The 231,018-nt window shown below is 40.2% G+C and overlaps 1 protein-coding gene and 1 pseudogene across 4 annotated transcripts; both read right to left on the bottom strand.

Annotated features, from left to right (window-relative positions):
* Window positions 1–19,299: 19,299 nt before the first annotated feature.
* Window positions 19,300–26,444, bottom strand: LOC308234587 (splicing factor U2AF 35 kDa subunit-like; annotated as a pseudogene). The gene is made up of 2 exons: window positions 26,352–26,444; window positions 19,300–19,791 (listed from the first exon to the last, which is right to left on the bottom strand). The product of its transcript is annotated as a splicing factor U2AF 35 kDa subunit-like (transcript).
* A 10,781-nt stretch (window positions 26,445–37,225) lies between these two features.
* DMXL2 (Dmx like 2) lies at window positions 37,226–206,124 on the bottom strand (the record flags this gene model as incomplete). 3 transcript variants are annotated; one of them, XM_080654714.1, is made up of 44 exons in its annotated part: window positions 205,530–206,124; window positions 166,657–166,782; window positions 163,713–163,784; window positions 159,467–159,545; window positions 158,523–158,658; window positions 157,191–157,257; window positions 130,284–130,462; window positions 127,442–127,625; window positions 123,881–124,055; window positions 120,475–120,711; window positions 119,733–120,004; window positions 118,217–118,913; window positions 117,754–117,875; window positions 112,638–112,727; window positions 110,219–110,336; window positions 101,660–101,779; window positions 97,136–97,363; window positions 93,299–94,975; window positions 90,530–90,640; window positions 84,701–84,870; window positions 81,053–81,150; window positions 80,466–80,631; window positions 77,312–77,576; window positions 72,691–73,772; window positions 72,095–72,286; window positions 70,425–70,501; window positions 68,547–68,674; window positions 63,789–64,037; window positions 59,202–59,380; window positions 57,521–57,657; window positions 57,105–57,190; window positions 56,242–56,443; window positions 55,354–55,471; window positions 49,177–49,239; window positions 48,076–48,162; window positions 47,873–47,994; window positions 46,680–46,818; window positions 45,137–45,197; window positions 44,873–45,000; window positions 44,056–44,133; window positions 42,109–42,200; window positions 41,372–41,424; window positions 39,304–39,521; window positions 37,232–38,605 (listed from the first exon to the last, which is right to left on the bottom strand). In XM_080654714.1, the coding sequence occupies exons 1-44, from the start codon at window positions 205,614–205,616 to the stop codon at window positions 38,396–38,398; spliced, it is 9,177 nt and encodes a 3,058-aa protein (XP_080510840.1). In that variant the 5' UTR covers window positions 205,617–206,124. The 3 variants fall into 3 exon arrangements, with proteins under 3 accessions (XP_080510839.1, XP_080510840.1, XP_080510841.1); XM_080654713.1 differs by lacking the exon at window positions 49,177–49,239 and having other exon boundaries at window positions 37,226–38,605; XM_080654715.1 differs by lacking the exons at window positions 37,232–38,605; window positions 39,304–39,521; window positions 41,372–41,424; ... (7 more) ...; window positions 49,177–49,239; window positions 56,242–56,443 and having other exon boundaries at window positions 55,275–55,471.
* Between the last annotated feature and the right edge of the window lie 24,894 nt (window positions 206,125–231,018).

Genomic DNA, 231,018 nt, shown 5'->3' with positions numbered 1-231,018 from the left:
AAACTATTTTTATCTTGCAGACTGTACAAAAACAGGTGGTGGGCCCAATTTGACCCATTGGCCAAGCCATGGTGTGAGAGTGATTTATAAGAACTGTACCTTTGGTCTTCCTCCCAGTTCCGGCACAGAACTCCTAAAACCCTAAGAATATCCTGTGAGGAGAGTTGTAAAGGTGTCTTTTCTTATGTTAATGAGGTGGCTTTCGGAAAATCTCTAGGCACCAACCACGTGATTGGAGAGTTGGATCTCTGGAAGAAAGGGAGGCTAGAGGTTGAATAGTTTGCCAATGGCCAATGATTTAGTCCAGTGGTCAGCAAACTCATTAGTCAACAGAGCCAAATATCAACAGTACAACGATTGAAATTTCTTTTGAGAGCCAAATTTTTTAAACTTAAACTTCTTCTAATGCCACTTCTTCAAAATAGACTCGCCCAGGCCGTGGTATTTTGTGGAAGAGCCACACTCAAGGGGCCAAAGAGCCGCATGTGGCTCGCGAGCCGCAGTTTGCCGACCATGGATTTAGTCAATTATGCCTGTGCAATGAAGTCTCCATAAAAACCAAAAGGAGGGGGTTCAGAGAGCTTCTGGGTTGATGAATGTGTGGAGATGCAGGGAGATGGGTGCACTGGGAGAGGGCAGGCAAGCTCCCCGCTCTTCCTGTACCTCACCTTAAGAATCTCTGCCATCTGGCTGTTCCTGGGTTATGTCCCGTTTCTCTGCGTTCTGTGAGCTGCTCTAACAAATTAATTGAACCTGAGAAGGAGGTTGTGGGAACCTCTGATCTATAGCAGGTTGGTCAGCAGCACAGGTGATAACCAGGACTTGTGGTTGTCATCTGGAGTGGGGGTAGTCTCGTAGGACTGAGCCCTGAACCTGGGGGACCTTATGCTGCCTCTAGGTAGAGTGGCAGTCAGGATTGAGATGAATTATCGGTCACCCAGCTGGTGGTGTAGGGAAATACCTGCACACAGCTGGTGTCGGAATTACTGTGAGTGTGGCTATATTGTGAGGGTAAAGGAGACGCACATATGGCAAGCTGAATTTGTTCTTACCTGGGTTATGCTCATACTACCTCCCATGGTGGTTATATTTAAGAACATTTTATTGGCCCCTCCTTGAGGATGAAGGTCATTGTGTCAATTTAAAGATTGCTGCACACATAGGGTGAGATGCTTTTTTAAATTTTTCTCCAAAGCCTAGAAAAGGAATACCACAGTGGTGGCAACATCAAGGTCATCAGCCTAGTTCACATTTATCGAGTGCTTACTATGTGCCAGGTGCTGTACTAAATGCTTCAAATTTATGAACTCATGTGATCCTCCTGGGAAGCCCTTAAAGTGTAAACTTTATCATCCCCATTTTCCAAACTAAAAGACATTAAGAAACTCACCCACTGTTCCTCAGCTTGTAAATGGTGAAATTAGCATTCGAATTTAGGAAGTCTGACACCAGAGCCCACACTGTTGGCAACTATTCCTTCCTGCCACTCAGACAGAATTCCAAAGATTTCTCCATTCTTGCCAAAACCGGTTTGGCTCAGTGGATAGAGCGTCGGCCTGTGGACTGAAGGGTCCCGGGTTCGATTCCGGTCAAGGGCATGTACCTTGGTTGCGGGCACATCCCCAGTGGGAGGTGTGCAGGAGGCAGCTGATCGATGTTTCTCTCCCATCAATGTTTCTAGCTCTCTATCCCTCTCCCTTCCTCTCTGGAAAATATCAATAAAATATATTTTTTTAAAAAATTTTTTTAAAAAGATTTCTCCATTCTTTTTTGCTCCTTTGACCTTTCCCAGTGCAGTAAGGTCTAAAGTCATGCCCACGTGCTGGAGGTTGAGCTAGCCATTGCCTGTCTTTGTCAGACTGGGTCTTGCTTGGTCCTAGCTGTCTGGCAATGAAATACTGGCAACCTGATTTGCTCAGGCATTTTTCTATTTGCTTGCTCTCTCTCTCTCTTTTTTTAAATATGTTTTTATTGATTTTTTAGAGAGGAAGGGAGAGGGATAGAGAGATAAAAATGCCAGAGTTCTTGTTCCGGCATTAAGAAGGGTTCTGGAATCTGGAGAAAGACTGTGTGTAACTTAAGTAAGAGTCCAGAGACGAAAGATAATTTTGAAAGGCATTGGGGGTTAGAGGAGCCCAGATAAAGAAACTAAGTTCTCCTTGTCTCAGGACCCTTGCTTTTTATTAACACAATTTGTCCTAAGGCAAGGTGGAGCTATACACTTTAAAGGGTAGGGTTTCGTACAGAAGCATTGTCATATTGGGGAATTGCCTTTGGCTGTTCAGGTGTTTGGCCAACAGGAGGCGATAACGTAGATTAAGAAGCCCTGAGCTGTCTGGCAGAAAACAATCAATTTATGTATCCTTTTCAGGTTTGGGGAAATGCCTTCAGCCATTCCCAACAGGTGACAACATATGTGACTCAGCCCTTGTTGAGTCCCCAAATTCCATCAACCTTTGATGAAACTCTTGCAATTATGACATGCTGGAATTGGCTTCTGGCATAGAAACATCATTGATCAGCTGCCTCCTGCACACACCCCCACAGGGTACTGAGCCCACAACCTGGGCATGTGCCCTGACCAGGAATCGAATTGGCGGCCTCTTGGTTCCTGGGTCAATGCTCAACCACTGAGCAACACTGGCTGGGCCTTGCTATCTCTTTCTTTCTCTAACCTGCCCCTCTTTCTACTCTAAAATGGCTAATATGAACATATACACTCCAGCTTTCTTTTGGTTCATATGAGTAAGGCATATCTTTTTCCATTCTTTTACTTTGAATCTATCCATGCCATTAAAGTTCTTTTGCAGGCAGCATGTATTTGGATCTTGCTTCCCCCCCCCCGCCCCCCCCCCCCCCGCCAGTCTGCCTATGCTTTTTAAATTAAGGTACTTAAGGTACTAGTAAAGTATGGCCTGGTGGGCTGCCTGCTTTTGTAAATAATATTTTATTGGAACGCATCACGTCCATTCAATTCTGTATTATCTATCTACTAGTGGCCCGGTGCATAAATTTGTGCACATTGAAAGGAAATTAATTAGAAAAAATATTTTAATATCGCTATTCGCCCTTTCTCTATAATAGAAGTGTCAACCAAATTCATGATTGACAATGACAGATCAAAACACGTGTGTGATTGGCGCCAGTGACGAAGCCAGGGCTGCGAGGGAAGCCCGGGTCCTGGGTGCCAGAGGGAAGCCGATGTCAGTAGCTGGGGGAAGAAAGACCTACTCTTGCATGAATTTCATGCATCGGGCCTCTAGTATAGAATAAACTTGCTTAATTAGACCTGCTTTCTGATTTAGCGAAACTTTTCCATCCCAGTGAAGCACCCCAACTTCTCTTTCAGGTAATTGTCAGCAACACAGCAGTAAATATTAACACGAAGCAGATTATTATTGTAGATCACGCGTGTGGTTTAGACCATTTACATCAAATGTAATTACTGATATGGTTGGTTTAAATCTACAATCTTACTCTGTTCCCTTTTTTCTCTTTTTCTGTTGTCTTTTGCACTGAATATTTTTTTTTATAATTTCACTGTATTTCCTTTCTTGGCTCATTAGTTATAACTTGTGTTATTTTACAGTAGAGCTTAGGGTATGTATCTTTATCACAGAGTTCCACTTCACTTACGTGAAAACCTTACTACGATACACTTCCATTCTCCTCTCCTGGCCTTTGGCTGTCATTGCCATGCATACCCCCAGCATTTTATGTTTATTATTTTTTATTCAAGCAGTTCATTGTTCTTTAAAGAGATTTAAGTAATGGAGGGGGAAGTCTTCCATGTACTTGTATAGTTACCACTACTGGTGCTCTTTACTCCTTTGTGTGTAGCCAGGCTTCCCTCTGGTACCACCTTCCTTTGGCTTGATGACTGACTCCTTCTACATTCCTTTCCCATCTCCTACTGTTCAGACCCGCTGGTGATGGATGATTCTTTCACCTTTTGCATGTTTAATCATTCACTTTTTTTGGGGGGGGGGGCAGGCAATCAGTTGTTTTTTTCCTCCCAGTTTTATTGAGATATAGTTGACATATAACATTGAATTAGCTTTAGGCATACAACATAATGATATGATATATGTACATATTGTGAAATGATCTCCACAATCAGTTTAGTTAACATCCAGCAATCTCACAGAGTTACATTTTTCCTGTAATGTGAACTTTTATTATCTACTCTGTTAGAAACTTTCAAATATACAATACAGTATTGTTAACTAGTCACCATGCTATACATTACACCCCTAGAACTTATTTTATAATTGAAAATTTTTACCTTTTCACCCCATTCTCTCATTTTTCCCACCTCCCCCTTCTTCCCCACCACCACCCCAACCCCAGCAATCACAAAAATCACAAATCTGTTCTCTGTATCTATGAGCTTAGGGTTTTTGTTATTGTTGTTTTAAACTCCTCATATAATTAAGATCATATGGTATTTGTCTTTCTCTGTCTGACTTACCTCACTTGGCATAATATCCTCACGGTCCATTCATATTGTTGCAAATGGCAGGATTTCATTCTTTTTTATGGCTGGTTAATATTCCATTGCTGATTAATACACCACAATTTAATTATCCATTCACCCATCAATGAACATTAGGTTATTTCCATATTGTTAGAGAGTGGGAATTTTTGAGCATGCTTTCTCCTAGTCTACTTGGCCTTGAATCCCAGCTGCACCTCACAAAATAGCCTATGAGAACAGGATGCCAGTAAGCCTTACAAGATAGATCACTGTCAACTTTCCTGAGAACAGGATGCCAGTAAGCCTTACAAGACAGATCACTGTCAACTTTCCTGAGAACAGGATGCAGTTACTTACTCCACCAGGTACCAGGACCCTGTAAATAACATGTTGACATTACTTAAGAAAAACTGCTTTGTTTTAAATTGTTTGTTCTGTAAAAACAGGATGTAGTGAATGTGTTTAAAAACTGTCCTGCACAAAGGGTCAGGCTGCTCTCTGGACTCCCTGCATGGAGAAAGGCAGAGCAGTCGCCAGCTAGCTAATAAAGGCTCCCTAAACTTTAATTTGGTCTGGACTCCAGTGGTCGTTCACTCACATTCGCTCCATAACATTTGGAGGCCCCAGCGAGATAACCGGCCTTTGACTGGTCCTGTGACCAGAGCCCACCGGGGTCCCCGGACTCTCCGACCCAGGAGGAGATCTCTGAGAGACATTCCTCAGCCCCGGGACTGGTAGAGGTCGGAGACCCCGCCTGCTAAATTTCCTGATTGACTCTGATCAGAGCCATCTGGAACTGGTTCTCACCGGTAAGAAACTTACTTCTGGTTCTGTGGGTGCCCATCTGGGGTCTCTGGAAGGCTGGACGCAACGCTACTTCCAAGACCAGATCCTGGCGCACGACGGTGCCCGGCGATCCTCAGTTTAGTTGTCATTGTCTTTGTTATTCTGTGTTATTGTGGTCTAATTGTCTCTATCATTAGAATGGGTCAGTCTGCTTCATGTTCTGTCTGTACTCCCCTGCAATGTTTTTTGAAAAATTTTCAGGAATTCAAGCGTCGAGCGGATGACTATGGAGCCTCCGTTAATGCTTTTAATTTACAGAAATTTTGTGAGCGGGAATGGCCGACTTTCCCATATCCCACTGAGTGGCCCCCGGAGGGGTCCACCGATCTAGGGCTGGCATATAACGTCCAACATGCCGTTCTCAACAATCCCGGCCACCCGGACCAAATTCCTTATATCCAAATTTGGATAGACATCTTGACTGACAATCCCAAGTGGCTCCGGGACTGCCAGAAACCTCCCCAGAAGAAGGAAAAATTGGGACAGAGATGGAGACAGACTATCCTCCTCACTAAACCTCCCATCACTAAACCTCCTCCCAGAGAGACTGAGGGGAAGCCGTCTGGGCCAGCACTGCGGGGAGGATGGGAAGGAGCGAGTGAGGGGGCAGAGGCGAGGGACAGGGAGGGGGATGGGGAAGTGCTGGTGCGGGAGCACCACCGCGTGCTGGCCTGGAAGCCCCAGCCTCCACCCCGCCCCGAGACTGAGAAACAGCCTCCTGTCCTTCCACCACCCCCGGAGGACCCCCCTCTTGACGGAACCTCCCCCATATCCATCTGCCCCAATTGGGGGTCCCCCTGAAGGCCCATTGAGTCCACAGTGGGACTGAGTATAGACCCCATCATTCAGACCCTTCCCCTGATTCCTCAGGGGTCCCGAAGCTGCCCCTGTGTCAGATAACTCCGGTAGCAGAGGATGGCAGGCCGTTTATGGTTTATGTCCCTTTCACGACTAGCGACCTGTATAACTGGAAGAATCAGAACCCCTCGTTCTCTCAGAATCCTCAGGGACTCATCTCTCTTTTGGAGTCTGTATTTTTTACCCATCAGCCCACCTGGGACGACTGTCAGCAACTCCTCCAGACTCTGTTCACTTTGGAAGAGGGAGAAAGAGTGAGAATGGAGGGTAGAAAACTGGTCCTCGGACCAGATGGTCAGTCAGTGTCAGACCCAGCGCGGCTGGAGGCCGTTTTTCTGCTCTCCTGACCTCCGTGGGACCCCAACTCGGATCGAGGTAAGGAGGCTCTCAATCGGTATCGCCAGACTCTGCTGAGGGGAATCCCGAGCAGCCGCGCGAAGCCCACCAATCTGTCCAAGGTAACTGAAACTGTGCAGGGACCGGATGAATCCCCGGCCGCTTTTCTGGAGCGCTTGTGTGAAGCCTACAGGCTCTCCACCCCCATAGATCCAGAAGCACCAGAAAACAGGCGGGCAGTTAACATTGCTTTTGTGTCCCAGTCGGCCCCAGACATAAGGAAAAAGTTACAAAAGTTAGAAGGCTTTGAGGGAAAGATGCTGTCAGAATTGGTAGAGGTAGCACAGAAGACGTTCAACAATAGAGAAGACCCCGGTGAGCTAACCAAAAAGATGGCACAGGTTTTATTAACCATAAACGGGGGAAACGGATGCACCTACTGTAAAGGAGAAGGCCACTGGAAAAAATGAATGCCCCCAGCGCCCTCAGGGGCGGCTGGCCCCGGTGTTAGTCGAAGAAGTGGACTGAAGGGGCCGGGGCTCCGTCTTTACTAGCCCCCAGGAGCCCAGGGTCACTTTGCAAGTTGGGAGCAAACCAGTAGATTTCTTTATTGATACCGGAGCCACGTTCTCGTCCTACAAGCGGAAGGTCCGGTGTCTAAGGAGCGAACCCCTATTCAAGGAGCTACCGGGAAGACAAAATCATATCCGTGGACTCGGGCCCGAATAACTAATTTAGGGGCTGGGACGGTGACCCACTCGTTCCTAGTGATGCCAGAATGTCCTTACCCCTTACTAGGACGGGACCTCCTCAGCAAATTACAAGCCACCATCTCATTCCAGGGGGAGGGAGCAAAAGTAGCCTTTAATGCCAGACCTGACACCGTGCTCCTGACGTGTCCGTTAAGTGAGGAATACCTCCTCACCGAGGATCCCGGGGAGACTGTGTCGGCCCAAAGCACCTCACTGCTCCAAGAACTGCAGCAAAAGATACCAGGAGTATGGGCTGAAAGCAATCCCCCTGGAATGGCGACTCACAGGCCCCCGATTGTAGTACAGCTCACCAGTACTGCTGTTCCAATACGGGTTAAGCAATACCCAATAAGCCAAAGGCCACGAAGGGCATCGCAGTACATATAAAAAGACTGAAGGAGGCCGGGATCTTGGTGCCTTGTCATTCCCCGTGGAATACCCCTTTGCTCCCTGTACAAAAACCTGGGACGGATGATTTCAGGCCAGTTCAGGATTTAAGAGAAGTCAACAAGAGGGTAGCGACTATACACCCAACAGTACCCAACCCTTTACCCTCCTGAACCTGTTACCGCCGAGTCATCAATATACAGTCCTAGACTTAAAGGATGCCTTTTTCTCCTTGCCGCTGGCCCCGTCCAGCCAGCCCATTTTTGCATTTGAGTGGACGGACCCTGAAGAAGGGGAATCTGGACAGCTGACCTGGACACGGTTGCCCCAGGGATTTAAAAACTCTCCTACTCTGTTTGATGAGGCTCTCAGCCAGGACTTAGGCACGTTCCGGAAAGAACATCCAGAGGACACCCTATTCCAATATGTAGACGACCTCCTCCTTGTCGCGGCGACCCAGAGTGAGTGCCGGGAGGCCATTCAGACCCTGTTGAGGACTCTAGACAAATTGGGATACCGGGTGTCCTCTAAGAAAGCCCAACTTTGCACCCCGAAAGCCACTTACCTGGGGTAGGAACTCAGCAAAGGAAGGAGGACTTTGTCTGCTAGCCGAATACAGGCTATTTTGAAAATCCCGGTCCCCAAAACAAAGAAGCAGGTGCGGGAATTCCTAGGGGCAGTAGGGTATTGCTGCCTTTGGATATTAGGTCTTGCAGAGATAGCGAAACCCCTATACACCTGCACCGGGGGAAAGATTGAAGAACTAAACTGGACTGAAAATGAAACTAAGGCTTTTCAGGACCTTAAACAAGCCTTAGTCAGTGCACCAGCATTGGCGCTGCCAGACCTCACTAAGCCATTCCAGTTGCATGTGGCAGAGGCCCGGGGAATCGCGAAGGGGGTGCTAACCCAGCTCTTAGGGCCATGGAAAAGGCCTGTGGCATATTTATCCAAGAGACTAGACCCTGTAGCTGCAGGATGGCCAGGCTGCCTGAGGGCGGTAGCTGCCACAGCCATACTGGTCAAAGAAGCCTCAAAGCTCACCCTTGAGCAGGACTTGCAGGTGGTGGCCCCCCAATGCCGTGGAAACCCTTCTGCAAAGCCCACCTGAGCGTTGGCTTTCAAATGCCCGTATTACCCAGTACCAAGTGCTCCTGCTCGACCCTCCGCGGGAGAGTTTTCTTAAGACAGCAGCTCTAAACCCTGCAACCTTGCTGCCGGATGATGATCCTGAACAGCCCCTCCACGACTGCGCTGAAACCCTGTCCTCATTGAAAAATCTTCGGGAGGACCTGACTGACCAACCCCTCCGAGACCCGGATGAGACTTTGTACACGGATCGGAGCAGCTTCGTGGATGGAGGGACTAGGTACGTGGGAGCAGCGGTCGTGACAGCCAATAAGGTAATCTGGGCGCAGGCGTTGGGGCACGAGACATCGGCTCAGAAGGCAGAATTAATTGCCCTTAACCCAGGCGTTGCGGTGGGCAAAAGAAAAAACAGTAAACATATATATTGACAGCCGATATGCTTTTGCTACGGTTCATATCCCTGGGGCCCTATATCAGGAAAGGGGACTCCTGACATCGGGGGGAAAGGAAATCAAAAACGTCCCGGAGATCCTCGCCCTCCTGGCCGCCCTCTGGCTGACAAAGGCTGTAGCAGTCATACATTGCAAGGGACACCAATCAGCTGACACTCTGGAGGCACAAGGAAACGCATTTGCAGATAAAGCAGCAAAAGAGGCAGCCCCAAAACCAGTGGGGCCTTTACATATCCTGCCAGCTCTCCCGGCAAAGGTCTTCAAAGAGACCCCCATCTATTCGGAGACTGATAACGAACTGGGAAAGAGACTCCAGGTTAAGGAGGTATCTGGAGGATGGAGACACCAGACTGTTCATTCCGGAGTTCCTGGGAAGGGAACTCATTTCTCAGGTCCATCAGAGCACCCATCTAGGGAAAACCAAGCTGGTAGAATTGCTTAAACGAGACTATTATATCCCTAAGCTCTTCCAGGTCTCGAAGGACATTGCAAGGAGATGCCACGTCTGTGCACAGGTAAACCCTGGGAGACACTCCCCCTGGGCCCAAGGAACCAGACTCAGAGGAGGAAGTCCTGGAGAACATTGGGAAGTAGACTTTACAGAATTGCCCCCAGGGCAGGGAGGATATCGATACCTGCTGGTTTTTATTGACATGTTCTCCGGCTGGCCAGAAGCTTACCCTACCAAGTCTGAAACAGCACAGATAGTAGTTAAGAAATTAGTCTCAGAAATTATCCCCAGGTTTGGCCTACCTGTTGTGATGGGGCCCGACAATGGCCTGGCATTCATTGCCCACATCACTCAACTATTGGCAAAAAATGTTAGGCGTAAGTTGGAAAATGCACTATATCTATAGACCTCAGAGTTCAGGGCAGGTAGCGAGGATGAATCGGACCCTAAAGGAACTGGTGAAAACTGGGTAAGCCTCCTTCCTTTTGCCCTACTCCAGGCCCGTTGTACCCCTTACGTAAAGGGCCTTACCCCCTTCGAGATTCTGTTTGGCCGACCCCCACCGCTGCTTCCCAAGCTAAGGGAAGAAGTGCTGGCATCCCTTTCTAATCACAACCTCCTAAAGTCCCTACAGGCCTTACAGTTGAGTTCCAGACTTAACCACCAGCTGGTCCGAGAGGCTCACCGAGACCCATCCCCTGGGACTACACCCGCACCACCTGCATTTCAACCAGGAGACCTAGTGTGGGTGCAGAAGCACAAGCCATCATCCTTGGAGGCCAGGTGGACTGGACCCTTCACTGTTGTCCTCAGCACCCCATCAGCGGTGAAGGTTGCGGGAAAAAAGTACTGGATCCATCGAACTCAAATCAAGAAGGCAGAATCAGGAGACCAGCCGGGGAGATGGACCATCCAGCACACCGAGGACCCCCTGAAAATCTGACTCCGAAGGCAGTCCTCCTGATCCTGATGTGCCTGTGGCCCGTCACGGCGAGTAATCCCCACCTGAGGGCTAATTACACATGGGAACTGACCCGGACTGTGGATGGGACTGTTATAGGTCATACCACGACCCCAGGGCCCCCCTCAATAGAGGCTGATTTATGCCAATTATTTGGGGAATCTTAGAGAAAGCCAGAAGGCAATGCCCCCTACATTTCCCCAGCAGCATATGGGGCATACCATGTAGGGACGGGTTATGGGTATGGCACCCTCCACTTAGAACGAGGACTTTGGCGAACTCAGCATTATGTCTGCCCAGCCGAAGGTAGCCCTGAATGTGGAACTGACGGGGACTATTACTGTGCCCAATGGGGTTGTGAGACTATGGCACTGTGGACTAACAAAGATCCCGCCATCCGGTTCAAGAGAATAGTCCGCCCAGGGGCCCCTTCCAAAAACTGTACGGTAGGAGACTGCAATCCCGTTGTTATTATGCCCCTAAATTGGTGGGAGAGTTACTGGGATGCGGGAAAAACTTGGGGACTGAGACTGTATGTAGCTGGGAGAAATCCTGGGGTCCTCTTCACCCTCCAGAGAACCCAGCAGACCCCAAGGAGAAACCCCATCGGGCCTTTAAGACCCCTGGACCAGGGGCTGACTCCAGTACAGCCACTTAAACCCCGTCCCACACCACCACCTCCTACCTGGAACAATACTGAGTTAACTCCTTTGACGGAGGTGACGATGGCCCTTGTTCCTAGGATCATACTTCCAAACCAGGCCGGAGACCTCTCCTGGACACTCTGGATGCGGTCTTTAACTTTCTAAATCAGACTTCCCCAGATGCCACCAGAGACTGTTGGTTGTGTTTAAACCCAGAACCTCCCTACTACGTTGGGATAGGGGCAAATGCCACTGTTGGTTCAGATTCGTCAGACATTAGAAATGTTTCAATTGCAAAACAAGGGGTGTGCAGATGGGGGCACACCCCAAAATTAACCCTTGGGGATTTCCAGGGACGAGGTACTTGTGTTATGTCCTCAGAGTTTGATTTATCAAAATCCCCCTATGGTGAATCCTGTTCCTCAGTACTGAGGTTTGGTCAGGACAATGAAGAGGAGGCAGACCGGTACCTAGTGGCCCCTGAAGGTACCTGGTTCGCGTGCACCACAGGAATCACCCCTTGTGTCTCTCCTCTGACACTGATGCACCCACGCAAGCCTTCCTTATGCATCTTAGCTCATATCCTACCCCAGGTATATTACTATTCTGGGGAGGGAGGGCGCGAGCACCTGGGTCTGGCCCCTGGGCGAGTTCGTAGAGTCCGGTAATTGTCCCCCTGCTTGTCTGTCTGGGAATAGCCGGATCAGCTGCAGTAGGCACTGCAGCACTGGTCTCGGGGGACAAAAACTTTTAAGGAACTTAGCAGCCAAGTAGATTTAGACTTAAGCACCCTAGAGGCGAATGTAAACCACCTAGAGAATTCCCTCAGTTCGTTAGCAGAAGTAGTCTTACAAAATAGAAGGGGTTTAGACTTACTATTCCTGAAGCAAGGAGGACTCTGTATGGCCTTAGGAGAAACTTGCTGTTTTTATACCAACCATTCCGTGGTCATCAGAGAAAGCCTAAGTCAACTCAGAAAAAGACTCCAAGATAGAGAGGAAAGGCAAAGAACGGAGGGTAACTGGTATGAAAATCTATTCTCTTGGTCCCCATGGCTAATAACACTCCTAACATCTCTAGCAGGACCTTTAATCTTATTGTTAATAGCCACAACAGTTGGACCCTGTCTTATAAATAGTCTCACCAACTATGTACAAAGGCGAATACAGGCAGTAAAGCAGATGGTCCTGCACACTATCATCATGTCTGCACTGATGATGGAGAAGCAATGATTTGATTCTCCCATAAAAACCAGTGGGGAATGTTAGAGTGGGAATTTTTGAGCATGCTTCCTCCTAGTCGACTTGGCCTTGAATCCCAGCTGCACCTCACAAAATAGCCTATGCCAGTAAGCCTTACAAGATAGATCACTGTCAACTTTCCTGAGAACAGGATGCAGTTACTTACTCCACCAGGTGCCAGGACCCTGTAAATAACATGTTGACATTACTTAAGAAAAACTGCTTTGTTTTAAATTGCTTGCTCTGCAAAAACAGGATGTAGTGAATGTGTTTAAAAACTGTCCTGCACAAAGGGTCGGGGCTGCTCTCTGGACTCCCTGCGTGGAGAAAGGCAGAGCAGTCGCCGGCCGGCTAATAAAGGCTCCCTAAACTTTAATTTTGTCTGGACTGCAGTGGTCGTTCACTCGCATTCGCTCCATAACAATATCTTGGCTATTGTAAACAATGATGCAATGATCATAGGAATACATATATCTTTTTGAGTTAGTGTTTTTGTTTTCTTCAAATAAATACCCAGAAGAAAAATTGCTGTATCATATGGTAGCTCTATTTTTTATTTTTTGAGGAAACACCATACTATTTTCCACTGTGGCTGTACCAATTTACATTCATACCAACAGTGCACAAGTTTGCTTTTCTTTACATCCTCCCCAATACTTATTTTTTTTGTCTTATAATACCCATTCTAACAGATGTGAGGTGTTATCTCATTGCGGTTTTGACTTGTATTTCCCTGATGATTAATAATATTGAACTTCTTTTCATGTACTATAGGCTATCTGTATGTCTTTTTCGGGAAAATGTCTATTTAGATTTTCTGCTTATTGTTTAATTGATTTTTTTTTTTTTTTTTTTTTTGCTAGTGAGTTGTATGAGTTCTTTATGTATTTTAGATATTAGCCCCTTATCAGATATGACTTGCAAATATATTCTCCCATCCAGTAGGTTGCTTTTTCATGTTATTCATTGTTTCCTTTGCTGTGCAGAAGCTTTTTAGTTTGATGGAGTACTGCTCGTTTATTTTTGTCTTTGATGTCAGACTGAAAAGATCATGGCTAGAACTTATATCAAGGAAATTACCCCTTATATTTTCTGCTGGAAGTTTTATGGTTTCAGGCCTTAATTCAAGTTTTTAGTCTGTTTTACGTTAACTTTAGTGTCTAATGTAAAATAATGGTCGTTTCATTCTTTGCATGCAGCTGTCCAGTTTTCCCAACATTATTTATTGAAGAGACAGCCCTTTCCCAACTTCTTGACTTCTTTATCGAAAATTAATTGACCATACATGTAGGGTTTATTTCTGGGCTCTTTATCTCTTCCATTGATCTATGTGTCTGTTTTTAGGCAAATAACATACTATTTTAATTACTATAGCTTTGTATGTAGTTTAAAATCAGGGAACATGATACCTCCAGCTTAGTTTTTCTTTCTCAAAATTACTTAAGCTATTCAGAGTATTTTGGAGTTACATAAACATTTTTAGGATTGTTCTACTTCTATAAAATATACCTTTGGAATTTTGATATGGGTTGCATTGAATCTGTAGACTGCTTTGGGTAGTATGCATATTTTAACAATATTGATTCTTCTAGTTCATGAGCATGGTATATCTTTCCATTTATTTGTATCACGTTCAAATTCTTTCATAAATGTCTTAATTTCAGTTTACAAATCTTTCACCTACTTAGTTAAATTTATTACAAGGTATTTCTTTCTTTTTCATGAAATTGTAAATGAGATTATTTTCTAAATTTCACTTTCTACTAGTTTGTAATTAGTGTATAGAATTGCAACAGGTGTTCGTACATTGATTTTGTATCCTGCAACTCTACTAAATTCATTTATTAGATTTTTTTGATGAACTCATTAGGATTTTCTATATATACTAGAGGCCCAGTGCATGAAATTTGTGCATGGGGGGGGTCCCCCCTCAGCTCAGCCTGCACCCTCTCCAATCCGGGACCCCTTGGGGGGGATGTCTGACTGCCAGTTTAGGCCCAATCCAGGGATCGGGCCTAAACCAGCAGTTGAACATCCCTCTCACAATCCTGGACCGCTGGCTCCTAATTGCTCACCTGCCTGCCTGCCTGGTCACCCCTAATTGCCTCCAACCAGCCTGATCACCCCTCACTGCCTCTGAGTGCCAGCCTGATCGCCCCTAACTGCCAGCCTGATCACCCCTCACTGCCTCTGCGTGCCGGCCTGATTGCCCCTAACTGCCCCCCCTGCTGACCTGGTTGCCCCCAACTGCCCCCCTCTGATGGCCTGGTTGCCCCAAAACTGCCCCCCCCCTCTGGCTTGGTTGCCCCCAACTGTCCCCCCTGCCAGCCTGGTCGCCCCTAACTGCCCCCCGCTGCCAGCCAGTTCACCCCCAACTTCCCCCTCCCTGCCAGCCTGGCTGCCCCCAACTGCCCCCCTCTGCTGGCCTGATCACCCCTAACTGCCCCCCCTGCTGGCCTAGTCACCCCTCACTTCCCCCCACTGCCATCTTGGTCGCCTCTTACTGCCCCCCTGCCAGCCTGGTTGCCCCCAACTGCCCCCATCTGCCAGCCTGGTCACCCCCAACTGCCCCCCTGCCAGCCTGGTCGCCTCATGTAGCCTGCTTGTTCAGTCATTTGGTCATCCCTCACTAACCCCCCTGCCGGCCTGGTCGCCCCATGCAGCCTGCTTGTTCAGTCGTTTGGTCATCCCTCACCCCCCTGCCAGCCTGGTCGTAGGCAGCCATCTTGTGAGGGCATGAGGGTTAATTTGCATATTACCTCTTTATTATATAGGACTAGAGGCCTGTTGCACGAAGAGATTTGTGCAATAGGCCTTCCTTCCTTTGGCTTCCAGCACCAGTTTTCCTCCGGTGCCCGGGACCCAGGCCTTCGCTCCAGCCAGAGTCTGCCATCTTCGTCTTCACTGCAGACTCCAGAGTCTGCAGTCTTGTCTTCGCTGTGGCACTCCACTCCTGTAGATCCCTTCGCCCCCTGCCCTCCCTCTCATAACAGGTGTCCTGCCCCGCCCGGCCACTCTGTGCATGGAGCAGCTGGGTGGCCGCCATCTTTGGCCTTCTAATTTGCGTACTCACTCTGATTGGCTGTGGGCATAGTGGAGGTACAGTCAATTTACATGTTTGTCTATTATTAGGTAAGATAATATCATATCATTTGTAAATAGAAATAGTTTTACTTTTTCCTTTACAATTTGGATGCCTTTTATTGCTTTTGTTGCCTGATTGCTCTGGCTAGGACTTCTAGTACTATGTCAAATGTGGTAAAAGTGGGCACTTGTCTGATCTCAGAGGAAATGTTTTCAGTTTTTCACCATTGAGTATGATGTTACCTGTGGGCTTGTCATACACAGTCTTTTTTTTTTTTTTTTTTGTCATACACAGTCTTTATTATGTTGAGGTATGTTTCCTTTATATGCAATTTATTGAGAGTTTCTTTTTACTCTTGAATGGATGTTGAATGTTGTTAAATGCTTTTTCTGCATGTATTGAGATGATTGTGCTTTTTAACATTCATTTTGTTAGTGTGATATATCACATTGATTTGTGGATGTTGAGCCATCCTTGCACCCCTGGAATAACTCCCACTTGATCATGGCAATAATCCTTTTACTGTATTATTGAATGTGGTTTGCTAATATTTTTTGAGAATTTTTGCATCTGTATTCATCAAAGATATTGGCTTATAATTTTCTTTTCTTGTGGTATCCATATCTGGTTTGGGTATGAGGGTAATGCTGGTCTCATAAAATGAGGTTTGAAAAGTTCCCTCCCCTTCCATTGTTTTGGAAGAGTTTGAGAAGGATTGGTATTAATTCTTTAAATGATTGGCAGAATTTACCAGTGAACCCATCTGGTCCAGGACCTTTGTTTCTGGGGAGCTATTTTCTGATTCAATGCCCTACTAGCAATCAGTCTGTTCAGATTTTCTATTTCATCATGATAATAATATTCTAGAAATTTTCTCATTTCTTCTAAATTGTCCAATTTGTTGGTATATAATTGTTCATAGTAGTTTATTCAGGTCCTTTGTATTTCTGTGGTATCAGTTTTAACATCTTCTCTTCCATTTCTGATGTTATTTTGAGTCCTGTCTCTTTTTTTCTTGGTGAATCTTACTGAAGGCTGTCAACTTTATCTTTTCAAAGAACCAGTTCTTAGTTTTATTGATTTTTCTCTACTGTCTTTTTAGTCTGTGTTTCATTTCTTTCTTCTCTAATCTTTGTTATTTCTTTATTCTACTAACTTTAGGCTTCATTTGTTTGTTTGTTTTTTTCTAGTTCCTTAATGTGTAAAGTTAAGTTGTAATTTGAGATTGTTCTTGTTTCTTGATGTAGACATTTAGGCTATGAACTTTCTTCTTAGAATTGCTTTTGCTGCATCCCATAGCTTTTTATGTTGCATTTCATTTTTGTTCACTCAAAGTAGTTTTGATTTCTTTGTTGACCCATTGTTTATTCAATATCATGTTTCTTAACCTCCACATATTTGTAAATTGTCCAGTTTTCTGCTACTAATTTATTTCTAGTTTCATACCATTGTGGTCTTAAAAAAATGTTTGATATGATTTCAATCTTTTTATTAAGACTTGTTTTTGGCTTTACATACTTATCTATCCTGGAAACTGTTTCTTGTGCACTTGAGAAGAATAAGTATTTTGTTGTTTGGGATGGAATGTTTTGTACATATTTATTAAATCTACCTAGTCTAAAGTGTTGTTTAAAACCAATGTTTCCTTTTTAAATCTATATCTGGATGATCTACCCATTGATCTTATGTATATTTAAGCTTCATCTTCTTATTATTTTGCTTATTTCTCCCTTTAGGTATGTTCATATTTGCTTTCTATATTTAGGTACTTTTATATTTGGTGCATAGATATTTACAAATATTATACTTATTAGATTGAGCCCTTTATTATTATACTAGAGGCTTGGTGCATGAAAATTCATGCACTGGAGGGGAGGTCCCTCAGCCCGGCCTGCCGCCCCTCACAGTCCGGGAGCCCTCAGGGGCAGGAGGCGACCCAGCAATCAGGGGAAGGCAATGCCCCATCACACCTCTGCTGCTGCCACTGCCAGCAGCACAAGCCTTGGCCGGCCCTGGTTACCTGAGCCTCGGGTGGCCCTGGGGGGCTGGGCAGCTGCCATTTGAGGCTTGCCTGTGCCTCAGGCCAGCCCTGGGCGGCTGGGGGGCTGAGGGGACTGGGGGACTCTGGAGGCAGGTGCGCGGAGGCAGGCCCGTCCTTGCCATGCCTGCTGCCCCAGTGGGGCTGAGGGGACTGGGCACCACCATCTTGTGGCTGTGGGCACCGCCATCTTTGAGGGCATGGCAGTCAATTAGCATAGTCCATCCTTATTGGCTGTAGGCGCTGCCACCTTTGCAATGGTGTGAGGGTCAATTAGCATAATCCCTCTTTATTAGATAGGATAATGCCCTTCTTTCTCTCCTATTACAGGCTTTGTTTTAAATTCTGTTTTGTATAATATAAGTATAGTTACCCTGTTTCTCTTAGTTTTAATTTGCATGGAATTTCTTTTTGCATGTCTTCACTCTCAGTCTGTGTGGTCCTTACATCCAAAATGAGTTTCTTTTTGTTGTTTTGTTTTGTTTGTGGATCTTGATGTAAGTTATTTTTTATTGAATTTATTGGGGTGACGTTGGTTAATATTATATAGGTTTCATGTGTACAATTCTACGATACATCATCTGTATATTGTATTGTGTTCACCACTCCAAATCAAGTCTCCTTCCATCTCCATTTACCCCCCATCCATACCCCCTTTGACCTCCCCCACCTCCCTTTCCCTCTGGTAATCATCATACTGTTGTCTGTGACGATGAGTTGTTCTTTTTATGTTTGTTTGTTTGTTGTTGTTTTGCTTATTCATTTCACCTTTTTCACCTAGCCCTTCAACACCACTCCCCTCTAACAGTTGTCAGTCTCTTCTCTGTATCTATGAGTCTCTTTCTATTTTGTTTGTTTATTTTGTTCATTAGATCACACATGTAAGTGAAATCATATAGTACTTGTCTTTCTCTAACTAGCTTATTTCACTTAGCATAATATCCTTGGTCCATCCATATTCTATGAAAAGTAAAATTTCCTTCTTTTTTTATGGCTAACTAGTATCCCATGTGTAAATCTACCACAGCATTTTTATCCACTCATCCACTGATGGGTGCCTAGGTTGCTTCCAAATCTTGGCTATTGTAAACAACACTGCAATGGATATAGGGGTGCATATAATATTTGGAATTAGTGTTTTGGGTTTCTTCCATGTATTTCCAGAAGTAGAATCACTGGGTCATAAGGAAGTTCCATTTTTAATTTTTTTGAGGTAACACCACACTTTTTTTCCACAGTGACTGCACCAATTTGCATCCCCACCAACAATACATGAGGATTCCCTTTTCTCCACATTCTTGCCAACACTTGTTTCTTGGTTTATTGATGATAGCCATTCTGACAGGTGTGGGGTGATATCTCATTGTGTTTTTTTGTTTGCTTATTTTTTACTGTATCACTACAAATTTTATTCAGAAACCCATCTTTTTTAAATTTTTTTTTATTTTAATTCCCATTATGAACTGGTTTGGTCAATCAACTACCATTCTTTCTAGCAGACATACGGTAAAAATGTCCTGGCTCAGAATCACCCAGATCTCTCACGATCTCCTGATCGCCTCCTGTCCCACTGCTGCCCTCACTACCACCGCCAGGACCACAGTCTCTAGACTGAGAGTGAGAGCAATGCTCCCAGGACCAGATTTCAATAGATGCTTCTTGCACCGGGGCCCATACAGCTCTCAGGAAATGGGCCTCAGATGCAGGGACCTGCAAAAGCCACCTCGTGCACACTCTCCCATTCCATGTTGGCGGCAGCACGCTGCCCGGGAGTTGGGGTGGGGGTTAGGGGGACAACGGGGGAAGCTTGGCGGCGATGGGCTGCCTGGTGAACCAGCGGTCATTCAAGTCAATCACAGCTTTCTCCACATCTTCACAGCGAAACTTTACATTCATGTTTTCCAACGAGGTGATCGCCAGGGTTATCACAGACATTCCTCTCCTCAACCTCACCGTACTTCTCCATTTCTGTAAAAACCCTCAAAAAACTCATCATAGTGTTCCTGAATCTTGACATCACGCACAGCACCCTGCAAACCGTCCACAGACTGGGATGGGTTCAAGAGGGCAATGGACTAGGTTGGTTTATTATGCAGCTGACAGCATCTATCTCCATGATGACATGTCCCAATTTTGAAATAAAATGAACAGTTGACTTTTTCTCTGTGCCAAAGCTGAAGACAAAATATTCCACCTAACCTGCCCAACACTCATTGTGGTTTTAATTTGCATTTCTCTGATGATTAGTGACTTTGAGCAACTTCTCATATGTCCGTTGGCCATCTGTATGTCCTCTCTGGAGAAGTGTCTATTCAGGACCTTTGCCCATTTTTATTTGGATTGTTTGGGGGTTTTTTGGTGTTAAGTTTAATAAGTTCTTTATAAATTTTGGATAGTAACCCCTTATCAGATGTGTCATTGACAAATATGTTCTCCCATTCAGTGGGTTGTCATTTCATTTTGTTGGTGGTTTCCTTTGCTATACAAAGACATTTAGTTTGATGTAGTCCCATTTGTTTATTTTTTCTTTTTCTTCCCCTCTTGCCTGAAAAGATATGTCAAACAAAAATACTGCTATAAGAAATCTCCCAGAGAGAAACCAAGATGGCGGCATAGGTAAACACCTAAACTGCTGCCTCACACAACAATTTCAAAACTACAACTAAAAGACAAAATGGACATCATCCAGAACCACAGGAAGGCTGGCTGAGTGGAAATTCTACAACTAGAAGGAAAGAGAAAAGCACACTGAGACTCAGAGGAGCTGCAGGAGGCAGAGGTACTGAGACGCGCGCGTGCGGAAAGGACTGGCAACTGAATGCGTGGCTGGCTTTCTCAAGCAGGAGGGAGACAAAAGCTCCCAACTGTGCTGAACTCCAGTTCCAGGCGAGACTCTGGGGACCCAGACTCATACAGGGTGAAAGTGGACTGTCAGGAAAGAGAAAAGCACACTGAGACTTATAGGAACTGTGGAAGGCAGAGGTACCCAGGCACGCACACGGAGAGGGTGGGCAACTGAGTACGCGGCTGGCTTTCTCAAGCAGGAGGAAGACAAAAGCTCCCAACTGCACTGAACTCCAGTTCCAGGCGAGACTCTGGGGACCCAGACTCATTCAGGGAGAAACTGGACTATCTGGCAGCAGGCAGAACTCGAGGGCGACTTTCTCTCAGAGGTGCTTGCAGCGATTACCACAGAACACTGAGACACAGGGGCCTATTAGGGCAGGGCTGACAGGAAACCAATGCTGTCTGCTCCACCCTGAGGCTCCGCCCCATCCAAGCTGAGCACAGAGGCTTTTGCAAGTCTTCTCTCATAAGGGTGTCTCCAGCACAGTTCTCCCAGCATAGACACAGCTGATCCTCACAGCCAATTGGCCTGGAGGTCAATTCCTCCCATTGATACAACAATCAAGGCTTAACTACAACAAGACTGTGCACACAGCCCACAAAGGGGTGCACCAAGAGTGTCCACCTCAGGTAACTGGGGAGGCTGAGCCACTGGGCCCTATAGGACACCTAGCACACAAAGCCACTCTATCAACGCAGGGAAGCAGCCAAAATGCGGAGACAAAGAAACAAGTCACAAATGAAAGAAATGGAGGAAAACAAATGATTGGATATAGAGTTCAAAACCACGGTTATAAGCATTTTTAAGAATTTTCTAGAGAAAGCCGATAAATTTAGCGAGACTTTCAAGGATATGAAAAAGGACTAGTTAGAAATTAAGCATACACTGACTGAAATAAAGAATAATATACTGAGATCCAACAGCAGACTAGAGGATCCCAGGAATCAAGTCAAAGATTTGAAATACAAAGAAGCAAAAAACACCCAACTGGAAAAGAAAAAAGAATCCAAAAATATGAAGATAGTGCAAGGAGCCTCTGGGACAACTTCTAGTGTTCCAACATCTGAATTATAGGGGTGCCAGAAGAAGAGAGAGAGCAAGATACTGAAAACCTATTTGAAGAAATAATGAGCGAAAACTTCCCCCACCTGGTGAAAGAAATAGACTTACAAGTCCAGGAAGCCCACAGAGCCCCAAACAAAAGGAATCCAAAGAGGACCACACCAAGACACATCATAATTAAAATGCCAAGAGCAAAAGACAAAGAGAATATTAAAAGCAGCAAGAGAAAAACAGTTAGTTACCTACAAGGGAGCACCCATACGACTGTCAGCTGACTTCTCAACAGAAACTATGCAGGCCAGACGGGAGTGGCAAGAAATTTTCAATGTGATGAATAGCAAGAACCTACAACCAAGATTACTCTACCCAGCAAAGCTATCATTCAGAATTGAAGGGCAGATAAAGAGTTTCACAGACAAGAAAAAGCTAAAGGAGTTCATCACCACCAAACCAGTATTATATGAAATGCTGAAAGGTATTCTTAAAGAAGAGGAAGAAGAAAAAAGTAAAGATAAAAATTATGAACAACAAATACATATCTATCAACAAGTGAACCTAAAAATCAAGTGAATTAAAAACCTGAGGAACAGAATAATCTGGTGAATATAATAGAATCAGGGGCATAGAAATGGAGTGGACTGACAATTCTCGGGGGGAAAGGGGTGTGGGGGTTGCGGGAAGAGACTGGACAAAAATCGTACACCTATGGATGAGGACAGTGGGGTGGGGGGGGGGGCGGTAAGGGCAGAGGGTTGGGTGGGAACCGGGTGGAGGGGAGCTATGGGGGGAAAAAGAGGAACAATTGTAATAATCTTAACAATAAAGATTTATTAAATTAAAAAAAATTTTCCCAAATTTTACTACGTTCTTCTAGGATTTTTATGGTTTCAAGTCTTACATTTAAGTCTTTAATCCATTTTGAGTGTATTTTTGTGTATGGGTGTAAGATAGTGGTTTAGTTTCATTTTTTCAAGAATCTGTCCAATTTTCATAGCTCCATTTCTTGAATAGACTATCTTTACCCATTGTGTGTTCTTGTCTCCTTTGCCAAATATTAATTAACCATAAAGGCATAGGTTTATTTCTGGGCTCTGTATTCTGTCCCGTTGATCTATGTGTGTTTTTATGCCAGAACCATGCTGCTTTGATTACTATGGCCTTGTAGTATAATCAGACATCAAATTTGATTCCTCCAACTTTGTTCTTCTTTCCAAGATTGCTGTGGCTACTTTAGGTCTTTTGTGGTTCCATATAAATTTTTGGAATATTTTGTTTTAGTACTGTGAAATAGGCCATTGATATCTTGATAGGAATTGTGTTGAATCTATAGGTAGCTTTAGGTAGTATGGACATTTCAATGATGTTAATTCTTCCTATCTATGAACACAATATATAGTTTCATGTATTTGTATATCCTTTAACTTCTTTCTTCAGTGTCTTTAATATTCTGAGTATAGGTCTTTTATATCCTGGGTATTTTATTTCTTTTTTACGCAATTGTAAATGGGATTATTTTCTTAGTTTCCCTTTCTGATAATTATTGGTGTATAAAAATGCAACTTATTTCTGAATATTTACTTTGTATCCTGCTATTTTACTGAATTCATTTATCAGTTCTAATAATTTTTTATGGAATCTTTAGGAATCTCTATTTATAGTATTGATGTCACCAAATAAAGATAGTTTTACTTCTTCCTTTCCAATTTGGATGCCTTTTATTTCTTATCTGATTGCTGTGGCTAGAACATCCAGTACCATGTTGAAAGCAGACATCCCTGCTTTGTTGCTAATTTTAAGGGAAATGCTTTTAGTTTTTGCCCATTGAGTATGATGTTGGCTCTGGGTTTGTCATATGTGGCCTTTATTACATTGACGTATATTCCTCTATTGCCTCTTTGCTGAGAGTTTTTATCATAAATGGGTCCTGGATTTTATCAGATTCTTTTTCTGCATTTATTGATATGGTCATGTGATTTTATGCTTCATTTTGTTTTTTTGTTATATCACATTTATTGATTTGTGGATATTGTACCAACCTTGCATCCCCAGAATAAATCCTACTTGATCATGGTGTGCTACCTTTTTAATATATTGCTGGATCTGGTTTGCTAATATTTTGTTGACAATTTTAACATCTATATTCATTGAGTATGTTGGCCTATAATTTTTTTCTTTTTACTGTCTTAATCTGGTTTTGGAATTAGGATAATTCTGGCCTCATAAAATGAGTTTGGGAGTCTTCTATCCCTTTGAAGTTTTTGGGATAGTTTGAGAAGGATAGGTGTTAGTTCTTCTTTAATGTTTGGTAAAATTCACCTATGAAGCCATATGGTCCAGGACTTTTGTTTGTTGGGAGTTTTTTATTACTGCTTCAATTTCATTAGTTGTATTCTGTCTATTCAGATTCTCTGATTCTTCCTGATTCAGTTTTGGAAGGTTGTATGTTTCTAGGAATTTATCTATTTTGTACAGATAGTCCAATTTGTTGGCATATAGTTGTTCATATATTTTCTTACAATCCTTTGTATTTCTTTGGTGTCAGTTGTTACGTCTCCTCTTTAACTTCTGGTTTTATTTATGTGGGTCTTCTCTCTTTTTTTTCTTGTTGAGTCTGTCTATCTTTTCAAAGAACCAGCTCTTGGTTTCATTGTGCTTCTTCTCCTTCTCCTTCTCTTTCTCCTTCTCTTTCTCCTTCTCCTCCTTCTCCTCCTACTCCTCCTTCTCCTCCTTCTCCTTCTCTGCCTCCTTCTCCTCCCCCTCCCCTCCCCCTTCCCCTCCCCCTCTCCCTTCCCCTGCCCTTTCCCCTTCCCCTCCCCTCCCCCTCACCTCTCCTCCCCCTCCCCCTCCCTCTCCCCCTCCCCCTCCCCCTCTTTTCCTTCTCCTTCTCCTTCTTCTTGACATTCATTTATTTCTGCTCTGATCTTTATTGTTTCCTTCCTTCTACTCACATTGGGTTTGTTTCTTGTTCTTTTTCAAGTTCCTTTAAGTGTAAAGTTAGATTGTTTATTTATAACTTTATTTTTGTTTCTTGATATAGGTCTGTAAGGTTACAAATTTTCTCTTAGGACTGCTTTCACTGTGTGCCTAAGATTTGGGGTTGTTGTGTTCTCATTTTCATTTGTTTCAAGGTATTTTTTAATTTCTTCCTTGATCTCATTGTATTCCATTCATTGTTTAATAACATGTTATTTAGCCTCCATGTCTTTGTGGTTTTTTCAGGTTTTCTTCTTGTGATTGATTTCTAGTTTCATACATTTATGGTCAAAGAAGATGCTTGATCTGATTTCAATCTTCTTAAATTTATTGAGACTCATTTTGTGATTTAATATGTAATCTATCCTAGAAAATGTTCCATGTGCACATGCAAAGAATGTATATTCTGCTGCTTTAGGTGAAATGCTCTGAAGATAGCAATTAAATCCATCTACTCTAGTGTGTCATTTAAGGCCACTGTTTGTTGATTTTCTGTCTGGAAGATCTATCCATTGATGTCAATGTGGTGTTAAAATCCCCTACTATGACTGTATTACTGTCAATTTCTCCCTTTATGTCCATCAATATTTGCTTTATATATTTAGGTGCTCCAATGTTGGGTGCATAAATGTTTATAGGAGGTATAGCCTCTTGTTTGGATTGCTCCCTTCATTATTATGTAGTGTACTTCTTTGTCTCTTACTATAGCCTTTATTTTAAAGTCTGTTGTGTCAGGTATAAGAATTGCTACCTTGCTTTCTTTTCATCTACATTTGCATGAAATACCTCTTTCCATCTCTTTACTTGTAGTCTGTGTGTATCTTTTGTTCTGAGATGGGTCTCTTGTATACAGCATATACCTGGATCTTGTTTTCTTATCCATTCTGCAACCCTATGTCTTTTCATTGGAGCATTTAAGCCATTTGCATTTAAAATCAATATTAATAGGTATATACTTACTGCCATTTTAGTCTTAATTACTATGTTCCTCTGTTCTTCTCCCCCTCTTCATCCTTCTTATTCACCCTTTAATGTTTCTTCTGCTACTAGTTTGGTGGTAATGAACTTCTTTAGCTTTTTCTTATCTGGGAAGCTCTTTATTTCTCCTTCAGTTTTAAATGATAGCCTTCCTGGGTAAAATAGTCTGGTTGTAGGTCCTTGCTTTTCATCACTGAATATTTCATGCCAATTTCTCTGGCCTGAAAAGTTTCTGTTGAGAAATCAGGTGACAGTGTATGGAAGCTCCCTTGCAGGTAACTAGCTGTCTTTCTCTTGCTATTTTTAAGAATCTCTCTTTGTCTTTAACCATTGCCATTTTAATTACAATATGTCTTGTGTGGGCCTCTTTGTTTAAGACTTTGTGTTTTCTGGGCTTGTGTGTCTTTTTCCTTTACCAGGTTAGGGAAGTTTTCAGTCATTATTTCTTTTTCTTTTTTTAAATCCTCACCCGAGGATATTTTCCATTGATTTTTAAGAGAGTGGAAGAGAGTAAGACAAAGAGAAATATTGATGTGAAAGAAACACATTGATTGGTTGTCTCCTACACAAGCCCTGATCAGGGCCCAGGCCAGGGAGGAGCCTGCAACCAAAGTATGTGCCCTTGACCAGAATCAAACCCAGGACCCTTTGGTCCACAGGCCGCTGCTCTCTCCACTGAGCCAAACCAGCTAGGGCCATTATTTATTCAAATAGGTTCCAATCCCTTGCTCTCTCTCTCTTCTCCTTCTGATACCCCTCTGATGCACATATTGTTAAAATTCATGTTACCCCTAAAGGTCACTTAAACTGTTGTCATTTTTTTTTTTAATTCTTTTTTTCTTTTTACTGCTCTGATTGGGTGTTTTTTGCTACCTTGTCTTCCAAATCACTGATTCCATACACAGCTTCATCCAACCTATTGTTTATTCCTTCTAGGGTAGTCTTCATTTCAGATATTGTATTCATTTTTGACTGGCTCTTTTTTTATACTTACTATGTCCTTTTTCATGCTATTGTAGTTCTAAGTTCCTTAAGCATCCTTATAACCATTTTTTTAACTCCATATCTGATTATTTGCTTGCCTCCATTTCATTTAGCTCTTCTTCTTCTTTTTTTTTTTTTAATTTCTCCTGTTCTTTCACTTGGGGCATATTTCTTTGTCTCCCATTTTGGTTGCCTCTTTGTGTTTGTTTCTATGTATTAGGTAGATCTGCTATGACTCCCAGTCTTCATAGGATGGCCTTATATAGAAGGTGTCCTGTGGGACCCAGTGGTGCAGTCTCCTTGATCACCTGAACTTGGTGCTCTAGGAACCTAACTTGTGTGGGTTATGAGAGCCAGCCTGTTGTAATTGAGTCTTGATTGTTATTAGTCCATTTGTGCATGGTGTTGAGCCTCAGGCTAGCTGACTGTGAGGATAAACCCTAACAACAGTGTACAAGCTACTTCACAAGTAGTGGAATTTACACCAGGAAGGTCTGGTGCCTGCTGCAATCTCCTTTGCATTTTCTATTGGATCCTGCTCTGATGTCTAAAATTGGCCACTGTGTGTGTTGGTTTGGGGGCCTCTTGTGTAGGACTCTAGTGTGGGCCAGTGTCAGATGCTGCCTGTGACTGGCCCTGGGTAACCTGCTTGGAGCTGCAAAGTGATCCACAGTTTGTGGCTGCCTCTAATAGGCCTGGGTGTGCACAGCAAGAGTCAACCTAGGCACCGAGGCTGGCTTTAACCAGCACCAGGCCCAGGGGCAGGTCAGTTAAAGTACCAAGGCACCCCAAGTGCTGCCTCTGCCTGCCAGCTGCCTGTTAGACTCAGTCACTGAAACAGTACTCAAGTTACATGAGGTAGATTCTCAGTGAGTCACCAGGTAGGAGCAGGTGGTATACACCAGATTGATAAGGTTCAAACTTGGTGCCAGTGCTGGGTCTGAGGCCACTCAGCAAATATCCCAGGGTACACCAAGTCTAGCTGCCACTGCCGGAGGCTAATTCCAGCATGTCATAAATGCAAGAAGTTTCATCAAAAGGTTGATGGAACTTGGGGCTTATTCAGCAGGGCTGAATACATGTTAATACCTACTGGAATGGCTGAAGGGCATTTCCCCACTCCTAAAGATCTGCATATATTATTGCCTGTTACCAGACAGCTGAGGGCATTTTAATCTACATGTTATTGCCTCCTGCTGGCCAAACACCTGAACAGCCGAAGGCAGTTCCCCAAAATTAACAATGCCTCTGTATACTAAACCTTAACCTTTGATATGTACACTGAGTGGCCAGATTATTATGATCTCTGAACACATAATAATCTGGCCACTCAGTGTATATCTACCTTGCCTTAGGACAATTTGTGTTAATAAAAAGCAAGGGATCCTGAGACAGAGAGAACTTGGTTCCTACAGCTAAGCTCCTCTGACTCCCCCATGGATTATAAATATTATATTTCTAGTCTCTTGATTAATTTACAGCAGCCCCTTCTCCAGATATTTTGAATCCTAACAGCAGCAGAGAAAGACCAAGACTGCGATATGCCACCAGCTGAGTGCTCGCACACATTTTTGGTGGGGCTGGGTCTCAGAGGGTCATCAGGGTGAGGCCAGCAGAGTTTATCAGGCCCAAATAGACCAAGATGTGGCTGTATGAAAGGAGGGCTCTGCACCCATTGGGCATGTGAGGAAAAAATGGTCCATGTTCTATAGTTGCACAGTCTGTCCCAGATTCTGCCAGGGGCCTGATCTCAGCAGGGCAGGTCACTGTGGGTTGTGAGGATGGGGCTAGTGGATCTCCCAGGAGGGGACAGTGCTGGTCAGATTTGAGGGAAGGTGGGGGAGTGGACCTGCTTTAAAACAACACAACTCAGTCTGTCCTGGATTTTGCCCAGATCTCAGCAGGGCAGAGCCACCTGGAGTCAGAGTCAGGAGGGTGGGGCCACTGGGAGCCCAGAGGGTGGGGCTAGCAGAGTGAGGCACCTGTCAGGTTCACAGGAAAGTGGGAGGAATGGCCCCTGCCCCAAAGCCACACCAGTCACTGACATCCTCTGAGTCTGCCCAGATCTCTACACCCCAGCCCCTGCTGCTGACTCCTCAGCAGGGTGAAAGCTCCTCAGGGCAGTGTGACAGGAGTCCAGAAGTTGGGGTTATTGCGTTCTCCCAAGCTGATGCCATACGGAAGGGCTGTTCCACCCAGGAAAGACGGCATCTGCACCGTGGGAGAGACTCGGCACAGAGATCCTGATGCCTATCCCTTCAGCTCTCTCCTCAGAGCCACAAACCCTTTCTCCTCACATGATTCTAGTCTGCTCCATCCTCCTTCTGCTGGACCACAGGGTGAGTAGCTGTGAATGAAATTTTGTGTGCTGGTCCTTTAAAAAGGCTGCCTATGTCTCTGGCAGACAGAATCTTCACCCATTTTCACAGCCAATATTATGTGGGTGCCTCTTCCCGGCTCTCATACTCTGGGCTGGGGAGCCCGGCTTGGGGTTGAGACCTCACACTTCTCAGGGGGAACCTTTGCAGCTGAGCTATCCCTCTGGAATCTCAGCAGCCACCCATGGGAGTGAGACCAACCCTTTTCGCATCTCCACCCTTCCCACCAGTTCTCGATGTGACTTCTTCCGTAAATCCTTTGTTCTGAGACTTCTCTTCAGCTAGTCTTCAGTTAATTATTTAGGTTGATTGCTCTAAATTTTGTCTGTAATTCCAGTTTGGTCCTAGGAGAAAGTGAGTGTAGTTTCCACCTACTCCATCGCCATCTTGGATCTCTGAAGTGAGCTTCTTATAGGCAGCATGTAGACAGGTCTTTTTTCTTTAATCCACTCAGCCACTGTCTTCTGTTTTGAAAATTTAGTACATTTACATTTTTTGTTATTTTTATACCATTGATATTTGTATTTTTAAGTAAACTGTTAATAAATGATTGTTATGTGATTTAAAAAAAACACACAAATCATTATCTAACAACCCTAGCAAGATGTCCAAAACAAACTAGAAATAAAAAATTAAAAACAAAGAAATAAGGAGCTTCACAGACAAAGAAAAAAAAAGGGCTAAAGGAGTTTATCACTACCAAGCCAGCAATGCAAGAAATGCTAAAGGGACTGGTGTAAAAAGGAGAAATAAAAAGTGAAGAAGGAACACAGGCACAAAAAATAAAAATGGCTACAAACAAGCACCTATCAATAATAACTTTAAATGTAGAAGTACATTTGTATTTAAAGTAATTATTGATAGATAAGTACTTAATTGCCATTTTGTTCATTGTTTTCTGGCCATTTTGTTGTTCCTCAGTTGCAATCTTCCTTTGTGACTTAATGATTTTTTGTTGTTGTTAATCTTCACCCAAGATTTTTTTTTTGATTATTTATTGATTTTTTTACAGAGAGGAAGGGAGAGGGATAGAGAGTTAGAAACATCGATGAGAGAGAAACATCGATCAGCTGCCTCCTGCACACCCCCGACTGGGGATGTGCCCACAACCAAGGTACATGCCCTTGACCAGAATCGAACCTGGGACCTCTCAGTCCCCAGGCCGACGCTCTATCCACTGAGCCAAACTGGTTAGGGCGATTTTTTTTTTTTTTCAATGATTTTTAGAGAGAGTGGAACAGAGGGCGGGAGGGGGAGAAGTAGAGAGAGAGACATTGATTGGTGCCTCCTGCACGAGCCCCAACTGGGGCCAGGGACTGCACCTGCAACCCAGGTAGGTGCCCTTGACCAGGAATCAAACCCATGACCCTTAGGTCCATGGGGCAATGCTCTAACCATTGAGCAACACCGACCAGGGCAGTGATTTAATGATTTTTAATAGCATTATTAAATTTCCTTCTCTTTATCTTTTATGTATTTAATATAGATAATTGCTTTGTGGTTACCATGAGGCTTACATACAACAACATATATAACAGTCTGTTTTACATTGATAACAACTTAATTATAAATTAATTTTAAAGCTCTACATTTTTACTCTTCCACTCCCATGTTCTGTGTTTTTGATTTCACTTTTTACATCATTTTATCTTGTGTATCCCTTAACTAATTATTGTAGTTGTATTTTAACAACGTTGGTCTTTTAACCTTCATACTAGCTTTATAAGTAATTAATCGACCACTTTTTTATTACACTAGATTATTCTGATATATAATTGCCAGGCAGAGTATTCTAGGTTCAAAGTTATTTCCTTCAGAGCATTGAATATATTGTGCCACTCCCCCACTGCCTCCCTGCCTCCCCTTCCCTCACTCCCTCAGCGCCCTACTGCTGAGGCTGGTCGCCCACCATGTTCCGCGCCGCCCCCTGGTGGTCAGCACACATCATAGCAAGCGATCGAACTCCCATTCTCCCAATCGAACTCCTGAGGGGACACTTTGTATATTAGCCTTTTAGATATAAATTATTTATTAATTATTGTGTTATTTTCCACATGAACAACTGTAAATGTACTTTACCCCGCCCTGTATATACAGTGTTGTGAGAACATAAGCGTATGACCCACAGGCCATCAGAACTAGGTGATTTAGAAGTGTCTCTGGACAGCAGTTGCAAAAGTCAGGGTACCAGACCTGGAATGAGGCAGAGGGATGTCAGTCAGATGGCATCCACTGGCCTCCATCACTGGCGTGTACCTAAGTAGGCCCTAGATGTGTGCAAAACCAGATGCTTGTCCTCTGGCCAAAGCTTCCGTCTGCGTCTGCGCAGTACCTCGAGGGAGGGTGCTAGCCAGTCAAGAACTACTTGTTTGTTACTAATCCCACAGGACCCAGAAATGCAAGCCCTGTTGGCCATTAAAGCAAGGTTGCCAAAGGATGTCCCCTGGTCACACTGTAAAGTTGGAGTGGCATAGGAGGGCACAGCTCCTTGTTGGTAGACACCAGTGAGCTGGAAAGAGGCGGAGGGAGAGTGTAAAGATGTCCCCGAGAGGAAGACCCGATCAGACCTTCAGATGTGTGTTAAATGCCTGCCCCCAGGCTGATGTTTTGAGCTAAAAGGCCCCTTTCACGTATAGTCCGGGTGTCACTCAGTTGGCTGTCTGTGCTGGGTCAGTGTGGAAGCCATTTAAGAGCCATGTGTCATTTGTTGAGCTTTGTGGGTCTTGTGGACATGAGCTCCATTGGATTTCAAAGCTAGATGTTTTGGGGTCTCGTCTCTCACATGCAGATCTTAAAAGTTGGGGTGCCTGATATGTGATCCACGCCCTTTGCCCTTTAGGGAGAAGCTCTGAGTTTAGGATTCTCTTATGTCACCATTTTGAACCAGAACTCACCACTGGAATTTTGATAGGGATTGTATTGGGTAGCATGGACATTTTAACAATGTCAATTCTTTTAAGCCATAAACACGGAATATCTTTTCACTTATTTGTGTCATCAATTTCTTTCATCAATGTCATACTTTTCATTTTACAGATCTTCCACCTCATTGGTTAAATGTATTTCTAGGTATTTTATTCTTTTTGATGGAAATATAAATGGGATTGTTTTCTTAGTTTCTCTTTCTGATAATTCAATGTTGCTTCAAAGAAACATAATGATTTTGTACATTAATTTTGTATCTGCAACTTAACTGAATTCATTTATTAGTTGACTGGTGTTTCTTTTTTTCCAATGAAGTCTTTAGAGTTTACTATATATAATATCATGTCACCTGCAAAGAGAGGCAGTTTTACTTTTTCCTTTCCAATTTAGATACCTTTTATTTCTTTTTGTTGGTTGATTATTCTGGCTAGAATTTCCAGTATGAAGAGTGGACACTTGTCTTATTCCTGATCATAGTGGAAATGTTTTTGTTTTTCAACATAGAGTATGATGTTACCAGTGAACTTGTAATACATGGCCTTTATTATGTTGAGGTACATAAAATACATGTCATTTTTATCACAAATGGATATTGAATTCTGTCCAATGCTGCTTCTGCATTTGTTGTGACAATCATGTGACTTTAATCCTTCATTTGTTAATGTGGTATGTCATTTGATTTGCAGATGTTGCACCCCTAGAATAAATCCCATTTTATCATGGTGTATAATCCTTTTAATGTGCAGTTGAATATGGTTTGCTGATATTTTGTAAATGATTTTTACATCTATGTTCATCAGGGATATTGGCTTGTGATTCTATATTCTGTGGCATCTTTGTCTAGTTTTGATATCAGGGTAATGCTGGCCTCATGAAATGATTTTGGAAGTGTTCCTCTTCTATTTCTTTTCTTTTTTTTTGGGGGGGGGAAGAGTTTGAGAAGGATATTTCACCTTTATTTTTAAAAATTTTCACTGTGTTAAGAATTTTAGTTTCTAGGGGATGATATATAGTGATGGAAAAATATATACTAGTATATTTGAAAAAATAATATTGTGGGTTTTTTGTTTGTTTTTAGGGAAAAAATGCTGCTTCTCTATCTTTGCCTTTGCTCATTAGTATAAAATGTGTCTATTTTCTCTTGCTGCACTTAAGATTTTGCTCTTTACCACTGGCTTTAAGCAATTTTATTATGATGTGACGATGTAATTTCTTTCATGTTTCCTATGCCTGAATTTCATTCAACTTCTTGGATCTATTTTTTAAAATTTATGTTTATTGTTGAAAGAATTACAGATGTCCCCTCCCCCCCCCCCCTTTTTTTCCCCATTGACCCTCTCTATCCCACACCCTCCCTCCCAGGCCTTTACCACACTCTTGTCTGTGTCCATGGGCACATATGTATATAGGTTCCCAAGTTACTCTCTTCCCCACCCCTTTTTTATCAAAACTGGAAAATATTTGAACATTACTTCTTCTCTTCTGTTTTTTATTTTTCTAATCTTTATTGTTGAAAATATTACATATGTCCCTTTTTTCCCCATTGACCCCCTTCTAACCCCCGCTTCCAGGCCTTTACCACCCTATTGCCTGTGACCATGGGTTATGCATATATGCATACAAGTTCTCTGACTGATCTCTTCCCACTCACCCACCCACTCTGACTTCCTTCTGAGATTCAACAGTCTGTTCGATGTCTCTGGATCTATTTTGCTCATCAGTTTCTTTTGTTTATTAGATTCCACATATGAGTGAGATTATGTGATACTTGTCTTTCTCTGATTGGCTTATTTTGCTTAGCATAATACTCTCCAGGTCCCTCCATGCTGTCTTAAAAGGTAACAGATATTTCTTTTTTACTGCTGCATAGTATTCCATGGTGTAAATGTACCACACCTTTTTTGGACCTTCAATTACATTTTTTATTTTTCTGCTCCTCTAGTGACCCCAGTTACACCTATATCAGGCTGCTTAAAGTTATCCCCTAGCTTACTGAGGCTGTGCTCATTTTATTCCAGTGTTTGTTTCATTTTGTATAGTGTCTATTGCCATGTCTTCATATTCACTAAACTTTCCTTCTGCAATGTCTAATCTGTGAATCTCCACCATTGTATTTTTCATGTTGGACACTGTAGTTTTTATTGCTAGACATGTGATTTTTTAAAATGTCTTTTATATCTCTAGTTAACATGTTTAATCTCTTCTCCAGCTTCTTGTACATAAAAATATAGTTGTAACTATTTTGTTATCCTTTCTAATTTCATCACCTGTGTTATTTATGGATCATTTTTTGAGAGGTTGATTTTTCTCTTTATGGATCATATTTTCCATGCCTGGTAATTTTAATTGAATGTCAGACATTGTGAATTTTACCTTGTTGAGTGCTGGATATTTTTGTATTTCTATAATTATTCTGGAGCTTTGCTGTGAGATGCAATTTAGCAATTTGAAAATAGTTTGGTCCTTTCCTTTTTTAGCACTCTTGGGTGGAACCAGAGCAGTGTTTTGTCTAGGATTCATTTTGTCCAATTATTGCAGCAAAACCCTTCTGAGTACTGTACCTAATGCCCCATGGGTTACGAGGTTTTCCAGTTTTGTTGGTGAAAATATAAACTATTCCAAGCTTTCTGTGATTAGACTCTAGTCCTTTAGATGGTTCTTTGGCCACTAGTTTTTTACACATGTGCAGTAATTCATATTCAGCTGAATACTGGAAGTAGGTCTTCTGCGGTTCTCTCTATGCAGCTCTCATCTGGCCTGTGATCTCGAGCTAACATGCCTCCCAACTCCCAGTTCTCTTTGGCAACTCAGAGAGGCTGCCGGGCAGAGATGCCCTGCCTGATCTCCCCTCCCTACGTGGCAAGTTGGGACAATAACAATGTTAATAGTGTCTCAGGGATCACTGTCCTTCACTGCCTGATGTCCAATGTCTTGAGGACCATTTTCTTATATAGTTTATTTTTGTTTTGTTTCAAGCAAGAGGGCGAGTCTAGAGTCTCTTATTGCTCTTACCTGACAGAGGAACTGCTCTCCATCCTTTTGAAAGCTCTCACTCAAAGCATTTAGGCTTAAAGTATCCTGCCTGGCTGGGTAGCTTGGGCCAGTTTTTTTTTTGTTTTGTTTTGTTTTATATACTGGTATATTGATTTCAGAGAGGAAGGGAGAGGGAGAGAGAGAAACATCAATGATGAGAACCACTGATCAGCTGCCTCCTGCACGCCCCACACTGGGGATTGAGCCTGCAACTCGGACATGTGCCTTTGACTGTGGTACATGGAATCGAACCCGGGACCCTTCAGTCCATAGGCCGACTCTCTATCCACTGAGCCAAACTGGCTAGAGTGCTTGGGCCAGTTTTGCTTTAGGGATTGGGATCACAAAGTTTCTCACAAGTTTTTCCCCTTTGGGTCCTCTTGTTAGTGTGCATACTCTGACCTCTCCCTTACTTTGGAGCAACATTAGAACCCAGACTCAGATTTTGAGTTTTGGGTAGAAAGCAGATCAAAAAGGGTTTGCTGGTCTGCATCAGATGCTATGTCCTTGTGCCTACATACAAAAATCCACCTGGTAATATATGCCTAGCTTCTCTCAGAGAGTTCTTGGGGATCTGTGAGCAGGATTTATACATCTGCAGAACAAAGTTTACAATATAATATAGGCTAAGTGGGTGTGAACTCCGATCAAACTAAATTAGAATCTTTATGCCTCTGAGTTATATTACTTAATTTCTCAAAGTCTTAACTTTTCCACCTGTAAAATAGGGTTTAAAAAATATATTGTCTCTAACAAAAAGTATCTGATAGGTTGTTTTGTAGGTTAAGTAAGATAATCTATATAAGTTGCTTAACTCAGGGCTGTATGCAATAAGAACTCAATAAATGATCACCATTATCATAATTTCCGTAGGAAAAAATGCCATTATAATTCCATTTCAATCTCAGAGCTAAACAGTCTTATCATACAATCCAGCAATCTCACTCTTAGGTATGTCCCCAAATGATTTGAAAACTTATGTCCACACAAAAACCTGCTCACAAACGTTTATAGCCGCTTTACTCATAATTATGAAGAACTAGAAGCAACCAAGTTTCTTCTAAAGGTGAATAGACAAACTGTGGTACATAGAATATTATTACTGATATGAAGAAATCTTAATACATATTGCTAAGTGAAGGAAGCTAATCTAAAGCGGCTGCATAGTATATGATTCCAACTATATGACATTCTGGTAAAGGCAAATTATAGAGACAGGAAAAGGATCAGTGGTTGCTAAATATTAGGGGTAAATGGGGAGAAATGAATAGGTGAACTCGGGCGTTTAAGGGCAGTGAGACTATTCTGTATGATTCTGTAATACTGGATACGTGATATTATGCATTTGTCGAAACAGAACTGTACAACATGAAGGGTGAATGAAGCTTAATGTAATCCATGGACTTTACAATGCAACAATACTGGTTTATTAATTATAACAAATGTATCACACTAATGCAAAATGTTAATAATAAGGGAAACTGATGAGGGGAATAGATGGAAACTCTCTGTGGTACTGGCTCAATTTATTATTATTATCATTTTTGTTGTTGTTAATCCTCACCTGAGAATATTTTCCCATTGATTTTTAGGGAGAGTGAAAGAGAGAGGAAAAGACAGAAAGAATCATCGATGTGACAGAAGCACATCAATTGGTTGCCTCCTGCACGAGTCCCAACCAGGACCCGGACCGGGGAGGAGCCTGCAACTAAGGTATGTGCCCTTGACCAGAATCGAACCGGGACCCTTTGGTCCACAGGCTGACGCTTTATCCATTGAGCCAAACTGGCTAGGGCAGCTCAATTTTTTTTTATAAATCTAAACCTTCTAAATTTTTAATTGAAAAAACACACAAATTAGTAACATGGTAGATTACTGTAAAGCAATAGCTTAAAGAAAGTGGCAGCTACCAATAGTTTAAAATTTCAGTTTGAAAATTGTATTACCTTACAGATTCCAACTGAATTAGCTGGGATGATTTCAGTGTAATATATACAACGATGGAGAGTATGCAACATATACAGGTTTTTGTACACAAAACTGAGGTAAGTGTACATACAGGTTTTCAATTTTTTTCAAATTTGTGTTCCCATGTATTCAAGCATGTCTCCTTCTTTCCCTCACTACTCCACACTCCACATAAGCACCATTCCCAGCTCAGCGTCAGCACCAAAGCCTGCATTTCAGTAAATGAGGTTAGTTCTTACCCAGCTACATCCCCACCTTGAGCGCCCTGCCCTCTCTATTTGGGTTGCTTCTGTATCCCATTTCCTAGAATGGCTTCTGATGAAGAAGGTACGCAGTAAATATTCGTGAATGAATGAACTTCTTAACAGCTTAAAAGTTCTCTGAAAGTTAAACATTTTATCACATGTAAAATGATCCCAACAGCTTAATATTATCCAAAAATGCCAGACCAAACTAAGGTAAAACTCCAACAAATTACATTTATTTTTCTTTTACATACATATTGCACAGCCTGAACATCACATTACCTTCAGAGAAAAGTGCCTTTATGCCATTATATTTTACTATTTACCGCACAGGCATTAAGCATTCTTATTAAAATGATGAGACAATTTGCTGGTAAACATTTAAACACACAGACATTGGTTTCAATAGCTTAACATATTTTTGGTCATAACCAAGGAGGTACAGCAAAATATAACAACATTGGCTAATATTTTACAAGCAAATAATATTTAATCCTGCATAGTTTATACAATAGGCTGTGGTAATAAATAATATCACCAATATCATCAACTATTAACTGGCCACAAAAAGCCTAACATTCATTTTAAGTATGATATGGAATGTTCTATTGGTGTAGTTTCAACATAGCCTTAAAATGTTGTGGGTGTTAAATCATGAATACATGAAAAGAAAAATACTACACTGGTATGTTTTGGTTAATTACAAATGTGTCATGTTCACGTTATTACATTCTAACATGAAGGCAAATGTTTAAATAGAAAAACTAGCAATCCAAACAATGTGAATGTGCAAATCGTAAGGAAAACATTGCATTTAAATTTGCACTCATTTGCAAGTTACAGTAGTAGCTCAGTTTAAACACTAACAGGAAACCTATTCAGCAGGAAAGCATGGGAACGACCTCGCTGGTCACTGCACACTCCAGTGATCAAGAGCTTCTCATACCTCATGACTGTCCTTCATTCAACAGAGGAGACTGCAGGCATGCTTCGGTCAGTGGTAAGAATAGGAAGAAAAACCTGAACCAGGAACATTTTCTCCCTTAATGTGGTACAAAGGTCCTTCTCATTATTATAACTTACTAATGTTTTCTGAATCAGGTTTAATAAATGCTGTAATGAATAGTACCCTTCATATGATACTAGGTTTGATTTTTTTTTTTTTAAGAACGTCAGCATGATAAAAGGTACATGCACAGTCATTCTAACAACCTGTATAGGCGATACTCAGCACAACACTCAGCTTGAATCAGATTCAATTTCTACAGAGATTCTCTGTATTGTTTTCAGTATGTTAACTGCTTGGAAAGCAAAAATGCCTAATAACTACTGCAGTGTGTTTTTTAATTGAAATGTTTATAAAAATAAAGCTCCAATATTTAATCTATAGAATGTCGAGAATCCTGGTAGGGATGTTAAAAGCATTGGGCAAGACCCTCGTTTTCAGAGTGCCGTCTGCCCCACAGGAGAAGAACCGATTGCCTTGGATGATGTCGATATGCATGACTCCTGCCCCAAGGTTTCTGAATATGGACTGTTTAGCATGTTCGTTTTTAAAGGAATGAATCAGACCATGGCCTGTCAATCTCCAAACCTGGTTTAAAAGAGGGAGAGTGAAAACAGAAAGTGTAAGTCACAAAAAAAGGAGAGAAAGAACCAAAAGCAAAAACATGATCTTCACTTCTGTTCCGCTGGCCCAGCTTTCCCACCCACTGACTCTTCCTAACAGCTTAGCTACCTGGAAATAAATCACTCAGATGATTAACTGTTCTTACACTTTGCTGTCCCTTCTTTCAAATTTCTCTTCACATTCTCTTATAATTTTATATTAACCACATATACCCCACTTCTAATTCAAATGCATATTTAAGTTAACTTGATTAAATCTGTTCCGAATGCTAAGCTAGGCCCTCGCAATATAAAAGAACAGTACCATCTCATCGACAAACCTCACCTCAACTACAAACAGAGTAAGGAACTGAGAGCAGAGGTGGGAGAGAGGAGGAGCTGAACTAATGTCACCAAAATAGCCAGGCCCTAATTAAACTCCTACACTTGACTCAAATGCCTTAGAGAACTCTATCTGGTTTTCCCAACCACAACAGTGTAGGAAGAACCACCTAGAAGGAAGGAAGGAAGGGTGTCAGGAGACAGTATCTACACAAAGCTCCCCTTTATGCCCTCGTTTGCAAGAACATGGTGGGGGTTTGAAGGTTTTCTTCCCAAGCAGCCTTGACAACAGATAAAGACAACATACTATACAGAATATTCCAACCTCTGCTACCAACTCACCTTTATGTTACCTTCTGCTGAACCTGTAGTAAAATATTCCTCACAGGGATCCAGAGCCAGTGCCTTAATGGCCGAGTCGTGTGCCTGGAATGTGTGGATGAGCTGTCTCTGCCTGATGTCAAAAAGGCAGACGCAGCCCTTCCTACCTCCAGATATCAGGAGCTGATGTTTTGGCGCATACTGAAGTACCGTGGCACCGTGCTCATGGCATGTGAAACCTGAAGAAAAACAAGAGCCTTTTCTTAAATTCTATCTTGGCAATTCTGACATGTAAATGTACATTTAAATAACAGAAATTAACACAGAGATTAGACACATTTTTCATTCTAATTTCTGTAATCATCCTATATAATAAAAGCCCAGTGACCGAAATGGTGGAACGACCTTTATGACCAGAACGACGGCGGACCCTCACCCCTGCTGGCCCCACCCCCCAGCAGGGACCTCCATCCCAATCGGGGGCCCCCATCAGGGCAGGCTGGCCAGCCCCCACCCATGTACCGGGCCTCTATCCTATATAATAAAAGACTAATATGCAAATTGACCGAACAGTGGAATGACTGGTCTCTATAACATGCACTGACTACCAGGTGGCAGATGCTCAATGCAGGAGCTGCCCCCTGGTGGTCACTGTGCTCCCACAGCGGGAGTGCCACTCAGCCAGAAGCTGGGCTCATGGCTGGCAAGCTCAGCTGTGGTGGCGGGAGCCTCTCCTGCCTCAGCAGCAGAGCTAAGGATGTTCAACTGCCGGCTTAGGCCTGCTCCCCATGGGCTCCCGGGGGCTCCCGGACGGCAAGAGGGCGCAGGTTGGACTGAGGGACCCCTCCCCGAGTGCACGAATTTTGTGCAGTGGCCTGCAGTGGCCTCCAGTATGATCATATGATCAAAGTGTTAAAAACAATGCCAAGCAATGGCAGAAAAAAATTCTTATCAGTAATCTCAATGTGAAAGCACACACACCAGAAGTTTAAACTATAGCCTAAACGAACTAAGTTATGCTGCCTCATGGGAAGGATATAGAAGCAAAAGTGCAGAGGAGACCAAGCTTCTCATGATGCACTTGCCACCTCCCTGAGAGCCACCACTGACAAGTTTTTATCCTCTCCCAGTTCCTGCCCAGATAGACACCTGGTGGAAGTTCTTCTCAGGTAAGTAGCTGAAACTCAAGTACCACAATGTGAAAATGACCAGCTACATGTTAGAGAGTTAGTCTTCCCAGGATTCTCTGCATTTTAAATATTAAAGACACAAACCACTAAGTGGCAAATCTTGAAAAGATGTTAAATAAAATTGGGAAACAACCACACTTTTCAAAATCCACAAAAGCATAGTAAAAGACTGAGAAATCTTTCTGTTAAAAATAAAAATCCAGCCCTAGCTGGTTTGGCTCAGTGGATAGTCAGCCTGCGGATTGAAAGGTCCCAGGTTCGATTCTGGTCAAGGGCACATGCCTGGGTTGTGTGCTCAATCCCCAGTAGGGGGTATGCAGGAGGCAACCAATCAATGATTCTCTCTCATCATTGATTCTACCTCTCCCTTCCTCTCTGAAATAAAAATATAAAAAATAAAACTAAAAATATAAAAATCTACCCAGCTTCAACCAGACTTATTGGCTGGAGCATTCTTTCAGCAGCATCATGAGGAAGAGAGAGCATTAGGACACCAATTTGGAAAATACTGTCTTAAAGTAATATTTAAATGGTATTGCTCCTATTTCCAGCTCCTACTGTAAGGTTGACTTTTAGGTTATGTTTAATTCTTTAAAATAAGATCTCATTTCTGTTGCGATCAATGAACAGTGCAACTAATTCCTTACACAGCGTTGTTAGTAACACTGCCCTCCATGCCACATTTTCTGACGAGAATACAACTCAAGGCTATTCTAGGCTAGCTGGATTTCTATGCCCACACATCGTTACCTTGGCAACATAGCCAGATATTCTAGTTAACTTCTAAATATTTCTCCATCATCAACCCATGTAATAAAACACTGACTAGATCCCCTGGTAAAATAAAACCAGGAAAGCATTCCTTCAGAGTGTATTACAAGCCATAGGCCTTCACTCACCATGAACGAGGCTGTTTCCAGGTGGTATCAAAGTGTCCCAGAGGCACACATTTCTTATAAAGAAACAAAGAATAACAAAATGACATCATGAATAATTGTTCTAAGGTGTCACTAGGGGCAAACTGTCTTCAAGTCAAATATCTTATTGAATCTTATCTTTTTTTGTTCACTACATTTATAAAGTAGTGATTCTTAACGAGAATGAGGGTAGCGGCTGGGACTGGGCTATATCTCTTCTAAGATTTTATCTTTTTTACACTGCACAGTTCTGTCCATGGTCCTCCTGCCTCTGCCCAGTCTCATCCCCCAGCCCCTCCCTTTTCCAGGACCGCTGCCGGGAACCAGACGTGATGTCCTGAGTAGAAGGGATGTTCCTATACCCACAGGGGAAACCGCTGCAGGGATATGAAGTTATTCATAGGCATGCATTGTCAATGAAAACTGTGTGAGGTCAAAGATGATGTTGAGAATGATGGCTACAGAGTGTCAAATGCTTTTTAATCCTCAAGAACATGACAGTACTAACAGCAATGCAAAGAAATGACTGGGTAGCTTCAACGTAATAATTATGCATGCAAGACTAAATTAGGAGTAATTTTTGTTTTTCTCTTGGTAAGGAAAACTAATCTAAGAATTATGTAACAAAGAAAGTTTTTGTATTCCTAGGGTGGAAAAAGCCTCCAAGAATACCTGTCTGCCAAAAAAACTACTTATTCTTATTTTTTCTGTCAACCTACCTGTTGTCATTGGATTGTCCAGATGTGGCAACAAGACTTGAAGAGGTGATAAATGCAAAGTCACTTGTGGCTTTACTGTGGCACTGCCAACTCTACAGAAAACAAAGTGCAGTGGATGTTACCTAAACATCCAATAAAATTTGGTACAGTAAAAACACAGTTCTGCTAAAATAATACTATATGCATGAGCTAAGAACAATTTTTTAAAAGTCTAGGATAAAGAATAAGTGATAGTAAGAGAATTAGCAGTCATCTGCATATTATTTGACTAATACCCAATAATTTTTTTAAAACTGGAAAGGGATAATAAAAACGAGGAATTAAAAGTTATATTTTTCAGAATACATAGCAAAGGTACCAAGCACATGAACTTCATATAATTAAATGGCTTGGTTAAGTAAGGGCCCAATCAAACAATTTTATTGCTAATAATCTCAAATATACTTAATAAAGTTTAAAAATATAAATCATAATAAACAACCATCCAGGGAGAAAAACTCTTACATACCCATCTAGTATTAGACCGCAACAGGAAGTCACGTTAACTTTGTAACCATCCACCTTTCTTACGACCTCCTGCTCCCTACCCACACCTCCTGGTGAAGTTTAGTTCTTATAAAAACCAGATCAAAAGTGAGTGGTTCAGCAAATAACCCAGAGGTTTAAGGCTGTCCCAAACAGCTCCCAAGGCTATTCAGCACCGTGGAAACCATTTACTGAGTCAGGCGGAACTTTTCTGTTGGATTAGCTGGATGAGTAGAAGTTTGGAGGTGAGGACCCAGAAGAAGGATGTCGGGGTATTTTAAAATAAAACATATTTTTATATTTTAATTATGGTATAGATCTGACTGAAGGTAAATGATAGATTCAAGATCACTTCCATTTCTGTTCAAGATCACTTCCATTTCTGTGAAGACTTTATGACACGGTCTGTAGTGTACCAATTTAAGAGAAATATTTCATATATATAACAACATGTGTATAGTCTAGAAAGGAAAATTTAAAAGTATTTGGGAATCTATCCAAACCCTGGAGGTTCAAGACACTATGGTTCAAGACACCATAAAATCAAAATATATGAAGCGGAAGTTCTGCATAGAAGAGCACCATTTCCCACCTCTCCTCCTGCCTCACCCCACCCAGTGAAAATATGCTTGTCTGTATCACCAAGTGCTGTAGTATGATTTGGATTCATGAATAAAGCAGCCTATTGGGATTGGTTATTTTATAATCTACTGAACAAAATTCTGGAGAAAACTGGAATACAGTTGGCCCTCCATATCTACAGGTCAAAAATATGTATTTTTTTAAAAGTTACACTGTTGCTAGTGTGTATCTGTAGTTAGGTAGGCCAGAGTTGGCTACATTAGTACTGAACATGTACAGACTTTTTTTCTTGTGATTATTCCTTAAACAATATAGTATAACAACTATTTACATAAAACTTAGATTGTATTAGGTATTGTAAGTAATTTAAAATATACAGGAGGATGTCTGTAGGTTATATGCAAAGACTAAAGCCATTTTACATAAGGAATTCCAGCACCCACAGAGGTCCTGGAACCAATTCCCCACAGATACCAAGGGATGACTGTACCTGCAACCTGTTTGATTCTTAACATAGGTATCAGTACAAAATTCTATCATTAAAAATAGAATTTTCAAAATGGATAAAAGTGTAATGAAAATGTATCCTGTGTAGGACTAGCAAATGGAAAGCTTGTGAAATTTTTCAAATATAATGGTTGCCCTTCAGCTGCGAAAAGCAAGGTTTTTGTTTTTCAGGTCATTTCAGTCTTAAACCAGAGCAATGATGGGTTCTGGGCTGTGGTTGCTGGACAGACTGTCTCTTTCCAACCAGATCCGCCAATGAGATTCACTGTCTGAAACAGACACTTCATAAACAAGTGGCCTCTACACGCTCTGGGAATGCTGAGTGATACTCACCATGTAAGGTTTAGGATTTGCTGCAGTTTGGTTTACTTGCCAGATACTCAGAAAACCTTCTCCATCTGCAACACCACACTGTAAAAAAGGCGTAAATATTAAACACAGCTTCTTAGCATCCATCTCACAGGTAACATTTATAGAAACCAGAGGCCCTTAACCTGCTCTTAACTAATATTCTCCCCACACGTATGTTTCTGTTGCTGTAGGTCCCAAGAAGGTCCAAATACTATAAATACCTTACCACTGTTCTAAAAAAATCCTCACTTGAGGATATGTTTATTGATTTGAGAGAGAGAGAAATCTATTGTTGCTTCCCATACGCATCCCAACTGAGGATCAAACCCACAACCTTAAGCATGTGCCCTGACCGGGAATCGAACCCACCACCTTCTGGTGTAGGGACACGCTCCAAAAAACTGAGCCACCCAGTCATGGCCTGCTACCTTTTAAATACTTTCCTACACCTATTTTACTGTTTTCCTCCAATATTCTGTAGTACAATTCAGTAAGAAACTGGAAGGTTTTTCTCAGGTGCTTGAATGTGCTTATAGGACCACCAACACACTCAACAGAGTTCTTTACCTGCTCAGAATACTTAGTATCTTTAAGAGGATAACTAACTAAGCCATACAAAATTTTGTGAATTTATGCTGTTATTGGGAGACAAGGGGGTAAAGAGACACCAACAAACTACCTGCTCGGCTAAATACAGAGTCACTGAATTTGCTTTTAGATGTAGTTTTACTAACCATATCCTCATGAACATCCACAATTATTTTCAGATGAGTTTAGCAGTAAACCCCCAAGAACTAACCTTGTTGCCTTGAGAATTAAAATATAGTCTGGTTACTCTTGCATTGCCGGCTTGGCGGAAACAGACAAGTTGCTGAGGTCGTGTCCATTCAAACATGCGTACACTGCCATCCTGAGCACCTGTAAGATCTGAAACACGAGAGGAAAGGCAAAAGATAAGAAATAAAGAAGCTGAAGAAAGAGGTCCAATATTTTCCATTCTATAAAACAATTTCAAAATGATAGAGGCTGTTTACAATCTTTGGACCATAAATAAAATACTTACAGTATTGATGGACAGGGTGTGAGGTCATTCTCTTAACATTATGTAGATTCCTTTTCATAAGCTTTAAAAGAAAATAAAAATGAATTTATTTTGTGCATAACAGAAGAAGTGAGGAGGGATATGATTCATGCCAACTTTAATTCTGATAACATTTATTCTTTACAACTGGCTAATTACTGAAATAAACCCTGTTGTGGATTTTCTGAACCACTAATGTACGGCACTTGTCTGAACAGCCTGTGGAAGCAAGTCACTTCCTGGCATAGCCCCGGCCTGTGTGCACGGTAAGGACACCAGGCACTTCATCTAGTGATAAAGGGAATTCTCCAAGTGGCCCTCCCTGAAGACAATGAGTATCTCCAGGGTTTTCACAGAACATGAGAATGGGACCCCTTCAAGTATAGTGACTAGCAATGCTACTGATGCGCTTTCACACACTTAGAGTAGACATGAATTCCTGTTGACTCTGTTTTTTCACTCTGTGCCTCTCAGTTTGCTCATCTATAAAATGATAATGGGGGATAATAACAGCACCTCCCACCTAGGGTTGTTGTGAGAAAAAGCATGCACCTGACACAGAAACTCACAGTATGTTAGATTTTTTTTTATTATACTAGAGGCCCGGTGCACGAAATTCATGCACTGCGGGGGTGGGGGGGTGTCCCTCAGTCTAGCCTGCACCCTCTCCAATCTGGGACCCCTTGGGGATGTCTGACTGCCGGTTTAGGCCCGATCTCTATGGGATCAGGCCTAAACTGGCAGTTGGACATCCTTCTCACAATCCAGGACTGCTGGCTCCCAACCGCTCACCTGCCTGCCAGCCTGATCACCCCCTAACCACTCCCCTGCCAGCCTGATCGATGCCAAACTGCTCCCCTGCCAGCCCAATTGTCCCCAACTGCCCTCCCCTGCCAGCCGGTTGCCACCAACTGCCCTCCCCTGCAGGCCCAGTCACCCCCAACTACCCTCCCCTGCAGGCCTGGTCATCCCTAACTGCCCTCCTCTTCTGGCCTGATTGCCCCCAACTACCCTACCCTTCTGGCCTGGTCGCCCCCAACTTCCCCCCCCTTCTGGCCTGATTGCTCACAACTACCCTCCCCTGCCAGCCATCTTGTGGTGGCTACCTTTGACTACATGGGGGCAGCCATCTTGTGTGAGGGCATGAGGGTCAATTTGCATATTACCTCGTTATTATATAGGATGGTCTAACTCAGTGGTTCTCAACCTTTCCAATGCCGCGACCCTTTAATAAAGGGTAGATATAACCATGTAATGTGATATAGTCCATCACAGATATTTACATTACGATTCATAACAGTAGCAAAATTACAGTTATGAAGTAGCAATGAAAATAATTTTATGGTTGGGGGGTCACCACAACATGAGGAACTGTATTAAAGGGTCGCGGCATTAGAAAGGTTGAGAACCACTGGTCTAACTGGTCACTGCCCTAACCTTTTGGATCATTCCTAGGTCAAAGTGATTTCAACTTATTTTGAGGGAGTCCATATCCAGAAACTACACTTAATATTAAATGACATACCACACTAGCTCCAGTGCTAGTCTGTCCACTGCCCAGCCAGGGCAGAGATGAAAGTGGATGCGTCGGATTTGCTGAGTAGGCTGATGTACTGGGTTGATGAAGAGTTGTAGTGGAACCACGATAATCAATATCATCTGAACTGTGAAAAACAAATATGTGTTATTGTGAAAATTCCTTTCTCTCTTAACACATTCCAATTATAGAACTGATGTACACATAGGACAGTCTTTATTTAAAAATAAATAAATAAATATCCATGAGGAAAACTTAAGTATATGTCCTAATCATAACCAATTTTCTTTCTGGTTAACTTTTCCATTAGCCAAATATAAATTAGTCAAATGTTGTTCAGTGATAAATTTATTATTACACAAGTTGAAACAAATGTTTTGGAATATTTAATAGAGATTTTCTTTTTAGAAAAAGAGTATATGTTCTCTTCAAGTACAGTAATCCCATGTATCAAATTCATACATTTTAAAGAAATTTGAATTTAAAGATTTCTTAAGAGTAAGATACTAATTTATCACATAAAAATGTTGAAGTAATTTTTATGATGGACTATATCACATTACATGGTTATATCTACCCTGAAGTGTGATATTGAAATCTAGTTATATTATATACTGACAAAATAGAAAACTCAACAGGAGAAAGGTTATCATGGCACCATTCCCAAGCATATAAAATTTTCGAGAGTCTGGAAAAAAGCAAGAAGGAAGGCAAACGTGGAGGAGAAACCCCAAAAAGGGAAGTGTTACAAAACGTTTGGTGCAGTGTCCACGTTTTTACCTGTAAAAAAGGTATACTTATAAGGAGATAAGAAGAAACACTGGAAATTACTCAGTGAATATGCTTCATCAGTCTATGAATTCATTTGTGTATACGGCCTTTTGCTTTATTTTTCCAGATCAGCTGAATTTGCTGAATATTGTGTAATTTCTGGCATTTCTTTGGGGTTAAATGTCAAAGTAGCAATTGTCAACATTAGACTTTGGTGTTGGGGATTATTCTGACTCAATGAATACCTCAGGGTCTAATGGAACAAGTATGAGTAATTTGCTTATGTTTGGCTCCTACCCAAATGAAGGTAGATAAAAATATACTTTTCTCGATAATTCAAATCATGTGCAAAAACATTTAACCTTTTGAAGAAAACTACATTTAAAATTGACTACGTAACACAATCCAACCTTTTGGATTCTCTGTCATATTCTTCTCCAATCCACATGTATGACTGACAGGCTAGTAGAGAAGTAACATCGAGTTCTTGTACATCATGTGTTGAAGCCAAAACAATTTCATTGTAGTTTGCCTGTAAAGCAAAGGCAGAGTCAATAATTCAGTCAATTTCACTAAAAAGAACAACATTCTTTATAATGACTAAAGCTTTTACCTTGTTAATAGAAAATGCCATAATCATGTCTGATTCCTTATGAATTATTTTTGCCTTTCCACCTGGATAACCCAGATCAGCTTCAACCTGAAAAACATTTGTTGGCAATTATAGTTGTTGCAGCACAGCTCTATGTAGAGATCTGCACTCCCCACAACATTAAAAAAAGGATAAGGAGAAAAATGCAGCAGCAGCAGTAAGTAAAAAGGGACTAATAATTTTACTGTGTTGAAAATTAGCTTTGAAATTAGCTTAAATTCGCTGATGCCCTGTAATCATCCAATTACAAATATTTCTATTCTGATTATAGGATACTGATTAACTATCTAAAAGATAGCTAGCATAATTTTCACTAGTATTTACGGCAGTAATATGTCTCTCTTACCTCTTCCAAAAGAGTGCAAAGATACTGTAATAAGAAGGTGTATACATAAGAGGCACGAGTGAAGGAAAAAAGACAGAAAGACAAAGGAGTCACATAAGAAATGAAACATTAAATAAAGGTGATGAGACAGGACTAAGGAGAAGTTGGGAAGAAAAATAGAAATGAATGAAGGAAATTGATGAGAGGAAGATGCAGTGGCTTAGGGTCAAAGGTGACAGGAAGGAAAGAAGAGGCAGAATCAAGAAGAAAGATAGAGCCAGCTGCTGTGGCTCAGTGGTTGAGGATTGACCCAAGAACCAGGAGGTCACGGTTCATTTCTCACTCAGGACATATGCCTGGGTTGTGGGCTTGAACCCCAGCAGACGTGCAGGAGGCAGCCAATCAATGATTCTCATCATTGATATTTCTATTTCTCTCTCCCTCTCCCTTCCTCTCTCTGAAATCAATAATAACTTATAAAAAGAAGAAGATAAATAGACAATCATGTTTAAGAACAGACTGGAAAAAGTGACCTAAGTAGAGGTGGGACAGAAAGCAGGAAAGAGAAGAACCAGTGGCAGGGAGAGCCAGACCTAGCGCAGCTTTTCCTACTGTGTGTCACTGAAGTGTGCAATGAGTACTCTGACCAACTGGGCAGGTCATGGTTAGTATTAGAGATCAGGCATTAGTTCCTTGCACATGAAAGAATGAGCTAATACAAGAGCTTGGAATACTACCTTGCTGTGGCAATCTTCTGCTACGTAGTTTTGTTTGACATGCTCCACATGTTCTTCTACAGACTAAATAACACCACACCGTCACAAACACAAAGCCATGCATGAAACAAAATTATAAAGAGAATGAAAAATTTCAAACTGAAATGGTTACTCCATCACTTAAAGATGGTAAAAATGAATTTGCAAGGTGTCCTTTTCAAAGCAAAACATCATGAAAGAAATTAAACTGAGTAAAATGTGATGTTATCAGATAAACACAACACAAAGCAAACCAGGCAAAATTAAAGTTAATGTAACTGTTACATATATAAAAACTATTTCAAAATAAAAACTAGTTATTTGTATATCAGTTATATAACTTAAAGTTCTACCTTAAACTGTAATCTCTAAAAATAAAACCTACTTGTACAAACAGATGCATTCTATAATAACTATATTCCTATCCTATAGGGCTTTCTTTCAAATTCAAATTAAAACTAACTCCTAAACACAGATCGAAAGTACTGATAATTATTTTACTCTCACTTATAAGGAATATATCCATGAAGAGACAGGGATTAGAATTCACATCAACCATTTACTTAATCAAGGACTTTTCTCCTCGGAAGTAAATGTTTCATAAAATGAGGCATCGGAAAGAATCACACAAAATACTTGCTCCTGGTTGATGACAGGATCATTAGAAATGGCTACAGTTAGAAGTAATACTTCTGCTCTGTTGTGGAAACCTCTGAAGGTTTGATCAGAGCAATACACTCCTAAAGTGGCTGTTTCACTTAAAGCTGAAAGGGCCAAATTCTCTGCCCCTGCCATCAGCGGCTGCTCTGCGGCTGCTGCACCTGACAATGAAGGAGGAAACCTGTGCCGGGGCCAAACTGCAGAGAAACCTATTTGCCTGTATCACGTAGCTGAGTCTGTCACATTGATCAATTTCACCAACACCTGTTTTGTGAAATATTCTTAATATAGCCAATGAGTAAAACTTCCATGTGAATTAGTCTAAAATTTCAGCATTTCTCAGAAGAATTTTATTATTAAGTCTTTTTTTTTTTTAATTAGCCAGCATGTTAGCACTTTTAGGATTAGTTTGCCAATTTTACTAATCCACTAAATTTACCAAATTTATTGATTACCAAAGTCCTATTTAATAATTTAAAAAGATAAAACTCTCTTAGTAGATGGGTAGTTTGTTTTTTAATCCTCAACCGAGGACATATTTTCATTGATTTTTTAGAAAGAGAAACATGGATGTGAGCGAGAACATCTATCACTCCCTCTTTCTCTCCACCGCCACCTCTACTGGCCTCGACCTGACTCAGGATTGAACCCACAACCTTTCAGTGCATGGGACACTCCAACCAATGGAGCCACACCGGCCAGGGCGAGTAGGTGGGTAGTTTTAATAATGCTGCACATTTCTGAACTTAGTGACCAGTTTATATTTTGTCTTAACAGCTTTAACGTTTTTTCCCTAATGCAAACAACTTTTCAGCAGATCTATGAGATTCCATACAGTGGCCACTAAACATATGTGGCTACTTAAATTTAAATTAAATACAATTAAAACTTTAGTTCCTCAGTTACGCCAGCCACATTTTAGCTGCTCAATAACCATTTCAGGCTGGTTAGTACAGAAGAGACAAATTTCCATTGTCACAGAAAATTCAATTTGACAGCACTGAACAGAATTTCATTCAACAATTTAAAATTCAAGTTACAAAAGAGACCCTGGCCAATAGTTCAATGGTTAGAGCACCAGCTTGCACACGGAAGGGTTGCAGGCCCGATTCCCAGTCAAGGGTGCGTACCTGGGTTGAAGGTCCCACAGTACTCTTGCAGGTTCACCCCCAGCCCATCAGGGAGCATGTGAGAGGCAACCAATCGATGTGTTTCTCTCCCTCCCTTCTACTCTCTCTGAAAATTGGTGGAGAAAATAACCTCCAATGAGGATTAACAACAACAAAACAAACAAACAAAAAGGTACAAAAGGGTACATGATAAAAATTCTTCTCCCATCCAAACTCCCAGCTATGTACTTCCCTTCCGTAGAGCCAACCAATGCTTACATAGCATTTTAAGAAATGTTCTATTTATCTCTGTCCTACCTCCCTGTCCATGGAGACCCTAGGCTGGTACAAAAATAGCAGGTAACACACATTTGGCTGTTGATCCCAAGAGCACAGAGACTGAGGGGGCATAAAGGATGGGGGGAAGCTTAGTTAAGGAAGAGGGAAAGAACAGAACCTGAAGGGCAAGGGCAAGACAAGAGTCTGAGGGTCCAAACAACCTTCACCCCTGGATTCCCACAGTAATCTGAGGCTCTGACAATCCAACCCAATCAAACTGCTACAAACCTTATGAATAATTAAAGCATATCTTCAATAAGTCATTATGTTTAGTAATTTGAAGAACTAAATACACAGAAAACAGATCCTTCAATTAACTAGTTTTCTGTGAATAAGAAACCCCTAATTAAACAAGTATCTATTTTTTTAATCTATTTCTTAGATTTCTGTATCTTATTTTTATGGCATTTGGACTCAGCATCACTATAGAACATGGTGTAAACAGTGGACTAAATAAAAGAGGAAATGAATTTGGCTCTGATCCCCTAACAAATCCTACATCAATAATTTCAATACCAAGGGGGAAACCAAGATGGCAGCATAGGTAAATACCTAAACTGCTGCCTCGCACAACAATATCAAAACTACAACTAAAAGACAGAACACCATCCGGAACCACAGGAAAGCTGGCTGAGTGGAAATTCTATAACTAGAAGAAAAGAGGAAGGCACATTAAGACTCAGAGGAGCTGCAAAAGGTTGAAGTACAGAGACTCGCACGCGGAGAGGATGGGCGGCTGTGTGCACAGGTGGCTGAGTGCGCGGCTGGCTTTCTAAAGCAGGAGGGAGAAGGAAGCTCCTGAATGCACTGAACTCCAGTCCCAGGCGAGACGCTGGGAAACCAGACTCATTCGGGGGGAATCTGGACTGTCAGGAAAAGAGAAAGCACACTGAGACTTGGGAGCTGCGGAAAGCAGAGGTCTGAAGGAGCGCACGTGCAGAGAGGACTGACTGCTGGATGCATGGGAGGCTGAGTGCGTGGCTGGCTTTCTAAAGTGGGAGGGAGACAGAAGCTCCCGACTGCACTGAACTCCAAGTTCTGGGCAAATTTCTGGGAACGCCAACTCATTCGGGGACAAACTGGACTGTCTGGCAGTGGACAAAACTCAAGGGTGGCTTTCTCTCAGAGGTGCTTGCAGCGATTACCACGGGACACTGAGATCCAGGGGCCTCTTAGGGCAGGGCTGACGGGAAACCAAGGTTGTCTGCTCCGCCTTAAAACTCTGCCCCATCCAAGCTGAGCACAGAGGCTTTTGCAATTTTGTAAGTCTTGTCTCATAAGGGTGTCTCCAGCACAGAAGTTTTCCCAGCGTAGACACAGCTGATCCTCACAGCCAATTGGCCTGGAGGTCAATTCCTCCCAGTGATACCAACAACAATCAAGACTTAACTACAACAAGGCTGAGCACACAGTCCACAAAGGGGTGCACCAAGAGTGTCCACCTCAGGTAACTGGGGAGGCTGAACCACTGTGCCCTAGAGGACACCTACCACACACAGCTACTCTACCAACTCAGGGAAGCAGCAAAAAATGCAGAGACAAAGAATCACAAATGAAAGAAATGGAGGAAAACAAATGACTAGATATAGAGTTCAAAACCACGGTTATAAGGTTTTTCAAGCATTTTCTAGAAAAGGCCGATAAATTTAGCAAGACCCTCAAAGATATGAAAAAGGACCAACTAGAAATTAAACATACACTGGCTGAAATAAAAAATATTATACAGAGACCTAACAGCAGACTAGAGGATTGCAAGAATCAAGTCAAAGAGTTGAAATACAAAAAAGCAAAAAAACACTCAGCTGGAAAAGCAAAAAGAAAAAAGAATCCAAAAATTTGAAGATAGTGTAAGGAGCCTCTGAGACAACCTCAAGCGTACCAACATCCAAATTATGGGGGTGCCAGAAGAAGAGAGAGAGCAAGATACTGAAAATCTAGTCAAAGAAATGATGACAGAAAACTTCCCCAACCTGGTGAAAGAAATAGACTTACAAGTCCAGGAAGCGCACAGAACCCCAAACAAAAGGAATCCAAAGAGGACCACACCAAGACACATCATAATTAAAATGCCAAGAGCAAAAGACAAAGAGAGAATATTAAAAGCAGCAAGAGAAAAACAGTTACCTACAAGGGAGCACCCATACGATTGGCAGCTGATTTCTCAACAGAAACTATGCAGGCCAGACGGGAGTGGCAAGTAATATTCAAAGTGATGAATAGCCCTAACCGGTTTGGCTCAGTGGATAGAGCATCGGCCTGCGGACTGAAAGGTCCCAGGTTCGATTCCAGTCAAGGGCATATACCTTGGTTGCGGGCACATCCCCAGTAGGGGGTGTGCAGGAGGCAGCTGATTGATGTTTCTCTCTCATCGATGTTTCTAACTCTCTATCCCTCTCCCTTCCTCTCTGTAAAAAATCAATAAAATATTTAAAAAAAAAACAACAAAGTGATGAATAGCAAGAGCCTACAACCAAGATTACTCTACCCAGCAAAGCTATCATTCAGAATTGAAGGGCAGATAAAGAGCTTCACAGATAAGAAAAAGCTAAAGGAGTTCATCACCACCAAACTAGTATTATATGAAATGCTGAAAGGTATTCTTTAAGAAGAGGAGGAAGAAGAAAAAGGTAAAGATAAAAATTATGAACAACAAATACATGTCTATTAACAAATGAATCTAAAAATCAAGTGAATAAAAAATCTGATGAACAGAATAAACTGGTGAATATAATAGAATCAGGGGCATAGAAAGGGAGTGGACCGACAATTCTCGGGGGGGAAAGGGTGTGGGAGGTGTGGGAAGAGACTGGACAAAAAGCGTACACCTATGGATGAGGACAGTGGGAGTGGGGAGGTAAGGGCAGAGGGTGGGGTGGGAACCCGGTGGAAGGGAGCTATGGGGGGAAAAAAGAGGAACAATTGTAATAATCTGAACAATAAAGATTTATTAAATTAAAAAAAAATAATTTCAATACCATCAGGGTTTATTGTTTATTACCAAAAAAGACTTTAAAAAAATATCTGCAGTTCAATCCCCCAATTCCTACTTAAGTACACACATTTTAAATCCACAGAGAAAATAAAAGATTTCACAAGGGCTGACCACCATTACCATCTAGGTAAGTGGGTGACGAGCTCGGTAGGTTCTGCTGCCCTAGGTATGGGGGAAACTGAGAAGCAATTTTCTCATTTACCTTGGGAAACGAAATCGTGTGGACTGTCCCTCTCGGTTTTCACTTTCCTAAGTGAAATATAATTCATCTTCTTTTCTTATAAATCCTGTTTGCCAAATCTTTAATCATACCTGACACTCTATCCAGAGAACACAATCCAAACTGCCCATTACATCATTAAATGGCCACATAAACTGAAATGCTCATATAAAAGATATATGGACCCCTCCTTGTATAAGGAAGAGATCATTTTAAGTTTCACACTGCCAGTCTCCCAATTCCTGAGTCTTCTTAAATCCTGAATGGTATCACATTATTAATTTACATTTAGGTTAACCATGCAATGTAGAACCTCTCCTCTGTCCAACGTTGTAAAAGCAATCTTCCTTCATTTTGAATTTGTTATTTCTTTAATTTATTCTCTAAATTTGTTGCTTCTAAAATTTATCTTGTTCATTTTTAAATGCTAAGTAAATAAAATGCTTTTAAAGGGCTATGCTGTATTTTCAATTAAATGATATTCAGAGAATCATAATACGAGCACACTCATTTATATATTAAATTCTCTAAACCACCCATCAAAATCTTTATCAAATGGAAAAGCCCAATGGTAAATACTATAAAAGAAGTACCAAATTTCACTTGAGTATACATGATTTATCAAGAGACCTATGTTGTTTCATTGCTATGAAGTGAAAATTGTAAGTTTTTAACCTTAATATAATTTATTGTAGTTTGGTAAACTATTACCCATGATGTATGAAAGATAGTAAGTTCCAACCAAAAAATAAATCTCAAATCAAGCACTCACTCCATTAGAAATATTAAAGAAAACTAAACAAAAATTACAACAGAAAAAAAAATTTTTTTCAAAATACCTCACTCTGCTTTCTTTTCTTAGTGAAAATATATCTAATAAATGTCTCTTGAAGGACTTCTTGTTTAACAAGGAAATGCCAAAGTCGTTTGACTGGAAGTGCAGAGGAATCCCGGGATCTAGTAAAACAATCAACATATCACTCTTTCAGTCTACAGAAAATGTTTCACAGTTACAGGTACTTTTTTAAAAACTTTCATTATCTAAAGCAAAGAAGTTACAGCATTAAACTTAACAAAATTTTGTAATTTCATTTTTAATTTTTCTAAAAATCTTGCAATTAATTATCTAATTACAGGTTCTCTGAATGAACAGATTGAGCTGAGAGTCAAATGAATCTCCTAGTCTTTTAAAATTATACATTAGGTTGGCTCTGTTGGTTAAAAGCATATTACCAATAAAGATAAGTCATAAATTTCATTTCTAACCTCCTAACAAGCTAAAAAGCCCTGCTCTTTAAGCTTATGAGCAATGCTCTTAATCAGGGCCAGCTGCTTCAAGAGAAAAAGCATGCTGTTTAGGATAGGGACCCAGATGAACATTTCACTGATCACAGCATCTATGAAGAATAATGTGCTTACTATTAAATTACTGACAAAAGGTCAGTACAGTAGCATTGTGTTTGCATATGTAGGTTACCTCAAAGAATTTCTGTAAAAGTTCTTAAAATAACAAAAATAGTAATAAAAGTTTTCCCCTGAATATGAAAGTAATGCTTACTGAATTATAGGTATTCCTGGGAAAAATAATCTTCTAACAAGATTTCTTATGTTTCCTTAGTGTATTTTGCTAGAAATAGAATTGCAGGTTCCAAGTTATGAATGTTTTGAGGCTATTGGCATATTTTGCCACACTGTCTTCCAGGAAGACATACAAAAAGCATTCTTACTTGAACGGAGTATTCTCAGGATCTAGCATTGCTTTATTTCGAAGAACAGCTGGTCCAGCTCCTGCAGACAGGTCAGCTGGATATGTGTTGATATAGTTAGGGGGTGGACCTTCAAATTGATCCATTTTCTCTTGCAAGATGTGTTCCCAATTCTCCAAGTTTTTAATCACAGCAATACCTAACGGTGATGTTACAGGCAACTCTACAAAGCAATAGAATATGTCATTTCATTTTGATAAAAAATGTTGGTCATCATCCACATATTTATCAAACCTGAATTTACAGGCAAAACTTCTGAATATACTAGTACAAATAACTCTAAAAATGTTAATCTAAAACCATTTAGATTTTTTTTAAAAGATTTTTTTCTTTTTTTGAGAGAGAGGAAGGGAGAGGGAAGAGAGAGAGAAACTTCAATGTGAGAGCGAAACATCAATTGGCTGCCTCCTGCACACTCCTTACCGGGGATCAAGTCCACAACCTAGGTATGTGCCCTGACCCAAAATCAAACCAGTGACTTTTTGGTGCACAGGATGACTGATGCTCAACCAACTGAGCCACACTGGCCAGGGTAGCATTTGGATTCTTAATGCTTTCAACAAAGCAAAAGCCAGCTCTCTAAAATGAACCGAGGAAATGTCTAGTTTCTCCAATCTAGTTTTTTTGCTTTATATTTCAACCTTCTAGGAAGATAGCAATTCTTGCTATGTATTTAAAACCATAGACTGGAGTCTAAAATAAACAAGACCTGTTAAAGCTCCAATGTAGTATTTTTTTTTAGCACCAAATGCCCTTTCATATGGATTTCTAAAGATGGTAATTTGTTATATTTATGAACATTAATTTTTAAATTCCAGACTTACCAGAGAATTCCAATCCAGCAAAGGGAAAAAAATTCTTGACATTGTGAAGTATTAGCTTAACCATTGCCAAATGCAGAAGAACCCAGCTGTTCAAGGGGGACAAAAGGAAATTATCCTCAATTGTATTATCCTTATATTACACTTGCAATATCTGGAAATTACCACAGTCACATCAATCTAATAGCACATCAATAAATTACATACTTTTCCCTCACTAAAAATGTTTGTGCTTGTGCTCTGTATATAAGCTACTATTTAAAAGTGGATGTGAAAGAAATACTGTACTGTCTGGAAATTTACTTCAAAGGTACAGAATTCTTTACCTAAAAACATAAATCGGTTCTTGTATAAGTTCATGATAATGTTACTTAAAATTAGTACTATAAGGATTTCCTATAAAAGAAAAGGCAATTTACCTATAGGAATTTGGGTCTTGGTGCTCCTGTATTCGTGTGCCTGAAAAAAATTCATCATCATCATCTTCTTCTTCTTCACTATGAATGCTTTCATCAGAATCATATATAATACCACTATCAGACAAAGGGAGAAATGGCTGAAATAAAAGGTAAAGTTATTTTAAAACATATAATTGGGTTATCTTTGTCCTAACTTAACATTGGGAGGAGGCACGACGGGGGATGTATTCCCTCTTGCGCACTTACAGCAAGGTGACAACAGTGTTAACATATATAAAGAGGGAAATATTAATAGAGGGTGATGAGCTCATAAAAGCAAAGTGATGCACCCAACATGATACTAATGGGACTATAATGGATCTAGTCCCCATAAGGATTCTAAGCCCCTGAGACATTTCCTCTGCTTGGAGAACCAGAGATGTGTCATGGGGCAACACCATGGCCTGCTAATGTAACAGGTGAAATGCGCAGTCTTTCTGTCTCCATCTTGTTTGAGCCTGCTGTCCCAGGGCCTTGGGGCTAACAGCTCCTGCTTTAGACAAGCTAATCATTAGAGAAATTCTGCTTGAGGCTTGAGATTTTACAAAAATAGCCCCTCCCATTTTCCCTTCCCTTGACATAAAAGAAACCTGAACTCTGTACTTTCTTAAGAAGAATTTGAGGATTGGCACCTTCTTATTTTCTTCTACTGAATAAGGATTTTTTATTTTTAAAATAATCATAATCTTATTTTACATAAATCATGATAACTATTAAATATTCAAATAGTATCACTGTTCAATTTTCTAAAATAATTTTTTTAAATCTTTATTATAGCATATATAGAATAAAAATTATCTATTTTACACATACAATTAATTGGTTTTTTAACAAATATATACACTATGTAACCACTACCCAAGTCAAAATGTAGAATATTTTCTTCATCCCCAAAGATTCCTATTGCTCTTTCTCAATTTTCCAATTCAACCCCAGCTTCAGGAAACCACCAATCTGCTTTCTGTCATGATAAATTATTGTTTTCTATTTTATTTCTGCTTATATATGTATTATTTTCTACCTTTTATTTTAGGTTTTCTTTAATATTTCTAGATTATGGTAAGTCTTTTGATATCTGATTTTAATCTTTTTTTCCTAATATAAGAATTCAAAACTATAAATTTCCTTGTAACCACTGCTTCATTTGCATTCCATAAACTTTGTTACATTGCTTTTCATTTTTATTTTGTACAAAATATTTTCTCATTTGGATTGGCATCTTCTTGGTCAATAACCTTTCCTTACTCTATATTCTGACATTTTGAGTATCCTCTTTGGACTGGTAACAATAAAACCCCTAAACATCTCCTGCTCTCGTTCTATGCTGACCAGGGAAACAATGATAATCAGATGAAGGGAACCTAAAAGTATTCCAGGCACATGATGATGCTGACTACATGTTAATAAACTGACTTCTGGTTTATACCTAAATCCCATATAGTTTGTCTCATCCATATCTAGTATCTAATCATTCTCACATATCTGATGCTCAATGAATGAATATCCAGTTTCTGGACGTGAGAGATTACATGTCTAAGCTATGGTGGTTCAGTCCAGAAGCTGCCCCTCAGTCCTATGTGATGTATTGACAAGAGTTCATAAAACAGACATACTCAAAACCTGCATTCCTCACGTCCCTTACCTTTGCAACAAAATAATCCCACATACTAAGTTCAGGAGGAACAAATTTTTCCTTGTAAGATGGTCTTTCTGCAGGCACTGGTGGTGGCGTAGCATCTTTTACAGGCCTTCCAGGGACTAGCATTCGCATGTTAAATCTCCTCCGGTGTTTATCTATGTCTTCAGACGGAACAGAAGGTGCTGAATAAAAAAGAGGGAAAAATAAGCATTTATTTTCCATTATTAACCCAGTAAGTTAACATTTCTTTTCATCCCACTTTTGCCATGTTTTAGTTCAGACTAAATTACCTACTTGCATCTAAAGAGTTTAGTGCTCCTAAAGTCTTCTAGTTCCAGCCATCAGTGTTCCAGCCATCATGGCAGAAATGAGGACAGAGCATAAAGAATATCTTGGCCCTAACTGGTTTGGCTCAGTGGATAGAGCGTCGGCCTGCAGACTGAAAGGTCCCAGGTTCGATTCTGGTCAAGGGCATGTACCTTGGTTGCGGGCACATCCCCAGTAGGGGGTATGCAGGAGGCAGCTGATCGATGTTTCTAACTCTCTATCCCTCTCCCTAACTCTCTGTAAAAAAATCAGTAAAATATATATTTTTTAAAAAGAATATCTTGCCATGAAACACCTTTGTGCTGTACAGAATAAAGATTAAAATAATTCTAGGTACAATGTACTAAATAAATGATATATTCAATAGTCATAAGGAAAGTGCTTGAGTGGTCATTTCTGGCTATGCTGTCCAAGAGTCACTGAATGTGTAGGATGTAAAGCATGCCTTAAAAGGGCAGAGGCTCAGTGGGAAAAGAGAAAGAGATGACAGAAACAAATGACAGGTTTGAGTAAATTACTTTTGCCAGACAGGCATCAGGGAGGGCAACAGTCAGGCCAGGACTAGCTTGTGGATTGAGCCTGGAAGCTTATCCTATGGGCATTCTCATAAAAAACGTATCGAGCCTGTCATACGATGAGATGTGGTTTTCTTGATCAATTAGAAAGGAATATGGACCAAGATGACATAAGAAGGGCCTGAATTAATACTGCGGGTGGTAAACACTGAGAACAAGTATTAGATACAAGGAACACATACATGAAATATCAAAAGGATCAGGGAGTCATTGGATATAAGAGATACAGAAAGTAGAAGTCAACCCACTCCACTCCTAAATCTCCCCACCAAAGAAAATGACAATTCTATGTCAACTCCTCCTTCTCCCACATTGCACACAATTCATCAACAATCAGCAGTAACTCCACATTATATTCAGAATATGACCTATGCTAACCCCTCTTTAACTTGTTTCTAAATGAGGTGGAACTTACATAAAACCAACCATTTAAAAATGAATAATTCAGTGGCATTTAGTACTTTCACAATGTTATGCAACCACCACCTCTATCTCATTCCAAAGTATTCTCATCACTCCAAATGAAAACCCCATACCCATTAAGAAATCACTCTCCATTCCTCCCTCTCTCTAGCCCATGGCAACCACAAATCTGCTTCTGTCTCTATGGATTACCTATTTGGATATTTCATATAAAAGGAATCATACAATGTGTGACTTCTGTGTCTGGCTTCTTCCACTTAGCATGTTTTTGAGGTTCATGCTGATTATAGCATATATTCATATCGCACTTCATTCCTTTTCATGGCTGAGTAACACTGTATACCATAGTTTACCCATCTTTTTTTTTTTTTTTTAATCCACTCACTCGATAACTGACATTTGGGTTAATTCCAGTTTGGAGCTATTATGAATAAAGCTGCATAAATATTTATTTATAAGACTTTGTGTGAATTATGGTTTCATTTCTTCTATGTAAATAATTAAAAGGGGAATTGTTGGGACACAGGGTGAGTCACATGATAAATTTATAAAAACTCTTCAGTCTTGCCCTAACCGGTTTGGCTCAGTGGATAGAGCGTCGACCTGTGGACTCAAGGATCCCAGGTTCGATTCCAGTCAAGGGTATGTACCTTGGTTGCGGGCACATCCCCAGTAGGGGGTGTGCAGGAGGCAGCTGATTGATGTTTCTCTCTCATCGATGTTTCTAACTCTCTCTCCCTCTCCCTTCCTCTCTGTAAAAAATCAATAAAATATATTTTAAAACAAACAAACAAAAAAAACAACTCTCAGACTGTTTTCCAAAGTGGTTGCATATTTACATTCCCACAAATAACATATAAAAGTTCCAGTTGCTAAACATCCTTGCCAACACTTGTATTGCTAGTCTTTTTTCCAGTTTTACTGAGAAATAATTGACATGCATCACTGTGTAAGTTTAAGGTGTACAGCATGATGGTCTGTCTGATATATGTTAGGTTTGATGGAGCAACTGAGTTGATACCCTTCCCCCTGGGAACTGGCTTTCCAGGACATTTCACTATGGACATTCCCTTTGCTGAAGACCACATTTCACTTGCAGCGACCACATTCCATTACTTCCCCTCCGGGTATGCATAAAGAAGTCTCTGCCCAGAAAAATCCCGCCAAAAGTCCTTTAAAAGCCGCAGACTCCCCTCACTGGGTGCTGGAGCCATCCAGGCTCAACCACCTGGTGTGCGGATGATCGAATAAATTCATAATCCCTCACCACTCTGGCCTTGTGCGTTCCTCCTTAGGCGACCTAACAATATACGTATATTGTGAAATGATAAAATCCATTCATTCTTGATGGTAACTCACTATTACCTGTTTTTTTGGTCTCTCTTTTTTTTTCAATCCTCACCCAAGGATATTTTTTTCAATGATTTTTGGAGAGAGTGGAAAGGAGGGAGGAGGGGAAGAGGGAGAGAGGGAGGAAGTGAGAGAAGGAAGGAGGAAGGGTGGGGGTGGGGGACCATCAATTGGTTGCTTCCTGCACATGCCTTGACTGGGGCCAGAGATTGAACCTGCAACCCAGTTATGTGCCCTTGACTGGGAATAGAGTGCACAGGCCAAAAGCTCTCACCACTTAGCAACACCAGCAGGAGCCACTATTATCTTTTAAGTGGACTAAACAATAGCCTCCCACCCGGGCTCTCTACTTTTATTCTTGTTGCATAGTCTATTCACACAGCACCTAGAATGGATCTTCTGAAAACCTAAATAGATTATGTCACTCATATGCTTAAAAACCTCTAGTTACTAGAGTCTAGTAGTTTCCTATCTTTCTTTAGAAAAACAACTAAATGATCCATACAATGATCCATGAAACCCTAAATGACCTTGCCCCCAACTACTGACCTTACTTCATCTCTAAACACTCCTCCACCCTCACCCCATGACAGCCATTCTGGCTTTCTTTGTAGTTCCTAGAAAAGGCCAAATCCAGTCCTATCTCATGAACTCTGCCCTCACTGCTCCATCTGCCTAGAATGCTCAGAATGGTGTGATCACTGACTTCCCTAAATACGAATGCATACTCAGAGGAACTACTCCATAAGACTGCTCAATGCTACCTAATCGGAAATGTGCTTTCTGCTTACCCTAACTAAACTGTCCTCATCCTCCTCCCCTCATCACTCTCCAGTTACTCTGCTTTATTTTTATTAGAGTTCTTATCAGACCTGAGATATTTATTTGTTAATTTTACCTTCAATAGATGTAAGCTTCATGAAGGTAAGGGAATTGTCTGTTTTGTTCACTCCATACCTCCAGAATCTTGAACACTGCCTGGCAGATAGTAGGTGTTAAGTGAATGTAAATATGAATGCATAGTCAGAGGTTTTAAGTGTGGATAACTTGGTGGTGAATGAATTACCATAAAAAATAATAGAAAATTCAGTAAATCGTTTTGGGGGAAAACTTTAAGTTTAAGGTGGACTACAACTAGGTAGAAAGATAAAGATTAAGACCCTTCGATGGAGTAGAAGCAATTGGAGTGGGTGAGATCTCCTCCCTTACCTTGAAGGGTCCTATTTAAATCTACATTGGGCACTAAGGACACAGGTTAGAACCTGTGGCATTTAAACTGTCACTGATTGCTCATCTGTAATATGACCATTTCTAAAGATGAATTAAGATATTTCTATGTTTCGGCACCAAGATGGAAACCTTTCCAATGGCATTAGTCTACATCTCACCATATCCTACCATTTTAAAAAGTGAGATGAAAAATATATTCTAGTCCATGAGGAAACACACACCACACCCCCCCCCCACACACACACACACGGAATAAATAAACCAGGTGAATGAGTGGAACTCATGACCCAAGTATGTGTCCTTGACTGGGAATCAAACCCAAGACCCTTCGGTGGAGGGCTAATGCTCTAACCACTTAACCACACTGACCAGTGTGAAAAATTAAAAAAAAAAATTTAAATATCCTTTCTCTAATTAAAAACTATCTTTTTTTTCCATGGCTTCATTCCCTAACATTGTCTCCTCACTTACCTTTACCTTTCCTCTACTTCCTTTTTATCATCCTTAAATTTGTCCTGGTATCCAAAATTGATCATTGTATATTTCTTATTCTAACATGAGTTTAGTCATAACAAGAGTGATTACACTTCAACAATCACTAATTTTCAAAATAGATTTCTTAAAGTGCTAAAAAATCTTTTACTTTAACAATGGTAATTATTTATATTTACATACATTATCTTACCTGAAATACTTTCTGATTGTCTTTGAGGCTTCACAATAAGTCTTACACCCCCTCCAAAAACAGCAGCCCACATTCGATTATTTAATGGGTGGGCTGCAAGTCGAAACAATTCATTGGAGGAATTTGTGGCAAGAGCATGTATCAATAAACTTAAGTAAACAGCAACAACAGCTTCACACAACAAAATGTTCAGTTTTGGCTGGTCTTCATCTTGTGCTGAACTCAAGAGATTAATAAGTGAGCTCACACCTGTAGAGATATATAATATCATAAAAAGTATATCAGCATAAAGCTCAAGAAGGAAAAAATTCTAAATTTGCAATTTAACTATAATTATAGAACTATATTATATGAAATACATCTATACATATAAAGAGGTAATATGCTAATTGTCCGTTACAGTGTCCCAGTAATTTGCATATTGACAGACCAGCAGGAGGCTGTGCATGCAGCAGCGGGTGGGCGGCCGGAGCCAAGTTCCCAGGGGTCTGAGGAGAGTGCCTCACAGAAGCCCGGACTGCAAAGAAGGAAGAGGAAGCGGCCACAGGGAGCTCTTCCAATCCCCCTGCACAGACACCCTACCCCAGCCCCCGCACTCCGCACCCCACACCCCACGGGGACGGACAGACACCCTACTCCAGCCCCCACACTCCCGGAGGGACAGGGAGGCTGACCAGATGGGGAGAAGACCCAGCCTCGGGGGCAGCTGCAGCCCACACTTCTGAATCCCGATCTCTTCCCCTGCCACCCCTGCCAGGGGCACCCACAACAATAGCACACTGGCGACTACCTGTCAGCACCCCCGAGGCACCCAGTGCCCACGGCCTGCTGCTGCCAGGGCCCCCTCCACTGGGGCCAGGCATGCCTCTCCTCCTTACAACTCCAGACCCGGGTGGAGGCAGGCCTGAGCAGCCCCCCAGGGTCAGACCCTTCCCCCAACCCCCGACAGGAGAAGCACACTGAACCTCACTGGGGGCATGGCTAAACCCACCCTCCTAGCCCACCTGGCTCTGCCCTGGCCCAGCCCCCACCCCGCTCCAGGAGATTGGAGCCCTGCCCTGAGCAGGTACAGCTGCAAAACAGCCACATATAATTTAAAGAATGACGCCAAGCAGGAAGGTTTGACAGTTACTCCCCCTCTGACCTCATTGCCCCCTTAGCGCCCCCCCTAATGCCCTGCCCCCCGCCAGTGCCTCCAGGAATGACCACTGCTACAGGGCTGTTGGCCAGAGCCAGCCCCTCCAATGCCTGCGTAACCCTCTGCAAAGCTTCCATAGCTACAGTCCCAGGAAACAATCATGCCCTCCTCCCCTAATCAGCACCTGCTACCTGCGAGGGTACCTGTGGGCTTAAAAATAACAATCCCTTTCCGTTTAGACATCACTTACTTGCTGAAACATTTCTAGGTTTATTAGCTCAGAACCTCCTCATGTCAACCCAGTGAGGTAGGTGGAGAAGAAATTACAATTCCCATGGTATATGCGTATGTATTCAGAAATGAAGCTCAAAGAGGAAAAGTATCAAGCCCAGTGGTTCCCAAGGTGCAGCATATGCCCCGGGGGGTAGGGGGGCAATTTGATTTTAAGTGGGGGCAATTCGAGAATGAGTTAACAGTGAATTTTTTGCATTTCTTATCATTCTAGGGGGCCTCATCTACAGCATATCCTACATAATAAAAGGCTAATATGCAAATGACTGAATGATGAAATGACCGGTCACTATGATGCGCACTGACCACCAGGGGGCAGACACTCAATGCAGGAGCTGCCCCCTGGTGGTCAGTGTGCTCCCACAGGGGGAGTGCCGCTCAGCCTGAAGCTGGCAAGCACAGCGGCAGTGGTGGGAGCCTCTCCCACTCCCATGGCAATGTTAAGGATGTCTGACTGACGGCTTAGGCCCACTAAGCCGTCAGTCGGACATCCCCCCAGGGCTCCCGGACTGCGAGAGGGAGCAGGCCAGGCTGAGGAACTCCTCCCCCACAAGTGCACAAATTTCGTGCACTGGGCCACTAGTATTTCCATAATTTGAGCAACAAAATAATGATAGGAATGGCTTATAACCTATAAAACAAAATAAGATTCCATTATTCTATACTGGTATAAGAAATGAGCAAATAAATAACTTAAAAGGGTAGAAGGGAAAGTTCTTCTTACCAAACCATTTCAGTATAATTTCAAGTAGAAGGAATGACAGAATTATAAAATCACCATCTTGTAACCCCACAGCAATATCTGATTCAGCCAAAAATCATCACTAAATGCTAGAATGAGTGGGTAAAAGTATGATATTTTACAGTCTTAAACTGTCTCTTCAAAAGATACTTATTCACTGCAAAGGGGAAAAAAATAACTTAACAAAAAAGAAATCTTGAAGAAGCCACCTCACCAAGAGATCAAGGGCAGTAATCCCAGTAATGGGACCTACTGGCATTGTATACTCCTTAATATTTTGCACTGAGAAAGGCACAATATCTCTTTTGTGGTATCCCTGCCAAAATTACAAAACATGAATCTAATATTAAGAAAATATTTTTTAAAATTGAGGAGCATTCTAAAAAGATAATTGACTAGTTCTCTTCAAAAGTGTCAAAGAAAAAATGAGGAACTACTCCATATAAAGAAAAAATGAGGAACTACTCCATATAAAGAAAAAATGAGGAACTACTCCATATTGGAGGAAACTCATTGGAAATTACAACTAAAATGTTACATGGACATTTAGTGGGACAAAAAGTGAAATGTGAAAAAAATCTATAGGTTATAGCAGTGGTCGGCAAACCACGGCTTGCGAGCCACATGCGGCTCTTTGGCCCCTTGAGTGTGGCTCTTCCACAAAATACCACGGCCTGGGCGAGTCTATTTTAAAGAAGTGGCATTAGAAGAAGTTTAAGTTTAAAAAATTTGGCTCTCAAAAGAAATTTCAATCGCTGTACTGTTGATATTTGGCTCTGTTGACTAATGAGTTTGCCGACCACTGGGTTATAGTATTGCATCAATGTTAAGATGCTGAATTTGGTAATTGTGCAAATGTTATAGGCAGTTAGACAGACATGAGCAGAGCAAGGATGATGAGCCAGGTACAGAAACTCACCAGGGCAGAAAACCCTGGGTGTCTAGCAAGGGGCACAACTGGGAAAACAAGAACCTCACCCCCAGGGTGACCTCTCCTCCCCTAGTATATCACTGGTCATGCGGTTTGGACCCCTGATCTTTCATATTACTGGTCATGTGGTTTGAAGCCCTTGACCTTTTCCTCCCTAAAGATAACATCTAGTTGTATTTCAACTCCAGGCCCCCCAAAAAGCACAAAATCACACAAATAAAGCTATGGCTGCCTCAGAACCAGCTACATTAACTAATGACCCCTGCCCTGGAACCAGTGGAGACCATGACTCTGAAAGAGCACACCTGGAAAAGCTGATGAATATTCTATTAAGACCCTCCTATGAGACCTCCCCTAAGATTTCCACCAGCAAGAGAGATAAATGCCCTTGGGAAAAAGGACCCAGTGCATACTCTCCCCACAGGGAGCACTCTCCCTTTCCCCTTCTTCCCTGAAAGTCCCCATGAGACTTGCAACTAGGAGAGCAATGGGCAGTGGCAGCTCGTCCCAGGCTAACTCCCTGAACCTGTCTCCAGTGAGCCAAAGAAGCCCAGCCTAGCCTCTCCTGTTGCTTCTTCTATGCCCTTCCTTGTCTCACTGTCCTAAATGTGTTTTTGCTTTGGCCAATAAATTCTTGCTTGCTTTGCTGCACTTTGTCTCTTGACTGAAATCTTTCCTTCAAGAAGACAAGAACTGAGGTCTTGTTGTTTCACTGGTAACACTAGGGTTATGCAAAAGAATGTCTGTTTTTAGGAAAGACTGATAAATTTAAATTTAAAAAGGCATCATATTTGCAACTTACAAATATTTCATAAAAAATATATATAATATATATACACACAAAGTGAGTGACTGAGAAAAAGAGAAGGAATGAATGATAAAGCAGTATGGTATAATGTTAACATTTAGGGAATTCTGTATGAAGGTTAGAGAGAAATCCTTTGTACTATTTTTGCAATTTTTTATAAAATCTGAAATTATTTAAATATAAAGCTAAAACGACAATAGTGTTTCTATAAACTTATGTAAAAATGTATTTTAAATACACACTTTGAGTTTGTCACCTCTTTCTCCTGCCACTCTTCACAATGATCATTAACATGTAAACTCAGAGTTATAAAGCAAATAGAGTAAAAATTAAATGACATGGCAAACCAGAAAGGCTATTAAGAGAGTGGGGAAGGTTTGAAATGTGGAGAATGAGAGCGACCTGGAGAAAAAGAAGGACTGGCAGATAGCATGGCATATGTGCTACAAAATGATCACTCCTGTCCCAATACATAATTGTATACTTGAGAACAACTGTATTCTCTCTAATATATCTGTGAGAACACCTCTGTGATTGTTGCCCTCTACGCCTCTAATTCAGAATTTCCAAGGATATGGAAGATAATGTGCTCACCCTTATGAAAGATGTAAAACTTGCTTTTTTATGCTGGTCAACAGGGCTGCATTTGAAGCCTCAACTTAAGTACTGTAAAGTCTTTAGACATTACAGCACTTAAGTACTTACTCCATGGCAAAAAACATCATCAAAAACATAAAACCACCAAATCCACACACAAATAAACAACATTCAGGAAACCAGTTGGTAGCTTTTTTAAAAGAATTGCCAAAAAGATTTTAAAAAAAGAAAGAAAACACTGAAATTCTCACCAGGCCACTGAGCAGGGGAAGAATTTGGTGTTGCATGCTCTTCAATGCTTTCTGTCCTTAGTCTTCGACGATCACTTAACAGAAGTCCTTGATACGCCATTCCTGTAAACTGATTTCCTTCTGTTTGACTGCCAAAGTAAACATAAGGGTCCAGTTATTTATCATCCTAATAGAGGTAATAAGCAGTTTCACTTTATACATATTTATTTTAGATAATTATAATTAAAAAATTCTTAAACTCCATTCACTGTTCTAGTAAGAATTTATTTTAGAAAGTTCTTGAAATTAGTTACAAATGTTTATTGATTTTTTTTAACAAAATACCAAATTTTACTATGTTGGGCAGATGACATTTAATCTTTTCCAGATGTCCCTTAATACTTTAATATATTTTCTCTACTCATTCATTTTTATTTTTATAAAAGTTTGAGGTAAGGACACTGCTGTTGGTAGTAGGATATATTAGAAAGTTTCAGAGTACTATTGTGGTTCATTTCTTAGCCCTGCAAGGTTGTGATAGCTTAACCCTGAATTAAAATATGAACTAAAATCTGGAGAATCATATTTTAGAAATACCTAATTCTAAAGCCAAAATATGCCTAAATATTTACTTCCCTTATCTTTGTAGAGTTGAAGAAAATACAAAAGCAAAAGTAAAGCTGACACCCTTGAGAGTTAATCATAGCTTAAGGACTAGAAAAAGAACATTTAAAAAAATTTACATGAATTTTCATTTGGTGCCATTTTAACCAGGGATTCATAACAAGCAAATTGCCTTTGAGCATTAAGATGACCACAGTCAACTAAATAAATGTTTTTTTTCTTATTTATAGTTTTAAGTTGGTAGAATACTTAGGCCTCCTAAGACTAAAATCAAACAGGCCATTTTGAGAGAGTAATTCCTAATGCAAATCAAATATTTCCATAAAAGGCTGATGAATTTATAAGAAAAAAAATCTAGACATTGTTTAATATGAATTTAATGTAATCCTATGTAGAGTACAAGCTGTTCATTTATTAATATAATTTATTTATATTTGGGTCACCTTTCCAAGTGATTCAATTTCTTACTACCTACACAGCCCTAGTCATTAAAATGCAAAGTACACACTGATGAAGGCAACTGAACATTTTTAAAAATTCAAACCATTATAGAATTTCTAATGGATGTCACTTCCAAAGACTTTCATATTATATGTAAATTAGGAAATAAAATTGATTTTAACAATTCAATGTTAGGAATGCACCTTTTCATATTTCAAAAGTATTTCCTCTTTCTGTACTTTAAAACCAACTACATAAATAGAAGTTAATCCAATGCTAAAAGAAGTATTTCCTAAGGAAAAAAAATTAGAAAACTTAATTTTATAAATTATTTTGGATAGTGAACACTTCTCTTCTTGAAACAAAAAGATGGTGATGCGCTAACCGGTTTGGCTCAGTGGATAGAGCATCGGCCTGTGGACTCAAGGATCTCAGGTTCAATTCCAGTCAAGGGCATGTACCTTGGTTGCAGGCACATCCCCAGTAGGGGGCGTGCAGGATGCAGCTGATCGATGTTTCTAACTCTCTATCCCACTCCCTTCCTCTCTGTAAAAAGTCAATAAAAATATATTTTAAAAAAATTAAAAAATAAAAAAAGACGGTGATGATGATAATTTCTATTATTATTTGTCATTTTCTATATGTCTCTGTTGTTACTAAATGACAGCTAAACAAATACTTGGTTTTTTTTCATTCTCTCTCGTTTATGGGAGTAAACATGGCAGTCATATTGAGAATTTTTCAGTCCCTAGGAAATAGAACCTTAATATAATTCTGGAACAGTTTAATATTTTTGCTGTATTAATACTATTTTCAGTGATTTTTTTTTTTTACCTGTAGCTATGACTGTCACATAATGCTTGGTAAATTGATGCAGAAAGTGATGCTGCTAATGAATGAAGTGTATGCACCTAAAACCAAAACAGCCACAATTACATTTTATACTAACATTTCTACACAATAGTAATATCTTAAAAATCAGAAAATACCCAGGAAACTAGCAATATCATAAGACTAGATCCTCCTATATGAGACTACTAACTGTACTTTAAAACTTCTATAAGATTCACCCAACTTTATATGCATGTCCACAACAAAGCTAACTAATTCAGCTTGCTAACAATTAGCTTAAAATGTAATTTGCCAAAAAATCAGAATCAAAATAAGTATAGGCTTTTCAGAGCTTTTATTTAAGCTTGCCTTGTGAAATTCCCCTTGATGAAAATAAAGACTTGTTCTTATCAATAAGAATGAATTAAATGTTTAGAAAATATATCAATTACTCTGTGAAATGGCTGATTTTCCAGAAGCAAATAATTTAGAAAGTTTAAAAATTATCAACATAATATAAAAACCACATTCTAAAATGCCATGTTGAAATAACATCTTCAGACTCATAAAATCTTAAAATTTTGAAGGGACTTCAGAAATAGTTTCATACTCTTGTAACTAATTAGACTTTATATGTATTCATGTATTTCTATATGTCCATATTAACCTAAGAAATAATTTACGTAATCTCTGCTACAATACTGACATGGATTCATTTATGCTATGGATTAGATGTCTCTAATAGGTTGACGTGACCAGTAAAATCTTGGGTCCTTCAGAAGAACGTACAACCAGAAATCAAACACACCTTTCAAACAAAAGAAAAAATAAAAACGTTGGGGACCTGAAGTGGCATTGGCCACTGGAACCGGAGAAATCACAGCACAGATACACTTAGACTCGCACAGTGGAAGTCTGACAACTCTCCAGAGCCTCCAAGTTCCTAGAGTTTCTTAAAATCTATATATTTTTTTAAGTTTTTAAAAACAAGGGATGGGTTTAATTTGGGGTAATAACTCTGCCAAAATGCTGATTACCCCTAAATACTGCAGAGCAAACAAAATCATCAGGGAAATAGTTACAAGAATACTTTCTCTTGGACTATTTCTGATTAATCATGGTTCTCTCAAAATACCTCTTTGAACCTGCATTTTCACAATATGTTGGTTCATTCAAGGGGAATGGAGGATCTAAAGGAATGTTAAGTGGCAAGAATACTATCTAGAGAATTAATTTTATTATCAAAAGAGTATTTGCCTTTCTTAAAGGAAGACACCTTCTCCAGAAGTAAGAAGAACGCTTAATTTTAAGTTACATTCACTGGACAAATAGTCTTTTTTTTTTTAATCTTTATTGTTGAAAATATTATGTATGTCTCCCTTTTTCCCTCATTGCCTTGGCTCAGTGGATAGAGCGTCGGCCTGTGGACTCAAGGATCTCAGGTTCAATTCCAGTCAAGGGCATGTACCTTGGTTGCGGGCACATACTCCTTCTGGCCCTGCCCCCTGCCACAGGCCTTTACCACCCTATTGTCTCTTGAACTGATCGGGAGTAAATAGGTAGCACATAAGAGCACTTTAAAATATTTCCTCTAAGTTCAAATTGTAAGACAAGTATAACATATTTACCTTCTCAGTGTATACAATATCAAATAATCATAAAATTTACATTACCTTCATATCTCCAATACTGGGATGAGGTGGCGTTTTCATCTGAGCAATAGTATAAAGTATATCATGGATGTGATTATTTAAGTACAATACAGGATTAGCTATGACTGTTTTTGTTGATGCAATACTTGCTGAAAGCAGAGGTAGGGTGGTAGGTAATGGTAGTGGAGACTGGAGCTGCTTCACTGTAGTTTCCTGTGGGCAACAGATTATTTTTTCAAAGTAGTTGGAGGAGAAAAAAACAATTTACAGTTACCTGATAAAAATACTGGTGATTAATATTGGAATATAAGAAGTATAAGCATGTACCTATTGCCCAGTCTACAAAAATTTACTGAGCACACATTATGTACCAGGTACTTTGTTAGATACAGAAGATAAAGATGAATATGACATAGATGTCATTTAAGTCTTTTAAGTCCACTCCTAATTCCCAAAACTTTAGTCTAAAAAGACCCATGTAGATAATAAATATCTGCCTCCTATAGAGGAATTGAACATATTTAGATTAACTAGAAAAGGGAGCTTTATGGCTATAACTGGAAGAACTACTGAAATTGTTAAAATAACCAAGATTGAAAACAAAATAAAGTTCATACCTGCTGTGATTCTTGTAGCAAAAATTTGAGTTCCATCCTTACTGAGGCCAGACCACCACCTTGGGCCCCATGAAGGCTACAGTAACTAAGAAACACTCTCAGGAGATCTTGGTTTTTCTGCAACCACAATTTTCGTCTTTCAGCATGCTCTCGTTTGGCCTGCAATCTTCGTCTTTCTATTTGGTGACGCTCATAGGGATCAATATCTGGTCTGTCTACCATTTCTTCCTGATCCAGGAGATCACCTTCTACTTTAGAATATATTCTACTGGCATATTCTTTAATAACTGTTTCATGATTACATATCTCATGCAAGGCAGCAATTTCCTTTTCAAGCCAGTTATAGAGTTGAAATCTGAGTTTTCCTCCATCTACTTCATAACCTGTAGCCAGTGTTCTCAGTTCAGTCATAAGGATCTTTAAACAAGCTCTGAATTTTAGTTGTTCAGCAATCACATCAACTTCAGTATCACCTTCAGGACAATCCTCTTCCTGAGGAGTCAGTAACATATTAGGGTCTGACGCTTTCTGATCTTCTTGTCTATCTTTTCCCCTGACATCTGTACTTTTCATTACTAAACCAACTGTATCTTCTTCCTCTTCTTCTAAGGCACTGTCATGATCTTCACCCCAATCAAGAGTAAGAGGTTCCTCACCAACTTTTACTACTGGTTGACTCCAATCAAACTGTGATGAAGTCACATTTGACCAATCAATGCCAGAACTGCTTTTGCCACCACTCAGAGTTTTTGATTCTGAAGGTATATCAATCATTTTCTTAGAAATAAAATCAGGTTGATCTTTTTTTGTAGGTAAAGCAGGTATTTTGGTAACTTTGGGAATTTTGGAGAGTACCTCCAAGGCTAAAACAGGACATCCAACTTTAAAATGAGCATTTGCAGTGGTAAAAAATAATTTTCTTTCTATGAGGTTAATTTTATCAACAAAGTTTTTCTCAGTTTTGAGACCTACGGTTGCCAAAGATCCTTCAGGGGAGGCAAGGTTTCTTCGAATTAGCAAAGGATGAGTTCGAAGGTAGTTGTAGAAACTAAACACCACTGGATTACAAGATTTGATGATAACTATAGAAATCAAGCAGATATAATCACAAAGTACTAGATTAATCTGTATTTATATTAAAAGGAATAAAATATGTCAGCATTTCCTCAAAATAAATATTAACCTAGGATAAGTTAAACTATGGTACATCCACATAATCAATAAAACTACACAGCTGAAATGAAAAGAATTTCCCTATGTGTTGCTATGAGTTATGTCCAGGATATTCTATATAAATGAAGGTACAAAAAGCAATATATTGTAAACTACTTTTTATGTGAGAAAGTAGAAAGGCCATATGAACACACAGACATGCATGCACTTATATTTTTTAAACGGAAGGAAAACACACACACAAAATTGCTTAATTGGTTCCCTAAAAGGGGAGGGAAGAACAGGGTAGAGAGGAAAGCAGTAGCTAGATTTCTCTAAAAATACCTTGGTTTTATATAATAAAAGGCTAATATCCAAAAATACCTTGGTTTTATATAATAAAAGGCTAATATCCAAATAGACCAAATGGCGGAATAACTGAATAACTGGTCGCTATGACCTGCGCTGACCACCAGGGGGTGTGTGCGGAACATGGAGGGCATCAGTAGAAGGTGGCAGAGCACAGAACATGGAGGGCATTGGCCACGGCGGGATGGTGGAGCAGGTGAACAGGGGCGCCAGACCAAGGCGAGGCACCAATCGCTATCATCGGGGTGAGCCTCTGGTGGTTACTGAAAATTCTTTGCTCCCATGCGCCGCAGTCCTACCCAGCAATCACTCCTGCTGCTGGCGCTGGCCCCAATCACACCTGCTGCCGGTGCCAGCCCCGCTCATACCCACTGCCACCACCCAGTGCTGGACCTGATCGCCCCTCAGGGCTTCGCCACCTCCCCCTGCTCCTGAGGGATGATCGGGGCTGGCAGCTGCCTCTTGCACCCGCTGCTGGCGCCAGCCCCAACTGCTCCACACTGTCAGGGGGTGCAAGCAGGGCCGGCCCCGTTAGCACATGGGAGCGGCGGTGGTGGGAGCGGGGCTGCTGGCAGACAGGGGACTGGGGGCTGCGGCGGGAGGGGCCAGGTGGGGGCGCAGAGGATGGGCCGAGACCTGCCCCTGTGTCCACCGCAGCCTCGCGGCCCACAGTTCCTTTCAAGGTGCATGAATTCGTGCACTGGGCCCCTAGTTTTATATAACACTAGAAGCCCGATGCATGAAGATTCGTGCAAGAATAAGCCTTCCTTCCCCTGGCTGCCGGCATGCAGTGGGCTCATTTCAGCAGCCTGTGCAGCGGCGGCGGCGGTGGCAAGCCTTGCGTGCTCCAGCACCGCTTCTTCTTCTCCCTCCTTCTCCAGAGAGTTCCTCCATGCAGCGCTGGCACTCCCGAGGAGGTGCGGAGGGGAAAAGGTGGGGGGAGCGAGGCAGACGGGGAGGATTGGAGAGGTTGGGTGTGCTAGTGCGTTTCACTTTCCCATTGTGAAAGTGGGATGCAACTGGTCCCCTTCCTCATCCTCTTCCTCCTCCGCCCTCCGCCTCCTGCCCGCCACCCTCCCTCCACGCCCATCGCCGCCCCGCCCCTCTTAATTTGACAAGATAGGGAGAAGGGAGATCTGATCATTTGGGTTACTGTGTAGGTGGCCTCTTTCATCTATTCAAAACAAAGTTGAGCCGCCTGCCACTGCCGCCACAGCCACCACCATCGCTCCTTGGCTGGCCCAGGGCTTCCGGGGCGTGCTAACTGTGCACCAAGTGAGCCTCCACGTGTGTCTGCACCCACGGGGCTGCTCTAACGCTAGTTTTGTTTATCAGAGCAGCGGGGCAGGGGTGGGGTAGAGGGAGATAGAACCTCAGGCACCAGAGGGTTGCCTCTGAGGCTGGGGGCTGGGCCACAGGGAGGCTGCAAGGACGGTTGACAGGTGTGGAGCACAGCAGGGAGGCCCTGAGGAGGCATGCAGCCCAGAGGCCCAGAGCAGCCGGGGGTGGGACTACCGCCATCTTTGTCAGGTTAATTTGCATACTCACACCTGATTGGCTGTGGGCGTCATGAAATGATGGTGAATTTACATATTTCTCTTTTAATAGTAAGATTAAATGAAAATCAATTCTTAAAAAAATTCACACAAAAACAAAACTAGAGAAATGATTTTGGGTATCAAGTTGGTAGCATCAACCACACTGAGAGAAACTATAAAGTGACTTTAAAAGAAATAATTTAACTATACATACTTAGTAGTATATATCATAGAAACAAAAAAACTAAAAAAAATAAAAAATAAAAAGCTTTAACTGTTCTCAGTAATGTTATTATGAAAAAATATTTAAATCATCATTCTGAAACTTAACATGCATATTAAGTAGCAGATAATTATATTAATGCCATGAGAATCCAAGCTTTTCATTATAAGACACAAATTTTAAGTCCAAGGAGAAAAAACACTATAATCCATATTTCAATTTGAAATTTCAGTATGAACTCATGAATTCTTAGGGAAAATAATCTCCTAACTCCCTTCATTGAAATGGCCTAGAAATGATGACCAAACCAATAGCAATGAGAATGCCTGTGCTCAGGCTGTGGTCTCTACATAATTCCACTAGAGGCCCAGTGCATTAAATTCATGCAGGAGGGGGGTTCCCTCAGCCCAGCCTGCACCCTCTCCAATAGGCGACCCCTTGGGGGATGTCCAACTGCCGGTTCAGGGATCGGGCCTAAACCAGCAGTAGGACATCCCTCTCACAATCTGGGACCGTTGGCTCCTAACCGCTCACCTGCCTGCCTGCCTGATCACCCCTAACTGCCTCTGCCTGCCTGCATGATTGCCCCTAACCCCTCTGCCTGCCTGATCGCCCCTAACTGCCGTCCCCTGCAGGCCTGATCTTGCCCCCAACTGCCCTCCTCTGCCGGCCAATTTGGTTCTGATTTGTCAGTTTCTATGCCAGTCAGCGTCAAAAGCTCCACCTCCTAGGCAGCCATTGGCTCCTCACACTTCACCCAGATTTGGTTCTGATTGGTCGGTTTCTATGCCAGTCAGTGTGTCTCTGGGCCTATCAATGGGGCCTGATCCGAAAGGCAGCACTAATCAGCAGCCCTGGTGAAGGCCTGGAGAGAAATGGAGGCGCAGCTGCTGGCCAGATTGGGAGAGAAAGAGAGAGGCAAGTGCTGATCAAAAGCTGCCACAGAGGCAACGGATCAGTCCCTGCTTCTCTCTTCAGGCCTCTCTCTGGCTCTGAATCACAGCCCCCTTAGCAGTCAGTGCTGGGACACCGTGCCTGCAGCGGAAGCCATGGCAACCCAGCGCTAACTACAGTACTGACTTCTGGTTGGTCAAGCCTCAGTCATTACTGGTTGGTATGACCCAGGGTTTTTATATATTAGGATGATAGACTCAATTACAAAGAGTAAGTGACTAATCCTTTAGCACACAAGAAATTTTGATAATTTCTCAATGTTGAAAAGTAAATCTGGTAACGATGAGTTTTCTGTTGTTATTGGTTTGGTTTTGATCTAAGTGAACATTAGCTCAGAAACTGTCTTCTCTTAAAAAGAAAAAGAAAAACTTACAAAACATCCTACCTTGATGATGATCATCCTCCTTTGGTGTTTGTTCCAATAATGTGTCCAAGGCTCGGGTATAATCTTTCATTACCCAATAGGCAAGACTACGCAGGAAAGGATCAGGATGTAATCTTTTGCAATCGAATCCTGAGCCATCCTTTTGGCAACCTAAAACCTTCTGATTTAGGATGGATATGTAAGTGGATGAAGTTTCAAATTCAGATTCATATAAACGGGCAATAACCATGGCCAGTTGAATATCTTCCATTTTTTCAAGACACACCTGTAAATTTTAACATTAAGAAATATTTATTTAATGATAATTATTTAGATATAAAATATCCCAACAATATCCTTAAATTATCTACCACTTATATTTCACAGTGGAAGGAGGGAGACCTGAGGTTGAAGGGCAGTTAAATGATTGTCTGATAGAAGATTAAAGAATAGCAAGAAGAGTAAGAAATCTGAACTTAGTAGCTTCCAGCCTAAAAAAAAAACTATTTATAAAATAAGCATAAAACAGCCCTAGCCAGTTGCTCAGTGGTTAGAGCACTGACCTACGGACTGATGGATTACAGGTTCGACTCTGGTCAAGGGCATGTACCTTGGTTGTAGACTCAATCCCCAGCACCGGTTGGGGCACATATGGGAGACAACTAATCAATGTGTCTCTCTCACATCTGTGTTTCCCTCTCCCTGTCTCTCCCTGCTCCCTCTATAAAAATCAATGGAAAAAAATATCCTCAGGTGAGGATTAACAAACAAACAACACACACACAAAAGTATAAAACAAAGTATATCAACATCACCTTAGACTTGGACCAATTTAAATTAGTAACATTCATTTTTAAATTAAATGCCTATTATGACATTTGAATTTATACACATCAGTTCCTCTTAACTTCCAAATGTATTTCCATCCTATATAATAAAAGCCTAATTCACTAAGTGTTCAGTGGTCCAGTCTTCCATTCAACCAATCAAAGTGTAATATGCTAATGATATGCTAAGGCCACTCAACCGCTCACTATGATGTGCACTGAGCACCAGAGGGCAGACAGTCGACCAGTCGACCAGTCGCTATGACGTGCACTGACCACCAGGGGGCAGATACTCCGACTGGTAGGTTAGCTTGCTGCTGGGGTCTGGCTTATTGGGACTGAGAGAGACAGGCCGGACACACCCTGGAGCCCTCCCGTGGTCCCTCTCTGGCTGGCCAACCTCCCACATCCCTCCCTGGCCCTGATTGTGCACTGGTGGGGTCCCTCGGCCTGGCCTGTACCCTCTCGCAATCCAGGACCCCTCGAGGGATGTCAGAGAGCCAGTTTCGGCCCGATGGCAGAACAACCGGTCGCTATGACATGCACTGACCACCAGGGGGCAGATGCTCAACTCAGGAGCTGTCCCCTGGTGGTCAGTGCACTCCCACAGGGAGAGCACCGCTCAGCCAGAAGCCGTGCTCATGGCTGGCGAGCACAGTGGCAGTGGTGGGAGCTTCTTCCGCCTCCGCGGCAGCGCTAAGGATGTCTGACTGACAGCTTAGGCCTGCTCCCTTCAGTCGAACATTCCCCAAGGGCTTCTGGACTGTGAGAAGGCACAGGCTGGGATGAGACACCTTCCTCCCCCGAGTGCACAAATTTCGTTCACTCTAGTATAAACATAATTATTACTATTTTTAAAAGAACCTTCTATTTATATAGCAAATAATACATGAAATGAAGCCACATATCCTATCTTACTCTCTATGTGTTTATTTATATTGTAATGTAACAACACATCTTGAGATTTTGAGGTCATTCAGACAATATGAGTCAATTGACACGTCTCTTCTTTACCTGAATATCTTCTAGGCTAAACTTTCCATTAAAAATTATAAACATTTAAGCATTTTTTCTTTTCTTTTAAATAATTCTTTATTGTAAGCATATTTTTTCCATTGATTTTTTTTTTTAGAGAGAGTGGACAGGAGGAAGGGAGGGGAGAAAGAGAAAGGTGGGGAAGAGGGAGAAAGAGAGAGGAGACAGGGGAGAAAGAAAGAAACATCAATGTGAGAGAGATAACTGGTTGCCTTCTGCACGTGCCCCAACTAAGACTGGTATCAAACCTGCAACCCAGGTATGTGCCCTTGACCGGGAATCTAACCTGAGACCCTTTGGTGCTTGGGCTGACACTCTAACCATCTAACAACACTGGCCAGGGCTAAGTGTTTATTTTTAAAAAATCATACCCTGAGATAAGTTTGAAAATACGAGTAATTCTAATGGTGAAGTACTTTCACTTTGTTGGATATTTCCTATTTCTTCTATTATGTATTATTTCCAGTTCTATTTTTCCTTCATCCATTTGGATTGTTCATAACAATGGTAAGTACCCTAAGAGGAAGATAACATAAATAAACAGGAACATCTGTAATTACTCTCTTAACTAGTTGCCAGGGTTCTATATATTAAAAAATGCAAAGTCTGCCCAGCTGGCATGGCTCAATGGTTGAGCATCGACCTATGAGCCAGGAAGTTATGGTTCGATTTTCGGTCAGGGCACATGCCCAGGTTGCAGGCTTGATCCTTAGTGTAGGGCATGCAGGAGGCAGCAGATCAATGCTTTTCTCTCATCATTGATGTTTCTATCTCTCTCTCCTCCTCTCCCTCTCTGAAATCAGCCTTCAATCACTTAACTTAGTATTCCAAGTTATACCTATTCTCATTTCTTTTCCAATATCTATAGAACAGTTATAGTACAAAACAGTACAAATTTCAATTTTGGTTCCATACCTATGACTTACATTTAGAAGAAAAAAGAACTTAGACGTATCTGCCTTTCTACACTAGATAAGGAAGCTGTGACTATTTATATACTTTAAATAGTTCAGAATCACAAGATGGCAAGGAAGAAGATATTCATAAACCATTTTTGCCATGTTTCATAGATTTATATTTGAAATGCATGCATTCTTAAAATGAAATATTCCCTATGTAAAATTTTTTATTTGTGTTTCTCACTTGAATTTATTTGTAATTTTATTTTTCACAGTACCACTATTTAAGTTCAGTAACTTCTGTAGTTATTCTCTGTCCTTACAAACATATGACAAAAATTACAATCTCTTCTACAACCTTAACAGGTTTTAAATCTCTTGCAAGTATTGCATAGCATATTTTCTTATTTATACCTCTATGGCATCTTTCAATGAACCAGCTAACAAGAAAAAAGCAGCAGACTGTTCAAAGCGTTGTTTTCCAAGTAAAGAGAAAGCATTTTTCAAAGCAGCTTTACGCCATCTATCTTCATTAAAGTTGTGACTGAAAAACATTGTCATTTTTTCCTCATGCTGTGACCTGGGAACCGGAACACAAACACTAGTGGTTGAGCCAATTTTAAATATTTTGAATCCTTTACAGAATGTGTAAAAATGAAAAATAAAAACCACAAACATCAATCTAAAAAGAGAACAATAACTTCTGTGATAAGTATTTATTATCAGCTTCTCTTTCCTTCTAATAAGGAAAGCTCAAATTACCCTATGTATACCTAAGTAGGAAGAGCATTTTTTTAGTTTACGAAGTACTTTTATCAACTTTTTTTAAAACAACATCCCATTCTTTATACCCATCTTTTGCAGATAAAGAAACCAAAGCCCAAAGAAGTAAGCTGATTTGATCAAGCTGATATATCTAAATACTTTCAGAAGTATTATGTTTCTGATTCAAAGCACAATCTTCATTCAACTAAATTATGTTAAGTGCTGAGACAACTTACCTAAACAGACCCCACACTACTGCTTTCTTCTTCATTGCAAGGTAGAATAATGCAGCATCCAAGGCATCATTGTTCCTTTGAAAAGAAGCTTTGGCAACCTAAATGGTAAATAAAATATTATATTAAATTAACCATTTAATTAAAATTTATAACCAATTAAACAACAATTAATGCTTCCCTGATATTTTCATGGCTGATAGAAACTATGGAGACAAAAAAACTTGGCTCTATCCTACAATCTCCAGTATCTTATAATACATGCTCCTTATAATACACTAGAGGCCAAGTGCATGAAATTCGTGCATGGATAGGGTCCCTAGCAGCTGCCGGCTGGGGACTTCCTTTGTTCCGTGCCACCCCTTCGTGGTCAGTGCATGTCTAACTCCCAGTAGGTCAACCTCCTGCCCATGGGAACAATTTGCATATTAGCCTTTTATTATATAGGATGGGACAACCATTTGATATCAGTAATAATAAAAGTAATAAAAATAAACACCTTTTACTTATCTTATTGAGTCACCACAATCTCTGAGGTACTATTATTTCCATTTTAGATATGAGACACAGAGAGGTTAAGTGAATTGCCTAAAGTCACACAGTAAGGGGAAGAAAAGGGATTAGAACCCTGGTAGTAATAAAATTGTCTAACACAGGAAACAATAAAAAAAGCAGAATGAATATTCAACAGATGTGACTTTTTCTTTTTTCTTTTTTTTTTTTTAAATATATTTTATTGATATTTTACAGAGAGGAAGGGAGAGGGATAGAGAGCTAGAAACATCGATGGGAGAGAAACATCGATCAGCTGCCTCCTGCACACCTCCCACTGGGGATGTGCCCGCAACCAAGGTACATGCCCTTGACCGGAATCGAACCCGGGACCCTTCAATCCGCAGGCCGACGCTCTATCCACTGAGCCAAACCGTTTCGGCACTTTTTCTTGAAAATCAAACATATCACATCTCTTAATGTTTTATAAAAGTTAAAATGGTAACTTCTATGGTATATATGATTTCACAATTTAAAGCTTTCAACTAATACTGATACAGATATCTGTGAATAAATATTAATTATATATACACACATTTATAAAATTACAGACAAAAATAAAAGTTCCAGTTTTTTTTAATTGATTTTTTAAAAACTAGTATTCTTTAATCAAATTATGACAATTCTGAAGGATTGATACATTCTCTCTAACAAGTAATTAAAATACAGAAGGTTGAAAGTCTGTTATTTTGAAGGGCTTACAAATATTAGTACTCAGAAATTTCATGAGAAAAAGTCTTAATGAGCATGTAATTCTCCTTATATTATAAGTGATAACCTCTTTGAGCCATAAAACTGAAGTGGCTGATTATATATAGAACCAATCAACGTGGTATTAAGTTTATTGATTTTAGAGAGAGAGAAAGAGAGAAAACATCGATGTGAGAGAGAAACACTGACCGGCTGCCTTGAGCACTGGCTCAGACCAGGACAGAACCCACAACCTGGGCATGTGCCCTGACTGGGAATTGAACCTGCCACCTTTTGGTACACGGGACAACACTCCAACAACTGAGCCACATGGGCCAGGGCAACTCAGTGTAAGTTTAAAAATTAAATAACATTATTATGTATCATTATATTGCTTTGAATAAAATGTCAAATAGACCATCTCTTATTGCTCAAAGATACTGAGATAACCTGTGCAAATCACTAAGTTGAGAGGCATAATAATAAAAAACAATGGATGTTTTATTAGCTTACATTGACTGATAGTGAAGCAGGAAGCTACTAAAGCATGGGAAAGGGGAAAGACACCTAAAACTGCACCACAAAAATGCTTTACTCTCAATATTCTTTTATTTCTCTTCCCCTTTTTTAGTATTTTCTCAGCCTTCAATCACTTAACTTAGTATTCCAATGTTTAATAATTTTTAGAAGAATTTTTATTCATCTTCAGTTAAGGATTTATAATACACATCTCAAGGAAAAACAATTTACATATCCTTTCTGATTTAATTTTAAGCAATACATTACTTGTGGAGATAGATAGATAGATAGATAGATAGATAGATAGATAGATAGATGATAGATAGAAATATCCTATATAATAAAAGTGTAGTATGCAAATTGTCCCCTCAACTGGGAGTTCTTCTGGGAGTTCAACCAGGGGGCGGGGCCGGCTGGGGGAAAGCAGAGAGGCCCTGGCAGGGGCAGGTGGGTGGCAGGGGGAAGGGAGGGAGGCCGCAGATGGAAGCCGCCAGGGACCCTACCAGTGCACTAATTTCATGCACTGGGCCTCTAGTTTAATTATAACACAACACATCACTGACAGGAAATTAAAGAGATTTTTTGTAGGCAATATCTGAAACATTTCAGACAAAATATGTCTTCTTTTTCTTTGGGACATAAAAATTTTCATGCAGATACTTACTGTGTTATTTATATAACAATTAAGTTTTCCTATATACCAGAAACTAGATTTCTTGGTTGGTGTGAGAAAAATTCCTTCTGACATTTGTGCCTATTTTGAGAGGAGAAATGCGGATATCTTACTGGCTGCCTTACATGTAGCAGGAAAATGACACTTTTATACTCACACTTAAAACTGTGATCTGAAAACCATGAACACCAGAATCACAGGACACTAATTAAGAGTAAGAGGCCACAGACCTACCAAATGAAATGGGAGTGGAACTGGGGTGTTGGGGGATATGCATTTTAAATAAGCTTGTCAGGTGATTCATTGACACTAAAATTTAAGAACTACTATTGTAGAAAATAAATTCCTCTTGGGAGAAATACATTCATACTTCACAAATGTAGTATCATTAACTGTACTTACGGAATTTTGATGGACTCCTGAAAGTAAACAATAATAAGAATTACACTTTCCTAACCCTGACAGAGTAGAAAGGGCACTTCTGAAACTTATAATTGATGGGGAGTTTGGCTGATTTCCTAGCTTCTCTGAATCTTAGTTCCACCAGGTGAAAAATGGGCCTGGGGCTGATGAGATGATGAAATAATTTATGAAAAGCAACTAGCACCAAACCTGAAAAACAGCAGATGCTCAATAACAGTTAATTTCTGCAACACTGAAAGAACTTGCAGCTTCCACTAACAAAATTTTTAACAATTTTTTTCTACCAGAAAACTGGTTCCAAAAACCTGTCTTAAAAAATGTACAGCATGTTTCATTTGCTGCCATAGATATGTCCTTCAAGTGTACACAAATAAAAACATTTTATTGAATGTTGTTTTAAGTGTGAACAGGAAGTTTGCTGTTTATTATACAAGCCATGCAGAATCCTTTACATAAAAAGAATTATTTTTCTATGTAATGTATATAACTGACAAGAACTTTACTTTCTAAATTTTAGATTTTTTAGTTTCTTAAATTAGAACACACCTTAACAGCAGACAATATTGCTATTCCATAGTATTATAAACTCAGTATATATGGAAAAAGACAATTGACATATTGCATGACATTTTATAAAAATCAAGTTTTGGAATCTCCAAAAAGTTTTCTTTAAGAAATTTCAAGATCTCAAGATATTCAAACTAATTCCCCACTACAGGTTTTTCTTGAAGATAATGTCTTATCCTTCAAGAAAATACATTTTTAAAGTTCAAAATCCAATAAAGTAAAGTTACCTTTTCAATGCATCTTCGGAGAGTGTTAATATTCCTGACCCACCAACCAATTCCCATTGCTCTTAATTCAGACCACTGAGGGTCTCCTCTCTGAATTGCAGGAATCATATTAATCAGTTCTTCCTCAGCCTCCGAATGAAAAGCCCAGGCAAAATGGCAAGTAGACACACCTAAATTAGAAATATAAATATAACCTTCAGAACTATAGCAAAAAAAGAACAAAACAACTTTTCATATAGCCATGTGTTCATTCATCCTGAAAAGAATGAAAGGAAGAAAGGAAGTCTTTCATCATTCAGGATTTTTATACTATAAGCTTCTGTATATAAGATCAGTAACAGGATAAAAAAATAATAATCTCTACCTTTTTCCCAAACATACTTGCTTTTGTTCCCCTACAAAAATAGAGACACTATCTCTGGATCTGTTTTTGTTCATCAGCAGAGGGAAGGTAAGGGAGGGTGGGGGTAAGGGGGAGAGATCAACCAAAGGACTTGTATGCATGCATATAAGCCTAACCAATGGACACAGACACCAGGGGGTTGAGGGCATGAGTGGGGTGGGGTGGGGGTCAATGGGGAGATAAGGACACATATGTAATACCTTAATCAATAAAGAAAAAAAATCCAAAAAAAATAGAGACACTAAAACTTACTAATTGGAAAGAAAGATACCTGAATATCAAGCCATTCATATGTACACATACCAAACTTATCAAGAGTGAAAGCTTTGGTGGATTCAAAGCATCTTGGCCCATGTGCTTGGGTTGGTGTTTCCCAGTTCCTCTTGCTTGCAGACCATATCCTTTAGTACTGAATACTGTAAACTGCCCCATTCATCCCTCTGGCCAAAGAGCTAAATATCACTTGCAGTGGTTCTCAACCTTTCTAATGCCGCGACCCTTTAATACAGTTCCTCATGTTGTGGTGACCCCAAACATAAAATTATTTTCGTTGCTACTTCATAACTGTAATTTTGCTACTGTTATGAATCATAATGTAAATATCTGTGTTTTCCGATGGTCTTAGGTGACCCTGCTAGGGGTTCTCAACCTGTGGGTTGCGGCAGGTTGAGAACTGCTGCTGTACAGCCTAAGACCATCGGAAAACACAGATATTTACATTACAATTCATTAACAGTAGCAAAATTACAGTTATGAAATAGCAACGAAAATAATTTTATTGTTGGGGGTCACCACAACATGAGGAACTGTATTAAAGGGTCGCGGCATTAGAAAGGTTGAGAACCACTGCTGTAAAGGAAGCTCTGAATTTCATGCGAGTTCCAGGGACTAAAAGTCAGGCGGTACATTCCTCTGTGTTTAGCACTTCAGTTGAAAGTGGTTTAAAGCTGCCTGATATTGATGGGATAAGAAAAATTCTTTTTTTGCCCTGGTAGAAAGCTGACAGGGATCTAGGTAACAAAATGGGTTTAGTGACACCATCAGACTTGGAAGTACAAGTGAATTTATCAATAGTTTAACTACTAATAACACTTTACTACTCCACTTAGAGCAGGTAAAGAGGAAACATGAGGAGAGTGGACCCTACATGGTTAACAGGTAGTGAGATGCTGGGAAGAACCCTGAGAAGCCTAGGAAAGAAGCCAGATGGGCCAAAGTAGCCATCTATGTGAACCCATTTTGTAAACAGAAATATCCGGGGTCAATAAGAGTCACATTACAACACGGGCCTCTCAATGCTATAAGGCCATCAAAATTACTACATATAAGTTTTTTCATTAACAACTATGTACTATAGAAATCTTACACGTAGCTTAAAGCTTTTCTAATAATTACTGCATTAAAATAATTCCTTTAGAAAGTATAAAAGGAAAAAACTAATATGACCATTTTATCTATCTTTTTTAATATATATTTTTTTTATTGATTTCAGAGAGGAAGGGAGAGAGAGAGAGAGATGAAAACATCAATGATGAGAATCATTGATCGGCTGCCTTGCCCATGCCCCCACTGGGGATCGAGCCCACAACCCAGGCATGTGCCCTTAGCCAGAATCGAACCTGGGACCCTTCAGTCCACAGGCCGATACTCTATCCACAGTGCCAAACTGGCTAGGGCTTAATATAACTATCTACACTAATAAGAGTAAGATGCAAACTGACTGTACCTTCGCGACGCCCATCAAGAGTATGCAGCCGAAACTGGTTTGGCTCAGTGGATAGAGCGTCGGCCTGCGGACTCAAGGGTCCCGGGTTCGATTCTGGTCAAGGGCATGTACCTTGGTTGCGGGCACATCCCCAGTGGGAGGTGTGCAGGAGGCAGCTGATTGATGTTTCTCTCTCATCGATGTTTCTAGCTCTCTATCCCTCTCCCTTCCTCTCTGTAAAATATCAATAAAATATATTTTTAAAAAAAGAGTGAGTATGCAAATTAACCCAACAAATATGGCGGGTTAATCTGCATATGCAGGCACCGAGCAGCTGGGGGCGGGGTGGGATGCTTGTGTTGTCGCCATGGTGACGACACAGGCATTCCGCACCGCCCCAGCTGCTCCGGGCCTCTGGGCAGCATGGGAAGGCAGAAAGGCAGCTCCGAGCTGGAGCAAAAAAGCAGCTCTGGCTGGAGCGAAGGTGGTGCCAGCAGCCAGGGGAAGGAAGGCCCATTCTTTTTTTTCTTTTTAAATATATTTTATTGATTTTTTTACAGAGAGGAAGGGAGAGGGATAGAGAATTAGAAACATCAATGAGAAACATCGATCAGCTGCCTCCTGCACACCCCCCACTGGGGATGTGCCCGCAAACAAGGTACATGCCCTTGACTGGAATCGAACCTGGGACCCTTCAGTCCAGAGGCCGACACTCTATCCATTGAGCCAAACCGGTCAGGGCAGGAAGGCCCATTCTTGCATGAATCTTCATGCATCAGGCCTCTAGTTTTGAATAATAATCTTGTCTTTTAAAATTTCCATTACTAGTATTTATATACAACTGTTTTGAAATTATATCACAAAATCAATGCAGTAAGCCTTGACTGCCACTATAAATTTAGGGGGGGAAATGGACAAAATTAAATAACATCAATTTATAATTTTTCAGAACCTAAAAGGCAGATTAATTTTCTCACTATTTAAATCTTCATCTGATTTAAGAGATAATTACTACATCAAATAACTGACACTTTGCTTTAGAAATTGCTATTAGATAGCAATGCAAAAGCATAGTTTGCTGATATGAAACGTCTCATATAAAAGAATAATACATAATATATTATATTCTAAACCCTTAAATGAAATTTGATTAATGAAATTTTTGAAAATGCAGAGGCATGTTGAGGGAATTAAACTCAGAGGGCAAGATTAAAAGCAGTGAATGTATTTGGAAACCTAACTATTAGAGGTGAAAAAAGGTATTAAAAAGAAAGAACAGAGGCACCAACAGGCAGTTTTGTGTGGTTTTTTTTTAATTGGTTATCCTATCTAATAAAAGAGTAATATGCAAATTAACCATCACTCCGCTATACCCACAAGCCACGCCCACAAGCCAATCAGGAGCGAATATACAAATAAACCCAACCAAGATGGCTACGGCCACAGAGAGCAGAAGGGAGGCTTGGGTTTCCCCGGCAATGGAGGAAGCCAAGCTTTCCGCCTGCCCTTGCCAGCCTAGGCCTCCACTCAAGGCTACAAAGTTTCAATGATAGAAGATACATAAATCCAAACAGAAATGGCAGAAACCACGGAGCTGGAAAGAGCAGGAGGCTAGGGTTTCCCCCGGCGATGGAGGAAGCCAAGCTTTCTGCACACCCTGGCTGGCCCAGGCCTCCACTTAAGGCTACAAAGTTTCAATTATAGAAGATACATAAATCCCAAAAGAAATGGCTGCCGCCACAGAGCAAGCAGAAGGCTTGGCTCCGCTCTAGGCTACAAAGCTTCAATTGTAGAAGATAAATAAACCCCAGATACCAGGGCCTCCGTTTGGGTCACCGGGGGGCGTGGCCAGCCTGCAAACCACCACAGACCCCTCGCCCAGGCCGCCCCATGCCCCAAGGGAACCCCCACCCTGATCCAGGACACCCTTCAGGGCAAACCAGCTGGCCCCCACCCGTGCACCAGGCCTCTATCCTATCTAATAAAAGAGTAATATGCAGATTGACCATCACTCCAAACCACAAGATGGCTGCCCCCATGTGGTCAAAGATCCTGCCCCCATGTGGACACAAGATGGCCACCACAAGATGGCCAGCAGGGGAGGACAGTTGGGAGCGACCAGGCCTGTAAGGGAGGGCAGTTGGGGGCAATCAAGCCTGCAGGGGAGGGCAGTTAGGGGTGACCAAGCCGGCAGAGAGGGAAGTTGGGGGTGACCAGGCCTGCAGGGAAAGGCAGTTGGGAGGGACCCAGGCCTGTAGGGGAGAGCAGTTGCGGGGGGACCAGGCCTGCAGGGTAGGGCAGTTTGGGGTGACCAGGCCTGCAGGGGAGGGCAGTTAGGGGAAAACAGGCTGGCAAGGGAGCAGTTAGGCATCAATCAGGCTGGCATGGGAGTGGTTAGGGGGTGATCAGGCTGGCAGGCACAAGCGGTTAGGGGCAATCAGGAAGGCAGGCAGGCGAGCAGTTGGGAGCCAGCAGTCCCGGATTGGAGAGGGTGCAGGCTGGGCTGAGGGACACCTCCCCCCCGTGCACGAATTTCGTGCACCGGGCCTCTAGTCTCTTATATGTGACCTGACCATGAGGTCAAACCTGCAACTTTGGCATATGAGGATGACACTCTAACCAACTGAGCTACCTGGCCAGGACACTGGCACTCATTTTTATTTGCCTAGCAATGGCAGGCTATTCCTTGCAGTTTATCTCTGTTCCTCTTAACTTTTCTATTGAAATACAGGCCATTTATCTTTTTCCCTGAAAACTGTTCCCAGGACCATCACCTATAACACCAGTCCCTTTTCATCTCCAGTTTTAACTGTATTAAAGGAAAAATGGAACTTGACAAAGTTTTAGAAATTTAAGGTATTTTAAATCTCCCTAGCCAATGCACACAATTGCCATTAAGTTAGTCAGTACCATTTGATTACCATTTTAAACTAAAATTTAAAAGAACATCAAGACATTTTTTAAAACCTATCTGAAAGGCATAGATTGTTTAAAATAATAATAAGGTATTGGCAAAGGATTATGTTTGGCATCATCAAACATTGCTTTCAGGAAGGTAAATTAGCAGTCTTTCAGACTATGGCAATACTTAACAAAAATTAAGAATTTTTAAGCCCCATGATTCAGTAATTCCATCACTAGAAAACTAACATGAGTAAATAATCATTAATTCTAGTTCCATTAATGAATACCCCTATATTTTGGGCAGGTCACTTTGAATTCTAGTCTCAATTTTTTAATCTATAAGAGAAATTATATAAATCCTGGGTCTCCTAGTAGCATGTGGGGCGGTATGCTGGATTACTATATGGAAATATTCCTGAAATATCAGCTTTACTTGTGAGTAAATAACTTAGAACATAATGCTTATATTAAAATAAACATTCATAATATCATGTAGGGCAAAATTTACAGAATTTTTAAAGAAAATACAAAAGATTTCAAAGAAATTCAGGACACATTGGGTTACAATGTCACGTTTACTGCTAAGTTACTACACCCTTTATTGAGTAAAGTCTAAGAAAATGAAATATGTGAACAAAAGTCATGGAATAGAGCTGAAAGATACGCAGAAAAATGGTAAGTGGATACTATGTGACAGGAGGATATTAAATCTAGGTTTGCATATGATTTACCTAATGCTTATACACAAGTATGAACACACCAACCACTTCTATACTGAATAAAAGTTGTGCAAAGGTTCAAACAATTAGTTAAATACCTTGATGAAGAAGCTGTACTCGGTATAAAGGAGGCAGTGATGTCAAAAGGCATGTGTGCAAGCGCATAGCTAATAGGTATCTCAAACCACACTCATCTAATGTGTCTCTTCCTATAAAGTAAACAGAAAATATATTTAAGAAAAAAAAGGAATGCAACAGGTCACAAACCAATCAAAAGTTAGAAAATAAACAATAAATTTAGTTAGTGATAATTTACACAAAATATATGATAATTTTGAGTGTATTCCTTCATGAATACTTTGATACTTTATAAAAAATATCTTTACAGCTCTGGCCGGTGTGGCTCAGTTGGTTGGGCATTGTCCTGTGCACTGAAAGGTTGCTGGTTCGATTCCTAGTCAGACCACATGCCTCGGTTGCAAGATCCATCCCCAATATGGGGGCTTGCAGGAGGCAGCCAATCCTTGCTTCACTTTCACATCAATGTTTCTCTCTTTTTCTCTCTCTAAAAATCAATTTTAAAATCTTTAAAAAAAATTTTTTGATTCCCCAGGACAGTGTTACAAAGTCAAAGTTGAACCATAACCTTAATTCCAGAAATTTACTTTTGTTAAAAGTTGAACAAAGGTATGCAAGTGTAGTAAGTTTAATCAAAACAATAACGACTAAAATGCAATACAGAAGTATTAACAGCACAGTGACTGCTACTTAGGAAGTTCTTCAGAGTGTTGAATCAAATAACATTTTCTAAAAGAAAAGAAAATGTTTTGAATTGTCAAAGTTCAAGTTCCCGCTCTACTTCCCATTAGCAATATTCATTCATCCATTCATTTATTTACTCAACAAATTAAGCATCTACTACATGCAAAGAATGGTTTAGGTACTAGAGATTTGGCACTGAATAAGGCAAAGTGCTGATTCTCATGGGGCTTATATTTTAGGAGACAGAAATAATAAACAAATAATGTGTCTAGCAGAAATTAATGCTAGGGAGAGAAATAAAGCAGGACTGAGAAAATAGGAATAGTGGAGTTAATTCTATTTTATATAGTCTGACCAGGAAAGAACACCAGTAAGATGACATTTCAGCAGAAATCTGAGGAGGTAAGGGAATGAAAACACACATAAATCTGAAAGAAGAGGATTCTACTCAAAGGAAACAATATGTGCAAAGACCGTGAGACAGCAATGTGCTTAGTGTGTCTGTGGGACAACAAGGAGGCCAATGTAGGAGAGCGGAAGTAAGCACAGATCACAGAGGGCCTTGTAGACCACTGTAAGGATCTGGCTTTTATTCTAAAGCGAGGTAGGCAGCCATTGGTGTGTGCTGAGCAGAGGAACTGATAGCATTTGCCAGTGAACTGGATATAGGGTGTGAGAGAAAGCAGAGTCAAGAATGCCTCTGAGTTGTCTCATCTGAACAAATGGAAGAATTCATTTACTTATAATCCATTTACTGAGATGTGCAACTTATTTAATCTCTGAGCTTCAGTTTCCCACCTGTGAAATGGAGACATTAATTCCTGCCTTCTCTACCTTAAGTTCACTGTGACCAGGATGAGCCATTTTATATTGCCTAGCCAATGATATAGTTTTGAATCAGGAAGTTTAAACTACTTTTCATGGATTGTGGCATGCCTACTTTCTTAATGTCCCAGAGTAAAAACTCTAATAAGTATTAAAGGCTTAAGGCTATTCTGGGAAGAATGTTGGTCTATTGTACACAAATTCATAATGATTAGGATTTTCTAAATTAGCATGGCCGGAAAATAGGTCACAAGGCAAAACCGTCAAAGGTCTCTAGTTATTTTAATCTACATAGGGGAAAACTTTGGGATATATTATAAGGGTATAAACCTCTACAAATATATATAATCTGGTGGCTTTGAGAATAGTCTTTTTTCCTCAAATTTAGAAATCTTGTGAAATAGTTAAGAACACAGACTTGAAGGCAACGAACCACATACGAACCCCAGTTCTGTCACTTACTACCTGTGGGATCTTAGATAAGTCATTTAATTTCCCTAAGGATCAGTGTCTTCATCTATAAAATTAAATATAGTAATAGCTACCTATTAGAAGATTATTATGATAAATAAATACGATAAAGTACATAAAACGCCTGGCACATAGTAATTGTTCACTCCTCCATAATATTTATTGAATAAATGATCGACCATTTTTGGTGTGCTTTGCTAATGCTATCATTTACAATCAAAACCATTACCTTCAACTATCTGCATAAAAGAGAATGGAATCTAGTTTCAAGAGGCAGCCAAAACTCTTCTGGTTACAGAATGAATTAAGCAAGACACACATTATATTAAAATATGTAAAAACCTCCTTATGAAAAGACTTTGTGGAGAAAGTAGGTAACTATAGAAATTATTTATACCTAGAAATGGTAAAATGAACAAGTTGAGCCAGTGCCTATAAGCTTCATGGCTCAATAGTAAAATTAACAAATTATTATTATGACTAAAGGTAGGTAAATAAATAAACAAACATATCATAGAAATCAATCTGAAAAAGCAAAAGACTATATCCAAAATCACACAAAGGTTTCAGTGTCAAACTCATGTAGGAATGCACATAGATATCATGAATCCATGAAGTCATAACCACAAGTCATGGCCTATCCCAATTGTCTTCTTTCACAACTAATCATGTAACAGTAATTGTCTATTAAAGAGGTCTTTTCCCTGCAAGGTTAAAAGAAAGACTGCAATTTAATATGAGTCACTACTTAGATAACACAAATAGTTCTATTAATGATAACTTTATAAATTTTTAATAAGAATATTTACCTGAGTAACTCTTATCTCTGTTTTCATCAAGCTCAGTACTGGTGGTAGCCACTGTATCAGCCAAAGCTACAAGGAACATCTGCTCTAAACGGGTAAGACCTGGCAGACTTGAGTGCATAAGATGACTTGAAAGTACCCTAGCATGTTCTTGGCCAAAATAAGCTGGTCCATATTGAGAAAGATTTATTACTTTTGATTTGTTTTCTCTCTTTTCTGGCTCTAAATCAATATCATCTATTATTACATCCTGTATTTGGAACAGCTGTGAATACTGATCCTCTGGTTGACTTTTGGTATGATCTTCATAGCTCTGTGGTATTTTTGTACTTTCTTCTGAAATTCTGTAGGTTGTATCTTGATCTGCAGCAAGCAGTGCATATAATGGTAGTGGAGGAATAGAATCGATCTCAGTATAATCTCGAGTACCATCTTTTCCTATGGTGACCGTATCCTTTGCTGTACTGCCACTTACACTAATGGTTCGAGAAAAATGTCGCTTAGTTCCTTCTCCAGCATCAGCATCTCTAACTATTGCAACTTCACCTGCAATACATTTTACTAAATGAGAGAGAATAGCTTTAGCCCTACGAACTTTCCCTAAATCCATCAATTCCAACAGTTGAGTTGGATGATATTGTGGGAGAGTAGGGGAGAGTACATGTGCAGCTTCAAATAGGCCACCATCTTGCACTGCAGTTGGTGAACAAAAAACGTCATCAGTAACAGCAGCTCCTTCAGCAATACTTTTTCTTGACAACATGTTAGCTTTAAAGGCAGAATGATCTTGTATTGCGGTCTCTTCTGCATCAGGACTATCAGCTTCAGTGTCTCCGAATTTGACAGCATGCTTCCACTGTGCATATACCTGCATTTCACAATCCATCCCTACCACCAATATTCCATCTCTTACCCAAGACAGAGACACAGGCAGTGAAGGTGTACCATCAACAGAAGACACTAAGTCTATAGATCTAAGAAGAACCCATCTTGACCTAACTCCTTGCTTGATACTACCACCTAGTGGTAACGTAATGACAGCTACTCCATCCTTACAGTTGGTTTGTTCAGTCACAATTCCTGAAAGCCGCCCATACATGAAGATATTAGCACCAACCCCCACAGTGAGAATGTGGGAGCCATCTTCTTTTGATACCCAATCCAAATGTACTAAATGCTTGATATTCGGAATAAGATATCTATCCTTGTTCAAAAGGGCGTCTGATTTGCTGTATACAAACAGATTACTATCAACACTGATTCTTGAATCAATTACACTCCCAACCTTGACCAAGTCATCAAGATGAATTGTTTGTTCTAAAACCCATTCTGATCCTCCCGTAGATTCACATTCAAATATGCAAACATGCATGGAAAATTCTTTGGAAACAAAACCATTGTGTTGGATAGGTTGTTTGTAAGCCACTGCAAGGCGACCTGTGTATGAACAACTAACAGCAACTGGTCTTCCCACAATGCTCACTGTACTGCTATTATCTTCTCCTTCATCATTCATCAAGGGCCATCTCCTCCAGTGGTAGGTTTCCTTCTCATCACTTTTACATTGTACGTTGGTTTCCATACTACATTTCCAGAAGCGTACTTGGTTGTCAGAACAAGCTGTAACCACTAAGTAAGGTGCAAGGCACACTGGATAAATTGACGAAGAACTCAGATGGCCTTAAAAAAGAAAAAGTATACAGTCATAATAATAGAACAAGAAAATAATATGCTCATAATCAAATTCTGGACTGTGATCAATCCAAAGTCTCTATGACTTCTTCAAAATAACTCTGTAGTTCCCCACCCCATAACTAGAGTCTGACATTAAACATCTATTGGCCAAAGGTATCTATTAAAGTATTGAACAGCTCATTGGTAAAATCAAAATATGCAATAATAATCACTTAATTTGTTTTTAGGTTATTAAGCTTAAATGAAGCAAATACTTTATTAAAAATTCAGTTCAATCTTTAATAAATAAATCTGTTATCTGCTGTAATTTTATATGCTTTTGCCACAACCTGCCTCACTGGACTTTCATTCTCTTATCTTTTTTCACTTTCATCATAGGTGCTTAAGTAATCTTTATAATTTGCCCTTCAAATGTCCCTAACCTGCCCAGAAATAATCTAGACCCTAGACCTGTTCCTACCATCAAAATGTTTTCAGACAGCTAAACAGACCGCTAAATCTCACTCTTTTTACCAGATTTATTTCATGTTCTCTTAACACTAAACCAGACCCTCATATTTATTTCTGGCTGCCAAAGTCTAACACTGCCCATCTATCATCCTACAGTTGAAATGTAATCTATATATATATAAGCCTAAGCAACCTTTAAGACCGAAAGACTGGAACGACTGGTCGCTATGACATGCACTGACCACCAGGGGGCAGGCGCTCAACGCAGGAGCTGCCCCCTGGTGGTCAGTGAGCTCCCACTGTCACAGCCTAGCCAGAAGCTGGGCTCATGGCTGGTGAGCGCCTCTGCAGTGATGGGAGCCTCTCCTGCCTCTGTGGCAGGGCTACCGAGTGGCAGAAGCAGCAGGCACAGCAGGGCCAGGATGAGCAGCAGTGGAGCTGTGCCCAGCCCCGGCTGGGGCTCCTCCCCGGCCACCTGCCGCTTCAGCACTGCTACATCCCTCAGAGTGCAGGGGGCGGGGGGGATATCGGACTGCCAGTTTTGGCCAGCCTGCAGGGATCAGGCCGAAACTGGCAGTCCGACATCCCCCCAAGGGGTCCCGGATTGCGAGAGGGCACAGGCCAGCCTGAGGAACCCCACCCATGCATGAATCCATGCACTGGGCCTCTAGTAGCGATACAGTAGTGTAGATATAATAGTATAGGTAGGTGTAATAGCAATTAAGATTGGGGTCAGAAGACCTATATTCAAGTTCCAGTCCACTGATACCTTTGTAACAGTAGAAAAACTACTTAAACATCTGAGCCTGTTCCACCTAAATAATAGGAATCATGTTACTAGTTCTTTCGGAGTTTTACTGTCAAATAACATATCTGAAAGTATTTTATAAAGCTCCAGAAAAATATAATTTATTATCAATGCCAACAAACTTAAATGTATCCCAAATTTATCAAATATTTTTAAAGATTAAAAAATTGCTCTAGAACTGCACTTGCCACAAAAGCCCAGAGTAAACTCTTAATGTGATCTTTCCAACTCTGAATTCAATCCTATCTTAGGGATGAATAAGAGAACCCTCATCTCAAAATCGTTCACCAGTAACTGAGTAGTCTTGAACCTCTAATTTCAGTTCCCCAAAAATAATATTCTAGGAACTCTCCCATTACAATTCCACATGTGGCAGATCATTTTAAATTTGTCTTCCAATCCTGCCCTCCAAGCTATCTTATCCACCTTGTTAAAGTCAATATCATTCTAGGCTAGCCAAACTATACTTGTATAGCCTACATTTTTTCGCCACCAGTATCTGCCAACTCTAGTTCAATGTACTTAATTAAAGTGAGACATGATTAGCATGATGTGGATGAAAAATCTTAATTTTAAAAAATAAGATGTAATGATGTGCAAATGAATGTATTTGTTCTTTACAATTTTGCTGTCACAATATTCCTATTTACAGGAAATCATAGGGCAGGCAAGAAACCTCACTTTAAAATATTTATACCATTTTCTGACAAGCTGATTACATTTACCACAGATTATTACTTATAAAGAATATTTCTAAACAGATATACCATTACTAGAAAATAAATCTTTATTTCAATGTCAACATAGCACATTTCAGAAGAGTTCAGGCATTTTAGTCATTGAAGATCGCTCTGAGCTACAAATGCCTGGTCTTAAAGTTACCTTACCTGCTGAAGGGGTTGCTCTTATTACTTCAACTCCTTCTGGGAGATCAAGAGGTTGGTTGTATACCAGTCTAGAACTCAGAATAAGTTTACTGGCAGTTTGAAGATTGGCAATTGATGAAGAATGTGGCATGGGGCTCATATTGGGTGAGGCTTCTGGAGAAGAGTCTACATTCTTCTGTCCAGGGACTGAAAGTAGACTCTCCGATGAAACACCTTCTGAAGCTTTAGCTTTAAATAAATTACAAAATTATGAAGTATATTACTATCATCACTATACAAATGTAGTAGAATAAATTTTGTTATTTAAGAAACATGGTGTCTTAAAAGTACTTAAACAAGAGTATTTTTCAGACTTTGCTCAGTTACCTTGATAATTTAGAAACAAACAAACAAACTTTTTTTTTTACCCTTTTACTCTTTCTTAGCATCTCCATCACAGGGAGACTGTCAGGAAAGAATCACAACATGTAAAAGCTATCTAGTCCAATGTTCTCAACCTTTAAAACATACAAAAAGCTTGAAGAACTTGTTAACATCAAGTTTCCTGGGCCTAAATAGAGACACTGATACAGTTATTTTGGGGTAGATCCCAGAAATCTGCATTAATAAGCCCAGGTGTTGCTGAAACATGAGTCATGAATCGAACTTTGAGAAATAATAAGGTTCCGCCTCACTTAATAGATAAAGAAATTTAAACTTGGAGAACTTAATGATTTTCCTAAGGTCATATAATTAGCTGTGGCAAAGAAGATACTAAAATACCAGCCTCTTAAATATTACATGCTGAAACAAAATAATGATTTCAAGAACAAATACAATAAAATAAAAGTTCCAATCAAATTTAAGATAGTATAAGTTGACTGGCTTTGTAAGGCACACTGACCTTGATCTTCTTCCAAAGAGTTTCAATCTTTCACATTGGAGTGAAGTGTAAATCTCTAAGCAGATTCAGTTACCTGTGCTCTGCTACATGTTAGGGGTATTTTGCATTATGTTTATTTGGTTATGTGTCTATCTCTCCCCACCATTAGACTATGAATTCATCAAGGGCAAGGATGATGTCTTATTGCTTTGTACATCTAAAGAAGCACCATAACACCAAGAGATAATCAATCCCTGTTGGTGGAAGTCAAATATGTCACTCTATTTTATAATGGCAGACACTCAAGAAGAAATATGAGAACTATTTTTGTAAAATGGAATAAGACTACAAACTTATCCAATTACCCAGCAGCTCCATCACTAACTAGATGTGTTTCCTTAGGTAACACACTCCACCGCCTCTGGCTATTTTCTCATCCGCAAAAAAAGGGAAACTGCCCACTTCCCTTCCTATAAAATGGGCAGTTTTCATGTATATCATGCTAAGAAAGAAAATAAGATTCAAAGGCTTTAGAGCCAGAAATCTGATTTGAAAATAGTTTTTGTGACATGTGGGACTTAGCCAAGTTATTTAATATTACTCCATTGGTAAAGTGGGATACCCCTAACATGTAGCAGAGCACAGGTAACTGAATCTACTTAGAGATTTACACTTCGCTCCAATGTGAAAGATTAAAACTCTTTGGAATAAGATCAAGGTCAGTGTGCCTTACAAAGCCAGTCAACTTATACTATCTTAAATTTGATTGGAACTTTTATTTTATTGTATTTGTTCTTTTATTTTATTGTATTTGTACCTATCTCACATATAATGCACCTATCTCAGTACCTGACACCTAGAAGTTACTCAACATGTTCCTTCCACATCTAAATGTAAGCCTATCATTTCAAACTCTGCCAGGATTTTCAACACACTGATAAACTCAAGTAGTAACTGTGAATGGCAATATACACTATGCTAAAGCAGATGCGAATATTAGAACTGAAAGACAGGTGCTTTCTGTCAGAGTGGAAAAGAACATATTATTTATTAGACTCTACTACAATCTTACTGTTTGTGATCACATGCGATTGTCACAAACAGGGTAAAGAAGCAACTCTACATGAGACCTGGCCTTCGGAGAACAGCAGTGGAACACTTCGCTCATAAGCAATGAGAACAGAAGTTATTATGTGATTCCTGTCCTACCACAGGGATCTGTTACCACCTCTATTAATCTCTTTAAAATCACTCCTGGCTCTGTGCCCAACTCTATAAAATACTATATTCTCGAGTGAGTTAAGAATTCTCTTCCTGGTGAGATGGTTTTAGATTCCTCTACTCTAAACAGCATGTAATGCCAAGTATTAAAACTCCAAAGGTTTTGAAATAAATTTTGGATTCCTGCTAGCTCAAGAAGATTAGACTTTACTAGCCACAGGTAAAAGATTCTATCAAATCATTTGGCTTTTCTAAAGCCAGTTCATGGCCCTGTTAGAACTGCTACTTACATAATTATGTGATAATCTAGATTACAAAGAAAAATAAATACATACATATATATATATATATATATATATATATACACACACACACACACACACACACACACACACACACACACGGATATTTACAACTAGTTCACTGTAATAAATATTTAATGTGTATAAAATCAGTTAATTATATAATTACTAGAGGCCCGGTGCACAAAATTCATGCACGGGGGAGGGGGGTGTCCCTCAGCCCAGCCTGCACCCTCTCCAATCTGGGACCCCTCGAGGGATGTCTGACTGCTCGTTTAGGCCCGATCCAGATTGTCGGACATCCCTCTGACAATCCAGGACTGCTGGCTCCCAATTGCTCGCCTGCCTGCCTTCCTGATTGCCCCTAACTGCTTCTGCCTGCCAGCCTGATTACCCCCTAACCACTCCCCTGCCATCCTGATGCCTAACTGCTACCCTGCCAGCCTGTTTGCCCCTAAATGCCCTCCCCTGCAGGCCTGGTCACCCCTAGCTGACCTCCCCTGCAGGCCTGGTCACCCCCAACTGCTCTCTCCTGCAGGCCTGGTACCCCCCAACTGCTCTCCCCTGTAGGCCTGGGTCCCCCCCCAACTGCCCTTCCCTGCAGGCCCGGTCACCTCCAACTTTCCTCATCTGCCGGCCTGGTCACCCCTAACTGCCCTCCCCTGCAGGTTTGATCGCCCCCAACTGCCCTCCCTTGAAGGACTGGTCCCTTCCAACTGCCCTCCCCTGCTGGCCATCTTGTGGCGGCCATCTTGTGTCCACATGGGGGCAGCCATCTTTGACCACATGGGGCACCCATCTTGTGTGTTGGAGTGATGGTCAATTTGCATATTACTCTTTTATTAGATAGAATTATTAGATAGGATAGAGGCCTGGTGCATGGGTGGGGGATGGCTGGTTTGACCTAAAGGGTGTCCCGGATCAGGGTGGGGGTTCCCTTGTGGCGTGGGGTGGCCTGGGCAAGGGGTCTGTGGTGGTTTGCAGGCCAGCCACGCCCCCCAGCGACCCAAGCAGAGGCCCTGCTATCTGGGATTTATTTATCTTCTATAATTGAAACTTTGTAGCCTTGAGCAGAGGCCAGGGCCAGCCAGGGTGGGCGGGAAGCTTGGCTTCCTCCATCACCGGGGGCAACCCAAGCCTCCAGCTGGCTCCAGTTCCGTGGCTGCCACCATCTTTATTGGGATTTATTTATCTTCTATAATTGAAACTTTGTAGCATTGAGCAGAGGCCAGGGCTGGCCAGGGCAGGTGGGAAGCTTGGTTTCCTCCATCGCTGGGGGCAACCCAAGCCTCCTGCTTGCTCCAGCTCTGTGGTCGCCGCCATATTTGTTGGGTTAATTTGCATACTCGCTCCTGATTTGCTGGTGGGTGTGGCTTGTGGGCATAGTGGAGATATAGTCAATTTGCATGTTTCTCTTTTATTAGATAGGATAAGAAAGAATAACGTCTTTTAATAACTCAAATATTTGAGTTAAGTAGTTTAAAGGAGATTCAGTTTGATATGGCTATCTTACAGTTCTTCATTTTAAAAATTCTCTCTCAGAAAGTTTGTTTTAAAAAGAAAGATCTTTCCTCAATTCCTTTGCTTCATACTATAGATTTTCTATTTTGCTAAAAAATTACTATAAATGTACATAGCAAAAGCATGGCTGAAATAATTTTTTATCAATGGTGCATTTCCTAATGTACTACCAAACCAGTGCTACTTATGAGCTACAGTTCAGATGCTCCACCATATTTTTCTAAATAGCAAATCTACTTCTCTTAGTGATACTAAGCTAATGTACACTGTATCAGAAGGCATTATGTATTAATCAACAGAAAAGTACAACATTAATTCTATAGAAAACTGGCTTATAGACACATAGTCATAATAAACATTAAGTATTGATGGGAAAAATAAGTCAGCCAAGCTTTTGGGTTTTTTTTAATGTCTAATGTATCCATAATGTTTTTAGATCACTGGTTTCATTAATGATTTATGATGAAATGAAAAGTCTGGCACATATATACTTCAATTCACCAACTCAATTTACAGTTCATTTGATTTCCATTTTAAAGAATTAAGTAATCTAAAGCATATTCAATAAAATAAAATTTCATATCATCTCTACATAAAAATTATAATATAACTACTTACCTAAACATGGCTGTACAGATTTAAGATGAAGGTGCCACATATGGAGAATAGAGTAATTATTGCTGTCCTTTTCAATGACCACTAGAAAGAACTTTTCTGAAAAGGGTGGTGGGCGGTACCCTATTGTTCAAAGGAAAAGGATATTTAAGTTAATATGTCTCTACAGGGTAAAAAGAAAAGACACTTTTTAAAAACATCTCTTATATACATAGAAGTTTGGAGGGAGAAGGAAGTATAATTATTTAGGGATATAATTTTTGTACCAAAAGTTAGATAGCTAACAAAGACTAATAAGACTATGTCAACAGTACACAAAAGCCAACACGAAGGGACACCTACTAGTCCAAGATGGGACAATATGAGCATTAGACAATAAAAATGAATACTATTTATTTAAAAAATTGACTATATACTTTTTAAAAAACATTAATTCATAAAAATACCTAAAGAGAAAGAGAGGGCACACAGGAAAAGAAGAATAAGAAGAAATGGAAGGAGGAGAGAAAGGAAGAGAAAGGCAGGAAGAGAGGGAGGGAGAGTTCAAGAGCCAAAGCCAGTCTCACTGGACACCCCTCAAATTATCTGCGGCACTAACTCCTTATTTGAAAAATTGGCAATTAAAAGGAAAAAATGAAATAAGCATTTATCTGGTATTGGGAAAATTGGGCAGATACATGCAAAAAAAAAATGAAACTAGACCACCAACTTACACCATACACAAAAATAAACTCAAATGGATAAAGGACTTAACCGTAGGACGGGAAACCATAAAAATCTTAGAAGAATCCATAGACAGCAAAAGAGCAGACATATCTCATAGCAATATCTTTACCGATACAGCTCCTAGGACAATGGGAACTAAGGAGAAAATAAACAAATGGGACTACATCAAAATAAAAAGCTAGGCACAGCAAAAGAAACCATCAACAAAACAACAAGAGAGGCCACTGCATGGGAGAACATTTCTGCCAATGTTTTATCCAATAAGGGTTTAATATCCAAAATTTATAGGAACTCATACAACTTAACAAAAGGAAGATAAAAAATCCAATAAAAAAATGGGCAAAGGACCTAAATAGACACTTTTCTAAAGAGGGCATACAGAAGGCCAAGAGACATATGAAAACATACTCAAAGTCACTAATCATCCAAGAGATGCAAATCAAAACAACAATGAGGTACCATCTCACACCTGTCAGATGGCTATCATCAACAAATCAACAAACAAGTGCTGGCGAGGATGCAGAGAAAAAGGAACCCTCATGTACTGCTGGTGGGAATGCAAACTGGTGCAGCCACTGTGGAAAACAGTATGGCATTTCCTCAAAAAACTAAAAATGGAACTTCCATTTGACCCAGTAATCCCACTTTTAGAAATATATTCCAAAAAATCAGAAACACCAATCAGAAAGAATATATGCACCCCTATGTTCATAGCAGCACAGTTTACAATAGCTAAGATTTGGGAACAGCCTAAGTGCCCATCAGCAGATGAATGGATTAAAAAACTGTGGTACATCTACACAATGGAAAACTATGCTGCTGTAAAAAAAGAAGGAACTCTTACCATTTGCAACAGCATGTATGGACCTGGAGAGCATTATACTAAGTGAAATAAGCCAGTAAGAGAAAGATAAATATCACATGATCTCATTCATTTGTGGAATATAATGAACAACATAAACGGATGAACAAAAATAGATCCAGAGACAAAGAAGCATCGAACATACCATCCAACCTCAGAGGGAAGGCAGGGGTGGAGGGTGGAGTAAGAGATCACCAAACGACTTGTATGCATGCATATGAGCATAACCAAAGGACACAGACAGTGGGGGGGGGGGGGTGGAGACAGCTGGGGAGAGGTCAATGGGGGGGGGGGAAAGGAGACATGTGTAATACTTTAAAAAATAAAGAATTTAAATTTAAAAAATATATATTAAGAATTTACCTTTAACTTAAAAAAAGCATTTATCTTATATTTCCTATATGAAAAGAGCATTTTTTAAAAGGCATGGGGGGAGGGGTCCTGGTAGTGATACAGAAGAGACTTTTTAGAAATTTTATGTATTTTTATGAAAAGACATTATTTAGGGGTATAATTTTCCCTATTCTTCATAAATGTAAATTGTACTCTTCATATATAGAAATGAGATCTAAAAAAAAAAGAAAAGAAATGAGATCTATACACAGGACAACAAACACTTTCCTTAAAAAATAAAAATCCATGACAACTCAGGGGGAATGGGCAGTGCCTGGGCCCAGACTGTGGTCTCTAAAGCCCATTCCCCATTAAAAGAAACAGTTTGGAGCAATGACTCCATTCTTGTAAAGGACAGTGACAAGATGAACCTGGAACATCTAGTTGTGCTGGAAAGAAAGTTAACTACCAAGACTCATGAGGTTGTGTCAAAAGGACTCAGAGGACCAACTTGAAGGGCTCCTCACTAGCTTAATATCAGATGATGTGAGCAATAAAAAGAATGACTGCAAACTGACTGAAATAGGCTAAGAACATAAATATCCATGAGTAATGTGAGTACTTTTCTGTATATACTAGAGGCCCCGGTGCACAAAATTCTGTGCATGGTAGGGTCCCTAGGCCTGGCTGGTGATCAGGGCCGATCGGGCCTTCCTTCCCCCGGCTGCTGGCTGGAGCCTTCCTTCATTCTGTGCAGCCCCCTGGTGGACGTCATAGCGAGCAGTCGAACTCCCAAGGGGACAATTTGCATATTAGCCTTTTATTATATAGGATATTATCCTTCAATAAAGGGATGTGTGTTTTTTCTTAATAGGTTCATATGATACCAAAAATAAAAAGAAAGCCAAACACCAACAACAAATTCCTCAGTAACTCCTGGTGGTAACTTGGGCACACACTACTTCCTCTGAGACGGTCAATGGGAAAGAACTAAGCACTTACCCTACCTTTCCTAAAAATAACTCTATTCCAAACTAGCCTAATAGCTCCAGTTCATAAGGGCAAGTTTTTCTTTAAAAATGCTTTCCAGCTAATAAATGAGAACCAACAGAATTAAAAAATCATAAATTTGTAATTCTTCATGAAATAATTGATTCAAAAGCAACATTATCAATGGAAGAAACCATGATATAAAAATATTGCTGACAATCTTTACATTGAAGCCACTACCTGATGCATCTGACTCGTAGCGTCACTAAAAATTAGACATTCTAACATGTTATTTCTGGTGTAATACAGATGAAATACACAGCATTGCCTAAGAAGTTGACAATCTGTATCTAATCAAGTCTATAGAGCTAATTTGCACTTTTTAAGAAAAAGTTTAAATGACATCACAAGTTAGTAGTCAGAGAAATTTCTATAAAATAACTTTCTCTAAAACAACTCAGTGGCATAATGAGAGCATTAACAGGTGAAAGCACTCTTAATCCTATCTAATAAAAGAGTAATATGCAAATTGACTGTACCTCTGCTACACCCACAAGCCACGCCCACCAGCCAATCAGGAGCGAGTATGCAAATTAACCCAGCCAAGATGGCTGCAGCCATGGAGAGAGCAGGAGGCTTGGGTTTCTCTGGCAATGGAGGAAGCCAAGCTTTCTGCCTGCCCTGGCCTGCCTTGGCCTCCACTTAAGGCTAAAAAGTTTCAATTATAGAAGATAAATAAATCCCAACAAAAATGGCAGCAGCCACAGAGCTGGAGAGAGCAGGAGGCTTGAGTTGCCCCTGGCGATGGAGGAAGCCAAGTTTCTGCAGCCCTGGCCTGCTTTGGCCTCCACTTAAGGCTACAATATTTCAATTATAGAAGATAAATAAATCCCAACAAAAATGGCTGCGGCCACAGAGCAAGCAGGAGGCCTGGCTCCACTCAAGGCTACAAAGTTTCAATTATAGAAGATAAATAAATCCCAGATACCAGGGCCTCTGCTTGGGTCACTGGGGGGCGTGGCCAGCCTGCCAACCACCACAGGCCCCTCACCCAGGCCACCCCACGCCCCAAGGGAACCCCCACCCTGATCCGGGACACCCTTCAAGGCAAACCAGCCAGCCCCCACCCATGCACCAGACCTCTATCCTATCTAATAAAAGAGTAATATGCAAATTGACCCCAACACACAAGATGGGTGCCCCATGTGGTCAAAGATGACTGACCCCATGTGAACACAAGATGGCTGCCACAAGATGGCCAGCAGGGGAGAGCAGTTGGGAGGAACCAGGCCTGCAAGGGAGGACAGTTGGGGGTGATCAAGCCTGCAGGGGAGGGCAGTTAGGGGTGACCAGGCCGGCAAAGGGGGAAGTTGGGGGTGACCAGGCCTGCAGGGAAGGGCAGTTGGGGGGGACCCAGGTCTGCAGGGGAGAGCAGTTGGGGGGGACCAGGCCTGCAGGGTAGGGCAGTTAGGAGTGACCAGGCCTGCAGAGGAGGTCAGTTAGGGGTGACCAGGCCTGCAGGGGAGGGCAGTTAGGGGCAAACAGGCTGGCAGGGGAGCAGTTAGGCATCAATCAAGCTGTCAGGAGAGTGGTTAGGGGGTGATCAGGCTGGCAGGCAGAAGTGGTTAGGGGCAATAAGGACGGCAGGCAGGCGAGCAGTTGGGAGCCAGCAGTCCTGGATTGTAAGAGGGATGTCCAACTGCCCGTTTAGGCCCGTTCCTACCTGGATTGGGCCTAAACAGGCAGTCGGACATCCCTCGAGGGGTCCCAGATTGGAGAGGGTGCAGGCTGGGCTGAGGGACACATACCCCCGTGCACAAATTTTGTACACCAGGCCTCTAGTTAACAATGAAACACAAAGTGTGAACTTTGTTTGTATATGGATCCAAAAAATTAAAAACAAAAATCCCCAACATATTTGAAACTATTAAATGAAGTCAATATAGACTAGTTATTAGATAATTCTGAGGAATTTTGTCGTTTTATAATGTGCTAATAGCACACATGTACAGAGGAGTAAAACAATATGATGGCTGGATTTTCTTTAAAATATTTCAGAACAAAAGGAAAATAGGGTAAAGTAAGTGTGACAAAAATCTTAAAATCTTTAATCTAAGTTATGGGTTTAGGGAGATTAACTCAACTATGCACTCCATTTTTGCCTATAAGTGGCATTTTTTTAAAATAAGAGTAATTACTGTAATTTTATACATAATTACATATCATTTTATTCATATCAAGTCTTTTAAGAAAATAGCTATAAAATCAGAAAGACTATTGGAGAAACTCTGCATAAAAATTAAAGCAAAATCGAGAAAGAAATTAGGAATATCTTTTGGCCTTATTTTTTATTGACAAAGAAATAACAAATGTGAAAATAAAATATATTTTTAAATGTAAGTCTTTCAATTAAAAATACTATAAATAAAAATACCAACTTTATATAAGCATTGTGTTCTAGTAGGTTAGTATGTGTTTACTGTTAGAAATAGCAAGATAAATGCTAAGAAAAAGCAAATTTTAAATCTATAAAGTAGTAGTTATCCTATCTAATAAAAGAGTAATATGCAAATTAACTGTCACTTTGTGATAAAGATGACGGCGCCCACAGCCAATAAGAAGGGAATATGCAAATTGATGCAACAAAGATGGTGGCGCCGGCCGGAGCCATAGAGCCAGCCAGAGCGGGCGGAAGCCAAGCCAGCCGGAGAGTGGGCGAGAGGCTTGGCTTCCTTGGTTGCCCCAGCAACGAAGGAAGCCAAGCTGGCCAGAGAGCCGGCGGGAGGCTTGGCTTCCTTGGTCACCCTAGCCAGCTCCATGGCTGCCACCCAGACAAAGCCATAGTGGCAGAGACGAGGCAGAGGAGGTTAGGGGCTATCAGGCCAGGAGGGGAGGGCAGTTGGGGGTGATCAGGCCAGCAGTGGGGGGCAGGTGGGGGTGAGCAGGCCAACAGGGGGGCAAGTTGGGGGCAATCAGGCCAGCAGAGGGGGCAGTTGGGGGTGAGCAGGCCAGCAGGGGGGTGTCAGTTGGGGCCAAGCAGGCCGGTGGGGGGGGTCAGTAGGGGGCAAGCAGGCAGCAGGGGGGGCCAGTTGGGGGCAAGCAGGCCGGCAGGGGGGGCAGTTGGGGACGAGCAGGTCAGCAGTGGAGGGCAGTTGGGCATGATCAGGCCAGCAGGAGGGGCAGTTTGGGGCAAACATGCTGGCGGGGGGGGGGCGCAATTGGGAGCGAGCAGGCCGTTAGGGCGGGCAGTTGGGGCTGATCAGGCTGGTTGGGGGGGCAGTTGGGAGCAATCAGGCCGGTGGGGAGGGGGGCAGTTGGGGGCAGTTGGGGGCAGTTGGGGGTGATCAGGCTGGCGGGGGGAGGGTAGTTGGGGGCAATCAGGCCAGCAAAGGGGGGCAGTTGGGGGCGAGAAGGCTGGCAGGCAGAGTGGTTAGGGGCAATCAGGCAGGCAGGCAGGTGAGCAGTAAGGAGCCAGCAGACCTGGATTGCAAGAGGGATGTCTGACTGCCAGTGGGATCAGGCCTAAACCGGCAGCCGAACATCCCCCAAGGGGTCCCAGATTGGAGAGGGTGCAGGCTGGGCTGAGGGACACCCTCCCCCCCGCCCCGTGCACAAATTTTGTGCACCAGGCCACTAGTTCTATAATGATAGTAAAAAACAAAAACTGAACATGACAATGGCATAAGTTATAAAGAAGAAAAGTTCTGGTATATGAAGAAAGATACATTAGAGGAAAAAAATTACTAGTCTGAGGGATAAAAAGATAATTGAGATAAACCTCATAGAAGAACTCATTCTGATTTTCCACAAAATGAAAGAAAATTATCTGCATGAATTTATTATAAATACTTTCCTTAAATGTCTATACATAATTCTGTGACAAAAGCTTTACAAGAAAATTAAATATGTCCATCTAGATACTTACAATCCATAACCAAATCAGAAAAAGTATCTGGAAATTCTGTAAACTAAAAAGTATTTATCAAATAAAATGAATTATTAAACTAATATATGTCTTTCCTACTTTCAAGTAGAACATTCTATTCAATTTGTTCTACGTTCAAATGGAACATGGCAATTTTATAATTTCAAAGTTATATCTTCTAAAGGGAACATTTTAAGCTCAAGTCTAAACTACATTATATAGCCTGGCCGGCATGGCTCAGGGGTTAAGCACCAACTTATGAAACAGGAGGTCATGGTTCAATTCCCAGTCAGGGCACATGCCTGGGTTGCAGGCTCGATCCCAGTGTGGGGCATACAGGAGGCAGCCAATCAATTATTTTTCTCTCATCATTGATGTTTCTATCTTTCTCTTTCCCTCTCTAAAACCAATAAAAATATATTTTAAAAAATAAATAATTTGCCCTAGCCAGTTTGGCTCAGTGGATAGAGCATCAGCCTGCAGATTAAAGGGTCCCAGGTTCAATTCCGGTCAAGGGCACATGACCAGGTTGCGGTTTGGGTCCCCGATAGGAGACGTGCAGAGGGCGGCTGATCGATGGTTCTCTCCATCACTGATGTTTCTATCTCTCTCCCTCTCCCTTCCTCTCTGAAATCAATAAAAATATATTTAAATAAATAAATAAGTAAACAAACTAAACATTATATGGTTTGTTCTTGATAGTTCTTATGAAAAACTACTTTCATAAAAAAGAAAAAGGAAATGTTATACTTCAAGAGAAAACTGTAAGACAGTACCTTTAATTCACAGCATACCTGAGGTTTCTCGCATACCATACAACATAGTATCTTACACTCTATATTCAATAAGTTTGTAGCAATTTATTATTATATTTTGAACTTATACTAATTAATTGGTTTGCTTAAAATGCCACAGGGAACTTACTACCATTCAGAACAACTTAATTGTAGAGTTAAGCAACTGAAATTAATTTTTAAAATAATTAAACTAGATTTCATAAATAACATTTTTTTTACTTTTTATTGAATTTATTGGGGTGGCATTGGTTAATAAAATTATATAGGTTTCAGGTGTTCAATTCTACAATACATCATCTGTATGTTGTATTGTGTATTCACTACCATAAGTCTCCTTCCATCACCATTTATCCCCCCATGCCTTTTCCTTCCCCATTCCACTTTCCATTGACAATCACCACTGCTGTCTGTGTCCATGAGTTTGTGTGTGTGTTGTTAATCCCTTCATCTTTTACACCCAGCCCTGCAACGCTCCTCCACCCCTCTGACAGCTGTCAGTCTGTTCTCTACCTATGAGTCTGTTTCTATATTGTTTGTTGGTTCATTTTGTTCATTAGATTCCACATATGAGTGAAATCATATGGTACTTCTCTTTCTCTGACTGGCTTATTTCATTTAGCATAATACTCTCCAGGTCCATCCATGCTGCTACAAACGGTAAAATTTCCTTCTTTCTTATGGCTGAGTAGTATTCCATAAATAACATTTCTTGACAGAAGTCTATGTTGCCAATGAAACTGTCTTTCAAAATGTAATTTCAGCCACATGCCTTCTAAATCTACAAACAAGCACTTCTGATAAAACTGGTATATTTGCTTAAAATTATGAGAGTGATAACTTGTGTTATAAAGATCTATACTTGAAAAACTTTTTGGAGGCCTCTTTTTTTAAGGTTAAGGTAAGTAAATTCATGACTTTTTAAAAAGTACCTTGTGATGGCTGAAAAAATACTTCTGTTTCCTTTTTCTCCAAATCTTCCTTATGTGGTTTATATCCTATAATGAAATCTTCTTGAAACACATGAAGCAATTGTGTATTTGCACCACACTACAAATATGAAAAGAAGTTTTTAATTTTTGAAATTCTTTATCTCCCACACACCACTGCCCCAAGAACACTAATGTAGAAGAAATAAATCTCTCCCATGATTTCTTTATCTATTGATTAACTGGAGAGAGAAAAAGCTACAGGAAAAAAAGTTCATTAAAACTATCTGGACAGAGAAAAATACTTTCAAAGATACTATAGTCAATAGCAGAAATGAGGAGCTCTAACGAAAACAAATCAACAGATTTGCTTCTCAAAAAAGAATTCAAAAAACAAAACGTACTTAAGTGATCTATACCACTCTGAGCTCAAAAGTATCAGGCCTTATGCCTGGCTGGAAAAGACAAAGCTCATTATGTAAGGCACATTAGCACAGGACTCCTTTGCTTTTCCTAATTCCACTTCAAGAAAACAAAAACCAGAAAGGTTCTCTAAGTACAGGGTACTCCCAATAAATCTGTCTGGTGGGAATTATGAGGAATCCTGAAACAGCCAGTGAGGATGACACACCTCTGGAGCAATGTACTTAATACGTAACTAGGATTTCTAGGAGGACAGCTGAAGCATCACTGTCAGCTATGCTACATAATCATGTTTTTGGACCAGAGAAGAGACAATCACAAATGGCAACTTAGAATCATAAAAATGAACAGAAATTCAAGGAAAGGCTAAAACCAAACAAAAGCCTAGTATGGAAGTGTGTCAGGACAATTAGATAGTTGCCCCACAGATTTCAAGGTAGAAATATGAAAAAAAAAATTTTTTCACAGTCATAGTATAGAAGGTCCCTTGCCAGAGAGAAAGAATAAGTGAAATAAAAGGTGAGGGTGCTGTCTTCACAGATACAGAAATCGTACAACACACTGGGCACAAACCTAGAACAAGTCTGAAACTTTATCATTTATAAAAAGCCTGCCATTTATCAGTGCTTACTGTTTATCAACCCTTGTATTAAACATAGCCACTCAGTGGCCAGTGTGGCACAGTTGATTGGGCATTGTCCCATGCACCAAAGGTTGCCAGCTGGTCAGGGCACATGCCCGGGTTTCAGGCTCGATCCCCAGTGGGCGGCATGCAGGAAGCAGCTAATCAATGTCTTGTTCTCACATCGATGTTTTTCTCCCTCCCTCTCCCTCCTCCTTTCCTCTCGCTCTTAAAAAAATCAATAAAGTATCTTAAAAAAAAAGATAGGCACAACTAGGAGGGGAAAAACTGTGAGCAAATATGAAGTAAAAAGCAGAATGCTAGTGAATATTAGCAATTCACAATATGTAATATACTATATTAATATCCTATAGTAAAGAGTAAAGAATGGGCTAAAGTGGGGGGGGGGGGTGAATTTCATACCCACGCCATTAAAAGTTAAGATATCTATGGGAATGAAGCCAATCCACTCTTCTACCATATCCCTATGGAACACAAGGAGGAAATCACAGGGTGAATATGTAAGAAAAGCATGGATACAAAAGTTAAGGATTTCCTAGGAGGCATTAGTAATTCAAGTCTGGCATCCAGAGTTCTCTTGCCAAGAACTGATGTGGTAATTTCTCTACACTGGTGAAAATTATTATGTTTAAAAAAAAAAATCATGAAAGGCACCATGGAAAAATAATGACATAACTCTATAGCTGTTTCTAAGTATGGTGGGCTCTTTCTTCATTTCCTTCTTTGAAAATATCAGTAACTTCTTCACCAAACTAATCTTTTTTTGTATTTAGAATGAATATATTAGTTCTATCTCTTAGTCCATAAATATGATCCTGAAGAAACAAATATCCTGAGAGCTAGAATGAATTTACAAACTCCCTAAGGGAGAGGGTTCTCATTTCCTCACTAGTAGCTGGGAAAGAACACTGGCTGCATGAAAGACCTATGATAAGAAAGATGTATATTTTTATTCTATTTTCGTCTGCATTTTAATGGACCTCATAGAAATGCCTAATGTTTAGCCTAAGAAGGTAAACACTCTAAAGATTAAGTCACCCTCTACTGAGTTGAAATGAGTAATAATGTAAGAGAAACCGCAAACCAAGCATCTATGCAGCTGTACTATATTTTCCCTCATGGCTTCTCCAATTACATCAAATGATCTTTTTAAACAAGAAAATATGGCTATCGATACAATTCAAGTGGAGGAAAATAATTCCTAAATCATTAGGTTTTCCACTATAAGAATCAAGAGAAGTTGGCTGTATTTAGTGTTAAACAAGAGAATTATTTTGAGAATGAAATATATTATATGGCATATGAAACACTGGGATAAAGTATATTAATATCACCAATTCACAAGCATGTTTTTACTTGGTTGGTTATTGCATCGAGTTCAATAATGCAGCCAGGTCGAGCAGTAGATTGTTGGCTCACAATATTAAACACTTCTCCAATAAGTTTCTGTAAATAAAAAGCACAAAATCAATAATTTATGAATCTATCTCAATATGATATAGCATCTCAGACATTAAAGGCCCCTCTAACTTAATTGATTGATAATGACAATTCAAACATTCAAAGAAATATTTCAACTTGTTATACTCAGTCTTATTCTCATTTTTTAAACTAAATAAGCAGTTAGAAAAATCAAGTGTTTACATAAATAGTAAATAAATAACTTCAAGGCATCTTTTAACATGTCTTCTTCATGTTGCAACCTTAAAGCTCCATACAGATATTTTGATAATATTCCTGAAAAGTTGGCTTATATTAGTGCCAGAAAAATAAAAATTATAATTAATTCTGGTATTAGTATAAGTACTTAAACTTAAAATAAGTGTTGCGTTTTAATATACTTATGATTATAGAGTAAATAATCTTCTTTTTGCCTCAGGGTCCGATATGGTTCACCATGGTACTGTTAGATCCTGTCTTTATTTAAAATGTTAACATTTAGTTCATCATGGAACTTTTGTGTAATTTTGATTGTTTAAAATATTGCATTAAATAGTAATTATCTTGATTACTGTTTTTTAGCACTCCCTGCCTCACTGACCCTGATTCCATCCCATCTGGAAGAAATATGGTACCAAGTGTCTAATTCCACAAAATTTGCTGGGGCTTAACCAAGTGGCTCTCCACCTGAGAGCAGCTGGCTTAACAGCACAGTAGAATGCCTACTGAAATACAGCACCAGCTGGGGATAATACCCTATGTGGTGGGGCTGCCTCCATGCTACAGTATATGCCTAAACTGATGATTAGTAAGATGCCATTTCCTCCACAGTGAGGTCTGCAAACTAAAGGGGGAGGGAGAAGTAAATCCCTCTCCCTATTACACCTAACAATGCACCTATAGAATTTTTTCCCTGTCCCCAAAATCTTGCACTTGATGTGCCTGAAGAGTGCTAGTGCTCAAAAGCCAAACATTTCTGTCGGGGAGCATGGTCAGAGGTCCATTATACTTTATCCTGAAAGCTGAGACAGCCACTTAACTATCTGAACTCATGTTACTTAACCAGCATACAAAGAAGAGTGACTGGTCAGAGTGAATGATCCTGGATTGTTACTACAAAATGTAGACACACAAAAAAACTGTGTCTGAAATTCAAGATATTCTTGGTATTCCCATACCTATTTAACATGTTGATGGGAAATAGCAGCAACTAAAAAAAGACAGGACCTCAAAGTACCTGGATCCCGTGGGAATGTATGGGCCACTCCACCAGGTTTAAAAACAAAGGGGAAAAAAACACAACAAAACAAAACACCCAAAGGAATGCAGAATTTGGTGGTGGAAGGAGGAGGCTATGATGATGAACCTTGGCTTTGTGACTGTCCATAAGCACAGGAACAGCTTTCTGTTATATTAATTGTTTCTCCTCCCTGCCCCCTGCCTCCAATTTCCCTGCTGTGATGAGTACTGACGGTATAATTGCAATTTAGGTTCCAAGGAGTATTATGACTGAATTGGCATCATTACACAATGATACAATACCAAACTGGAATCTGTTTCCCTTGTCTTGGAGATAAAGGATGCATACTGGAAACCCTAGACAAACCTCTAAAAACAAACACAAAGGATGCAGCTAATAAGCCCATATAAAATGGATAAAATAGAAGCATAAGAAAATACTATATTCAAAAGAAACAGAAAAGAGGGAAAAAGAACAGATGAAACAAATAGGAGGAAAAATAGCCAGACAGTACTTAAACCTAATTATAGCAATGGGATTCGAAGTTAATGGCCCCTAGTCCCCAAGCAGAGGTGAAGCCTAATTCCCTCTCTCCCTTGAGTGTGGGCTGTGTGTGGTGGCACAATGAGTTCCAAAGAATAGAGCATGAAAGGGTAGGGGGAAAGGACGATAACTTCATAGTGGGAAAATCTGGCAAACATTGACAGCATGTACCCATCATATAATGTGATGAGAAGGGTACTGCACATCTGTGGTATTCCCCAAAACTCATAAATTCAGTTTAACCATGAGAAAAAATAGCACAAAACCCAACTTGAGAGAAAATTCTATAAAATATCTAACCAGTACTACTCAAAACTGTCAAAGTCATGAGCAAGAAAACTGATGAAGAGCCCGGTCGGGGTCGCTCAGTGGTTGAGTGTCGCCTATGAACGAGGAGGTCACGGTTGATTCCTGGTCAGGGCATATACTTGGGTTTCTGCTCGATCCCCAGTAGGGAGTGTGCAGGAGGCAGCAGATCAATGATCCTCTCTCATCATTGATGTTTCTATCTGTCTCTCCCTTTCCCCTCCTCTCTGAAATCAATAAAAATATATTAGAAAACGAAAACTGATGAAGAAACTTTTACAGATCAGAGAAGACTAAGGAGACATTATAATTCAACATAATGTGTTTTTCTGGATTAGATCTTGGAACACATCAGTGGAAATATCAGTTAAGTCTTAATAAAGTCTGGAGTTTAATTAATTTTATCATACCAATAATGGTTTATTAGTTGTGACCAATGTATCCTGGTAATGTAAGAGAAAGCTGGCTGTGGGGTATTCTGGTAACTCTACTATACTTGCTACTTTCCTGTAAATCTAAAACTATTCTAAAATTAAAAGTTTATTTAAAAAATAACTAAGGCAATGAATAAATTAATGTTTTCAGAGTATAGAGAGAAAGGAAAAAATAAGATCATTAACAGAGGCTGGTGGTTTAATGTTAATAAAGTCCAGAGAATAAAGAACTCTGTGATTCTTACTTTGTCTCTGATTTGTTATTTCAATAATTTAGCTTGAAAAAGTATTAAGAACCAAAAATTTTCTACAATGAGTAAGTATTACTTCTAAATTTTTTTAATGGAAGGTTTAAGAAAAGAAGTGCATTGGTAATGTGGAAGTAGGACACCAAGATAAATAAAGAAATTCCAAGAATGTGTCTAATTGCTCTAAATGAATTTATATTTTGTAGAAAAATAATGCCCAGGTTAGGGAAATTTTGCAAATGACATCAATGAACAACAGGATGTTTCCTGAGAAATCATGGGGAACGTCATATCCAAAAGACTAAAAACAGGCAAACATTACCATTTTCAAAAAAGGAAAACAGAAAGTGCTTGATGTCTACTTAGTACTATGTTGTCATCAGGAGAGAACAGGTTATATACATTCAATCTATTATCCATTAAAACAGTTATAGCATATATATTTCACTTCCTTTTTTCACTTAAGAAGATTTGGCAGGCAGGGTGTATTTCATTTCAGCAAAGTACATAACAAGTTGCCTCATGGAAATCTTTGGGACAGCTGGAGAAATATCCCAGACAATAAAAATGAAAGAAGATTTCAAATGTACACTACTAGACTCTTTCTTCACACCTATCCCGTTTAAAATTGTAATAAATGACTTAGATGAAGATGTAGATACAACATTCATCAAATAGGCTGATCCTATAAGTCAGACAATAATAACATATTAGAATCTGGATTCAAAAATATACTAAAAAGTTGTATTGCTAAGTTGAGCCTAACAAAAGGAAATGTAACAGGAAAAATTTGGGCCCGATTCAAATGCACAACTATAGAATGGCTTACTGGCCAAAAAAACCCAAAAACTTTGGGATATTTAATTGAGAGTCAGCTCAATATGAATCAATTACATACAAAGAATGTGGTGTGATTGCCAATACATAATAGTATCTAATGAAAGAGGCAATAGGACTGCTATATAAGAAACCTGACCAGGATCAGATGTAAAATAGAAATTCAAAGGTACAAGATAGTTGTCATCAAATATCTGAGGTGAAATATAGGAAATGAATATTAGACTTATTCTAAATGGAACTAGGACTAATGAATAGAATTTAAGAAATACAAATGTAATTATGATAGAACAGTGAGGGTAATTCAAAGACAGAATGAGCTGCCTTTAGAGTTAAGTTTTCCCTTTTTGGAAGCCAGATGACAAATTGTCAGAATGTGGTAGAGGGGAATAAAGCATCAGATGGCTGGTTAAACTAAGTGACCTTTAAAGTATCTTCTGACTCTATAATTTTAAGATGCTAAACCTTTGGCTCCATCCAGTCCAAGTTGTTTTCTCACTATTTCTGGAATAAGCCTTATTTTTACTTGTACTTTCCTATATCCACACTTACTTTCAGGCCATTCTCTCGCTCAGGCAAAAACAAAGAATTTGTCTTTCTAAATATTATCCAGCCATCACAAATACTGTCCTTAATAAAGACTTCTATGCCTACCCTAAACTGATATATCCACCCTCTGAATTATAAAATACTGTGGTGCCATCTGTTAAACAATTAGTTACAAACAGTTCTCAGATACTTTTTCTGCCTTAAACTGCTATTTAACCTTTTATTAATAATTTCTATCCTCAACTAAATTAAAAGCTCTTAAAGGCAGACACTGAAACTTATACTGTGTCCCCTACACATTTAGAGGCACAAAGTAGACACTCAAAAAATCTTTGTTTTTAAATATTGAAAAAAATGTTATTAGAACAGTTGTTTTTTAAAGAGGCATGTTTTTATAGGTAAATAGACAATCCACTATTCAAATCTGAATATCAACTAATAGACATAATTTCTAGTTCATATGCTGAACTACCAGAGATACTGCCTCCCACTGATAATATATTCCAACCATAGCATTTTTTAAAATAATGAATCAAGCTCAAAAAAGTCAAATGTTCTAACCTTAACACAGATATTAGTAAAGCTGCCTTAGAAAGACTAACAGAACCAAACTAAAAAGTAAAAAATGTCAAAAATAAATTGTCATATTTTAGAAAAATAAAAATTTATTTCTTTAAATGTAAAATGTATTGATGTGTGATATGTAGACTGTAATTTTGTTTCATGTACCTCAGAACACAAATTTTAAAAAATGAATTTGTTATACAGAGCCCAGAACACATGCTCACTTCCTAACCACCAACAAAGATCCTAGACAAAGTAAAAAATGATTCTTATCAGCTTAGCTACATTAATAAAGTTTAGTAAATACTTACTGAAGATTCTGGATCTGATAATTCATCTAATAATTTCCTTGCATCTACCACAGCTTGATAGAGTCTGAGATTTTTGCCATCAGAAGCAACAAAGCAAGCACTTGCAGAATTGCAGTATGTGCCTGAAAAAGTAAACACTTGGCATTATAATGTAGATTATTATTAGCTAAAGTATGAGAAACAATATTCACACTTTTCTTTTTAGGCATAATCATGGTTAAGAATCATAATTAAGCTCATATAATAAGTGGATAAAAATTATTAGCAAAAAATTTCATGAGAAACTAGATTATGAGAGGGAAAAGATTAAAAACAAATGTCTAGAAATTCTAAACATAAGTCTGATCCCTACATTCTGAATACTTATTTAAAATCCCCCTAATAATGACAAGTATAAACCATTTGGTGGATAACAAATAACAGTTTAATGCTTTTATTAAGTTCACAATTAAAATGAACTTACCAAGACAATAGCTGGGAATCAGAGTTGGAAGCCAAGCTACATTAGAGAAGGCTGAAGTATGTAAAGAGTTAATTCGAGCCAATTCTGATACTCCTCCAGTGTATGACAAAGGTCCTATTGGGTCTACACGCCATAGAATAAGTTCACTGTAGATAGCATTTGGGTCGTGAAATGTACGTGTGGCTGCATTTCTAAGAGGTTGTTTCGAAGAACCTTTTATATGTTTTACAGGATCCGTTATCCTACTTAATTTATTGACTGAGTCCCACTGACAATCTGATTCAGGAGTCAACAAAGCATTATGATGAGATGATGTCAATAACAGTGGTAAAACTGAATGACATGCCAGGTCATTGAGGTGAAATCGATGACCACAATATCTAAATTTGTGAGATACAGTTAGAACAGTGGTAAAGGCAGACTTATCAGCAAAAGTGACTGCCCACTGATTTAAAGAACCATCTATGTGCTTAGAGACCATCATTACTGTGGGAGCTAGAATATTCATATTTGTACCGTGTGATCTATAGTGTGACTGTGATCTGTGAGGACTGCCTACAGCCATCATGTCTTGGTATAGCAGAGTGGGATGAGACTCTTTTGTAGCATTTATGCAGGCATACATCATGATATTTTTACTAAGAGAGCTTGCATCACCAGAAGGAAATGCAACAGGAATCCGAGAAGAAAAAGAAACCTGAAAAACACAAGTATATGATTAAGTATAAGTAGTCTGTCTCCTCTCAAAGTCTTCCAAAAATACTTGTTTTCAAAATTCCAAATCTAAGCTTCCTAGCAAAAACTATCATTTCAACTTTTTATGGTCTAATCCTTTTCCTTTATTTAAGTAATATATCACTATCCATAGTGTAAGAGAAGACTGAAGGGAAAAAAGGTTCAAGTGCCTTGCCTACACAAATAAATGACCACAACCACATCTAAACTTCAAAAAGATAACAGATAAAGCTAGCTAGATTTAGTTAATATACTCAGGGGGAGGGGGGATGAAGGGAAGGGCTCATCCTAAATCACATTTTTAGGGTAGTTTCTTAGTTTATTCAAAATACAGCAAAAAAAATATCAACATACCTATATTCAAATATTCAGTATCACATTTCAAAGCCCAATTCATTTTACTTTGAACTATTCAAACTTGCAATGTAAGTATTCTCTTCTTAGTTGTTTATCAAAAACAAAATCTTTGCCCTAGCAGGTTTGGTTCAATGGATAGAGCATCAGCCTCGGACTGAAGCATCCCAGTTTCAATTCTGATCAAGGGCACATGCCCAGATTGCAGGCTCGATCCCCAGTCGGCGGCATGCAGGAGGCAACCAATGAATGATTCTCTCTCATCATTGATGTTTCTCTCTCTCTCCCTCTCCCTTCCTTTCTGAAATCAATAAAACTATTTTTTTAACATCTTTGGGTAATTCTGAAAACCTGTTAAATCTGCATATAATCTGCTTCCTTTTATAATTATATAAAATGTACGAATTGTTTTGTCAATAAAATATACCTGGACTTGTCTAAATATTCCAGGATTATATTCATCCAAATACTTTATGTGCCACACTAGGAAGGTACCATCTACAGGGTGTATAGTAAAAAGCATGTCAGGATTCTTATTCCATTCACTTAGCAGCATTTCAATCTTCCGATCAAGCAGCACAGTAGGTAGTGGCATTGGTGCACTAGACCATGAATAGGTTCTAGGACTTCCCTCTCGTTCTCCATCTTCATGTTCTGATGATCCTGTACCTGCCTCAGATTCTCTGTCCAGGGATAACTCTGAATCAGAAAATAATTTTATCAATACATATGAGTTTATTAGTACACACTACTAATACTATAAAAATTCATTTATATACGAGACTGCAAATAAATAGCATACCGTCTTTAGAAACTGTAAGTTCCTTTCGCAAATTATGGTCAAGAAAAAAAGCAAAAAAGGAAACTATTTTCTGGTCTGAACGGAAAATTACTATACTTTTTACTCTGGATAAAATCAAAACTTAATTCAGACTACCATTATTACCATTAGCAAAATCTATTCCCCAAAAAGTGATATGGCTTCCAAAATAACACAGTACTCAAAGCAATAGATTATAAAAATATATATAGATGGTCAGTAAATATTTGTGGAATGAATGGAAAAGTCAAAAGGAAGGAGAGCAGAAAGAAAGCATTACAAACTAAAAGTGCCACCACAAAAAGTTGTTACCTTGAAAAAAAGAAAAACCTGAATATAGGATACTAACCATGGTCTAGTTTCATATGTAAACCCCTCTCTCTTTCCTCCTGTGAATGCTCCTCATCTTCTCTCTCTGCATCACTTTCATGATCTACCTGCTTTTCAGAAAGTTTTCGTAACTCCTGCATAAATATTTCAGTAGATGATGTAAAATGAAATTCCTTGTTGTTTAACCAATGAACTACAAAGCCCCCATTTCCATCATCGATGTTAAATACAGTGCCAACCAAGGCACTTGGAATATCTGTGAAAACAAAAAAGGTTTCAATATGAATTTTTAATGTCTTTAAAAATATTACAAGTGCTGATAAACATCAATTCCATACCTACACAGAAAAAAGTGCTAAACAACAAGTCAACATAACTCTAGCATGATTTGTAAAAAAATTTAATTGAATTTAATGATAAATGTAAATGTTAAGAACTAATGACATAGACTTATATGGAGTTAAATTACTAATTAAATACCAAATACACCAAATGTACAAACATTTATTGAATCCTGGTTTGGGAACAGAAGAACGAAAAGCAACTATGAAAGACATTGCTGAGATATCTGGAGTAATTTAAATTTAAATATTAACTGAATATTAGAGATTATGGAATTCTAATTTTCTTGAGTATAATAATGTTATTATGATTATGTGAGAGAATTTCCTTATTCTTAGAAGACACTAAGTATGCTAAAGTATACTAGTATATTGGTGATGTACCATGATATGTGTCACTTATGTTGAAAAGATTCAGAAAAAATTTTACAGAGGTGGTAGGGGCAGGCTAGAGAGGGTCAATGCAGGAAAAAAGGGGACTATGTAATACTTTCAACAATAAAGATTTTTTTAAAAAAAAGAAAGAAAATATTTTACATACACATGCCCACATACATGAGTCCACACCCATGTGCTCACACACACATAAACATATATGTGTGTGTATATACAGACAGAATAAAGCAACTGTGGCAAAATGGTAGCAATTACTGAATCAAAATGGAAGAACTGAGTGTTCACTGTCCTATTCTTCCAACTTTTCTGAATATTTGAAACTTTCCTAATAATTTGGGAGAAAATAATGACAAGGAAGAATACAGGAAGCCAGGCAAATTTCTAAGTATAGCATGTTTTCTCCATTTGAGGTAACCAAAATTCATGATATAAATTAGTTCATATAAAATAGTATAACTCAAAAAATTAATCTCTTTAATCCCAATGTACATTACAAATAATCTATTTAACAGAAAGAAAACAAAACATTGTCCTCTATTTAAAAAAAGAGAAAATCTAAAGATAAGAGGACAGAATATTCTAGTAGTGTTCTATTAATAAATATCTTTGTTAAATAAGCTCCAGATTGTTCTTTCTTGCCAATTCCTGGATGGCAGTCCTAGTCTTCTGAGTAAAATAAAACAAATCATGTGAAAGAGGACTTGTAAATTAATCCTATAAACTAGTATATCCCATATGTACCTATGTAGTATTCTTGCTAAAAATGTTTAACCTAACTCTTACCATAAACAAATAAACAACTGCAAGACATTTTAAAAGTAACTGAGAGATAGTTTTTTTGAGACTGATACACTATTTTTGACAACTGAGACAGAGGGACTATTCTAGATTAGGAATGAAGGATAATGTCAGTGACAACTTTACTTTCAAGTGGGTCAGCCAAAAATGAGGGAGGAGGGAGCAAAGACATATATATGGGTAAAAGAGGGAGAATAAAAGCATACATAATAAGATGTTAACTGATGAATTTTGGTAAAGGGTATATGGGTATTTGTTGTACTATGCTTTCAGCTTTACTGTGGGTTCAAAATTTTTCCTGGAAAAAAAAAAGGTAGAGAAGAGTCCTATATTACAAAGTATTTGCATTTAGCAATCAACCTGGTCAACCTAAATGTTATATTTACATACACTAACTACAAATGCATAATGTTAAATATTTTTTTCAAAATGATGAACATATGCAGTTCTTAGACTCAAATGATATGACAAAACATCTAGCCACAGGGAATAATCCTTCTATCCTATTCCATTTCATTAGAATAGTGTGTACTTAAAAAGCCAAGCTTTCTAATATGTGTTGAGTTTACTGCATACTAACACTAATTGCATTTTGCTTAAAGTTACATCCTCATGACAGTTATTCAAGGTTCTTTTTAAAAGGTTAAAAATTTAGCCTGGCTGGTGTGGCTCAATGGCTAAGCGTCGACCCATGAACCAGGAGGTCATGGTTCAATTCCCAGGCAGGGCACATGCCCAGGTTGTAGGCTCCATCCCCAGTGTGGGGCATGCAGGAAGCAACCGATCAATGATTCTCTCTCATCATTGATGTTTCTATCTCTCTCTTCCTCTCCCTTCCTCTGTGATATTAATAAAAATATTTTTTAAAATGATTACAACTTTATATAACTATAGTTCTACCTTCAATGTAATGAAATTTATAGGCCTTCTCATATGTTTTTCGGGCAGAAAGAAAACAATGCCCTTAAATAAAAGCTTTCAAATACACTTTTGCCAACACTGGACCTGCGTCAAAATACTTCTCAACCACCTGGGACAAAAAAGCAAAAAGAAAATATTAAAGTTAAAGGAAAAAATACCATTCCCTCACTGTAAGACAAGAAAGTCTATGAGAGTAGAAAACAAGACATGCTGAGACATAAGGAAAACTATGCAAAAATATATTTAGATAGTTATAAAGAAGAGTTGAGAATAAAGAATAACATTGAAAACATAAAAAGAAGATAAATCACAGTAATTAACCAGGCCACCACCACTTGTGCTTCCAAGTTCAAATAAAGTTCACTTTACTTAGAACCCTTGCTATATTCGAGACAGAAAAAGGTGCTCAAAATACTTACCTGAAGTTATTTCCTGAAAATCACATAATCTATATTTAAGACAAAATGGAATCCTATATAATAAAAGGCTGATATGCAAATGGACAGAACGGCGGAATGACCAGTTGCTATGACGCACACTGACCACCAGGGGGCAGACGCTCAACACAGGAGCTGCCCCCTGGTGGTCAGTGCACTCCCACAGGGGGAGCACCACTCAGCCAGAAGCCCTGAGCTGGGCTCACGGCTGGGAAGCGCAGCAGCTGTGGTGGGAGCCTCTCCCGCCTCCGCTAAGGATGTCCAACTGCTGGCTTAGGCCCAGTCCCCGTGGGGTGCAGGCCTAAGCCAACAGTTGGACATCCCCCAAAGGCTCCCAGATTGTGAGAGGGCGCAGGCCAAGCTGAGGGACCCCCTCCACCAGTGCACGAATTTCGTGCACTGGGCCTCTAGTATTAACATAAAGAACAGGTTATAGAGATAAAAGAACAGGTTATAAAAGTAGTCTCACTTTTTTATTTATTTACCTTATTTCAGCACATTTATAAGAAAGAAAACTTTTACTATCCTTTACCTGTGGCAGGATTGATGCTCGCTGCAATGTGAAAATGGCACAGTGCATTTGCATGATGGGAAATGTGTCTTTGTACTTCATGCGTTGTCATCTGATCAGGCATTAATTCAGTGTGAGTTACAAGAACAGAAGACCTCCTTTGTCCTTTTCTTAAATTTTTCAAGTGGTGTATTGTCTAAAATAGAAAAATAATTGTTAAATCCAACTTTCAGAAGTCTAATCAGTGCCAATCTAAGTACTTTTTATTAAGGATTTTATGATTTTCTTCTCTGTAAAACCTGATCTTTTAAAGGAAACTCTTCACTATAGTAGAACAATTCAAAATGTAGTCTCCATAGTTCTTGCATGTTTTATAGTTCAAGGCAGAAGTAGCTGCTCAAAAGTACTTAATATTATATATAAAAACCCCTATTAAGATTTGGAGTACAGAGTGTAGTTTTTCCAGGATATCCCAATATTGACATGAAATTTACTGTTCATAAAAGAAAAAATTTTCCATGTCTTGCCCTAACTGGTTTGGCTCAATGGATAGAGTGTCAGCCTGTGGAATGAAGGCTCCCAGGTTCAATTCCGGTCAAGGGCACATGACTGGGTTGTGGGCTCAATCTCCAGTAGAGGGCATGCAAGAGGCAGTTAATCAATGATTCTCTCTTATCATTAATGATTCTATCTCTCCCTCTCCCTTCCTCTCTGAAATCAATAAAAATATGTTTTAAAAAATATTTTTTTCCAAGTCTTCCTACCAGAAAGAACATTTCTCCCCGAAAGTCTCACTTAGAACTAAACAGTCAGCCAAACGGTCTACTTTATGATCTCTATTATAAAGAAGAGGGTACAAAAATACAGAATAACAAGGGGAACCTAGCCAGGAAAGACCTCATGATAGTGACCAATAAGATCTGTTTAAATTGCAATATGTTGCGATATGTCTATATGAAAAAATTCTCTACTAACATATGGGATCATATGAACTATTTTGACATGGGTCCCTATCATTCATTCTCTGCATGATTTTTTTCTCCATACCATAACCCACCCTCACAGTACTTCCTTATTGTCACATTGTCATGCTTTATAATAATTTCCCCTTCTTTTCCATTTTTCCTTACATTCAATCAAATAAAATGAAGCATCATCTCAAGTCTTTCTCCATTAAAGTAACACATCTTGTCCTTTCTTTCAATTTCCACAGCCCTTCTCTCTTTTCATATGGAAAACAGTGTCAGTTCTAATGTGTGTCCTCCTCCTCTGGTCTCCCTGCTATGGAGTTGCTTATTTCTTTGACAATAGGGTAAAGGTGGGTATTAGAGACTTCCTGCTCCACACTGCTTATCAAATTATTTTCACTCCATCTTTGACATTTATCATTAGTTTTAATTAGATTGACACAGCTGGTGTAATACTGGCTGCTTATTTTCTCCTAGGAATGCAGTTAGGAGTTTCACAGGAAAGGATGTCAGAAAGCAAAATAACTCGTAAGTCAGATAATTAGGCTTTTACTATTAAAAGCAATTTTAACATTATTAAAGTGTAGCAAAATTTGCCAAACCACAGATTATACATGGTTACTTATATTTTTGCTTTTATTTTATACTAGAGGCCCAGTGCACGAATTCATGCACGGTCGGGTCCGGCCAGCTCGGCCCCAATCGGGGCAGATCGGGGCTGGGTCTGTTGGGGGAAGGAGGAGATGGTGCGAGGTTGGCCGGCTGGCCCGCCCCGATCGGGGGTCGATCAGGGCCAGGCCGGCTGGGGGGAGGGGCCACGGGAAATTGGCCAGTGGGCCCCGCCCCTGATTGAGGGGGCCTGATTGGGGGTGGGACCAGCCGTGGGGGGGACTGTGGGCTTTGGGCCGACTTGCCCTGCCCACGAACGGGGTGGAGGGGCCAATCAGGGATCAGCAGCCTGGGGGAGGGGCTGTAGGCGATTGGCCAGCCAGCCCTGACCCTGATGAGGATGGGAGGGCTGATCTTGGATGGGGCCAGGTGGGGGGAGGGGCTGAAGGAGGTTGGCTGGCCAGCCCCGCCCCCTATTGTGGCGGGGGGTGGGGCAATCAGGGGTGGGGCCATTCTGGTCGTTATGGCTTTCTGGTCACTGGCTTTTTATATATATATATAGATAACAGTTAGTAATTCAATTTAACAAACACTTACAAAACAATATATTAAGTACAAAGAAGTCTAAAACCTCTTAGTCTCTAAAAGCTCATATATAATTAAAAGATAAAATATTACATAAGTATAAATTACTGTAACTATGTAGTAAATTAAGCACTTTTCCCACTAAATGAAAATCAATATCAAAACAAATATAACTTTAACTGTTCTGACTTTTGCTTTTAATTTCATTTATGCTTTAAATGTTGAGAAAAATATGTATAAATAGCACCCAATCACAGCTCATTTCAGAGCAGGTCTATTTTATATAAAACTTGTACCTACAACATCCTTAGCCAAACCCAAGTAATAGTCCAGCTTGCTGAAACAGCAAAGCCATTTTGTCTGTGCAACCACTAGAGGGTTAATATAAATGTACAAACTATAATAATAAAAGCATAATATGCTAATTAGATCAGACATCCTTCCAGACGAAGCTGGGGCTACAGCCATGGGATCGAGGGATCCAGGCAGCCGCTGTGGCTGTGGAGGCCTACTCTTGCACGAATTTCATGCACCAGGCCTCTAGTTTATGTATAATCAGCAATGTAGAGAGGTAAGACATTAAGTTTAAAAAGCAAGTTATAAAACTATTTTAAAATAGGTCTCAATCTTGTAAATAAAGAAAAGTACACATATGCACATAACTGGAAGAGGGGCATTATAAATTTCATATTTTTCTTTTTTCTAACCTAATTGTAGAATAAACACATATTCTTTATGTAATAAAAACAGTCACATGAAAAATTAAGAAAATCAGTAATTAAGTTTACTAAAATAAATTTCTGTTAATTTCTAATAATGCGTTTTTCTCATTTTATTCTCTAATCACAATGGATACAACAGTTTACACTATATTGTAAATAATTTAATTTCTTAGAAAGCACATCTATTTCATATGTATTACATTTAAATATTGGAAAAAATATTTCACTTTCAAAATAGTAAACCATGGAAATTGTAAAGCAATTATTTAACTTCACTTACATCTAATATCTTAACATCTTTATTCTTAAGAATCAAAAGTCGTTTTTAAAATTAAAACAATAAAAGTAAAATTTAACCCTCATGAAACAAGCAAAATATTTTTAATTATGACTAATTTCAAGAAAAAGTAAAGTTACATTTATGTTTTACTAATCAAAGCTGCTTACTCCAATAGATTTTCACATTTGACACTAAAAATGAAGGAATTAAAATTATATTATTTACCTAGATTATATGTCTGATCATTACTATCTGTATTTGGCTTCTAAGTGGTATAAAGAGTAATTTAACAAGCATAAAATAAGTGAGATTTCTCTGCTATTAACTTTATCGTTACATGTACCATATGCATTATCTGATCTCAGTTTACAGGCACACATATCTTCAAAATTCATTACCATTTTAAACAATATAATACCTCTAGAGCGTGCTGTATTCTGTCTTTGTGTTTCCCAGCATGAGTAAGGTTGCCGGCAATGCTGGAAGTGGTGGTCTCACAAATCTGCTCACCCAAGAGACAGTCTTCTGGTAACAAGGTTTCTGCCCAGAGCCGGCAGACACCATCAAGGCATGAAGTTAACAACACATTACAGACGGAACCTCTAATGACAAAGAGAAAGAAACAAAGGTAACTGAATATCAACACCATCAACTAATTAAAGGCTATTAATACTTGGCTCTTCACATATAAAGATGACATTAGTGTAAAACTAACAGTATGACTTATGTGTAGTTATTTTTCCAATAATGGAATGGATTTCCACTATTTCACACTTTCATCAAACCCCACTTATCACCTGCTCATACCTGCAGGGTGGGAAGTTGGATATAGGGTTGCAATCAATTATCATAAAATAGGAACAAGCTATCTTTCCCTGACATTCACCTTAATTCATTAAAATCATGCCTCAAACAGCTAAGTTAAATGACAATATAGTATTCTTCCAATTGATTTAAAAACCACACTGTATGGGGGAAAAATGGTCAATTAACTTGAAATCATACACAGTATTGCTGTGATCATCATAAAAATTAGGAAATGGTATTGACAAAGAAAACAGAAATTAATGCCAGATTACACGTGTGCTGCTTTAAAAACTAGTCTCTAGAGCAGTGGTTCTCAACCTTTCTAATGCCACGACCCTTTAATACAGTTCCTCATGTTGTGGTGACCCCCAACCATAAAATTATTTTCGTTGCTACTTCATAACTATAATTTTGCTACTGTTAATGAATCGTAATGTAAATATCTGTGTTTTCCGATGGTCTTAGGCTCTTCAGCAGCGGTTCTCAACCTGTCGCGACCCACAGGTTGAGAACCCTTAGCAGGGTCGCCTAAGACCATCAGAAAACACAGATATTTACATTACGATTCATAACAGTAGCAAAATTACAGTTATGAAGTAGCAACGAAAATAATTTTATGTTTGGGGGTCACCACAACATGAGGCACTGTATTAAAGGGTCGCGGCATTAGAAAGGTTGAGAACCACTGCTCTAGAGGAACATGAATATCTTCCAAACAAAACAAAACAAATAGCAAAAGAAAACCTAATCACTGCATATTACAGAACAACCATAATAAAGATCACTAAAAGTAATTAAACTATATGACTTAAGGCAGTGGTCGGCAAACTGCGGCTGGTGAGCCACATGCAGCTCTTTGGCCCCTTGAGTATGGCTCTTTCACAAAATACCACGTGCGGGCGCGCACGTACAGTGCGATGGAAACTTTGTGGCCCAAGCGCAGAAGTCGGTTTTCAGCTCTCAAAAGAAATTTCAATCGTTGTAATGTTGATATTTGGCTCTGTTGACTAATGAGTTTGCCGACCACTGACTTAGGGCATCAGCTACATCATTTTGCATCATCCTTCTTATAATCTAAGTAATTATAAATAGGTAAACAAATAAGCATCTTCACAATAAAACTATAAAGAGAATATCATTTCAAACTATAAATCAATTTCCATTATAAGCAAAAATGTCACAGCATCAAGCAGCTTAAGTGACTTAATACCTTGTCATGAAAGAACAACAAAGTAATCCTCCCTTTTAAAAAATGCTTTCATAGAATCTGAGTCAAAGGGAGAGTGTTTTTCAAATGTTTTCAATAGATGCAAATAACTTAAAAAGAATAAACCTTTCATTTAGATTTCAAAAATGTATAAATTCCCCATGTTATCATTTACTGAGCATCTCTACAATATGTGCTGTATTTCCCATCAGTTGTAAACAGATCTCAGATATATTTAGCAGATGAAACAACCCTCCTTCAAGAATGAATACAGATTTCTAAGCAAGCTTTTATAGAATTGTGTATATTATACAGGAATCATTTGCATGAGCTATTTCGTAGTTTATTTAATCTTCTAAATACTTTCAAAAGATGCTGTAACAAGGAGGAAAAACTTACAATAATAAATCCTTTAAGGTCAAGCTGATAGCCCTAAGAAATACCTGGCCACTTGATTCACTGTATATGACATGCTTCCCCACCATGTGTATTACTGGCAGTTTATTTATGTTTTATTTCCCCTCAATGTGTGCTTTCCTGTTACTTGCAAACATTTCCTTCCTAGAATGCTCAACTACTGCTGCCAACAATACCAGCTAATGCTGCCTGAGTACATACTATGCACAAAGGCTTATACTAAGCATTCACATACACTAACACATTGTAGTCTCACAATGACTCCTGAGGTAGGTACTATTACTACCCTTATTCTACAGAGAGAAAAACTGAGGCATAGAGAACTTAAAAATTTAGTAGCCCTGACCAGTGTGGCTCAGATGGTTGGAGCATCGTCCCGTACACCAAATGGTGGCAGTCAATAAAAACATAGTTTAAAAAAAAGAAAGAAAAGAAAAGGTGGCGGGGCTCAATTCCTGGTTGGGGCACATACCCAGGTTGTGGTTTCAATCCCTAGTTGGAGCATGTGCAGGAGGCAAACGATCGATGTTTCTCTCTCACATTGATGTCTCTCTCTGTCTCTGTCTCTGTCTCTGTCTCTCTCTCTTCCCCCCCCCCCCCCGCCCTTCCTCTCTCTAAATATCAATTTTTTAAAAATTAAAGAAAAAACTTTTAGTCAAAAGTTCATGAAGCTAGTAACAATAGCAGCAGGATCTGAATTCAGGCAGGTGACACCAGAGCCTACGCTCTTAATTGCCACCATGTCTATGCAGTAAAAAGAAGACTGTTTTCATTATTTTTATAAACATGTAAGGATACAAATGGAAGTTGTATGATACATTTATCTAACCTGGGCATATACTTGCTAGTTTTACGCCATGAAAAACCTGTCACAGTTCGAGGATGTGCCAAATAAACAAAGGAAAATTGGGTAGATGCCTGTTTCCTTTTCACTTCGTGATGATCCTGAGGTATAATTGAAGACTTCCATCCAGTCATAGGATACCATACTTTCAAAAGACAATCATCCTGCAAAAATATATAGATCAGCATAAAATTAATTTAGACATACATAATTCAATATTTAAGTGGTTTGAAGAAGCTTTAAAATTAAGCTATATATATAAACACTAATATGTGATACATATTACAAAATTAATGTGTACTATATACATATAGTACAAAACCAAATCTAAAATGATATTTATTATTCTAAAGAATACTATTCTTAAAAAATAAATGGACCATTTGCTCATCATTATCAATCTTCTCTGCATAATGGTGGTTTTTCAAATAGCGGCTGATGCCAAATTCCACCATTTAAATATACATGGGTAACTGTAGAGGAAAGATTCTGAAACCAGATGCTAGCCCCTTGGATAAGATAAAGAATAAGAAAGATGCCGTGTTATCAGCCGCTGTTATCACCCTTTCCTTTTTCAAGGGATCTGTAAGGGTGAAACAAACCCTTTTTAAATGTGAATTGTTTCTTACTCTAAGTCAGGAATCAGCAAACTTTTCCTGTAAAGGGCCAGAGAGTTAGCCTTTGTGGACCATACAGCCTCTGACACAAATTCTTCTTGATTTTTTCGTATAACCCTTTAAAAATGTAAAACCATGCTTGGTGCATGGGCCACAGTTTTCTGATCTCTACTCCAAATGACAAGAAGACATTTAAGCAATTGTTAGGAATCACCTCCATGCCTACATAAGATATTTACAGGTATAACAACAGGCACTGACTTTATCATTTTACTTAGTTCTAACAATTTTGTTATAGGCCTATATAATTATATCTTATTTAACACACACTATCTACTTTATAGTGCTTTATCCTTAATGTAAAAAGTGCATTAAGGAAAATAATGAAATGTTATCATTTATGCAAAATTATCAATCTCTAAGAAACAATGAGATTATGTATTCCTGAAAAGTGTGTACAGGTCTAAATATTTTTATCTGAACTAGATAAACACCTCTGTTTGCTTTTTTCCATTCTTGGTACTCATTCTCAATTTATACTGCATAATTTATGTTTCCAATAATGTTACATTTGGATATTTGAATTATACAGCAAATTTCTTTTAGTGCTTACTCCAAGACAACCACTTAACAAAGACTGTACTAAATGCTTTCCTCCAAATACCTTCTTCACCTTAGCATCATTTTCATCTAACCAAATTTACTGCACAATCTATGGCAATGGTTTCAGACTATGTACCATAAAAGCCATAGAGGTAGCTCAGAGCCCCTCGGGAGTCATAAAGGATAGAGAGAGCACCTACACAGTAGGTACTATTTTACCCTTTTCCATTCCCCACCAGCCTCCCCACTTTCATCTGTTACTGCCTAAAACTCAAAAACCACACAGAAGTCAAGTAGAGATCATTAACAGAAAGATAGCTAGAAAATTCCCAAATATTTAAAACTAAACTAAACACTTCTATATTACAAGGGAAATTTTAAAATATGTTGAACTGAAAGAAATTTAAAGCAAAATATCAAAATTTGGGGCTGCAGCTACATTAGTGTTTAGAAGGAAATGTGTCAAAAAAGAATAGTCTTAAATCTATGGTCTAAGCTTCTACTGGAAGCAACAAGTAAAAGAGCAAAGTGAACCCACAGTAAGCACATGTAAGGAAAAACAAACTTATGAAATAAAATTTTAAAATATAAAGAAATCAACAAATTCAAAGCTTTTTTAAAAATCAGTAAAATTAATAATCTTCTATCTAGAGTAATCAAAAATATTTAGAGAGAAAAAACAAGTTACCATTTATCAAGAATGAAAGAGGGGACATGACTACAGATCCTACAAACATGAAAAGAATGATGAGGGGATATTTTGAACAATTTTATCCCAATAAATTAAACAATTTAGGTTAAATGGACAAATTCCTTGAAAGACAACTTTGAAAATTAACCAAAGAAATACGAAACTTGAATGGCTCTATATCTATTATAAACATGCTGAATTCACAATTTGAGATCTTCCCATTTAAACACACACACACACACACACACACACACACACACACACAATAAATAAATAAATAAATAAATAAATAAATAAATAAATAAATCTACAACTAAAACCCTAGGCCCAAATGGTTTCATTAATTTTACCAAACATTTACCTACCTACACAAATTGTTTCAGAAAATTGAGAAAAAGGACTTATTGTTTAAGACCATTTTAGATTCACACATCTTTAATAAATTATTAGTAAATCTGATCCAGCCGTATGTATAAGAAGAAATCATAACCAAGTGGAGTTTATTCTAGCAAAGCAAGGAGGGTTTAACATTTGAAAAATAATCATTGTTATTCACCATATTAACAGAATAAAAAAAGAAAGCCTATATATTTATCTCAAAACAGTTGACCCTTCAACAACATGGGGGTTAGAGGTGCCAAAACACCCCTAATGCCCAGTGATCCCACTTCTAGGAATATATCCGAAGAAACTAGAAACACCAATCAGAAAGGATATATGCACCCCTATGTTCATAGCAGCACAATTTACCATAGCTAAGATTTGGAAACAGCCTAAGTGCCCATCAGCAAATGAGTGGATTAAAAAACTGTGGTACAATGGAATACTATGCTGCGGTAAAAAAGAAGGAATTCTTACCATTTGCAACAGCATGGATGGAACTGGAGAGCATTATGCTAAGCAAAATAAACCAGTCAGAGAAAGATAAATATCACATGACCTCACTCATTTGTGGAATATAATGAACATAAACTGATGAACAAAAACAGAGACAGAGAAGCATCAATCAGACCATCAAACCTCAGAGGGAAAGTAGGGGAGGATGGAGGTAAAAGGGAGAGATCAACCAAAGGACTTGTATGCATGCATATAAGCCTAATCAATGGACACAGACACCAGGGGGGTGATGGCATGAGTGGAGGGGTGGAGGGGGGGGGAGTGGCAGGATAAGGACACATATGTAATACCTTAATCAATAAAGAAAAAAATTAAAATTTAAAAAAAAACATATATAACTTTTGACTCCCCCAAAACTTCAATCGTTCCTCGGTATCTGTGGAATATTGGTTCCAGGCACACCCACAGATTCACAAATGCAGATTTAAAATATACTGTTTTCAATCTGCAGTTAATTGAATCTGTGGATATAAAACCTGGGGATAAAAAGGACCGACTGTGTACTTACTGAAAAGACTTCACATATAAATAGACCCACAAAGTTCAAACCCATGTTGTTCAAGAATCAACTATCCTATATAATAAAACCCTAATATGCAAATCAACCGAACGGCAGAATGGCTGGTCACTATCACACGCACTGACCACCAGGGGACAGATGCTCAATGCAGGAGTGTCTGCTCCCAGAGAGGGAGGCAACTGCCAGCAGCAATCGGGGGGGGGGGGGGGGGAAGGGCCAGCCAGTGGGTGGCGCCAGGCCGCCAGTCAAGGCTGGTCCCTGCCCACCAGTCACCCCACAGATGGCCCTGATCGCCAGCCAGGCCTAGGGACCCTACTCTATGTATTGGGAACAGTCTCTTAGATTTAAAAATTAAAACCTGGCAAAGCTACTCTAACACTAAAAAAACAGGATGATGCAGCAATGACATGCATGGACTCTGGCTTGCACATTTTGTGGTCAGCCCTCATTCTGACACTGACAACTGTGTGACAAAGCCAATTACTTAACTTCTCTCTGCTTCAGTTTTCCCACCCATAAGATGGGGAAAATAGTACTACTGCTTCAGAAGGACCATGTTATGTACTACTTTTTATAATCAGGACAAAAAATGTAGCTGCCCATACAACAGCAAGATGCCTTTCACCTGTATGAAAAGCATGCTCACTGTGCATGCAGCATCCCGGATTGCGAGAGGGATGTCACTGCCCATTTAGGCCCAACATCCCCCGAGGGGTCCTGGATTGCAAGAGGATGCAGGCCAGGTTGAGGGAACCCACCCCCCCCCCCCCCCCGCCGCCCTGGGCACAAATTTTGTGCACCAGGCCTCTAGTATATGTAGAAAAAGCATGTGACAAAAGTAAACACTAATTCATGGGAGGAAAAAAGTTCTCAGCAAACTAGGAAGAGAAAGGAACATTCTCAACTTCTTCAAAAGTACATCTACAATAAACCTACAACTTACATGTAATTGTGAAACACTGAAAGCTTTTCCCATAAAGTCAGGAGCAATACAAGAATGTCTGCTCTATCAATTCTATTCAACATTGTACTACAAGTCTTAGAATGTGAAATAAATTGGGTAAGGGGAAAAAAATAAAAGGCATATGGATTAGAAAGGAAGAGTGAAACTGTCTTTATTCATAAAATCCTAAGGAATCTACAAAAAAAAAAAAAAAGCTAAAACTGATAGGCAAGGTCATAAGACTAAAGATCCAAATTCAAATATAAATTCTATCTGTCTATATATATAAAAGCCTAAGCAACCAAACGACTGAAAGACGGTCAACTGGTCGCTATGATGCACAATGAACACCAGGGGGCAGACGCTCAATGCAGGAGCTGCCCCTAGTGGTCAGTGCGCTCCCACAGCCAACTTCCCATGGCTGGCCAACCTCCCGCAGTCCCTCCCCCCAGCTGACTGGCCCCGATCGGCCCCAATCGGGACTGGGCAAGACATCCCCAATTGGCCCGATTGCCAACCAGGCCAAGGGGCCCCACCTGTGCGTGAATTCATGCACCGGGTCTCTAGTTTCTCTATATTAGCAATAACTGGAAATGTAACTTGTTTAAATACATTTTACATTAGAAAGATAAATGTAATAAGTTGTATACAAGATTGGTACAGTGAAAACTAAAGAACATTACTAAGAGAAAGAAAATCTAGAAAATATGAATCTGAAGACCAAATTACTGATGTCAATTCTTCCCAAACTGATCTATAAAGATCCAATGTAAACATAATAAAAAATCAAAATAGGATTTCTTACAAAAACTGACAAGCTTACTCTACAATTTGTATGTAAACCAAAGGACCAATACCACCAAAGACATTTTGAAAAAAAGTTACAGGACTTACACTACCCAATTTCAAAACTTATTATAAAGCTATAGTAATCAAGACAGCATATTATTAGCATTAGGGTAGATATACAGATCAATAGAACAAAACAGAAAGGCCAGAAAAGATCCACACACTTATAAAAAAATGGTTTTCAAGAAAGTTAAAGATAATTCAATGGAGAATGGCACTTTTTCAAAAAATGTCACTGTAGTATCTTGATATCCATTTGGAAAAAAATTAACTTCACATCAAATACAAAAAACTACCTCAAAATATAAAACTCAAAATCATAAAGCTTCTAAAAGAAATCATAATATAATATCTTTGTGACTCTGAGGTATACAAAGGTTTCTTAGATCTAGGACACAAAAAGTACAAACCAATACAAAAAAATTTAATAAGCTAGATAGACCTCTTCAAAATTAAAAATTTCTGTATGACAAACACTTTAAACAAATAAAAAGACAAGTAACGGATTGAAGAAAACATCTGCAATGCATTAATCTTTCAATTACACAAGAATATACAAAAAACTCTTACAACCCAATAATAATGAGGAAACTAACCCAATTTTTTTAATGGGCAAAAGATAAATAAGAACTTTACCACAGAAATTATACAAATAGCCAGTAAACACATGCTCAACATCATTAGAAGTCAGGGAAATGTATACTAAAACCATAAGAAGACACCACTACACGACTATTAGAGTGGCTAATGTTAAAAAGGCTGATGATACCCTGGCTGGGTGGCTCAATTGATGGGAGTGTCTTCCTGTACACCAAAAAGGTTCGGGCTCAATTCCCGGTTAGGGTATATACTATAACTAGGCTGTGGGTTCAATCCCCAGTCAGGGAGCACACAGGAAGCAACAGATCGATGTTTCTTTCTCTTTCTCTCTCTCTCCCTTCTTCTCTCTCTCTAAAATCAATAAAAACATATCTTCAGGTAAGGATTTAAAAAAAAAAAAAAAAGGCTGATGATACCAATTGTTGGCAAGAAAGTAGAGCAACTAAAATTATTCCATTGCTGGTAGAAATGCAAATGATAAAACATTAGAAGGATTTGGCCCTTTTTTGTAAAGTACCATATGACCACCAATTCCACTGCTAGGTATTTTTTTACCCATGAGAAATGAAAGCAAATATCTCCAAAAGACTTTCTTTTTTTTTTTTTTAATATATTTTATTGATTTTTTACAGAGAGGAAGAGAGAGGGATAGAGAGCTAGAAACATCGATAAGAGAGAAACATCGATCAGCTGCCTCCTGCACACCTCCCACTGGGGATGTGCCCGCAACCAAGGTACATGCCCTTGACCGGAATCGAACCCGGGACCCTTCAGTCCGCAGGCTGACGCTCTATCCACTGAGCCAAACCGGTTTCGGCTCCAAAAGACTTTCAAGTAAATGATCATATTAGCTTTATTCATTTTAGCCTAAAGCTCCAAACAACCCAAATGTCCATCAAAAGGTAAATGGATAGCCCTGGCCGGTTTGCTTAGTGGTTAGAGTGTCTGCCTTGGACCGAAGAGTCTCCAGTTCAATTCCCTGTCAAGGGCATGTACCTCGGTTGCAGGTTCAATTCCTGGTTCCTGGTCAGGGCTCAAGCAGGAGGCAACCAATCAATGTGTCTCTCTCACATGGATGTTTCTCTCTCTTCTTCCTCCCCCCGCCCCCGGAACTTCCTCTCTCTCTAAAAATTAATGGGAAAAATATCCTCACTCCTCAGGTGAGGATGAGAAAAAAGGTAAATGGATAAACAAATTGTGATATATTTATATAACAGAATACATCTCAGCAATAGAAAGAACTACTGATGCACACAACATGGATGAATCTCAAAACTACACACAAGAAGTGAGACACACAAGAGTACAAACTATACAATTTCATTTATATAAAACTCTAGGGAAGATCAATCCTAATATATAAAAGCCAGAGGCCGTAACAACCAAAACAACCAGACGGATGACCGAACAGCAGGCTAGGAAGCTAAGGGAGCGGGATGAACAGTCATCATGAGGGGACCCCCATCTGGATCGTGGGCGTGGCCGGCCTTCAAACCGCCAGTGGCCCCTAGCCCAGGCCAGCCAGTGCCCCAGAGGGGACCCCCACCATAATCAGGGGCGTGGCTAGTCTTCAAACTGCTGGTGGCCCCTAGCCCGGGGAGGCTTCCTAGCCGAGGACACCCAAGTCTGTTCTGGACCTAGGGCCGTGCTCTCCCCGTGAGCAACTTGGAAGCTGCCAGTGTCTAACTGACAGTCTCCAGGAGGTGGGAGTGCATCCACCATTCACCAAAAAGTAGGACCATGGAGCCATTCACAGTCTCAGTGCAGGCACGGGTCCGTGGCTGACAGGGTGGAGGCCAGACCAAAACAAAACAGCAGAAACACCCTGCCCACCTCGGCGGGCGCAGCTGCAGTCCACGCAGGCCTGGGCAGTGTAGAAAGCTACCTTCTCCCAGGTCCTGTGCTGGTACCGCCGCCTCGCTCACCCTCAAGCCCCCCTGAGTCCTGACAGCGAAGTGTGTAGGGCATCCTGAAGGATTGTGCCGTTCTGGGTGCTTTTGCCCAAAGACACCCTATTGGGATGAATTCAGAGCCACAGCTCACTTCCCATGAGACTGGAAGAACCATGTAAAAGGAATTCGACAAAAGCTTTCCACATCTCTGTTTATTCTTTTGAATCCATAAAACGACCTTAGAAAAAGCATTCGGGCCACCTAAGAGAGAATGCACTTTCTGGCCAGAGCATGCAGGATTCTTTTGCCCATCAGGTTAAAGGAAGCAGAGAGCTGGCGCAGTGGAAATGGCCCTGGTGCCCTATGAGGAGATGGCAGGAATAGGGTTGCAGAAATTCCACAAGCCTCTTGCCACCTTCTCCTTTGCAAAGCACACCATCCAGATCCACCAGGACTGGAGGCAACTGGGAGTCGCAGCTGTGGTTTGGGATGCGGTAAGCAAATCCTGGGGGGGCTTTATTTAAAAAGAAATAAAAGAACAGCTAAGATTGGTCTTTATTTAAAAAGAAATAAAAGAACAGCTTTGTTGAGATATAATTCACATACTGTACATGTCACCTAAAGTGTACAATGAACTGGTTTTTTTAAAGTAAATTCAGAGTGGTACAACCATCACCATGCTCAATTTTTAAATATTTTCATGACCCCATCCCCTCCAAAAAAAACTTCTACCCACTAGAATCACTTTTCTGATCATCTTTCCCAAAACAGATTGCATTTAAGAGTGGGTAAAGGAAAGTTGAGGGTAGTTAAAATACTGCACAAAGGATATTGTAAAATGACAAAGTCCAAAGTGAAGATCATGTGTTTTCTTTTTTTTTACTATTTTTTTATTGATTTCAGAGAGAAAGGGAGAGGAAGAGATAGAAACATCAATGATAAGAATCACTGATCAGCTGCCTCCCACAGGCCCCCTACTGGGGATCGAGCCTGCAACCCAGGCATGTGCCCCTGACCAGAATCAAACCTGGGACCCTTCAGTCCACAGATCGATGCTCTATCCATTAAGCTAAACTGGCCAGGGCCCTGTGTTTTCTTTAAGTTCTGTGTGGTTGTAACAGTCCCCAAATCTATACTAATAAAAGGATAATATGCTAATTAGAGTGGACGTCTTCCTGACATCCTTCCAGACAAACCCGCAGCAGCTGTGAGGGCCGAGGCTCAGGCAGCCGTGGGCGGCAGCAAAGGGCTGAGGCTCAGACCAGCAGTGGCAGCAGAAGCAGGGTAATGGGGTGGGTGCCTTCCCCTGATCCACCAGGTCGCCTCCCACAGAGGGAGGCCAGACTGGGGGCTGAGGCAGAGGCAGTTAGGGGCGATCAGGCCAGCGGGGGGGGGGCAAGGTAGGGTTGATCAGGCCAGCAGGGGGGCAAGGTAGGGGCGATCAGGTCGGCAGGGGGGCAAAGTAGGGGCCATTAGGCCAGGAGGGCAGCAAGGTAGGGGTGATCAGGCCAGCAGGGGGGCAAGGTAGGGTTGATCAGGCCAGCAGGGGGGCAAGGTAGGGGCCATCAAGCTGGCAGGCAGAGGGGTAGGGGTGATCAGGCAGGCAGGCAGGTGAGCGGTTAGGAGCCAGCGGTCCCAGATTTCGAGAGGGACATCCCCCAAGGGTCCCAGATTGAAGTGGGTGCAGGCTGGGCTGAGGAACGCCCCCTCCGTGCACCAATTTCATGCACAGGACCTCTAGTCAATCAATAATGATAGAAAGCAGAGTAGCTAATATCAGACACTAGGGATGAAAGTGAGTTAATTGGGAAGAAATAAAAGGAAACCATCTGAGATGATGGAAATGTCCTATAACTTGATGGTGGTGGTGATTATGTGGATCTATAAATTTGTCAAAACTTACAGAGCTATACACTTAAAACACACTTTATGCTAATTTTACCTCAATAAAATTCATTATAAAAAGGAAATAGCAAAAGATTAATGTAAGGATGTTCATTTTTAATAGCAACAGAAAAAACTGGAACCTGAATGTTCATTAGTAGTTGTGTGGTTAAACTAAATTATGGTATATTCATTCATACAATGGAAAATTACATCACCTTTAGAATACAGATATATTGACACAGCAATCACCTATATATGACATATTAAATGAAGAAATAAGCTTAAAGAATATGATTTCATTGCAGTATGCATGAACACACACACACACCAGCATCTGGTTTACAAAGGCATCAAAATGTCTGAAAGAACCTGTATTAAATAGAAGACTGGCCTTTTTCTATTCGGGATAGGGCTTTTTTTAGTAGAGGATTTTCATTTTCTCTGCATGTTTTTGTAATAAATACATACTATGGTTGTTTTTTTAAGTAAAAATATTTTCATTTTAAAGGGGGACTAGGAGTTGATAAGCTAATCCTGAAATAACCAAAACACAATCTAAGAACAGAGAAGCATTCTTAAGAGGAGAAAAAGTTTCTGGGAACATTCTAAAGCCTTCTCCTTCCTTTTCTTTTTCTTTTTTTTTAAATAAATCTTTATTCAGATTACTACAATTGTTCCTCCTTTTTCCCCCCATAGCTCCCCTCCACCCGGTTCCCACCCCACCTTCTGCCCTTACCTCCCCCGAACTGTCCTCATCCATAGGTGTATGATTTTTGTCCAGTCTCTTCCTGAACCCCCCATACACCTTTCCCCCTGAGAATTATCAGTCCACTCCCTTTCTATGCCCCTGATTCTATTATATTCACCAGATTATTCTGTTCCTCAGGTTTTTAATTCACTTGATTTTTAGGTTCACTTGTTGATAGATATGTATTTGTTGTTCATAATTTTTATCTTTACTTTTTTCTTCTTCCTCTTCTTTAAGAATACCTTTCAGCATTTCATATAATACTGGTTTGGTGGTGATGAACTCCTTTAGCTTTTTCTTGTCTGTGAAACTCTTTATCTGCCCTTCAATTCTGAATGATAGCTTTGCTGGGTAGAGTAATCTTGGTTGTAGGTTCTTGCTATTCATCACATTGAAAATTTCTTGCCACTCCCGTCTGGCCTGCATAGTTTCTGTTGAGAAGTCAGCTGACAGTCGTATGGGTGCTCCCTTGTAGGTAACTAACTGTTTTTCTCTTGCTGCTTTTAATATTCTCTCTTTGTCTTTTGCTCTTGGCATTTTAATTATGATGTGTCTTGGTGTCGTCCTCTTTGGATTCCTTTTGTTTGGGGTTCTGTGGGCTTCCTGGAATTGTAAGTCTATTTCTTTCACCAGGTGGGGGAAGTTTTCGCTCATTATTTCTTCAAATAGGTTTTCAGTATCTTGCTCTCTCTCTTCTTCTGGCACCCCCATAATTCTGATGTTGGTACGCTTGAAGTTGTCCCAGAGTCTTCTTACATTATCTTCAACTTTTTGGATTTTTTTTTTTGCTTTTTGCTTTTTCAGTTGAGTGTTTTTTGCTTCTTTGTATTTCAATTCTTTGACTTGATTTTTGTGTTCCTCTTGTCTGTTTTTGGGTCTCTGTATAATATTTTTTATTTCAGTCAGTGTATGTTTAATTTCTAGTTGGTCCTTTTTCATATCTTCGAGGGTCTCGTTATATTTATCGGCCTTTTCTAGGATATTCTTAAAAAGTCTTATAATGGTGGTTTAGAATTCTATATCCAGTCGTTTGTTTTCCTCCATTTCTTTCGTTTGTGATCTGATTCTTTGACGCCGCATTTTCACTGCTTCCCTGAGTTGGTAAGGTAGATTTGTGTGCTAGGTTTCCAATATGGCCCAGTGGGTCTGCCTCCCCAGTTAACCTGAGGTGGACACTCTTGGTGCACCCCTTTGTGGACTGTGTGTACAGCCTTGTTGTAATTAAGTCTTGATTGTTGTTGGTATCACTGGGAAGAATTGACCTCCAGGCCAGTTGGCTGTAAGGATCAGCTGTGTCTATGCTGGGAGAAGTTCGGTGCTGGAGACAGCCTTATAGGATTAGACTTGCCAAATTGCAATAGCCTCTGTACTCAGCTTGGATGGGGTGGAGTCTCAGTCTTGGCTTCCCGTCAACCTTGCCCTTGTGCGCACATGCGTGCCTTCAGACCTCTGCCTTCCCGGCTCCCAAGTCTCTGCCCGAGAGTCCAGACTCCCCCCACAAGAGCGTGGGTCCCCAGGGGCTCGCCTGGAACTGGGGTTCACTGCAGTCAGAACTGGGGCTCAGTGCAGTCAGGAGCCTCTGACTCCCTTCCACTAGGGAAAACCTGTGGCAACCTCCGCAGCCTTTGTGCGCACTGGCGCGCGCGCGCTTTCAGTCCTCCGCCTTCCCCGGCTCCCGAGTCTCCGCCCGAGAGTCCAGACTCCCCCCACAAGAGCGTGGGTCCCCAGGGGCTCGCCTGGAACTGGGGTTCACTGCAGTCAGAACTGGGGCTCAGTGCAGTCAGGAGCCTCTGACTCCCTTCCACTAGGGAAAACCTGTGGCAACCTCCGCAGCCTTTGTGCGCACTGGCGCGCGCGTGCTTTCAGTCCTCCGCCTTCCCCGGCTCCCGAGTCTCCGCCCGAGAGTCCAGACTCCCCCCACAAGAGCGTGGGTCCCCAGGGGCTCGCCTGGGACTGGGGTTCACTGCAGTCAGAACTGGGGCTCAGTACAGTCAGGAGCCTCTGACTCCCTTCCACTAGGGAAAGCCTGTGGCAACCTCCGCAGCCTTTGTGTGCACTGGCGTGCGCGCGCACGCTTTCAGTCCTCCGCCTTCCCCGGCTCCCGAGTCTCCGCCCGAGAGTCCAGACTCCCCCCGTAAGAGTGTGGGTCCCGGGGGAGGGGGGCTGTAAGAGATCAACCGAAGGACTTGTACGCATGCATATAAGCATAACCAATGGATAAAAGACACTGGGGGGGGGGGGCAGGTAAAGGCATGTACTGTGGGGAAGGGGAGGGGAGGGGGAGGTCAATGGGGGAAAAAAAGAGACATATGTACTACTATTTTTAATACTTCAAACAATTAAAATAATGTAAAAAAATAAAATAAAATAAAATAAAAAGACTGTGGGTCCCCAGGGGCTCGCCCGGAACTGGGGTTCAGTGCATTCAGAACTGGGGTTCAGTGCGGTCGGGGGCTTCCTTCCCCCTTCCGCCAGAGAAAGTCAGCCAGGCTCTCAGCCGCCCTTCCTCTCTGCGCGCACAAAGACCCTTTGCCGTACCTCCAATTCTCTGTGAGCTTTTCTCTTTCCTTCTAGTTGTAGAATTTTCACTCAGCCAGCTTTCCTGTGGTTCTGGATGGTGTCCGTTCTGTCTTTTAGTTGTAGTTTTGAAATTGTTGTGCGAGGCAGCAGTTTAGGTGTTTACCTATGCCGCCATCTTGGTTTCTCCCTTCTCCTTCCTTTTCTGACAAAATCACCCTCCCCAAAAATTCTTCTTATTCTAGCCCTTAGATAGCCCACTTTTTTACTCAAAAGAATAATCCTCTATTAAAGAAAAACATTTCTGGAGCAAAAGATATTTTAAATTACTTTCAAATTTTACAAAATAACCAACTGTTACACAGTGTTCAGATATAAACGTTAAAAAAATAACAGAATTTAAATAAACACCTAGCAAGCAAAATAATTCTTGACCCAAAGATTTAATCATATATCTTGTAAAGATAAAAGTTTCTTTAATAAGTAAAACTTTAAGCTTAGATAAAAAGTTAAAATACTCTTAAACCTAAGAAAAATTTAATTTATCACACTTATAAAAAATAGATCTTACCACTGAAAGTGCTCAATGAACTGTAATATTAAAAATCCTGAAGGTAATTGGATTTGAGTCCCACAACATGAACTGAAACCCTGTCATATGTAGTGAAGGCGGTGGAAAATGCCTTCTAGTGGTAGATCACACAGACCATCTGTTTCATCAAATCAGACAAATTTGGCTTTATTAACAGAAGCAGAACAGATTGTGGGGGGGTGGGGAGAATGCCAACATTACAGAGTTAGTTTCTGTTCTCTTAATCAAGAGGATCTTAATTAGATGTGGTATCTTATTAAAAATGTAAGGAAATAAGCTTTTTAAATCCATGACACATTTTATGAATCCGGATCTTTACACGTAAGGCATTCTTATCTTTCCGTAAGTATTATGAAACACTTAAGTCTTAGGAGAATTGAATATAAGAAGCTAGGTAGCCTGGTCGGTGTGGCTCAATGGTTGAGCATCAACCCATGGACCAAGAAGTCATGGTTCAATTCCAATCAGAGCACATGCCTGGGTTGTGGGCTTGGTCCCCAATGGGGGGCATGCTGGAGGCAGCTAGTCGATGATTCTCTCTCATCATTGATGTTTCTATCCCTCTCTCCCTCTCCGAAATCAATTAAAAATAAATAAAATAAGTAAATTTTAAAAAAGAAGCTAGGTAAACATGACTAATACAATGAAAAAAAAATCAATTGCTAAGGTTGTATGCCATAAAAATTAAAAAAAAAAAAGAAGACGGATTATACAAACAGAACTGCCTTTAAGATACTTAAAATCTACATAGATTTTAAGATTTATTAATGTGGACACTAAGGAATAAAAATTTAAGAAATTAAAGTATTTTTTTCACTCTTTAAATTTTATTTTTTATACATTAGTATGAGGCCCCTGCCATCAAAAAAGCACAGATAATTAGCCTCACAGATAATTTTATTTATTGTTTCTTTGATTGTCAGCCCTCTGTGCCTCTAAACCTAGATAGCAACTTGGGCAAGTATTTTAAAATTTGAATAGTGACATTTTTAAGGTTTTTTAAATAAAAATATGCTGTCTGTATAAGTTAGATTAAAATTGTGTAAATGTGGGGTCCAAGATGACATTTTTAACCTGCTTATGAACAGGCATTAATTGAGTCAGATAAAATAGAAAAAAACTTCTTCCACAGAATAGCTAGTAAGATAGGTTAGTCCAATGGTCGGCAAACCGCTGCCCGCGAGCCACATGCGGCTCTTTGGCCGCTTGAGTGTGGCTCTTCCACAAAATACCACGTGCGGGCGCGCACGTACAGTGCGATGGAAACTTCGTGGCCCATGCGCAGAAGTTGGTTTTCGGCCTGGGTGAGTCTATTTTCAAGAAGTGGCATTAGAACACTCAAGGGGCCAAAGAGCCGCATGTGGCTCGCGAGCCGCGGTTTGCCGACCACTGGGTTAGTCAAATTGGTGATGCCTATCCATAAGTGATGTATGTATTATTAATAAAATTACAGGAATTAAAAAAATGAAGCTTAAAATTTAGTTGCCCCATTTAAGAGGATGTGCTTTTAGTCTCATTATTTATTTTTGTTGGAAGTACAAAGGCTTCTTTCAGATTCATTAAGGATAAAAGTTCAAATATTCAGAAGATATTCAGACAATGAATACCGACCATCTTTCATGAGTAATTAACTGTTTTTAAAATACCTCCCAATACCTCAGCTTCTTTCTATGGCCTCTAAGATCACTAGAATCCTAAGATTCTAAAAATGGTTAGATTTATATTTTAACTTGTGCCAAACAGGTAGGCCTATCCTATTTACACATGTTCACACTGTTCTCCCGTGTATTCTAGATCAGCGGCTGCCAACCTTTCAGACCTCACAGACCATCGGTTGGCGACCGCTGTTCTAGATCATTTGATGGAATTATAACTATTCCCTCCTTCTTGAATTTTCTTTCCCTGCTGACTTCTCTCATGTCACATTCTCTGCTGGTTTTTCTTCTTAGTGGGCCTGCCTCTCAACATCCTTTGTACGCTTCTCACCAGTTTTTCCCCACTTTTGATTTTCAGGGATTCTGGGACTTCATTCTGAGTCCCACTCTCTTTTCCATCACACATTTTCTCCCTCGTTAATTTCACCTGGACCAATAACTTTAAGCACTGTCTTTTGGCTAATGAATTAAACTCTATCTCTAACTCTGACCTCCCCAGGAAAGTCCTACTTACAGCCTACCTGGAAGCATCTGAAACTTTGACCTAGTCACTATACTCCAGCTTTCTGTTGCTCTTTAATAACCCTACTAATTCCTATGTCAGAGCATTTGCACTTGGTGTTCCCTTGGCCAAAAGTACTCTTTCCTCTGAACTTCACAGTTTCCTTCTTCCTAGTATTCAGTTCTCAGTTTAAAGTTATTTCCCCAGAAAAACCTCTCTAAAGGTCACCGACACCGCCCTGGCTGGTTTGACTCAGTGGATAGAGCCTCAGCCTTCGGACTGAAGGGTCCCAGGTTCGATTCCAGTCAAGGGCACATATCTAGGTTGTGGGCTCGATCCCCAGTGGGGGAGGGGGATGCAGGAAGCAGCTGATCAATGATTCTCATTATTGATGTTTCTATCTCTCTCTCTCCCCCCTCCTTTCCTCTCTGAAATCAATAAAAGTTTAAAAAAAACGACACTTATAGACATCAAGTCACACTATATTATCCTGTGTTAATTTTCTGGATAGCACTTATTAATATAAAATATTTTCTCTGTCTTTCCTCAAATTAAGTTGCATGAGGGGAGGAACCTTGTCTGTCCTCTTCATCAGGAGATTGCACATAGAACAGTTCCGGATATGTGGTGGAGTTCAAAAAAATACTTGCCAAATACATGAAGGTTAATTTCAAGTAAATTTTCATATTAGTTTTCCCTAAAAAAATGCGCTATCAAATAGAGAGAGGCAAATTATATATACATATAAATATATATTGCATATTAGAGTCTATCATGATGTAAATACAACTGTGATAGATTCTTGTACTTTTGCAAACAGAGATTGCTAGAATTCTGAAATGCATTTTCTTGGACAAGTTAGTTCCATAATAAAGAGGATATCAGACAATATATATGTCAAAGTACATCTTTTAAGGAAAATGTAAGTGTATACAATACCTGCCTATAATCATAGTGCCCATTAATGTTATTTCAAAGAGGGTAGGAACACATGCTTCAACAGCATGCACAACAATGTCAAAGCTGATGTCAGAGCAATGACTAACTAGGAATATTATAAAGCTGTATGAATCTAGAGTAGCTTTCTGGGCACACTGATTGGTCCTATAGTAAATCATCATGGTTTACCTACTATGGACTCATTAAAACAAAGAATGACTAACTTTATTAATCATTCATGAGCATATGGTAACCCTAAGGAATATGAGTAGCAAAAAAGAACAAATTTGTAGGCAAGTGTTTTTCACGGTAAAGTTTTAGGAGTAATGGGATACTTAGTTTTTAAAGATTAAAGGTGGCTGCCTAGTTTTTTCCTATAATTCTCCTAACAGTTTCAGCTTTATTAACCTTGCTTTTCAGACTTAGTGAAAAATTCTTCCTATAGCTCTATATTCTATCCAATTTTTTAATTTGTAGGTGAACTGGCTTATCAAAATTTTCAGTATTTGTTTTTAAAATCTCAAAAAGGAGATATATGTGCTACTATATGTAATACTTTAACCAATAAAAAAATAAAAGAATGTCTTATCAACAAAACAAAAAAAATCTAATTTAATTTTTTTTTTCTAATTTATTTACTTTAATCTGTATTTTCTACTTTTTTCCTTTGGCTCCTTACTTTCTGCCTTGCCAAATTGTTTAGGTAGCTCTATTTTCGTGAGAGGGAAGAGGAGAGCAAGGAAAGCAAGTGGGGAGAAGGGGAGTAAGAGGTAGAGAAGAGGAACAGGGAGAGGAGAGGAAGCCCACATGACAAGGAACTGCAAGCAGCCTCAGGCCTGAAGGAGGCTCCAGCCAACAGCCAGCAAAAGGCCAAGTCCTCACTCATACAAAGAAATAAATTCTGCCAACAACCTGAGTGAGTGTGGAAGAGTATTCTGCCCTAGACAAGCCTCAGGGTTAAGAATTCAGCCCAGCCAAAACCGGTTTGGCTCAGTGGATAGAGCGTCGGCCTGCGGACTGAGGGGTCCCAGGTTCGATTCCGGTCAAGGGCATGTGCCTTGGTTGCGGGCACATCCCCAGTGGGGAGTGTGCAGGAGGCAGCTGATCGATGTTTCTCTCTCATCGATGTTTCTGGCTCTCTATCCCTCTCCCTTCCTCTCTGTGAAATATCAATGAAATATATTAAAAAAAAAAAAAAAAAAAAAAAAAAAGAATTCAGCCCAGCTGACACCTTTGTTGCAGCCTTTGGAGACTCTGATCATAGCAACCAGCTAAGCCATGCCCAGACACCTAACCCAGAAAAACTCAAGATAATGTGTGGTTTTAATCTGTTAAATTTGTGGTAATTTGTGCCATAACAAAAAAACTAAGACAGATTCCTAGTGATAAATGCTACAAGTTAAAATTAAGGTAGTCAAAGGGAACAGAAAGTACAGAGAGAGAGAGAATGCAATTTTAAAGGGGGTGGTTAGGGCCCTAGCCGGTTTGGCTCAGTGGATAGAGTGTCAGCCTGCAGACTGAAGGGTCCCAGGTTCGATTCCAGTCAAGGGCACACAGGAGGCAGCCAATCAATGATTCCCTCTCATCATTGATGTTTTTCTCTCTCTTCCTCTCTGAAATCAATAAAATCTTATTAAAAAATAAAGGGGGTATTTAGGGAGAGCCTCACTGAGATGGTGACATGCAGGTCTCTGGGGGAAGTAATTTTTTAGGTAGAGTGAATAAGATCTCTTCAAAAACCAAAAACAAAAACATGAGCATGTGGCTGGAGTCAAGTTTGTAAGGAGAGTAACAGGAGATAAGATGAAAGAAGTAATGGGGGACCTGGTAAGCATGAGGCCTGATATGCTATAAGACTTGGGCCTTTGCTAAATGAAATGGGGAGCCTTAGCACAGTTCTGAACAGAAGAATGACATGATCTGACTTATATTTTAAAAAGATCCCTCCAGCTGCTGGTTTGAAAATGCAATGTACAGAAGCACAGCGAAAGTTGGAAGACCAAGTAGTAATTTAATACAATAATACAAGTGATAAATGATGCCAGCTTCAACCAGAATATAACAATGGAGATGGGAAGAAGTGAGCAGATTGTGGATATATTCTGAAGGTAGAGCTATCAGGAAAGTGGACTGGGGGCGGAGGGTGGAGAACAGGAATTCCATTTTAGACATGTTTACTTGACCATGTATATTAGCTATAGACAGGGGTAAGCAAAAGTAGGTTTACAGCTGTTTGTATGAAAATAATACAATTAGTTAATAAATAATAACACAAGAATAGCCCTAGCCAGTTTGGCTCAGTGAATAGAGCGTCAGCCTGAAAACAGAAGGGTCTCGGGTTTGATTCTGGTCAAGGGCATATGCCTGGGTTGCGGGCTCAATCCCTAATAGGGGGCATCCAGGAGGCAGCCGATCAATGATTCTCTCTTGTCATTGATGTTTCTATCTCTCCCTCTCCCTTCCTCTCTGAAATCAATAAAAATGTATTTGAATAATAATAACAACAACAACACAAGAGTAAACTCTGTTTTGCGTACTCACAACTATAATCTTACCTTTGCCCATATATTTGGAGATCAAGGGAGATGTACAGGCAATAGATACAAATTTGAAGCTATGAGATAAGATGAAATTGTCAAGGGAATGCTTATGGTCAGAGAAGAGGTCCAAGAAATAAGCCCTGGGGTATTCCAACATTCAAAAGTAGTGGAGACAAGATGATACTAGTAAATTAACTATGGACAGCCAGAGAGTTAAAAAGAAAATCAGGCCCTTGTCGGGTAGCTCAGTTGGTTTGAGTATTGTTTCAATATGCCAAGGTTGTGGATTTGTTCCCAGGTCAGGGCACATATAAGAATCAACCAACGTTGCAAGAGGGAATTATGGTATAAAAGGAGAAGCAAAGACTATCTGACATATTTACCTCTGATCATTCATTCATCAACTATTTATCAAAAGATGACTATATATTACTTTAGTCCTTAAATCTTTTTTAAAAAATCTACTATCACCATTCCTTGATTCCCAGCTAAGAGTGGTGATAACAGATTTTTAAATTAAAATCAAAATAATATAAGGAAAGTCCATGCAGGTGGCAAAAAATGTGGTGGAAATAAGATCACTGATAACTGCCTAACTCATAATATTTTGTATTTCTGTAAAACTTTCCTCAAAAATATTTGGTGCACATTGAGGTGGACCTGTTCTTTCCACGGAAACAGAATTTTGCTCAGTCTGGGATGATGCATTTAATGAAGAACTATTTCAAGTCAAAAATAAAATCAACCAACGAATGCATTAATGGGTGGAACAACAAATTGATGTTTCTCTCTCTCTCCCTCCTCCCTCCCACCCCTCCAACCCTTTCCACTATAAAATAAATTTTTTTTTTAAAAAAAAGGAAAATCAAGAGTGTGTTGTGTCCTGGAAGTAAACTGAAGAAAGTGTTCAAGGTGGAGGAAGTAATCAGTTAAATCATGCTAACAGGTTAAGTAAGAACTAACCACAGGATTCAGTAACAGGAACTCACCAATGACAGTTTCACAGGAGTGGTGGTAAGTAGGCACCACAGAAGATGAGAAAAAAATCTTGGAGACAGCAACTATAAGCAACCTTTTCAAGGTGCTATAAGGAGGGTGGGGAAAATGTGGCAGAAGCTGAGAGAGAAGGTCAGGAATTTTTGTTATTGTTAGTTTGCTTTAAAATGGGCAAGATTATAGCACATTTGGTATGCTACATTGTGTTAGTCAGTTCAGGCTGTCATAACAAAATACCACAGACTGGGTGACTTAAACAAGCAAATGTATTTTCTCAGAGGCTGAATGTCTGAGATCATGGTGCCAACATGGTCATGTTACAGTGAGAACTCTCTTCCTGGCTTGCAGAAAGCCACCTTCTTGCCGTGTCCTCATGTGGTAGAGACAGAACAAGTTCTCTGATGCCTCTTCTTATTAAGGGTACTCTTCCTATCATGAGGGCCACCCTCATGACCTCCTCCAACCTTGATTACCTCACAAAGGCCCCATCTCCAATTATCATCCCACTGGGGGCTAGGGCTTCAACATATGCTAATATGATGACCCAGAGGAGAAGAAAAAACTAAATGAGAAGAGAGGAGACTGCTACAAGTGATCTCTCTGAGTAAGCAGAACAAATGGCATCTAGTACACAGGAGAAGAAATTTGGCCTTGTACAAAAGAAGAGACCATCTACCCATAGCAACAACACAAAGGAAGGCAGAACAAATAGGCACAAATGTAGGGAGACGAACAAATATAAGTAGGTGGTGGGAACGTATCAAAGTTCTCTTCTGATTGTATCTACTTTTCAGGCAAGAATCTATAGTAAACAAATAACTGAAGTGGGTGAGTGGACTGTCATAAGGGAATCTACCAATACCCAGTGGCATAGAGCTTTGGTTTTAAATAGCTACAGAGACAACACACAGAGTCCATGCAATGGGAGAAGTCACATCAGAGGCACCTGCATAATGCCACAACAAAAACAAAAACAAATTCCTAAGGACTATCCCGATATGAAAGATGAAATCAAGAAAAACCCCTCTCAGAAAAGGGATATGGTGGTAAGGAAGGATCCATCTCCACTGGGCAACTATAACCGAAAAACAGGCCTCATGAGACCCAAACACACACTGTGTGGTACAAGTTCCAAGCTGGGAATTTAGTTTGAGTTGGGTGTGCCCCAGGTGCCTGGTAGAAGCTACGTATACCTTTTCTGGAAGAATGCACACTCAACACATGCCTCAAGAATCCCCACAAATGTACTAGGTACTTTCTCACTGAAATACAAACCTAGCTTATAAGGTGCTTTGATATCCAACACACATGGAGTAAGATCCCTGCTCTGCCTTTTGATTAGCTCTGGATTTTAGACCTAACTGTGGAAGATAAAAGATAAAATATCCAAATTTTAGATGAGAGGTTATTTGCCTGAGGTCCTCTGATCCAAGGGGCCACTGGGTAGAATTCAAGATATAAAATATTTCGCCTGGCCAGTGGCTCAGTGGTTAAGCATTGACCTATGAACCAGAAAGTCACAGTTCGATTCCCGGTCAGGGCATATGCCTGGGTTTTGGGCTCAATCCCCAGTAAGGGGCGTGCAGGAGGCAGCCTCTCAATGATTCTCTCATCATTGATGTTTTTCTCTCTCTCTCTCCCTCTCCCTTATATCAATAAAAAACAGGGGAGAAGGGAAAATGGCTGCCAACAAGAAGGCAGACTGCAAGATAGTGTGTGAGAGAACAAAAGGAGAGTGTGTGGTCGCACGGGGAGTGTTGTTGGTGAGTTGAGGGACAGCTAGACTCCAGGAGACTGTGGGGGACGGCCAGACGGGGTTCCCCTGACTGGGCAGCCCTCACTGCTGCTGGGTTCCCTCCTGGAGCGACCAGCTCTGACACGGAGACCACGCCATCTTGAAGGGGGAAGTGGATGTTATCGGAAACCTGAAAATCTACAACTACGGCACCCAGGGAACAGCTGCGAACCCGAGAACACCAGTTCCCAAGTGGCACAAGCACGCGGATTCAGAGGAGCTCTGCACCCACTCATGGAAAGGTCAGATTTCGCCTGGGATAAAGTGAGGTCTGTGGTCCGGGCAGGAGAGAGAAACATGCACTGTGGGAGCTGGAGGACCTGGGGAAGTCTGCGACCAGAAAAATCCACGGCCGTGGGGGCTGGCGTGATCCCCGAATGTGGAAGGGGGTCTGCAGAGCTGCTAACAGAAGGGAACTCTAAAAAGCAACCCATAGCTGAACTGGGCGCAACAGGACAGCCTAAAAATTTTAAAAGTGGGCCGGCTGCTTAGAACCAAGGGGAAAAAAGACTTCACAGACTTGCGCGCAGCGCCAGAGTTCGCACACTTACTCTGGCTCTTTTCTCTCTCTCTCTGTTTTTCTGTTTAAATCCTTGCTTTTGATTACTAAGCCCAATACATAGGATCACCCAATTGGGTACACTCTAAGAGACTGCAGGGGAAAGTTGTTTTTGTGGAACCTGGGGATCAGAGAGGGGAATAACAATCAGAGAACCAGCTCTGGGTCAACCCTGACACCCAAACCGGTATTAAGTGCCACAGGGAAAACAAAATCTAAACACTAGCTATAGATCCAGAGGTCAATCCAGAAACACTGCCACCCAGGGGTTCAATCACAAATTGACTCTTGTGTAAACACAAATAAAGGAGTATAAGAAATAAAGATGTACCTCCTGCTTGAAAATCAGGACTATGGCCTACAACACTGAGGAGCAGTGGAACGCAGGGAACTGCAATACTGTCCTGACTAGGAAACAGGCGTGCCAAACAGAACAGTAGAGGAAGTGAATGACCTTCACTACTGCACTTTTTTTTTTCATCTTTTACTTAAGAAACTAGATTTTTTTCTTTTTTCCTCACTTGATTTTACCTTTTCAATTATTACATTTTTATTTTTAATCAGTATTATTACTACTACTATTTTACCTTTTTTAAAAAAAGTGTCATTTTATTTTCTCTTTATTTTACTTTGGGATTAGTGTTCTACATTCTATTTTTATCTTTTCTTTAGCATCATTTTACTCTATCTCAACTTTACCTTTAGGCCAACACTCTTACTTTCCCCCTTTTGTTGTCCTGTTTCTCTTACCCTATTCCTGCTTTAGATTTTCCCTATTCCTTCTTTTTACCCCATTAAAATTTCACCCTACTTATATATCTAATTTCCAATCCCCTGCTCCAAGTCCATACACACCTCTCTCTTCTCTTTCTTCACTATCCAAAAATTTTTTTCTCTCTGTCCTTTTGTTGTTGTTTGCTTGATTGTTGATTATATTGGTTTTTTATGCTTGTTTGTGAGATTGTTTCGCTTTTTCTTTTTGTTTGTTTTGTTTTTGTTTGCTTTTTGCTTCTGTTTTCCCTTGCCTCACTTGATATTAGTTGTTGTTTGTAGTTTGCATTCATCTCTAGGTATTTGTCGCTGGCATTTGTTGGGATTAGTGGCTGTTTTATTGGAGTTTTCTCCCCATATAAATAGTTTTTTCCCCCCTCTCCTTTCTTATCCCTTTCTTTCTTACTTTTTTTTTTTCCTTTTCCCAATTTCATTTTTGCACTCCTTTTTTTTTTTTTTCTTTCTTATCCTCTAATTCGCCTTTCTCTGGTGGTCACCTTTATTTGGGGTTATTAATATCGTGAATACATTTGTGTTCAGTGCCTTGTGCGTTGTGCCTTATTGTGTTGTATTTTGTGCCTTTAAATCAACGCAGGAGAGAGAGAACTACATAACCAGACACCCGGAGAAGTGAGATCATGGGGAGATAAAGAAACAGCCCACATATGAAAGAAAAGCAGGCATCACCAGAAAAGGAAATAAACGAAATGGAGGCAAGCAACCTGTCAGAGAAAGAATAAAAAACATATACTTTTTCATTTAAATTAATAAAAATATATCAACTGGATCCTCCACATGCCTTAGCATTTTAGTTCCAGCATCTACATCTCTTTGCCTGAGGTTTTTCAGGAGTTGTGTGAAAGCTGAGAATTAACACCCTGCCCTCACCAGCCCTCAACCAATGACTAATGTGTGTAAAGAACATGTGTGAGAAACGATGTGTGAGGAACACTGGCTCCCAGAGTTACCCAGAGATTTAACCTTATTAATCACCTGCATGACAACCTACCTTTTACTCAGCACCTTCACTTCCTAGCCTCAAATCCAGTATATTTCTTTGTGATCATTCCCCATATTAATTACTTATACTCAAGTCCTTGCTTTGGGGTCTACTTTTCAGAAATCAAGAAAACTAAGACCCAAAATTACCATGAATTTGAGTGGGGGAAAAGCAATTATGTTTCACGCTGGCTTGTGTGATACAGTAGTTAAGAGTGTCAGCCTGTGAACCAAGGGAGGGTCAAAAGTTGGATTCTGGTCACGGGAACGTACATTTCCTCTCCGCCCTCCCCAGCCAGGGCATGTGCAGGAGGCACCCAATCAAAATGTCTCTCTCACATGATGTTTCTCTCCCTCTCACTCTCCTCCTCCCTGCTCCCTTCCACTCTTTCTTAAAAATCAATTGCAAAAACTTCCTCACTCCTTGGTTAAAAAAATTATTTTAATTATGTTTCTACTTTTATAACTGTTAATTATAAAATCACTAATGTTAAACTTCAGTTATGATATAAGCAAACCAAAGTAATATGTGCAGTACGTACGACTTTGTCTCTAATAAAAATCACAGATGTCTTAAAATTACATTATAGTTCTGCAGATATCTCAAAAGTTTGTATACTCCTCAGACTTTGAAATTGTGAGTTATTACTTAGCTTACTGCTAAACTACTACACATGGTTGCAGTCTCTCTGTCTACAATGTTGCACATTCTTCCTGTTTGTGTTGTCATCAAGTGTTGAGCAACTACCTCTGTGCCAAGTAATTTTTCAGCCACAAAACAGTTGAGTGTTCCACAACTAGAGATTAACCCAAAAGCCTTGAGGAAATTCTGGTGTTCTTAGAAAACCTATCCTTGCCTTATAACGTGTAATATGGAAATTTTAATTCCATAACAAAAATACAATTTAATTTTAACTTATGATTTTTAAATGTAATTTTTTACTGAATGCATTAATTTAAAAGTACATTATGGCTACTATAATAAATTTATGTTTTAATATCTTTAAGTTGTATTTCAATAATTATATGGTATCATTTTTATAAATCCAAAACTATGCAGAACTAAACATTATATTATTTGAGAATTCAAACATGTGACACTATAAAAAAAAAAAAAAATTCTCGCCCTAACCAGTTTGGCTCAGTGGGAGTGTCGGCCTGCGGACTGAAGGGTCCCAGGTTCGTCTCTGGTCAAGGGCATGTACCTTGGTTGTGGGCACATCCCCAGTAGTGGGTGTGCAGGAGGCAGCTGATCGATGTTTCTCTCTCATCGATGTTTCTAACTCTCTATCCCTCTCCTTTCCGCTCTATAAAAAAATCAATAACATATATTTTTTAAAAAATTAAAAAAAGAGATTCTCAAAACCTCTGTAAGCTGAAGATAGGTCAGTATGGTCATAATGGCACTGAACTTCTCAAATGGCAATAGTGGAAGCCAAGAGGCAATAGAACCATGACAAAAAATTCTCAGGGAAAAATATTTTCAACCCAATTCTCTGCCCAGCCAAATCAACATAAAAGCCAAAGAAATATTTATTCAGATTTGCAAGGCTTCAAAATGTTTTTCCCCTCCAACTTTTCTAAGGAACCTACTAAAGGATATCTTCATCAATGAGAGAGGAAGAAAAATGATGTTAAGAAACAGGGAATATAACAAAGGAGATAGGCAAAGAAAATCTCCTGAGATCGCTAAAAGAAAACCCCAAAATTATAGGTCTGCTACTTTAGACTTGGAGAACATAACCCAGATTGGAGAAAAGAGAACAAAATCTACCTCCTATGTGGGATTATAATGAGAGAAGATTCAAAAACTATCAGAGGTTTAGGAGATAAATTAGGAAAACAGAAAACTAAGCAAATAGTAAAACACAGTAATTATTAACACCAAAGTAATTATTCTGTGAAGAATATTTTTCACAATCAATAATTAAACAATAAATACTGATTTATGCAAAATTATGAGATACCTCAGGAAGACAGGAGGAAGGGAAGTGAATGTGTGTATGTGCTAAAAGTAGAGAGAAGGTTAGAATCATCAGCTAGAGAACTAAAGTCTCAGCTTCCAAGAGGTTATACATAAAAATAAAGGGAAAAGAATCAAGAAATGGGAGCAAAAGCAAGTTATTTAGGAACATGGGAGGAAGTGCCAAAATGTGCAATTTGACAAATAATTGCCTCAAGGAAGAAAAGCTTCTTTTCTTTGTGATTCTAGTGGTACTAGTTTACTTCTAAAATTATGCACACATGCCCTAACCAGTTTGGCTCGGTGGATAGAGCGTCAGCCTGCGGACTGAAGGGTCCCAGGTTCGATTCTGGTCGGGGGCATGTGCCTTGGTTGCGGGCACATCCTCAGTGGGGAATGTGCAGGGGGCAGCTGATCGATATTTCTCTCTCATCGGTGTTTCTAACTCTCTGTCCCACTTCCTTCCTCTCTGTAAAAAAAACAATAAAATATATTTTAAAAAATAAATAAATAAATAAATAAATAAATAAATAAATAAATAAATAAAATTATGCACGCATGCTATTTTGGAAAGATAAAAATTAATTTTTTAAAATATAGACTTTTTAAAAGGTGAAATAAGAATAATAGCCATTATTTCCCAGCGCCTATTACCTACAGGAAACATACCTAATCTTTTACAAATCTATCTCTATGCCTCAGGCCAGCTTTGAAGAGTAAGATTATCCCAATTTTACAGATGAGAAAACTGAAAATGAGAATGAATAGAAACATCTTTGTTTTGTTTCTATTGTTTCTGTTTTGTTTGGTCCTTTACCTTTCCAGCAGTAGCAAAATATTCACCATCAGGGGACCATTCCATCAAATGTACAGATACTGCAGTTCTAAAAAAAAAAGGTTAAAGAGTTAACATTTTAAAAATCTGGAACACTGTATATATAAACTAGAGGCCCGGTGCATAAAAATTCGTGCATTCAGGGGTCCCTCAGCCAGGCCTGTGCCCTCTTGCAGTCCAGGACCCCTTGGGGATGTCTGACTGATGGCTTAGGACCATTCACCAGGGGATCAGGCCTAAGCTGGCAGTCAGTCAGACATCCCTCTGGCAGGCCAGAAGCCTTCAGGGGATGTCCAACTAACGGCTTAGGCCTGCTCCCCATGGGTGCTCTCCCTGTGGAAGTGCACTGACCACCAGGGGGCAGCTCCTGCTTTGAGCATCTGCCCCCTGGTGGTCAGTGCACATCGTAGCGGCCAGTCATTCCTGGTCGTTCCGCCATTGGGGTCAATTTGCCTATTACCCTTTTATTATATAGGATGGTCAAAATAAAATTTTTAACATAATCAGAACAAGAGTGTTTTCAACACTCTGAAAATAAATCACCTCTTTAAAAATACAATTAATTAAAACTAATGCAGAGTTTACTTTAGGGATCCAAAAAAGAGTGTAATTAAAATGTATAAATTAGCCGAAACCGGTTTGGCTCAGTGGATAGAGCGTCGGCCTGCGGACTCAAGGGTCCCGGGTTCGATTCCGGTCAAGGGCATGTACTGTGGTTGCGGGCACATCCCCAGTGGGGAGTGTGCAGGAGGCAGCTGATCGATGTTTCTCTCTCATCGATGTTTCTAGCTCTCTATCCCTCTCCCTTCCTCTCTGTAAAATATCAATAAAATATATTTTTAAAAAAATGTATAAATTATATCCCCACCTACAAGTCCCATCAACATCCTAAATATACCATGTTAAAAACTAAGCTCATCATCTTCCCTGGCTAGTTGGTCCCCTTCACATAATTCACATTGTTAATAGTTCAGCCATCCTTCCACTTGAAAGAGTGGCTGGCAATTTTCATCACATTTTTCCCCTCCCCTTCACCATCCACATCTCTTCTAATAATGAGTAATTCCTATGTGCAACCTTGTCAACCCAAGTCCTGAGTTATACTATGAAAATATTTTTGTCCTTTTCTTAAACAACCAACTAGAGCACAGATTGAATGATATATTATAATGACTTTTGGTTAGAAAAATACTACTTTCTAAGCTTCTAAATGCAACAGTACCATCAAAAAATAAAGATGATTGTGAAAGGTAACATATTTTAGGCAACATTTTTTAAAAATTAACAAACACAACAACAGAGTTAGACACTAACTTGCATTGCCAGATGCAATTCCAATCATTTAAAACAGGGGGAATTTTATTATCAATTTCTTCCTCTTCTTCCAGAATGTCACCTCCTGGAGGAGCCCACAACTGAATAGAATCAGTTGCTGTCAACAATCTGTTATCTGAAAATTAAAGAATGTTCTGATGTATAAGCAAAAATTAGAGAAAGAACATACATGTGGGCTTCTAAACTATATTGTGAAAAATAAGCAATATTTCTATGCAAAACACTTGGGACATATTCATTTAAAAGCTCTAAGAATCCACTACACAAAAAAGAGTAGTTCTTGGCAGAAACTTGAGAATAAAACAAAAAACAAAAAAAAAAAGCTTTACTGAGAAAGAGCTTATATCAGGTAAATCTTAAAAAAAAAAAATAACAGCAAAGTAGAATTTTTAAAAAAAGAGCCCCCAAAATACCATATAGGATGTTGTCAAGATGTTAGACATAACTAAAAATTAGTGAAATTTGTTTTTCTACTTGGAATTTAAAAATTAATTTAATTAATTGTGAATGTTAAATGGGACAAAATTCATTATCATTAGAAGTTTCTAATCTTTCAAAATTGAAGGGAATAACTTCCTGAAATACAAATAACAAAATAAGATAGGAGGTTTTTTGGTCCTGTTTAATTTCTGATTTTCTTTCTTAATAAATACAGTTAAGGATAAAATGCAGTACATGTTCACTAAAGAAACAAATCATCACTGTTCTTAAAATACAATATTCAAAGGCAGGGGGAAAGCACAGAACTAATAGTAAATTCAGCACTGTATAAAGCCATGTGCACCAAGAAGGAAAAAAGTACATTCATTCACTAGCAAAAATAAATTTTACAGTTGATCACTTTCTTATTATATCACATTGTAGTCATACATTTTAAACAAATTATTTACTTTCCATAATTTCTAAATAGAACTACTGAATACCTTGAGGGTCCCATGCCAAATTGTATGTCACGGAACTCAAAAAAAACTGCCCAGTTTTAAGCCACTGACACTTGAGTTGCTGAAACATATAAAGAGAAAAAAGAAAAATGTATGTTTTGAAAATAATATCCACAAACACTGCATCATTTTCTTCAACTTAAGACCTTATGATCTAAAATAAAAATGTAAATATTTCACTATTACTTTCAAAATATTGTTCTTTTGAAAAGTTCCAATGGTTCCAATTACTGTCTATTCTACCATATCCAACTGTTTGCCATGCCCAAACAAAGCATGTTCTCTCAGGCTTCTTTCCATGTCTATAAACACATTCTTATACTTAAGACAGCTTTTCTTCTCTTCTCCACCTGCAAATTCCTATGCTTACATCAGGATCTGGATAAATCATCACCTCTGCTGTGAAGCCCTTTCTGACATCCTACCAGCACTCCTAACACTTTTTACATTCTATCATTATAACATTGGTCACACTGAATTATTATGTGTTCATATGTTTGATTCTCCCATGAAATTAAACTCTTCTAGAGCAGGAATTGTCTTTAGCGCTATTACGGCTAGAATGCATATGTTCAATGAATGTTTATAAAAACAAAATAAGCCCTAGCTGGTTTGGCTCAGGGGATAGAGCATCAGCCTGTGGACTGAAGGGTCCCAGGTTCGATTCCAGTCAAGGGCACATGCCAGGTTGTGGGCTCAAATCCCCAGTAGGGGGAGTGCAGGAGGCAGCCAATCAATGATTCTCTCTCATCATTGATGTTTCTATCTCTCTCTCCCTCTCCCTTCCTCTCTGAAATCAATAAAAATACATTTAAAAAAAATAAAATAAAATGCACCTTAGAAAAAAGTGCTATCTATAATAATAAAAGCGTAATATGCTAATTAGACTGGACAGCCAAACAACCTTCCAGACGTCCTTCTGGACAAAGCCATGGTGGCAGGGGCCAAGGCAGAGACAGTTAGGGGTGATCAGGCAGGCAGGCGAGTGGTTAGGGGCGATCAGGAAGGCAGGCAAGTGGTTAGGGGCGATCAGGCAGGCAAGCGAGTGGTTAGGGGCGATGAGGCAGGCAGGTAGAGGGGTTAGGGGCGATGAGGCAGGCAGGCAAGTGGTTAGGGGCAATCAGGCAGGCAGGCAAATGGTTAGGGCAATCAGGCAGGCAGGCAGGTGAGCAGTTAGGAGCCAGCGCTCCCAGATTGCGAGAGAGATGTTTGACTGCCAATTTAGGCCCGATCCGGAAATCCCCGGAGAGGACCCGGATTGCGAGAGGGTGCAGGCTGGGCTGCGGGGCCCCCTTCCATGCACGATTTCGTGCACCGGGCCTCTAGTGCTAATAAAATAAAACTAATATACCTCCCATAAAGTCAACAAATTTAAATTACATAATGTATAAAATCCACAAACCTGACCTATATTAAATTTATCTGAATAATTTCCATCCTTTTTTCTTAACTATTTTCATTCTAAAAGGTAGAAAGAAAATTTAAAGTTACAAGTCCAAGGCCTTTTCCATTATATACAGTATCTAAGTAAAAAGAAATTTAGATATTTCTTTGTAGTATATAAATATAAAGTAGCCTTTTGTGAAAGTATTCTGCAATGTAAAGCTGTGTGACCTTAGGCAAGTTATACATTAACTGCTTGGACAGTAATATTAATAAATCATAATTCCTTCTCTCTTTATAATATTTTTACAGTATTCAACAATGAAATAATTTATTTAAGATTTATTTAATTTATTTAATAATTTATTTATCTACAGCCATAATTTTAAAATAGAACTACAAAACTTGAATTTTATTATCCCAAACTAATTTTATATTTTTTAACCAGGGAAATGTTATTTTCCCTGCCACTGCTGAACAGACTACAATCACAACACTATTTTATTATTTTTGTTAATCCTCCCCTGAGGAAATTTTTCCATTGATTTTTAAAGAGAGTAGGAGAAGGAAAAAGAGAAAAATATTGATGTGAGAAACACATCGACTGGTTGCCTCCTGAACAAGCCCCAACCAGGGTCTGAGCCAGAGAGGAGTCTGCAACCAAGGTACATACCCTTGATGGGAATCAAATCTTGGACCCTTCGGTTTGCAGGCCGACGCTCTATCCACTGAGCCAAACCAGCTAGGGCACAACAGTATTTTAAATACTGTTCAACAGATCTATTTCAAAGTACTAATTAAATCATTCCTAAAACTATAAACAACCCTAATATTCTTTCCTTTAGTATTTCTTAGAGTATAATCTGTGAACCAAATACATAGCAGAAATTTATAAGTGAGGCCTGGATTCTGAATTTTTAAAAATATATTAGGGTGATATTAGTTAATGGTATTATATAGATTTCAAATGTATATTTCTATGATACAAGATCTATATATTGCACTGTGTACCCACTACCCAAAGTCAAATCATCTTCTGTCACCATATATTAGGCTCCCTTTACCCCCCACTCCCAGCCATGGAATCTGAATTTTTAATAAATACTCGATGTGACTCTAAAATTTGATATCCATTTCATAAAACTATCACAGGTAAAAGACTAATATTTTAATTGGTATTTCTTGGCAATGTAAAAAGAAACTCAAATATATACATTTAATGAAACATTAAAACCACATGCTATAATGTATTTAAGAATATACTTTTTTTTTTAAATTACTGGTAGCCCTAGCCAGTTTGGCTCAGTGGATAGAGCATTGGCCTGCGGATTAAAGGGTTCCGGGTTCAATTCCGGTCAAGGGCACATGCCCGGGTTGCAGACTCGATCCCCAGTGGGGGCCATGCAGGAGGCAGCCAATCAAAGATTCTCTCTCATCATTGATGTTTCTCTCTCTCTCTCCCTCTCTCTTCCTCTCTGAAATCAATAAAAATATATATTTTTTAAAAATTACTGGCAAATTCAAATTTCACATTGGCAGTTTTGACTATTTGTGAGTGATGGTGGAGTTCCAATTCATGCAGTGTTTTTTAAAGGGGTTAATAATTCTAATCATATGGGATTTTCTGAATATTAAGATAAAATAAAACACAGAACTCAGAATGACTCTCAATGGTTCTCAATGTGGTATGCCAGATCATTTAGCTGGTAAGTGAATTTAGCTAAGGTCTTAACTCCTTCATTCAACAAATATTTAGGAGACTGTTATGTTCCAGATATAGATTCTAAGTACTGGGATGCATTAGTGAACGCACAAAAAACAAAGCTACCTATTTTCATGGAGTTTACATTCTAAACAGTAAACAATTAGTAAATAAACAAGGGAAGTGCTATGGAAAAAAAGTTAAAAATACAAGAATGAGCCCTAGCCGGTTTGGCTCAGTGGATAGAGCGTCGGCCTGGGGACTTAAGGGTCCCAGGTTCAATTTCAGTCAAGGGCATGTGCCTTGGTTGCAAGCACGTGCCCAGTGGGGAGTGTGCAGGGGGCAGCTGATCGATGTTTCTCTCTCATCAATGTTTCTGACTCTCTATCCCTCTTCCTTCCTCTATGTAAAAAATCAATAAAATATATTTAAAAAAAAAGAATGGGAGTTAAAGGTGTAGATGCAAGTGCAATTTTTTAAAGGGTGATCAAGGTAGAACCCACTGAGAAGGTATTATTGAGCAAAAATTTCAAGTATCTGCAGAAGCTGGCCCAGGAGCTATCTAGAGAAAGAACATTTCAGACAAATGAACAACCAATGCAAAGCCCTAAGATAGGAAAATAACTGTTTGAAAAACAGTAAGAATGCTAGTGTGGCCTGAGTGATATCAGAGAGGGCAAGAATAGTACAAGATGAACTGTAAGAAGTAATAAGTGGATGCTGGGAGAAAAGCAGTAGTCTATTCTAAGGCTTTTTGCCTTTGAATCTGAGGGAAATATGGAGCCATTACAGAGTTTTAAGCAGAGATGTGTCATAATCTGCTTCAGTGAGAATAGAAAAGGGCAGAAAAGGATAGAAAACAGAGACTAGTCTAGTAATCTAGAGAAGAAATAATAGTTCAACTAGGAAATATCCCAACTAACAAGGTAAATCTCAATTAGCAACCTTCCAGAAAACTGAGTTCCTAAAAGGCAAAGGGATATATTCCCAGTGAATGTAAAAGGTCTCACCCCAAAGCATCAGACCAACTTCACATTGATATTCCAGATCACCGTCAGCACCAGCTCCTAAGAAGCTCTTTATTGCTATAGATTTGGTTCTAAATTGAATTCTAAACGTTTTCTACTATCATTTAATACTTACACAATTTCTCTTATGAGAATTTATGCCCAAAGGTTCAAAAATACAAACAGCATTACCATATGAAGCTGCAATCTAAAAAAGAATGAACAAAGCATTAATATTTAGGAGAAGGAAAATTAAATATAACCTCCTTGTTACAAATGTATAAACTAATTATATACAATACAATCCCAATACAATATTCACAATTTATTCCCTTTCATAAATATAACTGGAAAATTACTGAACTTAAGAATCTCTTCTTTTATCAAAAATTCAGCAGGCTTTATTTCACATATCAAATACGAGGTTGATCCGTTCAAAGAAATCATCGTTTTCTCTAAGAATTTGTATTTTTTAATACTGAAATAACTTTATTAACAAAAACACATTTCAGTGGTACATCTATCAGAAATTGCATAGTCCAGTAAATATAAAAACTATGACAAGTAGAAAAAAAATCAAAGAATAACAAGCATTAAAATATGTCAAATAAAATTATAGTAATGATACCATCAAACAAAAATGTCAATTGGGAAAACCATCTAGATTTTAAAAGAAAGAATAGAAAAATGGACTAAAGAGAAAGAGAGACATCTGCTGCAACTGGAGGAGAAAGAGCTGACTTAGCTAGGGGTTTGGGAACCAAGGGGACTTTGCTCTAGGTCACATACCTGATAAGAGGGGACATAAATACCTCTGTTCCTAGGAACTACCAGAGCCTGCTTTCCAATAATTCCTTGAAAGACATTTCCCAGTTCATCCTGCTCTTGGCAAGAGGGAATCAACTATAGGGAACAGACCAAAAAACCATCCCTTTTGACACCTCTGGACCTAACCTATAAAACTAAATTAGGTAAATATTCTTATAAGGTCAGCTAAAAAAAGGTGCACTGTAATTTCAAGGAACTCTCATGCCAAAAAGTAATTTTAATTGTTATTAATATCTAACATTCTTTCCAAGAAAAAGCTTTTCATCCAAAACGGTGGGGGGAAGCTACTTAAAATGCCTGGCTGACGTAATACTTTGGCAAAAAGTGTTATGAATCATCACATTCAACTTGTCAATGAATGGTTACAGCTGGCTAACACAAGGTAATAAATGTGAAAGTTGTCACAAGGACTGGGAATAAAGGAAATAAAAGAGGAGGGAAATAAAGGACAATACATCAAAGATGTCACAATTTTGCTTTCTTTACTTTCAACCAGTAAGGCCCTGGCCAGTGTGGCTTAGAGCATCATCCTGCACACTGAAAGGATGCAGGTTCAATTCTTGGTCAGGACACATACCTAGGTTGCCATTCAATCCCCAGTTGGGGCACATATGGGAAGCAACCGATTGATCGATCTCTCTCTCTCTCTCAAATCAATGAACATACCCTCAGGTGAGGATTTTTTAAAAAGGCTATCAACCAGGTAAGGAAAAGTGGAAACATAGTTATGGACACCAAATTTTTTAAAAACTTTGCTCCCAGAGAACATGTTCATTGTGATTATCCACCAGCACATACATAATTTACTAAAATTTATCTCTGACAATTATCATACATCTCTAGGTAGGTTTAAAGCTACCTTGCTTGGCCTAAGGCCGTGGTCAGCAAACTGTGGCTCGCGAGCCACATGCGGCTCTTTGGCCCCTTGAGTGTGGCTCTTCCACAAAATACCACGGCCTGGGCGAGTCTATTTTGAAGAAGTGGCGTTAGAAGTTTAAGTTTAAAAAATTTGGCTCTCTAAAGAAATTTCAATCGTTGTACTGTTGATATTTGGCTCTGCTGACTAATGAGTTTGCCGACCACTGGCCTAGGGAGATGAGCAATAAAAAATTAATGAAAGAATCTGCCACTCTCAGTGTTCCCTAAAAAGTAAACAATGGTTGCTTAAGGAAAACCATGAGAAAAGAATCAGAAAAACAACAAACAAGTATCAGAACACACCAGGAAATTCAGTGTTTCAATTCTAGGTCAATTATGTCACTGGATTGCCATATTATGGTACATTAACATAAATTTAAAGCTTGATACAAGCAGCAGAGAAGAACAGTAGAAGTTGTAGAATAACTTATTATTTGGCATAAACTGACATGATTACTATTTATCACCATCACCATGAATACTATATTTAATATATCTTTGATAAAATTTATTGTTAGTCAGTAAAGAACAATTTCTAGAACACTAAGATGGTTTAAATTATTATCATTATTACAAGAAAAATCTCATTTTCATATTTTTGTAGAGTATTTCAATTCTGCTACACAATATTGGCCTTACTGAATTGCTAGAATATACAATATGCTATATTTACTTTACATATAACCAAAATTTGATGTACATTATGCTTGAAATTTTGGAGGAGGGATACACATGATGAAATTTAAGCCCTCTGTTTTAAAGTGTAAAGGAATGAACTTTAAGATTCTTCATTCACCAAATAAACTTTCATTAAAGTAACTGAAACTTGAGTTGTTGGGTAATTTCCCCCAATAAAAAAGGTATTTCATTTTAAGTTAAAAAAAAAAAGGTAATAGAAACTTTATAAAGTACCTTTAAATGAAAAATATTATATTAGACACTAACAATTTGCTGAATTTCTTGATAAAAATTTAATGTTGTTATAATTTGGGAGAGATAAGGGGTGCCAGGTAGAGAAAAGTTACTTCCCTTCTATTGGCTTACTGGCTGCTAGAATTATTAACTGACAGAATATCAGTACCTACAGGATTGTGAAGCCACAGATCTTTCAAGATATAATACACCTGCACTGCAGAACAATTAATTATCACATCATCAACTTAATGGCTCTTTACAATTGTATACAACCAATCACTTCACCCACTCCTATCAATAGCCACCTAAGCAAGGTATATTAATAGGAAATTGTAGGTAAGCCTTGTACAAAAGGATAAGAATATTTCTGAGATTGTTAAATATATTGAGACATTTAATAAAGTAATTAAATCCCTTACTCTTCCATGTTGGTTAGAACACTCCACACAGCTGACTTGGATGTTTCCATGCTTAGCACCAGGAATGATCTGCACACATTCAAAGTCACTTGCCAAAATAACAATGTCACAGCCTGATCCATACGCCTAAAAAAAAAGTTTTACAATATGTAAGATATGTAACTTTTGAATTATTATAATATAATAGCTTAGATTTTGTTGCTATGGAAATGTATACTTTGACACATTTTTTAAAAATAGTTAATGTAAGAATATTAAGAATATCAATTTCCAAATAACATTAAAATTCACATAAAACAAATAGGGGAATGGCACCCCACACATTATCATTCAACAACTGCTACTAACAACAACAAAAAAAAAAGTGTTCTTTAAGTTCTTAAACACTGTCTTGCAGGTCATAAGTCATTCTGTTCAGAGCTTCTCTCCAAAAGTTATCTCAGTAAACCCTGAAGAATAAGATCTCCATCTGAAAGTAATAAGGCATTGAAGGCTGCAGTTGTGTTCCCAGGGTTCAAACCAGGCTTGAGAAAGGTAGAAATCATATGCATTTTCCAATACAATTCCACATGTTTTAAAGAGCTAGTTAAATAGACATGAACCCTCAAGACAGAATTACACGCACTAAGGCAAAGACTAAACTTAAACTCATCAACTGTCTAAGTGAATCCATGATGCAGCCTGCCTGCCCACTCTCCTCAACCTTACCGGGCATGAGAAAGATAGGAAACAAAACCAAAGTGGTTTCACCAAAAAAAAAAAAAAGAAAAAGAAAAGGTTAAAGAAAATAAACTGATTTGTATAAAATGTTGGCAAATATAACTATATAGTATGGAAAATACAATATTAGACCAAATTGGGTTCCTGGAAAATTCCCTTGCTCAACATAACTATATTTCTTCCTATTGCCAAACTTCTTGGTGTATGCTATTCCTGTTTTGCAACTTTGTGAATTTTATGATGACACTAGAGGCCTGGCGCACGAAATTTGTGCACGGGTATGGTCCCTATGCCTGGCCTGCAATCAGGGCCATCTTCCCCAGCTGCCCGCAGCTGGCCCCACTCCCCCCACCACCCACTCCCAGATCCCCATTCACCATCGGGTGATTGGTGCCTGATGGCCAGGGGAAGGGACCAAGAGGTGGTCAGTGTGCCTCATAGTGACTGGTCCAGCAGTCATTCTGGTCGTTCTGCTGTTAGGGTCAATTTGCATATTATCATTTTATTATATAGGAGGATAGGGACAGGCAGTGGGACATTTTCCTTTTTCTTCCAAACTTGCCTTATGACTAAATACTCAAAACAACCTAACAATCTAATTCTCGAGTGAAAAAAGCTGCATTAAAAGCAACATAAATATAAAATGCATGAGGTAGTATTTTTTCTATTTCTACACCATTATGCAATATGCTCATGTCCTACAAAATACAGATATCCAATAATGAGGGCTGACATGTGCAGGCACCTAAGTCAGTGACCTATGCCTTGAAGCGGTCCACATACACTGAGTGGCCAGATTATTATGATCTCTGAACGCCTAATAATCTGGCCACTCAGTGTATATTCTATATAATAAAAGGCTAATATGCAAATTGTCCCCTCGACCAGGAGTTCAACCAGCAGTCAGGCCGGCCAACCACCCATGTCCTCTCCCCCTGGCCAGGCTGGCCAGACCCCACCCATGCATGAATTCATGCACTGGGCTTCTAATTTATACACACACACACACACACACACACACACACACACACACTGAGTGGCCATGCGTTCAGAGATCATAATAATCTGGCCACTCAGTGTATAAGCTGCTAGTCTATAAAATTATATTATCAAATAAGTTTAGTTTTAAAAATTGCATTATCAAAATAACCTTACCCTTGAACAACATTTCACAATTTCCGAAGTTTTATAGCATTATCTCAGCAAAATGAATTGATGGAAAGAGCATAGACTATCTAGTTTGGAAGTACATACGTAGATTCTTTAATTATGGTTCTGCACTACTGTGTGATCTTAAGCAAGTTACTTAAGCTCTCTGAGCTTTCTTCATTGTAATAAAATGGAAGAAATAATACTTACCTCTTGGGATAATTGTGAAAATTAAAATAGAAAATCTATTTGCATAGTGCTTGGCATACATCATTCAATTAAGAAACAAACCAATGCACTAGGGACTAGAACTACAAAACCACAAGATGTGGTCCCAGTGTGTCTAATGAGGAGATGAGCAAGTGAATCACCAATCACAATTAAATAACAAACTGCCATGACAGAGATATCCACAAAATACTAGCAGAAAACAGAAGGTCCTCAATAAATATTATATTACCCTGCTTTAATCTTCGCAACAAATTTGGAAGATATGTCATTATCATTGTATAAAAATTCCAGTTCATTCATTTGCCCAAGATGACGCAGTTAGTAGGTAGAAGATGTTCAAACTCAGTTCCTTATAATTTTTATGCTTTTTCCCCCAACATTACTTGTTAAAATAAATAAATAAAATATCCTAGATAATTATTAGTACACTTGCTTCTCTAAAGATGGGTCATCCCTAGAAGTGCTACTGTGGACAGATTGGTGCTCACTGCTCAGTTATTAAAAAGGGTGCTTATTCTTCCCTAGATATTCATAATTGCCAGATCTTTTCCAGAGTAGATAGATGTGCCATACTCCTTACCTGCAGGGAATCTTGCCATTTTTCTGATCCTGAAATAATTCCTAAACCTTGATGCATAAAAAGCACCCAGGGAACTTGTTAAACACACAGTCTGCTTGGTCCCACCCCAAACTTACTAAATCAGAATCTTCATGGATAAAAGAACTTGGCAAATATCTATCGAAATTTAAATACAATGTACTCTTTGATCGAATAAATCCCTAAATTACTCTATAAGCATACTTAGAAAAGTTTGCCAAAAAAATATATAGAAGGATATTCACTGCCTCGTTATTTATAGCAGCAAAAACTAAAAAAATCGATCAATAGAGAAGTGGTTAAATAAATTATGATATAGCCTTACACGGGAATATTATACAGCTACTAAAAGTTTAGAGACTTATGGTCTAAAATGATCTCAAATCCTTTATCAAACTAGTAATTACCATCATAATGGAACAATTATATCTGGTACTAGTGCCTGTTGAACTACACTTAGGCAATGCCTGCCTTTTTATATAATATCCATGGTCATAGCTACAATGGAACCCACTCAACTACTGCACACTAGGAGCTTGCAAAAGTACAGAGAAATCATGTTATTATTCTTTACCTTTCTCTACAGAATCTAAGGCACAGCCCTAGCCAGTCTTGCCTAGTGGATAGAACATCAGCCCACAGACTGAAGGATCCGGGGTTTGATTCCAGTCAAGAGCACATACCTTGGTTGCAGGCTCGATCCCTGGCCCTGGTTGGGGCATGTGCAGGAGGCAACCAATCAATGTGTCTCTCTCACCTCAATGTTTCTCTCCATCTCTCCCCCTCCCTTCCACTCTCTCTAAAAATCAATGGGAAAATATCCTCAGGTAAGGATTCACACACACACACACACACACACACACACACACACACACACACACACACACATCTAAGGTACGAACAGCCATGGAAGAACAGAGGACCATAAACAATCAGTACTGAATTGCATGCATTCTATAACTGAAGGTTCACAAGATTTTATTTATACAAACATGTGTGTAATGTCTATCTGGTTCCCAATACTAAAAGGTCCATCAGAACGAGGACCGTGTCCTTGTTTAGCACTGTAGTCCTAGCACTTAGCACATAAGCAGCCCTCCATAAATATCTGTATAACAAATAAATGATTCAAAATCTTCCTAATGTCTGGCTTCAGAAGCCTAAGTACCTAGAAACTTGGTCAAAGAACATGAAGTTCAGATAGTTGATGTAACCTAATAATCTGGCCAAGTCTATGACAGTAGCTATAAAAGGAAAGATTTTGGCTGATTTTCCAGTCTTACAAGTGGCATGAATTTAGATCACCTACCAGAAGGGAATCTACTAAAGCCTTTCTTAATAATTTATCACTTATGCCCAGCCGGTGTGGCTCAGTGGTTGAGCGTCAACCTATGAACCAGACAATAAGGGTTCGATTCCCGGTCAGTGCACATGCCCGGGTTGCAGGTTTGATCCCCAGATCGGGGCCAGCAGGAGGCAGCCGATCAATGACTCTCTCTCATCATTGATGTTTTTCTCTCTCTCTCTCCCTTCCTCTCTAAAATCAATAAAAATATACTAAAATAATAATAATAATGTATCACTTACTGAATACCTATCATAATCAGGCAGTCTGCTAGGGTCTTTATAAACATTATATCCTCACAGGCCCCCCTTTCAAAGATGAAAACAGTGAGGCCCAAAAAGGATAAGTAATTTGCCCAAGTTCCTGGAGTGAGGATTCATTTGCTTCATAGTAAAGCCCCTACTCTTTCCATTGCAATATCCCACTTGTATTCCATTACCTTCTGCCTTCTTAGTACTAAAAGGTCCATGTTCATCTTTGTGATCCCAAGATACTTACCACAGCGCCGTTCCCCCAAGTAAGCACTTAGTAAACACCAATAGCTGTGAAGGTTTATACAAAATCTATAATTACTCAAGAGGTTACTATTGTCTCAATTTTTAGTCAAAAGCAAATTTGTTCTATGCTTTTTTTTTTGCTTTTTTTTTCAGAATTCAGTTTAACCAGAGGAAGACTTACTAGGTGTACCAGTTAATAATGTGGATTTTTTTCAATAGATGGAGTTACACATATGTTTATATATATATGTGATTTGATATGTCTGCTATTTTGTTGTATTGACAAGCTTCAAAACTTCATATGTCAAATTTTCTGAAGGTGTTAACATCACAGATATTTTTATACTTAAAAATGTCAAATTTCGTGCCAAAAAAAAAAGCGCATTTGAGGGAAGTTTTAATTCATTACTTTATTATGAAGAAAAGTGTTGCTGAATACTTCGGGAAGCTTATGGTGAACAGGCTCCATCTCAAGATACTTGTGAATGCTGGTTTAAACATTTTATAAGTGATGATTTCGATGTGAAAGACAAAGACGTCCAGGTCAACCGAAAAAGTTTGAAGACCAACAATTACAAGCATTATTGGATGAAGATACGTGTCAAACTCAAAAACAACTTGCAGAAAGATTAAACGTTGCTCAGCAAATAATTTCTGATCGTTTACAAGCAATGGGAAAGATTTTAAAGGAAGGAAAATGGGTGCCACATCAACTGAACAAAAGACAAATGAAAAACCAAAAAGTCATCAGTAAAATGTTGCTTCAACGACACAAAAGTCTTTTTTACATCGAATTGTGACTGGCAATGAAAAGTGGATTTATTTTGAGAATCCCAGATGCACAAAATCATGTGTTGATCCAAGTCAACCATCAATATCGACTGCAAAGCCAAATCACTTCGGAAAGAAGACAATGCTCTGCGTTTGGTGGGATCAGGAAGGTGTAGTGTATTATGAGCTTCTAAAACCAGGTGAAACAGTTAATACTCATTGCTACCGACAACAAATAATCAATTTGAACCATGCTTTGATCGTGAAACGACCAGAATGTTCCAGAAGACACGGCAAAGTAATTTGGCTTCATGATGACACACCATCACACACTTCAAAACCAGTTAAAGACACATTAAAAGATCTTGCCTTGCCCTAGCCCCGTGGTCGGCAAACTGCGGCTCATGAGCCACATGCAGCTCTTTGGCTTCTTGAGTGTGGCTCTTCCACAAAATACCACGGCCTGGGCGAGTCTATTTTGAAGAAGTGGCATTAGAAGAAGTTTAAGTTTAAAAAATTTGGCTCTCAAAAGAAATTTCAATCGTTGTACTGTTGATATTTGGCTCTGTTGACTAATGAGTTTGCCGATCACTGCCCTAGCCGGTTTGGCTCAGTGGATAGAGCGTCGGCCTGGGGACTGAAGGGTCCCAGGTTCGATTCCGGTCAAGGGGACTGAAGGGTCCCGGGTTCGATTCCATGTACCTTGGTTGCAGGCACATCCCCAGTAGGAGGCAGCTGATCGATGCTTCTCTCTCATCAATGTTTCTCTCTCTCTATCCCTCTCCCTTCCTCTCTGTAAACAATCAATAAAATATATTTAAAAAAAGATCTTGCCTGGGAAGTATTAACCCACCCACTGTATTCACCAGACCTTGCTCCTTCAGATTACCACTTGTTCTGATAGATGGCACACACACTTTTTGCGCAGCACTTCAACATACAAAGAAGTGGAAAATTGGGCCTCTAAATGGTTTGCCTCAAAACAAGAAAAGTTCTATTGGGATGGTATCCACAAATTACCTGAAAGATGGGGAAATATGTAGCTAGCGATAGACTTTACTTTGAATAAGCACTTTTGATGTTTCTCTTGAAATTATCGTGTTCTCTTTGATTACAAAATCCGCTATTTTTAACCGGTACACCTAGTAATAGTGCAGGAGGAAGAGAGTTCTCACTGAGACTATAAGCAAATACTAAAATGACCTCAGAGAGTATGGTATGTGGGCTCCTTTGTAGTAGGTAAATGAAATATATCTGTCTTAGCTGAGTATAAACTACTCCACATGTGGGAGACAAACCACAGGATCATTACAGAGAAGCAGAAAAAAGGGCACCAACCAAGCCTTTTCTGGAGCAAATGGAATCCCTTAACCAGGTTGTACTCCTTTGTGTTCCTGGAAGAATTGCCCCTGTGCCATTGCACCATATAACAGTGTCTTGCACTGATAACAATACTGACCTATAAAACATTTCACCTCAAAATTAAGGACATTTGGCCCAAACACAGATAGGCCCAAGGAAAGAGAAAGAGTCAGAAAAACACCATTCCTTCCATTCATGTGGGAGGACTTCTATTATGGAAGGACTGAGCTGTCCTTATAATGATAAAGAATTAATAAGTAGCTAACAATAACTCATAAGTGATAATCCTGTAGTACGAGTTCAAAAGTCAAAGAGGGTGCTTTAAAATTATAAACCTCACTTGTTTTAGCCTTATTTTTGGAGACCAAATCCATCCAATTAGGAAAGAGAAATTTATCTTTACTTTTTTTTATTGTTGTTAATCCTCACCCGAGAATACCTTTCTGTAGATTTTTAGGGGGAGTAGGAAAGGTAAAGACAGAGAAAAACATCGATGTGAGAGAAACACATCGATTAGTTGCCTCCTGCATGAGCCCCCACCAGGGCCCAGGCCAGGGAGGAGCCTGCAACTAAGGTATGTGCGCTTGACCAGAATCAAACCAGGGACCCTTTCATCCACAGGCTGATGCTCTATCCACTGAGCCAAATCAGCAGGGCAAGTTATCTTTAAGCAATGAAACTAAGAGTTTTCAACCTGGGGTGTAATGGGTATGTCACAGGAGGTCTCTGAACTCCTGGAAATTATATGTATGGTGTTTTTTTTGTGTGTTTTTTAAGAGGCCCCGCTTTCTTTTTTTTATTTTCAAATATGTTTTTATTGATTTCAGAGAGGAAGAGAGAGGGGGAGAGAGATAGAAACATCAATGATGAGAGAGAACCATTGATCAGCTGCCTCCTACATGCCCCCTACTAGGGATTGGGCCAGAAACCCAGGCATGTGCCCCGACCAGGAATCCAACTGTGATCTCCTGGTTCACAGGACGGTGCTCAACCACTGAGCCATGCTGGCGGGGCCTGGAAATTAAAGTCACATGAATATACTGTTTTCCCTGGGTCCACAGATCTCATTAGTTTGTCTAAAAGAATCTCTTCCTTAGTAAAGTATGTCATATTTTCCCACAATAATTATACAGGAGCTAAAAACTTGAGTATTTGTTATTACTGAGATTCTTCTGTGTTGTTATGACATCCAAAACTTCGTTAGAAGAGCCTTGCCAGTTAGTTGAGTCTGAAAAACAAAGTAACCCTCTTCTTTTACCTTATTAAAATGTTACACTTGCCAAAACCGGTTTGGCTCAGTGGATAGAGCATCGGCCTGCGGACTGAAAGGTCCCGGGTTCGATTCCGGTCAAGGGCACGTGCCTTGGTTGCGGGCACATCCCCACTGGGAGGTGTGCAGGAGGCAGCTGATCGATGTTTCTCTCTCATCAATGTTTCTAGCTCTCTATCCCTCTCCTCTCTCTTCCTCTCTGTAAAAAATTAATAAAATATATTAAAAAAAAATGTTACACTTAAACAACAGTCTTTGCATCGATGAGATATTTCCAGGATGTATTATTTAAAATAATGTAAAATAAAATATGTGGTTAGGATCCTATTAAAAATATTTATTTACAGGTGTTTCCTTGCATGGGAAAAATTCTGCCAAAAAAGACACCAAGCAGTCAACAGCAGTTTTCTTTGGAGATCACATTACTAGGGTTACCTGTTTTCTAGATTGTATTTTTCTGTAACGTTTTAATTTTATACAATATGTATGGCAATAGTTTTGCACTCAGCAAAACAATCAAGACATGCATTTACTGTTTAAAAAAATATTACACTTGGTAAAAAAAAAAATTAAATACTGTATCTTCTAAAGTCACCTGGCTGGTGTGGCTCAGTGGTTGACTGTTGACCATAAAACAGGAGGTCACTGGTTTGATTCCTGGTCAGGGCACATGCCAGGGTTGCAGGCTCAATCACCAGTAGAGGGCGTGCAGGAGGCAGCCTATTGATGATTCTCTCTCAGCAATGTTTCTATCTTGCTCTCTCTCCCTTACTCTTTCTCTAAAAAAAAAAAAAAAAATCAATAAGACATTTTTAAAAATACCTTCTAACATCATAAAATACTCTGAATTAACATACTATCATTATCTTAATAAAGATATTGTTGCCTTCTCCAGTGTATTTAATGTCATTTGAACAATGATTAAGTATATCCAAAGAAGCATAACACACTCATTGTCTTCTCTAACTTCCGTTTTACATATAATTGCCTTGACTACATTATTTTCAGAAAAGCAAACAACTAATACTCATATTCTACAAATACTGCACTAATTTATCAAATGTCCTTCAAGTTTTAGATAAATTGAAGTGTAAAGAAAAGAAATAAAATATTTTTTAAATCTCACAGAAGCATGAACTTTCCTATGAGAATACAGAATACAAATAGATTCATCATATTGGCATTTTCTAAGGGAGTAGCTGGATGCTTTAACATCCTGGTAGTTATAAAATCAGATTTTGAGATCATTGACAGCCACTGATAGATGTGTCTAAATTTAAAAGAAAAAGCACTGATGGATGAAAAGATATTAAGTATGTTGAGAAGTTTGTCTACTTTAACAAGGTGTAGTCTTACCAAGAATCCTCCAAAGAGCGTTACTGTTAAACTCCCACATCTCCCTGAGAGTGAGTTTGAATTCATGAAAGTATATTCATACTTCTACAAGTGGGGGCACATGTTTTAAGACTTAGAAAAATAATTACTAGAAAGAGGTATTTATTGAAAGCCTACTGGGTAACAGGTATAGTACTATGCATTTCAAGACAGCAATAATCTTAGAAGTTGGTTATTAATCCCATTTTAATTCAAGGAAATGGAAGTTTATATGATTTAATCAAAGTCCTAAGTCATAAGGTAAATACATGCTGGGGTGCAAATACAGATTTCTTTATACTGTTTTATCCACTTAGTGACCATCTCAGGTAGTTTGTTTTCTATTGCTCAAATTTTTTTCTTATTGGTTAATTACATAAATTCACTTAAATATTTTATTTCTGCTGTGATCTTGGCTCTATTCACAAACAAAAAGCTAAAGAGAAGACTGGGTTATCTTGAGAAAATACTCGTAAGAGGCCAATGCTGACCTACAACCAAGAAAACAAAAAAGGACAGATTAACAAAACTTCGCAGCCCCTTCCCCCCCCCGCAAAAAAAATCCTTTCCCTCTTCATTTTAGTCACCTAATTAAAATTCTAACTGCTTATGATGCTCTCAAAATTAAAAATTAACTTCTAAAATGGACAAGTAGGTTTCCCTATTAAGCTAGAATTTTCATATTTTACTTATCCATTAAAGCCATCTACAAGCTAAATTAACCATTTTAAATGTTTAATTTTAATGTTTTCAGTAACAAGATTTTCTTTTTTATAGAGAAAATAACACATATACTAAATTTATAAACTAAATAGAAAAACTAGGCCACCTTCTTAGCTTTGACCACCTCTCTTCATTCCCAAGGAGCAATCACTTAAAAGTTACTTATGAATTCTTCCTAAAATGTTTAGTGTACATACAAGTGTATCTACTAGTTAACCTAAGTTAATAAAGGGATTATGCTATACACAATTCTGTAACTTTTTCCCACTTAACTAGTAATATATCTTAAAATTTTTCCTTTATCAGCAAAGAAGGAATTACTTCATTCTTTTTTTTTTTTAAATGTATTTTTTATTTATTTCAGAGAGGAAGGAAGAGGGAGAGATAGAACATCAACGATGAGAGAGAATCATTGATTTGCTGCCTCCTCCACACCCGTCATCAGGGATCAAGCCCACCACCCAGGCATGTGCCCTGACCGGGAATCAAACCAGAACCTAGGTCAACGCTCAACCACTGAGCCACACTGGCCAAGCTCATTCTTCTTAATTGTTGCATATTATTCCATTTTGTGGCTTTGTTGTCATTAATTTAGGTTGTGTTCAGTCTTCTACCACTGAAGCAAAAATAATGCTTCAATGTATAAAATATATTATGTATAAAATATATTCCGCATATGTGTGCAAATATACCCATAGGATAAATTCTAAGACATAATTTGCTGGGTCAGTGATTAAAATTTAATAACAACTGCAAACTAGCCTCCAAAAATACCATACTTCTCAGGTGTATAAAGGTACCTACTTCTTCACTTCTCACTAAACCTGATCATTATCAAATGTTTTAATCTTTCCAACCAACAAACCCTGACAGAGCTGTTTTAATTAGGAGGAATGTATTTTTATTAGGAGGAATGTTGAGCATCTTTTCATATATTCATCAGCCATTTGTATGTATTTCTCTGCAAACTGCTTAATCAAGTTATTGGTCCATTTTTAACTGGGCCTTTAGTCTTGTTGTTTTAAATGATTTATAAAAGCTCTTTACATGACCCACCCTTTGTCATATACTGTATAGCTAACAAGCTTCTACACATGAAGTCAAACCCTTACCATTATCAACTACTCCCTATCACTACCACCTCCCCCCCAAAACAAATAAGCCTCCTTTCATTTAGATACGTCTGCACTACAGTTAGAAAAGGGGGGAAAGGGTAGTAGCTGAGTAAGTAGCTCTTCTTTACACATGACTAAGGACACACTTTACTGAGATGATTCATTCTAACAGCCTAAAGTCCATTCAAGAATGCTAAATGAGCAAAATGAATAAGTGAGAAACTAAATAGTATTCAAAAAGCTTAGAGCAAAAATATTAACCTAAGTTAACAGGTGGGGCAATGTCAGAAATAATCTAATAATGACTACCTGTGTGGTAACCAAGGAGACTGTTCCTTTTAGAATACAAATCAAATTAGGATTTGCAAAATTAACAGCTTACTGTAGAAAAAAGCAGAACTGTGAGTGGTAATGCTGAGTAAAACATAAGACAAAAATATATGACCATAAAAAAAACAGAAGAAAATTTAATAAAGTATTATCTGTTTGTGATTAAGTAGTAAAAGACAAAATAATTTTTGTTTTAATTTCTTCCTAAAAACCCCAAAAAAGTAAATGTTCTTTAAAAAAGGAGAACATTCTTTAAAATTAAAACTTTATATTTAAAAAACTATTTTAATATTAGTTAAAAACTAGCCAATTTGGAAAACTTACTAACAAAATGGAGATATAAAAAATTCTAAGTACTAAGATTTAAAAAGCACATAGCCAACTGCAGTCCAAACTAAACCTATCGCTGTACCCCTGAACAAAACATGTTTTTTAATTTATTCATTCTAGTATCATCTGAAAGAAAAATGAGACCTTGTAAAGAGAAATATGTAATATTAATTAACTTGCTCTAATTAACCATTACTAAACCAGCTCTATGTCCAGCTGGCTGGCCTGCATTTTCATTAAAAGGCAGGTCTAGAAGTAGAAACCAAAAATCACCTCTCTTATGAATATGTTATATCAGTGCTAAGAATAAACCATTCAAAGTATTAATTATGAAAAATTTCTACAGGAGCTCTAGCTGGTTTGGCTCAGTCGATAGAGTCAACCTGAGGACTGAAGGATCCCAGGTTCGATTCCTGGTCAAGGGCATGTACCTCAGTTGCAGGTTTATTCTCCGGCCCTGGTCAGGGAGGGTGTGGGAAGACAACCAATCAATGTATCTCTCTCACATCGATGTTTCTCTCTCTGTCTCTCCCTCTCCTTTCCACTCTCTCTAAAATTCAATCATAGTAATAATGGTCAAAATAAGCCCCGTGGACTGACTAGCATGTATAAAAACCTAGTCACCTTTCAGCCTCTAATTTGTTCTCTAAAGCTTAGAGCAGTGGTCGGCAAACTGTGGCTCTTTGGCCCCTTGAGTGTGGCTCTTCCACAAAATACCACGGCCTGGGCGAGTCTATTTTGAAGAAGTGGCGTTAGAAGAAGTTTAAGTTTAAAAAATTTGGCTCTCAAAAGAAATTTCAATCATTGTACTGTTGATATTTGTCTCTGTTGACTAATGAGTTTGCCGACCACTGGCTTAGAGTATATAACAATTTGCCTCACAGAGAATACTAAAATAAAATACCACTTTTTAAAATGGCTACTTTAAAAAAATCAAAAAACAATTTTTTAACATTAAATAACTAGAATCAGAGAACATAAGTGACCCAATATTTTTTTTCTTAGGTGGTTTTCAATCCTCTCCACATTTAAAAGAATTTGCAGTTGAATAGCATATTATGTAATATGTAGCCTTATTAATATATAATGTTTATGACAACGTCCAATTACTTTGTAACTACCGGACATTTCCAGAAAATCATTTAATCTAAGTGTTGATATTTTGAGGGAGATGGTCCTGATAGCATTCAAAAAATGTTTCCCAAATAATATAATTAAACTATTGAATTGTAACTAAACTTTCAATACCTTCAATATAATCGAAAGAGAATTCCTGAGAATCTAGAGGTGCTGACACCAACTATAATAATGAGCAAACCATAATCTCTCTGTAGATGTTTCCTTCACCAGTCAAATGTAAGATTGTGACTAGATCACTCCAAAGACCTTTCAACTTTTAAGCTGTATCTACTGTTTGCACAAATTTGCTTCAAAAAGACCTGATAAAAGATTAAATAATCCAGTGTACATTACTTTATATAGAGCTCAACTTAGTGTTTTTTATCTTGTAACTCTTTCCCCTACTCACAGCTGACAGGAGGCAAGGATGGTCCAGGAAAATGACCAGCAGAAAAGATGAGCTATGCCAATTAAAGTCCACTCTGAGAAATTTAAACCAAAACAACCACAGTTAGCAGGAAGAGTTGAGCTGAAAAGACATACATATTCAGGGATAAGGTAGCCATTAAGAACCATGTGCAATTTGAAATTGAAACCACCAGTTTAAAAAGTGAATGGATCACATATCAAAAAACAAGAACGTTCTCATGAGAAAACAAGTAAAATCCCCAAGAAAAGGCAGTCTTGATTCTACCAGCTTTTTAGTTCCAGTCACTCTGAAGCCCAATTGCCCTTCCTTGATGGTGCATCATATATCCTGAAATAAACCTTGTTTTTAACTTTAGTTCATTTGTCCCTTGCCCTGACTAGAACCATAACTGGAACAAAGATTGGGGATATTCAGAGCAGAACTCAAAGTAAATGCAGAACTGACCATGATATTAGAGTAGGGAATGCAATAAGGTTGCAAGGATGGAAAGCTAGCAAAACAGGATATATAATACAGATATTGGCACTAAAGCATCCATATGTGATCCCTTCGAACCTAGAATACATACCTAGAGAGAATAATGCTTTGGAGCACTGAATAGCCAAATGTAGTTTTTTCAGCCTTAAATAAAGAATAGCAAAAAGCAATGAGCAAGAGAGTGCACCTGTCACTCTCACACACTCTTGAGTATAAAACCATATGGCTTTTCTGTAAAACAACTTGGTAATATGAATTAAGAGACTATAAAGAGCTTTAAGTACTTTGATTCATTAAGTCTATTTCTAGGGCTCTAGGCTAAGAACACATTCAGACATGCTGACAAACGTTACAACTAGTACTAAAATGATTATTGCAGCATTTTTTAAATAATTTTTAAAATGGGAACCACGTAAACATCCCATTCTAGAAAAATTATGCTTTATCATGTCAATTATACTGTCCATCTTACTCACAGACCTTTCCTGACAAAACTGTTCCCACCCAGTCCTTCTGAAAGAACAGTCCTTCTGAAAAGCAGACCACATGCCCAACACCCACTGCAGAAAAATTCAAAGGCCAACAATTTCATACCAAAAACACTTGACTCCAAAGACCAAGAATTTCATATCAAAAAATATACGATAGCCAGCACAGACGTTGAAATTATCAAAGACATTAAAGTGGCTAGTAAAAAATGCTCAAAGAAGTATATAGGTTAAAAAAAAAAGTATATAGGTAAACAGTCTCAAATCAGTAATCTAAGATTCTTTCCTTCTTAATCAATTAGAAAAGAAGAGCAAAGCAAATCCAAAGCATGCAAAAAGCAGGAAATCATAAAACTCAGAAAGAAATCAATGAAATTGAATGAATAAATGAATAAATAAATAAATAAAATTGAAAACAAAAACAACAGAGAAAGACAAAGGCACAAAATAACATCAACAATAAAGGAGAGAACATCAGTACTAATCTTGTGGGCATTAAAAGGATAATAATGAAATACTATAAACAAATATGACCATAAAATGGATTAAAAAGATTAATTCCTCCAAAACAGAAACTACAAAAACACACAGAAGATGAATATATTACCTAAATAGTCCTTTAGGTATTAAAGAAATCAAATTTCTCTCGCCCTCCCTTTCCCTCTCTCCCTCTTCCTTCCTCTCTCTCCAGAATCAATAAAAACATATTTAAATTAAAGAGCAATAACAATATAGTAAGTATACAAACCAGTAACATAGCTGATTATCATTTTCAAGTATTATGTACTGTACATTATTGTAAGTGTTATACTTTATACAACTGGCGGTGCAGATTTGTTTGCACCGGCATCACCATAAACACATAAGTAATGTGCTGCACTACAAACTTAGGACACTACAACATCACTACACAATAAGAATTTTTCAGCTCCATGATAATCTTATGGGGCAACCTTCGTATATGCTGTCTGTTGATGACCGAGAAATGTCGTTATGCAGCGCATGACAATATTAGTCTCATAAGGTCAAAGGGGCAGAGGCTATAGTTGAAGAGATATTAGCTGAAAATTTTCCAGATTTGATGAAATATATCAATTCACAGATTAAAAATCTTAAAAGTCCCAAACAGGACTGAAAAAAGAATATGCATACCTAGACATAACACAGTAAAACTCCAGAAAGACAAAGAAAAAAATCTTAAAAGCACCTAGATTTAAAAAAAAAAAAAAACTTTTATTTATTTTTAATAAATCTTTATTGTTCAATTTATTACATTTGTTCCACTTTTTTCCCCCCATAGCTCCCCTCCGCCCGGATCCCACCCCACCCTCTGCCCTTACCCTCCCGCCCCCACTGTCCACATCCATAGGTGTACGATTTTTGTCCAGTCTCTTCCCGCACCCCCACACCCCAGTCCCCCCGAGAACTGTCAGTCCACTCCCTTTCTATGCCCCTGATTCTATTATATTCACCAGTTTATTCTGTTCATCAGATTTTTTTATTCACTTGATTTTTAGATTCACTTGTTGATATATATGTATTTGTTGTTCATAATTTTTATCTTTACTTTTTTCTTCTTCTTCCTCTTCTTAAAGAATACCTTTCAGCATTTCACATAATACTGGTTTGGTGGTGATGAACTCCTTTAGCTTTTTCTTATCTGTGAAGCTCTTTATCTGCCCTTCAATTCTGAATGATAACTTTGCTGGGTAGAGTAATCTTGGTTGTAGGTTCTTGCTATTCATCACTTTGAATATTTCTTGCCACTCCCGTCTGGCCTGCATAGTTTCTGTTGAGAAGTCAGCTGACAGTCGTATTGGTGCTCCCTTGTAGGTAATTAACTGTTTTTCTCTTGCTGCTTTTAATATTCTCTCTTTGTCTTTTGCTCTTGGCATTTTAATTATGATGTGTCTTGGTGTGGTCCTCTTTGGATTTCTTTTGTTTGGGGTTCTGTGGGCTTCCTGGACTTGTAAGTCTATTTCTTTCACCAGGTGGGGGAAGTTTTCGGTCATTATTTCTTCAAATAGGTCTTCAGTATCTTGCTCTCTCTCTTCTTCTGGCACCCCCATAATTCAGATGTTGGTATGCTTAAAGTTGTCCCTGAGGCTCCTTACACTTTCCTCATATTTTGGATTCTTTTTAATCTTTAGCTTTTCTGGTTGGGTGTTTTTTTGTTTCTTCATATTTCAAATCTTTGACTTGATTCTTGTGATCCTCTAGTCTGCTGTTGGATCACTATATATTATTCTTTACTTCAGTCAGTGTATGCTTAATTTCTAGTTGGTCCTTTTTCATATCCTCAAGGGACTCACTAAATTTATCAGCCTTTTCTAGAAAATTCTTGAAAAAGCTTATAACCATGGTTTTGAACTCTATATCCAGTCGTTTGCTTTCCTCCATTTCTTTCATTTGTGATCTGTTTCTTTGTCTCTGCATTTTGGCTGCTTCCCTGTGTTGACAGAGTGGCTTTGTGTGCTAGGTGTCCTATAGGGCCCAGTGGCTCAGCCTCCCCAATTACCTGAGGTGGACACTCTTGGTGCACCCTTTGTGGACTGTGTGCACAGTCTTCTTGTAGTTAAGCCTTGATTGTTCTTGGTATCACTGGAAGGAATTGACCTCCAGGCCAATTGGCTGTGAGGATCAGCTGTGTCTACGCTGGGAGAACTTCTGTGCTTGGAGACACCCTTATGAGATAAGACTTGCTTCAGTGAGTCTGCCCCGAGTGTGTCCCTTATGGATCTGAGGAGTTGTAATATGGATGGTCCCACTCTGACCCCTGGGTACACTGGCTCTTGGATCTCCAAGGAGGTGCTAATTTAGCCTCTGCCTGAGGCCACCCAGCAGGAGCTACAGAAAGATCTGCAGATTCCTCTTCTTTGTTTGGGTTCTGGAAGTGCCCAGATGAGGCCCAGCTGTGAAGCAATGCAAGCTGCTGTGGGGCCTTGAGCCTTCTTTTGGAAGTTCTGGGGCTCTCTGACCCAGCTGCAGTTTGTTAGGTAATTTTAGATTGCAAAGGGCCAGGCCATTCATATGCAAAAGCCTCTGCGCACAGTTGGGGTGCGGTAGTAAATTGAGTGGGGCGGGGGTCTCAAGAAATCAACAGGACGGAGCAAACAGCTATGGCTGACCCTCAGCCCTGCCCTAAGAGGCCCCCAGATCTCAGTGTCCCACGGTAATCGCTGCAAACACCTCTGAGAAAAAGCCACTCTCATGTTCCGGACCAATGCCAGACTGTTCCAGTTTCCGCTGTATGAGTCTGGGTCCCCAGAGTCTCGCCCGGAACTGGAGTTCAGAGCAGTCAGGAGCTTGTGTCTCCCTTCCCGATTGAAAAAGAAAGCTGAGTTCTCAGTTGCCAGCCCTTTCTGTGCGCGCGCCTCCGTACCTCCGCACTTTACTTCTGCACCTCCTCTGAGTCTCAGTGTGCTTTTATCTTCCCTTCTAGTTATAGAATTTCCACTCAGCCAGCCTTCCTGCGGTTCTGTATGATGTCCGTTTTGTCTTTTAGTTGTAGTTTTGAAGTGGTTGTGTGAGGCAGCAAGTTCAGGTGTTTACCTATGCCGCCATCTTGGTTTCTCCCCAAAAATACAACTTTTAAAGAACAGGCTGGCAACTGACTTCTCAGCAGAAACAGTAAAGGCCAGAAGATAGAAGACTGATATCAAGGTGCTGAAAAGAAAATACTGCCATCCTCGACTTACAAAGACATCTTTCAAAAATGAAACAAAATAAAGACATTTTCAGACAAACAAAAGGTGACATTACAACGCCAACACATCCACAACAAAAGAAATTCTAAAGTTTCTGCAGGAAGAAAATGATCCCAAATTGAATGTCAGAGATGTAGGAAGGAATGAAAACAAATAGTACATATATAAGTAAATCTAAATAACCATTGTTTGTGTGAAATAATAATGTCTTATAGGGTTTATGAATATAAACAACTTATCACAGGAGGATAGATTATAAGCAGGAAGAGGGTAAAAAACATTGCAAAGGGGAGAAACCAAGATGGCGGCATAGGTAAACACCTGAACTTGCTGCCTCGCACAACCACTTCAAAACTACAACTAAAAGACAAAATAGACATCATCCAGAACCACAGGAAGGCTGGCTGAGTGGAAATTCTACAACTAGAAGGAAAAAGAAAAGCACACTGAGACTCAGAGGAGCTGCTGAAGGCAGAGGTATGGAGCCGCGCATGCAGAGAGGGCTGGTAACTGAGTATGCGGCCAGCTTTTCCAAGCAGGAGTGAGACACAAGCCCCCGACTGCTCTGAACTCCAGTTCCAGGTGAGACTCCGGGGACCCAGACTCATACAGGGAAAAACTGGACTGTCTGGCAGTGGTCGAAACTCGAGGGCGGCTTTCTCTCAGAGGTGCTTGCAGCGATTACCATGGGACACTGAGACCCAGGGGCCTCTTAGGGCAGGGCTGACGGGAAGCCATTGCTGTTTGCTCTGTCCTGAGATCCGGCCCCACAAAACCACTGCTATTTGCTCCTCCCTGAGACTCCGCCGCATCCAAGCTGAGTGTGGAGGCTTTTGCATATGAATGGCCTGGTCCTTTGAATTCTAAACTTACCTAACAAATTGCAGCTGAGTCAGTGAGACCCAGAACATCCAAAAGAAGGCCCAAGGCCCCACAGCAGCTTGCACTGCTTCACAGCTGGGCTTCATCTGGGCACTTCCAGAACCCAAACAAAGAAGAGGAATCTGCAGATCTCTCTGTAGCTCCTGCTGGGTGGCCTCAGGCAGAGGCTAAATTAGCACCTCCTTGGAGATCCAAGAGCCAGTGTACCCAGGGGTCAGAGTGGGACCATCCAGATTACAACTCCTCAGATCCATAAGGGACACATTCAGGGGGCATACTCAGTGAGCACCAAAGCCCCACTAAAGCAAGTCTTATCTCATAAGGGTGTCTCCAAGCACAGAAGTTCTCCCAGCGTAGACACAGCTGATCCTCACAGCCAATTGGCCTGGAGGTCAATTCCTCCCAATGATACCAGCAACAATCAAGGCTTAACTACAAGAAGACTGTGCACACAGCCCACAAAGGGGTGCACCAAGAGTGTCCACCTCGGGTAACTAGGGAGGCTGAGCCACTGGGCCCTATAGGACACCTAGCACACAAAGCCACTCTATCAACTCAGGGAAGCAGCCAAAATGCAGAGACAAAGAAACAGGTCACAAATGAAAGAAATGGAGGAAAGCAAATGACTGGATACAGAGTTCAAAACCACAGTTATAAGCTTTTTCAAGAATTTTCTAGAAAAGGCTGATAAATTTAGTGAGTCCCTTGAGGATATGAAAAAGGACCAACTAGAAATTAAGCATACACTGACTGAAATAAAAAATATACAGAGATCCAACAGCAGACTAGAGGACCGCAAGAATCAAGTCAAAGATTTGAAATACAAAGAAGCAAAAAACACCCAACCGGAAAAGCAAAAAGAAAAAATAATCCAAAAATATGAGGAGAGTGTAAGGAGCCTCTGGGACAACTTCAAGTGTACCAACATTAGAATTATGGGGGTGCCAGAAGAAGAGAGAGAGCAAGACATTGAAAACCCACTTGAAGAAATCATGAGAGAAAACTTCCCCCACCTGGTGAAAGAAATAAACTTACAAGTCCAGAAAGCTCAGAGAACCCCAAACAAAATGAATCCAAATAGGACCACACCAAGACACATCATAATTAAAATGCCAAGAGCAAAAGACAAAGAGAGAATATTAAAAGGAGCAAGAGAAAAACAGTTAGTTACCTACAAGGGAGTACCTATATGATTGCCAGTGGATTTCTCAACAGAAACTATGCAGGCCAGCCGGGAGTGGCAAGAAATATTCAAAGTGATGAATAGCAAAAACCTACAACCAAGATTACTCTACCCAGCAAAGCTATCATTCAGAATTGAAGGGCAGATAAAGAGCTTCACAGATAAGAAAAAGCTAAAGGAGTTCATCACCACCAAACCAGTATTATGTGAAATGCTGAAAGGTATTCTTTAAGAAGAGGAAGAAGAAGAAAAAAGTAAAGATAAAAATTATGAACAACAAATACATATCTATCAACATGTGAATCTAAAAATCAAGTGAATAAAAAATCTGCCCTAACTGGTTTGGCTCAGTGGATAAAGCGTCAGCCTGTGGACTGAAGGGTCCCAGGTTCGATTCCAGTCAAGGGCATGTACCTTGGTTGTGGGCACATCCCCAGTGGGGGGTGTGCAGGAGGCAGCTGATCATTGTTTCTCCCTCATCAATGTTTCTAACTCTCTATCCCTCTCCCTTCCTCTCTGTAAAAAATCAATAAAAATATATATATTAAAAAAAAAATCTGGGGAGAAACCAAGATGGCGGCATAGGTAAACACCTAAACTGCTGCCTTGCACAACAATTTCAAAACTACAACTATACAACTAAAAGACAGAACGGACACCATCCAGAACCACAGGAAAGCTGGCTGAGTGAAAATTCTACAACTAGAAGGAAAGAGAAAAGCTCACAGAGAATTGGAGGTACAGGAAAGGGTCTTTGTGCGCGCAGAGGGAAGGGCAGCTGAGAGTCTGGCTGACTTTCTCTGGCGGAAGGGGGAAGGAAGCCCCCAACCGCACTGAACCCCAGTTCTGACTGCACTGAACCCCAGTCCCGAGTGAAACCCCATGGACCCAGGCTCATCCAGGGGGAGTCTGGACTGTCAGGTAGAGAGAAAGGCACCCGGAGACTCGGAGACCCGGGGGAGACCCAGGGGAGCCCCGGCAGGCAGAGTTCCGGAGGCGCATGCACCAGTGTGCACAAGGCTGCGGAGGTTGCCACAGGCTTTCCCTAGCAGGAGTCCGAAGCTCCTGACTGCACTGAACCCCAATTCTGACTGCACTGAACCCCAGTTCCAGGCGAGACCCTGGGGACCCGCGCTCTTACGGGGGGGAATCTGGACTCTCGGGCTGAGACTTGGGAGCCGGGGAAGGCAGAGGTCTGTAGGCGCGCGCATGTCAGTGCGCACAAAGGCTGTGGAGGTTGCCACAGGCTTTCCCTAGTGGAAGGGAGTCAGAAGCTCCTGACTGCACTGAGCCCCAGTTCTGACTGCACTGAACCCCAGTTCCAGGAGAGCCCCTGGGGACCCACGCTCTTGTGGGGGGAATCTGGACTCTCGGGCAGAGACTCGGGAGCCTGGGAAGGCAAACGTCTGCAGGCGCACACGCACAAGGGCAAGGCTGACTGGAAGCCAAGACTGTCTGCTCCGCCCTGAGACTCCACCCCATCCAAGCTGAGCACAGAGGCTATTGCAATTTGGCAAGTCTAATCCTATAAGGCTGTCTCCAACACCGAACTTCTCCCAGCGTAGACACAACTGATCCTTACAGCCAACTGGCCTGGAGGTCAATTCCTCCCAGTGATACCAACAACAATCAAGACTTAACTACAACAAGGCTGTACACACAGTCCACAAAGGGTGCACCAAGAGTGTCCACCTCAGGTTAACTGGGGAGGCCGACCCACTGGGCCATATAGGAAACCTAGCACACAAAGCTACCCTACCAACTCAGGGAAGCAATGAAAATGCGGCATCAAAGAAACAGATCACAAACGAAAGAAATGGAGGAAAACAAACGACTGGATATAGAATTCAAAACCACGGTTATAAGGATTTTCAAGAATATCCTGAAAAGGCCGATAAATATAACGAGACCCTCGAAGATATGAAAAAGGACCAACTAGAAATTAAACATACACTGACTGAAATAAAAAATATTATACAGAGACCCAACAACAGACTAGAGGAACACAAGAATCAAGTCAAAGAATTGAAATACAAAGAAGCAAAAAACACTCAACCGAAAAAGCAAAAAGAAAAAAGAATCCAAAAAGTTGAAGATAGTGTAAGGAGCCTCTGGGACAACTTCAAGCGTACCAACATCAGAATTATGGGGGTGCCAGAAGAAGAGAGAGAGCAAGATACTGAAAACCTATTTGAAGAAATAATGACCGAAAACTTCCCCCACCTGGGGAAAGAAATAGACTTACAAGTCCAGGAAGCCCACAGAACCACAAACAAAAGGAATCCAAAGAGGACCACACCAAGACACATCATAATTAAAATGCCAAGAGCAAAAGACAAAGAGAGAATATTAAAAGCAGCAAGAGAAAAACAGTTAGTTACCTACAAGGGAGTACCCATACAATTGTCAGCTGATTTCTCAACAGAAACTATGCAGGCCAGACGGGAGTGGCAAGAAATATTCAAAGTGATGAATAGCAAGAACCTACAACCAAGATTACTCTACCCAGCAAAGCTATCATTCAGAATTGAAGGGCAGATAAAGAGCTTCACAGATAAGAAAAAGCTAAAGGAGTTCATCACCACCAAACCAGTATTATATGAAATGCTGAAAGGTATTCTTAAAGAAGAGGAAGAAGAAAAAAGTAAAGATAAAAATTATGAACAACAAATACATATCTATCAACAAGTGAACCTAAAAATCAAGTCAATTAAAAACCTGAGGAACAGAATAATCTGGTGAATATAATAGAATCAGGGGCATAGAAAGGGAGTGGACTGATAATTCTCAGGGGGAAAGGGGTATGGGGGGGTTCAGGAAGAGACTGGACAAAAATCATACACCCATGGATGAGGACAGTGGGGGGGGAGGTAAGGGCAGAAGGTGGGGTGGGAACCGGTTGGAGGGGAGCTATGGGGGGAAAAAGGAGAAACAATTGTAATAATCTGAATAAAGATTTATTTTAAAAAAAATAAGTAGAACAACAACAAAAAAAACAAACAAACAAAAATCTGATGAACAGAATAAACTGGTGAATATAATAGAATCAGGGGCATAGAAAGGGAGTGGAGCCGAAACCGGTTTGGCTCAGTGGATAGAGCGTTGGCCTGCGGACTGAAGGGTCCCGGGTTCGATTCCGGTCAAGGGCATGTACCTTGGTTGCGGGCACATCCCCAGTGGGAGGTGTGCAGGAGGCAGCTGATCGATGTTTCTCTCTCATCGATGTTTCTAGCTCTCTATCCCTCTCCCTTCCTCTCTGTGAAATATCAATAAAATATATTTTAAAAAAAAAAAAAAGAAAGAAAGGGAGTGGACTGACAATTCTCCGGGGGAAAGGGTGTGGGCGATGCGAGAAGAGACTGGAAAAAAATCATACACCTACGGATGAGGACAGTGGGGGCGGGGGGGTAAGGGCAGAGGGTGGAGTGGGAACCAGGTGGAGGGGAGCTATGGGGGGAAAAAAGTGGAACAATTGTAATATCTGAATAAAGATTTATTTTAAAAAAAACATTGCAACGGGTTCTTATATTGTTTGCAAGAATATAAAGCCTCATTAAACTTTAGTAAATCACATGGTAATTGCAGAATACAATTGTAATTTCTAGGGTAGAAACACACCTCTAAATTATTTATGAGTTAGTGATTTAAAAAATATCTGTGTGGTATGAAGATATAGAAGTAAATCCTAAGAATATAAAACTAACATACATAAATGCACATATGGAAAAAAACTGGAATGAGCTAAGCATTTATCCAGTAAGTTATGAGGGAAACAGCAAAATTAATCCAAATAATATAGAAAGAAGAAAATAATAAATTAAGAATAAAAGTTAATAAAATAGAAAATAAATGCATAATATAGAGAACAGTCAGAAGTAGGTTATTTTAAAAGATTTATGAAGTTAATAAACTTCTATTGAAGAAAATAAGAGGCACAAATAACCAAGAGCAGTAATGAGAAAAGAAGCAACACAACAGATGCTACAGATCTTTAAAAAATAATAAGAGGTTGCTGTGAACAATTTTAAACTAATAAATTTGGAAATCTCTGCAAAAAAATAAATTCTTAGAAAACTAATGACCCAAAATTCATTATGGAAAAAAAGTATAGATAAACATTCTCAAATTGGTAATATAAGCCTCTTCCTTAAGCCCTCGGTCAAATTTACCAAAATGTTAAGAGGGGTTATCACTGGATTGTACCATAACAGTAATTTTTATCTTTCTTCTTCATTTTCCAAATGATCTACAAGAGCATATGTTACTTTTTAAATTTTAAAGGGACAAAAAGGATTGGGAGAGGGGAAAAAAACAGATTGGGAGCCTTGTGTTCTAGTTTTAATTCTGCCACAGGTCTACCTATGTGACTTTGATTAAACCCTTTAATGCCTAAATATAAAATTCCTTTAGTAGATGTAATTTGTAAAACATTTCATTTCATATACCAATTTAACATAAAGGTAGAAATTAATCTTACCCCTTCAAAAAAAAACAACACACAAATTGTCTTGTTTCTATATACCGCTACATACAAATGGCACTATTAAATACTGCCAGAAAGAAGGGCTCCAGTTCAATTATCCTATAACCAAAATCATTACTTTGATAGATGATCCCAATTTCACTAGTTTATAGCTTATAACAACACACACCTTGTCCTCTTGTACAACAGTGCACATTTAATAGCTGGTTTGCCTAACACAATGCCTAGGCACTCAAATATTTTTTAATAAAGGATAACCAGGAAGTTATGCTAATCAAAATTCTATTGGGAAATGGAAACTTTCCTTTTCACTCTCTACTTATCAACATTGTTTGAATTGTGAGTTTTTTAGAATGCAGATATTACATTAATAACTTTTAATTGATTTTTATTTTGAGAGAGAGGAGGGGTGAGAAACATCAATTCTTATATGCACCCTGACCAAAGATCGAACCCACAATGTTGGTGTATGGGAACAATGCCCTAACCAACTGAGCTACCCAGCCAGGGCTTACATTAATAATTTTTTTTAAAAAAGAGTGCTTTATGGTCTTTGTTCTTAAAAGCAAAATTGAGCATTTGATTATATCTATATAAAAATTTTTCCAGCATAAAATTATTCTAGCCATATTTGAATGTTCCATTGGTATATTATTAAATTTACTTTCCCAAGAGAATCTTGCTTCTATCCAAGAATACTCCTTTGGCTGACTTTACCTTACTGCCAAATGGGAAAGTCACCTCAATCATATCTTTGTCAGGCTCCTCAATTTTCATTTCCAGGCCAAACTCAGTTGATTGTTAAAACATGTAACTCTTAAAATACAGAATCACTACACTCTAGGTATTAGGTTAATCTCCAGTTTTTTATGCATTAAAGTCTTTCCAAATCATAATTGAGGAAAATTTGATAACTGCTATACCATATAGCCTAGGTGTGTAGTAGCCTATACCATCTAGGTTTGTGTAAGTATAATATATGATGTTCACACAATGACAAAATCATAAATGACACATTTCTCAGAATGTCCCTGTCATTAAGTGGTATGTGACTGTATTTTAACAGAATCATTCTGGCTACTATCTTGAGAATAAACTGAAGGAGGATAAAACCTCCATAATCTTAGAGATGATGGTGTTTTGGACCAGAGTGGTAGCAGTAAAAGCCCTACCTGGCTGGTTCAGTGGACAGAGCGCCAGCCTACGAACTGAAAGATCCCGAGTTTGATTCCAGTCAAGAGCACAGGCTGGGTTGCAGGCTCAATCCCCAGTAGGGGGCGTGCAGGAAGCAGCTGATCAAGGATTCTCTCTCATCATTGATGTTTCTCTCTCTCTCTCCCTCTCCCTTACCTCTCTGAAATCAATTTAAAAAAATAAAATAAAAAATAAACAGAGTGGCAGCAGTACAAATGATAAGAACTGGTCAGATTCTGGATTATTTTGCAGGTAGTGCCAACATAATTTGCCAATATTAGGTACTAGAGGCCCAGTGCACAAAATTCGTCCACTGGGCATGGGTGTCCCTCAGCCCAGCCTGTGCCCTCTCGCATCCGGGACCCCTCGCTCCTTACCACCCACCTGCTCATTGCTCCTTACCACTCAGCTCACTGCTCCGTAGCACTGCTATGGAGGCGCAAGAGGCTCCCACCACCGCCACTGCACTCGCCAGCCGTGAGCCCGGCTTCTGGCTGAGCGGCACTCCCTCTATGGGAGTGCACTGACCACCAGGGGGCAGGTCTTGTGTTGAGCGTCTGCCCCCTGGTGGTCAGTGTGCATCATAGTGACCAGATGTTCCACCAGTCATTCCACCGTTCGGTAGATTTGCATATTAGGGTTTTATTATATAGGATAAGGTGTAAATTTAAAAATAGTGAAAAATTCCAAGGGAACTGAAAAAAACTGAAGTAGCCATTTACTGGTTTAGGAAAGGCTGGAGGAGGACAATGTTATGAGAATGGGGACTCTGAGGTAGTATTAGACATTCAAGAGAGAAATGTCAAAGAAACAGCTGGATATAGAAATGTGGAATCAGGCTGAGAAGGAGCAATTAAGGTAAGTAGAGGAAAACCAGGAGAGCTACCTGAAGAAAGTATTCCAAAAAAGGAGAAATTCTAGTGCAATGCCATTGAGTAATGAGGGAATAGACACTAGGGTATACCAGGGTTTCTCACAACTTAGGCAGTATTTACATTTGGGGATGAATCATTGGTGGGGGAGCACTGTCTTATGCATTATATGACATTTACCAGGATTTCTGGCCTTTTGCCACTAGATGCCAGTCCTCCCTGCCAACTCCGTCAAAATAAATGTCTCCAGAAATTGTCAAGTGTCCCCTTGGAGGCAAAATCACTGATATATAAATGGAGGAACTGGCCTTTGCTAGAGACACAATCCATCCACATAAAAGGAATGATGGAAGATGCAATGGGTTGAGTATATAATAATTTGAATATCTCCTTAGTAATCCTTCTAAGTACAATACAGTCAATGCCAGACACGTGAGGAAGTTGCCAGCATATCACAAAACCAAAGTCATTGTGATACTGTTGTAATGACCTGGTTATTAATTAACTAAAAAGGAACAGAGGGGAGGCTAAATATGATAGGCACACCCAGTAGTAAAGTCTAAATGACCCAGAAAGGGTGCTTGCTTATCAGTCATACTTGGGAACAGGGCATTGGCCAGAGTAGGTGTGTGGACACGGCCACTGCAAGCCTGGGAAGATTTGATATTTAATCTCCTAAACCAGGGCTGGGGAACCTTTTTTCTGCCAAAGGCCATTTGGATGTTCATAACATCTTTCGTAAGCCATACAAAATTAACGACTAAAAAAGTAGCCTGCTATATTTGGTCAAACATTTAATTAACTCACCTCTAATGCCTTGGCAGGGCCAGACCAAATGAGGGCTGGATGTTCCCCATCCCTGTCCTAAACAAGGGGGATTCCCTCTCTTGCTTGTGCTCTTGTTGCTCCTGCCTGATTCCTGGAGTGTGGGGCTCTCATGCTCTGCATTCACCCACATGGCTCACAGCCACGTGGATCCCACACACAATGAATTGGTAGACTAAAATTAGCCTGATGCTGTTCCAGACTCAACTCCACCATGGACTGGAAACTTTGGACACTGGCTTTGTTTCTAGCTCTGCTGGATCCCAGCTGCACCTTTTCCAGGACTAGTTTAAGGGAAATGGGACTTTGCAAAACGAGGAATATAACTTCATGCAAATAAAGCTTTCTACCACATCTCATCCTCCTGCTGGGGCCTCCAGAAATTCTTATTCCAGCAGTGCCCCAAGAACCCCACTTCCACTAGCAATGGAGAAATTCCACCCACACAATTCTCCAAGAACAATTACTCCTAGGAAAATGTTAGCATTTTACCATATAAGTAAGCTAAGTGTATCTTTGAACTGAATCTAAGCCAAAACTTGCATGTTTTTCGGGTCCATGCCAAGCATGTCAAACATGCAGCCCGCCGGCTGCAAGTTTGACATGCTTGAAGTCCCTTTGCATAATGCCCATATGGTCTCAGGTTTCCTGGGTTTCTCCTAAAAATCAGAATGAAAATATGGCAATTGGTTTCACATGTATACATCAAGTCCCAGAGTTACATGAACTATATTATATCTAAAAGAAAAAAAGTACAGTTCATACCACCTATGTAAGTTGCACCTGCTCCCTCAATAATAGGTCCTATCCTGTTACATCATGAATTAGGGTTAGAGCAAAAATATAATGCAAAAGGATTCCACATACTCAAAAAGACTGAAAACCCTAAAGCTTCTATTAAAATATTTGGCTTCCAAACTAATTTTAAAAAGTAACCCACAGGGTTAGAAAAGCCTTACTGAATCTGAATTAGATATTCTCTATTATTATCACTTTTGAAATATTGCTTTCCTTTCTATCATAGAAGAAAATTAAATTGGTCAGGCACAACTTCTTTTTCCACTGTGCCACAATAGCTGTAACCCAACATCCTGTGTCCTTTTTGATGATTAAACTAGAGGCCCGGTGCACAAATTCGTGCACAGGTGGGGTCCAGCTGGCCAAGGGGAGGGGACACAGGAGGTTGGCCGGCTGGCCACGCTCCTGATCGGGCCAGTTGGCCGGCTGCAGTGCTCATCATAGTGACCAGTCGTACAATAATCTTTAAACAAGCCGATACAATGTTTCAGTCATTTCAGTTGTTCTGGTCGCTTGGCTAAATTTATATAGAGAGATACTGAGACTCTGATTTGTTCTAAGAATTTCCCAAGATCCAAGTGAAGATACTGATTATAATTTCTTAAGTCATCTTTCAAATGTCCCAAATCCTAAGAACAGAAAGTAAAGGAGTGACCATATGTAGGGGCTGGAGAACCTGAACACCATTACATTGGCCCTATCTCCCACTCCATACTGCATGTGACAGTTCCAGGCAACTACCAGTAACCAGATACTAAAGATATAATCATCCTATCTAATAAAGAGGGAATATGCCAATTGACCGTCATGCCCTCACAAAGATGGTGGCGCCCACAGCCAATAAGGAGGGAATATGCTAATTGACTGCCATGCCCTCAAAGATGGTGGCGCCCACAGCCACAAGATGGCGGCACCCAGTCCCTTCAGCCCCCCAGCCCCCCAGGGCCAGCCCAGGGAGCAGGCAAGCCTCGGATGGAGGCTGCCCAGCTGCCCAGGGCTGGCCCGAGGGACGACCAAACAACTGAACAAGCAGGCTGCGTGGGGCAACCAGGCCGGCAGGGAAGTTAGTGAGGGATGACCAAACAACTGAACAGCAGGCTGTGTGGGGCGACCAGAACAGCGGGGGGAGGGGGGAGGCATGAGGGGTGACCAGGCTGGCAGGGGGGCAGTAAGAGGCAACCAGGCCAGCAGGGGGTCAGTTGGGGGTGACCAAGTCGGCGGGGGGGGGGGGGGGGCAGTTGGGGGCAACCAGGCTGGAGGGGGGGCAGTTGGGGGCAACCAGGCCGGCAGGGAGGGGGCAGTTGGGAGCAACCTGGCTGACAGCAGGGGGCAGTTAGGAGTGACCAGGTTGGCTGGGGGGGAGGCAGTTAGGGGCGATCAGACTGGCATGCAGAGGCAGTGAGGGGCGATCAGGCAGACAGGTGAGCGATTAGGAGCCAGCAGTCCAGGATTGTGAGAGGGATGTCTGACTGCCAGTCTAGACATCCCCCAAGGGGTCCTGGATTGTAGAGGGTGTAGGCTGGGCTGAGGGGACCCCCCACACACACACGAATTTCATGCACTGGGCCTCTAGTAAATCATAAACAAGAGCCTCCTTTTCTACTGTGAGCCCAAAAAGCCACTACTTCATAAACGCTCTGTATGGCTTCTTCCCTGAGCCAAAAAAGGAGGTCAGACCCCTGACTGTAAAGTCTGACCAACAGTCTTGTACATACAAGTGAAGACAAATAACAACATGCCAGACTTCACCACAAGCACTTTATGTTTCTGGTCCATTTTCTCTCTTGCCCCTTGGAAATCTTTAAACAAGCCGATACAATGCTCATTTGAGGTCTGAATACTTGAGGAGAACCTAATTTAAGAACCTTATTTTACAGATGAAAAACCTAGAAGAGGTTAAATGATTTAGCCAAGGTCGTACTCGGTCTCTGGACTATATTTTTCAGGACTATACCAGAGTTTCTGGGTAGCTGCTGGAAGTCTTGTCACTAAAAGTAGGAAGGATAATTAACAATCTACATGAGGACATAAAAAAAGAACTTATATAACCTCATATACAGGGCAGGGCAAAAGTGGGTTTACAGTTGTTTGTATGAAAATTAATAAATAATAATATAAGAATAAATTTTGTTTTGCATACTCACAACTGTAAAGCTACTTTGCTACCCTGTATACCCTATAGGCTTACAAAACACATGCCCACAAACTCTAAAAAATACATATTTAAAAAAACAAGAAGCTACTCTCCAAGAAAAAAATGGGCCAATTTCTCTTGGAAAACAAGCCCATTATAAATTCTTGACTTCTGTCTTCCCCTTTACTTTCAGTATAGGCTGTCAATAGGTATGAGTTGTTAGACCTATTAATAACCAGCTAATACAGAAGCATATTTCTGTCCAACTCCCCAATTCCCCTGGCCAAAAGTGATCTATTATTCCTCCTGAAATCACACCAGAACTTAAGTGCCTCACAATACCACTCAGCTGGCCTACTGTGGCTAAGTACATGTCTTAACTCTCCAAGTAGATTACCAGGTTCCTGCACTTAATAAATTCCCTGAAATCAGGACTAAGTTTTTTTATTCCTTTTTTCCCCCTAATCTTCACAGAGCCTCACACACACTATGTGTTCAACAAACATTTACTAAATGTATAAACAGCCTTATCATTTTCAAAGTTTGGTGTTGCTATAATTCTAGGACTGGGATGTTATGATGCTATGATAAAATTAAAATATATCTAAATACCAGAAAAACAGATCATATAACATTATCTTCTAACTTTTAAATTAATATTTCTTCATTCATTACTAACCTGGTGACTTTGAGAAAGAGAAAAGAAAAAAAAAAAACAGTGCCAAGAACAAAAGTCAAGAAATATCAAGATATGTTTTCCTAAAAAGATATGGGTAATGTTTGGGAATCATATTTTTCAACATTCTAAGGGTGTTTGCTCTTTAATAAAGAGTTCAGTGTGTTTTTTAAAAATCACTTTTGTGAAGGAATTCATCCTATCATACTGTTATACCCAATAATTTGTCCTCATCACACCATTCCTTGGCTTTTGTTGTTCTTGCCATCCAGAAAGGCCTAAAACCACTATCTTTTCAAATGTCAATCTTCTGTGAAATCTTTTCTTATCTTCCCAACTATAAGCAATCTCTTTTATCTGCCTTACACTGTAATTATGTACATCCTTTTTTATCTCTGCCATTATATTACAAGCTCCCTAAGAGTGGAAATGACTTACTAATTTTTGTAAACTTTGATCAATGTGTAGAATTCATATCAGACTGGAATAACATCAACTGCCCCATCCACCTGAAAAAACAGTCTGCACCCCTTAAAACCAAATGGTAAATTTTTAAAATTAGATTAATAATAATCATGTACCATCATCATTTTAATTAATATTTAATGCTTCAAAAAATAATAACTAAGGACTATTTTTCAGGAAAGCAATAACATAAATGAGGAAAAATTTACACTATCCATTGCATTAAGACTTGAAGCATTCACTTATCTATAAGAATGTAGTTGGAAATGTCTGAATGGCAAAATAAAATATAAGAAAGCTCATACATGGTAGATGATGATTTCCTTGGACTATCTGGGACCTAACTTTTGCAGGATAACCGTATTTCCAGAATTTAGATCTACATTGAAAAGAATGATCAAAAGGTGATACATATACACACACACACACACACACTCTCTCTGAGTGGCCAGATTATTATGATCTCTGAATGCATAATAATCTGGCCACTCAGTGTGTGTGTGTGTGTGTGTGTGTGTGTGTGTGTGTGTGTTGTATTTTAGAAGCCCGGTGCATGAATTCATGTATGGGTGGGGTCCGGCCGGCCTGGCCAGGAGGAGGGGACATGGGCGGTTGGCCAGCCTGCCTGCTGGTCGAACTCCTGGTCAAGAGGACAATTTGCATATTAGCCTTTTGTTCTATAGGATATACACTGAGTGGCCAGATTATTATGCATTCAGAGATCATAATAATCTGGCCACACAGTGTGTGTGTGTATACACACAACACACACACATACACTATAAGCCCGGTACACGAATTCGTGCATGGGTGGGGTCCCTCTGGGTGGCCTGAGTGGATCGGGCCGAAACCCATAGTCCAACGCCGCCTGCAGTCCTACCTGCCGCTCCCGCTCATCCTGGCCCCACTGCGCCTGCTGCGGGCTCGTGCCCAATCAGTCCCAATTGGAAGAGGCTTGTGCTGCTGCAGCAGCAACACTCGCCAGCCGTGAGCCCTGTGTCTGGTGCCCTCCTGAGGGGAATGGCCTGTGGGATCAGGCTGAAACTGGCTCTCCAACATCCCCTGAGGGGTCCCAGATTGCAAGAGGGCGCAGGCCAGGCCAAGAGACCCCACCAGTGCACGATCACAGCCGGGAAGGGACCACCCACAGGAGAGCTCCAGGGTGTGTCCAGCCCCATCTTGCTCAGTCCCGATGATCGCCTGCCAGGGAGGGATGTGGGAGGTTGGCCAGATGGGGAGGGACTGCGGAAGGACTCCAGGGCATGTCGGGCCCGTCTCGCTCAATCCCGATCAGCCGGACCTCAGCAGCAAGCTAACCTACCAGTCGACTGTCTGCCCCCTGGTGGTCAATGCACATCATAGCGAGCATTAAGCGGCCTTAGCATATCATTAGCATATTACACTTTGATTGGTTGAACAGTCAACCAGTCACCAGACGACCGGACACTTAGCATATTAGGCTTTTATTATATAGGAGGATAAAGCTAAGTGTCCGTTCAACCGGTGCTATGACACACACTGACCACCAGAGGGCAGACGCTCAATGCAGAAGCTGCCATGACCATGATGCACACTGGCCATTTAAAAATAAACGGCGCCAGCCGAAACCGGTTTGGCTCAGTGGATAGAGCGTCGGCCTGCGGACTGAAGGGTCCCGGGTTCGATTCCGGTCAAGGGCATGTACCTTGGTTGCGGGCACATCCCCAGTAGGAGGTGTGCAGGAGGCAGCTGATCGATGTCTCTCTCTCATCGATGTTTCTAACTCTCTATCCCTCTCCCTTCCTCTCTGTAAAAAATCAATAAAATATATTTAAAAAAATAAAATAATAAATAAAAATAAAAATAAACGGCGCCAGGCGCCGACACACCAAATGCAACACATGCCCCGCCACCACCCCAGAGCAACAGCCCACCAAATCACAGCCAACACTGCTAAGACCCCATGGTGCAAAATGTGGACCCCAGCCCAGCTCTGAAATAGTTGCTGTGGGCGCCGGGTAATGACATCACATAGCAATGCCCGGCTTCCTCTCCCTAGTGACTAGCCCCCTTGGAGTTTCTTCAGCCCAGGAACACGACTTGATTTATAACCAAGGGCAAACATTTTACACTTTAACCAAATGTCTGTGAAGTGTTTTCCCATGCCTCATCTCATTTGATCCTCACAGAAGTCCTGGAGTAGGTAGATAGGAGACTCCATAGAATGCTATTTTCTTTTCATTAGCCAGAAAACGGAGATTTATAAAGTTTAGAAACTTGACCCAACTGAAAAGAAGAAATGGTGGAACTTGAAAATGACTTCAGGTTTTCTCACTGTGCAGAATATAGTCAAACACTGCTACAGTTAAATGTTTTACTCTTTGTTCTCCCTGTATGATCTACAATAATAATCTGCTTCATGTTGATATTTACTGCTGTGTTGCTGATAACTACCTGAAAGAGAAGTTGGGGTGCTTCACTGGGCTGGAAAAAGTTTAGCTAAATCAGAAAGAAGGTCTAATTAAGCAAGTTTATTCTATCTATAATAATAAAAGCGTATTATGCTAATTAGACTGGACATCCTTCCGGAGGTCCTTCTGGACAACCTCTGGACTTATCCAGGGCTGCGAGGGAAGCCAGGTCCCAGGTGCCAGAGGAAAGCAGGTGCCAGCACCCGGGAAAAGGAAGGCCTACTCTTGCACAAAATTCTGTGCAACAGGCCTCTAATTTATAATAATGTGCCCAAAGTTTATTAAATACATATTGGATAATGAAACCACCCCTGGCAAACCACCCACAGGCCCTCGCTCAGGCCGGCCCCACCCCCCAGCGGAGACCCCCACCCCTATCAGGGGCATGGCCAGCCTGCAAACTGCCAGTGGCCCCTCACCCAGGCAGGCCCCACCCCCCCAGCGGGGACCTCCACCCCGATTTGGGGTGTGGCTGGCCTGCAAACGACCCAAGGCCCCTCACCCAGGCCAGCCCCACCCCCAGCGAGGACCCCCACTTCAATCGGGGGCATGGCCAGCCTGCAAACCCTCAGAGACCCAAAGCCCAGGCTGGCTCCGTCCCCCAGCAAAGACCCCCACCTCGATCAGGGGCCCCCTCCAGGGCAGGCCAGCCAGTTCCCACCCATGCACCAGGCCTCTATCCTACATAATAAAAGGGTAATATGCAAATTGACCCTAATGGCAGAATGATCAGAACGACTGCTAGACCAGTCACTATGAGGCGCACTGACCACCTCTTGGTCCCTTTCCCAGGCTGCCAGGCTCTGATCGCCTGATGGCGACCTGAGGTGAGGGAGGGGCCAGCGAGCAGGTGGGAACAGCCAACCTCTTGGTCCCTTCCCCCGGCCATCAGGCACCGATCACCAGATGGTGAATGGGGAACCAGGGATGGGTGGCGGCAGGGGGCGGGGCCAGCTGGGGGCAGCTGGGGAAGATGGCCCTGATTACAGGTCAGGCCTAGGGATGGTACCCGCACACAAATTTCATGCACTGGGCCTCTAGTATATATATAAAAGGCTAAGTTGACTCGTGCATGCGCTATACATATAAAGCTCTTGCTGGCGCCAATTGCACGCGTGAGTTTCAATCTGTCATTGTCGATCATGAATTTGATTGACACTTCTATTACAGAGAAAGGGCGAACAGTAGTATTAAAATATTTCTTCTAGCCGAAACCGGTTTGGCTCAGTGGATAGAGCGTCGGCCTGCGGACTGAAGGGTCCCGGGTTCGATTCCGGTCAAGGGCATGTACCTTGGTTGTGGGCACATCCCCAGTGGGAGGTGTGCAGGAGGCAGCTGATCAATGTTTCTCTCTCATCGATGTTTCTAGCTCTCTATCTCTCTCCCTTCCTCTCTGTGAAATATCAATAAAATATATTTAAAAAAAAAATTTCTTCTAATTAATTTCCTTTCAATGTGCACTAATCCATACACCAGGACACTAGTACGATTATATTTATAAAATCACAATTGTTGTAAAAAACTGCTAACTGCCAAAACACAAGTGAAACATCATAGCTCACATGTTAGCACTAAAAGTATACACAACACTAAGACTGTCCACTACAAATTGCACAACTGCCGAAACCGGTTTGGCTCAGTGGATAGAGCGTAGGCCTGCAGTCTGGGGGGTCCCGGGTTCGATTCCGGTCAAGGGCATGTGCCTTGGTTGCGGGCACATCCCCAGTGGGAGGTGTGCAGGAGGCAGCTGGTCGATGTTTCTCTCTCATCGATGTTTCTAACTCTCTATCCCTCTCCCTTCCTCTCTGTGAAAAATCAATAAAATATATTAAAAAAAAAATTGCACAACTATGTCAACATAGCACAGATTGAGCATAGTGACATAACCAAGCAGTCATTCACAGTCTAATCACACCACCCACCACCCACCACCCACTACCCACCAGGCACAATGCAATATATATAACACTGTTTTTCAATTACAATGCTATGAATACTTCAAAATCCGTTTAGAACAATTCCTTTACAAAAAACCTTCCATTTATAGACTCCTAAATAAATGACCTGATTTATTACCCTATTTTGAAAAGGTCTCCAAGTTATCATTAGCTAAGAACCACTGGCTAGCTACAAGACAGTCTTTCCTTCTACAATGGCCTTACACACACATACACCCCTTCAGAGCAAGAACTCCCATAGGAAAGAAACACAACCAAAAAAAAGCCCACCAGATGAGAAGTCACAAGACTTCCATTACAGTCCTGGCTGGTCCCCTTTTTAGTCATCTGACAAGAACTGAAGTTTTTCCATCTGATTGCTATACAAATTAAATGGCATGTTCTATGTAAAGGAGGTTTACTTCCAAAAAAATTTATTTTTACCATACTAATATAGGCATTCAAATAATTGTTAGTTAATTCTAGAGTACTTAAAAACAGCTTGTTTTCGTTTCTGGTAAGCAACTCTCGAGTCCAAAAGGTCATTTCTAGTTCAAGGCAAAGTTACAACTGGATCAGTGTACTCAAAACTAAGATATCAGCCCTAGCCGGTTTGGTTCAGTGGATAGAGTCAGCCTGTGGACCGAAGAGTTCCAAGTTCAATTCCAGTCAAGGGCACATACCCAGGTTTCAGGCTCAATCCCCAGTAGGGGGCATGCAGGAGGCAGCAAATCAATGATTCTCTCTCATCAATGATATTCCTATTTCTCTCTCCCTCTCCCTTCCTCTCTAAAATCAATAAAAATATATTTTTAAGAAAACTAAGATATTAAAATGAGGGTGGGGTTGCAATGCCAAAGGGCCATATAATCACAGGCAGGCATCCTAAACCAGGTAATTTTTGAGTCTTATTAGGGGGAAGAGAATCAGGATTCTCTTGTTGCAACACAAAAATGTAGGCTAAAATAAGATTAGTATGCCTAGAGCAGTAGGGCCAAGATGAGGAGTATATATAATCAAAATAAAGTCAAAGATGGCAGAAGAATATCTGACAAGTTTAAATTTCATAACACAGCTATTAGAAACAACTACATATTCTTGAGCCCAGAATGATATGGTGAAATGGTATTGGAAGATTATCGCAGCAGCTATGTGAAGGATGAACTGAAGTGATCAAATAAGTGTCAAGAAAACCAGTTGGAAGCTGTCATACTAAAAAATACAAATAAGGCTCTATAATAAGGTGTCAACTCGGGACATGAAAAGGGGTAAATCTAATAGACACTGCAGAGTCACCGAGAATTGGTGACAGGTTTGAATTGGGGAGGGGGGGTGGAAAAGATATGAAAATGATCCCAAGGACCTGGTCATAGGTGGCCTCCAGCATAACCACACCTGCACAGCACTCATAGTTTTTGCACTGACTTTTCCAGACTGCATCTGAATCCATTTTAGCACTATATACCAGCCCTGCAGTGAGACACCATTCTGCTTTAGAAGAAAACAGGTGGAAATACCCCATAACCCAGGGTTCCAGATTTGTTACTTCAGGGAGGAAGTCTGCTCTTCCAACCCTGAGGAACTTCTCCACCACCTACACAATTGGGGGAGAGGGAAATTTCTTCTCTGTGCCCCAAATATTCTCTCCACACTTAACAAACATGCTCAGTACTATATGGATCTTTTAGGTCTCATGTACACAAAACACAGATGACATTACTGATAGAGAAAGTTGTAACAATATAAGTCAGGCAAATTGTATTTTTAAAGGGTTCATTCTCATCTGGAACAAAGCCAATTTAATTACATTTAAAAATTAAAATGGACAAAAAAAAGCAATCTTGTAGTTATTTCTAATGTATCACAATGACAGATAAATTCTGTTCCAGAATGCACTGTGCTACATAATGATTCTGCAGTTTTGCTCGAGCTTTTCTTATTTCTGCAGCTTTGAAAACATGCTGTTGGGAGGCAGACATCAGATCAAAGTGTTTCCCTTGTCTAAAAAGCATTTTGCTATTTCCAATTTTATCAAGCAGATGGTTGTCAATAACAATGTGTATTTAATCGCGGTCTCTGCCTACAGTTCCTTCTATGGAGGGCCTTGTGTAAATGTAATACCAAAAAAAAAAAGAACTCATGCATGGGAGTCTATAGATAAACGCTCTAGAGCTCGGTTTGAATTTGCTATACTACCAACATCCCATTCTCAAAAAGGACTGATCCATCCACGCTGCAGGAGAAACATACCTATTTCATTTAGATTTTAAAGAGGTTCTAACACGTTATTGTTTATGTACACTTTACTCGCACAAACAAGAAAAGCACTGTCGTAAAATTTCACATTGTCTTAGCTTAAAAAAATGAATTTTTCTATTTTCTTCTTGGAATTAAGATTCTGCATATCAGGAGACAGAGGGCTGGGTTGGGATTAAAGCCGCAGGCTCCAACGTCTCCTAGTCTCCCTAACAGGGCGGGCCAGGGGAGCCCAGCGCAGCGATATCGCCTCCACGCTCCCAGGCACGACCACGTCTCTCGGCCTCCACGCCCAGAGCAGGTGCGAAAGGGGGGCCCTGGGGTTTCAGCCGCTGCAATCCGCTTCCTCACCGCAGACCCGGGGCAGCCCTCGGAAAGGAACCTTCTCGCCTAGGCAGCCCCCGGACCATTTACTGAGGGCGGACTGGGGGTGGATTCTTAATCCTCTCCCTGGTGGGTAATTTCCTACACCAGCCGCAGGACTGACAGTCCCACGCTCCCTCCCCCCTTCATTGGGCCGCAGAGAGGAGAGCGGGTGGGGCCCACCAACATCTCACAGCCCCCCGGGGAAGCGTGGGGCCCGGGACGGGGGTGGGGGGAGAGGGTCGGGTCCGGGTCCGGCCCCGGTCTCTCCCCCGCCCACCCACACCGCCCGCCACCCGGGCTCCCGGGCGCCGCTCACCGTGAAAGGGACATCCCGGACGCTGCCCACGGAGTAGCAGTTGTCTCCAGGGTTGACAGCACCGGTGAGGACCTGATGCAGATGCATGTCCGGAGCTGGGCTGGCCAGGGAATGCACGAGAGGCTTGACCAGCCCGCGCCCGGCCCTCCCCCGGCCGCGAGAGCGCCGCCCCGCCGCCTCCCTCGGGACCCGCCGCAGAGCGGCTCCGGCTTATCGCCTCACACTCCGTTCGCCTCCCCCCGCCTCGTCCCTGCCATGGGAGCTCCTCAACCGCCGATGCCGCCCGGGTCGCAGCTCGGCGGCGGAAATGCCCGGATGCTCCCACCGCCCGCTGCACCGGCGCACAAATGCGGGAGGGCGAGGGTGCGCGTGAGGAGGGGAGCGTTCGGGAGACGTGCGAGCCGGAGCGAGCAGGCAGGGACGCTCCACCCGAGAGAGCTAGCTGGGCGCGACGGTCAAGTGGGAGGGTAAACCCCTCCTCCCGCCGCTGGGCTGAGCTCAGCCCTTCTGCCCAGCCCCGCGTTTGCGCGTGCGCGCGCAGTGGTTTCCAGGGCAATTGCGCCCGCCGTGCGGATCCTCGAGCCGGATTGCGCGCGCAGACGTGCGGGAGTTCCCTGGGAGCCTCCGGGCTGCGGCCGCCGGCGGGGGCGGCGGCGGGGGCGGCGGCGGGGGCGGCGGCGGGGGCGGGGGCGGGGGCGGGACCCACGCCGGGCGGAGGCCGCTGGGGGCCACACGCTGTCTGACCCGGGAAACACCGCCGAGTGTTTTGCCGTATTTAATCCACTGCCAAGTACGCTGTGTGATGGTCAGTGAAGTTGACCTCAGGAGGACAGTCCGTCACCGGGAAATTCCACCTCCGGAGATCTTAGATCCCTAAGAGCTTTTTCCAAGTACAGTGCATATGGTATTTTATTTTATATACAATAAAGGCATCTTCAAACTCGAGATGTCATACTTCCCTGACAGCAATTATTTTGCTCCCACCTTTTGTCACGGTTGTTGTAGATAAAGGGCCCCTAGAGACTGGTGATTCTAGACTTCTTTTTTTTTTTTTTTTTTCATGCATGATGTCATGGATTCGCAGAATCACCTGATTTTTCCAGGCTGATAGTGGGGTCAGATCCCCGCTCCAGGTCAATTCATCACAAATTTTTTATCCTACACTGTGTAGGAGTCATTGGGGCCAAAGAAATAGAAGAGATACCAAGGCACGACTATCTATAAAACAGGCAGAACGCCAAGTGTCGTGAATGAGACACGAAGTCTTTGTATCACAGAAAAGGAAGAATATTTTTGGCAGGATGTGTTAGAGGAACAAAGATCAGATTGATGTTTGAGGTAGGGAAAGGAAATGATAGTTAAGGAGATAAAGGTATTCAGTAGGTAGCTTGTGGCCTGCCTGAAGGGGGAGAGTCTTGAATGCTCTACTAAGAAGCTTGGGTTTCATTCTGCATGAGGATGGGGGGAGGGAGGTGTCCTTCATATGTTTATACAGTCAAAACTGTTTTTAGGAAGATGACTTTGCAAGCACAATTAGGAGGGTGGGGAAGATTAGAGACAAATGCCTGGGAGGAATTGGTCATTTTTTAGTGGAAAGGAGAAGGAGTCAAAGATAATTCTGATGACCTAGGCATTTTCCTTTTCATTTAGTGACATAACTGTTTCTCCAATATAGAAACTATAGAGCCACTTTTGGCTCCTTTCTCTCTCTTGCCTATATTTAAGGATCCCTTTTGGAAGTCTCTAATTCTTGCCCCCTCATTATCCCCACTGCCATTTACCTTCATTTCAGACCTAATCATTTCTCATTTAATTACCATAACAGCCTCCTAACTAGTTTGCCTTCCATCTCTTGCTCTCCAATCCATCCACCACACTGCAGCCAGAGAAACCTTTTAAAGGAAAAATTCCTCTGCTTAAAATCCCCATTCCCTGCAGGCTAAAATCTGAACTCCTTAGGGTGTCTGACCAACCTGTTCATTCCGGTTTCTCCCTAATCTTGTCATCTGAAGCTGTTCCTTCGCAACCACTATGCTCCAGCCCCACTGAGTTATTTGCTGTTTCCAGAGCATGCTGCATTCTCTTATGCTTCCTCATCCTGATTCATGTTCTTTGCTCTGTCTGGAATGCCTTTCCTCCTCTTCTGGACCTGACAAACCACAATTTAGTTTAAAAGTCACCTATTTAGTAAAGCCTTTTTATCCACCCCAACCAAACACCTTGAGGCTTCCTCCTATTGAAACACACATATCACATAGCAATGTAAGTATTGTTTTGTTTCTGGTTCTTCTTCTACTAGATATTAGATATTTTAGATATTTCAAGCCAGGATCAGTATCTTACTTTCCCCATTTCCTCAGTGCCTGAATCATAGTACAGTACTGTACTTTGTTTGCCGACATACAAGATTTGAATGTGAGCAAGAGCACCCAGTTTTGCAAGAAAATTTTCTGGAGTGAAAAGTACCTTTCAAGGCCCTGGCCAGGTAGAGCATTGTCCTGATACACCAAGGTTTCAGGTTTGATCCCTGTTCAGGGCACATACAAGAATCAGCCAATGAATGCATAAATACGCAGAACAACACATTGAATCAATGCCCACCACCTCTCTCAAACAAATAAATAAATAAATTTTAAAGTACCTTTCATTATACCTGTATATGTACTGTGAAGATGTTTAAATGATTTTATAGTGGTTTTGTGGAGGGAAGTATTACATGCTCATGTTAATACTAGAGGCCTGATGCACGAAATTTGTGCAAGAGTAGGCCTTCCTGCCCTAACCGGTTTGGCTCAGTGGATAGAGCGTCTGCCTGCGGACTGAAGGGTCCCAGGTTCGTCTCTGGTCAAGGGCATGTACCTTGGTTGCGGGCACATCCCCAGTGGGGGGTGTGCAGGAGGCAGCTGATCGATGTTTCTCTCTCATCGATGTTTCTGACTCTCTATCCCTCTCCCTTCCTCTCTGTAAAAAATCAATAAAATATATATATATTTTTAAAAAGAGTAGGCCTTCCTTCCCCCAGATGCCACACTGGCTTCCCTCTGGCACCCAGAACCCAGGCTTCTCTCACAGCCCTGGCTTCATCTAGAAGGTCTTCCGGAAGGACGTCCAGAAGGACGTCTGATCTAATTAGCATAGTATGCTTTTATTATTATAGATAGTATACTATGTATAATATATTGGGTTCTAGGAAATCACAGGTTCTATGTATTTAATTATATACTATTATTAACCATGAATAAATGTACTAAGCCACATAGCTAAAAAAAAATACATATAGTGAAAATATAGCAGACATCAGCAACAACACACACAAAATGATGGATAAATGAAACCCCATGCTGTGCATGAAGTGCCATGAAGGCAAATAGTAGTACTAGCATCTTGGTACTAGCAACTAAAAAGCAAGCCATAGTATCAAATAAATTTGAGAGAATGTCTGCATATACAACATATATTAGTAAAAAATGGTATAAAGCAAGTCATTAAATACAGTAAACTTAAATTCATTTACAAGAAGGTTTGATGCATGTAGAGAAACCATTTCAGTAAAAACTGGAACAAAACATACAGCAAAATAATAAATTTGAAGAAATTCCAACATCATGCTTATACTTAAAGGCAAATATTTTACTGTTTTTTTTTTAATATATTTTATTGATTTTTTACAGAGAGGAAGGGAGAGGGCTAGAGAGTTAGAAACATCGATGGGAGAGAAACATTGATCAGCTGCCTCCTGCACACCTCCTACTGGGGATGTGCCTGCAACCAAGGTACATGCCCTTGACCAGAATCGAACCTGGGACCTTTCAGTCCGCAGGCTGATGCTCTATCCACTGACCCAAACCGGCTAGGGCTTTACTAAGTATTTTATTGAATAACAGGGGGGAAATGAGTATTTGTTCTACAAACTAGTGTTTTAGTGAATAATAGCTGCATAACAAGAAATGAACACTCTTTTAAAGTGTCATAAAGATTTTAATCTCCACCCTTGAAACATAAATATGTCAAAGCTTGAAAACCATTGCTACTACTGAATTCTAGATTAATCTCTTAATTTTCAACCTTCACTGAATTAAAAACTGAGTCAAAACCATCATCAAACAAGAAATTGTAGTCAGAGCATCAGGAACATTAATTCCACATTATTTTAACCATTTCACAACTGGCTCTCGTTTTACAGCATTTCTTGAAGTTTTGACCCATTCACACAGCTATGAAATTGTAAGGCTCTTCTTTTGGTATCAACTCAAAAAATCTGAAGCCTGCATACACCTGTTCCCTCTTCCGTCATGAATCCTTTAAATGACTTCTTGATTGCTCAACATCTCAAGGTTGCAACTGGCAAGTTAAATACTCTTGGAATTATAGGCAAGCCTTTAATAGTCTAATCTGATTGACCAAAACTCATTTCAGACTAATATGGCAAGTTTCCTTAGTAGCCCACCCAACTAGGTCGCTGGGCCACATTTTAAGTGTCCACAATTTTATTTCTAACTCGTTCATCAAACCTTTTCCATGGGCCTAAAAATAAAGGGAAGATTCTTTCTTTTGATCTGGAAATGGCTTTTTTTACTAGAAAAAAATATGTTTAGTGTCATTAACAAAACATGCCAGTACAACTCTAAGGTATTATTTCTCATGTCCACAGGTTTTAATAGTAGCACATGTTGTACCTTTGGGGTTGGGTTTAATGGAATATTGCATGTCAGAGGGACTTAGTTTCCCAGCAATAATCATATAACCATATACACTAGTTATCTGTTACCGTGTAACTCAAAACTTAGTGGCTATAATCAACAATAAATATTTATTATTTCACAGTTTTTGTACATCAAGTATTTGGTAGTAGCTTAGCTGGGAGTTTCTAGTTCAGAGTCTCTCTTGATGTTGTGGTCAAAATGTCAGCTAGATAATAAATAAAAACAAAATACCACATATTGTATTATTTCATTTATTATTTTTTCTTTTTTTCATTTATTATTTTTTAAAATATATTTTTATTGTTTTCAGAGGAGGGGAGAGGGAGAAATAGAAACATCAACGATAAGAGATAATCTGATTGGCTGCCTCCTGCACACCCCCCCACTGGGGATAGAGCCTGCAACCCTGACATGGACCGTGACTGGAAATCAAACTGTGACTTCCTGGTTCATAGGTCCATGCTCAACCACTGAGCCACACTGCCCAGGCTGTATTATTTCATTTAGATTAAGTTTTCTGAAAAGCAAATCTATTGATATAGAAAACAGATTAGTGGTTGCTTGGAGCTGGTGGTAGAATGGGAAGTAACTGCTAATGGGCATGAGGTTTCTTTGGGCACAAAGGAAATATTCTAAAATTAGATTGTGGTCATGGCTGTACCACGCTCTAAATTTACTAGAAATCATTGAATTGTACTTAGTGAATTTTATGGTAAATAAACTATAACCTCATTAAAGCTATCTAAAAAAGAAGTGTCAGCCAGGACTATAGTCACCTGAAGGCTTGACTGAGACTAAAAGAATTTCCAAGATGGCAAGTTGATCCTGCTGTTTAGCTGAGGGCCTCAGCTCCTCCCTATATGGTCCTCTTCATCATGCTGCATGAGTGTCCTCAAGGCATAACAGCTGGCTTCCCTGAAAGCGGGTGATCCAAGAGAGAGACCAAAGTGGAAGCTGCAATGTCTTTTATAACCCAGCCTCAGAAGTCACACACCATCACTTCCACCATATTTTATTGGATACACAGACCAGCCATAATTTAGCGTGGGAGAATATTTCCCAAAAGAGTGAATACTAGGAAATGAGAATCACTAGGGGCCACCTTGGATTAGCACACCACAGAACCCAAGGATTGTATCTTCAAGTGTCAGGGGGCATCTTTTGAGTCATTCTTATTCTTACCTACAGAAGTACCTGGAATTTCTACTCATAAATCTAGAGTGCCACAATCTTTGATATATCTGTTGTTATCAGTTCTTTATCAGTAAACTCTCTATATGTTTTGAATACTGTATTGAATTTCCCAACTGAGAAATGTGTTTGTTTGAGGGGTCTAATGCCATGTTTTTCAGTATTTCCTCTAATTTTCTTATAGATATCTAACAATTTTTCTTCAGCAGACAGCAATGAAAGTCCTGATTCCCTATTACCAGTTCGTTTTGCAGTCTATTACACTAAGCCTGAAATTGATGTAATAGGAACTCCTTCATTGCTTTTGAGTCATAAGCTATAGTGGTGATGTATATTTAATATTGAGGAAGTGAAATTTATCTATTTCTATGTAACAAACCACTTTGAAACTATGTGGCTTAAAAGAACAACGATCTATTATTTCTTTTGCTCTTTGGATTGGGTGGAGAGTTCCTCTGCTGGTTTCAGTTGGACTCACTCACGCAGCTGCATTCATCTGGAGGGGGTCACCTAGGGTAGAAGGTCCTAGATGGGCTCATGGCTGGCAGTTGATGCTAGCTGGGATGCCTTGGTTCCCGCCCCCCCATAACCTTTCAACCTCCATAAGTCTAGACTGACTTTCATAGCAATCTCAGGCCCAGTCTTGAAGGTTACACACAGTCACTTCTATCACATGCTTTGGTCAAAACAAGTCACAGGGTCAGCAAAGATTCAAGGCCTAGGGAAATAAATTCCATCTTTTAATGAGAGGAACAGAAAAGTCACGTTGCAAAGAGATATTAGAGGAATTATCATAGCCATTTTTTCAAACAGCCTTTATCACAGACCCAGATTCTACCTCTGATCATTTCTATAGCCTCTGATTTATTATTTTTGTTTGTTTTAAGTAAGAATACTACTTATGGAAAAAACCGGTTTGGCTCAGTGGATAGAGCGTCAGCCTGCGGACTGAAAGGTCCCGGGTTCGATTCCGGTCAAGGGCATGTAACTTGGTTGCGGGCACATCCCCAGTGGGAGGTGTGCAGGAGGCAGCTGATCGATGTTTCTCTCTCATCGATGTTTCTGACTATCTATCCCTCTTCCTTCCTCTCTGTAAAAAATCAATAAAATATATTTAAAAAAAAAAAGAATACTACTTATGGGATGAAAAGTTTATATATTTTCTGTGATGTCTTTCTCTGCTAGTGGCAACATCAAATTACTGTATTCTTGGTGACTATACCTCTGAATCTGAGCTATTGAACTCACCCTTATTAAGCCTTTGGCTTTTTGTCTCTAATATGGGTGCATTGTACACAGGGAGATTTTTACACTTTTATAGGGGAGAAGGGCAGGAATGAATCTTGTAAACAGGTGATTTCTGATTTCCTTAAATATCAATGTTTAGCGGTTTCACAAACCCATTTAAGTGAGAGCTTAAGTGGGAAGAAATTTTAAAAAATATTTTATCATTTAAGTAATCATTATGTAGAGTAGAAAAGACATAGCATGACCTGACTCCTGCTAACTTTTCCAACTTTATCTTTTTATATTCCTGATCTCTAAATATATGTTGCAACCACACTGAAGTGCTAGTAATTTCTTTGCTCTTTCAAGCCTCTGGAAACTCACTACTTCCCGTCTAGAAACTCCCTCACCACCATCACACCACCACCACCACATGCTTTGCCTAAATAAGTTCTACTCTTCCTTAAATATTTGGTTCAGCCCTAGCTGGCTTGGCTCAGTGGTTAGAGTGTCAGCCCACAGCCCCCATCTCTGGAGAGCTTTGCCTGGTGTGAATTATGTTATACATTCCTACAGGTATTCCCTTCCCTTTTCTGCCTGGAAATCCAGGACTGTGTCTTTAAATTTGTTTTTATTGATTTTTAAAAAGAGGAAGGGAGAAAATCCAGGACTGTGTCTTTAAATTTGTTTTTAATGATTTTTAAAAAGAGATACAAACATCAATGTTGAGAGAGAATCATTGATCAACTGCCTCCTGCATGCTCCTTACTGGGGATTGAGCCCAAAACTCCAGGCATGTGCCCTTACCAGGAATCAAACCAGTGACCTTTTGGTTCATGGGATGGCACTCAACCAACTGAGCCACTTGGGCCGGGCCAGCACTGTGTCTTGATGACAGTTGCTGATTGTCTTTCCATTATCTGCTTTCTCCTAATTAAAATCTCCAGTTATCAGCTGGCAAATAAATGCCTGGAATAAAGACTACATTTCTCAGCCTACCATGTTGCTATTTGATCATTAATTAAGTTCTGACAAATGAGATGGTAGCTGAAGATGAGCTATATAGCAGTTTCTGGAAATTTTCCTTAAATTTATGCTGTCAACAAAAAGAACTTGAATCTTTGAAATTTTTAGAAAGAATTTTATTCAGGTCTTGCTGAGAACTATAGGCCAAGAGTAGAGTTTCCAGAAGACTTGAAACAACGTTCCAAAATTGGAATATTCTGGGAAAGTGAGGAGCACTTTGTAGTAACAGAGTGAAATGCTTGATCTCTCTGACTCCATCTAGTTCTGGTTTCTTTCCAAGTGAGGATCCAAGTCCACTGAGAAGGAATTTAGATATCTCATTCATTTATCTGGAACCAAAGGATAATTCTAAATGATTAGGGAAACTCTTTCGTATTTTATCTCATCTAAGATGCCACTGATTCTAAGACTATCATTATTGTATACACCACAAGGAAAGAACAGAAACTGCTAATTAAACTATGACACATTGCTTTCTTACTACTAACGATATTTAAATTTATTGAAAGATCTCTTGATTTTTATCAAATTTATCTCTCTTGGGCATACATCAAAAAAAGAAAATGTAAGCAAAATTAATGGATGAGAATATCCTAAAACTCACTTTTACTCAGACTTCAACTCTCCTGAACCAGTCATCACCTCAGAGTTGTCAACATTGGTTGTTTTTGTTTTGTTTTTCACACTATATCATTCTCTGTGCCATCAAAAGCATTAGTGTTGCAGAATTTCTACAATAGTGCTTCATTATTGTCTCTCGGATTTTCTCCGAGCTTCTGCTACCCGTTCTAAAGAATTGATGCACATGCACAGGCAATAACTTCGTCATGATGGTTGCCTGATCAACAGTGGCAATAGGAAGCAAGAGGAACCTAGGGCTCTGGTTCCTGCATGTCAGTCCATTGGCTGATGCTGCACTAATTTGTAGAAGCTTTACCTGGAAAGCCTGTTAAAATCTAAGATTAAGCCCTAGATGGTTTGGCTCACTGGATACAGTCAGCCTGGGGACTGAAGGGTCCCAGGTTTGATTCCCATCAAGAGCAAATGCCCGTGTTGTGGTCTCAATCCCCAGTAGGGGGTGTGCAGGAAGCAGCCGATTAATGATTCTCTTTCATCATTGATGTTTCTATCTCTCTCCCTCTATCTTCCTCTCTGAAATCAATAAAAAATATATACTTTTTTAAAAATCTAAGATTAAGAGTCCTATTCCTTGAGATTCCGATTGAGTAGGCTGAGGTAGGGTTCTAATGAATACAATCCCAAGTAGATACAAGTAACACAAGGACTATTGAAACATGTTGGGTTCAAAACCTAGATCTACAATTTGCCAATTACTTGATCTTGAGCAAAGTAACCATGCCACACACCCTAGTTTTCTAATCTGTAAAGAGGGGGGTGATAGTAGCACCTATCTGTTGGGTTATCCTAAGAATTAAATAAATTAACACATATAAAACACCCAGGACACTGCCTAACACAGAATATGTGCTATATAAGTGTTTCAGGTCAAATTTAATAATAATAACCAAGAACATTTATTAAATTTCACAAATGCATTTAACAAATGCATCTGTATCACTACGGAGACACTAGAAAGGCTAATGAGAATACTGGTAAAAGCAATAAGACCATTTATTGAACATTTATTATGAACCAAGTGCTCAAAAAAATGGCATCTCCCCTTTGCCTCCTGTGTTTGCAAAATTCAATAAAGCTATACTCTGGTTACTGTCCCCTAATTACATCAGCAGAAAAGGTGTCCATATCACTGAGCTGACTCAGGCAAACACTGTATATCTTTTATAACGATAAAACTTCACTTAATAAAGCATGTGATTGGGATGCTTAACTCCAGACTTCTTAAATGGGGCTCAGTCCCCATTGCTGGATCCGGTGCTGCTGGAGGGCAGGAACTTTGTTTCTTGCTTTGGATTGGGATCGTTTTGTTTTTGCTCACGTCTACATTGTTTTATTTTCATTTCATCTCGTGGTGGGTCCTTTATTTCTCCTAAATTTATCTCACAAACAGGAAGAGGTAGCCCTTGATTCTAGTTCACCACGGTTGGGTGAACAAGCCTCTGCTCATTTCGTCCTTGTCTGTTGTGATCTTATAAGTGCCTTTTGTTTATTTGTTCTAATTTTACTGCTAAGCAGTACTCCAATGTATGAATTTAGTAGTTTATGTACTTTGTTGATGAACATATACTTTGTTGGAACAGACACTATTTTATTAACTTTCAGTGAGAAATGTGACACAGTGGAGTTGATCTGACCAGCCTATGCTGTCCCTGTGGATTCACTACATGGGAAGCTGAATCTTTAGAGTGTGTCTGTATGAGTCTGGAATCAGATAGGACAAAGGGAGTTCATTAGATAATTCAAAAAGCCAATTATTAACAGTGATATTCTATTGGGAGGCTTGACATAAGGCTGGGTGAGTAAGGCCCATATTTGCTTCAGGAACTCTCCTTTGTTTCTCCACAGCAGATTCCAGACCCTCGTGATTGACACATATTAATTTTAATCTTGGGCATTTCCTTGTTTAAGAATGTGCTTTGACTGTCTCAGCTGTTCTACCGTGTTTCCCCGAAAATAAGACAGTGTCTTATATTAATTTTTGCCCCCAAAGACACGCTAGGTCTTATTTTCAGGGGATGTCTTATTTTTCCATGAAGAAGAATACGGTACACACTTATTGTTAAATGAAAATAAAGGAAATTTATTACCTGTATACGGTACGGTAGTACGGTAGTTGTCAACACAAACCAGACAAACTGTGAATCCTACAGTATCAAGAATTTACTCATTTATTCAATGACAATCATGTCATCATCTTCTGGAACATCATCATAACAATCCAATTCCTGAATTTCCTGGTGAATTTCTTGTGACTCCATTTCTTTCAGAATCAGTAGACCAAATCTCTCATGTTTAGCAATAGCACTGTCTTTAAATGAGTACTTCTTGTCAAGGTAGCCTGCTCGCAGTGCATTTGCAATGCAACTGTCAGTGATTTTCTCCCATGAATTCTTCACCCAAGTCACAACTTCTTGCAGTTTAGGTTTCACCAAGTTTCCACGCTGATTTCTCTCCATTCTATTTTCAATGTAGACATTAATTTCCATGCGCAAATTGTCTTTGAATGGCTTGTTTATTGCAATATCAAGAGTCTGGAGATAGGCCGTCATTCCTGCGGGAATCATTATCTGATCTATTTTTCTTTCGTGAAGAAATGTCTTCATGTCTTTAGCATGGTGAGTGCTGGCTGCATCCCAGACTAGCAGACCTCTTTGGCTCCCTCGCATAACAAGCGGCAGCATTAAATCGACCCACTTCCTTATAACTGCTTGTGTGGCCCAGGCTTTTTCAGTTTCAAGAATAAAAACGCCCAAAACACGTTCAATCTTTTCCTTCTTGCCCTTAGAAATGATTAAAGGTGGGATTTTAGTGCCATCCAGACGAATTGCCAAAATACAGGAAACACGTGCACTTTCGTAAGCAGTGGAGGGAATGTACGCTAAGGAGGCACCCCGCTGTTCAGTTGTTGTTTGAGATGATTGGCCCATAAACACTCCATAGCAATCATGTTGGAAAGATTGTATTTAGAGAAGTCAGCATCATCAATAAAGGACTTGAATGCAAGTGCTCGCTTAATAACTTGAGTATCTTCCAACCTAAACAATGTTGTAGATCTTCTTAAAGACAGTTCACTTCGCTGAAGGAAATTATCCAGCCAGTGTTGTGATGCTTTGAAGTCTTCGGGGGCTATGTCAAACTGTGGTGCCATTGCAAGGGCAAATTCTTGAATCTGAGCCCTATTCACAACCAAAGCCTTTGCTCTCCTGTCAACAACCCATTCACAGATCAGGTCTTCCAGCTCAGAAAATAATGGTTGCCGACCTGATCCACACTTGCGCTTTTTAGCATTTCCCTTGTCCACTTGTTCAATGAGGTTACCATACTCTGCTCGCCATTTTCGGACCAATCGGATACTCAACATCTTCTCTTTGCAGAAAGCAGTAAGATTTTGGCCCCAAGAGTCTTCCATGATTCCTTTCTTGTACTCCACGGAGTAGCTTTTTCTTTTTGCGCTCATTTCTAGGGGTAAAAAAAAAAAAAATTGGGGTATCAAGGTGGGGGGAGGGGGATCACTCAAAATGACACAGGGGGATCAGAGGGGGGAATCAAAATGGCACAGGAGAATCAGAGGGGGGATTACCATTTTAGTAACCCCTTTTGATCCTCCTGTGTCATTTTAAGTGATCCCCCTCCCCCCACCCCTGTGCCACTGAACACCTTCACCAGACATCCCCCCTACCCCTTTATCAGACATTTACCCCCTGGGGCCTGCCTGGGGACTGTCACTGGGCTTGCTGGGGCCTGGATCTGGGCCGGAGCAGGGTCTGCCACTGACTGAGAACCTTCAGTCATCATGAAGGCGGCCGTGAGCATCAGGTAGTGTCACCAGAGACAGACCAGTACTCACCACCTTCGCCGTGTCCTGTCCGCTCTAATCCTCCTGTTCTTCTACACACATCTGCGAAAGTCTCCTCCTCTCTCCTGCCCCGCACTCACCGCTCACTCTGACCTCCGCTCCGCCTCCACACAGCAGTGACGTTAGGACTCCGTGTAACGTAACTGGTTGCTAGACGCCAGTCGGGGCGGCCCTAGCGACCAGTTTACGGTAAATTAATTTTAATTCTGAGACAGAGCCTGGGGGCTTTATTTTCGGGGGATGCCTTATATTTCACTCAGAAGGAAACCTGTAAGTAGGTCTTATTTTCGGAGGATGTCTTATTTTCGGGGAAACGCAGTATTTAGTTGAATTACCTGAAGCCCTCCCCGCCCCCCTTCTTCCATTCCCTGTTCTAGGGTGGAGGACTTCCCCATTACCCTCACCTAAAGCATCACTTACAGGATTTATGCCACAAGGGTGAATCAATGGTGCTCCAGCCACCTGGAGGAGTCATGTGAATCAGCCCCCCTCTCTGCCTTACTCCAAAAGCTTTGCAAGAAGACATAAAAGTAATCAATTTTGTAGATGGCTAGGATAACTGATGAGAGAGCTAACATAATCAAAATGAAAAATATTTTTTGAAAGAAAATTATTTCCAAACGTGGAAATTATACACAATTCAAATTTCAGTGTCCAAAAATAACGATTTATTGAAGCCCATTAATTTATAGGTTGTCTATGGCTGCTTTGGCACCCTCACAGTAGAGTTGAGTAGTTGCCACAAAGATGATATGGCTCACAAAACCTAAAATATTTACTATTTGTCCCTTGATGGAAAATATGGACCCCTGATATAAGACAGCAAGTCATACCAATATCTAAGGGGAGAATGTTCTGGAGAAGAGAATGGCAAGAGCAAAGGTCAGGACTGTGGTTAGCTTGTGTTTAAAGAACTGCACAGAAGGCAGGGTGGCAAGATGGCAGGGAGCAAGAAGGGGATGGTAGGAAACGGCAGGAAATGAGAGCAGAAAGGACACTATGGGCCACATCTTCCTGGGATAAGGATTTTAAGTGAGATGAGAAACCATTTAAGGGGTTTAAAAGGAAATGACATGATCTGACAGTTGGTTGCATAATAGACTGAAGGGCACAGCTTCTTAACCCATATCTTATGGATAGGAAAAAAATTATTGTCACTAAGTTTAAGCTGCAATTTAACATTTACTTCAATTATGAATATAGCCAACAAAACACAGTGACAACAGAAATCACAAATATTTTCATATCATATCACAGTTGTTGCAATTATCTTGAAATATTATTTATTAGTATCTCTACTTACAAATTATTACTATACCTTCTACTGAATCTTATTTAATGCATTAAAAAGTACATGTTTAAAAAAAGCATATAGAACCCTGGCCGGTTTGGCTCAGTGGATTGCAGCAGCATCCTGTACACCAGAAGGTGGTGGGTTCAATTCCTGGTCAGAGCACATACCCAACTTATCAGTCCGGGTGTGTTTGGTAACTGATCAATAGTTCTCTCTCTGTCTCTCCCTTCCTCTTCCTAAAATCTATAAAATTCTTTAAAGAAAAAAAAGTATATAGATATATATTAGATTATTGTATGTATCTACACTATTTGTACATATTACTATATCACACATTTGTTTTTTAGTTATTTTAATAACTATTTCAATGTAATTCTTGTTTTAGTAACCCATTTTGATCTTGTTTAATGCAATGTGTTTTACTTTATGTATTTAAAGACATCTTTCTGGATTCCATATGCATGACCAGCCTGCTAAAGAGGCCCAGGGCCCAAGAAAGGCTAGGAATGGAAGAGGGGGGAGCATCAGGAGGACTAAATTGGAGAAGAGAGGAGTAGGTGGGTCCAAGATAACTATTTTAATCTGCCTGACACATAGCAAGCACTAAATACATACACATTTTTATTATTAGCACTTTGATGTATATCCTTGTGGTGTTTCAGCTGTGTGTGAAATATGCTACTTTGTGATCTGCATTTTTCACTAGGGTTTGAACTTCATGGGTCTACTTATATGTAGTTTTTTTTTTTTTTTTAGTAAATATACAGTTGGCCCACTATATTCCTAGGTTTCACATCGGAGGCATCAATCAACCACTGATCAAAGCATTATTTTCCATCCATTGCTGGGAATCCTCTGATGCAGAGGGCCGACTGTATGCATTGTTCTATGCCATATAGAAAGGACCTAAGCATCCAAAGATTTTAGTATCCACAGGGGATACTGAATCTCTCTCGGATACCATAGTTAAATTTGGGGGGAATTAAATGTTACACACACATTTTCAACTGTGCGGAGTTGGCATCCCTAACTATGTTGTTCAAGGGTCAGTTGTATATGATAAATATCATTCTTTGTCATTACACATTTTTAGTATCACTTTCAAGATCAAAGAGTAGTTAATTGTAGATATATATCATTATTTATCTGTTAATCCTCAATAATTGGACATTTACATTTTTGTTTTTACTTTTATTAAAAAAACATGAGCCCTAGTCGGTTTGGCTCAGTGGATAGAGCGTCGGCCTGCGGACCAAATGGTCGCGGGTTTGATTCCGGTCAAGGACATATACTTTGGTTGCAGGCTCCTCTCTGGCCAGGCCTGGTCGGGGCTTGTGTAGGAAGCAACCAATCGACGTGTTTCTCTCACATCGATGTTTCTCTCTGTCTTTCACTCTCTCTTCCACTCTCCCTAAAAATCAATGGAAAAAAATATCCTCAAGTGAGGATTAACAAAAAATAAAAAATAAAAGTAAAAAAACATGATAAACAGCAGCATTAAATCTGCACATCTATGATTATTCAGGACATACTACTCGGTGTACTAGATACTCAATCAGTCTCTTGAAGATTTCTACCTTAGCTTCCCTCCTAGTTGGGATTTCATTTTTCCTCCTTGGCTCACATATACATGAGCAACTGTCTGAGTTAACCCTCCTGGTTCAGCCTAAGCCCCCAGGAGTTTCCCCAGATATATACACTCTTTGGTCTATTCTATTCTGACTTTTTACATAGAAGTAAAGCAACAGGAACCCAAACTAAATTCTTTTTTTTCTTCCAAACTAAATTCTACTATCCACTTGGTGGCAGTATTTCCTAAATTTTTCGAAGAATATCTGGGAGGAAATAGGCACCTTCTGTTATTTCAAGAGTACTTTCCGTGTAACCCCAATCCCATAAAGTGATGTCCAATGTCACATGAATGGAAAGAGGTAGGATTGTTTCTGCAGATACTTACTAGGTCAGTACAATGGTATGGTAATTCTAGAACTTTGCTTTGAGGGTTGCTTTAACAAGTAGCTTCTTTTTAAAAGCTTTTTGTTAGCCCTGTCTGGTGCTCTCAGTGGTTGGAGCATCGGCCCACACACTGAAGGGTCAAGGGTTCTATTCCTAGTCAAGAGCATGTACTAGGGTTGCAGGTTTGATCCCCCGCTGATTCACATCGATGATATTTCTCTCTCTCTCTTTCTCTCTCCCCTTCCCTGCCTCCCTTCCACTCTCTAAAAATCAATGGGAAAAAAAAATCCTCAGGTGAGTATTAACAAAAATAGTAATAACAAAGGAAGAGAGAAAGAAAGGAAGAAAGAAACTAAGAAAGTTTGTGTTAATTTTTCTTATTAAAATATTAGGTTGCAGACATTTTTTGAAATAGAGAAAAGAAGCCGAAACCGGTTTGGCTCAGTGGATAGAGCATCGGCCTGCGGACTGAAGGGTCCCGGGTTCGATTCCGGTCAAGGGCATGTACCTTGGTTGTGGGCACATCCCCAGTGGGAGGTGTGCAGGAGGCAGCTGATCGATGTTTCTAGCTCTCTATTCCTCTCCCTTCCTCTCTCTGTAAAATATCAATAAAATATATTAAAAAAAAAAAAAAGAAATAGAGAAAAGAAGTCACATGTTTTTACTTGTATTCCTTTCTGGTTCTTTTTTTCTCTAAGCATATTTTTACAATTGTAATCAAACTGTACATAAAATTAACTTCTATTTCCTCCTAACATGAATCAGGTTGAAAATTAATATAGTGAAATAAAATGTTAAGAATACTTATTTCTAGGAAAGGTGGTTAAGGTGATTATCCCAGATAGTCAAAGTGGATTTTCCTTATTCTCTATCATATCATTCTATTTCCTTTGGGATTTCATCTTTCCTCCTTGGCTCACATATATATAAGCAACTGTCTGAGTTAGCCCTCCTGGTTCAACCCAAGCCCTCAGAGTTTTACCAAACAACCCACACACTTAAGTGAGTTCCTTCACCTATCACAATCTCTAGTTACCTAGCTTATGTACTTTACTAGAGGCCCGGTGCACAAAATTCGTGCATGGGTAGGGTCCCTAGGCCTGGCCAGTGACCAGGGCTGATCAGGTTCCCCGCCTCCCAGTCTCCCCGCCTCCTCCTTCCCTCCCTCCCTCAGCACACTGCCACCGCTGGTCCCCCACCATGTTCTGTGCTGTCCCCTGGTGATCAGTGCACATCATAGCAATTGATCGAACTCCCAGTCTCCCAGTGGAACTCCCAAGGGGAAAATTTGCATATTAGCCTTTTATTATATAGGATTATGTTAGTTCAGATTCTCTGAACACAGGCTCTAGTGTAGAGTTGTGTGCAGCAGGTTTATTGGGGGCTGTAAAGAAGAGGAGAAGGCAGCTTTGGGCTTAGGGAGAAGCTGTCTGCAATGTGTCTGTTATTGAGGAGGCCTCAACCAAGCCTGTCAAAGCTCTGGAACTGAGATGGCTCTTTAAAAAATTTAAAAAATTAAAATATATATATATATAAAATTGATTTCAGAGAGGAAGGGAGAGGGACAAAGAGGTAGAAATATCGATGATGGAAGAGAATCATTGATTAGCTGCCTCCTGCACACACCCCACCCAGGATGGAGCCTGCCACCGGGCATGTGCCCTGACCGGGAACCAAACTGTGACCTATTGGTTCATAGGTCAATGCTGAACCACTGAGCCACTCCAGGCTGTGATGGCTCTTAAGAGTTGTCTGAAATTGGGGTAAAGAGGTCAGGCCTTTGTATGTCCACATGAGCTAGTCACTGGCCATAGGCCACCCCCAGAGAGGGGGTGTAAACGTGGGCAAGGCAGTTCCCAGTGAAGGGCAAGTGGTAATCTGGGAAGAGCACCAGTCTCTTGTACATTTACTGTGTTTTTATTTATATCACCCATAAAATAGAAGCAATATGCAGGCAGAAGCTTCATCTATCTTGTTTAGTATATTTCCTCATTAATATACCATATAAATACAAATATAAACAACCCTTTGTTAGAATATTGAATAAATGGAGATATAGAGAGTTTGAGGAATCTGCCAATGGTTTCCCAGTTAGTGAGTGGTGGCATTGGGTCTCCACATTTCTCACGCCAATGCCCATGCTACTAATTCTTAACCAGAACACACAAAGATTCCTGTTTACACATAAAACTTTCAGAAAGAATAAGACCTCTAAAAATGGGAAATCCCCAGAGAAATCTGAAATGTAAAGCACAGAGTTAGGCCAGCTGAGTCTACTCAGATCCCCTGCCCACCTACAGACTGATCTAATACTCAACATTAGGGTTCTGCATTTCATTTTTAAAAGGAAGAATTTCTGTGTCTAAAAATGGGTTTTCCATTTCCATGATTGTCAGACTTTTACACTTGATCTTAGCCAAAGGGCCGAGAAGCGATGAGATTGTCACACTTTTAAAAACGTGAAAATGTGAAAGCAATTTTGGACAAGAGAGAGGTAACATGAATCTATTCAACTTCTGAAGCTTTCTGAGTGTGAATACTGAGGAAGAAACCAGCCGCACATGGTTACTGTTCACCTTCATCAAATTTGGTGAGTACAATACAATGAGAATTCTAGGAAGAGGCTCTGAGCATAGCTTCAGCAATTAGTGCAAAGAATTTCATATTTGCATGTCTACATGAAAGACTCAATATTTTTCAGTAGAGATGAGTTTGAAAAATTCCTTTCAGAGGAATTGTGCCAAGCTGTAGCCTATTCAACTGTGAAGGCTGTTCAGTTACCTGTTGCAAATAAATCAAATAGTCTGACTTGTTTAATTTATTATCCACAATTCATTCATAGGCATATGGGCAGAGAAGGCACCAGTTTGGGCGGGGAGGCACCTGAAGCTTATAAAATTTTTAAGGCTCTCTTTTGAAAAAAGTAATAACAATACCAAGTTGTGGTATTGTTATGTACGAATATTTATTTGGATGAGAAAATAAATCATAACAAATTACAAATCTTGAAAAGCTGACAAATACCAAAAACACTATAAAATAAAAAAAATACATAACATTTTCACTAACTGCCTGACATACCTGTATGCTATCTTTCTTCCCTCTTATTTTTGAGCTACAAGTTTTTCACATATTGATTTTTATAGTATTAATTTATATAGAGAAAATATAAGGAGCACTCAATCTTTCCTATGGCATGATGGTCAAAACTTCTTTTTAATTTCTGATTGTTGGGATACTTGAAACACACACACACACACACACACTGCATTGCTGCTACAAATTTATTTTATGCCCCACATACACAGGGATTCTGATAATACCTATGTGTGAGAAAAAAGGTGTATATCTAAAACTGTTTACTCAGCATTATCAGGTACAGTATTACTAAAAAGAGAGAGCTTCCATTTGGACTTGGCAAGGAGAACTGTATCTTCCATCTATAGTTTTACACTTCTACACGCCAGCTCTGGCTCAGTGTGGTTCTGTCTTTTTACTTTCAACCTTTCTGTGCCATTACATTTAAAGTATGGACCTTGGGAGCAGCATATAGTTGGGTTGTTTTTTCCACCCATTCTGATCATCATCATGTCTTTCAATCAAAGTGTTTAGTCCATCTGCATGCTCTCCATGTTGTACTTTGCAGCAGCATTGATCGTCCCCAAGTTACTCTGTCATCCCTATGACTTTGTTTTCATCCACTGTTGACATTCTTTGGTGCCAGAAGCAGTAGGACACATTCAAATCAATTTTTTAAAAAGTTTATGGCTATCTGAAGAAGAGCTAGGTCTTTTCTCTGGGCCTTGGAAGAGGCTTCTACAAGCTTAAGTATGTTTAATTGGCTTCACAGTAAATCTGTCTTTGAGCATAGGAACAATGGCTTGAACAGAAGTAGGGTAAAAGAGCCACTTGTTTATCATTTTCCACTAACTGTTGAGAGAATCTGACGATATACCAGAAATGAGATGGTTGTCTTTGAGTGGAGAGGACAAGAGAGGCAACTGGACTATGGAACACCAGATCAGTATGTCAGGAAGTTCCTTTTTTCCTACTGTTGTCTGTTGACCTCTGTTGGAATTTCCAGAACATAATGCTTTTAACTTTTTATGTGGTTAAAATTATCAGATTTTATAACCCCAATGTAAGAACCATAATAAAATAAAGGATTTTGGGGGTTTGTGAATTTATGTGCATGAACAATTATACATAGGTATAGAAATTAAATATTTAATTATATATATTTTAAATTCCCTTTATTTTAAAAAGAACAATGTTCGATAAAATGCAATACAAAATTTAATAATATTTGGGTTGTAATTTTGTCATACACTGTAGAAGTTGGTAACATCTGTCCTTTATATGGGATTCAGAATTGCTAAAAATTATTTATACTCCTTATTTTTTCAAATATCTCTTGGAAAAATCTTTGGATACTTTTTTGGTGTTGTTTTTTGTTGTTGTTGTTGTTGTTTTGGGGGGGAGGGGTATTCTTTTGAACTCCAGTTACAGCTGATTTCCACCAGACAGGACATTGATCAGGGAAGGCCTGTCTGAAGAAGGGATATTTACCAGGATAAAGACGAGCTAACCATGTGAAGGAGCACTCCAGGTAGAAGGAAGAGCAAGTAAAAAAGGCCTGAGTTGAGGGAAAGTTTGTTATATTCTGGGAATGATATAAACAGCATGAAAGGAGATAAAAAATGGTTATCTTCAATTTTCTCCCTCCCTCCAGATCCATCGTCCACCCCACCCTGTGCCCAAGAAAGCTGACTTGTAAGGACTGCCAGCATCAGTGGCTCCCTTGCCCTCTGGTTTCTGGTTGAGTGCAGCCACAGGGGGGCACTGGTAGGAGATGAGAGGAAGAAAGGAGAGTGGAGTCAAGAGGTTTATTTCCCTGTCAGGGGCCCTGTGTACAGCTCTCAGGCCATGGGTGGTAAAATGGCTCCCAGCTGTGACTAGGCACAGGGTGCTGCACCTTCCACGTTGCTTCACCAAAGCTCCACAATTACCTGTGAGCAGATTTATATCTTTATTTTATTTTTATTTTTTATTTTAGAGAGAGGAAGAGGGAGCGAGAGAGAGAAACATCTATGTGAAAGAGAAATATTGATTGGTTGTCTCCTGTGTATGGGACAATACTCTGACCAACTGAGCCACATCAGCCAGGGCATGACTTACATTTTTAAAAGATCACTCTTGTTGTTTTAATAAAGTATGAACTGGAGGAATGGGGGTTTAGGGCAAGAGGAAGGAAGCAAGAGAAATTTGACAATAACAGTTAAAATCAGAACTGACTTTAAAAATCTTGAATGTCTGGACACTGTTTGAGAAACACAGGACTCTGAGCTCCACTTATTCATTTACTTTTACAATCACTATTTATGCACCAGGCACTGTTATAGTCACTCAGGAGAAATAGATAAATAAATTATATATTTGAAAGAGATCAGTGGCAGGGAATAATAAGAAAGTAGAGCAAGGTAATGGGGTTGGGAGTACAGGGTTGGTATAGTGGGTGCAAGTTTAAATAATTCATCACGGAGAAGGTGACATCTGAGCTAAGGCTTGGAGAAGGTGAGGGAATGAGCCATGTGGAGACTATTGCAGGCAGAGGAGGAGGTCACTGTAAAGGCGCCGACACAAGGGCATGTCTGGCTGTGTCAGAAGCAACAGAGGCCAGTGTAGCTAGAGCTCAGGGGCCTCAGGGGGAGGGAGATTAAATAAGGTCAGAGAGGCCACAGAAGCCTTATCATGTGGGGCCTTTCTTGGGGATTTTCTTGGGGAAGAGACAGCAGAGAAGAGGTTACTAATCCCCCCTCAGCTCTACCCCACCCCATGGGGAGAAGTGAGCACTCTCGCTCAGCCTCCTTCTATCCACTGTCCATGACTGACAAGAGGGGAAATTCATAATCACTCTTAGTTTCTCAGAATGCATTAGTCCTGTCTAATTGTATTTATGCAGTGTCTAGCAAAAAATGCTGGCCTAATTCTCCAATGTCTGTAAAGTATTGGCATCCTAGGAGAAGAAAACTGAAACTGCACCATTAACCCTGCAGGGGCATTGGCAGTTAAGTCACTTGGGGTCCCCATGGCAGCAGCATGCCTACCGGGATGGCTGGAGGACAGGCTTTGGAGCACCAGAGCAAAGATATTGATTTTCTGTTCCACTGAGGAAAATGTTTAATTGTATTTTCAGAAAACCTTTGGGAGAAAAAGAGGAAAGAAAAAGTCTCTCTTATTACTCTCTCCATTTGTAAGCAGTAAATTTAAAATAAACCTTTTTAGACCCTGGCTGGTTAGAGTGTGGACCCTTGAACCTAAGGGTCTCCGGTCTAATTTCAGGTTAAGGGCACATATCTGGGTTGTGGGTTCACTCCCTGCCCCCCACCCCCCATGGGAGGCAACCAATGGATGTGTCTCTCTGGCATTGACATTTCTCCCTTCCACCTCTCTCTCCCCCACCCTCCCTCCCTTCCACTCTCTCTCTCTGAAAAGCAATGGAAAAAGTATCCTCTGGTGAGGATTAACAAACAAAAAAAACAAATAAATAAACCTTTCTTTATGAAAAATGTCAAGCACATACAAAGTTTGAGAGAATAATATATTGACTCTCTGAGTACTCATTACCCAATTCAATAATTATCAACTAATAGCCAATTATATATATATTTTTAAATATATTTTTATTGATTTTAGAGAGGAAGGGAGAGAGTTAGAAACATCAATGAAGAGAGAGAATCATTGATAGGCTGCATCTGCATGCCCCCCACGGGGGATAGAGCCCACAACCCGGGCATGTGCCCTGACTGGGAATCGACCATGACCTCCTGGTTCATAGGTCAACATTCAACCACTAAGCCATACCGGCCCAGCATGGCCAATTTTATTTTTTCTATTTGCTTAACTATATATTTTTTTTCTGGGGCATTTTAAACATATTCCAGGCATCAATATGTCTTGAGCACTTACTATATGTCAGACACTGTTCTAAATGCTTGAAACACAGCAATGAAAAAATATATAGACAAAAATCCCTGTCCACAAAAATCTCACAGTCTAGTTGGGAAGAAAGATAAAAATAAAATCAATAAATGAATGATATAGTATGTTAGGTAATAAGTACAATGGAGGAATATAAGGCAGGGCAGGGGAGGGAGAGTGCATGGATTACAACTTGAAATACGGAGGTCAGGAGATGAGCACTGAACTTTGGATGCACTGCTCAGATCTCACTTCAGGACCGAAGGACTTAATGCCCCAGCTGCTGAAAAGAACCACTTCATCCAAGGTTATGACTCCTTCCTGGGAAGGCCTGGGAATGATTGATCTATGCAAGAATTTAAGTGCCTACACCTCGAGCTCCAATTCAGGACAGATTGGCTAAAGCTTCCATTGAAACTAGGTTGCAGCTTAACTTCTTCCTCTGCCAAATCCTGCATCTTTCCCTTCCATAATTATTGGTTCAAGAGCATATCTTAATAAACTCCCTGTATGCTCATCTACATTTCAGGGTCTGTTTTTCAGACCCTCTGACAGTAGGCCTTCCTAAGAACATGGCTGCTTAGCAAAGATATGTTTGTAAAGGACTGAGTCCTGATAATAAGGCATTCCAGTGGAGAATCACACTGGCAGAGTGGCTAAGAGCTCTTTAAGGAGCTGGCAGCTCCTGGTTACTGCAAGACTTCGTGATCCTCCGATGTGGTACAGCCATAATCTCAGCATTTGAAGACCGAAGGTAGACAGGCAACCTTCTGTCACTTCACTGTGTGTAAATGGATTTCCAGGTAAGAAGGGCTGTAAGAAGGGCTGAGAAATGAAAGATGAGTAAGACAAGATCCTATCCCTGGAGGAGTTTACAGTTTAGCAGGATAGCCAGATATGTAAACAGATAATTACAGTGAGAGGTACAATTTTATAGATATACTAGAGGCCCAGTGCACAAAATTCGTGCGGCGGGGGGGGGGGGGGGTGTCCCTCAGCCCAGCCTGCACCTTCTCCAATCTGGGACCCCTCGAGGGATGTCTGACTGCTGATGGGATCGGGCCTAAACGGGCAGTTGGACATCCCTCTCACAATCCAGGACTGCTGGGTCCCAACTGCTTGCATGCCTGCCTTCCTGATTGCCCCTAACTGCTTCAGCCTGCCAGCCTGATCACCCCATAACCACTCCCCTGCCAGCCTGATTGATGCCTAACTGCTCCCCTGAGAGCCTGTTTGCCCCTAACTGCCCTCCCCTGCAAGCCTGGTCACCCCTAACTGCCCTCCACTGCAGGCGTGGTCCCCCCCAACTGCTCTCCCCTGCAGGCCTGGGCCCCACCCAATTGCCCTTCCCTGCAGGCCCGGTCACCCCCAACTTCCCTCCTCTGCCGGCCTGGTCACCCCTAACTGCCCTCCCTTGTAGGCCTGGTCCCTCCCAACTGCCCTCCCCTGCTGGCCTGATCGCCCACAGCTGCCCTCCCTTGCAGGCCTGGTCCCTACCAACTGCCCTCCCCTGCTGGCCATCTTGTGTCCACATGGAGACAGGATCTTTGACCACATGGGGGCAGCCATCTTGTGTGTTGGAGTGATGGTCAATCTGCATATTACTCTTTTATTAGATAGGATAGAGGCCTGGTGCACAGGTGGGGGCCAGCTGGTTTGCCCTGAAGGGTGTCCCAGATAAGGGTGGGGGTTCCCTTGGGGCATGGGGTGGCTTGGGCAAGGGACCTGTGATGGTTTGCAGGCCAGCCACACCCCCCGGCAACCCAAGCGGAGGCCCTGGTATCTAGGATTTATTTATCTTCTACAATTGAAACTTTGTAGCCTGGAGTGGAGCCAAGCCTCCTGCTTGCTCCGTGGTGGCAGCCATTTCTGTTGGGATTTATCTATCTTCTTCTTTTTTTTTTTAATCTATCTTCTATAATTGAAACTTTGTAGCCTTAAGCGGAGGCCAACACATGCCAGGGCTGCAGAAGCTTGGCTTCCTCCATCGCTGGGGGCAACTCTAGCCTCCTGCTCTTTCCAGCTCCATAGCTGCCGCCATTTTTGTTGGGATTTATTTATCTTCTATAATTGAAACTTTGTAGCCTTGAGTGGAGGCCTGGGCCCACCAGGGTGTGTGGAAAGCTTGGCTTCCTCCATCGCTGGGGAAAACTAAGCCTCCCTCTTGCTCTCTCCGTGGCCGCAGCCATCTTGGTTGGGGTTAATTTGCATACTCCTGATTGGCTGGTGGGCATGGCTTGTGGGCATAGCGGAGTGGTGGTTAATTTGCATATTACTCTTTTATTAGATAGGATGTATAAAATATTTCCTTAGAAAAAAACATGCACCAAAAGGACATATACCAAAAGTTAGCAGTGATTATCTCTGTAAGAAGATTTTTTTTCCCTTTTTGCTTATCTGTATTTTCAGAATTTTTCCTTGAATATATATTTATTATTTTTGAAGTAAGAAGAAAAGAAGCATGTACAAAAAGCAGCACAATGGGATACATGCTGTATTCCACAGTATTCTGAGGAAGCAAAGAATGTCTGGGGAAGTCAAAGAAAATCTGGCAACCTCTACTTTCCAGTCTTACATTTATATGTGTCTTTCACCTTCAAACCAAATGCAATGCAT

The sequence above is a fragment of the Plecotus auritus genome (genome assembly GCF_963455305.1).
Source record: "Plecotus auritus genome assembly, chromosome: 1".
NCBI lineage: Eukaryota > Metazoa > Chordata > Mammalia > Chiroptera > Vespertilionidae > Plecotus > Plecotus auritus.
The sequence above is the reverse complement of the archived record's forward strand: the minus strand, read 5'-3'. Positions and strand labels throughout refer to the sequence as shown.